Source organism: Schistocerca gregaria, chromosome 8 (assembly GCF_023897955.1).
Source record: "Schistocerca gregaria isolate iqSchGreg1 chromosome 8, iqSchGreg1.2, whole genome shotgun sequence".
Taxonomy (NCBI): Eukaryota; Metazoa; Arthropoda; class Insecta; order Orthoptera; family Acrididae; genus Schistocerca; species Schistocerca gregaria.
In genome coordinates, this window is record NC_064927.1 from 84069050 (window position 1) to 84300932 (window position 231883).

At 42.6% G+C, this 231883-nt stretch overlaps 1 protein-coding gene across 1 annotated transcript; it reads left to right on the forward strand.

Annotated features, from left to right (window-relative positions):
- Positions 1-12349: 12349 nt before the first annotated feature.
- On the forward strand, positions 12350-137658 carry LOC126285290 (fatty acyl-CoA reductase 1-like). The gene is made up of 9 exons (XM_049984578.1): positions 12350-12515; positions 32767-32996; positions 40072-40320; positions 45818-45963; positions 57807-57916; positions 75969-76161; positions 95624-95863; positions 124095-124352; positions 136817-137658. Exons 2-9 carry the CDS (start codon positions 32775-32777, stop codon positions 136968-136970), a joined length of 1572 nt encoding a protein of 523 aa, XP_049840535.1. The 5' UTR covers positions 12350-12515; positions 32767-32774; the 3' UTR covers positions 136971-137658.
- The last annotated feature ends 94225 nt before the right edge of the window (positions 137659-231883 follow it).

The window sequence follows — 231883 nt, forward strand, 5'->3', positions numbered from 1 at the left end:
TAGACATGCATTATATATGATCGGTGCGTTAGTACCGCCGATTGAGTGTCATCCCTTTTTGCAGCACATGCTGATAGGCAAATTTGCTCATTACCGGCGAATATAGTTAGGTGTCACTTTTAGTTTCGCATTGCGATGTGTGAAGGTCTTATGTAAGGTGCGAAACTGACCTTCATTTATTCCACCATCTTAGAGTCATGCCACAATCTGACATTCCTACACCCAAAGTGCTTATAGTATCGGCAGTTAAAGAGCCATAATTTATCTTCTTCTTCCAGTTTCCATTACCACTGGAGGACGAGTCTGTTACTACAAGACTCTTGTAATGAGCATGCTTTTTCCACTCTGTCATGACGATGACTATGCACTTGCATTGGCATACAGGGTATTTTATAGAGAACACACATATGTAGACCATGAACATTTTGTTAATACACTTACATATTTCTGGATATACAAACAGACTTGCCTATATCTGGCGTGATGGGCTCAAACATATCTACTTCTAAAGATGTACAGCATGAACTATAGTCATATGAGTGTTTCTTCCAATGAATGTAGATTTTGCAGAGCTAATCCCAACAGTGTACTGGTTCAAAAATGGTTCAAATGGCTCTGATCAGTATGGGACTTAACACCTGAGGTCATCAGTCCCTTAGAACTTAGAACTACTTAAACCTAACTAACCTAAGGACATCACACACATCCATGCCTGAGGCAGGATTCGAACCTGCGATCGTAGCGGTCACGCGGTTCCAGACTGAAGCGCCTAGAACCGCTCGGCCACAGCGGTCGGCCAACAGTGTACTCCACAATGTCTCGTACGATTAGTGAATGTTCGACTGCCACCTTAGTCGGCACTCTACAGCATATTTTAAAGCGTACATTATCAGATTCTTAAATGTCTGTTCCTCTAGAATTATGCATTCTCTGCTGTGAACCCTTTTACCTGTTCTAGGAAAGATTCCTGATGTGACTGTGTAATCTCCCAGTTTTACTGACAGAGAGTGGCTCTTCCTGTGGAATAAAGCAGAAATCTGCATCAATGTCTCACATAGTCGAACCATTCATCCATGTTTAATATCACTTTAGCATCACTAAATTATGGACTTTCAAATACAGCCACCAGTTAGAGCTCCGAGTCTGACAATATGCCCACACTGATGCATCTGGTGTTGTGTAAACTGTAGCTAATGTTAACATAATTACCACATCATGTGTCTTCTTCATCTCACTTGCTATGTTTCCTGACATCTTCACTCATTGCTGGGACTCCCATGACTGGGTTAAATATTTATCGAATACTGTTAATATACGTTATTTGCAACAGTGTAAGCAATATTTTTCTTAAAAAAATTAACTTTGGTTACAGTATAAAAGATGAATAATCTGACTTGTACTGCCAGTTCTCATCAGAACGAACAATTGATGATCCTTTGTAGAGCGAATATGCTCCTCATTAATTTGTGTGACGGTTAGTGAGTGAATATTATAAGTTATGTCTGCTGGTGTGTCAGCCTCATCTCGCTACCAAGGTAGAACAGTGCCTGCTCAACTTTGTTGTATTCAAGAAACTGATTTGACTCATATGTTCTGGATATTCCTAAATATATTACAATGTATCAGCTGTAGGATTATGGTTTCCAAGAAGAAGAAGACGAGTGGCTGAAGTGACGAAATACTTGTAATGTGCTTTCAAATATTTATAGAAAACTTACTGAAAGATGTCCCACTTTGAATGCTATAAACTATTATTAGCTTCCTACACATCTTATACCTTTGTTGTGTGACATTTCACACAGAATTAACTTGCTGCCTCAAGTGTTGAAACATTATACGCTTCTTTCTATGTAATGGTTCCTATTATGGACATTGTGATTTAGAGGTATAATGCCAGATTGATGAGCCTCAGTCAATAAAGTGCACTGTGCTGGAGAAAAAAGACAATTTTGCATTTTTCAAGTAATATGTGTAGCAATGCAGATCAGCAAGTGCGTTGGATTATAGCACAATTTAGGAATCAAACATGCTATCCACTAAGCCGTGGTTTCAACATCTTTTCTTTAACACTTATTTCATGCTTTAATAAGGAGGACGCGATGCAGCTGAGTATCAGCCCATCCATTGATTTGTTGTGATGGGGCTCTGTGCCTATGGGTGACTGCTTAACCAACCCCCCCCCCCCCCCCCTTCCATCGCCTACCCCCCATCACCGGCATTAAGCTGTGGACCCACGTTTCTCTGTCGAAAATGCAAGCTCGTATCGTACACTCAACCACAAGTGTTCTATGAGATTGGAAGCAGTAGAGGAGGCACTCATGGCGGCGGTGTTGGGATCGAGGCGGGAAGGGTTAGTGATGGTGGCAAAGGACAGTTGTGGGGGAGGTTGCAGCATCAGATGCGGTGGGAATGACGGCAGTGGCTGCACGTGAGAGCAGGTTCCGGGTAAGAAGATTATATTTTTTATAGTTAGTTGCAAAGGTCATGAGGGTGTGAAATAACAACAAGAAGATTTATACTGTGCTGAATTGGTTTATAAATATTATTATATTCATAGATGTTACTTATAAGAAATTGTAGTATGTATTTCATAATCAAATTCAGTCCTCAGCTGCATAGATATTTTTATCTCACTTTACTGGTTTCAAATATATTACATATAACTTCCTTATATGCTTTAGATATACTTTTATACGCTTTTATATATCTTCCTTGCTGGTGCCACAACAGCTTGACATGTACATAGATGTGATTCATTTACTGTAAACCATCAATCTGTCAATCTATGTGTACAATAATAACATACATTACGTACATTTTTGGACACATCATGGCATTATGCTTCTATGAAGAAGATATTGACATATACTAAATCAATACTAACTACACTCCTGGAAATTGAAATAAGAACACCGTGAATTCATTGTCCCATTGACACATTCCTGGGGTCAGATACATCACATGATCACACTGACAGAACCACAGGCACATAGACACAGGCAACAAAACATGCACAATGTCGGCACTAGTACAGTGTATATCCACCTTTCGCAGCAATGCAGGCTGCTATTCTCCCATGGAGACGATCGTAGAGATGCTGGATGTAGTCCTGTGGAACGGCTTGCCATGCCATTTCCACCTGGCGCCTCAGTTGGACCAGCGTTCATGCTGGACGTGCAGACCGCGTGAGACGACACTTCATCCAGTCCCAAACATGCTCAATGGGGGACAGATCCGGAGATCTTGCTGGCCAGGGTAGTTAACTTACACCTTCTAGAGCACGTTGGGTGGCACGGGATACATGCAGACGTGCATTGTCCTGTTGGAACAGCAAGCTCCCTTGCCGGTCTAGGAATGGTAGAACGATGGGTTCGATGACAGTTTGGATGTACCGTGCACTATTCAGTGTCCCCTCGACGATCACCAGAGGTGTATGGCCAGTGTAGGAGATCGCTCCCCACACCATGATGCCGGGTGTTGGCCCTGTGTGCCTCGGTCGTATGCAGTCCTGATTGTGGCGCTCACCTGCACGGCGCCAAACACGCATACGACCATCATTGGCACCAAGGCAGAAGCGACTCTCATCTCTGAAGACGACACGTCTCCATTCGTCCCTCCATTCACGCCTGTCGCGACACCACTGGAGGCGGGCTGCACGATGTTGGGGCGTGAGCGGAAGACGGCTTAACGCTGTGCGGGACCGTAGCCCAGCTTCATGGAGACGGTTGGGAATGGTCCTCGCGAATACCCCAGGAGCAACAATGTCCCTAATTTGCTGGGAAGTGGCGGTGCGGTCCCCTACGGCACTGCGTAGGATCCTACGGTCTTGGCGTGCATCCGTGCGTCGCTGCGGTCCAGTCCCAGGTCGACGGGCACGTGCACCTTCCACCGACCACTGGCGACAACAGCGATGTACTGTGGAGACCTCACGCCCCACGTGTTGAGCAATTCGGTGGTACGTCCACCCGGCCTCCCGCATGCCCACTATACGCCCTCGCTCAAAGTCCGTCAACTGCATATACGGTTCACGTCCACGCTGTCGCGGCATGCTACCAGTGTTAAAGACTGCGATGGAGCTCCGTATGCCACGGCAAACTGGCTGACACTGACGGCGGCGGTGCACAAATGCTGAGCAGCTAGCGCCATTCGACGGCCAACACCGCGGTTCCTGGTGTGTCCGATGTGCTGTGCGTGTGATCATTGCTTGTACAGCCCTCTCGCAGTGTCCGGAGCAAGTATGGTGGGTCTGACACACCGATGTCAATGTGTTCTTTTTTCCATTTCCAGGAGTGTACTTTCAGTAATAGACTTCTTATATTTTATGAAAATATACATCCCAACTCTAAAAATTGACAAGATCTCTAATATTGTAGGCTTCTGAAGATGACAAACTATTTGTCGAAACTACTAAAGGAAAATGAAAATAGCAACTGACGAACAGTATTTTTATAAAAGCTGCATTTTATGACCCTTAAATTCGGCCTTTCCGTGACCTCAGTCTTAACAAACTTGACAGATTGCACATTTGGTACAGGTAGAATACCGACATTGATACGCTGTTCTAATTTGCACGTAGTTATACAATGTTTGAATAGATAGTCAAGAGTCACATAATACTCCCCTGTTACATATACACTCTACCAGCAAAGTCTGCCTGCGGCAGTGCAAAATCCACTGTAGAGATCATTCAATTTTAGTACACTGGAATATTTTACGTAATTGTCGTGTCCCACGAGGATAACTGAAGTGTCTCCTCGCCACACATGTCAGCAACAGAATCTTTGCAGCCATACATACGACTGACTGTCTGTAGGAATATGGATTGGATCATATTCCTGTGTCATCTTCCCCCTATACTGGGTGACTCACCTAAAACTTGCACAGCAAATATTGTGGAAATGGAAAGTGCAATCGATATGCGGTTTTCACAGAATCGATTAGTAGTTAACGGCTCGTATTGTTAGCCCATAATAAAAAGATTTTAATAATACTTGTAAAATGTGTTTTTTGTGCAAGCATATTTTATTTTAATTTTTTTATTTGCCATTAACAAACTGAAAGTAGGCTATGTCACAATGCCAGTGGTGTTTGTTGCAAGAGTCTACCGCGTGTCGTTTACGAGATATCGTATTTTGATAAGCTTCCGCGCCGACACTTGCACAGTACCTGTGTTAGCACACACTCAAGAGCACCACAAGTGCATGCACAAGTTACGAGGAATCCACCAGCAACGAGACCACTGACCCTCCCAGGTTGTGTTTAAAATGACCGCTGGCAGCGGTAATACATGCTTCCAGTGTGGTATGGAATAAATGGTGCCGCACATGTGCTAGCATTTCGACGAGGGTGCGCTGGAATGCTACAATAATATGTCATTGCATAGAATTTGGTGCAGTAAATTTGTCTTTGTAGGCAGCGTCTATCAGCTTTCCCTACAGGAAAAAAGTCTACAGGCGGCAGACCTGGGGAACAGGCTGGCCAAAGTACAGTTCTTCTGCGCATAATACGACGATTCGTAAAATTCGTAAAGACATGCTGTAACATTTCGTTCACTATAGCCTGGACAGCCAACACATTTGGATCATACGTTCCTCTTAGCCCGCAGAGAAACATCTTCTAGCATCAGTGGAAGATGGTCTGTTGGGATGCTACGATGTTTCTGCACGTTCAGTGTTCTGCCTATGAAAAAGAGGCCTATGAATTGGTGGTTCACTATCACACGCTGACATTCCACCTGACAAAGCCAATGGGGATTGTCAACAGGCCAATAGCGCATGTTTCAGCGATTTACCTAGCCATGATTGGTAAATGTAGCTTCGTCACTAAACAAGATATGTGGTACATTTAGAGTACCCTGTTTCAATGCCCATGTACAGATGTTAACACGATTCACATAATCTTTCCCATGCAGCTCTTGATGGAGATTAATATGATAGAGACGGGGCCTATGTCACTGAAGAATGGGTAGGAGACTTGCTGCTCATGCCAGTTCCTCGTGCGATTTCACGGGAGTTAATGTGTGGGTCAACTGCAACAGCAGCAAAACCGTTAATTTCCCATCTTCTGTCGTCACTTGTTTCCTTCTGTTACATTTTGTATATGTTACACCACCACTTTCAAGTAACTGATTGAAGAGGTTCTTAAATAACTGCCAATATGATTGACATCTATTGGGATATCTTGCCAAATACACCATACAAGAGTGAACTGAATTCTTCCTATCATGAGCTGGTCGGCGTTTTCGGCACTGGTAGATCCCATCGTTCACTCAATACCTACGGCTTGGACTGTTACACTCTAACTGACAAACAAGTCACAATGCTCTCAAGAAACACAAGAGCATACTGAAAGTAAACATGACATCGCAGCTAGCAGCTATGCGTGTTAAATGGCAAAAAAATATCAATGTGGAAACTTTTCAAAGTACGATATCTCGTAAACGACTAGCTCTAAAATACTTCAACAAACACCACTGATATTCTGAGTTAATTTTAGTTTCTTTATGTCAATAGGCGTTCGGCCGGAGTGGCCGAGCGGTTCTAGGCGCTACAGTCCGGAACCACGTTGCTGCTACGGTCGCAGGTTCGAATCCTACCTCGGGCATGGATGAGTGTGATGTCCTTAGGTTAGTTAGGTTTAAGTAGTTTTAAGTCCCATAGTGCTCAGAGCCATTTGAACCATTTTTTCCAATAGGCGTTATTCCATTTAAAAAATATATGTTTGGACAAAAAATACACTTTCTATTATTTCAAATTGATTATTGGCTGACAACACGATCCCCTGACTATCAAACGATTCTGTGAAAACCGCACATCAGTAGTACTTTCCCTTTCCGCAGTATTTGCGGCGCAAGTTTAAGGTAACTCACCCTGTATCATGTTGCTCAGATATTCCCACTCGTACCATGAATAATTCACCTTGGCATCGACATACTGTGCATTTTGAACTTCAGGCACCACACGAAAGTCATTATTTATTGATAGGCGTACATTAGAGCGCTTAGCTTCATTTACAATCACGTTATAAGTGTTGGCGAACAGTGATACGCTGTACGACTTGCCTGCAGCTCGTTGAGCTGTGGTAGTTCCGAGAGCAGTGGCTGCTGCAGCTGTGGCAGTACAAACACCATGCCAATAAATCAGGGAGACTGTCGTAAGTTTCCTCGTCCAGCAGTTACATCAGAGGGACAGTGTGCTGCTGGAAAAAAAAACTTAGGTACAATCGAATATATTTATAGAATAACAATACTGATAATTATATTATTAAAAGATACCTTCATATCCAACCGTTTTCTTGTTATTATGCCTGGTTGTGCTAGCGGTGCTGGTCGCTGCTGGCACTTCATCTTTTCACTATTAAGACCAGGCTTCGAATGAAGAGGCTTGGCCAGCTGAATTCCCAACATAGTAAAGGGGACGGCTCCGCCCGCTCAGCTGAGTGGTCAGCGCATCTGACTGCCACACAGTGGGCTCGGTTTCGTTCACCAGATGGGTTGGAGATTTTCTATATTCAGGGACCCAGTGTTGCGTTGTCTTCATTATTTCATTATCGGCGACACGCATTCGCCCAATGTCGCGTCAACTGTCGGCTGTCAAAATTCTTCAGGTGGGGCACTATGACCATCAAAGCCATATGGTCACTTCTCAGGGGATAACTCAATTCCTCTGCGTCCAGACTTTCAGTGGTCCATAGATGTGGGGATAGCAGGGGACTAGAGCAGCGGTCAGAGAGAAGGGGAGGGAAAGGGATGGGCGCGGTCAGTCGCCGGTGGTTCCCTGGGAGAGAGGGAGTGGGGCTGCCCTTGCGTATAACAAATACAAGTGTGTAACCTGACACTGGAAGTCCTTATCTCCCAAGGACAAGGTCATCTAGAACTTTCCCTCATAAACTACTGAAAGTGTCTGATGGATTCAACAAAACAGATTGCCTGTAACGTATGGGAAGGAAAAAACCTAGGGTACCAAAACAGCTCTGAGGATTGTTCCAAACCTGTGCACAGCTGATTCATACAAGTGTTACACACTATCAGAGGGTTCTGAAACCACCTCATCGACAACGTTCCACAGTGTGTAGTAATTATGAGCAATCATACCGGTTGTTACGTATTTTGTTGTTCGGTTTCGTCGAAGTTTCTGTTACAGAACGTTTTTAATCGCATGTAACCACTATTCTGTAGTAAATATCGGGCAATTAAACACGTTAATCCCTTTCGAAATCTTGTTCAGGATATATTTTCCCGTTTTTTCACTATGCAAAAAAGTTTATGTTTTAGGCATGACAGTAAGATAAGATACTGACATGACGCATCTCCTCATTTGTGCCTATTGCTGTGAGTAAAATAAAAGGGCTTGAGCTGCTGAACATCTACGAAGTTTCTCATTATATATCTATACAATAATTAGATGAACATTAAAGAAGAAAAAGGAACGCAGTGGAATGTAGTCTAATTGAATGAGTATGCTTAGTGGATCAGGTCGGCAAATGGAAGGCTGAAAGTGGTAGATGAGCTGATGCTATCTGGACAGTAAAATAGCGAAAGATGACAGAAGTACGGGGGAAATAAAGATGTTGATTGACAATATCAAGACATGGTTTTCTGTAAAAGGGAAATACTGTAACAACCAATATGAATCTGTGTTAGGAAAACTATTCTGAAAGCATTCGTCGGAAGTATAGCTTTACATGGAAGTCAAAAGCGGAAAAAAGTACAAGCAGGAACGAGTATGGAGGCTTTTGATATGCAGAAGGAACATATCCGACACATAATTTATATAGTTTTAATGGGTTACTAGTGGACAGATATTGAACTAAACTATAGAAGAAAACAAATGAAAGGTCCAGTCTAACTAAAAGTAGGAGCTCCTTGATTTTGGGAGACATTCTGAGGCATTAAAAAGTAGTTAATTTGGCAACAGACTGTACTGTAGGGGTTACAAGTTGGACAGGAAGATTGAAGAAACAAGCAATATTAGAGTCGGTCCTAGGATTTTGTGTGTCACTTATCGTTTCTCTACCTCTGTCAGTGATTTGTTGTTGTGAAAAATTCGAAATTACACTGTGTTTCGAAATCTAATTCAAAGTTCGGTAGTAGGCAACGAAATACCATATGTAATAGGAATATGCCGAATAAATCAATGTGGTGTTCAATAGGAGTTAACAGCAGCTCTGGTTATGTGACTGATGTTTTCTCTGACCGGTCGGAGTGGCCGAGCGGTTCTAGGCGCTTCAGTCTGGAACCGCGCGACTGCTACGGTAGCAGGTTCAAATCCTGCCTCGGGCATGGATGTGTGTGATGTCCTTAGGTTAGTTAGGTTTAAGTTCTAGGGGACTGATGACCTCAGATGTTAAGTCCCATAGTGCTCAGAGCCATTTTTGTTTTCTCTATTGATCTTTAATATTCTCCAGCGTGTTTGAGCTCGAAACAGCCACATTATTGCTCTTAAGCCAAATGATGTGAAAACGAATCCTCATAGGAGAAGAAAGTGTGGGAGTGGGAGGATGATGCTGGGTTGAAGAGCGGAGCGTCTAAATGGAAGCTGGAAGAACGAGCAAGACTGGGTCAGGATGCTGGGAGAACTACTGTAGCCATGATCTGAGGAAATGATATTGCGATCGTAGGACAGTCATCGAAAATCGGGAATGGTCGACTGGTGGAACATTCATGTAGCCGCAGACTTTCGTTCAGTAGAATGGGGAGGTGTCGTGAACAACAGACTGAGAATCCTGATCAGTGGGATGTAAGGGTGGAGTTGAGGTGGAGCGTTTGAACGTCACTTTTTATATATATTTATATATTTTTGGAAATGTCGGAAACCGCGGCTTCTATCGAAAATATTTGTCAATACAATATTGGTGTAGGCCTACTATAAATTTTCTACAAAAATTTCCCAGTCATTTTCTCTCTAGGACTAATAGTTTCTGCGTTGCGGGGCAGAAATATGGCAGCTTATTAAAACAGTGTTTTAATTTTATAAAATTAAGGTTTATTCTTAAATAAGGAGTTTCAACATACATGAAATGCAGTAGAGTAGTATTAAGGGCTAAACTGTAGTCGGGGCTGTAACAGAGTGGAAGGGGGAATGGGAGTGGAGATTAGAAGCGCGAGGGTAGAGAGGTCACTGATTGTGGTCATGGACTTACCTTGTTTATAGGACCACAAATTAAAGATCGAACGGGCAATTCCCCTTTCTTCGTACCGTACTACGCCACAACAGGGTGTTCACGAAGTAATGCCGGCCCGCCCAAAGCTCGCCTTAAGAATCAGTGCATGCACGCACAGATGTGCGTTAACACTATGTAGAATACAGGTGTATGTTACTAATAGCATTAACAGAAGAAAAACATACGGACACAAACCATTTAAATCTCATCATTGAAATTCATTTATACATTATTTCCTGTAGTGTTAATTCACTTCACACAAGCTAGTCGCCAGTTAGGTAACCCATTCGACACACTTTAGATGGAATTTGCGTTCCTTCAGGCACTAGAGCAACTGCGAGACTGCACTGGTGTCAAAGTTTCCGACAACATTTTTAAATAGCACGACAAAATGTGCATGTGCGGCATCAACGGGTTTGCCGAACTGGGGGGTCTCGGAGGTATCCATTGCTGTTTTATTCACGCATACGTTAATGCTGCATCTCCACATGATCACGGCACAGGAGGGTACAAAACAGTAGGCCCTAAAAGGTATGAAGATCCTTTGCTGCTTCGTGTCACGTCCAGGTTTCATCGAATAGTTTTTTACGGCTCCTAGTGGTTCCTCCTGGTATACCAGGGAAAAAATTGCGATCGCACTAGACTCTAAAGAGGTCAGGTTACGCTCAACGCCGTTGGAGCCCGACAAGATCCTTAGAGTTGGGCTGAAATTAAAAATTTCGGTCGCACTACACTATAAAGAGGTCATATTACGCTCAATGCCGTTGCAGCCCGACAAGATCCTTAGAGTTGGGCTGAAAGCAAAAATTGCGGTCTCACTACACTCTAAAGAGGTCATATTACGCTCAATGCCGTTGCAACCCGACAAGATCCTTAGAGTTGGGCTGAAAGCAAAAATTGATGTCGCACTACACTCTAAAGAGGTCAGATTACGCTCAATGCCGTTGCAGCCCGACAACATCCTTAGAGTTGGGCTGAAACGTCCGAGGGTGCCAGGAGTGTCCAAAGTTGTCACAAGGTCATCCTGCCGCTCATCACACTGCGAACTGTCGAAAACGACATCTGGGGGAGGGGACCAAACAGCGAGGCCATCGGTCCCACCGGATTAGCGGATGGAAAAGGTAGTCGGCCGTGCCCTTACGAAGGAACCATCCTAAAATTTGCCTGGAGCGTCTAGGGAAACCTAAATGAGGATGGGCGGACGCGGGTTTGAACCGTAGTCCTCCCGAATGCGAGTCAAGTGTGCTAACCACTGCGCCATCTCACTCGGTGCGAAATTTGAGGGAATCAACGCCCCAAGCGAAAGAGTTTTTTATTGACGGCTTTTACTACGCTTCCTGTGTCCTTTTCTTGTAGATTCTGAGCGACGGTGTGTCTTACCTCAGCCACCCGTAAGAAAACGCTGGACGTTGCGGTTGTGATTCCATCGACAGGCAACAAAAAAAGGGGTGAAATGTGCGTAAAGGAGGATCTGACGACCTCTTCATCGTGTGATACATGTACGGTGGTGCTGAGCAGCGCTTTGGTGAAATTTGATGCCACTACGACATCATTAAGCCACCCCCAAATGACAAAAACTTCTGAACTGTCGCCTGTCGCCGAGCCCGAGGGTAACGTAGCAAGGCCCTACGTTTTTACATCTTTACACAGGATGGTTGTAGACGAATTTCAGTCAAATGCAAACTTATGCGTAGGAATGGCCGACGGTTATGGGATTTCCAAAAAGTGATAAATTTAATTATGTTGCAGTCTAGACTAATTTTGCTTCGATAGAAGCAGCTGCTTTTCGAGATATTCGAGAAAAACATGAAAAAGTCGCCTTTAAACGTCCCCAGCCTCCTCCCACCTCGCCCAACCACCGCCAGGCCCACAACCCATTGATAATTATTTTTAATAAACTGTTAATGACAATCTTCCCCGCTACTTCACAAGCATTTTCGTCGACGCATACTTTTTCGCGTTATGTTCATTTCTCGACTGGAATAACGGGGAAGGGTCGACGCCAGGCTTGCTCGAGTTAACTTTCTGCCGCAGCTTTACTGACCTCGTCCGTGACGTTTACATTGGCACGGCGTAGCCTGACAAGTCCACGCGTCATGGCCAGACTTTCACCGCGTTGCGCGCGCGCCCCGCCACTCTATGCTAATGATAAGCTCCGTGTGATTTACGTCCGGCCGCAGCTGTCAGCTCCGGGCGCGAACGACGGCCGGTGGGGGTAGCGACGGACGAGTCAGTTTGGTCAGTCCTACAGACCGACCCACGACGCAGAAGCAACTCGCGCGCTCTCGTCCGCAGGCAGCTCCGTCAGTGGGACAGGTCGAGAACAACCCTTCTAGTGAGAGCAACGTACCACGGTAAGCTCTTTGATAAATTATCTCTAAGAAAATGAAGCATTCATTGCCGTTGACTCAACGTAGTCTATCTTCACGAGAAGTAAATCAATAATTCCCGTTGGCTCAAGGTACTCATAGCTTTACTAGAAGTAATCCTGATGTGTTTGATGTTTGCTTATGTTCCAATAATTCGCCTGTTCTTTTGATTGTGAAGGTAAATGAAGATGAAAATCACACTTTCACAACTTTCATGTAGTGGTGTTCATTTTTTTAAAAGAATGACAGTAACGTTTTTCGAATTACTAAAAACTGAATTTTATTATTACTCTACGTGTTAAGCTCCATTGCAACTGAATCTTCCTGGCAGATTAAAGCTGTGTGCAGGACCTAGACTCGAACTCGGGACCTTTGTCTTTCGCGGACAAGTGCTCTACCAACTGAGCTACCTAAGCACGACTCACGCCCCCTCCTCACAGCTTAACCTCTGCCAGTGCCTCCTCTCCTACCTTTCCTTCAGGAGTGCTAGTTCTGCATGGTTCGCAGGAGAGCTTCTGCAAAGTTTGGAAAGTAGGAGACGAGGTACTGGCAGAAGTGAAGCTGAGAGGACGGGGCGTGAGTCGTGCTTGGGTAGCCCAGGTGGTAGAGCACTTGCCCGCGAAAGGCAAAGGTCCCGAGTTCGAGTCTAGGTCCTGCACACAGTTTTAATCTGCCAGGAAGTTTCATATCGGCGCACACTCCGCTGCAGAGTGAAAATCTCATTCCATTGCAACTGTTTAGAAAACACTTGTTGTTGCGTTTGTAAATTGTGAAAACTGGCATACCTCCACATTTTTTTTTACCCTTGCTTGACGGTTCTTCAACAGTCTTCCCTACTATGTACATTTCACGGGTTCTCTTGTGCAACAGGTTGAAAAGGGCTATGCAGCTGAAAACTGTTTTGTTGGTGAAAGCAAAATGAAAGAGTATTTTAATCCAAGTACTGGCAGCGAGCGCGGCAGCTTCATTTGGCTGTGCGTCTCATTGCAACTAATATGTTAAATATTAAATAACATCCTAGGATAATTCATATTTGAAGTGCAGAACACAAAGGTACTGATATACCCTTTCTCATTGAGAGATAATTGTTTCATTTTCTTCCTTCGTCCTTCCTTCTTCGTTTGCGTCATCTAAAGACCACACACCAATTTCAATTCTTCCTTCTTTGTTGGTCTTTCTTTTCCTCCAGTATTCCTTCACCTTTTCACTATGTATCCTTTTCTCTCTCCATGTACAATTTTGACCCTGTCTTCTTCTCCCTCCTGCCTTGGAATCCTTCCATTTACAACACTTTCCTCTTGATAATCTCTGTTTCTGTTGAATTTGTTTCTTTGCATATCTTCCCCAACTTCTTGAATCCAGGATATTGTTGACTTCTTGTCCCAAAGATATTTAAAAATGTGTTTGGCTAACCTGTTGCTGTTCATTTTGTATAAGTGTCCAAAAAATAGCGGTCGCCTCTTTCGTCGTGTCTCATTTATGTTTTCTATGTTGCGATAAGCTTCTTCATTGCTTCTTAATTTCTATACCTCTGTATTTTTGGTGGTCCATGTATTTTTCGAATGATTTTTCGTTTTAGCACTTCTAGTTTGTGTAATTTGTAGCTCTGAACTAAACGTTCACTTGCATAAAGACATTCTGGTTTTGCTACCGTGTTGTAGTGCTGTATCTTCAAATTTTTAGACAGCCATCTTTTGTTGTAGACATTCCTAGTTTTTCCATAAGCTCTCTCCATTTTATGTACTCTTTCTTTTACAGCGAATTTTTCTAAGCCATTTTCTTGAATAATTTCTCCCAAATATTTAAATTTATTTACTTTCTTTATCTGGCCAATATCTTTTTCTAGGCATTCCGGAACATTTCTTCATATTTGTCAAAAATTTTGTTTTTTCTACAGATATTCTTAAACCCTCTTTGTTGCCTATTTCTTCCAAGAGATTGATTTATATTCCAACACTTGTTAGGTTTTCAGAAAGAATGGCAAAGTCATCCGCAAATGATAAACAGTGAAGTTCAATACATTTGTTTTTAGTTCCCAGTCTGATTGGTGATAGATTCTGTTCTATTAGTTTTTGTTTGCATTCTCTTACTACTTTCCCCTAGTATGCAGTTAAAGAGGAGTGGAGACAGGCTATCACCTTGCCTTACACTTGTTTTTATGTTGAATGCCTTCGAAATTTCACCCCGAAACTTTACTTTTTATGTGTCTGTGAGCGTTTCACGAATAAGGTTCGCTAATTTAGATTTAATGCCAAATTCTTTGATCGCTTTATCTAATCTTTCCCTATAAACCAAGTCAAATGCCTTTTCAAAATCTATAAACGTTACAAGCGTATCTTTGTAAAACTGTGACGAATTATGGAGTTTAGGTTGAAAATCTGTTCTGAGCAAGATCTACTCTTTCTAAATCCACTCTGATATTCTCCCAAATGGCTATCAAGTGTTGCTTCTACCTTGTTTACTAGTATTGTTGCAAATATTTTATAACCCACTGCCAATAAATATATATCTCTGTAGTTATTTACATTTTGCTTATCACCGTTCTTATGCAAGCAATGGATGAGACACACTTTCGAGTCTTCTGGTGTCTTTTCAGTTTATCATATTTCTTCGGCAGACCGCAGTGGCCGAGCGGTTCTAGGCGCTTCAGTCTGGACCCGCACGACCGCTACGGTCGCAAAAAAATGGCTCTGAGCACTATGGGACTCAACTGCTGCGGTCATTAGTCCCCTAGAACTTAGAACTACTTAAACCAACTAACCTAAGGACATCACATACATCCATGCCCGAGGCAGGATTCGAACCTGCAACCGTAGCAGTCGCACGGTTCCGGACTGCGCGCCTAGAACCGCGAGACCATCGCGGCCGGCGCTACGCTCGCAGGTTCGAATCCTGCCTCGGGTATGAATGTGTGTGATGTCCTTAGATTAGTTAGGTGTAATTGGTTCTACGTTCTAGGGGACTGATGACCTCAGATGTTAAGTCCCATAGTGCTCGGAGCCATTTGAACCATATTTGTTCAAACAAGAGCTGAAGGTTAGTTATGATCTTTGTTTGAGTCCATTTAATAAGTTCAGCTGTAACAGCCTCTACTGCACTGGCTTTGTTGTTCTTCAGGTACGTACTGATTTTTTAATTTCTTCAGCTGAAGGTGGTGGATCTGCTTCTGTATTTTCATGGAGATCTGGAAATTCTATCTTACAGTTTGGTTCTTCACAATTCAATAATTTTTCATAGTACTTTCTTAGTATTTCACAGTTCTGGCTGTTGTTTACCATCTGTCAAGCAAGTACTTGGAGATCCGTAGCCCTTTAGATGACTTTTAAACTTCTGTTGGAAATTCTGGGAGTTATTTTTTACAAAGTTATTTTTTACAAGAAGTAATGTAAAGCCAACATTCCCGTTGGCTCAAGGCTCTCATAGCTTTATTGGAAGTTATGTTTTTATGTCAAGGAGCTGTGGTTTCTCAAAAGATGTTGTAACAGTATTATTGTTGCTGTTTTTCCTTTGCATTTTAAATTCGTCAAGGAGTTCAGGCTTCTCAGAACATTTCAGTTTCTTCGACTGTTTTGTTCTTTCTGTAACTGCTTCTTCACAGATTACATTCCACCAGATCTTCTTCTTAATTTTTGTTGTTCCAAACACTTTTTCGCTGCCCTGTTGATTTCGTTCGATATTTCTTCCCATTTCCCTGATTTAGTTACTTTCATTTCTTCCTGTAAACTTTTTACTATCTCTTTGGTGATGTTGAGCCTGTCTGTATTACATTTAATTAATTTTTGCTTTCGCTTTTGGTTTTTTTTGTTTTTTGTTTTTTTGCTGAGAAGTTTCAGTTTAATTTTAGTAAGGTAATGATGAGAATCAAATTCCCTGCATCTTGCTACTTTGAGATTCATGATTTCTTTAAAATTGAATTTAGATATAGCCACCTTATCTAACTGGAACTATCCTAGCAATGGATTTGAAGAGATCCATGTTTTTGCCTTCCTTGTAATTTTTTGAAGAAGGCTGACACTACCTTCAACTGAAATATTCTACAAAGACTGATTAGTCTTGTGCCATTCTTCTTTCTTATTTTATGGGCTGGATAATATCGTACTACTTTTCGAAACCATTTTTCCCTCCCTATTTGCGCATTAAAATCCCCCATTAGTATAACAACATTTGAGTTTGGAATTTTTGATATTTCTTCTTCTACAAGTTCCCAGAATGCTTGTACTTTACTCATTTATTACATGTTATTATTATTATTATTATTATTATTATTATTATTATTTGGTTTTCGTTTGACGAGATAGCGTGTTACTCTTTGTTCGCACAGGGTTACTAGCTGAAAGTTTCATTTAAAAAAAAAAAAAAAAAAGAATGGAAAAATGTAAACTAACCTTAAGCAAGCATCTACCATGTCTATTGTGTGAGGCACATTGACTACTGAGATTTTTTTCTTTTTTATTATTATGTAGTTACATCAGGGTCATATTTATAAGGAGCCATTAAAAAGTTTCCGTTCGCAGGTCGTACAGTCCAGAATCGGTATTTTGATCAGGCAAAATCTTGGTGAGCATTGAGGCAATCATCCCACCGGCGCACCAAGTTGAAGATACCCGTTTGGTCAAACACCGTGAAGAAGTCCTTAACTGCCTGATGCACATCCTTGTCCGACAGAAATCGTGGACCCCCCAAGGCGAACGCATAATAATCGCATCGGGAATGATGAGAGGTTGATCGAGCGTCCCACATTTGAGTTGGCGTAACATTGTGTTACAACATTTGCGATATGGGGTGGTTCTCTGCCATGAAGCAGCAACCTTGGCGCACCATTCCACAACGGTGATTTGGCAGACATGCTGCCCCGTAAACAGTCTTCACTTTCTCCCAGTGTTTGTCCTCCGGTAGGCAAGAAAAGAATAACAGCTCGTTGGTCCCATTTGGACGTGCTTTGTAACAACGTCGCCATAGGTCACGTTTCCGTATTTAGCGTATGGCTGGGGAAGAGAAACAACTGAGAGGTTTGAAGCAAATAATTCACCAGGTGCGTATGGAACCCAATTAGGTTTTACAAAGATTGGCCCATTAATTAGCCTTAACTTACCGTGGAATCCCACCCTCAGCATAAGAGTCCCACGTGACTGGCAAAAAGCGCAGGTAACTAGAGTATATAAGAAGGGTAAAAAACGGACCTGCAGAATTACAGACCAATATCAATAACTTCGGTTTGCTAGAGAGTCCTCGAACATACTCTCAGTTCGAATATATGTCCGTCTTGAGTCGAGGACGCTTATATAAACGAATCAGCATGGTTTTAGAAGGCATAGGTCATATGAAACTCAACTTGCCCTTTTATCACATGATATATTATGAACTATGAACGGAGGCCAACAGGCTGATTCCATATTTCTAGATTTCCGAAAAACATTTGAGTCTGTGCCCCATCGCAAACTGTTAACGAAGGTACCAACATATGGAATAAGTTCACAGATATATGACTCGAAGACTTCTTAACTTAAAGAACGCAGTATGTTGTCATTGACTTCGAGTATTCATCAGAGACAAGGGTATAGTCAGGAGTGGCCCAGAGAAATGAGATGGGATCGCTGTTGTTCTCTATACACATAAATGATTTGGATGACAGAGTGGACAGCAATCTGCGGTTGATTGCTCTGGTGATGCTGTGGTGTGTGGTAAGGTGTCGAAGTTGAATGACTGTAGAAAGATACGACTTAGACAAAATTTCTAGTTGGTGTGATGAATGGCAGCTAGCCCTAAATGTGGCAAAATGTAAGCTAATGCGGATGATTAGGAAGCAGAAACTTGTAATGTTCGGATACAGTATCACTAGTGTCCAGCTTGACGCAGTCAAGTTGTTTAAATATCTGGCAGTAACGTTGCAAAGATGTATGAAATGAAATGAGCATGTGAGAACTGTGGTAGGGAAGTGGAATGGTGGACTTCGATTTATTGGGAGATTTTAGGAAAGAGTGGTTCACCTATAAAGGAGACCGCATATAGCACGCTGGTGCGACCTTTTGTTGAGTACTGCTAGAGAGTTTGGGATTCGTGCCAGGTCGGGCAGAGGCAGGTTGCAATATTTATTACCGGTAGCTTCGAACAAAACCCAAGTATCACGGAGATGCTTCGCGAACTCAAATGGGAATTCCTGGAGGGAAGGCGACTTTCTTTTGGAGAAGCACCATTGAGAAAATTTAGAGGACCGGAATTTGAAGCTGACTGCCACACGATTCTAGTGCCACCAACAAACATTCCGCTTAAAACAAGATACGAGAAATTAGGGCTCATACAGAGGCATATAGACAGCCGGTTTTCTCTCGCTCTATTTGCGACCGGAACAGGAATGGAAACGTAATGATACAGGATACACTCTGCCACGCACTGTTCGTTGGCTTTCGGTGTATCGTATGTAGATGTAGAAGTATTGTAAAAGAGATCGACACTATTGTTTCAATGAAACCGTGATAGTATTCGACTTAAGTAATTTAGGGTAATCACAGATAACCTAAATATTTCAAATAATAATCCATTTTTCTACCACTGTGACAGCTTTTCCGATACTATGCTCCTATTAAAACGTGTAGCAACATTGGCAGAACGTATAGTTGCTAGCTGATGAAGCTTACAAAAATCAACCATAATTCTTGTTAAAAGGGTAGCCCAGAAAGTAATGCACCACATTTCTTTTTCAGTCGAAAACAATGCTACGAATGCGAAACGTCATGTATCTATTATTTGATGTCTCCTGAGTGAGAGCGACAAGTTTCCGTCACTTCCGGTATATAGGATAGCTGCAAGACAGTTTCAAAATTGCGTCTGTAGGTGATGTACGCTGCAAACAATATCCTGTCATTGAATTTCTCACTGAAGAGAAAGAAAACGCTTGTGCTGTGTCTATGGAGCATCTGCTGTCTACAGAAGTACAGTTAGTCGCTGAGCAAAGGGAGTAAAGTCATCAGAAGGAGCTCCACTGTTTGCATTGGTCAGGGAAACCATCCACAGCCGTCACCCCTGTCAGCCCTGATCTAGCCCCTCGGCCTTCCACTTGTTTAGGCCATCAAAGGACGCTGTTCGTGGAAGACATTTTGAGGGCGAGGAGGATGTGATTTCCACAGTAAAGCACTGTCTCCGCATCCAGGACAAGTATTGGTACTGACAGGGCATACACGCCCTTGTTTCGCTCTTGAGGAAGGTGATAGAACGGGATAGAGATTACGTGGAAAAATAGGGTACGTAGATAAAACACCATTCTTTCGTGAGTGTAATTCTCATTATGTTCAATACTTTCTGCGCAAACCAGGTGAAATTTAAAGAAAAAATAATAAGCGACATACTAGTAAAGTACAGCAGTGTGATTTCCTTTTTCCCTTTACAGCAGAAATTTATGTACACTCTAACAGAAAAACTAAACGACGAACCACGAAAGAACAATTCGAATGGGACGGAAATCGCTAGATGTCATGTATATGTACACTCCTGGAAATTGAAATAAGAACACCTTGAATTCATTGTCGCAGGAAGGGGAAACTTTATTGACACATTCCTGGGGTCAGATACATCACATGATCACACTGACAGAACCACAGGCACATAGACACAGGCAACAGAGCATGCACAATGTCGGCACTAGTACAGTGTATATCCACCTTTCGCAGCAATGCAGGCTGCTATTCTCCCATGGAGACGATCGTAGAGATGCTGGATGTAGTCCTGTGGAACGGCTTGCCATGCCATTTCCACCTTGCGCCTCAGTTGGACCAGCGTTCGTGCTGGACGTGCAGACCGCGTGAGACGACGCTTCATCCAGTCCCAAACATGCTCAATGGGGGACAGATCTGGAGATCTTGCTGGCCAGGGTAGTTGACTTACACCTTCTAGAGCACGTTGGGTGGCACGGGATACATGCGGACGTGCATTGTCCTGTTGGAACAGCAAGTTCCCTTGCCGGTCTAGGAATGGTAGAACGATGGGTTCGATGACGGTTTGGATGTACCGTGCACTATTCAGTGTCCCCTCGACGATCACCAGAGGTGTACGGCCAGTGTAGGAGATCGCTCCCCACACCATGATGCCGGGTGTTGGCCCTGTGTGCCTCTGTCGTATGCAGTCCTGATTGTGGCGCTCACCTGCACGGCGCCAAACACGCATACGACCATCATTGGCACCAAGGCAGAAGCGACTCTCATCGCTGAAGACGACACGTCTCCATTCGTCCCTCCATTCACGCCTGTCGCGACTCCACGAGGCGGGCTGCACGATGTTTTGGCGTGAGCGGAAGACGGCCTAACGGTGTGCGGGACCGTAGTCCAGCTTCATGGAGACGGTTGCGAATGGTCCTCGCCGATACCCCAGGAGCAACAGTGTCCCTAATTTGCTGGGAAGTGGCGGTGCGGTCCCCTACGGCACTGCGTAGAATCCTACGGTCTTGGCGTGCATCCGTGCGTCGCTGCGGTCCGGTCCCAGGTCGACGGTCACGTGCACCTTCCGCCGACCACTGGCGACAACATCGATGTACTGTGGAGACCTCACGCCCCACGTGTTGAGCAATTCGGCGGTACGTCCACCCGGCCTCCCGCATGCCCACTATACGCCCTCGCTCAAAGTCCGTCAACTGCACATACGGTTACGTCCACGCTTTCGCGGCATGCTACCAGTGTTATAGACTGCGATGGAGCTCCGTATGCCACGGCAAACTGGCTGACACTGACGGCGGCGGTTCACAAATACTGCGCAGCTAGCGCCATTCGACGGCCAACACCGCGGTTCCTGGTGTGTTCGCTGTTCCGTGCGTGTGATCATTGCTTGTACAGCCCTCTCGCAGTGTATGATGGGTCTGACACACCGGTGACAATGTGTTCTTTTTTCCATTTCCTGGAGTGTATATAGTGATGGGAACAGCCGAATGAAGACAATCAGTTCAGTCGGACGTTGGAAAACAGCCGACTCGTTAAGTAGTAGTTTTACGTATCGATTGAATTTACTATCCAGTTGTTTCTTTCAGGTAAAATCAGTCTCTGGAAACAACCGAATGAAAACGGTCGACACGTTCCGGTGCTGTTCTGCGTACCGACTAATTCATTCTTTCGTTTAAAGTGAAACGAGTCTTCAGTTGTTCTGTGAGCTGAAGCACGTATTCATTCCTTCATTCAACTATTTAGTGGTTTTTCTGGTTGCTCTCAAACTTCAGCTGTTTTTTATCAACAATTAGACAGACACTAGTCGCATTTAGTTTATATCCGATTCCAGTAGGTAACGAGCTACTAGACAGTTAATTTCGAGGATGTTCTTACTAATTAGTGTTTTGATGTTTGTTGGCAAGCGAATCCGCAATTTTTCGAATTTTTTCCACAGTTTATTTTGGTGTGGAGTATACTAAAAAGATCCCAAGTCGCTGTGGTTAAGATCTATGTCCTCTTCTGGGTGTTCGCTGCATTTGGGAGTCTGTGACTCGGATGCTACAGACGGTTGCAGGGAAACATGCTTGTCGCAACCTTATTTGAATTATTGTTACTCGGCCTCGCAGTCTCATAAGACAGTGCGCTGGACTGAAGCGAAGCCCTTTCCCCTCCTGCGATATTCGCCACTGATGTTCCCATTGCTCGTAGCCTCTTTTCTTGAAACGTGCAGAAAGTCGAAAAATGGGAGTTCCCCCCCCCCCCCTCCCCTTTTGATGTTGCCTTTCGTAAAGCCATATGTTACTTTATTGTCCCGATTATATAAGTGCCCCTTAAATTACTCTACATGGTGGTTATTTTTGGGTTTCATTAATTCCACTGGCCTACAATAATCCAAAATGAATATATATTTCATTGAGACTTGTTATGTGATACTCGGCTAGAAAGATGCTTTTCATCGACTCCTATTCATAACGCTAAAATGAAAGCGTACAAAAAATAAAAAGCTGCTACGTAGTGTAGCACTGATGGAAGACGGGGAGGCAAGCAAGACTCTTTTAGCCAGCTCGGTTTGGGTACATCTTGGCCCGGAAGGGAGTAAAACAGCTTGCCTGTTCTGTCGACAGCGTGCTGTGGCTTGCCTTTCCGGATAACAGGTAAGCAAGGGCAGGTTAAAAGTGGAACGTGTACACCTCTGGTCCGCTTCGTCTACCGAGTGGAGAGCGGTGTTAACAATGTTCGTACTGTCTTGAAGAAGCATACACTTTCGTATCTGTACTTTGATGGCATCCAGAAATCGCACAGTGGGCACCCCCCCCCCCCCCCCTCCATCTCAACCCTCGCTCTTTTTGAGGGGTCGACTGAGCACTTGCAGGCAAACTACTGCAGTAAGCGCAGGCCGGAGCAACTTCTCCTCGAGGCGAACCAGTCGCTGGCCCGAGTAGGCACACAGCTTCGCTGCGGCGCTCTCGCACGGTGTTCTGGTTGACACTGCTAGAGCTCCTATATAACAGGCCGAATCGTCCGCCATTTTTCCCCAGTCTGAGGATGCGGCAATGTTTCCGTTGTGGGTGGTTAACCTACTCACGAACTTTTTACAATATTTCCTATAATATATTTGACATTGCATGTACTGAACAGTAACTCATGTATATAGAGATATTTAAAACGACCTTTCGATACAACAAAAAAATTAAAATGTAGGCCTGGAACTTGCGAGGTAATTTGTAAATATTAAATTTAACGAATTCGTCATCAATGTCTTTAAATATGAGTGTTGTGCAATAACAACATGTACCTATTTTTTTATCCATAAGTAGATAATTTAAGAAATGCGTCATTTTTTTACAAAGGAGGGTAAGCATAGTTTGTTACAATGAAAAGAATTTTTATTAGCCGCCAGGTAAGCCGAGAGCGCTAATGTGCTGCTTCCTGGACTCGGGTAGGCGCGCCGTCCCCGGATCGAATCCGCCCAGCGGATTAACGACAAAGGGCTGGTGTGCTGGCCAACCTGGATGTAGCTTTTAGGCGGTTTTACACATTCCACTAGATGAATACCGATTGGTTCCCACGTCCCGCCTCAGTTACACGCCTCACAGACATTTGAAAAACGTTCGCACTATTTCATGATTTACACTGGACCCAAACAGCTGGGGTACGCTAATTCCATCCTGGGGGGGTGTGTGGACGCTACAGGAAGGGCACCCATTCACCCCTTAAAATTAACCATGCCAAATCCGACCTTAAACGTGCCGACCCTATGCAAAATGTGGGACAAAGGAATTAGCAAAAGAAGAAGAAGAAAAGTTTTTATTAATAGTTTCATCCATAATTTAATCGGTATTCACTTTGAGTACTTCATGAGTTGTTTGTTGTATTGAGGTAAAAACTTTATACTTTGAAGATTATGTTACTTGTGCAGGTTCCCTCGCAATGAGCCAGCCACCATACAAATATCTTAATCGTCACTCATATTACCGTACTTCTGTAGGAAATGTTTTTTTTTCAGTTCGTGTAGGCGTGTTTATGATAACGACGTATAAATACATCACAAGTAATCCTCACCACTTTGCCAGTTGCTAAAATATCCTCGGAATCGAAAAATTTTGAGACAAACAGCTTCAGTATAGCTTTCGAATGGGGAAGAAACGCAACTGTATACAACTCGTACAATGTTTATAAGTACTTTTATTAATTTATATACATAGAAAAGCCAAAGAAACTGGTACACCTGCCTAATATCGTGTAGGGTTCCTGCGAGCACGCAGAAGTGAAGCAACACGACTTGGCCTGGACTCGACTAATGCTGAAGTAGTGCTGGAGGGAATTGACACCATGAATCCTGCAGAGCTATACATAAATACAGTACGTTCAAGGCATCTCAGATATGCTCAATAATGTTCATGTCTGGAGAGTTGGTGGACAGCGGAAATGTTTAATCTCAGAAAAGTGTTCCTGCGTTCCTGGAGCCACTCTGTAGCAATTCTGGACGTGTGGTGTGTCGCATTGTCCTGCTGGAACCCCCCATTCGACATCAATGGCTACAGGTGAACAGACATTTGATAAATAACGTGATATGGACTGAAGAATCTAGCTTCACTCGTGAACGTATTTTCAGCCTCCACGACAGCCATTACTGTTCGCAACACAACCCACATGCAATCCATGCAGGGGGTTTTCGGGCATGCGTTGTCATACACCTGTGGGCTGGAAGCGTGGAAGGATGCTTTTTGGCTCTTACGTATTGTTGGACTAGTTGACTGCTCCCCTGTATCGTAATTGTCCTTACAATACTTTTTCTGACGCATTAGAAAACGTTCCATTGGTGTTCAGCGATAGCTGGGGTTTCAGTATGATAAGGCGCTGTTACACTTTGGAAGGAATTTGCGTAATTCTTTAAATGAAGCGTATCCAGGGAAATGGATGGTTGCGGTGGTCTCATGATCTGGCTTCCATGTTCCCTGGGATCTTAAATCACTTAAAGGGAGAAGTTTATAGTACCCCAGTCGTGGATGTACACGGCCTAATAGCTCGCGTGCATGTTAGTGTGTTGCATAGGGTCCAGCAAAGTATGATGTTTGTGAACGCAGGGTGGTCGCTTTGAACATCATGTTTAAAGCGAACGTTGCTCGTGCTTGTACGTACTGGTTCTGTAAATACAAGCGTGGACATCAAACATACACAATGGAATTGTTGTGCGTAGCATAACGAGCAATCTTATGCAGTCTACCTGTTGAATGGAAACTTTACCCACTATTATTTTCTATTCTGTTTATTTGTGTCATGGACGAAACAAAATGGTCGTTTATGTCTGTCAGAAGCAAATGTTAAGTCTTAGTATTCAAATAAAGGTAATGTAACACAGGATACCGCATTGTGAATGCTTTAACTGCTAGCAACAAAAAATAAAAAATAAAATTAGATAAAGGTAAGCAACAACGCGACTCGAGCATCGGAGATTGTATATCCATTTCTTATACCACTGCATCGTCTAACTATTTTTTTTAAATATGAATTACCAAAGGTTTACCTATCAGGCTGGGCGCATACTACACCTTTTTTGTGCGTGGGAAGGAATGGATGGAAGTACAGGGACGGCAGAGCCTACTATATATTGTGTGTGTGTGTGTGTGTGTGTGTGTGTGTGTGTGTGTGTGTGTTTCGTACTCGATGCAGAAGAGTCCAGCGGTTCTCTCCTTACGTTTCACTATACAGGCAAGACTTCATGCATTTCGTATGTTATTCAGCCGATAATCAATCGTTTTCTTGTCAGCTCAGTCAGTGGGTATCTTCTCCTACCAGATGATCCAGCTGCGTAGAGGATCGGGAAGGGCGCTCCCTAAGTGATTAGAAAAATGTTGCCTATATTTTGGGTTCCGTACAATCGTTCAGTGTAGGTACATCATAAAGTTCAATAGATTTTTAGGTCCGCCATGAAATAAATATTGCATCGCGTGCCACGAACCCATGTGACTGCGTTGATTTTGGAGCGCGAAACCACAGTTCACCCGGAAAATGTGTTTCAGTTTGAAACCGCGCGACCGCTACGGTCGCAGGTTCGAATCCTGCCTCGGGCATGGATGTGTGTGATGTCCGTAGGTTAGTTAGGTTTAAGTACTTCTAAGTTCTACGGAACTGATGACCTCAGCTGTTAAGACCCGTAATGCTCAGAGCCTTTGAACCGGAAAAAGTAGAAGAATAGATGTCATATGAACGCGTAGCAAATACGGCATAATTTGTCGCACCAAGTGCCACACGTCTTCTACCGCGCTAAATCTAAGACGGTGTTCGTCCGTGCCTGGTACTCCGCAGTAGCCCGCATCTAGTGGTCGTGCGGTAGTGTTCTCGCTTCCCACGCCCGGGTTCCCGGGTTCGATTCCCGGCGGGGTCAGGGATTTTCTCTGCCTCGTGATGGCTGGGTGTTGTGTGATGTCCTTAGGTTAGTTAGGTTTAAGTAGTTCTAAGTTCTTGGGGACTGATGACCATAGATGTTAAGTTCCATAGTGGTCAAAGCCATTTGAACCATACTCCGCAGTCTGCACAAAGAGGCGAGTCCGCCACATTTGTCTCGTAGAGGCGTGACCGGATGGTCTGTTTACCATTGACTGTGGTATACCACGCTGATCGGACGTCTGTATCAACCAGTTCAATCGCCACACTACCTTCCATGGCCTCCACGACATCTGCTGGACGCCGCTGCTGCGATATATCTCCCGTGCCGTTGTCCGTTTCGTCCGTGGTACTGCGATACGAGCATAACTGTGTCGAATGTAAAAATTCCAGAAGTAGAGGAAAGTTGGGGGTACGTCCTGCGTCATCAGTGGGTGCGTAATGGAGGGCGGAACTAAAGTGTCCAGCACCAAACTTGTCAAATTTTCCGGGCAGTGGCGCCACAGCTTGATGTGCGAGTCGACAAACAGGGCCACCGCTCTGTCGTGGACATGGACCAGGGCAAGACTTTGGAGAGCATGCCTGTATTGACGCAGGCCCCAAATTCCGCTAATAGGCGTGGAGACATCAGCAACGATATTGGAAGCACACGCACTATGTGTGGAAGGCGCGATGCTAGGTAAACATTGACGAGTTGTGTCCTTTGAAGAATGTCGAGGTTCCGCAGGCGAAAGTTGAAAATCTGGACCCGAATTAGTTGTAATAAACGGCGCTAATTAAGGGCCACAGTGTGCCGTACGTCCTCGTGAAACTCTACTCTGAGACATCTGACAGTGACACTAAGTTGTAGGGGGTCGACACACGCAGGGGTCATCACGTCTATGTTCACGCCGACCGATTTGGTGATGCTGAGGTAGAGACAGCTGCCTGAAGCCACACCGTGTGTGGTAATCCATTCTAGTGCGCTCGTTACATCGTCGCGATTGCGTAGCACGAGAACCAGGTCGTCTGCATATGCTGTAAAGCGAAATATGTGTCTGGTATGTCGTTGACGGAGGCCTCAGAGGGGAGGTTCCAGGGCCAGAGCATAGAGTGAGATCGACAGGGGGCAGCTTTGACGCACCGATCTGGAAGGACTGAGTGAGACTTCCATTTACGAGCACCTTGGAGGTCGCCCCTCGGAGAAGGCGCATCACGATGTCTGTGAGTTGCTGTGGGTACTGCATGTCTGAAGGAACGGAGGTCAGGTACGCATGATCACCATCAAAAGCTTGGCTAAAGTGAAGTGATGCCATCGCTCCCGGGATTCGGCGTGCCTCGCTAGTGCGATTTTGTCACGATATAAGTGCTAATACCCCCTAAGGAAGCCTGATCTGCTGAGATGACGTGAGACAGGATCGGTCGTATACATTAACTCAGATAGCACATGGTATTACGATGTACACTTTGAAACAAAGTAAAGATTTTTCTTGATTTTTATGCCTCTTTGTCTAAAGATGTTTCTGTAATCATATCAATTACATACATAGTATATGAGAACACCCTAGCTTTATTCATTAGGAATACGTCATCATCATGAGTCGTTGTGCACGTTGTGACCCCATGAACCAGACGTCTCCATCCCGGACAGTTGCCAGCTTCTCTTAGTGCCTGCTGAAGAGGTTGTACGGAGATAATCTTGATTTGATCTAGCCATCTGGTCACTGCTCTTCTCTTGGCCTCGTACCCTCAATCTTTCCTTGCAAAATTATTTTCTCCAGATTTTCTCCGTCTCTTCTCACAATATGGTCAAAGAACTGGAGAATTTTTTCGGTGAATCGAAAAGAAAGTCGTCTGGAGATATCGAGTTGTTCAATAAAGGACACATTTGTTCATTTTCGGTCCATTGTATGCGTAGCATCCTACACCAGCACCAAAGCTCAAACGCATCAGAGCGCAGTTTGTCTCTAGCCTTGAGAGTCCATGTTTTGCAGCCATAAAAGAAGACAGAAAACACGAGTGTTTGAAGTAGCCGGATCGTTGTGCTATTTGTTATTGCTCTGGTCTGCCAGATCTTGGTGAGCTTCTTCATAGCCACTCGCCCTATCTCATCTTCACAACTTTCCGTGCTGTAGATGGTTGACGCAAAACAGAGGAAGGAATGCATGACTTCCAGGTCCTTTAATCGTCCTGTGAGATGGATCTGTTCTTCTCGATCAATTATCGTAGCCTGTGAAATAGTCAGAGTATAATGTTCAACACATAGCCCAAGGAGTAAAGTTTTTCGCAGTGTGTTGTATGCTCTGATTATTCCCGAGAATGCAGCCGGAGAAATTCGTCAAAACCTCCAATATTTCCAGACTGCAGTGCCTAGAACCGCTCGACCACACCGGCCGGCTTTCTTTCAACTCTTTAGATCAATCCTATCTACAGTACTCCAGAGGAGAAAGGAAAAGCGTTGTGTAAGTAGGATCTTTAGCACAGCTGTTAAATTTTCTAAGTGTTCTACCAATAAATAGAAATGTTTTTTTTGTTTCCCACACAAGGTTATCCATGTGATAGTTGCAATTTACGTTATTATTAATCTGTAAGTATGTAGTGGAATTTACAACCTTTAGATTTGTGTTTTTTATCTCGTAAAACGAAATTTAGCGGATTCTTTTTAGCACTCATGTGGATGGCTTCAGACATTTAATTATTTAGAGTCATTTGCCGTTTTTCTCACAGTACTAATATCTTGTCTAAGTCGTTTTCTAACTTGTTTTAATCATCTGATGACATTATAAGAATGTAAATCTCAATATAATCTGCAAACAATCTAAGAGGGCTTCTCAGTATCTCATAAACCGTTTATTAGGTCAGGAACAGAGGAGCGTCTACAACACATCCTTGCAAGCGCCAGGTCTCACTTGTGTTTCAATGATTTTCCGTCGATTACTGCAGGAAATCACGAATCCAATCCCTCAACTAAGAAGATACTCCTTAGGCACGCAATTTAATTAAAGTTGCTTGCGAGGAACTTCACGTGTATTGCTGACATATGCATTTGGAAATCACAATGAAACGTTTACAGATACATACTCAGAGCTATACTGCTACATCAACATCTGAATGAATAATTCGGCGGCTCTGTGAATGAAACTGCATCGTTGCGAAATATGGCAACAGTGTAGCATGTGGGAGAGAGATTCCCGCAGTCTAGTTTGTAAATCATGGCTATCCACTCGGTAAGAGAATGAATCGTATTGACTGCTAGCAGTTAATAGTGGTGGATGCGAGAACGGCTGAAGAAAGGACCGCCATCCTACATGAAGCAAACTATGGTTCGGCATATTAAGCTAACAGAATATGGGAAGATTAAATTCGACTGGGAAAAATTATGACGATAAAAAATTATGATCATTGTTCAATGAAGAGCCCTCGTAGGTTTAATAAAATCGAAGCATTAATGACAAATATTGCTAAATTGAACAATATCTATGAAAAATATTGCATTCAAAAATTTAAATGTGTCATTGTAAGTTTAGTAAATAAATCTCAAAACATATGAACTTTCTAAAAAAATGAAAGTGAAACAAAATCTGTATTGTATTATTTATTGGTTTCATATATGGTTTATATGTAGTTTATATATTGGTTTTATTATGATATAGCTGATCAATGGAATGAGGATGCAGAAGAAAATGAAAACCCCTGCATTAAAGACAAATAATATGTTTAAACAGGACATGTGGGCTGAAATAAAAAAAGTACCAAGACAATTTCTCCATTGGCAAACGATTCCGGACTAGTCCTCTATTCGGATCTCTCAGAGCAGACTAGTACCAGGGAGGTGACCAAGAGAAAAAAGATTGAATAGCCAGCGAGAGGACAATAATCTATGACTCAGCGTGTGGAATGTCAGATGTTTGAACATGATAGGGAAGATAGAAAATCTGGAAAGCGCAGTGCTGAGGCACAGCCTAGATATAGTATGGATCAGGGAAGTTAAGAGGAAAAAAGGTAAGAGTTTTGGGTCACCCCTGAGTATAAGGTAATATTGTAACACACCACTCGTTGCTTGTCTCGATTTTGCGTGTATTCGATAATGTTAGATATAAATGTCGCCCTGTCACGCTAATTAATCTGCAGTGATAGTTTTGACGATAAATCACATCTATTTTCAATTCCAAACATGAACCGTAACGAACACTTAGGGGGTTCAATTATATCAGACAATTACAGGGAAATAAAGTAAAGCAAAGGGTGAATTCAGGATCAAACTACTGAAAGTAAAAGATCTAGCAGCTTCAGACCGCTGCCGAAGAAAAAAATAAACGAACCATTTACAAATTACCCTCCTAGCTGGGATTGACAGTGAATTGTGTCAAAATCAGTACAAAACGCGATCTCTCATAAATTGGCTGACCGACTGACATCGACGCAAAACGAAAAATAAGAAGAATCACTACACCCCAAAGCACCACGCTCCATCGCAGTCTTTAACACTGGTAGCATGCCGCGACAGCGTGGACGTGAACCGTATGTGTAGTTGACGGACTTTGAGCGAGGGCGTATAGTGGGCATGCGGGAGGCCGGGTGGACGTACCGCCGAATTGCTCAACACGTGGGGCGTGAGGTCTCCACAGTACATCGATGTTGTCGCCAGTGGTCGGCGGAAGGTGCACGTGCCCGTCGACCTGGGACCGGACCGCAGCGACGCACGGATGAACGCCAAGACCGTAGGATCCTACGCAGTGCCGTAGGGGACCGCATCGCCACTTTCCAGCAAATTAGGGACACTGTTGCTCCTGGGGTATCGGCGAGGACCATTCGCAACCGTCTCCATGAAGCTGGGCTACGGTCCCGCACACCGTTAGGCCGTCTTCCGCTCACGCCCCAACATCGTGCAGCCCGCCTCCAGTGGTGTCGCGACAGCCGTGAATGGAGGGACGAATGGAGACGTGTCGTCTTCAGCGATGAGAGTCGCTTCTGCCTTGGTGCCAATGATGGTCGTATGCGTGTTTGGCGCCGTGCAGGTGAGCTTCACAATCAGGACTGCATACGACCGAGGCCCACAGGGCCAACACCCGGTATCATTGTGTGGGGAGCGATCTCCTACACTCACCTCTGGTGATCGTCGAGGGGACACTGAATAGTGCACAGTACATCCAAACCGTCATCGAACCCATCGTTCTACCATTCCTAGACCGGCAAGGGAACTTGCTGTTCCAACAGGACAATGCACGTCCGCATGTATCCCGTGCCACCCAACGTGCTCTAGAAGGTGTAAGTCAACTACCCTGGCCAGCAAGATCTCCGGATCTGTCCCCCATTGAGCATGTTTGGGACTGGATGAAGCGTCGTCTCACGCGGTCTGCACGTCCAGCACGAACGCTGGTCCAACTGAGGCGCCAGGTGGAAATGGCATGTCAAGCCGTTCCACAGGACTACATCCAGCATCTCTACGATCGTCTCCATGGGAGAATAGCAGCCTGCATTGCTGCGAAAGGTGGATATACACTGTACTAGTGCCGACATTGTGCATGCTCTGTTGCCTGTGTCTATGTACCTGTTGTTCTGTCAGTGTGATCATGTGATGTATCTGACCCCAGGAATGTGTCAATAAAGTTTCCCCTTCCTGGGACAATGAATTCACGGTGTTCTTATTTCAATTTCCAGGAGTGTAGTTTAGATGCTTATGTAATTTTGGAAGCTATTGCAGATGTGTAAATACAGTAAATTTTTGATTGTGTGTGTGTGTGTGTGTGTGTGTGTGTGTGTGTGTGTGTGTGTGTGTGTGTGTTCACCATAACTCTGGACAGGCTTTAAAGTGCTGTTCACAACATTATTCCACGACTACAGCTATTGTTGAGGAATGATGGTGGACATATTGAGCATTTCCTGTAAAGAACATCATCTTTGCTATGTCTTACCTTGTTATGCTAATTATTGCTATTCTCATCAGATGAACCACCATCTCTCGGACATTTTTTGAACTCTTGTAATTTTTTTTGGTTCTAATAAAACCCCGTGTCATTCCAAGAATGTGTGTCAATTTGTACCTCTCTATGTACATTATACCGTGATTTATTCGGTTTTCAAATTTATACTGACTTTTTGATCACCTAGTATTTTTTTAAATATACCACCAATATTTCCAATTTCCTACATTCATCTCTCATTGATTTCATCGAATATATTAGCGTTCCATGTGACCTCAAACTTGCTGAGTCATCGAATATGAGACATGCGTCGATGACATGCATGAATTACCGTCTGTCAAAGTCAGTGACCAAGGTTATGCAATTTAACAATGTGAATAAGATTATCCAAAACTGACATAGCTATACTGTTTAACTATATTAATAAATATTGTTTTCACTTATTACTTTGTAACTTAGTGAGAAACATACCTATCTGAAACACACTCTATGGAAATTCTTGGTTTCGATTGCAAATGACGAGAATTATCTTTGTGGCAGGTTCAGCAATGTGTGCAGTGGAAGGAGAGGGCACCGACTCAGGTTCGCAGGTGGCGAAGTGGTTCGCCGGCCGGTCGGTGCTGGTGACGGGGGCCACCGGCTTCCTGGGCAAGGCCATCGTGGAGAAGCTGCTGCGGTCCTGCCCAGACCTCGGCACCCTCTACCTGCTGGTGCGGCCCAAGCGCGGGCAGGACCCACACGCGAGGCTCGAGGCCTACACCTCAGACGTTGTAAGTCATGCGGACGGGCCATGCTAGTTCAAGCCAAAACTGTGTTGCGACATTCGTCTCTCGGTCGAGGATGTTAGCGCCCTGGGAGCACAGGCGTTTTCCATCAAAACATGCGTCAGCAACAGCTAAGTCTCTGGAACAATTTCTCTACTAAGCCAATTACGTCATTTGGTGTTGCATTTTTTGAAAAGAATTTTGCTGATGAGACATGCAACGTATTTGGGCAACAAAGAGGTCACCGTCTTGACATGCTCTGCTAGCGCGTGATGTTGGAGGCACGGATTGAGCATGGTCTGTTTACGCAGGTGTTAATAATTTTAGTGCTTATTTATCGTAGCCAATAATTCTAGTTCTCATGTGTCGTAGCTTGACACTAAACTAGGGAAGTAAGTGCTGTGAACTATATTGAACATGGAAAATGAGATCGATACTAGGTCGATAGATGGAACAGAATAGAAAGTGAACCTTACGTCTCCATACAATGTGAGCCTAAATCATTATAATGAACAAAAGCCAGAGTCGTCTCATATGAAAACCAGACATCCAAAGCGTTCCAGAATCATAGTCAAAGTTCAGAAACCTAGGTATTAGCTACATTCGGTAATCCACATATCTATGACTTTAATATCAAATTACAAACTAATGTATCTGCCAGCTATTCTGGGTATTTACTCATATTCGAGGGTTACTACTCATCTCCAAGTGACATTTTTACCATGATGCTTCTGGTTTCAGCAGTTGAAGTCAGAACAAGAAACTGTACAATCACCCCCTGTCTCTGAATCAGCCTTCATATCGTCTGAGTGCTGTGGATATTTCATCCCTCCTCCCTGTAACTAGCCTGAAGGGCCACTACTGTCGGCAGGGGAATCAAGGCCAGCCAAGTATGGGGCAGAGGAGATGGATGTCACTGTGGCGATTATTGTTGTTGACATGGTACCAGTGACATGTTCCCCACATGGGAATGCGACTTCCACAGCTGGTGACAACAGTATGACCTCCATAGGCGCCTCATAGCTCACAGCTGATGGTAGCAGTTTCAACTCTATAGTTGCTTCACAGCCCATAGAATGTGGTAGACATATTATGTGAGAGGTGGCTGCATTGATGCCTTACAGGCAGTGCACGTGAGGAGCTTCAATGGGGAATGTGTTGACATATGGAGGGTAGTGGTCTCAACCTGGGACTTCCGAGAACACTGTCAGTCATGTTGCCAGTATCAGGTGGGCACTTAATAATGTAGTATCAGATGACTCCATCACAGCTGTCATTCAACAATCACAGCCACAGCTGATTTTGATGGACCACAAGGTGCTCATGCCCAGTTGCTATTTCAATCATTTGATTCCTGCTACGACCAGTGATGACCACAAGTCAACTCTGGTGTTTGTCCACATCTATGATGCCATGTTACAGGGCCCATGCAGTAGGTAATATGGGCTGGTGCAAAAGATTGGAAATTGCCCACAGCCTGCGGCCATGCGGCATCTTGGTCAGGGTGTGGTCTTGTACAGGGGTGGATCTATGAAAGTGAGGTTCTTCAGAGGTTGACATAATCATCTTCAGGTTCGTTTGAATGTTCTGCCCTCCTACTAAGCTTTCAACTTTGATACACTGTCAAAATGATACACATCAGACCTTGACGATCCCTTTCTTCTTGATATCCCACAGTATGCGAGGGTGTGAGACTTCAGTGTAGTCAAAGTATAAAGAGCGTTCAAATGAAAAGGTAGGAAACGTCGTAACAACGAAACTGGTTGAAACTCAGATATGCTACATTGGGATAATGTAGTGAGACATCTAGGGGCGTGAATGCAGGATCTGGAGTGGTTGTACGTCTGTATAACCTTCGCCCCCGTCCCCCCTGAAAGATTCAAAGCTATGTCATCAGCAGGCAAGGTGATGTTCGCCACATTCTTGGACGTCTGAGGTCCAAATACTCATCAATTTCCTCAAGCACGAAAAAACAATTAACAGTGACGTGTACTGTGAGACACTCCATAGCCTACACAAGTCCATCAAGAGCAAACGACCTCAGCTGCTCAAGGAGAGAGCGATTGTGCTGCGCGATAAGACGCGTCCACATATCTCCAGTGTCACACACAGTGTAGTGGCCAAGTTCAAGGAGGAGCAGCTACACAATCTGAAAAAGACTCTCAGAGGGAAGCGCTTCCAGTGAGGCGACGAACCGAAGGACACAGTGGAAGAGTCGCTCCTGCCATAACCGCAGGAATTCTGGGAACAGGTAATCCTTCAGCTCGTGAAACAATGGAACAGTTGTGCTCAGGTCTCTGATGATTACTTTCGAATAAAGACCTCAATTATACCCACAGTGCCGTTTCCTACATTTTCTTTTGAGCACAACTCCTACTTACTGTTTCTCCGGTGACCACAAAAATTAGTTACTGAGTTGGTGTTAACAGGTAACATGCTGGTTTTGGAGTTTGGGGTGGGGGATCCGGACAGCGCTAGCTTGATGCGCTAGTCTGCAGTCCAGCAAGCCCTCATCTGTCGATATAATCAACTTCGAAGCTGTCTTGAGTAACATGCAGAGTGTGCTCTGTTCTCTGTTACGTTGGCTCGGGGAGCAATTGCAAGATAAGTTGCTGGTGGTGTGTGGCCAGATGTACGATGGGACTTCAAAAGTAAGTTACAGACGTCACTCAACGCTAAGACCATTGCACAACGAGAGTATCACAACCCTAGAAGAGAGTTCATGTTCTGTTTTCCCTGATGATCCAGTTCTGCTGGGGTATAGGTAACAGCTGCAATACACTGTGGGAATGAAAACTGCGCGGCAACTGGAGACATACTACACAGTTGAACTACGTGGTATTGCACAATAGCAATGTGAAAAACGACGAAATTGCATACAGATTCATTGAAAATTTCTGGCGGTATATGGATCAAAACAATTTTATGTCCGGCCACAGTTAAATGGTGCCAGCAATTTGACCAAGTCAACACAGATCTGCGTGATGTTAACTGGAAAGGAAGGCCATAAACTTCGAGCACAGATGAAGGTAATCGAGAAGCCCACTTACAGAAATCACAGAGTTTCCGACGACGAGGGCGATCACACAGGGATTTTTAAATGACTCTGTGACCAATGAGCGGATTTCTGTCACTAGGAATTGAACGATTAGTAGAAAGCTCCAACCGTTATTTACATAGACTTGGTGACCATGTTTAAAAATAGCAGATGTATCTGCGTCACTTTGAATTGTAGTGCAGTGTTCAATAAGAGGTACTTGGCCAGCCGCAATACTGTGCAGCTTACTTTTTAAGCCTCCTCATAATATTTTTTCACATGAGAAAACAATGAACTTTCTGATATAAATATAAATAATAACAGACGGTGCCTCCTCTTCTACTTAACGATAATTCATCTGAGCAGCTGTTGGGAGTTTTAGTCTTTTATAGAATTGTTTGTTGAATGTCATTTCAGTAATTGCTAGGCAGGGCCATATTGTGAAGCACCTACCATAAGGACTAAATGCCTGACGAGGGTAAATGTGCTCCACCGGGAAGCAGAATCTTCTAAAACCCCCAGCTACTTGTCTATCACCGTATATGTAGCCAATAAATCTTTTGGATAATAAATTCGTAGCTATTTATGTGTCGTGGCGATTAAATCTTTGACTAGATCTATGTTTTATTATCATTATTTTTAGGTGCATATGGACTCTATCGCATAACTCAAGGCTGTTATGTTTCAATCTTCAGAGTTTCCAAGCAGCTCTCATTTTTTCTCCATAGTTTCTTTTTCCATCTTCAGGCCACTTTGTCCCTGGTCTGGTGGTGACTTAATTCTCTGACAGCACTCCGCAATTGCTAAGTTTTAGTCTGTATAAGTTTCTGTTGAAGATATCTAGTGAATTTAAGTGAGACTTTTCTAAATCTATTTTGACCTCCTGGATCTAAGATATGGATTTAAGTTGTGTGCACGTCGCACTTCAGAGACTGCGTTTGTTTAGAGGAGGGGGGGGGGAGTCAGTAGATACGCTAATAATATTTCAGTCATGTTTTACTTACATCTGCCATGAGATTCGCTAGTTTTTATCTTGTTTTTAGAGACCGTCCTCTGTTCTTCTGCTCTTTTTTGACCGAATGTCTTTGTTAGAATTCCGCGTTCTTCTTTTAGGATATCTTCCACATCATGTCTGCTATGGAGTGCAACCGTTTTGTTAGCGTACAAGCCTACAGGACTGATAACGGTGTTACAGGCTATTATTTTCGGGTTTCTGAATATTCGTCTTTTGTTGTAGATGTTGCACATTTTACTATAACCCACATAAGTTTCTCCGACTGAATTTTCTGTGTCATTTTTTCTCGATCTGTATTTCATCTAAATACTTGAAGTGTCGAACATTCTATATTTTTCCGTATTTTGTGATCACGTTTTGAGTAGAATGTTTCGAGCAGGTGTAATTAGATTTTTTGGAAGGATATTTCGAGGCTACCTCTTCAAGCAGATTAAATGAGAGTTTCTGTTTACTTTCTGACGTTTGGTTGTCTGCTAGTATTGAAATATCGTGTGAAAAAGCCAGCCAAGAAACTTGGATTTTACTGTTAGGTCCTTCAAGTAAGAAGGGTTTCCAATACTTTGGGTTTTTGAGTTCTTTCTCCCACTCACGGATGACTTTGGCCAAAACCAGATTAAGGGGAATAATACACACACAGCCGCCATGTCAAACACCGGTTTGGACGCTAATGTTTCTGATATCCCACTCATGCACTACGCTTTCTAGATTGTACTGATTTTTCTTTGATGAGATTTAGGGTTCTCAGCTCGAGTCCTAGCTCTTAGGAACGATAAAAAAGGGCTGCCAATCGACTGAATCAAACGCCTTTTGAAGTCCACAAAATTTGTATATGATTGGGCTATTCGTGACAGCTTTGTATTTTAATGTTGTTCTAAATTGAATGTTTGTTCTCTAAAATTCCTATCGGTGGAAGCCGGCTTGGTATTCGCCTGTTTTGTGAACGAGCTGCTCCTGAGCTCTTTGGAGGATGCGTGTTGACAGAGTTTTGTCTGTAACTTGCGGAAAGACGATTTTTTGATAGTTACTTAAATCTGTTATTTACATCTATTTGGTCATATGAGTTTGCACGGTAATTTATTCAGAGTGTGATGGGTGTAAGTGCTGACTTTTCTATTCGTCACTTATAACGGTGTACTGAACAACGTTAAAGACTGGTTATACCTCCAAGTACATGTGACAAGAGCAAGCCATTAATGCTTATTTTTCGTGGGCAGCAGGTCAGGTGCTGAAGCGTGGGCACGTGCACACCAAACGGTCGGTCTATACTGGCAGGCGTAGTCCACATAGTGGTGCACTAACGACCATACATCAAACATCAGGTAGCAAATTATACGAGGACGTAATTAGTTTGATACTTAACTTTAATCCATTAATGATGAACGTCGCTCTTGACGGCACATGATTCATAATATTATCTGTTCAGAATACATTCTTGAAGAATATGGCGCCTTGCTAGGTCATAGCAAATGACGTAGCTGAAGGCTATGCTAAACTGTCGTCTCTGCAAATGAGAGCGTATGTAGACAGTGAAACATCGCGAGCAAAGTCGGCTGTACAACTGGGGATAATGCTAGGAAGTGTCTCTAGACTAGACTTGCCGTGTGGCGGCGCTCGGTCGGCAATCACTGATAGTGGCGACACGCGGGTCCGACGTATACTAGCGGACCGCGGCCACCAAGCAAATGTGTTGTCTGGCGGTGACACCACAATTTGTATGGTCGTTTACTTGAGCACACACAGTTAAGATAAGAGCCCGAAGTGTGCATTGAAATAGTCGGTAAAAATGGTCATTGAAGACAACGCTGTGTAGGCTAATGACACTTTGATTGTATTCACATGCGAGTGCTGGTAAAGGGCATGAAACTGACACTATAGGTTGGATACGGTTAAGAAGAAGGCGTATGTTCACTTGAAGTTTGTTGTTCAGAATCACTAACACTTGTTGTTGTTGTGGTCTTCAGTCCTGAGACTGGTTTGATGCAGCTCTCCATGCTACTCTATCCTGTGCAAGTTTCTTCATCTCCCAGTACCTACTGCAACCTACATCCTTCTGAATCTGCTTAGTGTACTCATCTCTCGGTCTCCCTCTACGATTTTTACCCTCCACACTGCCCTCCAATGCTAAATTTGTGATCCCTTGATGCCTCAAAACATGTCCTACCAACCGATCCCTTCTTCTAGTCAAGTTGTGCCACAAACTTCTCTTCTCCCCAATCCTATTCAATACCTCCTCATTAGTTACGTGATCTATCCACCTTATCTTCAGTATTCTTCTGTAGCACCACATTTCGAAAGCTTCTATTCTCTTCTTGTCCAAACTAGTTATCGTCCATGTTTCACTTCCATACATGGCTACACTCCAAACAAATATTTTCAGAAATGACTTCCTGACACTTAAATCTATATTCGATGTTAACAAATTTCTCTTCTTCAGAAACGCTTTCCTTGCCATTGCCAGTCTACATTTTATATCCTCTCTACTTCGACCATCATCAGTTATTTTACTTCCTAAATAGCAAAACTCCTTTACTACTTTAAGTGTCTCATTTCCTAATCTAATTCCCTCAGCATCACCCGATTTAATTGGACTACATTCCATTATCCTCGTTTTGCTTTTGTTGATGTTCATCTTATATCCTCCTTTCAAGACACTGTCCATTCCGTTCAACTGCTCTTCCAAGTCCTTTGGCGTCTCTGACAGAATTACAATGTCAATGTCACTAACACTATGAACTCCCAAAGAATATACCTTTCCTCCCAATTGATCCCGTACGTTGTAATGTTAACTTACTACACATGTCAGGTTAGATATAAGAGAGGCTCTCTAACCCCCAATCATGCCTAATGAATAAATACATAACTCAATTAAACAAATATTGGAATGTACTATAAATCTGCAGTGCCATTGTCTCTGAGAAGTACATGGCTGTGCTGCTGGTGGGTGCCAGCAGTCAACATGCCCTGCGCCCAGTAGGTTTTTGCCAGATGCGCACCAGCAGTGAGCGCAGAGTACCGTCGGCGTCCCGCAGGTGTTCTCGAAACTGCGGGAGGAGCGGCCCGACTTCACGCGCCAGCTGTCGGTGGTGGCCGGTGACCTCAGCGCGCCGGACTTCCGGCTGGCGGAGCAGGACATGGCGGCCCTGCGGCGCGACGTCAGCGTCGTCTTCCACAGCGCCGCCAGCGTCCGCTTCGACGAGACCCTGCGCCAGACCGTCACCACCAACGTGGTGGGCACCAAGCGCATGCTGCAGCTGGCCGAGCAGCTGCCCAACCTGCAGGTGCGTCACCAGTCACCAGATGAGATGGTGTTGGCTCGTCATAGAAGCCAGACATTTAAGGTTGTCGTTGCAGCTGAAAGTCGCGAATGTTCCAGTCAGTCCCCTCACATCTTCTGCACCTGTGTCCCTTACACAGCACTTAGGGTACATTTACAAAAGAGTGGGCAGTTCCAAAGAGAGCTCAGATTGTGATCCTGACAGTTGACTAAACTGGTCAACTCGCCACTGACGTAGCTATGTTCAGAGTGGCATCAGAAACATCTCGTCGAAGTTGTGTGAAGAAATCCTGTGTTTCCAAAATGAAACAACTGAGAATCATGATTCAGCTTTCTCGATGTAGTTCTAGTATTCTGTTACATTAGCTGGATGCAGAACTGACCGCGTTTTGAAATGCAATCCATCATACTGCATCCACATGTCTCGCAAATGTGAAGAGTACTGCCATCTGTTGACTCCACTTGGAATCATTGTTTCTATACTAAGGAGCGTGCATATAACGTCCCCAAAGAGTGCGTTTGTTCCCTTTATGGTTGGTTGGTCGGTTGATTTGGGGGAGGGGTCCAAACAGCGAGGTCATCGGTCCTATCGGATGGGGAAGAAAGTCGACCATTCCCTTTTAGGAAAATCATAGAAAACCTACATCAGGATGGTTTCACGTGGGTTTGAACCGTCGTCCTCCCGAATCCAAGTCCAGTGTGCTAACCGCTCCGCCACCTCGCTAGATATTTCTTTAGGGCACAACTGAAAAATTTGTACCTCTTGAGCGCGTTCTGGAGTCTGAAGGATAGGTTTTGTTTCTGACGGACTTCAAACTAAGTACAAAAATTGGACAGAGAGCTCATCTAAACTGAAGAGCTGCTCAGTAAGGCCAGACGACGAATTGAAAATGGGGAAAGCAAACAAAGGTTGCCGCTGCTCCTGGTGCGAAGCAGTCAGCTTTAAGGAAATAATGGAAGCTGTGAGTAGAGAACATAGATTTTGGCGTATCCAGATGATTGGATACAGTGCATTAAGTGCGGAAGATGGTGGCATGAACAGTGCTCTTCAGTAGAGGGCGATATTGCGTTCATTTGTGACACGTGGGGCATGTTTTGCGCACTCCTAACCGCACGTGAATGAAAGGGTGCGCATTTCTGGTCTTTTTTACTTTTGAAAAGCTCGAAAAGTATTAGCTCTCCATTGGTATAGTTTTCTGAAAACGTAGATTTTGTGTTAATAAATATAAACCTAAAATATTTTGCTTTCCTGTTCATAATAACCCAGATATTTACGGTTATTCCTTAACTGCACACTCTTTGGTATGGTTCCCTTATCACATAGTTCCCTACATTCAGAGGCAGCTCTGTGGGACCAAGAAACCTCACAGCTTCATCAGCACATACACACACTATCTCACACACCACCACCTTTTCCTCTTCCAATCACCAACAAATATTTTACCACCATAAAAAATGAAATTCCAGTTAGTATGTACTCCTGGGTTGCTATCTTGTTTTAACAGTTAGCATTCACATGTACATTCACATGCGCATGCACACACACACGGACAGACACACACACAAGACACACAAACACACATTTTGTTCTTCCATTAACAGTCCAATATTTACCACCATCAGAAACGAAACGATCAGTATGCATTGCACACTTTTTTGTCCCCACTACTCTTCTTGGCATAAAAACACATGTTCAGTTCAAAAATGGTTCAAATGGCTCTGAGCACTATGCGACTTAACATCAGGTCATCAGTCCCCTAGACTTAGAACTAATTAAACCTAACTAACCTAAGGACATCACACACATCGAAGCCCGAGGCAGGATTCGAACCTGCGACCGTAGCGGTCGCTCGGCTCCAGACTGTAGCGCTTAGAACCGCACGGCCACTCCAGCCGGCCAGGTTCAGTCTTTGTTACCACTTAGTACAAGACACCTCTGGCCCACAAATTAAAAATCACATTATTTCCACCTATAAATTATATGTACTTAGCCAACAACCTTCCCACAATGGTAACACTGGTTCCCGTGAGATTACCGAAGTTGACATCTGTCGTACTTGGCTAGTCCTTGTGACCATCCAAGTCTGCTGAGCGCAGCTGGCAAGTGGGCTGCACTCAGCCCGTCTAAGCCCAAGAGAAGTGGTAGTTCCGGTCACAAAAACTGACAGAGGCCAGGAGAGCAGTGCGCTGAGCACATTCCCCTCCACATCGGCATCCAGTTACAGCAATCGGCTGAGGACAGTACGGAGGTCAGTATCTTTGGGCCCTCCGAGGTCTGTTGAGCCGAGACCAAATTGACTGTACAGAACACATGCGGTTCACTTAATGGCACTACAGAGGTAACTAACAGATTAAGGCACTCTTGGCGATGTCTGTAATTTGATATTTCTGCAGATGTAAAATGTGTCCTATAAAGAAATAGAAAACCGTCTGCATTATTTGCCAAAATACGTAAAGATTTGTTCTAGAACAGTACAGACCATTTGTGGCTCACTTATCGCGTATGAAGACAAAACTCAACAGTCGTTCAGTCATTGTTCCCACTTGATGCATGGCACAATGGACCTTTAAATTAAGCGCCACAATGTTATTTCACGTATGTAAATTGGCTGCAGTGTTTATCAAAGAATCGTACGCCAGTGATCACCAAGTGTTCCTTAAACAGTTAGATCAGTATCGCGAGGAACTGAGCCAGGTGTGATCTGTACCTTTATAGAACAAGAATACAGACAATTTGTGCCTGGATGTAATGTTGTGACATTCTGCTTCAGGGTCCATTGAATCTAGCACCATGTGGGTACAAAGACAGAATATCAGTCTTTTCTGAATTGAAAGTGCCACACAGAGACAAGACAACTCTGGAGTACATACTAATCGCCTGTTAGGTATTAAGAGAAGTATAATTCCCTGCTCTCGTGTGTGTGTGTGTGTGTGTGTGTGTGTGTGAATGTGTGTGTGTGTGTGTGTGTGTGTGTGTGTGTGTGTGTGTGTGTGTACTGATGAAGGTGATCGCTACTCTCCTTGCCACAGACCTGTCCCTCTTGTAGAGAACCCGAAAGTCTGTTTGTCTGAAGAGTAGTGTTTACCTCTTACTAACTACACTAAACAGTTGGTGAATTCTGTTTGTCCCACAGTAAGATTCAATGCTTGCATCCTCAAATTAAACGGGAGATGTACTGCAGACCATTCGCAACGTATTTGATGAATACGGCATTCGGGAGAACGACTGTTCAATCTCCCCTGTGGCCTTTAGGTTTTCCATGATTTTCCTAAATCGCTCCAGGCAAATGCCTGGATAGTTCCTTTTAAAGCGCACGGCCGACTTCCTTCCCCATCCTTGACACAATCTTACCTTGTGCTCTGTTTCTAATTATCTCGATGTCGACGGGACGTCAAACCCTATCTTTCTTCCTTCCTTCAGAGCAGTTAGAGAACAAGGAATTTGCTGTGTCCCATCTCCGTGCAGCAGGCATGCTTACGGCATTCATTTCATAAAAACAGCACTGCATGAGACGCTAGGAAGAATCCTTTTCAGAGAGATAAAAATCTGAAAAGCCAGAAGTAAAACTCAGTAGGAGCGGCCGTTATCCACCGCCATGCCACAAGGAATGTTCGCTTAAATCCGAGTGACACAGGCTGATTAGCTCATAATAATCGTTTCAGCAGAAGGCACGCTTCCTACTGTTTGTCTACCTTCTAGGACTTTGGTTGACCGGGGTTAGAAACCTTCCCACATCAGACCATCTGTGAGAGAAGAAATTTTTTAAACTTATTTATGAAATTATTATTGGTCAGGACTCATGTTTGCTGCAATTGACTTGTGAGATTCGTACGCTGGTAGAACCAGCCACGATCCGAAAAGTAAATCCAGACCACAATTCCTGCCAAGGAGAAAACACTTCGTTCAGGTGATAGCAGAGAACTGCATAGAGGGAAGCCTCCAGCTTGGAGCAGAATACAGTACTAGAACTGGACGTAGCATTTCCAGCCGAGACGTCTGCTGTCTGCCACACTTACACTGTTCAACAGTAGTAAGCATGAAATGACGATTCCGTTACTGAGCTGAGGGGTACATGAAGCGAGTTGACTTACATCTGGATGTAATTACACAGTTTTAACAGTTGCGTCCAGATAACTGCTATCATCATGACTTTAAGCAATCTCCTAGTGTTCGCACTTACTTTCCCGGACTCTTTCCTTAAACGACTCATCGTTTTCACAGTCACTGGCCGTGCCCTTGACATAGTTTCATGCTGTGCTTTGATGTGTGCCTGAGACAAGGTTATAATTCGTAATTATAATCTTTTGTCCACTCATTAAATGTTTCATGCTTAGTTCAATTGGAAATTCATTTGTTTGATGTGTGATGATGATAAACCAAATTGTTACAGTGGCTGCTACTTTCATTTGAAGTTAGATACGCACCTTCGTTAATATATCAGCGTGAGGTGTGTTGTTCAGTTGGGTCACTCCTAGTAATTTTCTTCCAATAACACGTTGTCTATTGTGCTACAATGTTCTTCTTAAATTTCCATCATCTTATTGTGACCTTCGCTTTTCTGTAAGCCACCGGGGATGCTAAACAGTTCAACCAACGGGTCACGATATACACAGCTAAATAATCGGATATATTACGACATGGTGGCACCTGTATAACCTCATAGTAGCTTAACTAAAGCTGTAAGGGTGTGTCGTGAGTCACTCTAGTGTAGACTCCTGACGAAAGCTAGCCCACGTGACAAGGATCGCACCGTAAATGGGCCAAGGAAATCAAATACTAATTTGGCAATGGTGGAACCTGAGGATGGCACTGAAGTGCCGCTGAAACTAGTCGTGTGATACAATAAAAACGTTTTAAAAATACAGCTGTGATGTTAGTTTTTCTCATACATGTCATCAGCTGAAGGCCTACGTCCATGCAATGAGATCCACATCTGTAAAATTTTCAGTTTGTTTTCAATTTTTACATTGCTGTCTGTCTGAACTTTTATATCACTGGGTAAGCGATCAAACATTTTTGTTATAGTATTTTGCACCCTGTTTTCATGCTAAAGACAAATTTAAGGTAGAGTAATGAATGTCATTTTTCTGCTGTTGTAATTATGTACATCATTGTTCCTTTAAAACTGTGGTGGATTATTTATCACAAACTTCATGAGGGAATAAACATACCGTAAAGCAGCCCAACTCCTGAAACAAGTATCTACAAGATGAAGCGACTCAGTACCACATATTATTCTTATAGCCCGTTTTTGAGCGACGAAGGCTTTCTCACTTAAAGATGTTACCCCAGAACATTATTCCATGTGACATTATTGAATAAAAGTACGTTAACTTACTGATTTACTTCTCCCCAAGATTAGCAATGATATTTTAGTACGGCCATGTTAATAGAGTATTCTAGTTCGATGATCTTTCTGTCAGAAATTAACTTATTCTTCTACACATAAGTACTGCAATTGATGTTCCCAACTAGGGACGTTCAACCTTCTTTGTTCCAGGTATTTATGTATGTATCAACCTCCTTTTGTCATTCGGACCAGCCAGTGCTTGAAGAGAGGCTGTACCCGGCAAAAGCAGACCCAGAAAAAATAATGGATATAGTTTCATGGATGGACGACGATCTTCTAGCAGCTTTAACACCGAAGTAAGCCTATGCCATTGTCATTTCTCTCTTTTCATCTTAAGCTGTACCTTGCACACAGTCACTGCATGTTTACAGGAATTAATCAGATAACATTAATTCAACATTATGGTCACAGAACAAAAGATATCTCGGACATGAGACGGCCGGGTTCGATTCCCGGCGGGGTCAGGGATTTTCTCTGCCTCGTGATGACTGGGTGTTGTGTGCTGTCCTTAGGTTAGTTAGGTTCAAATGGTTCAAATGGCTCTGAGCACTATGGGACTCAACTGCTGTGGTCATTAGTCCCCTAGAACTTAGAACTACTTAAACCTAACTAACCTAAGGACATCACACACATCCATGCCCGAGGCAGGATTCGAACCTGCGACCGTAGCAGTCGCACGGTTCCGGACTGCGCGCCTAGAACCGCGAGACCACCGCGGCCGGCGTTAGTTAGGTTTAAGTAGTTCTAAGTTCTAGGGGACTGATGTTAAGTCGCATAGTGCTCAGAGCCATTTTTTTCGGACATGAGAAGGATGGTGTGATTGTACATGTCGCTGAGGAATCTAACGCAAATACGAATTCAAAAGAGTTGACTAATACATTGATCATTATAGGCTTCATACTGAACTGTTGCATCATGCTTAGAATCTGTAGAGGCTACAGATTCCGAAATAAGATTCGCATTATAGCTGCTAGAGGAGTATCTTCCAAATAGTCTTGGACAAATTTCTAGTTTAGTCCAGAACAACAGAGCAGTCACAAGAATTTCGTCTGGCCCAGAAACGGCACAGTCCCGCCATTTTACATTTTTTGAAATTCTGCCATTTTCTACATCCGGTAAGTGGTTTATGTTAGAAGGGGAGCAATCTGGCAACAATGCGTGACGTCATCGACGACGTAAAAGCGTGAGGTGACAATTGAGATTTGGGTATACCTGTCTCTGTAACACTACTCAGTGTTACCCCCACAGCTTTTAACGTCTGAAGTGTTGGTTATGCAACAGGTGATGTCAGGACATGGGCTACATATAAATGGTCGTGCTGCCACCTCCGGCCGGTTAATCTGTGAAGTGGCAGTTGACAATACGGGCGTCGATTCGACGTGTTTTTTAACAATCAAACAGATGTCAATTGCTTGCTTCCAGAATTTCCGAAATGCATCTTGTTGTGTGCGTATGCCGTTGGTATCCCACAAACAGGTGACAGGTCCTCAGCAATTAACAGCCAGGGGCGCATTTCACTGTTTCTTGAAGACTGCCTCGATGGCGTTCTTCATTGCTGCAGTCACCTGCTGCAGAAGTTGTTTCACTTCCAAATCCAGGTAGAGGATCATGCTCATCATCGTGTTAACAGCTGTCATCCGGTCGGTGAGTCTGCAAGATAGGAGGTGGCTGTATCTATAGTATGGGACGGTACTGGGAACTGAAGCTCCATTACTGCCAGCATGAAGACAGATGGCGTTGTTGCAGTTGCACAGCTTGCCCGATGAAGATGACATCATGGAAGTGTAGAGGTGTCACGGTCTGTAGGAGGCCGTGGTGGCGTATGGCTGTGCTGGCTTCCCCACAGGCTACATGTTTGCGATAAGGCAGTCTTCTGGCCAGAGGTGGCTACTTGTGGAGGATACATCTTATTTTCTCTGCCTCATGATGACTGGGTGTTGTGTGGTGTCCTTAGGTTTAAGTAGTTCTAAGTTCTAGGGGACTGATGACCATAGCTGTTAAGTCGCATAGTGCTCAGAGCCATTGGAACCATTTGATACATCTTACAAGGGAAACTTCCCATCGCTCTCCCCTCAGCTTCAGTGGTAAGATGGCCCGGTGGAGAGCTCATCAAAACCTGAACACAGATCAAGCATGAAAACATGAAGGTGAACTGTTCAAAGAAGACAGTGAACGATCGAAGTGCAATATAGAGCAGTGTAAGAGACCAATGGCGTCCTGGTTAAGTGATCACGGTGTGGGACTGCCATGCGGGCGAGCTGTGTTCCAACTCCGCTCGTGTTATTTTCTCTTTTTCCTTTTTTCGCTGCTCGCTGTATTCAAATTTGTGTTTGTGTCGTGGTGTAACGTCTGTTTGCAACAGCGAGGCATAGGGAAGGATAATGACAGTTGATTCTGCACAACTATTCTATTAGCAGCCGAATGGAAGTGGCTTACGAATGGGAACCGCAAACGTTTGTTGACAAGGCAAAAAGCCAACACAATCCTCCACAGAGAAACACGTCTGGTATGTCAAACACGGGATTAGTGACAATACGTGTGCCATAAGAAGAAATTTCTTACCAACGCACTTAATTTGTACGCCTGTTAAGCGAGTGAGATATGCCTCATTTTCCGGTTTAGGTTTAAAAAGGTTCAAATGGCTCTGAGCACTATGCGACTTAACTTATGAGGTCATCAGTCGCCTAGAACTTAGAACTAATTTAACCTAACCTAACCTAACGACGGCACACACATACATGCCCGAGGAAGGATTCGAACCTGCGACCGTACCGGTCGCTCGATTTCCGGATTGTAGCGACTAGGACCGCACGGCTACTTCGGCCGGCATCCGGTTTATGTGTTCATATGAATGTGAATGTGATCACTGTCAATGAGACGATGAAAACATAATAGCTTGTCACATAAGCTGCAACAAATGAACGCAACTGTTTCACAATCACACAGTTTCTTTGTGCTCTGTCAAAACATATGTAGAAATCATTCAAATACTGTTTACTGGATAACCGGTTTCAACACACGTAAGGTGCCATCATCGGATCCAGTGAACATTATTTAAGCGATCTTGGCTTTTGAATTATTTCTACAACAGAATGATCGCCCCACTACACGCTATGTGTTCACTCCAAAACACACGTTTTTAACGTTTTTGAAGTTGCTTTCCGTTTTGGAAGTTTCGACTCTTGAATACCTATGTTGTAACATAATTCACACTCGTCTATTTGTTGTTTTCATTTCTGTGAGACGTCTATGTCGTAATCGCCAGCTCTCACAATTGATCACATTGACTTGTGACGGTAACGTATTCTTACCACATGACATATTCTATAACCGCCGGCCGGAGTGGCCGTGCGGTTCTAGGCGCAACAGTCTGGAACCGAGTGACCGCTACGGTCGCTGGTTCGAATCCTGCCTCGGGCATGGATGTATGTGATATCCTTAAGTTAGTTAGGTTTAAGTAATTCTAAGTTCTAGGAGACTGATGACCTCAGGAGTTAAGTCGCAAAGTGCTCACAGCCATTTCTATAACCAGTGTGTAGTTTGACAACTGCCAATACTACAGAATGAGAACAAAAGTTCCAGTGGCCGGACGGACAGTTTATTATGTCGTGAAAATAAACAAATAAATTGCAAGAGAGAGATTTCAAGAAGGGTTACTCGCATGGCAGTCCAACGCCGTGACTACGTAACCACGACGCTGTTGCTCGCTCGCACTTCTTGTCCTTCGACCGTTGGCTGCTTCTATTTTGCTTTTTCTTTACAGTTCAGTACATCTTCTTCCCGTTTTTATGCTTGATCTGTGCTCAGTTTTTGACGGGCTGTCTACTGCGCCATCTTACCACTAAATCTAAATCTGAGGGGGGAGCGATGGGAAGATTGCCTTGTTGGCATAGCATTGCCGCCGAGAGGTGGACGCGACGCCTCCCTGCCGTTGAGAGGTGCATTTGAAGGCGCTGCAGCCAAGGCAAGGCAGCGGTGACAAGTGGTCCTTCACAGTTGACACATTTCAAGGCGCCGCGCCCTCCTTCAGCTGGCCGTCCGCACTTCGGTGAGAGCGGCCGCGCTTGAAGCAGCGAGGTGGAAAGCTGCGGTGCCGAGCGAGATGGCCACACTCGTGCCACAAAAAGCGACGCGGGTTACCGCGTTTGACAGGAGCGTCTTCCGCTGTGCCTTCACAGGCAGCGAGGTAAGTTACGTGATACTCGTACATCTTCCTGTCCAACTCGGATCCGTGGTCACCAGAAGGAAGAGCGAGGTCGCAAAAGAGCTTTCTAAGATTTGACGCGAGTCGTTGTTCGGACGGTAAAATCCGCCTCGGCGACGATGTATTGACTGTTCTTCGGATCCATGACGAAATCCTGGTACGTGTTGTTACAGAATATGCCTCCTCTGTATCATTTCTCCCACTAACGGCACTTGCTTCACTCACTGTATTTTTCCACAGCGACTGAAATACGTGCCGTCGTTAAACTCCACCTTAAGACAGGTGGTAAGAGAGATGTCTACAACTACAGAATTGTTTCACTGTTGACGATATTCTCCAAAAAATTTTGAAAAGGTGATGTATTCTAGAAAAGTATCTCACCTTATAAACAATGCCTGCCGCGGTGGTCTAGCGGTTCTAGGCGCTCAGTCCGGAACCACGCGACCGCTACGGTCGCAGGTTCGAATCCTGCCTCGGGCAAGGGTGTGTGATGTCCTTAGGTTAGTTAGGTGTAACTAGTTCTAAGTTCTAGGGGACTGATGACAACATCTGTGGTGCTCAGAGACTCAGAGAAACAATGGTGATTTTAGCACTCTGGGATCCAGAATGGTTGCTCTGCTGACAAAGACATTTATACATTCACATCTGTCGGCAAATCTGCCGCTGTCCTCTGGCCTAAAAATAAAACACAGTGTATTAAAATGTGGCGCACAGTGATCTGTACGCTGCAAACGTCACACGTCGGGGGTCATCTCTGTTCAGCAAGAAGCCATGTGTCATGGGGCTGAGGCCTATGTGAAGACAAGTAAGGAGGACTTCATCCCGCCTGCGTGGCTAGGAGGTACAAAAAATGGTTCAAATGGCTCTGAGCCATGGACTTAACGTCTTAGGTCATCAGTCCCCTAGAACGTAGAACTACTTAAACCTAACTAACCTAACGACATCACACACATCCATGCCCGAGGCAAGATTCGAACCTGCGACCGTAGCAGTCCCGCGGTTCCGGACAGAAGCGCCTAGAACCGCACGGTCACCGTGGAAGACGGAGAAGTTACACCACGGCCCCTTAATGACGATCATGTTAACAGAGGGAGTGGCGTTTTTCAGCTAGATAATTTGCCATGTGACAAGGCCATTAGGGATGAAGTGGTTCAAGGAACTCAGTGACGAGTTGGAATTGATGTTCTGGTCCACTAACTAGCCAGATCTGGACCTAATGCAACACATCTGGGCTGTGATTGAACATGGCGCCAGAGCTCATCGCCCCCGTGCCCAGAATTTACGGGGATTAGGTGCGTTGTGTGTGCATATGTGGTGCCAACGCCCCCCAACAACCTACCAATGAGTCATTGCATCCATGCCACAACGCGTTGCCGCTGTTATCCATGTCGAAGGTGGACATAGCGGCTATTAGGTCGGTGGTTATAAAGTTCTGGCTAATCAGTGTATGTATATGTCGTGCTCCTAAAAACGGCATTATACAGTTTCAACACAAGGTTAAACTTTGTGTATTTTTTAATACAGACAAGAAACTATCGACAAGACGGCATCATAAATGATTATATGCTTCATTAGCACCAGGTATCATTAAGTAGTTGGGAGACGCTTCATTCGAACTCAAACTCGATAAGATAATGTGGTATGAATTCATGTAAGCGATATGCAAATAACTGATAAATCGGAAGTGCGCACCATGGTTGAAATACTCGAGGCTGGTGTACACACAAACATTCCAGACACGATGGTCACACGAGCTTTTAGTTCAAGAGAGGAAACCGCACTCCAGGAGTCCAGTCCCAACCCATCTACGTCGGTCGGTGGACGCCTGTGGAGCAGACAGTGTTCGCCCGAGGGAAAGGAGGAACGACCCCGTGTTCGGCTTAAAAGCAAATTCCGCTACATTGTGTGGGAGCGGCGAGCCTACGCATTCTTTACACATAGCACGAAGTTTCAGAGATTTTCTCAGGGAGACAGCAAACGCCAAACGCCGATACTACAGATTTCCAGATTGGTCGCCTTAAACGAAACATCATTCTCCCGTTTTAGAAGAGCAATGCTGATTGGCAGACGATATTCTGACGTTTTGAGCTAAAGGAGTAATGGAAGAGACCGAAAGATATACCCCTTCACATCTGACATGGAGAGGCGCCATTCCGTTGTCGCTCTTGGAGCGAGAAACAAGTCTCTCCTCAGTACTTCACTGGGAGAGCACCTCTTTTCGAGAGCGAATCGAAGTGGGACTCTCTATATTGAGTCCTTGCGATTAAGCGCTCTTCATTGTGTTGGCCGTCACACTTATTATGCGGTGTGAACGGAGAGAGCTATAGTTAAACGTCTGCGAGTGAATTTTTGAGTGGCATCGCGGTGGACTGGTTATCTGACCGGTGCACCACTCCAACAGTTAGACTAGGGGCGAACAGGAATCCTTGACTTCATCAAGGCGTAGGGAGAGTTTGATTGGCGAAGGTCATTCCAGATAGAACGAGAGTTATCTTATTTGTCAGCAGCGAGCGGCGCAGACAGCAGTCATCGCAGCTTACGGTACTGTGCGCTACAGCTATTGCGAGCTCCATATTTCCTCAAAAACAGTACACTTCCCTGCATTTCACACGCAACATCCTCGACCGTACCTAGCAACATTCTAAAGGATAATTATTCAAGTTGAGTATGCGGGCCTCTCAGCCATTCTGCCAAGTCAACAACAATCTTAAACTTTGTATAGAAATTTTATTAGCGAATCCTATCCTTGAGAGGTAACTTTGAATTCCGAAAAGAACCAGGATACAAATTGTTCAATTCATAACTAAAAGTGCCATTGTGATTTCTCAGACTGTTTGCAAAATAAACTATAACTTTCGTTAGTTTCATGTTTTTCTTACACTAACTAGCACTACTCCAGTACCCAAGTATCCCACTAGTTACCTAAGAAATTTTGTGAATTTTTGTGTCATTTCCTTACAGCGGACGACTCCAGAAGATATTTATAGCTGAAAGTTTTTCAGGCATTTCTCTTTAGAATGTTAGGAGCGTCTGTCTGACTTTTGTAGTAATGTAGGGGTTGAAACTGCATCTTGCAGGAGCCACAGGGTAAAGGGTACGTCTCAGATTAATCTGTTGTGCAGAATAGCAGAATCTCAGATCAACCCCACGCTCACAACTTTTAACTAACTGGTAGTAATATTTGCTATAGTTTTATGTATAAGGTACTAAATATTGATAAGCAATCGCTATATTCATAATATGAGATGCGGAACCGTAATAGCATCAGTTCGCTGTCTGTCTGTCTGTCAGCGTTTTAAGACCCTTTTTCTTACGAACAGATAGATGTATGAAGTTGACATTTATATAAAATACTACAGCCTATGATCCCCTGGCGATGTAATAAATTGAAGGATGTACGCCAGTGCAGTCAAAAGACACGACCATTTGTGTTACATATTTTGATAATGGCAGATACACTCATCAAAATTTCTCGCTGACCTACCTATACTCGTAGTTGAGTTTGTGCGGAACCGTCAGAGCGCTGGTCCTACCCACAGTTTCCTGTATGCGGATTTTAATTATTTCTGCTTTCTGTCTGCTCCCTTCAGTTTCGACACCAAACCTCGTCCAGAAGAGATTCAAAGTAATATTATGACTCTTTAACTGATTTTACGTGTAGGCAGACCTTACAAGAACTTTCTAATAGATCTTTCGCCACGATCCGTCCGTTTAAATTATCGTACGCTTCGTGTGTGGTCCTTGTTACGGGTAACACATAATAACGTAAAGAAACTTCCTGACAGATTAAAACTGTGTGCCCGACCGAGACTCGAACTCGGGACCTTTGCCTCTAGCGGGCAAGTGCTCTACCATCTGAGCTACCGAAGCACGATACACGCCCGGTCCTCACAGCTTTACTTCTGCCAGTTCCTCGTCTCCTACCTTCCGAACTTTACAGAAGCTCTCCTGCGAACATTGCAGAACTAGCACTCCTGAAAGAAAGGATACTGCGAAGACATGGCTTAGCCACAGCCTGGGAGATATTTCCAGAATGAGATTTTCACTTTGCAGCGGAGTGTGCGATGATATCATTCTGGATATAGTAACGTAGTATAATTAATTTTTCTACTTCTCTGTGGGAAACTTACCGCAGTTTAATGTGTAAATACTTAATCGAATTCGCAATTTAATTTTTCACATATTGGTAACAAAAAAAATCTACCACCAGTGGCATTATCAGTTCCGACATGAATCTCAGGTCAATGGTGACTACACGGTCGAGCGTTAGCTATGGAGTTAGACAGCGATATTCTCAATATTTTTTGTCAACAGTTTTGTATTTTCCTGGGGTTTCTCTTATTTTTTCCTTCCGTTGTGGGAAGCAGTAGCTTATATTTATTTATTTATTTATTGTTCCGTGGGACCAAATTAAGGAGAAGTCTCCATGGTCATGGAACGAGTCAATGCATGAAATTATAACACGATATTAGATAAAATGAAACATAAGAAAACATATTCAGGTGACAAGTCGTAAGTTTAAATAAAGTAAATCAACAATGTAACACTGGAATTTGCTTACTTTTTTAGCTCTTCCAGGAGCTCCTCGACAGAATAGAAGGAGTGAGCCATGAGTAAACTCTTCAGTTTAGACAAAGGAGTTTGGGCTACTGCTAAGACTTGAGTTCTTGTGGTAGATTATTGAATATGGATGCAGCAGAATACTGCACTCCTTTCTGCACAAGAGTCAAGGAAGTGCATTCCACATGCAGATTGGATTTCTGCCTAGCATTAGCTGAGTGAAAGCTGCTAACTCTTGGGAATAGGCTAATATTGCTAACAACAAACGGCATTAAAGAAAATATATACTGTGAGGGCAATCTCAGAATTCCCAGACTATTGAATAGGAATCGACAAGAGGTTCTCGAACTTACACCACATATAGCTCGAACAGCCCGTTTTTGTGCCAAAAATACCCTTTTTGAATCAGAAGAATTACCACAAAAAATAATACCATGCCACATAAGCGTGTGAAAATATGCGAAGTAGGCTACTTCTGGTGTTTAAGTGTCACATATTTCAGATACTGTTCTAATGGCAAATAAAGCAGCATTTAGTTTCTGAACAAGACCCTGGACATGGGCTTTTCCATAGCAGCTTACTATCTATCCGAACACCTAGGAACTTGAACTGTTCCGTCTCGCTTATAATATGCCCATTCTGTCTGATCAAAATATCGGTTTTCGTTGAATTGTGAGTTAGAAACTGTAGAAACTGAGTCTTACTGTGATTTAGCATCAGATTACTTTCCACAAGCCACGAACTTATTTCATGAACTACATTATCTACACACTACACACTAGATCCTTCACTATCAATCTGGTGTCATCAGCAAACAGAAATATTTTTGAATTACCTGTAATGCTAGAAGGCATATCATTTATATAAATAAGAAACAGCACTGGCCCCAGCACCGACCCTTGGGGAACGCCCCACTTAACTGGTTGTTCCTCATACTTTTCAGTCGGCAACAACTTTTGAATGAAATGCATCTGAGTTAGCCGCTACTTTCACATGACGAAATTATATTCCCAAACTTCGACGATAAATGAACTGTCAGCAACTTGTTACTGTCAGGAATTTGTTTTCCTCGATTTTGTGCGTGTTTGCTGTTTTGTCGAATAACAACATTGCTTGCATATGACAATCGTGGCGGCAACGTTGTACAGATTGTTGATGTTACATAGCAGGAACCAGACACAGTTTGTGTTTTTCTTTTACATATTAAATAAGCACCATTACCCGTTTAGAATTTATACATTCATCTTCAGACGGTTTGCGTGTTTTTCCAAACATAGGGACGATGGTGTAACGTTGAGATGCCGTGAAATGACTACCAGAGACATTTGTTATTATCCTCTCTATCAAACTAATAATACTTACGTTGTTCATAATGTTCACAGATACACTCACTGCGACCTCGATTGTTATTCAACATTGTTGGACCACACGCAGAATATTTTGGCTCAGCATGTGTTTTGACCAGCTTATAGCACATGGAAACAAATCGCTTTGTAAGTCAAAACACTTAGTGTCCTTTTACTAAAGTAAACTAAAACCAAATGGTGACTGGTTGCTAGGGTGCACCATCAAAATTCTTTACCTTTCTGCTGCGGACCATTTTCATTATTTGTTTCTGTAGCATAAGAGATTAAAATTTATAACAAAGAATATTCAGAATTTGGTGACCTAAGGCTGGCAAAGGACCATGTTATAAAGGTGGATAATTACTAAAAAAAAGCATGTCCATAGACCAGAAACGCAGTTTTGCACGGTGGACGTTAAGTTTAGCTATAAAAGGAGAATATACAGTAATGTCCTAAGGAAACCAATCATATTAACTCTTCATGACTGTTTGCGTCACAACCTTAAAGAGAAACTCAAACATTTTATTTATTTATGTGGTAGACTCTGAGTTAATAGAATGCTCTAGAGAGCAGAAACTTCTAAAGTTTTTTCTCTTTTGTATAGATTCTCAAAGCAATGCTAGAAAAATGTTATAAATATAGAGAAACTTAATTGCTGTTAGCTTATTTTGATATCTGATCTGGCCTCATAGTGGTCAGAATGTAGATTGAGTAAAATAGTTAATTTAAAAAATAGCGCATGATTATACCTTTAACGCTGTAAAGGGAATTTCTTGTAAAGACAACCTGTGAAAACAAATGTTTGTGCTCTCTGTAGTCACTGAGTAATTGAAAAAAGTGTACAAGCATCGGACTTCGGTAATTCGCCTCCACTCGTTTATCTACAAGCGGAAAAATCTTGAATGTCTGATAAATTTTTCGCTGCCTGCACAGGACTGACCGAAATCCACTCCCATCTCATATATAAAAGTTCGAACTGCACAAAGCCATAGCATCATTAACTTACCTCTACGAAAATGTAAATTACAAAAAAAGCAACAAAAATAGATTTGCTGCTTTAGGAGGTTGTAGCTGACAGCGTTTAGAAAAGTGCCAAGGGCGTACGGCGATGGAAAGAAGGATCTGCTATTGTGTTCTTATAGATATATTTACGCAAGATATTACTGTCGCGGACACTCATGGAGCTCTCGATAATTAGCAATCGAACTGGGATTGCCAAACTTCAATAGACTGTGTAAAACTCAGTCTCTCAGAGTGAAACGGCAAAAAAAAAGATTACATCAAAATAAATTTTCAATCTCGCATACAAAGCAGTTATGCACGCGATGTGCAATGGAAAAGAAAAGTTTCCAATGACATACTCACCGAGCGCACCAAAACGTTCGGAAGTAACATTTACACAGTATCTTCATAAATTTCGTCTGCAAACGGGCTCCATTTGAAAGATGCTAATTAGATGTGATACGTGTTTATTTCCTCGTGTAGCCACCTCTAGCAAACCCATTCACAGAATGACAGAATTCGGGCAACCACGCCTTCTAGAGTGTCTATCGATGTTTCGAACACCAAACGCTTCATCTCCCGCCCACATTAAGAGTAATGTCAGGAGAAACCTAAGGTCACGAGTAGTGGTGGTCCGCTCCAAATCCAGCAACACTGTCCAAATGCTCTCTGACATCCAGGGTCTCGTCGGTCTGGAACCGTAATCCTCGCCTGACTGCACAGACACTCCAGAGGGTCTGGTTTGCTAGTCTAAAGCTTCAGCCACTATTAGTGAAGCATCTGGTTGTTTTGAGTGTGTTAGACAAACATTAGTGCGCAGATACCAGCTGTGCATTAATGTCAACAGACGACATTTTCAGCAACATCTTTGAAACAACGTTCATCACACGGCAGTTTCAATACCGTCTCAGAATGTCAGTAGCGTGAAAACAGTCACTGAACACACGTGGCGAAACGGTGCCCCTAAACACTCTCTCATTTCCTTAAGATTGCTCTGTTGACTTATGTGTTTTGGTTCTGCCAACAGATTACTGGGAAACCTGCCTAACACGTACGTGTTATCCAAGAACCTCGCTGAGAAACTTGTAGCCGATTACGCCTCCAGACTACCAATTATTATTTCCAGACCGTCCATTGGTAAGTATAAGCTCGTTTTGCTAGGCCTGTTTAATATACAGCATATTAAAAAAGATATGCATCAATCATTCGCAGAAGTGTATCCGTGCAGAAGAATCAGCCACTGAGAGTGCTTCCACACTCTATTCACGCTGCGTGTCCATCAGGCTCTCGCGTAGCACTCTCCAGTCATGTGGTGGACATCACTTGCTGCACCCATTTGTCTTACGCGGACGCCAGGGTTGTACTGAAAGCAGGAAGCAGTTCCTCCTCAGTTGAGCTACCCCCGCCCTTTTAGGCCTTCCCCAGTCACCAGTAGTAGGTCTCATGTTCCTTAAGGCAACGATCAGTTGCTTCAAACAGCTTCCTGTAGGGCCACCGTCGTTATGGAAATCCCTGCACATGCCAATGTTGAGCGCCACTGACATTACCATCAGTTAATCTGTACAGCGAATGAATATCTGGCAACTCCGTGTCTAAGTACACTTGTACTATAGTGTACTGGAAGCTACGTTGTCGGATGATATGGGCTTGATGCTGGTAGAGCATGTCAAAATGATCAATGGCGTGAGCCACTTGCCAACATTACCTTCGTTCCGATGGAACCACAAATACCTAACAATTACATCTTAATGTACATTCTAGCCAGTCGTAAACAAGATTGTATTTTGAACATTTCACGCAAGAAAACATTCCATGTAATGGCTAGCACTTTATTTCTGTATCTTTCCCTTGATTAATGAGATTATGAAAATAAATGTAAAGTGAGTTCTGACATGTAAATAAAGTGTTTACGGGCAGATTTCCATATACAATATTGTATTCCTTCCTTTTGCGGAATGTTGCCTGGAAGTTTGGCTCGTTACACCCTGTCTTTGCATTCTGTGTGTGACGTGTACCCAAGTTTGCTCTTGAATCTACACGCTGCTCATTCCTTTATCAAGTGTGGGGGAAAATGTACTAACTAACACAATAATAGCCTCGACGTCAAGAGTGCATTCTCACTCTCACTCTTGTTATGACACATCCCAAATCATATTTCCCTACAGGGTTACATATGCGTCGCGCTTCACAGAAAATTCACCGCAACAGAGATTATCAAAGGAGGAATTCTGCACAAAGTTTCTGTAAAACTGTTCTTACAACGAACTGATTGAAAATAAATGCCTTGTTTGTCACTATGTTCCTTCTGGCGAGTGTGTGGAGCTCATAACATCCTATATATAGGACAGCTTAGTGGGGTTCTGTCCTGGAGATTAAGTGCTAATGAATAGCACCCCCAGATCAGACCGCCAAACGAAATATTTGTATTTTCCGTTTAGTGTTTAAACAATTGGGTTAAACAATAGAGAGAAAGTGTAACTGCAAAGGTGAACGCCATTGCTAACGCGGCACATGTAAATCGTGAAAAAACCATGATAATAGCAGTGAAATTAGATACCGCGAAATGAGATGAATAGAAATAACGGGGTGAATAGAAACGAACTTCCAAAGAAGTTGTATGCTATTGTATCAGACGACAAATGGGAAAATCATTCAAAGACTTGTTTGTCTAAGTTGGTAGTGAACCGTTCTTACATGGAAATTACGAACTTCAAACACAGTCTGCTGATGTTTACTCTATTGCAAACATCGGATGTGCTGCTAATTCTGCTTACTTCGAATTTTATCTACAAAATGAGGTCAAAATTGTATTGTTTTAATTGATTTCTTTATTTAACCTGATCTGATTAGAGTCATCAGACTCTCTCTTACGTAGGATCAGGGTGTCACACATACTGTACTTTTTTTACATCGTGGTTACCTAATAACTAGCAATTTTAATGTGAAAAAGTGAATAAAACGATTTGAGTGTCTATAGTGACAATATCATTAAATGATACCGACTGCGAAATACTAAAGTTAACACTGAGAGTAATTGTACTACTGCTGCTACTGCCACTAATAGTGGTCATAGGAATAATAATAAGACAATAAGATGCAACAGAAAGAAAGATTTTCGAGAGGAAAGTGTTAAAAATGGAAGTATTCCAAGGCAGAAGAAGACAGGGTCAAAATGGTTCGAGGAGAGAAAAAGGATACATAGTGAAAAGATGAAAGAATGCTGGAGGAAGAAGAAAGAAAAACAAAGAAGGAAGAGTTGAATTTGGTGCGTGGTCCTTAGATGATCCAAACGAAGAAATAAAGAAGAATGACAATAATAAAAATAATGATAGTGGCAGATAAAAAATAATTTTAAGTGGAGATAAAGATTTTTTGCTGATATAGTATGTTCTGGGGAAAGGAAATGTAAGGAGACAGCACTAGCTAAGGAAACTAGGAAGGAACCAAGATCTGGTCGGAAAGAGACAGTGGTAATCCTTATTGTTGCTACAGTAGATATGTCATTAATTGTCCTCTGAAGCTGAAGATGTTATTCAGTTCTCTAACATAATGCTAGTGATTATTTCAGAGTCGCGTTTCTGCTACTGAGGACTTCGAGAAATTGGCTGAATGATGGAGTGGAACAGAAAAGTTTTTGTTCTCATGGGAAGAGATGTTTCCGCCATACTGTTCAGACAAGAGCTTTAAGGGCGACGAGAGATATGACGAACGGTGTTTGTTGATAGGACAATAGGCAAGACAGAGGATATGGAAATTCTTTCACTACTCTGAACGCAGCCAGGATAATTAACTGTGCACATGGTTGTGAAATATGATCAAGGTGTCGAACATCACAGATATGACGAACACAGGCAACAACAACCAGTTCCAGGTGCAGTGAGCTTTCCTAAGGAAGGCCTTGCTAGATAACATCGCTGTAATCAATAACTGCAAGTATCAGGGTAACATCGCTGTTATCAGTAATTGGAAATATAAGTGTGTGTACAAGTTTCTTTTTCATGTCAGGATGGAAAAGCTTTTTATGTTTTTGTAGGGCATAATGAGATGATGAGATGATGATGCCTTCTTGCACATTAAATTTTCAGTCCACCTTATATTTCCGTCTTTTATTGCTCATAGATTTTGCTTGAGGAGGGATGTTGATATAAATCTCAATTAGGGTTAACTATGGCGGAGATATCCGACAATTCGAGCTAATGTGCCTACAGTGACCAACCATTACCTCTTGAGTTTAGGAAGATTTGAACTTTCACCCTATCTGCTGGACGCCTTTCGACCTTTTGACAGAGGACACACATCGGTGTTGAGATTCTAAATAGCTGTCTTGATGATCATTAGTTTTACACTTGGATACAACTGGAGGTCATCATCTAACGTGTAATATTTGCAATAGGACAAAACTGATGACACGTCGTTCACATAATATGGGAATAGTATAGGACCCAATACCGAACCCTGGGGGGGGGGGGGGGGGGTGGACGCTGATACCACCTGCCTCCATTGCGACTTTGCGGTGCCGCAAATGAAGCAAAACTTGCGAGACGTCAGGTACAAGCGATGGCATTGCAGTGCACTTCGCGAGAAATTTAGGCTGCTAAATTCGGCAAGTAAAATGTTGAATGGCTTTGCTGAAGTCAAAGAAGCACATGGTAATCGCCTCTTGTACATCCATGGCAAGCTTCAGATTACCTGTCACCTTTAGTAAGGCAGAAGATGTGCTGCGATGTTTTTCCGTAACTTCATTAGTATTAGTCTGGTAGGTTGTTTGTCGTTAGGTAGTACGTTACCTTGTCGTGGGCTACACATTCTAAGGCTTTGGACAATGTAGTATGAAAACAAAAACGATGGTAATCAGAGGGTGGCGTGACAACGTCCTTTTACGTAGTGGCTTAACTAGTTCCTATTTCTGGACCTCCGGGAAAACACTTGTAGTTAAGTATATGGAAAGCAACTTTGCAATTCCCTTTCGTTAACCAAAATTCCAGTTTTAATGTATACTTTAATTCGACTTTCGCTTCAGCTGTCTGAAAACATGTGGCTACTTTGCGAAATTTGTAGGTTGAACAGAACCATTAACCAACAGTATCTCCTCAGAAGAAGGCCAAGAATTTGGCGGAAATGAAGAACGGCATGGCACTTTTCTCAAACCAGGAGACAACACTGGGATTCAAATATATCAAAAAAGTGAGCAGTCGTTTAGACTGTACGCATGTAAATTTTGTTATTTAGAAGGAAACATTTTTGTTCTGCTCTTTTGGAAGGATTCAAGGCGAATTAAACAGGTTTTTTTAACAGAAGAGGAGTCATTTTTAGTCAGTAAATATTGTGAGATGACTGACAGCACCTAGGTACCAAACTCTAGGAGACACTACTTTCAAAGATGATCTACAGTGGTGTGCAACCTCAGTGGAAAAAGAATTTACGTGATCACAGCTGTTTAGCTTTATAGCCCTAATAAGCCGAAGCAATTAGCAATATCACCGTATGTACTGCATCCAGTATGTCAGAGTGATTGTTCTCGTACATGTCTGTGACGATGGAAGAACTCCAGCCACAAAATATATTTTCAAAAACCTCTTTTCCTCTCTGTGTTCTACAGACGAGAAACGCGAACTTCCCAGCCACAAGGACAGAGTTGCTGTAAAGTCTCAACGTGAGAATATGCGAAGGAGTGCTCTCAATCACTGAACGCTGCGTACTCAACAACAACTTCCTAACCAGAGGCGAAGTCCAGAATCGTATAAGTTCGTAACAGTACAGTGCCTAGGCGTTCTAACTATAAACTCTCCTGAGAACAAAGACCGAAAGTCCGTCTGTAGCAACAAAGCTGATACTGAGGGACCATCAGACACGGGCGCTCAAAACGGAAGACCTCTTTCTCACCACCGCTGGCTTACCAGCAAAGCTCGGTTCCCCTCTCTCATAGCTACAGAAGGCGAATCATATTCTCGAGACCGCGGAATATTCTCTCTATAGATTCTTCCGAACGCTGAACAACCGTATTTTAGTCTTTTGTCGTCCAGCGCGGGAAGTTTGCTAGGAAAAACCTACCCCCGTTAATTAGGAATTCCTATAATGGTACGCTTCTCAGAGTAAAAATCCTCGGAAAAAACCCAGCCTGCGTGATTTCCAAGGTAATGCTTCCTTGTTCCTCTCTGCTGCCTCCAAGATTTTCGGAGTTTCCGATTATCCTTCAGGCCTAGTTACAACACCAGCCAGCATCCACTCTATTGTGCTTCAGCGCTCAGGTGCACCGACCGTCCGGTCCGGGGTACTTCCTCTGTTAAGAAGGGACCAACAGGCCTGTGCGGGCTTTTCCACCCAGGGCCTGAGTTACGCCTACCGTTTCATTTCCACTGCCGTTCCAACCTCCACGAGTATAGGCAACCATTGATTACGTCGTTTTGAGAATAAAGACACTCCATCACCTTTCATGCAATAAGCGTTAACAACTATTTACAAGGTGTACGTGACAATGTCGGTCTTCTTTAAATATTCATATATACGATGTACACCTCCTCCCATGAACCATGGACCTTGCCGTTGGTGGGGAGGCTTGCGTGCCTCAGCGATACAGATAGCCGTACCGTAGGTGGAACCACAACGGAGAGGTATCTGTTGAGAGGCCAGACAAACGTGTGGTTTCTGAAGTGGGGCAGCAGCATTTTCAGTAGTTGCAGGGGAAACAGTCTGGATGATTGACTGATCTGGCCTTGTAACAATAACCAAAACGGCCTTGCTGTGCTGGTACTGCGAACGACTGAAAGCAAGGGGAAACTACGGCCGTTATTTTTCCCGAGGGCATGCACCTTTACTGTATGATCAAATGATGATGGCGTCCTCTTGGGTAAAATATTCAGGAGGTAAAATAGTCCCCCATTCGGATCTCCGGCCTGAGACTACTCAAGAGGATGTCGTTATCAGGAGAAAGAAAATTGGCGTTCTACGAATCGGAGCGTGGAATGTCAGATCCCTTAATCGGGCAGTTAGGTTAGAAAATTTAAAAAGGGAAATGGATGGGTTAAAGTTAGATATAGTGGGAATTAGTAAAGTTCGGTGGCAGGAGGAACAAGACTTTTGGTCAGGTGAATATAGGGTTATAAATACAAAATCAAATAGGGATAATGCAGGAGTAGGTTTAACAATGAATAGGAAAATAGGAATGCGGGTAAGCTACTACAAACAGCATAGTGAACGCATTATTGTGGCCAAGATAGATACTAAGCCCACACCTACTACAGTAGTACAAGTTTATATGCCAACTAGCTCTGCAGATGACGAAGAAATTGAAGAAATGTATGATCAAATAAAAGAAATTATTCAGATAGTGAAGAGAGACGAAAATTTAATAGTCATGGGTGAGTGGAATTCGGTAGTAGGAAAAGGGATAGAAGGAAAAGCAGTAGGTGAATGTGGACTGGGGCAAAGAAATGAAAGAGGAAGCCGCCTGGTAGAATTTTGCACAGAGCACAACATAATCATAGCTAACACTTGGTTCAAGAATCATAAAAGAAGGCTGTATACATGGAAGAAGCCTGGAGATACTGACAGGTTTCAGATAGATTATATAATGGTAAGACAGAGATTCAGGAACAAGGTTTGAAATTGTAAGACATTTCCAGGGGCAGATGTGGACTCTGACCACAATCTACTGGTTATGACCTGTAGATTAAAACTAAAGAAAGTGCAAAAAGATGGGAATTCAAGGAGATGGGACCTGGATAAACTAAAAGAACCAGAGGTTGTACAGAGTGCCAGGGAGAGCATAAGGGAGCAATTGACAGGAGAGGTGGGAAAATACGGTGGAAGAAGAATGGGTAGCTTTGAGGGATGAAGTAGTGAAGGCAGCAGAGGATCAAGTAGGTAAAAAGAAGAGGGCTAGTAGAAATCCTTGGGTAACAGAAGAAATATTGAATTTAATTGATGAAAGGAGAAAATATAAAAATGCAATAAATGAAGCAGGCAAAAAGAAATACAGACGTCTCAAAAATGAGAGCTAAAGGAAGTGCAAAATGGCTAAGCAGGGATGGCTAGAGGACAAATGTAAGGATGTAGAGGCTTGTCTCACTAGGGGTAAGGTAGATACTGCCTACAGGAAAATTAAAGAGACCTTTGGAGATAAGAGAACTACTTGTATGAACATCAAGAGCTCAGATGGAAACCCAGTTCTAAGCAAAGAAGAGAAAGCAGAAAGGTGGAAGGAGTATATAGAGGGTCTATACAAGGGCGATGTACTTGAGGACAATATTATGGAAATGGATGAGGATGTAGATGAAGATGAAATGGGAGATACGATACTGCGTGAAGAGTTTGACAGAGCACTAAAAGACCTGAGTCGAAACAAGGCCCCCAGAGTAGACAACATTCCATTGGAGCTACTGACGGCCTTGGGAGAGCCAGTCCTGACAAAACTCTACCATTTGATGAGCAATATGTAGGAGACAGGCGAAATACCCTCAGACTTTAAGAAGAATGTAATAATTCCAATCCCAAAGAAAGCAGGTGTTGACAGATGTGAAAATTACCGAACTATCAGTTTAATAAGTCACAGCTGCAAAATACTAACGCGAATTCTTTACAGATGAATGTAAAAACTAGTAGAAGCCGACCTCGGGGAAGATCAGTTTGGATTCCGTAGAAACGTTGGAACACGTGAGGCAGTACTGTCCCTACGACGTACCTTAGAAGCTAGATTAAGGAAGGGCAAACCTACGTTTCTAGCATTTGTAGACTTAGAGAAATCTTTTGACAATCTTGATTGCAACACTCTCTTTCAAATTCTGAAGGTAGCAGGTGAAAAATACAGGGAGCGAAAGGCTATTTACAATTTGTACAGAAACCAGATGGCAGTTACAAGAGTCGAGGAACATGAAAGGGAAGCAGTGGTTGGGAAGGGAGTGAGACAGGGTTGTAGTCTCTCCCCGATGTTATTCAATCTGTATATTAAGCAAGCAGTAAAGGAAACAAAAGAAAAATTCGGAGTAGATATTAAAATCCATGGAGAAGAAATAAAAATGTTGAGGTTTGCCGATGTCATCGTAATTCTGTCTGAGAAGCAAAGGACTTGGAAGAGCAGTTGAACGGATGGATAGTGTCTTGAAAGGAGGGTATAAGATGAACATCAACAAATCAAAACGAGGATAATGGAATGTAGTCGAATTAAGTCCGGTTATACTGAGGGAATTAGATTAGGAAATGAGACACTTAAAGTAGTAAAGGAGTTTTGCTATTTGGGGAGCAAAATAACTGATGATGGTCGAAGTAGAGACGGTATAAAATGTAGACTGGCAACGGCAAGGAAAGCGTTTCTGAAGAAGAGAAATTTGTTGACATCGAGTATAGATTTAAAGGTCAGGAAGTCATTTCTGAAAGTATTTGTATGGAGTGTAGCCATGTATGGAAGTGAAACATCGTCGATAAATAGTTTGGACAAGAAGAGAATAGAAGCTTTCGAAATGTGGTGCTACAGAAGAATGCTGAAGATTAGATGGGTAGATCACATAACTAATGAGGAAGTATTGAATAGGATTGGGGAGAAGAGAAGTTTGTGGCACAACTTGACCAGAAGAAGGGATCGGTTGGTAGGACATGTTCTGAGGCATCAAGGGATCACCAATTTAGTATTGGAGTGCAGCGTGGAGGGTAAAAATCGTAGAGGGAGACCAAGGCATGACTACACTAAGCAGATTCAGAAGCATGTAGGTTGCAGTAGGTACAGGGAGATGAAGAAGCTTGCACAAGATAGAGTATCATGGAGAGCTGCATCAAAGCAGTCTCAGGACTGAAGACCACAACAACAACCTATCAAATGATATCTAATTCCAGTTATAAATCACGGCAAAGTATGTAGGTGAGTGCTTGTAAGGTGCGAAATTATAGCCACCTTACCACAATATTTTAAGGTGTAACATTCTCTTTTTGGAAACAAGAATAAAAAATCACAATTTGTGCCATATTCTTGGTTTTCACTGAATAAAACTTCTTTTAAACCAGATAAATTTTGTTTCTTAACCTCGCGGGATTAGCCGAGCGGTGTAGGGCGCTGCAATCATGGACTGTGCGGCTGGTCCCGGCGGAGGTTCGAGTCCACCCTCGGGTATGGGTGTGTGTGTTTGTCCTTAGTATAATTTAGGTTTAGTGTGTTAGCTTAAGGACTGATGACCTTAGCAGTTGATTCCCATAAGATTTCACAAACATTTGAACATTTTGTTTCTTATTCTCCTGGAAACAAAATAGATTTTGGCATGTCCTCATTCATCCAAAGGATGAATAAAAAGAAACGATAAAAAGATTAACATCGCCGTTTCTGTTCATCTCTCTCGGAAGGATGAATAGGAACACCAAATTTATAAAATTAGAAATATTAAGGGCTGAGACAGAGAGAAAAATAATGAGAAGCGCACGTAATTTACTGACGGAAAAGAGATCGCAACACAAAAAATTAAAAAAAAGTAATGAAATTTCGGGAATGCATTTGTCTAGGTAGCATGTTTAAGCAATTAACATTACAAGATCACAGGTTAATGTAAACACGCGATAAGCCATTTCAAATGTGAAATGCTGGTACAATTGTAACCGGTATAATCGCCAGAATGTTTTATGCAAGGATGCAAATGTGCGTATTGTGTTGGACGGGTGCCGGATGTCAATTTGTGGGATGGAGTTCCCTGCCTATTGCACAACTTGGTCGCTCAGTAAAAGGACGGTTAATGTACTTATGGATGAAGCTCGAGTTGTTGCCCATTAGTGGTCGACTGGAGATAGTGCAGATGATCGAGCAGGCCAAGGCAACATGTCCACACCCTGTGGAGCATGTCGGGTTACAACAGCGGTATTTTGGCGAATTTCATCCCTTTGGAAGACACCTCGTAGAATACTATTCATAAATGGCAACACAACAGGTCGAATCACCAGATTGACGTACAAATTTGCGATCACAGTGCGTGGGATAACCACCAACTGCTACAGCTGACATACGAAATAGCATTGCAGACCGTAACCTCTGGTGTAGGTCCAAAGTGCCTAGCACGCGAACAGATTTGTTGCAGGCTCTAAACTGGCCTCCTCCTATCAGACATACGGTCATCATTGGCACCGAGGTAGAACCAGCTTTCATCAGAAAACGCAGCAGACGGTAATCCTTACCTCCAATGACCTCTGGCTTCACGCCACTGAAGTCGGAAACGGCGATAGTTTGAGGTCAGTTGAATGTACGTTACAGAGCGTTTGGCTCGGAGCTGTCCTTGAAGTAACCAATTTGTAACAGTTCGTTGTGTCACTGTGGTGCCATCTGCTGTTCATACTGCATATGCAGTATGATGCCCCAGAGCCATACGCTGAACCTGATGGTCTCCCCACGCGATAGTAGCTCTTTCTTTAGTGCGACCGTGCATCCTCGTAGCCACCGCTGCCAGCAGTCATGTAAATTTGCTACATTCCTGCCAGTTATATCTGCAATAGTACAGAAGGAACATACAACTTCCCGTAGCCCTTTTACACCACCTCGTTCAAACTTAGTGAGATGCTGACAATGGCGTCTTTGTCGCCATAAAGGCTTTCCTGACTAACGTCAACTCACCGCGTCAAGTCTCAAAGGTAACAAACGCTCACGACCGTTACAGCTTGTATTTAAACAAACCTGATTTGCATCCTGATAGTGACTCTACTAGCACCACCCTTATTCGACAGCCGCGACATTTTATTAGACATCATCTTTCAGATATGTAAACAGGCCAACCAACTTCCGTTTACATCGCCCAAATCCTTTTTGGTGCTACGATTTTTTTACGTTAGGATATGTTTTTCACTCTGGTTTATTTAACTTCAGTCCAGCCAAGTCCATCTGTATTGCAATAATTCCTTAATACAAGCAAGTTCGCCTTAGACAATATCAACAGAGAGTTGAGGCTAGTTAGTAGGCTTCGAATGCGCCGAGTTAACCTCACTATCAGACTCTTGGCGTAGGTGCGGTCGCTTCTGAAGTGATGTTACTGGCCTCGTGTGCTGCTGAGGGTGTCCACGATTTACTGCCGACTTCTTGATGTTGACTGCCTTGCGTGGTGTCGAAAGTGTACGACACTACAATAAAATCATAAGTTAGGTCCATAATCAATTACAGGTTTAGAACTTAGAAAAGCTTTGGAATACTTAAGATCGAATAAAGCAGAAGTGACAGACAACGTTCCACCAGAATTTCCAAAATCATTGGAGGAGTGGCAACAAAACTAATACTCATGTTGGTGTGTATAATTTGTGAGACTGCAATGCAACGTAAAAACATCATCCACACAATTTCGAAAATTGCAAGAGCCGACAAGTGCGAGAATTATCGCCCTATCAGTTCAGCAGCTCATGCATCCAACTTGCTGACAAGAATAATATATAGATTAATGGGAAAGAAAATTGAATATATGTCAAATGACGGCCAGTTTGTCTTTTGGTAATGTAAAGAACCAAAGAGACAATTCTTACGTTGCGGCTGATAACGGAAGCAAGACTAAAGAAAAATCAAGACCAGTTTATAGGATTTGTCAACCTTATAAAAGCGTTCACCAATGTCAGATGGTATAAGATGTTCGAAATTATGAGAAAAATAGGGGTAAGCTATAGGGACAGATGGATAGTACACAAAATTTACAAGAGCCATGAGTGGAAGACCAAGAACGACGGACTCGTATTAAAAAGGGCTTGAGACAAGCACGTATTCTTGCGCCCCCAGCAAATAATTGAGCATGTGGGTTTCAAGCGCTACTCTGAGATGAATAATTACTCTCACATGAGAGAAATTAGTGGCGGGCACGAAACACATAATCCCACCTGAAATTTACGGTGAAAGAATGTAATGTCCTCGCACAATTATTCTTGACTCCTACCTATCGATGCCACGCTATTAACGCTTTCGTAGTTAAAATTTATGTTACAACTTATGTTTTATGTTACATATACACTCCTGGAAATGGAAAAAAGAACACATTGACACCGGTGTTTCAGACCCACCATACTTGCTCCGGACACTGCGAGACGGCTGTACAAGCAATGATCACACGCACGGCACAGCGGACACACCAGGAATCGCGGTGTTGACCGTCGAATGGCGCTAGCTGCGCAGCATTTGTGCACCGCCGCCGTCAGTGTCAGCCAGTTTGCCGTGGCATACGGAACTGCATTGCAGTCTTTAACACTGGTAGCATGCCGCGACAGCGTGGACGTGAACCGTATGTGCAGTTGACGGACTTTGAGCGAGGCCGTGTAGTGGGCATGCGGGAGGCCGGGTGGACGTACCGCCGAATTGCTCAACACGTGGGGCGTGAGGTCTCCACAGTACATCGATGTTGTCGCCAGTGGTCGGCGGAAGGTGCACGTGCCCGTCGACCTGGGACCGGACCGCAGCGACGCACGGATGCACGCCAAGACCGTAGGATCCTACGCAGTGCCGTAGGGGACCGCACCGCCACTTCCCAGCAAAATAGGGACACTGTTGCTCCTAGGGTATCGGTGAGGACCATTCGCAACCGTCTCCATGAAGTTGGGCTACGGTCCCGCACACCGTTAGGCCGTCTTCCGCTCACGCCCCAACATCGTGCAGCCCGCCTCCAGTGGTGCCGCGACAGGCGTGAATGGAGGGACGAATGGAGACGTGTCGTCTTCAGCGTTGAGAGTCGCTTCTGCCTTGGTGCCAATGATGGTCGTATGCGTGTTTGGCACCGTGCAGGTGAGCGCCACAATCAGGACTGCATACGACCGAGGCACACAGGGCCAACACCCGGCATCATGGTCTGGGGAGGGATCTCCACTGGCCGTACACCTCTGGTGATCGTCGAGGGGACACTGAATAGTGCACGGTACATCCAAACTGTCATCGAACCCATCGTTCTACCATTCCTAGACCGGCAAGGGAACTTGCTGTTCCAACAGGACAATGCACGTCCGCATGTATCCCGTGCCACCCAACGTGCTCTAGAAGGCGTAAGTCAACTACCCTGGCCAGCAAGATCTCCGGATCTGTCCTCCATTGAGCATGTTTGGGACTGGATGAAGTGTCGTCTCACGCGGTCTGCACGTCCAGAACGAACGCTGGTCCAACTGAGGCGCCAGGTGGAAATGGCATGGCAAGCCGTTCCACAGGACTACATCCAGCATCTCCATGGGAGAATAGCTGCCTGCATTGCTGCGAAAGGTGGATATACACTGTACTAGTGCCGACATTGTGCATGCTCTGTTGCCTGTGTCTATGTGCCTGTGGTTCTGTCAGTGTGATCATGTGATGTATCTGACCCCAGGAATGTGTCAATAAAGTTTCCCCTTCCTGGGAAAATGAATTCACGGTGTTCTTATTTCAATTTCCAGGAGTGTATTTGGAAAATAAAATTTATCTGATGTCTTGCGTTATGACCAGTAACAGAATTTCCCTACCAAAACAAAATTTAAGCCTCCCGATTTTGAAATTCATTGTGGTGGAACACATGTGTCCATAATTTTATTTGGACCTAAGATTTTCGAAGTTTAATTTTCGTTTTCAGAGTGATATTATCAACATCGCAGTATTGTAAAAAAGTACACAAACCAGAACAGTCTTATTCTCGTCACAGTTGAAGACATAAAATATTGCACACAAAATTGCAATATAATAATCTAAAGACTGTTTTGACATATCACATACTAATGTTTTCTAGGTTCTGTTTAGTTTTCTGGGTCGCATACGCCCCGCTAAAATTATGTAGGTCTACAAACCAACAGAATTACTAAGGCGTGAAGTAATGTTTCAGAATTACGTTTAATACCCCAGCTGATGGCTCACAGTCTTCTATGAGAGTATCTCTCCCTGTTGCCGTGCGCATCACGGCCTGTTTCTGAAGGGTCCTGTGTGGTCATGGCATCCATTCTCGCTGTTGATATCATCGAGTTAACTAAGATTTTGTGACCGGGCGCTGTCTCTCGAACGCCTGTTTATAGATCATAACAACGAGACGCCTTCGATAACAACTTACTAGACTCCCAGTTCCTTTATTATTTGTTATGTATATAGGGCCGGCTTAGTGAGACACCATGGTTACTGCCAATGGATTTTCGTTCGTCTTTATTAGAAGTATGTGCAGAAAAGTAAATTGCAATTCGCAATCGCAAGATGGTCGTACGGCACCTATGCTGAGCTATATACAGGACGAAAGCTATTTATAGGGCAGTTTATCAGCAGCGGGCGAATTGGACCGAAGATGCTGCTGCTCGAAGTGCTTTTACTTGCTTTTTTTATTAAAGACGCGAACTCAGGTGTCTCATGCACTTCTAAGGTAGAGCGCAAGCTTCGAACAGAGCCTCTCGAATTTTCGCCACCAACAAATGGAAACGTAATCTGTCGAAAAATACATTTTCTAAATAAGTCAAATACATTTATTAACAGAAACGGCGAGACATTCCGCAGTTTGTACTACAATAGCAGCATTGCCTTAAGTATCTGTAGCTTTCAACTGATCATCTCGAATCCTCAGAAACGGAAAACGTTAACCAATATTAGGGTGCAAGACATCGTTTTTAGAAGGAAAATACAAATCCACAGGACAAACACTGGAGCTCTAAAGCAGTTTTCGGGACAGTTTAACAGAAATTAAAAAAAAACTAACATCTCTTAATTAATATTAATTCTTTGAAATTTAATTTTCGTTACGTTTCATGTATGGCAACGTTTTATGCTCAGATTGTACGTAGTACATGCGTTTCGGATTCCTTACTGTCGTGCAGAAACAGCTATAAAACACGGAGTAATCTTTAAAAAGTCGGGTATTCTTTTCCGCTGACATTTGCTTGGCTGTTAATCTTATATTGTTCACGGTACCATATCCTGTAATGATACACTCCAGTCATGGACACGAATAGGAAATGCATGCTTCCGGTATATTACATTAAATACAAATCGGAACGAGAATTTGTTTTTTGACACAGTTATACGTCATATTTTCTAAATGTTTCTAACAATTGTCTAAAGTTTAACACATCGATACGACAAGAATTTAACCACAGAAATTTCGACATCAGTTTTTATCAAAATTTGTCACACTTAAATCTATTCCGGCCTTTCAAAAAAATGGTTCAAATGGTTCTGAGCACTATGGGACTCAACTTCTGAGGTCATCAGTCCCCTAGAAGTTAGAACTACTTAAACCTAACGAACCTAAGGACATCACACACATCCATGCCCGAGGCAGGATTCGAACCTGCGACCATAGCGGGCGCGCGGTTCCAGACTCTAGCGCCTAGAACCCCTCGGCCACCCTGGCCGGCTCCGGCCTTTCCTACAAGATATAGTAATCAGTGAATCTTAAATCCTATAATATATGGTAATGCTTGGATATTGTACTTACTGCTCGCAGTCGCTCTTCTCTTGTACGCTGCCAGTTACCTCTGCTGATTTCCATCAATCACACTCTGCTAAATAACAGCATTTCTCACTTCAGAAAGAATCCTATTGATGTTTCACTCCCTCCCTGGATTGGAAACCACAACCAGAAGCACAGAATTCTGGAACTATTCAACACAAAACTCAAAGAAAATACTCAATACTTCCTACGTTACACAAACAATTTAACACACTCACGCCAGTGGGTACCATCTGTGGCTCACGCTAGATCCGCCCGTTCAGCTCATGCTCGGCCAATACACCTACTAGCAATACAACTAGTGTATGTTTTATGACCCATCATCCAGAAACTAAGAACTCTTCAACGACAGCGATTTCGGAACAAATGAGATACAATAAACTGATGAGCCAAAACATTACGACCACCTGTTTAATATCTCCTTTGTCCGTCTTTGGAACGAAATACATAACAGATTCTGCGTATCAGGGATCTGAAGTTTGCTGGTAGGATTGCGGAGGTATGTGGCGTTAGATGTCTATGCACGGCTCGTGTAATTTGCGTAAGTAACGGGCCGCTGATTTGCGTACACGGTGATGGCGCCCGATAGCGACCCTCATGGGTTCCACATGACTAACATCAGTCGAATTTGATCGCCTTAAACCACTGTTGCAACCTACTGGCTCCGTGACAGGGGCAATGACACTGCTGAAAGACGACATCGCCATCGGGGAAGACACTAGGCATGAAGGGATGCAGGAGGTTCGCAGCTGTCAGCGTGTCTTAGATCACCACCACAGGTCGCATTCAACAGCAGGAGAAGTCTCCCACAGCATAATACTGGTCCCACCAGCCTGCATCCGTAATACGCTGAACGTTTCGAGCCGCCGTTCACCTCGATGATAGCGTTTGTGGAGACGGCAATCGACGTAGTGTAGGAGAAATGTGATTCATCCGAATAGCCGACAAGTTTCCATTGATTGACGGTCGAATCCCGATTGTCCCGTGCCTTCTACAGTCGTAATTGATGATGTCGTTGTGTCAACGTGTGAACATATAGGGGTACTCTGCTACGGAGTCCATGTTCAACAATATATAATGAGTGCTGAGCTCCAAGACACTTCTATGTGCGCCAGCATTGTTGTCTTTCGCCAGAGATGCCTCAGATCACCGCCTTGGAACCCGACGCTCTGTGAAGAGTCGTGGATGTCGATCCGTTTAGCAAATACTGGTAGTTGCACTGTCCTTGTATCGGTTTGCGTAGATGCTCACGACAGTAGCACGCGTCCATTCAACCAGATGTGCAGTTTTCGACACGACTGCCCTTTGTCAAAGTCGCTTATCTAATTGGATTTCTCTATTTGCAGCCCATATCTTCGCTAGAGTAATCGCTCGTCCATGTATGCTCCGCATACATACTTCTACCACTTCACGTGCCCGCAAGGGCATTAGGTGGCATTCAGTGTTGCGGTGGGACAGGGTCATAATGTTTTGGCTCGTCACTGTAAAAATTGTGATTCATTCTGTGTAACATCATTTTATGTAATCTCACATCGTTTTGAAAGAATGTATGTAAGGTACATTCAAAGTAAAATATATGAACAGTGACCATGGGCGTTTGAATACAACCACCACCCCATGCCAAGGAACAGTAAAAGTAACAGGAAAAGTAAAGTAATGAAGGAAAGTAACACAATTTTCAGTGCTGATGTGTACGTCTGAAAGATACAGTACGCTGGAAAAAAAAATCGCATTTCAGTCAATCACGAATATCAGGAGGTGGCAAATGGTGAGGGAAAACAGGGCGATACTTTTCCTAGTCAGATCTTTACACTTTGTGTATTGTGGGAGCCGTGTAGTGCTGATGGCAGTGTCTTGTGAGCGCATCCCAGCTCTGCACTAGTGTCTTGTGAACACCACCTTGCACTGACTGTAGCACCTTGTGAGAGCCACTTACTTAGTGTTGGCAGTAGTGTACTGTGAGTGCTGCATAGTGGTGTGGGCTGCCCAGCACAGGCAGTGGCGTTTTAATGAGCGAGATCTACTGCTAGCCAAGTGTCTTGTGAGTCTCTTCTAGATCTTGCCTTGGTGTCTTGTGAGATCTGCCTAGCACTGGCCATAGCAACTTGTAAGTGCCTCATCATGGTGTCCATGCGGCCTAGTGCTAATAACCACAGTGTCTTGTGAACACCTCCTAGCTCTGGTCATAGTGGAATATGAGAGCTGCCTAACACTGACCATAGTGTCCTGTGAGTCCCTCATCATGGTGGCCATGATGTCTTGTGAGTGCTGCCCAGTGTCTTGTGGGCACCTCCTAGCTCTGGCCATGGTGTCTTGTGACCTTCCAGCACTGACACTAGCATCTTGTGAGCATTGCCTAATGTTGGCCACAGTTTCTTCTGTGTACCTCTTCGCTCTGGCCACTGATATCCTTTATGTGCAGGCTATTGCTCGCCTTGTTATCTTTTGAGCACTGCGCAGCACTGGCTGTAGTGTGTTGTGAACACGACCTGGGGCTGCCCACAGCCTCTTTTGAGTGCTGCCTACAGCTTCCCACGGTGTCTTATTGACGCTATCTACTGCTGGCTGCAGTTTATAAGCACCACATTTGCTGACCATGTTATCTTGTGAACACAGCCTAGAGCTGGTCACTGTGTCTCGTGAGTGCTCCATAGCGCAGGCTGCAGTGATTGCGGCGTCTGTGTGACCTCCGTACTCGTGTCCAGTTCAAAACCTAAGTTCATGTTCGTGCGAGATAAGAGAGTTTTCACTGCTGCAGTTAAGTGAACTGTTGACATATTCCAATATCAGCTGTGTAACTGAAATGATTGGTTCTGCAGTGATTCCAGCGTACAAGGAGCCAATGCCGGGTTGGGTAGACAACACGAACGGTCCCGTCGGAGTGCTCCTGGCTGCCGGCAAGGGCCTGCTCCGCTGCGCCATCGGCGACCCAGACGCCAACGGCGACCTCATCCCCGTCGACTGCACTGCTAATGCCATCATCGCTCTCGTCTGGCATTTCGCCCAAACCAAGTAAGTATTACAACATATTTTTAATTTGCTTTTAGTCCATCTGACATAACATTAACAGCCACTCAGCCATTGACCAAATGCCAAAATCATTCTTTTATTCTGCATCAAAATGTGCACTGTTCACCAAGAGCAGGCATTGTCTGCAGGGGCAGCGACTGTTGAATCTAAGTTTTCGAAAACAGCCACAAGTCGTGCTTTGTATATTTTTATTAAGACCAGTTTCCCTATTCAAATGAGCAAGAGCGTCATCAAAATATACAGTTTAAAGTTGTCCTACAGCATTCAAGATTGATTTTACAGTTGGCTGAGTAGTGGTACTTGAATTACGTAACCATTATGGTACCTCACCTGAACCTCTCGATACCAGTAATATTCTACTGTATTTCTGTTAACTACTTAACATATTTCTGATACAACATTCAGATTTGATTTCACTTTTGATACATCGATATGTTTATATTGCAATTATATTATTCTTATGTGTATTCTTTCTTTTGTCACTATGATCTTTGACGTACTTGTAACTCTGATTTTTGGGCGTGTAAGAGATTATTAGTTAGTTGTTAACTTGTTAGAGAGTCGGACCTTGAGAAAGTCAAGTCGTGAACGTCATGTTGGAAAGACGAATATTGTCGTCACCTTATAAAATGTGAACTTTAACAGTGACTGTGAGGAAGATGTTTTCAAGTATGTTTTGTATTGTGAAGTGATGTTTTGTGTGTTACGTGATATTGCAATAAAAGCAAGTGTAACTTAAATTCGGAGTGCTGATTTTTTTTTTTTTTTTACATCACTATTGTGCTAACTTTGAAAGGTTTAATCTCTAAGAATGGTTTGAGAAGCGCATCTACAAAGCTTTCTAATATAGCAGAATAAAACCTAGGCCTCTTTGCATCCGAGCTTGGAATCATAATCACCTAGATTTTCAACGATTGAGCCATGATAATACGAGACCAGCGTGGGAAACACAAAAAGATGAGTGTCTAGTTTTTTCATTATTACATGAAATGACTATTAACTGTGCTCTAATGACACCTGCCACATAATATGCCTGATGTTGCCCGAAAATACAGTATTTAGCACCGTGAGCAACACCACAATCGTTATTAAAATTTTGACCTTTGTTGTGGTAGGGTTGTTAGAGCTGACAGCTCTAAAGATTAATTTGGCTATATTATAGCACTTAAACTTACATTTAAAGTACAGTAGTAAATGATGACATTGACAGCGCTGTCAATGTCAATGTCATGATTTACTACAGTAGTTTAAACGTACTTTAAACGTAAGTTTATGTACTATAGTACAGCCAAATTAATCTTTCGATCTATCAGACAACTGTAAAGGCAATCTTTAACGTTGTCAGCCAACTTTAAATTGTATATTCTGATGACGCTCTCGTTCATTTGAAGAGCGAAACCGGTCATAACGAAAAATACAAAGTGCGACTTGACTGTTTCCGAAAACTAAGTGCACTGTTCCTGGCAGACTAACACTGTGTGCTGGGTGGAACTCGAACTCAGAATCGTGCTTGTATGATGATGATCATGATGTTTAGTTTGGGAGCCGCTCAACTGTGCGGTCATCAGCGCCCGTACAAAGTCCCAATTTTTACAAGGTCCCATTTTTAACTCAATTCAATCTAGCAACTGTCACGAATGATGATGATGAAATGATGAGGACAATACAAACTTCCACTCCCCAGGCAGAGAAAATCCCCAACCCGGCCGGGAATCGAACCCAGGACCCCGTGATCCAGTCCCTTATGTAGGCAATGACCTCGCTAACTATCCGGTTGTGACTTACAACCAGCCCCCACAACTTTATTTCTGCTAATTCCTCTCCCCTGCTGTGTATGACTTCGTACACAACTGTAGGTAGATGTGGGCTACAAAGTGGTGCGGCAGCTGTCGTCGTAGGAAATCTGGAGAGGAGCAGGAATGATCGGCGAACGATTTAACACAGTAAACCGAAGATTTACATAACTTACATGTCTCCAAGTGTTGTAAATAATATAGCAAGAAATTGAGTGCAGCTATCACAATATCATCAAGGAAGGGGCTCGCTGTACTGAAACGCTATCGATGGTGTTGGAGCCACAAATAGCCGGGGTCTACAAAGCATCACATAGTGAAGTGGGCCTGTGTGGCTGCCACTGGCTGTCCTATGTTGTGGCAGCAGAGGGCGCTCATAGTACAGAGCCACTGGCTTATCAGTGGTGCTCCATTGGCTCTGCTGGATCCTGCATCACTGCTATAGACATCTGATGGAAACTTGCAGTTCCGCTGCAAACGATGATACCTGTTGGGTAGTGTCGGTATGTGTGTGATGGTAAGGAGGGTACCAGATGGTGGTAGTTGGGCCGAGGAATTCATGTTGCCGACCCTGTGAAATTAATTAACATGCAGTGAGAATAATAATCAGACTGTACACAACAGTGCACGGTACAAATAAGTTCCAAAAAGCCGCACACAAAAATGAGATTTTTCTGGACATATCTCAGGCTCTTTTTTGATCATAGAGACAAAGAGTCCAGTGTTTCAGATAGCCATTGGCCTAGCGATATTTAACGTAACTATTGGAAGAGCGTGCCTTCTGTTGCTGTTCTATAGTGCAGGGCCAAATCTTAAATATTACACACTTCCTTCAGCCTGGGGAAACTGAGCAGCTCAGTTGTTTATTTGCATTAGGTGTGGTCTAGCGTGGACTTCAAATGGCTAGGAAAAATATAACTTACTTATGTGCAATACCTGATAAAACGGCAAAAAAACATCACTTTTGGGTACCAGAAGTACCAATTGTGGTTACGGCCATTTCCATAATTCCCATTCAGGACAAACTGTAAGAATTTTTTATGTATGGTCATAAGATGATGGTCTCAGAGACTGTTGAAAGTTTTTTCGATATCATTATCCGTTAGCAAGATGTATACGTTACATGTTACCATACATATTCAAGTAATATAATGTCCAAGACGTAAATGCATAGGGTGTCCATAAGTGAAGTTCCAATTTCAAAACGCTGTAAAAAGAGAACCACTGCTCAGAACGACGTCAAATTTGAATAACGGATTACTGGCACAGGGGAAACAAATTAACAAAAATTTTACCCATTGATGGCACTGTAAGCGTCAGAAGGTGGAAACCAAAAGACACACAGTTTGCATCCGAGACGCTGAACATGGATGTCTCCATGAAGTATCGCACTGTTAGTAAAGCTAGAATAGTGACTGTACGCCAGTAGTCCTGCAGAAGTTCCGGACAGTCGATGGTATGGGAAACGGCATTGGTCCGATGTCTGACAGGTGTCTGCAGAAAATAATTACAAAATTCTAAAAGACAGATTCTTTTCATGTGCAGTGTGGCCGAGGAAAGGAAGTAGTTGGTCAAGCATCTGTTGAAGATGTGGCCACAGCATTGCAGGAAGTGTTGAGCGGTGGTGTGCAACCGTGCAGTGCACGGGGAATTGCCGGAACGTTGAACATGCCTGCAACCACAGTGCATGAAATCCTACAAAACATCCTACATTGCTATCTGTACAACATTAACCATGCTCAGAAGTTGTTTAAGGCTGATTTACCAACAAGACAAACGATCACTTCGGAATTTCTTACTCGGGTGGAAATGAGCAACGAATGACCGTGGAACATTCTATAGGTAGACGAAGCCCATTTTTATCTCCAAGGACATGTCAATATGAAGAATTGCAGAATATGGGGGTTGAAAAACCCGCACACACGTCAACGTCATTCTACGAAAATAATTATGTGATTTTGGTTGATGGTATGGTTTATTGTAGGGCCGTATTTTTTCTTGGGGAACGTCCTGCGGATCCTGTCGCCTGTACCTTCACTGGTAATGGCTATGTGTGTATTTTGCACACCGACATCATTTAACCGCTCCAATAGTTTGGATATGTGGGGAGGATCATTGTTATGAAAGATGGCGCTCCTCTGGCACTGAAGTGGCTGCTGCAGGGGCATTTACCTGCAGCCTGGCCGTCCAGGTAACCGGACCTTAACCCGTGTAACTGGCTCTGGGGTTATCGGAAAGATGTGGTGTTCAGTCCTCCAGATACGAATGTAGCTGAATTGAAGGCAAGCGTTGTGCAATGCATTCTTAACGTGACGCCCAAGACACTCTGACCTGTTGTGGAACACGCAGTTTCCCGATCTCAACTTGTTCCTGAAAACAGTGGACAGCATACTTAACATGTTCTGCGCTAGTCTTGCGACAGTTAGTAACCGATGTCATATTCATTTTTATGCGGTTTTGGCAACGGGACATTTAAAAACCAATGTCATTTTGCTTTTATGCAGTTTTTGGCCCAGAGACAACTGAAACTGGTGTCTTTGTGTTCTTTATGCGGTATTTGCCCTTAGCAGAATTAAAAAACCATTTTTCCCATCCCATGGGGTAAGACCTTGGTGTGGTGGATGGGCTTATTTAACTACCAGTGCTACAACTACTAGCTGCTAAACTTGTGCAGACGTACACATTGAACATTGCAGATGACATAATGTGAGACTCAAACCACAGCCGTCGTATTACGGCTCATCAGTCATCTGTATCCCCTGATCAACACTGAAACACAAATTGGTAAAATTTTCGTTAATTTGTTTTTGTTCCATGACGTTTCCCACTGCGTCAATATTATGCTGTTAAAATTTGACGTAATTCTGAGGAGTTGTTCTCTTTGTACAGCGTTCTGAAACAGGAACATTATGGACATTCTGTAGTTTTCATCTAACGCAGTGAACACATGTAAAGTGTTGTGGGGACATCACAAGGTTTCTCAGGTCACGAAACTATGTTTGTAGTCGCTATTTTTAGTGTACCATGGAGTAGCCTAAAATTTTTGGGCATTTTTATGTAAAGTACTGTTTAGTGAACTTGTGTTGCATGGAAAACTGTTTTGTGTTAACTTTATATTTTGTGCACTTATTTGTTGTTTATGTGTGTCAAAGTAAGTAAATGTGTCGAAGTATAGACAGGGTGACAATTATTGAATAAAATCGTCATAACTTCTGAACGGTTTTCATTAGGAATTTCAAACTGCCGCGGGATGTGATGAGAATTACTATACGCATGAATGGTTTGGTTTAGCGACAAAGTCCACTTTCATTTGGATGGGTTCGTCAGTAAGCAAAACTGGCGCATTTGTGGACTGAGAATCCGCATTTCGCCACAGAGAAGTCTCTTTACCCTCAACGGCTGACTGTGTGGTGTGAGATGCCCAGTCGCAGAATAATCGGTGCGATATTCCTTGATGGCATGGTGAGTATCGGACGTTACGTGAACATTTCGGAAGATTATTTCATCCTCATTATCCATAGTAACTCTGATTTCGGCAAGGTGTACTTCGTGCAAGACGGACCTCGACCACATCGGAGTGGGAAAGTGTTTGATGTCCTGGAGGAAAACTTTGGGGACCGCATTCTGGCTCTGGGGTACCCAGATGCCACTGGCATGGGCCTAGATTGGCCGCAGTATTCTCCGGATCTGAACACATGCTACTTCTTTTATGTGGGGCATATTAGAGACAACGTGTACAGTAATAGCCTCAAAACTATTGCTGAGCTGAAAATAGCAATTGAGGATGTCATCGACAGCATCGATGTTCCGACACTTGAGCGGGCCATGCAGAATTTCGCTATTCGCCAGCACCACATCATCGCTAATAATGACAGGCACGCGCGGGATTAGCCGAGCGGTCTAGGGCGCTGCAGTCATGGACTGTGCGGCTGGTCCCGGCGGAAGTTCGAGTCCTCCCTCGGGCATGGGTGTGTGTGTTTGTCCTCAGGTTAATTTAGGTTAAGTAGTGTGTAAGCTTAGGGACTGATGACCTTAGCGGTTAAGTCCCATAAGATTTCACACACATTTGAACATTTGATGGCAGGCATATCGAACGTGTCATAACCTAAATGCGAATATCTGTTGCGACGTTTACATGTTGAATAAAGTGGTACACACCACTGTTTATGTTGGGTTTCTTCATGTAGTTCAATAATTGTCGCCCTGTAAATAAAATGTCAAACTTAATACTGACTGACCGTTTTGTGTAAACAGCACACCAACAAGTACTATATGAAGGAATAAAACTCAAAGCAAACTCCGTCCAAACAGGCCTCAGAAGGCCCAACGGTACTGACAGACCGACGTGTTATCCTCAGCAGTTGGCGTCACTGGATGCGGATATGGAGGGCCTGTGGTCGGCACATCGCTCTCCTGGCCATTGTCAGTTTCCGTGAATCAACGGCATAAACAGAGTGCCAAGGATGGGGTGTGTGGCAAGGGAAAGTAATATGGTGATGGGATCGCCACATGGAAAAACCTCACTTGTTGCCACAATGGCGTCGATCGAGAGAGGCAATGAAGTGCTGGTGGCTTTTTAGCTTGGCCATTCAAATTTGTCCTTCGAACAGCTCTCCCAACACTTGGTTCAGGATACCAACTCAAGTGGGGATGACCTGAAAGAACCATCCCTGACTGTTACCCTGGCCAGGCCAAGGGCAAAACCCTCCTCACACTGGCAAGCGGATGCACCCTGTGTGCTGTAGTCTTGGCGCTAGCCTGCAGGGAAACCTGACATACCTACAGCTAATGTTCAAAGTTGGCGACCTTCCTCTCTCATTCAAACTTTTCAAGTTTCTGTCATCCCCTTATTTCAAACTTCATTGTTGAAATGTGCCATTAGTGTAGAACGATTTAGTAGGGTGTTTAGCTCTTGAGGCAGTTTAATATTTTTATATTTAATGGACTGATTAAATTCCATACTCGAGGGGAAAACCATTTAAATTCATTATTTCACGTAAATAGTTTCATTACATGCTACCCATTCATTCCTCCACGTCGCAATAACCTGTTAATCAGCATACAGGTTGTAATGGGTATAAGTGAAGATATTTTTATATATGGTACTTTAAAATGTACATACCTTCTTTTTTTTCTCTGCGTCGAACAGTCTTCCAAGAAATATTTCACGTAATTTACTACCTGGTGTTTTCTGTACAGTCTTAATTGCATCACTACGTGGGCTACTCCTGTCAGTCTAGGCTAACCGTTATGTGTCAATGTATTCACACTTCAACACCTGACATGCTGTCCAGGGAAAAATTAGCGTTAATAGCTTGCTCTTTCCACATGTACTTGGATGTACCAGCCAACCTAAAAACATGCTAGTCTAATAGCAACAATTATTAGCGTGTAAACGAAGTAAATACTGTTTAATGTTGTTCTGTACACCGCTCTTAGTCACCACTAAAAATATAACTATTACAACTTCATATCTTTTTAAAGAGAGGAGTGCAGCGACAGTCTCTCATAGTCATTTTCGAAACTAAATGTTACAAGTGGGTTCACAGTCATATAAATGCTGTCGGATTGCCCATTAGACGAAAAAAGTAGTTACGTAGTAAGTATTTAAAATTCGCTCCTCAGGACACCGGGCCAAAGACTGTATCCAAAAGCAAGTAAAATTTCGGTCGTCAGGATACTTGTCCAAAGACTATATCCAAAAGCAATTAATGGCCGGTTCGAAGTTAACAAGTGCAGTTCGCAGATTGCAGAAAAAATACATATCTATTTTTAAGAATGTTGTTGGCATTATCCACGTCACACTTTAGTCCAGAATTGCTGTACCACTGGTAAATTGGCACTGCCATAATAGAAGCCACATCTGTATGCAACTCTAGTGAAATATATTTTTATTTTACTTACTTGGTGAATACACACCAAGCTACATTGCTGTCTGAAAATAAAGATATAACCGGTCTCGACGTATGTGATACATATGTCACTGGAAACAATGATGTCTTCAGACAGGAACAATAATAATACCGACAATCATTGTGGCACATTCATGTGACGTATAATAAGCAATAAAGTGAGCATTTACATAGCGATACAGTCATGTGTCTCTGAAGCATACAGAGCACTTTGATAACCTGGGATTCCTGTCAAGATACGGATTTCAATCCCAGAGTGCCATCTACATGGGCGAAGTTTCAAATATCATACTATATACAAAAATACACTGCTCAAAAGAAGTGAGTCCTCATTGACGAGGCGGTGTGCGGCTGAAAACCGTCGTGAAGAAGGAGCTGAATGACAGCCACGTTATGTGTGGTTGCACGAAATCAGGCAAAATCTCTCGGCAGGCATCCATACTTGGCGATAGAGACTATTCTAGGCGTGTTTATGTGTTCCCTTGCGTTCAGATTTGAGAAGAGCGACATGACGCCATCTAAGGTCATGCTAGAGATGATGCCGAACACATCTAGGCAAAGCATTTGACTGTGGTTTCCATTTCGCGACCGATCGTTCCTTACTTTCCGAATAGCACTCGTATTTTACTAGACTGGTTAGTACCTCCGACTACCTGTGGTACGAGCAAGCCAATAATGTTTATTTTCCCGCGGGCAGCAGGTCAGGTGCTGAACGGTGGACATATTGACGCAGAACTATTAGTCCTTTCTGATAGATGTTATTCAGTTACTGGCGCAGTTACGATTTTGCAAGAAACATCATGTAATAAATTATGTGACGTGTTTGTGGGAAGACTGTTAGACGCAGAGAATGAACAGCTAATACACTGGAGCAGGATCGCGCGGTGTGGCCGCGCGCTTTAAGGTGTCACCGAGCGAGGTGGCGCAGTGGTTAGCACACTGGACTCACATTCGGGAGGACGACGGTTCAATCCCGTCTCCGGCCATCCTGATTTAGGTTTTCCGTGATTTCCCTAAATCGCTTCAGGCAAATGCCGGGATGGTTCCTTTGAAAGGGCACGGCCAATTTCCTTCCCCATCCTTCCCCCACCCGAGCTTGCGCTCCGTCTCTAATGACCTCGTTGTCGACGAGACGTTAAACACTAATCTCCTCCTCCTCCTTTAAGGTGCCATGGGACGGAATGTGCGGCCCGTCCCGCTGGAGCTTCGAATCCTCCGTTGGGCACGGGTGTGTGTATTGTTCTTAGCATAAATTAAAGTTAGTTTAAGTATTGTGTAAGTCTAGTGATCGATGACCTCAGCAGTTTGGTCCCTTAGGAATTCATACACATTTGAACATTTCAAAACTGGAGCTGCTGTGTATTGAGGTAACAGTTCTCACAATATTGGCATGTATACCTTCAACCCTCTGCATTTTCTGGTGCAGCAGTAGTCTGAGGGGCATGAAAGTAAACTCACCATGATGTCTTGCCCACCAAATGCGCCTGATCTGAATCTTTTTGGAGCGCGTTTGGGACCTTATCACACACCAGCCCCACGCCCACAAACCACCGTCCTCTAACTGCGTGACTTGTCCGTAATCATCTGGTGATGCATACTCTTGAAGCCCACCGATAATTAGTCAAATCCATGCTAATTAGTATCGCTGCTGTAATGCATTCCAGAGGTGAAGGAATACGGTGATGGTCTCAGCGTTTTGGATCCTGGATCTACATCTACATATAGATGGATACTATGCAAGTCATACTTAAGTACCTGGCAGACGGTTTATCGAACGACCTTAACAATAGTTCATTGTTATTCCACTCTAAAATAGTGCGCAGCAAAAACGAATACCCATGTTTTTATGTGCGAGCTCTGATTTCCCTTCTTTATTATCATGTTTGTTTCTCCCTGTGTAGGTCGCTGTCAACAAATTATTTTCGCTTGCCGAGGAGAAAGTCGGAGACTTAAACTTCGTGACAAGCTCCCGCTGCAACAAAAAGCTCCTTTAATTGTGCCCATCCCGAACCTGATCATGTTTATGATACTCTCTCCCCTATTTCTCAACAATACAAAATGTACTGCCCTTCTTTGAACTTCCTCGACGTACTCTGTTAATCCTTTGTGGCGGGATCCCACACCACGCAGCAATACTCCAGGAGCGGGTGGACAAGCGTAATGCAGGCAGTCTCTTTCTTAGACCTGTCGCATCTACATCTACGTCTTCATAGAGACCACTACTGGTCATTTCCTTTCCTATTCCACTCACAGATAGGGCGAGGGAAAAACGACTGTCTATACGCCTCCGTATGAGCCCTTATTTCTCGTATTTTATCGTTGTGGTCCTTAAGGGGAGTACGTACGTTCTGTACCAACAGTGTTAAATTTGCAACATTGATGACCCATTATCTCAGAACCTGTGACAGACAGAGATCTGAAATTTTTGGGATGTATGGTATCACTCCTTTTCTGATTACTAGACCAGAATCAAAATGTACAGAGAAATAATTAGCCCCAGTTAAGATTTTTTTTAAATGTTGTTCAATATTTTCTCTTAAACGTCCACTTTTTCTTCCGTAAGTAAAAAACAGTTAGAGATAGAGATGTTTTGGGAGATTCAGTAACTGCAGTATATTAAATAGTAACATAGTGTAAAATTAGATATATGTATCTGTAATAGTTCCTGATATAATGGGTCACATAATTTTTAAAATGTTATTTCCGGCAAGTCAAGTTCAAACATTTTATCTGATATTAACTTACACATGGAGGCATGCCAGCTTCTAGAAACAGCCAGGCCCATAATCAGCATGATCTGGATCCTGTTCTCGACTATCCTGCAAACCTAGAAGCTTCCTTCTTTTCCTGCCTCTTGCTTCTTTAGTCATTTCCTCTGCTGCACTCTGGGATTTCATGATCCTAAGTGGATCCATTCGCTGAAAGGCTTGTAGTGTGTTGACACCTGGAGTGGTACCAAGTTCCTCTACTACCCCAATTCTTCCCTTTATACCATTATTTAACGTTATCACAGCATCACAAACACCCAAGCATAGAGTTTTCCTTCCTACAAATACATTTTTTGGTATGCGGGTCCAAATTACATTATTGAAAGACTCATTCGGGTTTTGTGTTCGGCCATGGAGACATTTGGGAAGGCCAGAATGAGCTAATTCTCTATATATTGGTTTAACAGCTTCCATCACTGCTATTTTTGTACCTAAATTGTTCCTCGCTACCCGCTGCCTGAGCTTTGCGGTACTTGCACCATGAATCAGCACCAGGCGGACAAAGACCATGTATAGGTGTATCATCAGTGGACGATTTGTGGAAGAATGTAGCTCACACTGCTCGTTTCATCCCTTGTAGGTCATGTGTATTGTTTCTTATTGCCATTCCATAATAATGCTGTAGTTTATCAATGTTTTGGTCTGCAAGTCTTCCTTTGCCATTCAGAGTCTTTCCATCTGATAACTTCTCTTTTCCTTTTGTCTGCTTGAATTTTCGGAGACGTGTTCCCATCCATTTTTGAACTTGGCCCACACATTCAGTCTTAACAATCTGCTTATTACCATAAGGTTGGCTTTCCACTACTGATTTGTAAGCTTTTGAATCACCATCCCCCAAGTACTGAGTGTAACACACACCTCTCTCCTGTTGTGGACGTCTGAACATAGAAACAACTGCAGTTGCCTCCAAACCCCCACTAGTTCTTTAATAACTGTTAGTACAATTTGTTTTATGGTTTTCACTTGTTTCATCAACTGATTTACACTGTTGACAATATTTGGTTAGCACTTCAAGATCTAAAAGTTTACCTGTGTCAACACTAGTGACAGTTGCAACTGCATTTTTTGATGTGTGACCTCTGTTATGTCGTGTGCCATCAACTGCCACAGATAAGTCTGTTGTGTTATTTAATTCTTCTGCTTATTTAGCAGCAGCTTTCATAGAAGCAACAGCAACAGATTTGACACATTCAACAATTACTTCTGTGTACTTACTTGATCTGGTTGTTGGGTTTGGCAAGTTCAGCGTTGCACATAATAATTCAGCTGCAGTCAGTCCTTTCCCAATGCGACTCATTCAAAATAGGAATCTAACATTGCTCTCAAATAAGTTATTCTTGCACTTTTCAGAAGTCCAAAATGATGTCAAGAGCCTGTAAACTTTGCACTGAATAGTAAGTTTGTTAGCCAGTCCAGTCCTTGCAGATGAGTCCTCGGAGATGCTAATTTGCCCACCACAAACCTTACATGACGCAGCATTTTGCTAAACTTGTCCTAACGCACTCAAATCTAAGAGAACATAACCCAAACTATTTTGATCTTTGCCAATAAATAAATCCTCATGTCTCCAAGTTTCCTCTTCGAAGCACTAGTAGGCGCGTCCTTATCACGGGTCTGTGAAAAATCTATTTCAGGATCAACACTGGATTCAGATTTTGTGATATGCTGATTTCTATGGAAATGTCGCTTCTTAAAACAACCCTTTCTGTTCGTCATGTTGAAAACAGGTATAAGAGCGTATAACACACCAAACCACTATGTTTTCAGTTCAAAACTTATGAAACACGACAACCACAAAGTGAATAAACAAAATGCATGTACTATACCGTCATTTCTGTTTACACGAACTTTAGCATGATTTCAAGGAATAAATACCCGAAAACCACAGCCTCCTATATTGAATAGTTCAAGAGATAGAGATACTTACGCAAGTCAGTGCAGAACGACCAGATAATTTTACACACACACTATCAACTTTGAAATGATAAAAACTACACTTCCAGTTGGAATTTTTCGACAAATAATGCATCAAATTATTCAGGAGAGATCAAATATTAATATGAGATAATAACCCGAAAATGGCGGCAATGGCGGCAATGGAATCTTTCGGCACTCAGCTTGAAATGCCGGTCCTCTAAAGTTTCTCAACAGTGTTTCCCGAACAGACCGTCGCCTTCCCTCCAGTGATTCCCATTTCAAGACCCGAAGCATCTCCATAACACTTACATGTTGTTCTAACATACCAGTAACAGATACAGCAGCCCTACTCTGAATTGCTTCGACGTCTTCCTTCAAGTCGATCTGGTACGGATACCAAACTGTCGAGCATTACTCAAGAACAGGTCGCACCAGCGCCCTACATGCGGTCCCTTTTACAGGGGAACCACTCTTACCTAAAAATCTCCCAATAATCCGAGGTCGACCATTCGCCTTCCCTGTCGCAGTTCTCATATGCTCATTCCGTTTCATATTGCTTCGCAACGTTACGCCCAACGGTAAGATTTAACTGTGTCAAGCACGACATACTGTATCCGAACGTTATTGATTTGATCTTCCTACTCATCAGCATTAACTCACATTTTTCCACATTTACGGCTGTCTCGCACCAACTGGAAATTTTTTCTAGGACGTTATGTACGAGGGTAAGTCAATTATTATTGTCCATATTATTATCCATATATATTATCAATTATTATCCGCAAAGTAGTTATAAAATTTTGTTGTAATAAAATATAAAACTTGCAAGAACATCATTTTTCGACATAGTCTCCTTGCGTTTCAACGCACTTGGTCCATCGTTGAACAAGCTTCCTGACGTCTTCATAAAAGAAGGTTCTCGGTTGAGCTACGAGCCAGGAATTGAACTCTTCTTTCACTGCTTTTACCGACGCAAATCGACGGCCCCTTGATGCCTGTTTGAGTGGACCAACCAAGTGATAGTCAGTAGGTGCAAGATCGGGACTATATACAGTACTTCAAATTTAAGTTTCTGGAGCGTTTCAGCAGTGTGGACAGCAGTATGCGGACGGGCGTTGTCGTGCATCAACACAACACCTTTTGACGGCAATCCTAGGCGTTTGCTTCGAATTGCAGGGTTTAGCCTGGCAGTAAGTATCTCACTGTAACGTATACTGCTTACTGCTGCGCTCCTTTCCCCATAATGTTCCAGTACTCGGCCCTGTGCGTCCCAAAAAACCGTAAGAATGTTTTCCAGCGGACGGTTGGACCTTGAACTTTTGGATGTTCCCATTCAACACTCAGCCGTTTGCTCCGCGGCTAGTAATGATGGATCCATGTTTCGTCACCAGTAATGATCCTGTCTAAGTAGCTGTCCCCTTCGTTACCATAGCGATCCAAATGTTTTTTGCACATGTCCAAGCGCGTTTGTTTATGGAACTGTGTGAGTGGTTTTGGGACCCATCTTCCACAAACTTTATGAAACCCAAGTCTGTTGTGGATGATTTTGTAAGCAGAACCGTGACTAATATGTAGACGATGTGCCACTTCGTCAATAGTTAATCGTCTGTCTAAGAAGATCATTTCACGAGAACGTCAATGGTTACCTCACTTGTGGCGATAAACGGTCGGCCGGCTCCTTAATGGTGCGTAATGCTCGTGCGACCATTTCGGAATTTTTCAGTCCTTTCGTAGACACTCCGTTGTGAAAACACTGTTCCCGTGCTGTACCAAAAGTCTTCGATGAATTTCTGCCCCTGATACGCCTTCTGACCACAAAAACGAATCACTGAAAGTTGCTCTTCTTTGGTGTAAATAGACTGCAGAGCAGCCATGATTACAGCACGGCAGCGATTAACTAACCTAGCAGCTTGAAAATTTCAAAGATATAACAACAAATAAACAAAGCGTACGACATCAACGCAAAGCGACAGAACCATCAAAATAAACAAAAAATAACTAAATTGCGGATAATAATCGACTTACCCTCGTATTTTCCTTTCTTTTCTTTTTTTTTTTTTTTTTTTTTTTTTTTTTTTTTTTTTTTTTTTTTTTTTTTTTTTTTTGTCATCACAGTCTACTAACTGGTTTGATGAGGCCCGCTACGAACTCCTTTCGTGTGCTAACCTCTTCATCTCAGAGTAGCACTTGCAACCTACGTCCTCAATTATTTGCTTGGCTTATACCAATCCCTGTTTTCTTCTACAGTTTTTGCCCTCTACAGCTCCCTCTAGTACCATGGAAGTCATTCCCTCATGTCTTAGCAGATGTCCTATCATCCTGTCACTTCTCCTTATCAGCGTTTTCCACATATTCCTTTCCTCTCCGATTCTGCGTAGAACCTCCTCATTTCTCACCTTATCAGTCCACCTAATTTTCAACATTCGTCTATAGCACCACATCTCAAATGCTTCGATTCTCTTCTGTTCCGGTTTTCCCACAGTCCATGTTTCACTACCATACAATGCTATACTCCAGACGTACATCCTCAGAAATTTCTTTCTCAAATTAAGGCGGGTATTTGATATTAGTAGACTTCTCTTGGCCAGAAATGCCTTTTTTGCCATAGCGAGTCTGCTTTTGATGACCTCCTTGCTCCGTCCGCCATTGGTTATTTTACTGCCTAGGTAGCAGAATTACTTAACTTCATTGACTTCGTGACCATCAATCCTGATGTTAAGTTTCTCGCTGTTCTCATTTCTACTACTTCTCATTACCTTCGTCTTTCTCCGATTTACTCTCAAACCATACTGTGTACTCATTAGACTGTTCATTCCGTTCAGCAGATCATTTAATTCTTCTTCACTTTCACTCAGGATACAAATGTCATCAGCGAATCGTATCATTGATATCCTTTCACCTTGTATTTTAATTCCACTCCTGAACCTTTCTTTTATTTCTATCATTGCTTCCTCGATGTACAGATTGAAGGGTAGGGGCAAAAGGCTACAACCTTGTTTTACACCCTTCTTAATACGAGCACTTCGTTCCTCATCGTCCACTCTTATTATTCCCTCTTGGTTGTTGTACATACTGTATATGACCCATCTCTCCCTATAGCTTACCCCTACTTTTTTCGGAATCTCGAACAGCTTGCACCATTTTATATTGTCGAACGCTTTTTCCAGGTCGACAAATCCTATGAACGTGTCTTGATTTTTCTTTAGCCTTGCTTCCATTATTAACCGTAATGTCAGAGTTGCCTCTCTCGTGCCTTTACTTTTCCTAAAGCCAAACATCGTCACCTAGCGCATTCTCAATTTTCTTTTCCATTCTTCTGTATATTATTCTTGTAAGCAGCTTCGATGCATGAGCTGTTAAGCTCATTATGCGATAATTCTTGCATTTGTCAGCTCTTGCCGTCTTCAGAATTGTGTGGGTGATGCTTTTCCGAAAGTCAGATGGTATGTCGCCAGACTCATATATTCTACACACCAACGTGAATAGTCGTTTTGTTGCCACTTCCCCTAATGATTTTAGAAATTCTGATGGAATGTTATCTATCCCTTCTGCCTTATTTAACCGGTAAGTCCTCCAAAGCTCTTTTAAATTCCGATTCTAATACTGGATCCCCTATCTCTTCTAAATCGACTCCTGTTTCTTCTTATATCATATCAGACAAATCTTCACCCTCATAGAGGCTTTTAATGTATTCTTTCCACCTATCTGCTCTCTCCTCTGCATTTAACAGTGCAATTCCCGTTGCACTCTTAATGTTACCACCGTTACTTTTAATGTCACCAAAGGTTGTTTTGACTTTCCTGTATGCCGAGTCTGCCCTTCCGACAATCATATCTTTTTCGATGTCTTCACATTTTTCCTGCAGCCATTTCGTCTTAGCTTCCCTGCACTTCCTATTTATTTCATTCCTCAGCGACTTGTATTTCTGTATTCCTGATTTTCCCGGAACATGTTTGTACTTCCTCCTTTCATCAATCAACTGAAGTATTTCTTCTGTTACCCATGGTTTCTTCGCAGCTACCTTCTTTGTACCTATGTTTTCCTTCCCAACTTCTGTGATGGCCCTTTTTAGAGATGTCCATTCCTCTTCAACTGTGCTGCCTACTGCGCTATTCCTTATTGCTGTATCTAAAGCGTTAGAGAACTTCAAACATATCTCGTCATTCCTTAGAACTTCCGTATCCCACTTCTTTGCGTATTGATTCTTCCTGACTAATGTCTTGAACTTCAGCCTACTCTTCATCACTACTATATTGTTATCTGAGTCTATATCTGCTCCTGGGTACGCCTTACAATCCAGTATCTGATTTCGGAATCTCTGTCTGACCATGATGTAATGTAATTGAAATCTTTCCGTATCTCCCTGCCTCTTCCAAGTATACCTCCTCCTCTTGTGATTCTTGAACAGGATATTCGCTATTACTAGCTGAAACTTTGTTACAGAACTCAATTAGTGTTTTTCCTCTTTCATTCCTTGTCCCAAGCCCATATTCTCCTGTAACCTTTTCTTCTACTCCTTCCCCTACAACTGCATTCCAGTCGCCCATGACTATTAGATTTTCGTCCCACTTTACATATTGCATTACCCTTTCAATATCCTCATACGCTTTCTCTATCTGTTCATCTTCAGCTCGCGACGTCGGCATGTATACCTGAACTATCGTTGTCGGTGTTGGTCTGCTGTCGATTCTGATTAGAACAACCCGGTCACTGAAATGTTCACAGTAACACATCCTCTGCCCTACCTTCCTATTCATAACGAATCTTACACCTGTTATACCATTTTCTGCTGCTGTTGATATTACCCGATACTCATCTGACCAGAAATCCTTGTCTTCCTTCCACTTCACTGCACTGACCCCTACTATATCTATATTGAGCCTTTGCATTTCCCTTTTCAAATTTTCTAGTTTCCCTACCACGTTCAAGCTTCTGACATTCCACGCCCCGGCTAGTAGGACATTGTCCTTTCGTTGATTATTCAATCTTTTTCTCATGGTAACCTCCCCCTTGGCAGTCCCCTCCCGGAGATCCGAATGGAGGACTATTCCGAAATATTTTGCCAATGGAGAGATCATCATGACACTTCTTCAACTACAGGCTACATGTCCTGTGGATACACGTTACGTGTCTTTAATGCAGTGGTTTCCATTGCGTTCTGCATCCTCATGTCGTTGATCATTGCTGATTCTTCCGCCTTTAGGGGCAATTTCCCACCCCTAGGACAAGAGCGTGCCCTGAACCTCTATCCGCTCCTCCGCCCTCTTTGACAAGGCCGTTGGCAGAATGAGGCTGACTTCTTATGCCGGAAGTCTTCGGCCGCCACTGCAATGTATATTCCTACAGTCACTCAACTTCCAATGCAATGTATATTCCTACACTCACTCAACTTCCACACCTTACGATACTCCACGGCAGCATTAGAATCAGAAACAACCGGAGATTGCTGCGCACCCTGTCCGCCAAATTCTTTACGTATTCAGAGAACAACAGCGGTCCTGTCACACTTACCTGAGACACTCCTAACGATAGCCCTGTCTGTGGCCGGCCGCGGTGGTCTCGCGGTTCTAGGCGCGAAGTCCGAAACTGCGCGTCTGCTACGTTCGCAGGTTCGAACCCTGCCTCGGGCATGGATGTGTGTGATGTCCTTAAGTTAGTTAGGTTTAAGTAGTTCTAAATTCTAGGGGACTGATTGCCAAAGATGTTAAGTCCCATAGTGCTCAGAGCCATTTGAACCATTTTGACTGTGCTGAACACTCTCCGTCGAGGACCTCATATTGGGTTGAAAGAAGCCTTCGAACCACTCAAATATCTGTGAGCTTATTCCATACGCTCGTTCCTTGGTTAATAGCCAGCAACTTCGGTGCATGTGCCAAGTTGGTACCACCCTAAACCTGATATGCACAGCCTCCGCTGCTCACGTTGTGATATGGGAAAGTTACCGATCTCCGGGAAGACAGATGTATACCATCTGTGGACACAAGTGATGAGCTGCTCGTCTTTCTATCATCTCGCCTTCCGTCAAGTTGTGCCCTATAGTTCTTTTCCCCTGGCTATAATTCCATTTCCTATTCTAAATTTTACTGAATTTTCTTCAATGTACAGAGCAAATAACAAGGGGGCTATGTAACAACACGATCTTATTTCCTTCCAGATACTGCTTCCCTACCAAGTCTTTCAGCTTTCGTAATGGCAACCTGGTTTCATTACAAGCTGTACATAATCTATCGCTCCCCACATTTTATCCCTGTTACCTTATGAATTTCAAAGACAGTCTACAGTTGTATAATACAAGAACTCTTGAATACTAACTGAAACTTCCTGAGAGATTGAGAAATTAAATCTGCGTGCAAGACAGGGACTGAAATCCGGAGCCTTGGTGTTGGAAGTCACTGCTGTTACTGACTGAGCTAGCCAGGTACGGCTGGCGAAACCCTCCCTGCACCCCTCCCCCCACTGCCCTCCTGTGGCCTTCTGAGAGCGTCTTTCAGTGCTCTGGTGCTATCGGTACGACACCGCAACTCAGAGATGGCGAGGTATCGATCATCACGTGGAGCTGTAATGCGTCGGTGACCTTGCCAACTCGCCTCATGTACTGAACTGTCACCTTGCAGCGTGTCCACAGTCTATGGATGACACATGGAGAGGCATTGGAATTCGCAGTAACAGGACCGAAAGACCATCCTTTTTGGATCAAACAGATCGTCCTTGCGTCTTGCACTGCATTATGATGTCACTTTGCATGAATTTGGTTGAATACAAGGTCCACAAATGACAACTGCCATTTGCGTATGTCACTAGAAAATTTTCGAACTCTGGTATTCACTTCCTTCTCAGGGATGATCTGATTCTGTAATGCGTCACAAAGGCAACAGCCAGCGAATGATTTCAATTGTGGCCTACATTAAAAGTGAAGATCTCAAGTCTTCCAGTAAGAGCACAGGTACCACCTGTTTCAGAATAGATTTAACATACCAGACGTCGATACGTGTACTCCACTAATTCTTTTGAAAAGTGTTCCTACTTTGCTCTGAACTGAATTTTTTTTCTACAGACCACAGAGTCCCTACGTCTGCAATGTGGCCAGCGGGAAGAGGCATCGCGTCACTTGGGGCCAAGTCCTGGAGGATTACAAGAATACACTGTACGAAGTTCCATTGGAGCCAGGTGTCTGGTACCCTGCAGGGTACTTCACCAAGAGCGTTGTGCTGCACAAGCTGGTCCACATTTTCTTAGAGCTATTGCCTGCCTACTTGCTTGACTTCTTAATCATGCTTTCTGGCAGGAGACCTTTGTACGTATGGACATTTATTTATAGATCTTTTCTTTGTGTATTTAACCAAGACTTTACACATATAGTATTTTTACCTAAGAATTATAGAAGAAATAACTGCTCTTTAATATGAGTAATAGTATTATAATCGTATTAATAGAATAACATGAGAATTGAATGTGTCCAATAACAGAGTGGATAACAGTATTACTTAAGAACTAAAAACATTAATACAACCAATACTACTGCAACTGCAACTGATAACAGCAATAATGAGAAGTAGACAGTGAATACAAGCGAACTGGACAAGTCATGAAGATGCATAACCCAGAAGTCTACATAAACCTAGGCATTTCGCAGTCGGACAGTTTCAAGCTTGGATACGTAAAGTGTCTGGTCAGCAAAGACTACACCCAGAGGGACAGATAAAATTTACAAAGAAAATTGCAATGTCATCAAGGCAATCAACACCTAGGCCATACCTGTCGTTAGATACACTGCACGGCGTTGTGAACTGGATAAAGGCAGAGACGCATAGTCTGAACAGAAAACAACAGAAATGATGACAATTCACCAAATTCCACCCTCGCTGTGACATCGACAGGCTGTCCTTGCCCAGAAAAGGAGCCTATAGAGGACTCTTGATAGTGAGGCAGACAGTCGAACACCGAAAGAACGCATTCACAGGCTATGTGAATAAAGCCGAGAATCGTCTGAGGTTTAAGTCAACAGCAGAAAGCATCTTTTCCTACCACACCTCCTGTGCCCTTAGATAATTTGTATCGGTACGTAGATGCCCAATTATTACAAGAACATGAAAGTGTTGCAAGTAACTAACGATGGCTGAGTTTTAAGACAAGGAACCGATAGGTAGGTTACTACATGAGTAGCACACTGATATGTTCCGCGATCTAACGACAGTGATTGCCAAAAATCTGAGTTCGCAATATTGTTCATTAACGCTCTAACGTACATTGAGACCTATACATGCCGAGATCGATTGCGGATCTTACCACTTTTCTTAACAGTGTCGTTTTGTTGTCCGCCAGAGCTGCTGTCGACGGCCGCTGTGTCAGGAAAAGCTACCTAACGCAAACCTGTCTTTCCCCTCAATATTCGTTTCTTCTTTGAGAGCCAATCCGTTTCTCACGAACAATCATCCAATGAAAAGTGTCATTTTCCTGTAGCGTCTTTCCACTTCTCAATAATTTTCCTAACTACTACGTCAGACGTGGTTGAATAATGAAATTCCCGCATTTTCGGACCCAGAAGCCTACAGCTACAGAGAGGAATCTGTTTAGGCTGGCATCTCGGAGCCTGAAAGGAGCGGCTGAGCATGTTGCTTCCTAAGATTTCTATCTGTCTTATACACTGAAGCGCCAGAGAAACGTATAGGCGTGCGTATTCAAATACAGAGATATGTAAACTGCCAGAATGTGGCGCTCCGGTTGGCAACGCCTATGCCAGACAACAAGTGTCCGGAGCAGTTGTTAGATCGATTACTACGGCTACAATGGCACGTTATCAAGATTGAAGTGAGTTTGAACGTGGTGTGGTTGTCGGTGCACGAGCGATCGGTCTCGGCATTTCCATGGTAGTGATGAAGTGGTCATTTTCCCGTACGACCATTTGACGAGTGTACCGCGAATACCAGGAATCCGGTAAAAACATCAAATCTCCGACGTCGCTGCGGCTGGATAAAGATCCTGCAATAACGTTACTAACGACGACTGAAGAGAGTCGTTCAGCGTGATAGAAGTGCAACCGTTCCGCATATTGCTGCAGATTTCAATGCTGTCAGCACCAATACTGGACTGTAGATGACTGAAAAGACGTTGCCTGGTCGGACGAGTCTCGTTTCAAACTGTATCGAGCAGATGGACATTGTATAGGTATGGAGAAAATCTCATGAAACCACGGACCCTGCATGTCAACAGGGGCTGTTCAAGCTGATGGAGGCTCTGTAATGGTATGTGGCGCGTGCAACTGGAGTGATATGGAACTCCTGATACGTCTATATACGACTCTGACAGGTGAGACGTACGTAACACCCTCTCTGATCACATGCATCCATTCATGTCCGTTGTGCATTTCGACGGACTTTGGCAATTCCAGCAGGACAATGCGACATCCCACGCATCCACAACTGCTAAAGAGTGGCTACACGAATATTGCTCTTCTATCGACAGACTGGTGCCGTCTTCTTTGCATTCTCCGCCTAAGTCTCATTGCTTCCGCCTCCTGGCAGCTTTATTGTACGTCACAACGTTCTCACAGCAGAAAAACGCTTTAGGAAAGTGGGAGCTGCGGTAATTTCGTGAAAGATTCCGAGACTCCTCTGCCGGCTTCCGGACGACACGGTGTTACCTGGCGTACACATTGTGTCGACTAGCCACGGGTGTCCTCCCGTCCTGACCAGCACACAGAATAGCATACGCGGAACACTGTCCTACCTGGCGTCGGCGTCAACTTTTACAACCTGGGATTAGTTAATGGTGCACTTTGACCGACTTTTATCTGCTGTCTGTGAAATTGCCAGCTGAGCAAAATATAATTCTCAAGAAATAATACGCCTAAAAGTCCATCATGTATTGGCAATCTCTATCGGATAATCTTTAATAAAAATAAAGGAATTCGCTATATACGGATAATGTGAAAGTCGACGAAACCGTCAGTTTCACAGTCAGTTTCTCCGTCTTTCAAAAGTACAGAAAACAAGGAATCAAAAAAGGAAACCTGTATTCCAATTTCGAAATGACAGCTTGCGTAATGAGGCAGAGGCAAAACAGACAAAGGCGAAATTTTAAAGATCGAGAAAAATAGGTAACAAGAAACATTTTGAATTTTGCTGAGCAACGAAACCCTAGAGAAAGAAACTTGAAGGACTGAATTCTGCAGCACAGGGAAAAGCCATCAGAACTAACTCCACCAAAGCAAGAAACGAGAAATCGGCAGAAGACCCAAATTACGAACTGTGCGAAGAAACTGAAAAAACAATCTGCCACATCTTGAACTTTTGCAAAAGGATCGCTCACACTGATTGCCAGCAGAACAATAATGCTGTGGCACAAATTATCCATTGAAAGTTCTGCCACAATTACTATCTGCCAGTGACAAGAAACTGGTGGCAACACAAACCACAAAAAATTGTCGAAAACGAATGTGCCAAATTACTCTGGGACGCACAACTTCAGACAGATCGAATTCTGGAACACAATACACCAGACAATACAACTGTGGAGAAAAAAAGTTGTAGGTAATTGACATCGCCGCATCCAATGATAGCAGAAACGGTGAGAAACATCTGCCAAATTCGAGAAATTGAAAATCGAACTATAGCGACTCACATGTGCACGTCTGCTGACTTCAAAAAGCAGCTTAACTGGAATTTTTACATCACACAGTTCTAGACGCTTAAGAATTATCAGGCCGGTGATAAAATACGATGTCCAGCACGGTGATCTCGTTTGCAGAGTTTACTATTAAAAATAATAAATAGTCATAATAATAGTAATAATAATGGTGCTGATAGCAGGTGCAATGTATTCTGAATGAGAGAGGTTTAGAAAGTGTGTTAATAGCTGTGGACTTCGGGAAATGGTGAAGATCTAACAGAATGAAAGTTTCACTCTGTAGCGGAGTGTGCGCTGATATGAAACTTCCTGACAGATTAAAGCTGTGTGCACTTGCTCGCGAAATGCCAAGGTCCTGAGTTCGAGTCTCGGTCCAGCACACAATTTTAATTAGCCAGGAAGTTTCATATCAGCGCACACTCCACTGCTGAGTGAAAATTACGTTCTGAAAGCATCACTTAGGCTGTGTTAGTTCTGCAAGGTCTGCAGGAGGGCTTCTGTGAAGTTCGGAAAGTAGGAGACGAGGCACTGCCGGAATTGAAGCTGTAAGGACCGGTGGTGGGTCGGGCTTGGGTGGCTCAGATGGTAGAGAAATAGCCCGCGAAAGACAAAAACTCCGAGTCGAATCTCAGTCCGGCACACATTTTTAATCTGCTAAGACGCAATGGATATCTGGTTGGAAAGAACGATACTTATTGTGATAGGGTGGCGGTTGTGTGCAGGAACGAAGTCAGTCGTTACTGTTGTCTTAATAGTTATATAGCCAACTGTCTTTCGAAGCTGGATATGTTACGCAGTACTCTGGTAATGTAAGGGAGGTCATTCCACAGTTGGGTTTCTGCTACTGAAAAGGACTTCGAGAATAAGGCCTGACGATATAGTGGGACAGAAAGCATCTTGCACTGATGATGATGCTTGTTCGTGCTGTGATGTTCAGATAATAGTATTTAGGTTGAGGAGAGGTATGAGGACCATATATGCTGATAAGATGGTAGAATACACAAGATGTGTGGGAATGTTTACGTTTGTTAGCACGTATCCAAGATAGCTATGCGTAAGATGGTGAAATATGTTCAAAAAGTGGAATTTCACAGCAAAACCAGTTCCAAGAGTCGCGATCTCTCCTGAGATAGGAACTGGTCTACGGTATATATCTCTGTTTGACACAATCCGTGGTAAGGGTGATATAGTAGTTGTTTGGCGATAGAGCCATTAGAATGCACCTACTCTTCTAGACCACATCATAACTGGTATAAGTATCTAAACCCACAGTCTGATTAAAATTCTATAAGCAGTGGAAAAATATGGATTGGATGCTTCTAGCTTCACTTAGATTCATTAATGAATGTTTCACTGCACAAACTAACACACTGTTCAGTAAAGCTGCTCATAAGAAAATGTACTGTTTTAAGTGTGCTCCAAGGAACTTTAGTTAAAGTTCTTTTGACATCAACAACACATCACAGACGTTCATTTCCCGTTCTAACAGTCATGTTACTTACCATTTAGGCAAAAAGGTGACTTCTTCCAATGTTTAGAAAACTTTATTCATTAAAGGGACACTGTAGGAAACGAAAAGATTTATGAAGATGGACTGTGTCTGAGACATTGGTTATTAACTCAAGACGTTATAGCAAGGTGAAATGATAACAGTTAACATTCCTCGTTTCACTCGCTATCAAAAGCTATCTTTTAAGACAAGTAATTTCTGAAGATATTATACGTAGCTTCATTACTATGTCTATGCACAAGTCAATAGGAAATGAGATAAATTCATTTAAAGTCTGATTGACTGGGAAAGCTTTATAGTTGAATTAAACTTAAGAAAAAAATTGCTTCGTTACATTCCTAGCGTTATCTTGAATACTGATATGAATATCAACTTTTTGATGTTTTACTTAAATCTATAATTTTTTGTAGCAGTGTTACTAAGTGAAGTTGAATACTTTTATGATTCGTGTTCTTTCCATTTCTTAATCTCATAAATTCGTTAAATCATAAATTGTGTAGTTCAAATGGTTCAAATGGCTCTGAGCACTATGGAACTCAACTGCTGTGGTCATTAGTCCCCTAGAACTTAGAACTACTGAACCCTAACTAACCTAAGGACATCACACACATCCATGCCCGAGGCAGGATTCGAACCTGCGACCGTAGCAGTCCCATAAATTGTGTAGTAAATTTTATAGAATTAAACAATAGACATAGATCTTTAATCGTATAATTGCTGTAAAACAATATTTTTGCAGATTAGTTATAAAAATGTTTCCCTAGGTGGGCATGACAGCACAAGTTCTGTGCAGAGGTGAACATATCCTAAATACGGCCCTACACACACACACACACACACACACACACATATATATATATATATATATATATATATATATATATATATATAGAGAGAGAGAGAGAGAGAGAGAGAGAGAGAGAGAGAGAGAGTGAGAGAGAGAGAGAGAGAGAGAGAGAGAGATAGAGGCAGACGGTAAGATTTAAAACCACGCCCCCGCTCGTCACTCAGAGCGACTTGTGGTTGCTCATCCAAATGTCTCGTCATCCACTTAGTCGTTGAGTACCTTGTGCAGTCAGCAGAATGATTTATGATTACTGCTTCCACCACACATCTTAATGGTTCTTACTGTAGGTTATTATTATATGAACTTAGATTTTTCAGCTTTTCCGAAAACAAGGATTTTTCGCGTTAGCTTTAAATGTCACAAATCATCTATGAATGAAACTAGGTATACGTCAAGAGTGTGTAAGGCATATATTATTGACCAGTCACTGTGGGCAAATGCCTTGTCACATACTCCCGAAATGTCAACCAGGAAACAAGCAGCATATAGCAGTTGAGGCAGTTAATATTACGGCTTTGAGTCTTCTATGAAGGCTCTCCAGTAAAAAGATGACCACATGGAGTGCTCTGCTCTCTTTAAATATTTCCTTACTCATAAAATTTTAAAGTCTGTGCGTGCACATCAACTTTCTGAAGCAGTACGAAGCAATCACCACAAAAACTCGTAACATCACCTTTGAAGATTAGATGGTTTCCGAGCAGTGTTAAGTACAAAACATTTTAAGCAGTTGAATGCATAGAGTTTAAGTCTGGTTAATATAAGGTCCTCTGTTCTGTTCTCACTATCAGGTATTTCTTTTTAACTTTAATTTAAATTCTGCATTTTTTACCAAATGCAAATGTTAAATAACAGGTATTGAATAATATCTTTAAAAGAACAATAGATTTTAATTTTTAACTAGCTGAAGACCTGGCATTGCAAGTGCATGTATTAATTACAGTATTCTATTTGTTTATCTCTTCCTTCCTCCTCTCTCTGCCCTCCTTCACCCCTTCTTTGTCGATTTCCTCCACCCACTCTGTCCACCTCCTCTCCTTCCTTTCTCTGTCCATCTTCTCCTGTCCCCACTCTCTCTCTCCACCATGTCTCACTGTTCCCTTTCTCTGTCCATTCCGTCCTCCCTCTCTTTCTCTGTCGTCTTCTCCTTCCCCACTCTCTCCGTCCATTTCTTCCTCACTCTGTCTCTGTCCACGGCCTCCTCTTTCCTTACCCTGTCCATCTCCTCCTCTCCCCTCTCTCTGTCAATTTTCCTCTTCCACTTTCTCTCTGCCCACATGCCCAAACCCTGTACCTATGTCCATCCCGTCGTTCCCCTATCTGTGCACGTCTCCTCCTTCCCACTCACTATCTATCTACCCTTCCCCTCTTCTCTCTCCGCACATGAACTATGTGTCGCACAGTGATTGATTTTTTTCTAGATACATTCAGCGCCATATATGGATACAGTGTGCGAAATGTGTTACGAACAGACTTAGTAGTAAAGAAGTAATAAAAAGTGATACACGATGCTGCACTTTTCCACGTATATCACCGTTTCACATTGTATCTGCTGAACTACCACAGAAGAGACAAAGGAACTGGTACATCTGCCTAATAGCGTGTAGAGCACCCGCGAGCATGCAGAAGTGCCGCAACACGACATAGCATCGACCCCACTAATGTCTGAAGTAGAGCGGGAGGGAACTGACATCATGAATCCGGCAGGTCTATCCATAAATCCGTAAGAGTACGAAGGGATAGACATCTCATCTGAACAGCTCGTTGCAAAGTATCCCAGATATGCTCAATAGTGTTCATGTCTGGGGAGTTTGGTGGCTAGCGGAAGTGTTTAAACTCAGAAGAATGTTCCTGGAGCCACTCTGTAGCAATTCTGGACGTGTGGCGTGCCGCATTGTCCTGTTGGAACTGCCAAAGTCCGTCGGAATTCACAACGGACATGAATGGATGCATCAGACAAGATGCTAACGTACGTGTCACCTTTCAGAGTCGCATCTAGACGTGTCAGGAGTCCCACATCACTCCAACTGCACTACACCCCATACCATTACAGAGTCTCCAGCATCTTGAACAGTCCTCTGCTGACATGCAGGGTCCATGGATTCATGAGATTGTCTCCATACCCGTACACGTCCTTCCGTTCGATACAATTTGAAACGAGACTCGTCCTACCAGGCAACATGTTTCGTCATCAACAGTCCAATTTCGGTGTTGACAGGCCCAGGCGAAGCATAAAGCTTTATGTCGTGCTATTATCAAGGGTACATGAGAGAGCTTTCGGCTCCAAAAGGCCATATCGATGATGTTTCGTTGAATGATTCACAGGCTGACACTTGTTGACGGCACAGCGTTGAAATCTGGAGCTATTTGCGGAAGGGTTGCACTTCTATCGCGCTGAAAGATTCTCTTCAGCCGTCGTTGGTAACGTTATTGCAGGATCTTTATTCGGCCGCAGCGATGTCGAAGATTTGCTGTTTTACCGGATTCCTGATATTCGCGGTACAGTCGTGAAATTCTAGTACTGGAAAATCTACACATCATCACTGCCTTGAAGATGCTGAGCCCGACTGCTCGTGCACCGACAACCACATGACGTTCAAACTCACTAATTCTTGTTAACCTCCCATTGTAGGAGCAGTAGCCGACTGTGCCAGACACCTGTCTTATATAGGCACTGCATACCGCAGCGCCGTATTCTGCCTGTTTCCATATATCTGTATTTGAATACGCATGCCTATACCAGTTTCTTTGGCGCTTCAGTTTACGACTCACACGCTGCATATTGTGTTACCAGCGAAGCTCTTAACTTTCGATAACTTTTATCCTTAAATCTGCTCAGAAAAATTCTAATCTTCAAAGGTGATTTCTTTCCGAGATTTGTTCTCTTTTACAAACGTGTCGCAATGGTTTAGGAAACTGATGTCACGTTACTTACCAACAAATTTTGTGAGTATGAAGAAAACCGAAGACGGCAAAACAGTCGTCGACATCCTGCTGTGAATTGTGACAGTGTAGGCAGCGTTCGTTCCCATTCTTCCCGAAGAATTTTCAGTAGTTTGTGGTGTCACCGCCACACTTGCTAGGTGGTAGCCTTTAAATCGACCGCGGTACGTTCGTATACGTCAGACCCGCGTGTCGCCACTATCAGTGATTGCAGACCGAGCGCCGCCACACGGCAGGTCTAGAGAGACTTCCTAGCACTCGCCCAGTTGTGCAGCCGACTTTGCTAGCGATGGTTCACTGCCTGCATGCGCTCTCATTTGCCGAGACGACAGTTTAGCATAGCCTTCAGCTACATCATTTTCTACGACCTAGCAAGGCGCCATATTCAGTTACTATGTCTTCTGAACAGATGATATTGTGACTCATGTACCGTAAAGAGCGACGTTCATCATTAATGAATTAAAGTTAAGTGTGAAACTAATTACGTCCACTTTCTGAATTCTCATTCCTTGTCAGTATAGTTCTTCCCTCTTCACACCAGCCTTCGTGAGCTAAAACGCGTGCATTTCGGCAGTAACACGGTGTTGGCTCTTCTGGCAACACTTCATAGTTATCACTAGGTTTTGTACCATTCAGTCTGGGAACATACTATTATATTTTCGGACAACTATCGTCCACGCAATACCGAAAACAGTGAGAGCAGGTAAGTGAGAGTACTACAGCGCTATCAGGAAAACAGCTCAAGCACCCAAGCTGAAGACAAAAATAATATACAGTGAAATGGAAAAGGAAATAGAGAATGTGCAGATGACGATCAGTTTGGCTTTAGTAGGGGTAAAGTCACCAGAAAGGCAGGTCTGAAGTTGCGTTTGATAATGGAACCAGGACTCACAAAAGACAGTTGTATACGATCTGTCGACCTGTGGACAGAATTCGGCCATGTAAAGTGGTGCAAGACGCTCGACATTCTCAGGAAAATAGGTTTGAGCTGTAGTTAAAGCGGGTAGTATAGACAAGAACCAAGAGGGGAAAAAAAAATGCAAGACCAAGATCGAAGTGCTCAGATCCGAAAGACCTTCTCGCAAGACAAGGATGTAAGCTGTCGCCTTTGCTATTCCATTATGTATCGAAGACGTAATGACAGAAATAGAAGAAACATTCAGGAACAGGATGAAAGCACAGGCTGAAAGGATATTAGCAGGATGGCTGCCAACTATCCAGCTAACTTTACACTTACATGGCATTGAAAAGTGCGAATGCTAGTTCAGGCTGCCTGCATGCCAGAGACCAGAACATCATTAAGTTGACGGTGGCTGGGAATTGCAAAGTGCAGCATGGTGCAGGTGGGAGATTTAAAAATAGGCAACATGGCAGTGGTGGGAAATTATTTTAAAAATGTAAAATAGTACTGATGGAAAATTTAACAAAAACGTTTAGCATCTATTAAAATGAAACAGCCAATCACAGTGCAGAATTTTTATATAAAATGAAACAGCCATTTAGTCAGTAGCACGTCATGTGACAGCCAATTACAATGTAACCCGACAGCCGCTTTTTAATCTCAAAAATGTTAATTAATTATCAACAGTGTGTAAAGACATTGAAAATGTTGCAGTATTCCCGTATCTAAAATACGTAAGCTACGTCGTCAGTAACACACGCAGTCACACACTAGTACCCAAACGACTTATATTAATTACGAAAGCAGATAAGCACGTAAACAGTGCAAATTTTTGTCATATTGAAGAGGATCAAGCTGTCCATCTCTCTCTCTCTCTTCCTATTCATATTTCTCTAAAAAAAGTTACTTGTACCACATACTGTACTCTATCATCAGTAAATTCCATTCCAACTCTGCAAATTTCATTGAAGGGCAAATTGACTCTCAAAATTAAACATTCCCACATCTGAGTTGTTCTATAAAACACATTCTCATTGCCAGATGTCAAAACGTTAATTCCAAGTCCAAAACTTCCACAAAACTACGTGGCTAACAGAAAAAAATGGCAAGTGTCAGAAAAATATTTACAACACACACACACACACACACACACACACATATATATATATATATATATATATATATATATATATATATATATATATATATATATATATAAATGCATGGTGAATTCCTACATTAGGTGCCACCATGCTATTTCCATGTCTAAGTACGACAAGTTGTAAAACACTTGTATTCTGTTAAAATAATATGCTATGTACGCAGTTAACACTTGTTTCCAGGCCTAAACCGGGCGATTTACAAAAATTGAATTTCAAGGAAGGCTTTGACATCTACCAGTCAAAACCCCCGACTCTCTAATCGTTTACATACTGTATTTTCACAACCAACTGCCAAATAACTCCAAAATCTAATCGAAACACTTCAAAATATGAAATATGAAGGAGACAACATAACCAAAGACAAGCAGAATCGCTAATCAACCTTTTAGGGTGGGAGGGGGGAAGAAGGCGTTTTGATGAGATCTTTATTATGTTGTATCACTAGAACTGCTTATTTTAATAATAAGCAAGGAGACCTTCATATTGCGTGGAATGTGAATGGTCACATTTCCAAAGACAATAATGGACACGTTTCCACCACAGATTTCGCCGGCCGCGGTGGCAGAGCGGTTCAAGGCGCTCAGTCCGGAACCACGCAGCTGCTACGGTCGCAGGTTCGAATCCTGCCTCGGCCATGGATGTGTGTGATGTCCTTAGGTTAGTTAGGTTTAAGTAGTTCTAAGTTCTAGGGGCTGATGACCTCAGATGTTCAGTCCCATAGTGCTCAGAGCCATTTGAACCATTTTGAACCACCACAGATTTCTGTTCACCAGCAAACTTTCGACCTTGGGTCAAAGAAAATTATTTGAAAACATTTTGAGCACAAAGCACAGACAGGTTGCTTATGTAAAACCTAACTATGGTGAAAGAAATGTGTTTGTAGAAGAAAATTGGAACTTAATACCAAATAACATCGTTATATTTCTGAAAATACCTAGTATTATCAGTACAAAAAACACATGGCACTCTAGTTGTATTTTCATTGTTCTGTAACATAAAAAGTACACATGGCCTGCACAACTGATAAAACTGGCAGACTAAAGGACACTGGCAAGCTCCATTATTGTACCGCACTTAACAATGCACAGTGGACTCTCGGAGAATATTTGCACCTCTAAATTGCCTGTATTACGTATCCCTGAGCAAGGTGGTATAGTGACTCAGATTCAGAGGAACAACAATTCGAATCTGTACCTGAAAATCCACATCTGTGTTCCATGATTTCGCTAAATTGCTCCAGGAAAATGCCAGGGTGGTTAATTTGAAAGTACGACTGATGTTCTTCACCCTGAAGTGCCTCTTCTACTTTGTGGCAAATCTGTGGGACAATAGAGGTAAATCGTTGCAGCAGCAGCTGGCAACTGGCAAGCATGAGGTGCTCCATTCCATTTAAAGCAATAGGACTGTTTACCATTGCGGGAATGGCCAGACTTGGCTCTGCAAAAATGGTGAGACACATTTCTTGCTCTACAGTCAAGAGGATTTCTGCACCAAGGGCCTTCAGTGGTGTTATCAATAACATGGCTAAAAGCGGCTTATCAGCATCAGAGGATTGCCTCTACTCGCTACAATAAGCTGCAATTTTGTGCATAATCGTTAGCAATCCAGCAGTACTGCTAGAAGAAGATGGAGACTTTGCAGGATGACGGGACTACAAGGAGATACCAGATGCAGTCACGAGGTAGCACTATCACTATACCACCACCTTCCAGAACTCGTGCCACGGTGCGGCAGGGTTATCCTGGTCCACAACATCACCAAGCTTGACTCTTGCCACAGGGGACAGCAGGGTGAGTCAAAGGCACAGCATCTGCCTTCTCGCACCAACGGAGTAGATGCCCCTGCCCTCCCTCCATCACGTGCCAGGACACAGCCTTTTCCAAGTATGTGGCACGTGACCTGAATATAGGAGTCCTACAACAAGCACATGGCGTCAGCAGTACTAGGGGAGAGTCAAAAATCGTGTAGTAGCCATTAAGTTGTTGGATGGCTGTGTACTGGCAGGTGATGCCGCCGCCTGCTCTGGTGGTGGCAGAAGGTAGCTGCTATGTCTGGGATTCGACCTTCTGTAGCAGTCACGCTTACTGATGAAGTGGGGCTGAGATATCCCTTTTGCGCTATGGAATCAAGTCTCAAGATAGTGCGTGAGGCACGGCAATGGAGGCTCGTGTCAACCCCTCATTCATTCACGTCCTAGTCACACTGCTGGACTGTGAATGATTCTGCTACAAAATGACAGCTGCTTTTATCAGACAACAGCGCATCTGTTATGCCAATGCGCCCCCCCCCTCCCCCCAGTCATCACGTTGTTGACAGCACTAATGAAGCCAGGAGATAGGCAGCTCCCTTGCCTGTACTGCAAGAACTGTGTCTCTCCACTGTACTGGCAGGTTTTGCAGAGCTGAGCCTGGTCCATCTCGCAATGGATAAACAGCCCTGTTACTGTTAGTGGAATTCCAACACCTCAGACTTCCTAGATGCAAGCGGCCGCTGCAATGTACTGCCACAGATTTGCCCACAGAATAGTAGTGACAGTTCACTATCACTTTCTATGAAGACCTTGCCCCCCTCCTCCAACCCCTCAATGCCCACACATAGCGCCAGCCTACAGCAGAAGTTTCCAATGTAAGTGAACATCGCACCACATCGTACAGAACACGCTAGCACAACAATAGTGTCTCGCAGCTTAAACCTTACTGTTCTGAGGATGCATTTAACCTACTAAGGTTATTCACTAGACCTCTTCTTACACTACTAGGCTGCTAATTTACTACTCCACTTAATAGCCTATTGTTTATCTTGAAAAACGTATGACGTTGCCTCTCCTTTTTTATCGTGCTAGTGATGTGGCCTTGGCTACTCACTCTCCATGTCCTCACATTGTGTTCCGAGGCTTCATATTCTCCTAACCTCTACGGAATACGTTTCTCTACTCACACTAAAATGTCACACTCACACTCACTATTTCTATCATCACCCTGGAGTCCCTCTCTTACAACATCTCTCACGGGACCCATGCTCTGCTCATTCTGTTAAACATGTTTCATTATTAGGCAACTTGCCATGTATAGGTAGACACATCTTCTAACTATCCATTCCGGACTCACAAACTAAAAAAACACTGGAGAATTCTTTCTCTCTCACTACATTAACCTTAGCAATACATGGTCTGGTTCCATTAAACTCTTGTGTTTGGTACCTCGTTTGTCTATCCGGCAGTTTTTTAGCCCTTTGCTTTGGAACATCATTCGGAACTGTCCCTGTGACAACAGTTGCCCTTATGCTTTCCTAGAAACCATCTTCCTAAATCTATCCCCATACATGAAGGACATACGATACCACTTCTCACAATACTTAGTAGTCTCACTTATTTCTCCTTCTGTAGGCCTCATTGCAGACTGTCTTCCATCCAAAATACTAGGCTTCCTGGTACTTTTGCTAACCCAAAGCAACATCCTGGTGCCTAGTGGCATTTTATTAAACGAATTAAGCCTCTGCGTGCTCATACGCGGTTTAACTGGTTTGTCCCATATGACAAACGCACATCGCGACAGCTGCACACTTGCAACAGACTACTAGCGCTGAAGGTTAATTCAGGAATGATTTTCGGTCAGAAAGTCTGCTCATAAGTTTGTTTTTCATCCTTCACTTGCATTACTCTCGCCATGCATATCTTAATGTGGCTTCGTTGTAAAATAGCTCTAAGCACTATGGGACTTCTTTGGTCATCAGTCCCCTAAAACTTAGAACTACTTAAACCTAACTGACCTAAGACATGACACACATCCATGCCCGAGGCAGGATTAGAACCTGCGACCGTTGCGGTCGCGCGGTTCCGGACTGTAGCGCCTAGAACCGCATGGCTACTGGGGCCGGCTGGCTTCGTTGTAAACAGCTTTCAGCACATGTTAACAACTTGCTCTGCAAGGCTGTGAGTTACTACTTGTGCAATTATTTCATTCCACTTCTGGCAATCCAGTGGATTCCGCCTTGTCGGTTTCACCACTAACTTTACAGACTCGTCTGCTGTTCCTTTTCCTCCATTCTGCCTGATTCTGAGGAGGTAGGTGCACCAGTACCTTATCGGCTATATCATAACTATCAATAACTTCTTGTGCCTTTCTCGTAGTACCGAAAAAAATAACATCGTCCGCATCCTCGAACATCACTGGCACGTGTACTTTCCTCAGCACCTGGCAGAGGCTCCACGGCCTCAAAACCTCTCACTATCCCCAACGCGGCAGATGCTGCTGCCCTTGCAGCATCCATGTTGTTATCCACACACTCATTCCTTCTATCCTGGACTGCACATTTCCACATAATATCGGAACTGGTACTTCTTTGTTACTCTCCACGAGCTTAAAAACGTTATTATTATAAACACTTTCAGGAATTTGCATAGCATCACCAAGCTAATTATTTTCATATTCCAACTCAACAACATATCCTGGCAGCCGTCAAATTCTGTTCTACCCCTTACCAGGTTGACTGGTTCAGTTACAATGGTAGCTGGGTGTTTTGGAGGAACAGGCAAACTATCAGTCGGCTTCTTACTCTCACTTTCCAATTTCTTCTTTTCCCTCCTCTCAGCTCCGTTTTTGATCCAACTATCGTCAAACATTCTCTGCCTGTTATCTGCATACTCCAGAGTTTTATGACAAACAATTTCATTCTCGTTGTGCCGAAGGCCTTCTGATACCATATACAACTCTGAATTGTCCACTTGTAACTTATATCCTACAATTTTTAAAAACTCCTCTGTGATAACCCTCTGAATTATCGTAAAATTCACTTCCTATAATAATGACAACATGAATGATTTTTATCAGTTACACACACAAACGACAAGGATGCCTAAACGAAGGATGCCTACACGAACTACTATTCCGTATTTCTCACTACTTCAGCTGCTTACATACCGAGCCACATTCCTTGTTATAAACCACTTCCCACTGCAAACGGTACACGCTTCCATGAGTTCCCTATGATTCTCAGATTCTGACATCATGAGAACACCGTTCAGTAAATAGAAAAAAACAGGAAAACGAAATCAATTTACGAGAACACTATAATTTTATTTCCTATTATAACTTACTCTTGCCTGAGTGTCTGCTCATATTTATTATTTACTCACCGAAACAATAACTAAACTTAGCTTTGTCTCCTCACTCATTAACCATAGTTACACCTTATATATTAGTAAATAGTGAGGCACATCTCTTGCTTATCATAATATCCACTGCAGAAACCGACTTTCTCATTACCATATCTACACAGTTTTCAACATTTCCCGGCCCTGTCAGCAACTGTATAAATATTAATTTTAATTTTAAAACCCAACAGCATCAGTTGCAAAGTTTACCTCGATTTACCAAGGTTTCAGTCGGGATTTTCGTTGGTACCCTATGTTGTTGTTGTCTTCAGTCCTGAGACTGGTTTGATGCAGCTCTCCATGCTACTCTATCCTATGCAAGCTTCTTCATCTCCCAGTACCTACTGCAACCCACATCCTTCTGAATCTGCTTAGTGTATTCATCTCTTGGTCTCCCTCTACGATTTTTACCCTCCACGCTGCACTCCAATACTAAATTGGTGATCCCTTGATGCCTCAGAACATGTCCTACCAAACGATCCCTTCTTCTGGTCAAGATGTGCCACAAACTTCTCTTCTCCCCTATCCTGTTCAATACTTCCTCATTAGTTATGTGATCTACCTATCTAATCTTCAGCATTCTTCCGTAGCACCACATTTCGAAAGCTTCTATTCTCTTCTTGTCCAAACTATTTATCGTTCATGTTTCACTTCCATACATGGCTACACTCCATACAAATACTTTCAGAAAAGACTTCTTGACACTTAAATCTATACTCGATGTTAACAAATTTCTGTTCTTCAGAAACGCTTTCTTTGCCATTGCCAATCTACATTTTATATCCTCCCTACTTCGACCATCATCAGTTATTTTGCTCTTCAAATAGCAAACCTCCTTTACTACGTTAAGTGTCTCATTTTCTAATCTAATTCCCTCAGCATTACCCGACTTGATTCGACTGCATTCCATTATCCTCGTTTTGGTTTTGTTGATGTTCATCTTATATACTCCTCTCAAGACACTGTCCATTCCATTCAACTGCTCTTCCAAGTCCTTTGCTGTCTCTGACAGAATTACAATGTCATCAGCGAACCTCAAAGTTTTTATTTCTTCTCCATGGATTTTAATACCTACTCCAAATTTTTCTTTTGTTTCCTTTACTGCTTGCTCAATATACAGATCGAATAACATCGGGGAGAGGCTACAACCCTTTCTTACTCCCTTCCCAACGACTGCTTCCCTTTCATGTCCCTAGACTCTTATGACTGCCATCTGGTTTCTGTACAAATTGTAAATAGCCATTCGCTCCCTGTATTTTACCCCTGCCACCTTCAGAATTTGAAAGAGAGTATTCCAGTCTAAGTGTACAAATGCTAGAAACGTAGGTTTGCCTTTCCTTAATCTTTCTTCTACGTTAAGTCTTAAGGTCAGTATTGCCTCACGTGTTCCAGTATTTCTACGGAATACAAACTGATCTTCCCGCAGTCAGCTTCTATCAGTATATCCATTCGTCTGTAAATAATTCGTGTTAGTATTTTGCAGCTGTGACTTATTAAACTGATAGTTCGGTAATTTTCACATCTGTCAACACCTGCTTTCTTTGGGATTGGAATTATTATATTCTTCTTGAAGTCTGAGGGTATTTCGCCTCATACATCTTGCTCACCAGATGGTAGAGTTTTGTCAGGACTGGCTCTCCCAAGGCCGTCAGTAGTTCCAATGGAATGTTGTCTACTCCGGGTGCGTTGTTTCGACTCAGGTCTTTCAGTGCTCTGTCAAACTCTTCACGCAGTATCGTATCTCCCATTTCATCTTCATCTACATCCTCATCCATTTCCATAATATTGTCCTCAAGTACATCGCCCTTGTATAGACCCTCTATATACTCCTTCCACCTTTCTGCTTTCCCTTCTTTGCTTAGAACTGGGTTTCCATCTGAGCTCTTGATGATCATACAAGTGGGTCTCTTATCTCCAAAGGTCTCTTTAATTTTAGGCAGTATCCATCTTACCCCTAGTGAGATAAGCCTCTACGTCCTTACATTTGCCCTCTAGCCATCCCTGATTAGCCATTTTGTACTTCCTGTCTATCTCATTTTTGAGACGTTTGTTTTCTTTTTTGCCTGCTTCATTTATTGCATTTTTATATTTTCTCCTTTCATCAATTAAATTCAATATTTCTTCTGTTACCCAAGGATTTCTATTAGCCCTCGTCTTTTTACCTACTTGATCCTCTGCTGCCTTCACTACTTCATCACTCAAAGCTACCCATTCTTCTTCTACTGTATTTCTTTCCCCCATTCCTGTCAATTGTTCCCTTATGCTCTCCCTGAAACTCTGCACAACCTCTGGTTCTTTCAGTTTATCCAGGTCCCATCTCCTTAAATTCCCACTTTTTTGCAGTTTCTTCAGTTTTAATCTACAGGTCATAACCAATAGATTGTGGTCAGAGTCCACATCTGCCCCTGGAAATGTCTTACAGTTTAAAACGTGATTCCCAAATCTCTGTCTTACCATTATATAATCTATCTGATACCTTTTAGTATCTCCAGGTTTCTTCCATATATACCCAATATAATAATGAAATACTGATTGGGTAACTGAATATTCCTATATAACTAATAGACACCTTCATAAATGGGTCCAATTTTTTTTAATTTCACTCTACTATTATATTCAAGGTCAGGAGTTAGGTTCGCATCTTGTCCCAACAAGTACCCATCACAAAGTTTACACAGAGGCGCAAGATATTGTGTCTTCCTAGGCGGGCCTCATGACGCTACGGTCAGTTCCAGTACAGAACTCGTGGCTGCCGCATCGCGGTCCCGAAGTGGGGCCGAGGCTATTTCAGATAAGTTTTTACAGTCTGTCGATATTTTATGGATTTTTAGTTTCAGCTTGATGATGTTCACTATGGGCAAACGATAATAACTTTTAGTCTGAAGAAGGATGGGTTATCCTGACTGAAATATAGATGATCTAGGTAACCTTGCAACTGAGGCTGCTGGTTTTTTTTTAATTAAAATTAATATCTACACAACCTTGTCTGTGTTTGCCTGCCACATACTGAGCCCACTAATAATATTACACTCCTGGAAATGGAAAATAGAACACATTGACACCGGTGTGTCAGACCAACCATACTTGCTCCGGACACTGCGAGAGGGGTTTACAAGCAATGATCACACGCACGGCACAGCGGACACACCAGGAACCGCGATGTTGGCCGTCGAATGGCGCTAGCTGCGCAGCATTTGTGCACCGCCGCCGTCAGTGTCAGCCAGTTTGCCGTGGCATACGGAGCTCCATCGCAGTCTTTAACACTGGTAGCATGCCGCGACAGCGTGGACGTGAACCGTATGTGCAGTTGACGGACTTTGAGCGAGGGCGTATAGTGGGCATGCGGGAGGCCGGGTGGACGTACCGCCGAATTGCTCAACACGTGGGGCGTGAGGTCTCCACAGTACATCGATGTTGTCGCCAGTGGTCGGCGGAAGGTGCACGTGCCCGTCGACCTGGGACCGGACCGCAGCGACGCACGGATGCACGCCAAGACCGTAGGATCCTACGCAGTGCCGTAGGGGACCGCACCAGCACTTCCCAGCAAATTAGGGACACTGTTGCTCCTGGGGTATCGGCGAGGACCATTCGCAACCAGCTCCATGAAGCTGGGCTACGGTCCCGCACACCGTTAGGCCGTCTTCCGCTCACGCCCCAACATCGTGCAGCCCGCCTCCAGTGCTGTCGCGACAGGCGTGAATGGAGGGACCAATGGAGACGTGTCGTCTAGCGATGAGAGTCGCTTCTGCCTTGGTGCCAATGATGGTCGTATGCGTGTTTGGCACCGTGCAGGTGAGCGCCACAATCAGGACTGCATACGACCGAGGCACACAGGGCCAACACCTAGCATCATGGTGTGGGGAGCGATGTCCTACACTTTCCATACACCTCTGGTGATCGTCGAGGGGACACTGAATATTGCACGGTACATCCAAACCGTCATCGAACCCATCGTTCTACCATTGCTAGACCGGCAAGGGAACGTCCTGTTCCAACAGGACAATGCACGTCCGCATGTATCCCGTGCCACCCAATGTGCTCTAGAGGGTGTAAGTCAACTACCCTGGCCAGCAAGATCTCCGGATCTGTCCCCCATTGAGCATGTTTGGGACTGGATGAATCGTCGTCTCATGCGGTCTGCACGTCCAGCACGTACGCTGGTCCAACTGAGGCGCCAGGTGGAAATGGCATGGCAAGCCGTTCCACAGGACTACATCCAGCATCTCTACGATCGTCTCCATGGGAGAATAGCAGCCTGCATTGCTGCGAAAGGTGGATATACACTGTACTAGTGCCGACATTGTGCATGCTCTGTTGCCTGTGTCTATGTGCCTGTGGTTCTGTCAGTGTGATCATGTGATGTATCTGACCCCAGGAATGTGTCAATAAAGTTTCCCCTTCCTGGGACAATGAATTCACGGTGTTCTTATTTCAATTTCCAGGAGTGTACATAAGAACCAATCGGTTGCCATGATACTCGCAGTCAAACTAAAACAAAACAGATGGGCTGCACCCACTGCACTGTATGTAAACGAAACTGCACCCCCACAGAAGTCTAATCATATTCTTTATCTACAGGTAGCGATTACAGGCTACGATGCTCCTCCTGCTGTCACCAAGTGAAGGGGTCGAAGATCCCACACTTCTGACCCCGACTAAAGCCAACAGTGGGGGTGGCTGGGTGGTAGGTAGTGTGTTGACTTTTGTTCAGGGTGGCAGATGGTGAACTGTGGTGGGTTTGCGCACCGGTGGTGGCACACGGAAGCGCAACTGTCACATTATTTTACTCAGGCATTTGCACTCCGATTGTGAAGGAGAGTGATCAAGCCCATCTCAGTACCTGGTGTGGGTCACATCACCAGTGATGTGAAGGCAACTGCCCTGCCAGCTGACTGCAACACGCCTGCCCAGAACTGCTGCCCACGCCCAGTGTGAGGCATGTGACCCAGTTATGTGATTCATACTAATAGCACACAGTGTCAGCAGAGCTTGGGTACAGCTGGAATTCTTGCAATAGTAGCCAACTCCTGAGTGGATGACTACAACACAGCAGGTGATGGTGGGATGCGTGGTGGTGCCCACTTCAGCACTGGAGACAGTAGCTACTGTGACGCTGATTCGTGCACCCGTCTTCAGGAGTCAGGATTGCAGATGGAATGGACCTGGGATAGACCTGTCACCCCATGGCACCAAGTCTGGAAGGTGAACTTATTGAAGGAGGCAGGTATGGAGAGACACAGAACCTAACTCTTCATTGCTACTGATGTCCCCATATATCCCCCTAGTCTGCTGCAGTGTCTGTGCCCTATTAGTACTGCTGGGGACTAATTAATTCTGATACAAAATGACATTATTTACAATGGTCAGCAATGCACCTGTTATTCTAATGTGTTGCTTCTTGTGACATTCTTAACAACACCAGTGAAGCCTGCTGGAGGAGGACCCCCTTGCCTGTATTGCAAGAACCATATGTTCCCACCATGCTGGTAGGTTTTGCACAGCCAAGCTTAGTCCATCTTGCAACTGATAAACAGCCTTGTTAATGTAATTTGAATGCCAACATCTCAAGCTTACCAGCTGCCAGCGGCTGCTGCAATGCTTTACCACTATACTCCCATGGATGTACCCTCAAAACAGTAGTGGCGCCTCATCATCGTTAAAAATATTTCTGACCTTATGCTACATCTCTAATGGCCTCTTTGCTAACAGAACATTAAATCATAATCTTTCTTTCTTTTCCTTTCTAATGCTTATCAATATACATACGCCTCACATATTGGCATTAATGATACAACTTACAAATTAGTCAATGACTATAGTTAGAACTTCGTACCATGCATTACAGAAACCAAGATACACGTATATTTATTCTACAACATCACAAAACACACTACTGCGGATGCAACTTACAGCTTAATGTGCAGTTATCGAAGATAAGAGTTTGATCTTTGCACCAAAGTAAACACTGTTAATACCATATCCAAATTTGTCAACAACTCGTTAGTTATAGTTCGACAAAAACTGATATCAAAGTCGCCCAAAACATTGAAGTAATCCCAATGTTAGGATTTTCATATTCTTCTTATAATTCTGGCTTACACTGTCACACTGTAGTAACTACATGACATTCCGGTAAAATAGCATACTGAACAGTAATAACAAACGTTTGTATATGCCAGAAATGTTGTACACTTTCACACACCAACTTTCAAAATCAGCCAAATATTATAGTGACTCCATGGTGGTATATGAACTTGCAATACAAAAATGTTTGCCATTTTGTGCTGATAATGTTAATAATACTAACACATAGTGGAAACTACAATACTAAGCAGACATAGACAGATAGGCATATTATTCTACCACAAGAAGCTGTCAGTGTATGTGCCATAACTTGATTGTGTGTCAGGTATTTGGGAATGGCAGCTGCTGGTGGTGAGTCAGCTGCTGGGTATGCCAGATAATAGGGCTTTTAGTTGCTTAATCAGTTACAGATAAGCATCAAAGAAATTGTCACATACACCGCCAATGTTACATGAAATTGTAATAAAGTACTCAGGTTATAGCAAAAATTCTAACAAATTATCCCTCTTTATCGCTATGTTGCAACGAAAATTGTAACAAATTACAGCACACATTGACATGTTAAAGCAAATTTGTAAAACTTTACCCCAATTAAACAGCAATATTCTACAAAAATTGAGTTTCGCATTGCTATTGACAAACGAAATTCTAACAAATTGCCTCTTTAATCACAAACCTATAACAAATTTTCGCTATACATCGCTATGTAACAACAAAAATTACCCCATACAATACCATTGTTACACAGAATTGTAAATTCCAGGGTGAGTATTGGTGGATCACAGAAAATTAGCAATTTTACAAAGAAAACAGTTATTTACACAAATTCCAGTTCTACTAAACAATAGTGCTCGAGAGAACACCTTCAATTTTGACTTACACTTGCCAGCCAAATTAGCAAACGTTACATTACACCTGTGTTCTTGACAATGTGTATATATACACAATTGTACTGCACCTTGTGAAAACTAGCTGTAATCAACTGAAGGTATAAATTACAGCCAGTTGCAGGTGTTGACCATTGAATAAATGACTCAGGCCCTATGGGATTAAAAAAAAAATCTGCTAAACATAAATTGTTTTGAAATAAGGCGCAAGCTGCACACAACGGTTTCTCCCGGAGGTGTTACTTCACTGTTTCTCTCCTGCAACTAAATAATTTTCGTAGCTTTTCATAAACATATTAATTACAATAACCTTGTCTTGATTTCCTATTAATTGCGCTTCCTTCTGTCATATTGCAAGGATCGGAATCATAGACATCTGGTATCCCACCAATACAAAAGAATACTTTGCTGTCTCCTTTGTTTCAGAGTTCTTTGTTCCTTGTCTGCTTGAGATCTACCGGTATCAGGAGAGATGAGAACCCGTGTTGTCACAGAAAATTCAGTCCTTAATAAATAGTTTGTGGTTTATTTATTTATTTTATTTATTATTTATTTATCTCTTGTTCCGGTGATCCATGTTGTGACACTATCACAGGATATGGAGCGTGTCAATTTTACAAGCTTTTGGCCAGAATTTATGGTAATACATAAAAAAACAGTAAATAGTAACTTAGGTCCCACTAAAAAAATACATTTTAGATATAGATTACACAACAAAAAACATTAAACAGTTCCTTAGGTCCCACTACAAAAATACATTTTAGAGAGAGATAGCCGGCCGCGGTGGTCTCGCGGTTCTAGGCGCGCAGTCCGGAACCGTGGCACTGCTACGGTCGCAGGTTCGAATGCTGCCTCGGGCATGGATGTGTGTGATGTCCTTAGGTTAATTAGGTTTAAGTAGTTCTAAGTTCTAGGGGACTAATGACCACAGCAGTTGAGTCCCATAGTGCTGAGAGCCATTTTAGAGAGAGATAAAGATTACAAAATAATAAGTGTTACAGAGAAATAAATATTGCAAAATATATGTTTACAATCAAAATATTCGGTATTACAAATTCAAATTTGGGCATACATTTGCAATTTACAGTACAAGAGATGTTAAACACTGTAGTTCAGGAACTCTTCTAATGTATAAAATGATCCTTGCAATAGGAACTGCCTTAAGGTTTTTTAAACAAGAGATCATCATCTACTAAACACTTAATTCTTGAAGGGAGGTCATTAAAAACCTTACAGCCACTGAAATGGACTCCTTTCTGCACCATATTTAGATTTGGCTGTTCATAGTGGATATCATGTTTCCTTCTAGTATTGTGACTGTGATATGCACTATTCAGCTTAAAGATGGATTTTTCTTTTCTTATGAAGCACATCAACGAGAATATATATTGCGCAGTGGATGTAAGTATTTCAAGCTTCTTAAAAAGATTCCTGCATGTGGCTCTAGGATGGACTCCACACATGATCCTTATGGCTCTTTTTTGTACACACAGTACTTTTTTAGCCAGTGGCTGATTTCCCCAAAATATAATTCCAAATGCCATAATTGCATGAAAGTAACCATAATACGCTGACTTCATGGTTTCCATATTTCTATAAGAAGAAACAATGCGTATGTTGCTGAACTTAGTCTTTTGAACAGATCCACGATGTGGTTTGACCAATTCAGTTTGCTATCAATATGCAAGCCTATGTATTTTGAGGAATCTACCCTGGTTATTGTCTGCTCACCTACCTTTACAAATATTTCCTCATCTTTGGATGTTTTGTGGAACTGAATGTAGTTTGTTTTACAGTAATTGCCGTTACCTCAAGCTTATCTACTGAATTATCAATAAGTACTGTAGTGTCATCAGCGAAACTGGTGAATCTACAATGTTCCGTAGAGAGAGGAATATAATCAAGGTGGTGCGTAAAATTTGATAAATCGATTAAGACAAATATCTCTGTTGATAGTATTTGCCCTTGCGACTAACTTCTTAATGTGTCAATGCATTGTGACGAAGATATTTGGAATTGCCTCAAAATAATGATGTACTAGTAGGTAAGTGCGTGATGTGTGTAGCTCATTCCAACCGATCTTGCTGTGTCTTGGGAAGAAGTTTGTAGATCATAATGGTAAGAGAGTTATAAGAAAATTTCAGCTTACCTCCTGTGGTAGTCCACCAGTTTAGTTTTTGATGAAATGTTAATAAAGTCAATGGAAAATTCCAGCAGAACAGGTTGTAGTCACATCGGCCACACCGGTTTTTTTACGAAAAAGCTCAGAACTGGCCCTTGGTAGAGTCGATTTACCAAAGACTTATTGCTATAGTGTTAATGATTTAAAAAGTAAATGAATTTACATCCGATGTAAGAACTAATTTTTTTAAAATTATAATACAGTTCCTTCTTTTTACTTGCTACTCTGTTATTCATTACAAACCCATTTTAATTATCTTCTCTCTTAAAAATGTTTCCTAACACCAGTATGTTAATTCAGTCAATGCAAAAAATCATTTAAGTTGTTACAAATGGTATTTTTCGACCATCGCCCCTAGCAAGAGAGACTTAATTACAAGGTCTGCCGTCTTAATACAAATTTCACAAATATATCTACACTCCTGGAAATTGAAATAAGAACACCGTGAATTCATTGTCCCAGGAAGGGGAAACTTTATTGACACATTCCTGGGGTCAGATACATCACATGATCACACTGACAGAACCACAGGCACATAGACACAGGCAACAGAGCATGCACAATGTCGGCACTAGTACAGTGTATATCCACCTTTCGCAGCAATGCAGGCTGCTATTCTCCCATGGAGACGATCATAGAGATGCTGGATGTAGTCCTGTGGAACGGCTTGCCATGCCATTTCCATCTGGCGCCTCAGTTGGACCAGCGTTCGTGCTGGACGTGCAGACTGCGTGAGACGACGCTTCATCCAGTCTCAAACATGCTCAATGGAGGACAGATCCGGAGATCTTTCTGGCCAGGGTAGTTGACTTACGCCTTCTAGAGCACGTTGGGTGGCACGGGACACATGCGGACGTGCATTGTCCTGTTGGATCAGCAAGTTCCCTTGTCGGTCTAGGAATGGTTTAACGATGGGTTTGATGACGGTTTGGCTGCACCATGCACTATTCAATGTCCCCTCGACGATGACCAGAGGTGTACGGCCAGTGTAGGAGATCGCTCCCCACACCATGATGCCGGGTGTTGGCCCTATGTGCCTCGGTCGTATGCAGTCCTGATTGTGGCGCTCACCTGCACGGCGCCAAACACGCATACGACCATCATTGGCACCAAGGCAGAAGCGACTCTCATCGCTGAAGACGACACGTCTTCATTCGTCCCTCCATTCACGCCTGTCGCGACACCACTGGAGGCGGGCTGCACGATGTTGGGGCGTGAGCGGAAGACGGCCTAACGGTGTGCGGGACCGTAGCCCAGCTTCATGGAGACGGTTGCGAATGTTCCTCGCCGATACCCCAGGAGCAACAGTGTCCCTAATTTGCTGGGAAGTGCTGGTGCGGTCCCCTACGGCACTGCGTAGGATCCTACGGTCTTGGCGTGCATCCGTGCGTCGCTGCGGTCCGGTCCCAGGTCGACGGGCACGTGCACCTTCCGCCGACCACTGGCGACAACATCGATGTACTGTGGAGACCTCACGCCCCACGTGTTGAGCAATTCGGCGGTACGTCCACCCGGCCTCCCGCATGCCCACTATACGCCCTCGCTCAAAGTCCGTCAACTGCACATACGGTTCACGTCCACGCTGTCGCGGCATGCTACCAGTGTTAAAGACTGCGATGGAGCTCCGTATGCCACGGCAAACTGGCTGACACTGAGGGCGGCGGTGCACAAATGCTGCGCAGCTAGCGCCATTTGACGGCCAACACCGCGGTTCCTGATGTGTCCGCTGTGCCGTGCGTGTGATCATTGCTTGTACAGCCCTCTCGCAATGTCCGGAGCAAGTTTGGTGGGTCTGACACACCGGTGTCAATGTGTTCTTTTTTCCATTTCCAGGAGTGTATATAGAGATTGATAATTAATTAATATTAGATTTTGCTGTGCTTTGCTGGTATTTTGCCTTTTTTAGTATCTATTTCTACGTGACACATCTGATACTTGATGTCAGAAAAACGTACTGGTTGGTTTCTTGTACCTCCCCAACGATGCGCCGACGTCTGTTTGCTTATGTTCTCGGACGTGAAAAGGGAGAAAATGCAACATCAATATTTGCTCTTCTCAGTTTATCCTACCTTTAAAATTGAACCTTTGATGTACATGGTTTTTCCAATCAAGCAACAACCATATAGCATCAATAATAAACAGCAGAAAAACAGACATGCAAGAGAAACTGAAAGAAAGCATGTGATACAAACTGAATAGACTGTAATATTACAACGTTATCGACACAGACCATCCCTTGAAACTTCCTGGCAGATTAAAACTCACTCCTGCAGGAGAGATTCTGTAAAGTTTGGAAGGTAGAAGACGAGGTACTGGCAGAAGTAAAGCTGTGAGGACGGGGCCTGAGTCGTGCTTGGGTAGCTCAGTTGGTAGAGCACTTGCCCGCGAAACGCAAAAGTCCCGAGTTCGAGTCGGTCCGGCACATAGTTTTAATCTGCCAGGGAGTTTCATATCAGCGCACACTCCGCTGCAGAGTGAAAATCTCATTCTGAGACCATCCCTTACATAAAGCTTTCACTTGGCATCTAAACAAGAAATACGAATCATAATTCATGACTGAACGAATCAATGCTCATATGAAGGACATTGTTATTTTCGTGTAGCACTCTATATGTAGGCTACGTCACATGACACCGTTTGAAAATCGCGAGTTGCATCCATGGTAGGGGCCTCCAAAATGGCCGCTCCTTGGCAACAAAACCTCACATCTCCTCCCCTCCTCTCCCTTCCCTTCGCGCACTTCTTGACTATATTTGTATTTCTTCTCCTGTTTCTATTTGAGAAGGGTGGTTCCACGCACATGGACTGCTATTAACAGCTGTGCACAACCAAAGCGCCCGGCTGTGTGCACCTACTCAGATCATCGTGAATGGAAACCGATAACCGTGTTATTCCCAGAAGTTCATAGTTGTATTCCTGACGACGACGGAGGAAACAACAGTAGAAAGTTTGATAATTGTACTCGTATGTAATGGGACACATTATGGTTAGAAGCACCCTAGACCACGCGCTTCACAGTGGTCTACAACTATGGATTTCGATTTATATGTAGATGTAAGTGTAGATAGTGGCTCTTGAGCAAAGAGATTATTCTGTTCGTCATGTTGTGTGTCCTTGTACAGTCAAATTCCGATACAGTTAGTTCCGCTGTGTCATCAGCTGAAATTCTGTGTTGGTCTATTTATTTTTTGTTCAATACGATACTTATATAATCTTTTGTATTACTGTTTTAGCTTGGTGCACATACAGAAGCGCCTGCAAACGGGCCAGTTAATGTTAAATTACTACATGTTCCACGAGTGGCTTTTTATCAATAATGAGCTCTTTTCGCTACTCGAATACATGTCACCACAGGACCAGGAAACGTTTTACTTTGATACCTCGGAGATTGATAGGTACGACTACATAAGGAACACTGTAATTGGAGTAAAAACATACTTGCTACATGAGGATATGGCAAATATATCTGAAGCTCGCAAACGACTCAACAGGTAAGCACTTTATTCTCATTTACTTTTAGAAACGTAAATTTAATGAAACACACTGAAAATGCAGCAGAAATAGTCTTTTAATATGCAATGAGGGTATGTTCACAGGGTTACACTGGTTGTTTGAAAAGTCTCCCTGTTGTCGAAGGAGAGAGGGTGGGAGATATTGCCTGTCTGACCAGCAATGGCTGTTTCTAGAAAAACTTTTCCTATAACGACCCACTGGGCCAGCCATATACTGTTCGCATCAGGCCGCAGCCACAGCTGACTGGCCACATACCTCGTTACCTTACGAATTACCCACTGTATGCTCTGAACCCATACACAAAACCAACTACTCATATAATAAGCGTTGTTGATTTTAGTTATTTTTGATTATTAATATTTAATAAGTGGTGTTAATATTGCATTAAGAGTATAATAAGATAATTAATGTTATCATTCATTATTTGTAGTTAATTATGTTCAATCTTGTTAATTATTTATATCAGTAATTAATAGGTTTTTATTTAGTGCCTGTTAAACAGAGCAAACATAACAGAAGGAAACAGTGAAAGTCGACAAATAAATAACTAAAAAGAAAAAAAGACTTTTCGTGCGATATAAGTTGAAATTGACCATCTTCGAATTTTTTCCTTCACTTGTACTGTGGAACCTTGGTGTTTGCCAAATTTCATCTTTATACCTCAACGGGAAGTAGAGTGTGGGTTGTTATGAGTAAGACTGCGAATATCAAAATATGTGACTAAATAGCCGTATCTTCTGATTGGATTGAGTTGAAGCTTACATTTCTTATCTCACCAAGAGATCGTAGTCCTTACAATGTGACATAAATTGATACACCTACCCGTTGCTGAGAAAAGGAGATATATAGACAGACAGACAGACAAACTGGCGGACAACAGAGCCACACAGTAAGGGTTCCGTTTTCACCCACTGAGGTACGGAACAATAAAAAGCGACCTAAGGAACTCTCCACATGCGGCCGCGCCCATGTTTCCGTAGATTTCAACATCAGATTTTGCCATTAGTCTCCCTTTCTAGAGAAATACGTGTGTGTCTAAAAAATTCTGTGAATACTAGCAGACAACAAACAGAAAGAAAGATACAAACAAATGTTCTTTATTTCCCTTTGAAATAGTCGCCAACCGCTACAACACCTTATGACAGCGTTCGTACAGCTTCTGGAAAGCTATCAGCAAAGGCCTCCTGTAGAATCGATCGTAGAACGGCTGTCACACAATGTTTGATGCCAGTCACGTCCGCACGACGTTCACCTTTCACGGCCACCTTCAGACGGGGAAACAGGAAGAAGTCCTCAGGAGCTGGAGAACAGATACCATCTTCTGCACACGGATCGCACAGCGTGCAGGGGCATTGTCATAGAGCTGCATCCATTTCCCAGTCCTGTGCAACTCTGGCCGAACCCGCCGGGTACGCTGTAGCAATCTGTTCAAATCCGACTGGTAAAATGCAGTATTAATGGCTTGACCTGAAGGAGCAAATTCCTTGTGGATGATGCTGTTCTTGTCGAAGAAGGCGATCAACAGTGTTTTCACCTTCAATGTTGCAGGCGGCTTCTTTATTGGTCGCGGAGAAGACGGTCAACAGCGTGACATCGATTGCCGTTTTGATTCCGGATCGAACGTAGCACCAGTTCTCATCTTCCTTGATGATGGTGTTGAGAGGCGCTGGATCCTCGTCACACAAGGAAATGAAATCACCAGTAGTTTCCATCCGCTTTGCTTTCTGCTCCTGTCTGTGAGCTTGTGCGGCACAAATCGGGAGCGGGTCTTCCGCTTACTCAAATCATCGCGGACGATGATGTGCACCGTGTTCTTGCTAATTCCCAATCCTTCCGCAATCAAAGAGCCCGTCGCCGATCTTGTGCCAGCATTTGTCGCACCTTCTCGATCTTTCGTGGTGTTCTGCTAGTCGATGCCCGACCTGAACGTGGTTCATATTCAGTTGTTTCCTTTCCTTCACGAAAGCGTTTAACCCATTCGTAAACACCTTTTCTGCTCATGGCACCCCTCCCGCACACCTGCACCAACATTCCATGTGTCACTATCTTTCCAAATTTTTAACAGAGCTTGATGTTTACACGTTGCTCCATTGCGCTCGACACTTCCTCACTGACTACGTTCAACTGGCCGCAGTCTGTTTACACAGCATGTATCCTGCAATGCATGCCGTGTTTCGGTTATCCTCAAGTCTCTGAAGACCCATGCCCATGCACACATGATCCAAGTTACCGTTCAGATATGGCACCATTCACAGAACACCACGTACGCTATACCATTGTTTTCCGATTTGATAGCCATGTTAGAAGATACGCTTTGCTCTGCTCTTGTGTTTTCCGTTGTGTATCTTTGAGTTTAGAGCGTTGGTTTGCTTGTGCACTGAGATGACAAACGTCATGAGACAGTGATATGGCCGGCCAGTGTGGCCGAGCGGTTCTAGGCCCTTCAGTCTGGAACTGCGCGACCGCTACGATCGCAGGTTCGACTCCTGCCTCGAGCATGGATACGTGTGATGTCCTTATGTTAGTTAGGTTTAAGTAATTCTAGGGGACTGATGACCTCAGAAGTTAAGTCCCATAGTGCTGAGAACCATTTGAAACATTTTGAACAGTGATAGGCACTTACACAGATGGTAGTAGTATCGCGTAGACAAGGTATAATGGGCATTGATGGAGATACCGCTTGTACTCAGGTGATTCATGTGAAAAGGTTTCCGACGCTCTTGTAACCATACGACAGGAATTAACACAGTTTGAACAGGAATTGGTAGTTGGAGCTAGACACATGGCACCGTTTAGGGGAGTCAGCGTTCTGAGACCAACAGTGTCAAGTGTTTGCCGAGAATACCGAAATTCACGCATTACCTCTCACCATAGACAACGCATTGGCCGATGACCTTCATTTAACTACGGCGTTTGCGTAGTGTTGTCAGTGTGAAATGTGGCGTTAATGAGACAATGGCAGGAGACGTAGGACGCGTGTGGCATTGCTGACAGCACGACATCGCCTGCAGCGCCTCTCCTGGGCACGTGACGTGGCTTCGACCACAGGCAGCTGGAAAACCATGGTCTCGCCAGATGAGTTCCAGTTTCAGTTGGTAAAAGATGATGGGAAGGTTTGAGTATGGCACAGACACCATGAAGCCATGGACCCAGGTTGACAACCTGTTAACAGGACACTGTACAAGCTTGGGGTGGCTCTGTGATGGTATGGCTGTATTTAGATAAAATGCACTCGGTCCTCCGGTCCAATTGAACCGATCATTAACTGTAAATGGTTGTGTTCGGCTACCTGGAGACCATTTGTAGTCATTCATGGCCTTCATGTTCCCCAAAAAAGATGAAATTTTTAGGGATGACAGTGTGCCCTGTCGCCATGCCACAATTGTTAGCGACTGGTTTGAAGAACATTCTGGACAATTCTAGCGAATGATTTGGTCACCCAGATCGCCCACCGTGGGACGTAATCAAGAGGTCAGTTTGTGCACAAAATCCTGCACCGTCAACACTGTGCATTTCTGCGTGGGACTTCCATACGACTAGTGGAGTCCATGTCACGTCGAGCTGGTACACTACGACAGGGTGAAGGAGGTCCGACACGACACTGCCAAGTATCCCATGACGCTTGTCACCTCACTGTAAAAGTTTTCGTAATTTCAGTTGTTGCTGTTTTGACATTCTCGAAAGCTATTATGTCCGAAAGAAAGTATTTTGCTACTGGAATAAACAAGTTTTTTAGTAATCGGGTTATTTCGCTAGAAAGCAAGGACTGTGCAAGTACATCTAAAAACCGACTAGAGATAGATCGACGTCATCAAGTGCCCCGAGAGAGAAGCTCAAAAGTTTGAAGACCTAGAGTGACACTTCTAAGAAAACTGGTGAAGAAATTGTAGCCGAATGTAGCTCCGTAATTGCTTAACTGAGTGCTTTGCGTTGGTTTCTAAAGGATGTTGCTGTCTTTGCGCTCTGTGGAAAAGGTGACACTGAAATTGTAAGCCGGCCCGAGTGGCCGTGCGGTTCTAGGCGCTACAGTCTGGAACCGAGCGACCGCTACGGTCGCAGGTTCGAATCCTGCCTAGGGCATGGATATGCGTGATGTCCTTAGGTTAGTTAGGTTTAATTAGTTCGAAGTTCTAGGCGACTGATGACCTCAGAATTTAAGTCGCATAGCGCTCAGAACCATTTGAACCATTTGAAATTGTAAAAGACCTTGAACGCACCAAATGTGCGGCCAGTGTGCTTAAGATGTTTGGTGATTTCTGTGGAGTAACTAAAACTGGTTATTCTAAAGGACTGTGCAAAGGAAGAGTTTACAGCTCAAATACTAGACTAGCATATGGAAGCAGGTGTACTGTTAAGGTTAGAACAGCAGCTCAAGCATTATGTGCTATCATAGATCAATCTAGATATAGTGGGGGTCAGTGAAGTGAAGCGGAAGGAAGACAAGGATTTCTGGTCAGATGAGTATCGGGTAATATCAACAGCAGCAGAAAATGGTATAACAGGTGTAGGATTCGTTATGAATAGGAAGGTGGGGCAGAGGATGTGTTACTATGAACAGTTCAGTGACCGGGTTGTTCTAATCAGAATCGACAGCAGACCAACACCGACAACGATAGTTCAGGTATACATGCCAAAGTCGCAAGCTGAAGATGAACAGATAGAGAAAGTGTATGAGGATATTGAAAGGGTAATGCGATATGTAAAGGAGGACGAAAATCTAATAGTCATGGGCGACTGGAATGCAGTTGTAGGGGAAGGAGTAGAAGAAAAGGTTACAGGAGAATATGGGCTTGGGACAAGGAATGAAAGAGGAGAAAGACTAATTGAGTTCTGTAACAAAGTTTCAGTTAGTAATAGCGAATACCCTGTTCAAGAATCACAAGAGGAGGAGGTATACTTGGAAAAGGCAGGGAGATACGGAGAGATTTCAATTAGATTACATCATGGTCAGACAGAGATTCCGAAATCAGATACTGGGTTGTAAGGCGTACCCAGGAGCAGATACAGACTCAGATAACAATATAGTAGTGATGAAGAGTAGGTTAAGGTTCAAGAAGAACCAGGAAGAATCAATACGCAAAGAAGTGGGATACGGAAGTTCTAAGGAATGACGAGATACGTTTGAAGTTCTCTAACGCTGTAGATACAGCAATAAGGAATAGCGCAGTAGGCAGCACAGTTGAAGAGGAATGGACATCTCTAAAAAGGGCCATCACAGAAGTTGGGAAGAAAAACATAGGTACAAAGAAGGTAGCTGCGAAAAAACCATGGGTAACAGAAGAAATACTTCAGTTGATTGATGAAAGGAGAAAGTACAAACATGTTCCGGGAAAATCAGGAATACAGAAATACAAGTCGCTCAGGAATGAAATAAATAGGAAGTGCAGGGAAGCTAAGACGAAATGGCTGCAGGAAAAATGTGAAGACATCGAAAAAGATATGATTGTCGGAAGGGCAGACTCGACATACAGGAAAGTCAAAACAACCATTGATGACAATAAAAGTAACGGTGGTAACATTAAGAGTGCAACGGGAATTCCACTGTTAAATGCAGAGGAGAGAGCAGATAGGTGGAAAGAATACATTGAAAGCCTCTATGAGAGTGAAGATTTGTCTGATATGAGAGAAGAAGAAACAAGAGGCGATTTATAAGAGATAGGGGATCCACTATTAGAATCGGAATTTAAAAGAACTTTGGAGGACTTACGGTCAAATAAGGCAGAAGGGATAGATAACATTCCACCAGAATTTCTAAAATCATTAGGGGAAGTGGCAACAAAAGGAGTATTCACGTTGGTGTGTAGAATATATGAGTCTGGCGACATACCATCTGACTTTCGGAAAAGCATCATCCATACAATTCCGAAGACGGCAAGAGCTGACAAGTGCGAGAATTATCGTACAATCAGCTTAACAGCTCATGCATCGAAGCTGCTTACAAGAATAATATACAGAAGAATGGAAAAGAAAATTGAGAATGCGCTAGGTGACGATCAGTTTGGCTAGGAAAAGTAAATGCACGAGAGATGCAATTCTGACGTTACGGCTAATAATGGAAGCAAGGCTAAAGAAAAATCAAGACACGTTCATAGGATTTGTCGACCTGGAAAAAGCGTTCGACAATATAAAATGGTGCAAGCTCTTCAAGATTCTGAAAGAAGTAGGGGCAAGTTATAGGGAGAGACGGTTCATATGGTCATATACAATATGTACAACAACCAAGAGGGAATAATAGGAGTGGACGATCAAGAACGAAGTGCTCGTATTAAGAAGGGTGTAAAACAAGGTTGTAGCCTTTCGCCCCTACTCTTCAATCTGTACATCGAGGAAGCAATGATGGAAATAAAAGAAAGGTTCAGGAGTGGAATTAAAATATAACGTGAAAGGATATCAATCATACGATTCGCTGATGACATTGCTATCCTGAGTGGAAGTGAAGAAGAATTAAATGATCTGCTCAACGGAATGAACAGTCTAATGAGTACACAGTATGGTTTGAGAGTAAATCGGAGAAATACGAAGGTAATGAGAAGTAGTAGAAATGAGAACAGCGAGAAACTTAACATCAGGATTGAAGGTCACGAAGTCAATGAAGTTAAGGAATTCTGCTACCTAGGTAGTTAAATAACCTATGACGGACGGAGCAAGGAGGATATCAAAAGCAGACTCGCTATGGCAAAAAAGTCATTTCTGGTCAAGAGAAGTCTACTAATATCAAATACCGGCCTTAATTTGAGGAAGAAATTTCTGAGGATGTACGTCTGGAGTAAAGCATTGTATGGTAGTGAAACATGGACTGTGGGAAAACCGGAACAGAAGAGAATCGAAGCATTTGAGATTTGGTGCTATAGACGAATGTTGAAAATTAGGTGGACTGATAAGGTAAGGAATGAGGAGGTTCTACGCAGAATCAGAGAGGAAAGGAATATGTGGAAAACACTGATAAAGAGAAGGGACAGGATGATAGGACATCTGCTAAGACATGATGGAATGACTTCCATGGTACTAGAGGGCGCTGTAGAGGGCAAAAACTGTAGAGGAAGACAGAGATTGGAATACGTCAAGCAAATAATTGAGGACGTAGGTTGCAAGAGCTACTCTGAGATGAAGAGGTTAGCACAGGAAACGAATTCGTGGCGGGCCGCATCAAACCAGTCAGTAGTAGACTGATGACCCAAAAAAAAAAAAAAAAAAAATTGACCATCACCGCCAAGACTTGAGAAACACCGTTATCACTTGACGGCCGTAATCTAGTAAGTACCGCTTCTATGAAGTAACCATCGGAAGACACTTGGTGTGCAATTGGAGAGTATCTATTTAATATTGATTCTCTTATTTAAAATATTTGCACACAAAAATCAGGACCATGTCTTTGCGTAAGAGGAAAATAATACAGTACCTCTCCTTGGCGTAGATATTACTGAACACCAGTCTGTTACCGATGAGGTATCTAGAATGACTTAGACAATATTATTTCTTTGACCTAGAAAATTTGTTTTCGCATCGTTCCCACATATTTGGACATCGCATCGCGTTAAGTGGAAGGTAGAGATTAGCTGCCGTATTGTGGGAAAATCGAATATCAGGGAAATAATAATTTCCTCAAATAAAGCATTTGCCGTGACGCAGGTTCGTGCTACTCATCCATCCTACACGTATCCCTACGGTCCACAAACTGCCTATAACAATACATGGTGACATAAAGAGAAAAATTACTGGAATAATGGCCACTCCCATACCTTCAAATTATAATTATATTCTCCAATAATACTGGGTGTACATAAAGTCCGGAAACACTTTCAGTTATTTATTGCACAAGAACCAAACGTTGTACAGATATCATACATATGTCTTTTTGAAGAGCAACCCTGAAATTTTTTTCATGTACACCGCCACAGCGTAGTTTGGTAATTTGCCGATGTCAGCTCTAGTCGCAAACATGGCGAGTTCATGTGCGGAGCGAGCTTTTGGTGTGTTCGAGTTCGACAAAAACAAGTGTGTTACAGCTGTTCAGCTGACGTTTAGAACCAAGTACGGTAAGAAGCCACCAACAAGGAAGGCCATATACCACTAGCACAACAAATTCGTTACGACAGGTTGCATGTGCCCGGCAAAGAGAAGCGGACGTCCCAGTACGAGTGAAGTGAATATGGAGCTCGTACGAAAGACTTGCACATGTTGCAGCAATGGCTGATGCATTAAGTGTAATCGGACTCTCCGTTCATCTGATCGGGCTCCACCCCATTTTCGTCGTGAAGTTCATGGGTACCTGAACACGGAGCTGTCGCATCGATGGATCGGCAGTGCTACAGAATGGGACAGCTGTTTCATGAAATAGCCTCCCTGATCACAAGACCTCACTCCGTGTGACTTTTTTCTGTGGGGACACATTAAAGATCTGGTGTATGTACCGCCTCTGCCACGTGATGTAGCAGAGATCCGGGAGAGAATACGGGAAGCGACTGCCACAGTCCACGATGCCATGCTGGGACGGGTATGGGACTGGTATGGTAAGAAATCGATTACCGTATTGACATCTCCCAGGTCACGCATGGTTCACATATCGAATGGTTGTAAATGAAAAAAAAACTTTCAGAATTTCCCTTCAAAATGCAATGTGTATGACATATGTACAATGTTCTTGTGCAATAAATAATTGAAAGTGTTCCCAGTCTTTATGCACACCCTGTATTTCCACACTTTCCCTATCCCTTGACGTCAGTCGCTACTGAAATCTCGTCCACTTCTTCATTTCTTATTATCATAAGTTTGTCAAATAATGCCGTCGCAAGGCATAGAGCTCCTGTCTCTTCAGCTGTTTACATATATTATCGTAAGCGCACAGGTCGTGCTTGGCGTAACATTATTAAACCTATTGATCGTATTCGAAAGATATGATACAAAAAGAAACTGCACAGAAAGGAACCGAAGGTGACATTAACACAAGTGCGGATTTTGGAGGGGGGGGGGGGGGGGCGAGGCAGAACCGGTATCACGGCACTGACACAGCAACATCCCTAGAAAAGAGAACGCGATGGGCATCCAACCTTTAACAATATATTGCCATGGTTGCAAAACAAGCAACCAGGATCATGTTTATCTTCTGAATTTTTTTGGCTACAATGTTGGAATGGAATCTGGAGTAGTTCTCAGAAGCTTTCGAAAGTCAAAAGAGAATTGTGGTGTAAGTTGTGTGAAGTGCCTTGGATATGGAGACTCGAAAAGATTTGTGAATGTGTTGGAAAGTATGCCGTATGTGAATACTGTAAAAATTGAAAAGCTAGAGCGTGCAAAAAAGGCAGGACACAAGTATATGAAAAGGAAAGTTCAGAGTTGGCCAATCCATGGGTGGTGGTAGACGTCTCACTATGGAATAGGCGGACAAGTTGCGGTTCTATTATGACTTGCCATGGAGTGGAACAAAACGGGGTGTAGAATATCGTCAACTGACCACTGTGCTGTGAGGCTGCCGCAGTTAACAACCAAGGGGATCTTGCTAGGAAATGAAATGGCATTGCAGACCACCTTTGGTGGCAGTTGGACTGTATGACGGTTGACTGTCAGATTAGTATGCCACCGTTCTCCATGGTGTCTCCAGACACTTCTTCACTTGTCGGGGCTGAGTTCGAAGTGGGACTCACTACAGACAAGCTTACTGGGGTACAGAGATCAATGTAGTCGGCATGACGAGCGCTGTCAGCTCGGCTCCCTTTCTGTGATCCTTGTGATTACTGCAGCACCAGCTACACGTCGGATCGATGACAACGGTGAACCATGTGCTCTGAGTGCCTCTCTAGCGACTGCTCGGTCTTCACGTTCTGTCATCTCTCTAGGTCGTCAGCTTCCTTCCCGACTCTGTGTTCGGCCATGGTTCACTCATTCCTGCCAACACTGTCCCAACAGATGCATCGCTCCTATTCAAATGTCAAGCGATTCGCCTATTACTCTAACTAGTTTCTTTGAGCCCAACTACACGTCGTCTCTCAAATACTGACATCTGCGTATATCGTTCACGAGTTTGTCTTATCAGGCATAGATACAGTCCAAGTGAGTACACTGAATGCAATTCGTAAAGACTTTATGCCCTCCGCGGTAAAATTTCGCCGTAGCGTCACACATTGATCCATCGGCTGCCGAAGTTTACAGTTTTGTATTTTCCGTCGATACTTCTATGAATAGCTGTGTGTGAGCAATTTGAATTGCTCCTTCGTGATGCATCTTTTTTTATCGTAGAGAATAGTAGAAGCACTAGAAGTGGATCGTAAATTAGACCCATAAAGGAAGGAAGATGACTGTCTTGACGTAATAGAAATTAATAAACATATTTCCATCAGCCCAGGCTTGGTACTGAATGAGCAGACACACTTCCCTTACTCGCCACTTCTACATACTACTTATAATCCCATCCAGGCCATATTGTAAACTATCCCTCTTACTCACATGCCTCATTTTGCTTTATTTCAGTTACTATCAGTTCTCCTGCGGTGTTAACCCTTTACTTCCAAGGTGTGGTCTCCCAGACAGCACGAAAATTCTAGAGCTCGCTCTCCAACGCCAGTTGTGGTGGGATGCTTTTATACTCCACCTACCCTCCTACGATGTTGCGTTACCGCCTTCTGTGTTTGTTGTTTACACGTGTTATTGATAGGTGTTGGAGTCTCCCAGACCGCACCTCGTGAAGTACGTACCTGTTTTTTTTCCAGTACGACACCGTATAGTATAAAATTTGTTGACACAAAAGCGTCATTTTTTTAACTTCCCCGAGTGTGGTGAAATTGTTAGTCTATGGAGGAAGGTGTCAGTGGTATAGATTAAGAAATAAACGAAAAAGACGACGATTTTACATTATCCAGTGATCACAGTACCGCTATCGAACAAGAGTATCACTCAGAGGAAGAACTTCAGGAAAGTTGTGCTGGGGGTCTGTCTGTCTCTTCAATGAATACTTAAGGTGTCTGCTAAAATCGAATGTGTTCTAAGTGACGATAATAAAAATGTAGTAGCCAGCAATGAATATCAATTACACAGACTTACTTTTTTACCTACCTGGGAGAATTTTTATGGGCAAATTTAAACCCTGGAATTCAGTTTTATTTGGAAATTTACTTGCTATAGACATTACATAATTTTTCAGTACTCTCGCAATCTATTATTTAAAAGAACCACACAAAATTATGTGCTTTTGTGTGATAAATAGTAAAATGCTACAGAGTTTGTTTAGTGCAATAAAATAAACTAGATGCATTTAAACAACACTTAAATAATTGTAAAAATAGGTGTTATATAGCATAAATTAAGAACTGATTTTTGCCTTAAATCTCGGTTTAAATATAGGGGTCCCAGAGACTCCACCTCGTGGTGTACGTTACAGAAAAGGCACCTAGCGAGTTAAGGGTTAAAAAACGGGTTAAAAAATACTTTGTATAATCACAGCTGCTTCACTTACGTGCTTAATCGCACTAGTACATCTTATCTATTTGTACTTTAGGACAGAATTTTTTTCCTTAGTTAAATAGTCTTACATCGCGTTTACGAAGAAATAGACCTTCATGTTTTATTCGTAAATCTAACGTTAACAACTTCCATCTCTAGAAATGGGGATACTCTGCAGTTTAAAATCTTTAATCCGACAAATTGTCACTGCTCCGCACACTTATCTTTGTACCTCACGATAGAGTAACATCCTAAAACCGGTTTGTGAAAGAAATACACCAGTGCTTTGTGTGTTTTCATTCGTAAAGAACAAACATATCTCTGAATTGAATTTCCTGAGAACGAAACTTTCTGACATTTTTTTTATTTTACCCAGAAAAACCTAGAGTCTAAAATATTTCGGGATGTTGCAGCATACTATTTGAGGGAATGTAGAGAAGAGAGACTAACGCACTAACAACAGGGAGAAATATAAGTACCGATTAATTACCAAAAAATTACCTAAATTTTGATTATCAGATACAAATATTTATATAATAAAAACGTCTGACTGAAATGATACGATTGTACTCTAGGCTTTCCACATGTTATGTTGTTAATGTGTAGTTACAGCTTCAAGCATAGAAGTAAGTATGGACTGGCAAACGAAAAACCTTATTTACGGATCTTGAGAAAAATTCAGTAAAGTCAGTATGATAATGTGGTTAATCGCATGTTAAAGAGTTCGTCAAGAAAAGTGCCTATTTTTCTGTAAGTTCCATCCTACTAACAGTTCACATTCTTTGTTACACTCTTGTAAAAAGTATAGTTGTCAGCTTTTTTTTATGTGTCCGCAAAACCCTTTTAGATGGACTTATTCCTGCTGCCATAAAAGCTTATAGCCCTCCAGAAGCACAGTGTTCGGCAATAGAGCACGCAGTCGTTCAGAAGATGGCATAATTTTTGCAACACCTGTACGGTTCTGATGGAGTCGACACGCGATTGGAAACAGCTGTTCGGCTTGTTACAGAATGTACTGGCTGCACTGCACGGTTCAGGCCGTTTTCTACGCCTTCGTCCTCTGGTTGCTGTACTCCTGGTCCGGGCCGCTGCTGCGGGCGGCTGCCGTCGTCTCCGGGGGTCCTGGCTTCAGATCCCTGTCCACGGGCGCCACGTCATTGTAACGGCAGGCCCGCGTCCATCCCGCCGTCACCGCGGAAGACCGCCCATGTTGTCCAATGGTCCACGCCGCTAGTCATGACAACACCAACAATCGAGAAGAAGTCTCAGCTACATGTGCATTACAAACATGTTCATACTCCTTTCCATCATTTTTTGTTTATACAGTTATACCACTTACTTCTAATAATCCATACCCATAAATCAAAATTATCAAATAACTAGAGATTCCCAGCAACATTCTTGTTACGAGGATATTTACCAGCTGACAAATGCCCATTCTCGTCAGCTGCAGCTTGTATAAATTAGAATGTGGAACTATCAGAGTGGAGAATAATTTCTTCATTCATAACATGACAGAACATTAGCTCAATTATCATTTTAATTTATTTTATTTATCTTGCACACGACACAATCTGGCAAAATCATTCCCCACTCTCATCTGCGTATATAAACACGTGTAAATCACTCAGTGGTATTTCCTTTGATATGGCCACTGTGAACTATTAAACTGCCTTGTGCCACAGACTATCACTTTCTCAGCGACGGCATCTTTTAATAATCAAAAAATATAAAAAAAAATATTTTCTCATATTACACTTACATGAAAAATTTGTTTCTACACATTAGTGTTTCAATTTTATTTTATTTCGAAACATTGTCGAAAGTTCTGAATAAATGTTCTGATCCACATCAGCTTTTTTCTTACTTTCTTTCAATGCAAAGAGGTCTTCAGTTCTGACAGAAAATGTTTTTATTCTGTTTGTTTAACCTGTTGTGTCTTTCACCATTTTGTTGTACTTTGAGACATGCGTTCTGCTTTACATATGTGTGTGGTAATTGGTGATCTTCTGGTCGTGTGAAAGCAGATCCGTGGTGAGGAGATACTTGTGGTTACGGAACATCACGTAAAAATAAAGCTACATAGTACATTTGCACAAAACAACTAAGATTGTAATATCCTAAGTGCTGTTCATTTCTAAAGTTATTTAATAATTATATAGAATATTATCTCTATAATACAACTTTCGCTGGCGGGCTTAAAATTAAGAAATTATAACACAGTCATTATTTTTGTAATTTAAGTAAAGTCAAACTGATTGATTCAGTAGAATGAAACGGTAGATTGTGGAAAAAAATCTAGATTTCGTTTTATTAGGCCACGTATAGCAATAGTGGAAAAGATGTTTTTGTACTAATGGGACTAACGTCACAGCAAAGAATTTACAATCAAAGAAATTTAGTGTTAATACTAAGTACAGAAGCAATAAATTCATTATGATGAGGCAAAATAGCCTGTGCATCCATTTGTAGACGAACACGATTTAACAAAACTTTAACGGGTAACCTGTCAGGTTTAACAGCATCAAGAAGTGCAGAGCAACTGAACTTTGCTCATACTGGAGTTTCCAGAATGGTTCTTGTAGTCTCTCTTGATGCCCACTATTTCAGGCTTTGACAGTTCCTGTCCATTGTGCACAGAGTGCAATATGTCTGCGTCTACTACGTAACTCTCCCCAATGAACGAAAGTGCAATCCATAAGTTCATCTGGAAAGAATGTGGCTCGTAATACGTACGAAAAACACATTGGACAGCTTGTAGCCCTCTTTAAGAACACAAAAGAAACTAGAAGATTCGCAGAAACTGACGCTGCTTGAAATACTGGGTATCAGATTTTACCATGTTTCCGATTATGAGGGATCTTATAGTATTGACATCATCATCGTTTTGGATCTGGGGTTCGCCACGTCAAATTACACGAAACATTCTTGCAGCAAGTATGAGGAAAACAAATAAACATACACATATTTTACATGCCTTGAAAAGTAATCTTCTCAATAATTCAAAGATAAAATTTCAACACACATAGGTATCCCGGTATCGGCGGATAAATACGATATCACAATTCCTGTGTTGTTAATGAATAAGATGTTATGTTCCTTCGGACGTTCCTGCATGTCGAAGTAACACAGCATCGTAATTCCAGACAGTACAGACGCTGCGGTATCGTAATTCATTCGCTCACATTGGTCAGAGGACTTTCAATTAAAATGTCTCCTCTATATGGGAATACGCATAATGAATTTATGAGTTCCTCCTGTAGACACATGGCTGAAGACATATGAATGTTTGGGTCTGGTTGCGAAGCGTGCTCGGATAGCCTAATGGTAAGGCGACCGCTAGCAATAAGCGGGAAATCTTGGCTCGAGTCCCAGTCTGGCACAAATTTTCATTATCGTCATGCCATTGTACTTGTGCTGGTTGTCCAACTTGGCGAGTGCGGTTACATTTCGTGTAGTTGATGGCGGCTCAAGTCGCCGCGGTGCCTGTTCTTTCGGAAATGGATGCGTGTCGAACGGATCACTGCATCGTATTTCTTAACAATGCAGGCACTGCAATACCGCATTTATCCGCCGATACCAGGCAACGATTTTCAATTAAAATCTGTTCCCTCTGTACGTGAACATATATAAATGGTCTTGTGGTTAGGAACAATCTGCGATTGTTTGCTGATGATGTTCTGCACGGGACGGTGTCGTCGTTGAGTGACAGCAGAAAGACACAAGATGGCTTAGACAAAACTTGTAGCTGATGCGATGAAGGACAGTTGTTCGAAATGTAGAAAGATGTAATGCAGATGAGTAGGAAAAACAATCCCGTAATTTTCGAATACTCAGCATTAACACCGGACAACAGCTTTACGTGCGCATTTAACTCGGACAGCACAGCCTATTCAGCTGGTGTAACTAACCTGCAATAATGTGAGCAGTTACAGTTTCTACGTAAAAAGCGACGAGCGAAAAAAGAATATAGCTTCAAATGTAATTTAATTTTTAAGAAAAATGAAGTAATATACAGCAAAACTTGAGTAATACTCTTCTTGGTGACCCGACGGAAAACAAAACATGTTCTCGTCCTTATCTAAAATAGTATTGTTATTAAAAACAAAATGCCTGACTTAAATACAAGGTAATTTTTATGTGTGAGCTATCTTTGACGTAAAAGCGTATTGCAGGGATTATTTCACCGTACAGCTAAATGCTGTAGCCACTGAAGGAATGTCAGTCGCTGTTAATCTGTGAGCTCCTTGCATATCCGAATCCGAGAAACACTGACACCTGCTACGTTGATAACAAGGAGATCAACAACAGAATTCATGAAGTTATACTAACGCCACATTTGCTCCTGCTCTTTGATGACGTCCTGCTCTGCTGCAGCGCGCCAGCGTTCAGCAGTAGCGCGAGGCAGAGCTTCGAGCACTGGTTCCAGTACGTCTGGCGGCGTACACGACCTGTCTCTTCTGGCAACAAGCCACTTAACTTGGTTCCAGATTATACTCTTGTGTTCCGATTGAAGTGGTGCAGTAGTTATCGTAAAAACGCATCATGGCATCAAATTTATTGTTTTACATGTCTCTATAACATTTATCGCTCTGGTTTGGGTGAGAACTTATTAGTAGTATAAAACAACGCATATATTCCAAATAAAGACTATTTAACGTTTATTTGTTTTTTTCATTCTTATCTCAAAAGTTTATTTGAGAAGTTTTCTTAAACCGTGCAGTCTTTATTAACGATATTTTATAAAATAGCGATAATTAAGATTTTCTCAAGGTCACGAAAGCCATCGATTGCACATATACAGATGGCGGTAGTATCTATGACCCAAACGTATTCTTCGGCTAAGTGGTTTATGATCCCCTGAGTGTTGATTTATGAACCCTGGAGATAATCCGTCTTTCTGAGAAACCCCCACCCCTCTGGAAAACCCGCAACCCCTCCCTCTCTCCCCCTCACACTTTTGATATTAATTAACTAACTAATTAAATCCATCATTAACTAACCCCCAGCCCCGCCTCTGGTAAATACCACAGCTCCCTTCTCTGTCTGATCTCTAAATTGGTGGGAGACGGACTCAGTCTGTGCTAGAGGGAAAGGATCTTATGATACGAAATTGAAGTCAACGTTAGTTACGAGTACGTAGCAGAAGACAAACTGTTCATTTATAAAGTTCAATTTTCAGGAGTTAAATATCTTTATTCGGCGGGAAAACACCGCAACTCTTTGTCCTAATTACGAATTACTCTGCTGTAGACTGGAGGTGGTGTTATTTTGGAAAAAAGTTTCGTGTGTATGCACACCTTGATATGCAGGGATCGACTGAGCTAGTACACAGTGCCGCCACCAGAGAATGTCCCACCCCCCACCGCTCGCCTCCTTCCTCCTCAACATCCCAGAAAAAGTTGGGGGTGAAAGGGTGGGGACGGGGGGTAAAAGACTCACTCTGTGCTGGAGAGGAAATATCTCACGACACAAAATTCAAATCAATGTCGATAATACGTCGATGTATATTCTTTATTTACCCAGTTTGCAGGAGACAGAGCTACTGCACTTGGGTAGAGCTCGCGTCTGCACCCCCACCTCCCATCACATAATAACTGTAATCACCGAGGAATGGAATGAAGTCCGGTATAATAGTGTGGGTTCCTATCGTCAGGGCGCTGCCACAATGGTCCAAAACCGCCCAATGTCCTAATACAGATCGCGTTACTAAATACCGCCGACCGCGGACCGGATGTCGGCCTCCTTTGATCTCGCGGCCGCTGACAAACCATCAAGTGGCGGCATTCTGCTGAACAGGAAATTCCAGTCTCGCTTCTTGTCTCTGCCTCTTCCAAGAGGCCGCTTCCTTTTTATCTGTGTGAACCAATTTCTCCAAATGTGCAGGTGGAATTTTTCATCGCTCCTCAGAATATTGTGTTCCTATTGGCTAATGCTGGGGAGAAAGGGACAGCTGACACACTTTCGATACCAAAAGTAGAGGGAAACAACTACCCTATCAAATAGTTTAACAAATTAGGCGAGTCAAATAGATCGCTTAAAACACTCACCACCACCTTACCATGACCCTTCTTCATAATAAAAAACCACGTATTAAGTTTCCGGCACAAATAGATCGTAGCGCTCGGTGTATCAGAGGCCTTGTATGCAGCGACGTTTGACAACACAAGCACCCTCCTCCGCCGCAACGTTTCCACTAAACATATCTCATGAAGAAATCCAACCGGTCACACACACTCGCGATCGCGAAGAGCGCGCCGTCGGCCGACTGCCGGGGGCTGCAGCCGTGCTGACCGTATCGGCTATGCCTGCCGGCAGCTGCACGCCCACCCCCAGGCATCCACAAGTCAGCAGTATCGGACGCTCAGATGTCGTGCGGGGGAATAATCATCCAGCGCAAACAACCGTCATTTTGAAGCTTCTTACGCAACACTCATGTCCGTTTCTGTCACCGCTTACCCACCACACTGGTCACTGCGGCGGCAAGAGCGGACAGGTCGGCGCGTTCTTCGTACCTAACCTCCCGTACCCGGCTAGCCGCTCGGTCTAAGGCTCTGCTTCACGAGCGGGAGGGCGTGCCCGGCGGATTAGTGTCGAGGTCTGGTGTGCCAGCCAGTCTGTGGATGGTTATTAAGGTGGTCTTCCATATACCTCGGCGATTGCGGTCTGGTTAACCTTATTCCGCCTCAGTTACACTGTGTCGGCGATTGCTGCACAAACACCGTTTCCAGATATGCGTACGTCATAATTACTATACCACGAAAACATTTCGGGCTACACTCGTCTCGTATGAGACGTTCCCGGGGGGTCCACTGGGGGCCGAAGCGCACAATAACCCCGGGTTCGTTGAGGGATGGCGGTGGGGTGGGTGGACTGCTGTGGCCTGTCGTGGGATTGTAAACCGCTGAGGGCGACGGCGGGACGAAGTCCTCTATCGTTTCTAGATTCCCGGTTTAATACATACATACAGACATACATGCAAATAACCTCCCGTCACAGGAGGAGCTAATGCGCGACTTCCGGCCGCCGACTCTTCGTGACTACTCACGTCGCCAGTCGCGGCGCACTGCGAGTCAAGTGACTGGAGGTGTACAAATTCCCCTTGCAGCCTGCTTGCCCCTACTTCCTCTGCAACCATTTATGCAGGTCAGCCTGCCGCGACGTAAACACAAGGGTGCGCGGGTACTGAGGCACAGTGGGTAATGCGGCCGACTTGGGCCCCAGCGAGCCGGGGCTACCTGGGATCCCGCAGGCCTGCCAAGCTTCACGGGACCCGCTCAGCTTGCTGCGCCTGACAACAGGTTGCGCTGTCAAGTTACCGTGACGAGTGTAGCCAGGTAGTTAAAAAAAATCTTTATTTCCAGAAAAACGTATTAATTATACAATCTAGCCCTTTTGCTTATGTGATTAGTGGGCCGAAAATAGTGATACAGTGATATAAGTTGCAGCTATTCTAAGTTATATTTTAGTAACTACTTAGTAGGTAAGCTACGAGGAAAATGCAATGGGCAAATTAATGTGTTAATTTACTACTAAGCGGGTAACTGACTAGTCACAAAGGCCTACAGCGTTACAGATGTGTCAGTTGATATATAAACCTACTATAGAGCCTTGCTCATTGAGCTAACCCCAATCAGCGTGCCCCTCACACTGGGCAGGCCAAGGTGTTGATCGCTAAGGATAGTGTCTAAAAAAGTGCTACAAGTAAACTTATCCTAAGGTCGAATCAGGTGCGTTGTCCATATCGATAAGGTTGCACCCCCCCAGTCCCGAGGCGCGGCGGATTCAAGACTGAGGAAGTCGGCCTCTTCGCGCCCAGGCGCTTTGGGAATAGGGTACCGGACTCTACAGGTGTTTAGGTAAGTCTCTTATAGCTGCTAGTTTAATTATCTCAGATAGTCCTTTAAGACTTTCTGTGATACCGCGTTAGCCAGTTCATTGATAGTCTGAAAAGTGTCGTGTTGTCTGAGCAGTCTATATGTGTCATTGTGCGGTAGTTGGTCACGTAACACTGAGGCCACATCATTGAAAAGGGGGCACTCGTAGACTACATCGTCAGGAGTACCCTCCGGAACACCACAGTCGCACGCAGGTGTCGCCTTTTTCCCGAATCGACATAAGTATGTCGAGTAGGGTCCATGTCCAGTGACAAAGTGAATTAGTCCCCGGGTTGGTTCGAAATATATCATTCCCATCCTTTCCCTAACATCTGGTAGAAAATCAGAAGTTCTGCGTCCTGTTTCTTCACCTTCTCACGAATGTTGCCATAGCTGATACCCTCTTAGCCCAATTTCAACTCAGTCCTGCTGCCTAGAATTTCCTGTTTGCTCCAAATTCCCCTTCTTTCCCCAGTACCAAGCTGCCTGCTCCCGAATTTTGATATCCAAGGAGCAAAGCCCCATTATGACTAACAGGGCTCCTCCCAGTGTAGTCCTGTATGCCCCCACTGATCTCATAATCATATTTCTCTGCACTCTTCTCACTGTCATGGCGGGCACCACCCTCGTGAGCCTGTGTGCCCAGACTCCCGAGCCGTAACCCACTATTGAGGTGACTATGCTATTGTGGTAAAGTTTGATGAGATGTGGTGGGAGATGAAATCGTTTGTGTCCAAAGGAGATGAGGTTGTTGAGTACTTGTAGGGCTCTTTGAGTTATGGTTTCGATGTGCCTGCCGAAGAACCACCTTTCATCAATGATGATACCGAGATAGCGAGTCTCAAGTCACCGCAGAACACTATCTTGACAGTTGGATTGCGAAGTAGTTGTCCCTTTGGAAGAAGGTATGTGGACTTGGCTGGTGAAATCTTTATCATAGTCCTTGGGCACCAAAGTTCTAGTATTTCTATTACTCTTCCTATATTGGGCTCTATGTCTTCTCGGCTACGGCCGCCGGCCAGTAGGAGGAGGTCATCTGCGTAGGCTATCACCTCTAGCACTTCATCACTTTGCTGTAGTTTGTCTAGTAAGGGTTCCATGTGGATGTCTCAAAACAGGGGATCCAGTACGGAGCCTTGGGGACATCCTTTTGTGAGAGTTTTTCTTACTCTTGTGCTAGGGGATGATAGACAGACCTCCCGATCCTCGCAATAGCTCCTCACCCATATAGCGGCCCTGGACACTCCTTCTCCCGTAAACAGGAGAAGAGCGGAGGCCACCACAGGTTGTCGAAGGCGCCACTTATGTCCACCATGATGTCGACAACGTACTTGTACGGGGTAGAGCCGCAGACCTCGGCCGCCAGGGCAGTTGCATCAGATGGCGATCGCCCAGGCCTGAAGCCAAACTGCCTGCTGCTCATTCCGCACAGCACTCGGTGCTCAGGCAGTCCGTCAGCCAGTAGTCTCTCCAGAACCTTCCCAAGCAGATCAAGCAGGCAGATTGGTCTGTAAGATTTGATTTCTGCTGTGTCTTTGTCAGCTCCTTTCTTGATAATTGCGACATTTGCCCTCTTCCAGATTCCAGGGAACTTTTTCTGCCTCAGACATGCATTGTACAGGTGAGTTAGAGAGGCGACTATCTGGGGGGGCCAGGAATTGCACCACCTCCGCCACAATGCCGTCTGGCCCGGGAGCTTTCCCTCTCTTGGGGATTTTATATGGGCAGCTACCTCCTCTTCAGAGAATGGGTAAACTGCCGTATCATTTCCATGTACATTGTTGTTCTCACGCAGCTGCCGTTGTTCGTCTGTCTCTCCATCCTCAGTGTCGTCAGGCAGCAGGGACTGGAGAAGGACCTCAGCAGTTTCCTGTCAAGACGCCGTCATCCCGTCCCCATGCCTGACGGTTGAGAGCTCCATCGGAGAGAGGATTTTCTCTCGGACTAGCGCTGTACGGGACTCCCCATGGGTCTAAAGCTAGTTGGTTCAGAACAAAGTGTTCCCCACTTTTTGATCTTACTTCACATAGTCGTTTTTGGAAATTGTGTTTAGTTTCCCGGTATAGCTGCAACCATCTTTGTCTTTCTAGCCAGACGACACTGTGCTGGTAGTGCCTCCTGAGCCTTCTAACCGACCGGCGTATCTCCTCCAGTTCAGCTGACCATGGTGACAGAGAGGCCGCCATGGCCTTCTCCTAGTAGGTACAGCGGCATTCACCGCTCGAGTTATTACTGTTACCAGTTCCTCGGCTATGTTATCAACGTCAACGCCCAGTTGTCCGTCATCTTCTGGCAATGCAGGAATGTCGCACTCCCTAGCAAGTCTTTCCCAATCGGCTCTTTTGTAGTTGTATTGTACCTCCCACCCCATGGCCCAACGGCTCTCCTTGTCTCCTATACTGAAGGTGATGAGATAGTGATCGCTAGTGGTGGCGTTCTCTTCTACTTTCCACTCCTGGATGAGATGCGCAGCATTAGACGTAGCCAGGGTCACATCAATGTTTGTGCCTTGGCCACCTCCCGCCTCGTAGGTCGAAGGGTTGTCTGGCTTGTTTGCCACCAGCAGCTGCAAGGCCATGATGGCCTCTTCTGTCTTCTCTCCTTTAGGGTCCCTGGTGCCGCTGTACCATATGGGGGATTTGGCGTTTATATCTGCTGTTACAATTGCTTTCCGCCCCCGCAACGCCGTGATAACTGTGGTAAGGTGTGCCAAATGTCTCTCGATGTCGTCACCATACTGGAAATACATGTTGATCAAGAGAGTTGCTCCTGATGGAGACTGCAGCTCAACGACGTTGCAGTGGCTAGTTGTGAACTGTGTTAATACTGTGGCTCTTAGAATTTTATTGGTTATTATTATTACCCATCTCGGGTCTTTCCCTCTGCTTACAACTTGCCAGGTCGCAGCTTTGAAGGCTATTTTCCCATTTAGGGAGTACAGCTCTTGCAGACAGACCACATCTAGACTCCTCCACTTCCTTACGTAGTTCCTGCATCACTAGTGTGCTGTTATGAGTGTTAAGTTGGCCAATGGTGATTTTCGTCATGTAGTTATTTATGGGAAGTATGTGTGGATTCTGTCATTAGGCCATGTCTTATTCCAGTCAAATGTGATGCGTCCATTTGCCAAAACAGCTTGTTGATAGATAGCGTCCAGGTCGAATTTTTCACCACGTCTTTTGAAAACTTTCTTTAGTAGGTCCCGCAGGGCTCCGAAGTCGGTGGGGAGATTCACTGACTTGAGTTGTATTCTGTCCACAGCCTCCATTACCGAGAAGGTGACTCTCCTACCATATTCATGTCCCACCCGAACCACGTGTCTCAGGGCAGTGGTCAGGGTAGTCGGCTGCTCTAGTCTTGCCAGTTGCATAGTGAATTCAAGGTTAGGATAGACTCTGACTGGGTCGACTGGTGGCAATCTGACGACAGGATCTATTGTGGTAGATGATTCACTTGAGCTGGTTATTTTGTTTTCCTGAACTCGTTTCTTTGTAGTTCTATTCTCCTCTGTTGAGATTGCCACAGTCTCTGTTACAGGATACCATTGCCATAGTTCTTTAGTCGGCCTTGTCTCCCTACTTGGGGAGGAGGGGAACGTGACTGTAAGAGGCTCAGTTTGAGTCCCTCTGTCTGTTGTGGTAGAGTCTGTTTGAGTGCCTATGTCATTGGTTTTAATTGTGACGCCCATGAGCGACCTCAAGAATAACTTGAAGGCACTTGCCCTCATGGCATCCCCCCTCCTTTTGCTCGGGGATTTTCTTTTGGGCATCCTGTTTGGTTTAGTTTGATCAGCCATAGTCTATCCTTGAAATTAACCTTTGTTCCAAAAGTCTGTAGGTGGGGCAGTTACGTCCGGTGGTGCCACAAGGTTTTTTGCCCTGTCTCTTACAAGGGATGAAGACTGCTGCAGCCCTACAGTCTTTCCTCACATGACCATCCTCGTCACATTTTGAGCAGGCCGACCCCATGGTACAGTGCCGCAGAACGTGGTCGAGATCTCCACAATTGTGGCAACGCGGTACCACAGGATAGTCTCGTGTATTTATGGTGTGAAAGCCTATGTATAGTTTGCAAATTGCCGTTACTTTTCTCCACATTTGAGCAGAGACCTCGGCGACGTGATGAAACACATCACGGTCCCGAGGCCCCGTTTTGAATCTCAGTTTGAAATTTTCTTTAAACTCTTCGTCTGTCATATCCTCAAAGTTTTGTGCCTTGATAGTATTTTGTAATTCGTCATTAGTCATGATCGATGGTACATCATATAAGATGACTAACAGGTTTCTTTTCCTCGCATTTGACCACCGAGTTTAATTTGGCATTGTTTAGTAGTTTCTGTTTGCCCTCTTCCGAGGCAACTTCAACGATTACCGAATTTTGATTCTGTCTTTTACAGGATTTATGGTGGTAGTAAGTAGCTCCTGTATCATTTTAACGCTAGTGTCCTGACGAGGCAGGGTCCTTAGAAAGACCGTTGTGTCTGATCGTTTGGTGACTCTGGCAATAGTGTCCTTAGTTGTTTTCTGTTTTGATGGCGCTTGTTGCGACCACTCCCGCCCAGGTAATAACAGATTGCTTCCTTAATCTTTCGTTTTTTTTTTTTTTCTAATTCTTCTACGCGGCCCTCAAGCTTGGCGTTAGCGATGGCCCACGCCGCCAGCTCATTTTTAATTATTGTCAATGCCGCCTGACTAATCTTACCATTTTTGATGTTTTGCTCAAGGAGCAACGTGATCCTCGTGTGTCTTTGTAGCACATTTTCATCAGTCGCCTGTCCCAGCTCGTCCTGAGGAGTGGGTTCAGGCATCAAAGACGCTCGCGATGGCTCACTCGAATCACTCGTCTCTGATGTCGCCATATTGTACGAGTGATAAAAGAGGGGTGGGAGCCCGTCTCTTGCCCCGGACCGGCTCCTCTGGCATGGCGGGGGGGGGGGGGGGGGGGAGACTTCTGCAGCTCGCCCACCGATCTCGCCCCTAGGTCAAGGGCACTCCAGAGCTGCTGGGTTCAGCGCACCGTTTCCAGTGCACTGGTCCCCCCTCGGTGACTCCGTCATCGGCGATTTCACGCGACGCTCTCGGCAAGTGCACCCCGCACTCCGGAGAGGCCGATGCACCTCTCGCCCTTCGCCGCCTACTAGCCCGGGCTTCCACCTCTCGGCCAGGGACCCACTCCTACTCAGGGGGCGGGCCGATCCCCCACACGTTCGGCGTTCTGGACCCATCTAACCTGGCCTAGGCGATGTCACCACCTCCTGGGTTTGGCAGAACACGCCCCGGTTACCCAGGGGCGCGGCGAAGCACCCTTGCCGACTCGCGCCGCGATGTCACGCCGCCAAACGAGATCGCCGGCATGTAGGGCACCTGCTGGTCTATGCCTTGCGAATAGAAAGGAAGTGGTGTGTGGTCCCTCGACACAGCCCTCCCCCTCCTCCCCCCCCCCCTCCCCCCGTGCCACGCTTTCGCATCGGATTGGGTCGCAGCTCTCCCTTTTGTCGCAAGGCAGAATGCCGAGCTTAACGTCTGGCACCACGGGAAGGCGGAAAGAGCCACTTGGGAAGGAGAGGCTATGAGAGGCGCATCACTTCCCCTGTGAGGACTGCCGCGGCACGCCCGACTGGAAGCGATACGGCCCAGTGCGAGCCTGCGACCGACCTCACGTTAGACTAAGCCTGCAGTTCATTTATCGCAACGGTGGGGGCAGCTCAATGAATAAGTCGAACTTTAGTGAGATTGAAACAAAAGTGACAACTGGTGAATACATTCTGGTAACGAAACAGATTACAAGTGCCGCATGGGAAACGTTTTCGTGTGTTTATGAGGCCGCTACACATGAATCGCTAGGTGTGTCTCAATGCAAACTACAAAAGTACTTATTCGGGAACCTCGAGTATTTTAAATGTGTGCAAATTTGACAAGCAGTTCCCTCACTCCGTAAATATCTTGAAAGAGGGCAAAGATTTAGTGGACGAAAAGTGCGTCGAAATGTGTGCTACGGACCTGAGACCATTTAGCAGTATAGAGGGAGAAGGATTTCTTAATTTAGGGCAGACACTGATTGACATAGGTAAAAAATATGGCTAAGTTGATATTAAAAATATTATGCCTTCCCGACTGACAGTGGCGAGGCAAGTTCAAACCTTAGCTGATAAAGTGCGCAGCAAAATGATCCCAGATATAATGCATGCGATTAGTCCTGATATATGTACCGGTACAATGGATCAATTGACTGACAATTACAAAGAGGTGCATAACATGTCCGTGACAATGCATTACATAAATTCAAACTGGCGTTTGAATAAATATGTGCTGATGTGCTCTGCGTTTCCTGACTGCCCAAAAACTGGCTCGAATATTGGATTCAAATAGGTTCAAATGGCTCTGAGCACTATGGGACTTAACATCTATGGTCATCAGTCCCCTAGAACTTAGAACTACTTAAAGCTAACTAACCTAAGGACATCACACAACACTCAGTCATCACGAGGCAGGGAAATCCCTGACCCCGCCAGGAATCGAACCCGGGACCACGTGCTCGGGAAGCAAGAACGCTACCGCGAGACCACGAACTGCGGACTCGAATATTGGAAACGAGTTGGAAGATCGCTTAGAAACTATGGGTGTTTCTCGTGAAGACATTGCCAAAATTACTTTTGTCACAGAACAGGGCAGTAACATTGTCAAAGCTCTCGAAATATATCAGCGTCTTCCATGCATGGCTCATAGTATAAGCACAGTTTTGAAACATGTTCTGAGCGAATAGTTTTTGAAAGAAAATGTTCCAAATATATTAGCCATTCTTAATACAGTGCGGGCTACAGTTTCCTACTTCAAGAGAAGGGGTCTCTGTGTGAGACTGAACTCATTTTTAAAGCAGTGGGTTTCAACTCGTTGGAATAGTTATTTTGACATGCTTCTATCAGTCCATTCTCAGATTGATGCAATGAAGACTGTCTTACATAACGAAGGTGCCTCTGATAAGATGCTGGGTTATGACCACCATATAACTGGCCAGCATATAGTATTTCTTAAGCCGTTTAAAGAAGCCATAGTTGATCTAGAGGGTGACAAGGAGCCAAGCCTACATTTAGTTCTACCGTGGTTTTATGCCTTAGAAGCTCACTCTACTGTGCGGGATAGCGATGAAGAAGTTTGTAATTTTATTCCATCTGAATATTGTAGAACCACTTGTGAAATATGTATGTTGATAAAATGTGTTTTCAGGACATGAAACCTTTGAAACAAGCCGCCTGTGCCTTCCTAGAACAGAAAATGTGCGTTAGTATGTTGCATAAAATTGCAACGTTTATGGTGCCTAACTACCGCACATTAAGAAAGTTAACCGAGGATGAAAAAAATGATGTTTACCAAGCAGCACGCCAGATGTGTGCTGAAGGTAAGCTCCTAAGATAATGCGTATATTCTTCATCTACATGTACATCGGTATTCTGCAAGTCACACGCAAGTGCTTGGTTGAGGGTTCATCGAACCACTTTCAACTTATTTCTCTCCTCGAATTTCGCGCGGGATAAAACACCTACATCTCTCCGTCTGAGCGCTGCTTTTTTTGTTTTTTATTCTGATAATCATTTCTTTCAATGTAGATGGGACTCAAAAATATACCTTCGAATTAGGAGGTGAAAGTTGGTGATCGAAATTTTATATATAGATCGCGTCACGTCAAAAAACGCCATTGTTGTAATGATTTCCACCCCAGCTCCTGTATAATTTCCGCGACACTCTTTCCCCTTTTTCACGATAATACCAAACGAGCTGCCCTTCTTTAGACTCATTTGACCTCGTCCATCAATCGTACCAGAAAAGGCTTTCCAACTGCGTAGCAATGCTCCAAAAGAGTGTTTTGTCATTAAAACGTCTACAACATTTTCTATGTGTCCATTCCTATTTAAGTAGGTCTTAATTGTAATAAGAGGTATTAAGTAGAATCTACAGCCTTTAGATTTGACTGGTTGATCCTGTAAACGAAGTTTAAAGGACTTAGTTTAGTACAAACACGGATAACCTCGCTCTTTTCATTATTTATTGCCAACTGCCAATTTTCACACCAAAAATATACATCTTATTTAAATCGTCCTGCAGTTAGTTTTGATCTTCTGGTGACTTTACTGGACGATAAATGATAGCATCATCTAAAAACTATTATAATTTCAACTATGTGTAGTACGATCTTCACATTATTCTGCAAATATTAATTGGAACCTGTATAGTATCAGTACAAGTGCCCAATCACAGCACCCAAGAAACAAATCCAGGACCGCACAACATGGCGAAATTTGAGGACTGGGCAGAAGAGTATCCTCTCCTACATGATGAAGTCAGCAGATACTTGCAAGAACACTGTGTGAACTAGGGACATATTCTACAGTGGTGGAAAAATAACTCCCAACGACTTCCCCGACTTGCGTGTGTGGCAAGAAAAATATTAAGTATACCAGGCACTAGTGCCTCTAGTGAGAGAATTTTTAGTTGCGCTGAAAAATTTAATTTGCGAAAAACGATCACGTCTTAATGCAGACAGACTTAACGGTCTCGTCATAATTAATTCAAACACTAATCAGCAGACACATTAAGAATACAGTAGAACATTAAACAGGAAACTATGAGTTTGAGTGCAAATTTAATAATTAAGAGTACAGTTTCCTTCCTTGTGCTTTCTGGGTGTCCATTTCTGAGATAGAAATTTTGTAATGCATACAGTTCATTTTTATTGTAGACTAAACCTTTTGATTTCAATCCTCCCAAGTGACATTTATTATTGTTTGTAAACCATTTTCTGTTACTTGTGTTTGCGAAAGTAGCCAAATATTTTTAGTTTAGTTTAGTGGTTTGGCCTAAATAATACTTTCAGGGAAACTGAAGAAAAATTTGTAAATATTTTATATTGAAAAGTGTTCTGCAAAATAAAATATTCATTTGTGGGTTAAGACAATACACATTATGAGTTTAAATTAAAATTTATTTTGTTGAGTTCCACACACACTGTGACATGTAATTTTATTCCTGTATATGTATATTAAGGGGAATCCAACAAGCAGGGTCAAGATGCTGAAGACCTAGACACTACAAATGCTTTTAAAATAAAGAGCGTCTTTTTCCAGGAATGTATTGTAGTAGGAATATAATGGAAACTCTGAGCCACTCTCCACATCGTCTACGTCTGCGTCATGAGGTTTCAGACTCGTCGTTTAGGTCTGTGTTATGAGGGTCTATAGTCATCGTTTAGGTATGATCATGCAAGTAAACACTCGTCGTTTAAGTCTGCATCATGAGGGTCTGAACTATGGTCCCTCATGACGCACATCTATACTGCAACAGTGGACTCTCATGACGCAAACGTAGACGCCGCGAAAAATGGCTCAGAGTCGCCATTGTATCCCCAGTACTATAGTTTTTAGACGAACTGGTTACGAAACAAGTGCTTCACTTTTGTTAAAATGGATTTTGGCAATTTAGAATGATTTTGCCAAGTTCGAATGAATTCACAGAAGCAGTAAAATACATCATGAAGAAGTAGGTAAATATTTGTATAAATGGTGCCATACTTGGCTGAAATATACTTAAGTTAAGGAATCTAGACTTCGACCCTCCCCTATTTTCTCTCTATCCATTTATTCCTCTCCCACTATCTCTCTGTTCACCTCCCCCCCTCCCCATCCCATGGGCCGTCTCCCCCCCCCCCCCCCCTCGTCCTCTCTCTGTAGGACTCCGCCACCTCAGTTCACCTCCTCTTCACCTACCTATGAAAACTCATATATACCTGTCAACTTTTCTGGAGATCAGTGAAGCTGTGTCAAAGTTTATTGCTAGGTAGCATTTATTGTAATACTTCTTGATACGCAGCATTGATAGTTTTGTTTTCTGGTGCGTAAACAAATGATGTTGAAGGTGTACCGACAGGGGAATATGCGACATACAATTGGCCATATGAAAAACATAATTATCAAGATTGATGCCACAAACATACAACGACTGCCCTTGCGATTTATCTATCGACATGGCAAATGCAAGCTGCACTGGAAATTATAACCGTTTAAAGTCAAATGGCATGTCGGTCGGAATCATAGTGATACGTGGAATCAAATTGTCTTCTCCTTTGTACTTTCCTTTTAAAGTTGTGGCTTCGATTACGTTGTTCTTTAGTTTCTTCACCGCAAGCCGGGTGCTATTACAAAGACGTGGGTGGTTTACCTTTCGCAACATAATGATTGCCGATCCGACTTAATTGCAGATTGGGAGGCGGTAATCCGACAAAATCCAGCGAATTTAAAAATTCCGTAGGATAGTTGACTTCATCATCTTGGTTAGTAACGGAATAAACCGACTTGTATGTCATCAATTCGCCAGGTATCATATTTTGAATCTGAAAATTCATTTCGTTAACTTCAAGGTTTTTTGCAGCCAATATAACACGTTCGCTCAACCAAAAATGGTTTGCAACTGTTAAACGACATTTGCTGTGCACGAACTGTCAAACACGATGACTCTGAATGTGTCAGACATCTCTCAAATTTCAAAAAGATCATAGACATTTCGTTTAAAAAATGTATGTATATATACATACACAAGACACACACAATATATATATATATATATATATATATATATATATATATATATATATATATATATATATATATATATATATATATTCAAAAACCTTCTCCATGGAAACATGCGTACATGAGCCAACTTTCATGGTAACCCGCAAACGATGTCAAAATCACTTTTGCAAGGTACTCTATTCCATGCACTGTCCGAAATATTATGTAGACCTTGATGTTCCTCTTGATGGTCAAGTGTACAAAATTTCTTCAAGATCGGAATAAAACTGTAGGTTGGTGTAGAAGTGTGTAAGTAAAGTACCCTCCGCAATGCACCATTCAGAATTTTAAGCAGACAACGCCCTCTATACTGCTTTTAATATCAAGTGTTCTAAATTTCATCAAAATCGGAATAAAAACGTACAATTTGTCGAATTCCATTAGGTAAAGTAACCTCTGCCATGCACCCTACGAAATTTTATGTAGAATGTGGCCTTCCTCTTCGTTTCAAAGTATAGTATGCAAAATTTCATCAAGATTGTATGCAATACAAACACACGGACTCAGTGAAAACGCACTTTGAGTTTTTCTCAAATTTTCCAATTTTTCGGTCGATTTTCCAAAAATTTTATTTCATAAAAACCTTGTCCTGAAAAACAAACAAATTAAAAAAATGCCGAATTGGTCCAGCCGTTCTCGATTTTTACGCTTATCAACACATCTGGCAATGCACTTTTATTTACTCTCCTGGAAATGGAAAAAAGAACACATTGACACCGGTGTGTCAGACCCACCATACTTGCTCCGGACACTGCGAGAAGGCTGTACAAGCGATGATCACACGCACGGCACAGCGGACACACCAGGAACCGCGGTGTTGGCCGTCGAATGGCGCTAGCTGCGCAGCATTTGTGCACCGCCGCCGTCAGTGTCAGCCAGTTTGCCGTGGCATACGGAGCTCCATCGCAGTCTTTAACACTGGTAGCATGCCGGGACAGCGTGGACGTGAACCGTATGTGCAGTTGACGGACTTTGAGCGAGGGCGTATAGTGGGCATGCGGGAGGCCGGGTGGACGTACCGCCGAATTGCTCAACATGTGGGGCGTGAGGTCTCCACAGTACATCGATATTGTCGCCAGTGGTCGGCGGAAGGTGCACGTGCCCGTCGACCTGGGACCGGACCGCAGCGACGCACGGATGCACGCTAAGACCGTAGGATCCTACGCAGTGCCGTAGGGGACATCGATATTTTCGCCAGTGGTCGGCGGAAGGTGCACGTGCCCGTCGACCTGGGACCGGACCGCAGCGACGCACGGATGCACGCCAAGACCGCAGGATCCTACGCAGTGCCGTAGGGGACCGCACCGCCACTTCCCAGCAAATTAGGGACACTGTTGCTCCTGGGGTATCGGCGAGGACCATTCGCAACCGTCTCCATGAAGCTGGGCTACGGTCCCGCACACCGTTAGGCCGTCTTCCGCTCACGCCCCAACATTGTGCAGCTCGCCTCCAGTGGTGTCGCGACAGGCGTGAATGGAAAGACGAATGGAGACGTGTCGTCTTCAGCGATGAGAGTCGCTTCTGCCTTGGTGCCAATGATGGTCGTATGCGTGTTTGGCGCTGTGCAGGTGAGCGCTACAATCAGGACTGCATACGACCGAGGCACACAGGGCCAACACCCGGCATCATGGTCTGGGGAGGGATCTCCTACACTGGCCGTACACCTCTGGTGATCGTCGAGGGGACACTGAATAGTGCACGGTACATCCAAACCGTCATCGAGCCCATCTTTCTACCATTCCTAGACCAGCAAGGGAACTTGCTGTTCCAACAGGACAATGCACGTCCGCATGTATCCCGTGCCACCCAACGTGCTCTAGAAGGTGTAAGTCAACTACCCTTGCCAGCAAGATCTCCGGATCTGTCCCCCATTGAGCATGTTTGGGACTGGATGAAGCGTCGTCTCACGCGGTCTGCACGTCCAGCACGAACGCTGGTCCAACTGAGGCGCCAGGTGGAAATGGCATGGCAAGCCGTTCCACAGGACTACATCCAGCATCTCTACGATCGTCTCCATGGGAGAATAGCAGCCTGCATTGCTGCGAAAGGTGGATATACACTGTACTAGTGCCGACATTGTGCATGCTCTGTTGCCTGTGTCTATGTGCCTGTGGTTCTGTCAGTGTGATCATGTGATGTATCTGACCCCAGGAATGTGTCAATAAAGTTTCCCCTTCCTGGGACAATGAATTCACGGTGTTCTTATTTCAATTTCCAAGAGTGTATATACGTAATAAGCCTGAAATATACACGTAAAGATAGAATGTACAAATAAAACCCGAATATTTTTTGACCTGAAATTAACATATATGTTTTTCTTTTGGTGCTCAGGTAAAATGAAAACTTTTAACTAACGATCATAATACGATAATGACGCGCGCAGACTAAACAGCTCGTAGCGCAGCTCAGCAGTAATATGGGCAGGCAATCAAGTTCCCCGAGCCTGCCCGGGTTGGGTTCTGCTTGGCTTGGCTGGGAGTGAAGCAGCTTGCCCGTTCTGACAACGCGCGGCGGCCTGCCCGCCTGGCCACTGAGCAAGCATGGGCGAGTTAAAAGCGGAACATGCACACCACTCAACTGACACCAGCTTTCCAGTTATATTCAATAAACCAAAACGAGAAACGCTATCAAAATACGCTCTGTTCTAATACAACTGAATCATAATTTACCGGGCTATCCTTGCTACAGAGGTTTAATTAATTAAAACAAATACTATCTGTATAACGAGCTGGCCTAAAACATCATGCATTAGCAAGACATCTTTCGCCGATATGGTCTCTGTCTTCCCGAAGACTCCTGCCCTAAACAAGCAGCATTTCGGGATTACCACTAAATATACAACCCTGTCAGTGAGAGTAGACCCTAAAAATGGTTCAAATGGCTCTGAGCTCTATGGGACGTAACATCTGAGGTCATCAGTCCTCTGTAACTTAGAACTACTTAAACTTAAGTAACCTAAGGACATCACACACATCCATCCCCGAGACAGGATTCGAACCAGTGACCGTTGCGGTCACGCGGTTCCAGACTGAAGCGCCTAGAGCCGCACGGCCACACAGGCCGGCAGACCCTAAAAGAAATCCACTTAACAAACCATCCAGATCCACACATAACCAAATGAATTATTTATTCATAAGAAGCTAATAATTGTTATAAACAAAAAATACAAGTTTCAACAAGGGTGGCAGGTCACAGTTTATTAAGTTTTTCGCTTTTAGATCTAGGGATACAGTGGAGAAATGAAACAGCCACGTAGTTAATTGTTCTTGCGAGAACTGAGAGGGCATTGTATTACACACGCTGCTCCATCTATTCTCGTGTATATCGCCATATTTCCAGACTATGAATGAGTGTATGTTTTCTCGCCTAACGAGAAACATAGGACAGTTACTGCAGATAAAATCAGTAAACATTTTGATTAGCTTTTATAGGATTTTCAGAGGACGAGAGCGCCCTTGCAGCCGACAGCTCATCGCAGCTAGGAAATACCGTTAGCAGAGGCATAAACTGGTTAGTTCACCAGCTTGCGTCCACTCGGAACTCGAGCAACCTTGAGTAATCTTTTGCTCAGCTGGTCACAAAAACTAACCATCTTCCGTAGACTTGATTGTCATCCTAAATAGTACCGAACTTAGAACCCGAATGGGATGATTTTTCGTAATATTTGCCAACTTCACGGTGTATTACTAAGAATAATATTGTAGAGAACCTTTTGGTTAAATTTGATATTGTTGTGTTCAGTGGTTTTCGACCAAACAGGACGTAATGAGTTATATCGAGAACTGTCCTAACATTGTCATGTTACAACATATGTAAATTCTTGTACTTCTTTCACAATAATCACGAATTAAAAATAAATTGTGCACAGCTAAACACCGATGTGCTCTGTTATAGAATAAGTGTCAACGCCTAACGCCAGTCATTTATTCTATAACGATAACGCACTCACAGGGTGTTTGTGCTGATGTCTGGCTAAAGAAAAAAGGAGTGGAATGTCAGAAAGTGCAGCCTTCTGCAAATGGCTGCACGTTTCAATGCTGGGCCACCAACAACGAAACATCATTTATATGGGCTTTCAGAGGTGAAGGCCCACTCGTGTACGCTTATGACTGCAAGGCACAAATCTTTACACCTTGTCTGGGACCATCAACACTGACATTCGACTATTAATGACTGGAAACATGTTGCCTGGTCGTACGAGTCTCGTTTCAGTTTGTATCGAGCGGATATACATGTGCGGGTATGGAGACAGTCTCATGAATCCATGGACTCTGCTTATCAGCAGAGGCATAAACTGGTGGAGGCTCCGTAATCGTGTGAGGCGTTTGCAATTGGAGTGATAAAGGATCCCTGATACGTTTAGATACGACTCTGACAGGAGACACGTACGTAAGTGTCCTTGAGACGTGGTAAGAATTTCAGTTTAGAAGAGCGCTCCGCAGCGCGTAGTGTGAAGCAGTCGTCCTCCGTTTCTGGCGGTGGCGCCGCTGTGGCAATCGCAGCTTTGGTGTCTCCCTCTGGTGGGAAAGGGGAAATGTTGCCTGTCCACGTGCATTTAAGGGGCGCTATGAGCTCGCCAGTCGGTCAGAGTCTGGGTCAGTGTCTCGTCCCCAGCTTGCTAGTCTGTCTCTCGTCCGCATCTGTTAGACGGTTAGTGTCTGTCGTTCGGAGTGCTAGTATGTCTGTCGTCCGGATCAACCTTTAAAGCCGGCATAATAAGTGTCTTTCCACTGCGCCAGTAACAGAACTCAGCCAGTGGTCGCCCGGTCGGGGCTTAGTTCCTGCATCTGAGTCTGCGCGTTTGCTCGAGTTCGCTCAGGCAATGGTCATTGACGGTTGGATCGATCGGTTGGTCGGTCGCGCACTGACACACAAGATGACTTGTTCGTCTTGAGCGTCGGCGCTGTGAGGTCGGCACGTGAGTCCAGTGGGCCGCGGCGTATAGCGAGGGGTTGTAGTGACTTCACGGTCGACACGAGAGCAACAGGAGTCAACGTAGGACATCAGTCTGGCCGGTGCGAGCTGCGGTGCAGTGAGACGGGAGATCGGGGCGCCTTCCTGAGTCCGTTGAAGCGGCTGGCAGCGGACGGTTCGGGAGAGCGATTTGGGGATGCTGCGCCAGGTCTTCTCGAGAAATATTAAAAGTTAATTGATTGTTGAAACCTTGTTTAATTTGCTCTTTAAAAAAATACTTTATTGATACAATACAAGATATTAGTACAATTGAAAACAAATATTATGATACAAATGATTCATAAAACAACAACATTATGTTATACACAATAACCCACCACCTTATTTAATTAGTGGGTCTTCTTATTATACATAACAAAGCCACCAATACTTAATTGGTTAATGGCACTGGCTGTGGTCAGGGTTAATCTAACTTCTCAACTACAATGGGCTATTCTGAGACTAATCTACCCTGCAGCGTTACAGGTGCCGCAGATGGTAGACAAACCTACCATGAAGACCTGCTCACTGAGATAATCCCAGTAAGCGTGCCCTGGCATCTCTTGAAAATCACTGCAGTCCCTACCTAATGTTAGTGTTCTAGTTTTAAACTATTCTAGTGTAACTACTTTCTAAAAAAAATCTAGTGCGAAATGTCAAGTGCGGGAATGATACATCTGCCTTCCTGGTCCTGCAGCGTGGCGGATTCCGGTCGTGAAGCAGCCGGCCAGTTCCGCGCTCGGTGGCATTCGCAGTCGTATCTGTGTCTCAATCGGGTTATGTTCTGTCTCTAACCATTTTGGTTCCTGATAAAATCCCTCGTGATCTTTTGGGATATTTCATTTGCAAAACTGTTTAGGACATTAAAGGTCGTATTAGTGCATGTGTATCTTTGTTCGGTAATTGATTCCTGAGTTCAAGCGCCACATCGTCGTATAACGTGCAGTCATAGACGACATGTTCGGGTGCTCCGTCCGTAGCACCACAGTCGCACGCTGGTGTTGTCCGTTTTCCAAATCGACATAGATATGTTGGATATTGCCCATGTCCTCTAAGTAAGTGCAGCAGACCCCTGCTCAGCTCAAAGTAGCTCGTCTGTAGCTACTGTTTGGCAGTAGTTGGTATACCCTTCTTCCCGTTTCCTCATTTCCCCATAACTCTTCGCCCCTTCTCCTAATTGCATATTTATTCACTTGTACCCCCATGATTTCCCTTGTCTTTTCTAGTTTCCCTTAGAGACCCAATACCACGCCCCCTGTTCTCGGATTTTTATGTCCAGTGGACATAATCCTATCAGTAAGGCCCCCCAGGAGTTGTTCGGTATGCCCAAACAGAACGCAACAACATGTTCCGCTGCACCCTTCTCACAGTCATGGCGGGCACCACCATCCTGAGCCTGTGTGCCCAGACCCCGCTCGCATATCCTAGTAAGGACGTCAGGACGCTATTATGGTGTAGTTTGATCAAGTTGGGAGGTACGCGGAATCTTCTATGGCCTATGTTTATAAGGTTGTTCAGGACTTCTAATACTCGCTGTGTTATGTTGTCTATATGTGAATTGTAGTTCCATTTATCGTCTGTTGTGACTCCTAGGTATCTAGCCTCGCGACACCGAAGAACTGGAGTTCCTTCGATTCTAACAGTCGGATTTCTAGCCATACTCCCTTTCATTAACAGATATGTAGACTTATGTGGTTCATTTTTTGCCTCTTGGCACCATTCGTGAAGCACTGTCATTGTTTGTTCTACTTTGGGCTCAAGTTCCTCTTGGCTACGGCCGCCTACCAGCAGGAGGAGGTCGTCGGCGTAGGCTATCATATGTAAGGACGTACTCACAAAGTTGTAGTTTCTCCAGGAGGGGTTCTATGTAGATATCCCAAAAGAGTGGCCCCAGTACAGATCCCTGGGGTAACCCCTTCGTGATGGTTTTACGTATTCTTCCGCTAGGCGATGATAACCAGATCTCCCTGTTCATAGACTAGTTCGTCAGACATCCATAGAGGGGCTCTGGGCACTCCTTCTCTCGCAAGTGGGAGAGGAGCGAGGGCCACCACAGGTTGTCTACCATGATGCCTACCACATACTTGTGTGGGGCTGAGCTGCAGACCTCAGCTGCCAGGGCAATTGCGTAAGACGTCGATTGCACTGGCCTGAAGTTGAACTGCCTGTCACTCATCCCGCGCAGTATCCTGTGTGCTGTCAGTCTGTCAGCCAATAGCTTCTCCAGAAACTTCCCTAATATGTCTAGGAGGCATATGGGTCTGTATGATTTAAGTTCTGTGGGGTCCTTGTCTTTTCCTTTCAGGAGAATCACCACATTAGCCCTTTTCCAGATTTTGGGGAATTTTCCAGTTCTAAGACATTCATTGAATAGTACCGTGAGAGACGCTATTAGCTGAGGGACAAGGAACTGCAGAACCTCCCCTACTATGCCTTATTTTCTCTTGTTAAATTCTACTTGTTTTCTTGGTGAGGTTACCAGCCATTTTACTTTGGGGTCGTCCCACCATTCTTCTCCGTTTGCCCACCCGCGGGAAGGTGGTTGTTTATAAATTGGGTGGTCCGTTTTTCCCTTGTGGAGTAGGGGCGGGTTAGTGCAACCTGCGGTTCGGATTGTTCTCCCTATCAATCTACAGAACGTTAGTAGCTGCCTCTGTCATGTTTGTCGGATTTGGTATGTTAACGAATTTATTGCTTGGAGTCTAATACCTGAAATACACTCCTGGAAATTGAAATAAGAACACCGTGAATTCATTGTCCCAGGAAGGGGAAACTTTATTGACACATTCATGGGGTCAGATACATCACATGATCACACTGACAGAACCACAGGCACATAGACACAGGCAACAGAGCATGCACAATGTCGGCACTAGTACAGTGTATATCCACCTTTCGCAGCAATGCAGGCTGCTATTCTCCCATGGAGACGATCGTAGAGATGCTGGATGTAGTCCTGTGGAACGGCTTGCCATGTCATTTCCACCTGGCGCCTCCGTTGGACCAGCGTTCGTGCTAGACGTGCAGACCGCGTGAGACGACGCTTCATCCAGTCCCAAACATGCTCAATGGGGGACAGATCCGGAGATCTTGCTGGCCAGGGTAGTTGACTTACACCTTCTAGAGCATGTTGGGTGGCACGGGATACATGCGGACGTGGATTGTCCTGTTGGAACAGCAAGTTCCCTTGCCGGTCTAGGAATGGTAGAACGATGGGTTCGATGACGGTTTGGATGTACCGTGCACTATTCAGTGTCCCCTCGACGATCACCAGAGGTGTACGGCCAGTGTAGGAGATCGCTCCCCATACCATGATGCCGGGTGTTGGCCCTGTGTGCCTCGGTGGTATGCAGTCCTGATTGTGGCGCTCACCTGCACGGCGCCAAACACGCATATGATCATCATTGGCACCAAGGCAGAAGCGACTCTCATCGCTGAAGACGACACGTCTCCATTCGTCCCTCCATTCACGCCTGTCGCGACACCACTGGAGGCGGGCTGCGCGATATTGGGGCGTGAGCGGAAGACGGCCTAACGGTGTGCGGGACCGTAGCCCAGCTTCATGGAGACGGTTGCGAATGGTCCTCGCCGATACCCCTAATTTGCTGTGAAGTGGCTGCTCAGCTAGCGCCATTCGACGGCCAACACCGCGGTTCCTGGTGTGTTCGCTGTGCCGTGCGTGTGATCATTACTTGTACAGCCCTCTCGCAGTGTCCGGAGCAAGTATGGTGGGTCTGACACACCGGTGTCAATGTGTTCCTTTTTCCATTTCCAGGAGTGTATATCGCGATTGTACTGGCTTCGGTCTATACTTAGGCCATCTTCAGAGAGCACCATCATCTGAAGTTGATGATGCGTACAACAGTTGGTTAACCTCTGTCGCTGGAACTGCATTTTGAGTGACTTAGTTCAAAAAATTGTTCAAATGGCTCTGAGCACTATGGGACTTAACATCTGAGGTCATCAGTCCCCTAGAACTTAGAACTACTTAAATCTAACTAACCTAAGGATATCACACACAGCCATGCCCGAGGCAGGATTCGAAACTGCGACCGCAGCAGTCGCGCGGTTCCGTACTGAAGCGCCTAGAACCACTCGGCCACCGTACCGGCAGTGACTGAGTTCAACTGGCTACTGAACGCATTGTACACGCCGAAACCGGTCATTTTAATAGAGTACCATCACGATCTAGACTGTCTTTTACTGATTTCGTATAGATTAAAAGACTGCTGCTTCCCTAGAATGTTACCAAAAATTTTGAGTTGTCATAGCTATTTTTGTTTTTTATGTGTTACGTGTACTGCAAACATTAAACTCATTCGCAGTTTTAGAGTCGCCTGACACTATTTCCATTAAAAGTTAATTAGATTACTTTTAATATTATTTACCTACAGTAGTCTCGCCTAAGAATGCTTTCATTGGGAGCAGTTGTAACACATAACAACACAAATGAAAATTGAACGTGATACTGCTTACAAAACGTGAACATCCACAAAGATATTTAATAAACCGTGAATAACACACACTTTCAAATCAGAAATGGAGACAGTGTAAGGAAATCCTTCTTAGTGACCAAAAAACTGGTCTCACAAAACAGCGAAGAAAATGGAACAGGTGAATGAATACACTGCAAGTTAAATAATGTGTGAGACTGCTGTAGCGAATTGATAATTCTTTGGTCTCTTGCCTAAACGTATAAACTGGCATTACTAGTTATATTGGCCCACATTGCAAACCAATAAGTAAGTCAGACCTACAATTTTGTGAAATGAAAAATGAAAAGGTAATGAGATTAAGGGATTGGTAACCTAATGGAACAAATTGTTAATATGAATACAACATAAAATGAGTGCATTTATTTCATAAACAACCTTTTTTTGAGTCATCAGTGTTCTGACTGGTTTGATGCGGGCCGCCACGACATCCTCCTCTGCGCCAACCTCTTCATCTCAGAGCAGCACTTGCAACTTACGTTCTCAATTATTTGCTGGATGTATTCCAATCTCTGTCTTCCTCTACATTTTTTGCCCTCAAGTAGCATTGAAGTCATGGAAGTCATTACCTGATGTCTTAACAAAGTCCCTTCTCCCTGTCAGTGTTTTCCACATTATTCTTTCCACTCCGATTCTACGCAGAACCTCCTCATCCCTTACCTTATCTGTCCACCTAATTTTCAACTTTCGTCGGTAGCACCACATCTCAAGTGCTTCAATTCTCTTCTACAAAAGACTAAATCCCTCCCTGTCTTACACCCTTTTTAATCCAAGCATTTCGTTCTTGGTCGTCCACTATTATTATCCCCTCTTGGCTATTTTACATATTGTATATTATTCTTCCCTCCCTATAGCCTACTCCAATTTTTTTTCAGAATTTCGAACATCTTGCACCGTGTTATGTTTTCGAACACTTTTTCCAGGTCGACAAATTCTATGATGGTGTCTAGAATTTTTTAGTCTTGCTTCTGCTATCAACAGCAACATTAGAATTGCCTCTCTGATGCCTCTACCTTTCCTAAAGTCACACTGATCGTCAGCTAACATTTCCTCAATTTTCTTTTCAGTTCTCCTGTATATTATTCTTGTCAGCAACTTGGATGCATGAGCTGTTAGGCTGATTGTGGGATAATTCTTTTACTTAACAGCTCTTGCAGTCCTCGGAATTGTGTGGAAAAATTTTTTCCGATAGTCAGACGGTATGTCGTCAGACTCATACATTCTACATTCCAACGTGGTTTGTCATTTTGTTGACACTTCCCCCAATGATTTTAGAAATTCTGATGGAATATCTAGCCCTTCTGCCTTATTTGATCTGAAGTCCCCCAAAGCGCTCTTAAATTCTGATTCTAATCTATCTCTGGCCGGCCGGTGTGGCCGTGCGGTTCTAGGCGCTTCAGTCTGGAACCGCGTGACCGCTACGGTAGCAGATTCGAATCCTGCTTCGGGCATGGATGTGTGTGATGTTCTTAGGTTAGTTAGGTTTAAGTAGTTCTAAGTTCTAGGGGACTGATGACCAAATATGTTAAGTCCCATAGTGCTCAGAGCCATTAATCTATCTCTTCTAAGTCGACTCCTGTTTCTTCTTCCATCACATCAGACATATCTTCTCCCTCATAGGGGCCTTCAATCTATTCTTTCTACCTATCTGCTCTCTCCTCTGCATTTAACAGTGGAATTCCGGTTGCATTATCAAATTTACCACCCTTGTTTTCAATTTCACCAAGTTTATTTTGACTTTCCTATATGGTGACTCAGTCCTTCCGACAATCATTTATTTTTCGATTTCTTCACATCTCTGATGCCACCATTTCGTCTTAGCTTCCCTGAACTTCATGTTTATTTCATTCTTCAGTGCCTTGTATTTCTGTATTCCAGTACCTTTTACATACATAAAAAACTACTAATCTCAGGGCCGATTTGACTGGGTGTGGACACGACTCAATAATTATAGGGAAGGAGGAAGAACGAATCGTGCCACCATTCTTCGTAGCCATTTGTCGTGCGGTGATGACGGCAGCAGACGCTGGGTCGGCGTGGGCGTTGCCTCGGAACTGTGCGGTGACGAGTGGCTGCTCTTCCATCGGCGACCTACGGCTTTGCGACAAGGTCCGGATACAGCCTCCGCGTTGGTGGCTCGCCGTGTGTGGCGTGGCCGAAGCTGTGATGTCACTGTGTCTAGAGGCGGATGGTAAGCTCCCGTCTTCTTCCCTTTCTCTCACTCCATGCTCACCGTCAGGCTGAATATCCCTCCTCTCGGCACTGTCACTGACGGACGAAAATTACAGTGCCGCCCAACGACGAACTGGCGTTCCATGACAACGCCTCTCAGCGTAGGCTGTTCCCAGCGTTGGTCGCACATTGTCCCGTTGTTTTTCTGCGTTCCTTGGTTGCTGTGAAAGCAGCCACATAAATGGCTATCTCTGCATAAGGCCTGGATTGTCTCACGTTTGTGCTTCATCTGAGAATCTCCGAGCATTCATTATTTATAACGGGGAACCTTACTGTCCAACACACTTTTTTTCGTTTATCCTTCATTTATTGTTGAGATGACTGTCCTTAGTTTCACGTCAGTCTTGTGTCTTGCGCGAATTCTTGTCACTTTGCGCCTACGCTCTGTACATTGTCTGCAGGGGTCCCTCATTTATCTGCACATTTTGCACTGTTCGCCAGGCTCTTCACAAGACATATTTTCTTAAGCGAGACTAGGGCATCTGCTGGGCTATCCTCCCCATACCCCGCCGCTGCCCCCTCTGCACGTTTGCAGCATTATCGTAAAATGGTTCAAATGGCTCTGAGCACTATGGGACTTAACATCTTAGGTCATCAGTCCCCTAGAACTACTTAAACCTAACTAACCTAAGGACATCACACCAGCCATCACGAGGCAGAGAAAATCCCTGACCCCGCCGGGAATCGAACCCGGGCGTGGGATGCGAGAACGCTACCGCACGACCACGAGATGCGGGCAGCGTTATTGTATTCCAAGAGCGAGTGAGAAGGGTACAGTACTGTTGATTGCCCCAGCACGAGGGGAAAGTCAGATCCCATAACGCCAGCACCAGAGTTCATTCTGCATACACGCAGGGGGAAGCCTTCCGTATGTCCTAGTCTCGCTTAAGAAGGGGCACTTTGTAAAGAGCCTGTCAGACAATGCGAAACGTGCGCCAAATGATACGTTTTGTTATGGAGATTATTTATGGAACTAACTGGTCAGGTTTTAAAGGCAAGCGACGCAAACCGCCGCTAAGGACGTCCAGCTGAAAGGAGTCCCAGAGGTGCTACAACTGTAATATTCCTGTACCGGACTTTATCACAATCAGTAGGGCTGCTTGCGGCGCACCTGGCTCCCAACGCAAGACTTGCATATCCTACATATCGCAAGTGGTGGCGAAAATCGCACAGGTGAAAATGAAAGAGGGGAGGGAGGAGGGGCGGCGTCAAATGATTAGTCCGCTGGTGTTGAAAGATATTCTCCAGCTGACTCTGGGAATTAACACAATGGCTGTACCAAGCAATGAATTACAGTAGTGAGCAACAAGTAGCTAAAAAGAGATAATCGCATACTACAATCAAAAGTTTGGCGCATGTCTGCAACTAGTTCTGGTTGTCAACCGATGCATCACTGATTTCCGAAAAGCATTTGGCTGACTACCGCACTTACGCTTAGTGTCCAAAAGGACATTCATATGGGAATGAAGCGAAATTTGTGTCTTGATTGAGGACTTTTGTTAGGGAGGACGCAGCATGTTATCTCGGATGGAGAGACAGCGTCACATGAAGAAGTAACTTCGGGTATGCCCCAGCGAAGTGTGTTGGTACCCTTGCTGTTCATGTTGTATATTAATGATCTTGCAGACAATATTAACAACAAAATCAGGCTTTTCGTAGATGGTGCAGTTATCTATAATGACGTACTATCTGAGAGAAGCTGCATAAATATTCAGTAAAAGATAAGATTTCAACATGGTGCAGAGATTGGCAACTTGCTCTAAATGTTCAGAAATGCAAAATTGGGCACTTCGCAAAACGAAAAAACGTAGTATCCTATAACTACAATATCAGTGAGTCACTGCTGAAATCAGCCAACTCATACAAATATCTGGTTGAAATGGAATGATCACATAGGTTCAGTCGTGGCTTATTGGTAGAATTCTGGGGAAGTGCAACCACTCTACAAAAGAGGTTGCTTACAAATCACTAGTGCCACCTGTCCTATAATATTGATCAAGTGTGTGGGACCCGTACCAGACAGAACTAACAGGGGATATTCAACATGTACAGAGAAGTGCAGCACGGCTGGTCACAGATTTGTTTACTTAGTGGAACAGTGTCATAGAAATAGTGAAGGAACTGAAATGGCAGACTGTTGAAGACTATTCCGAAAAGTCTATTAACACAGTTTCAAGAATCAGTTTTAAATTATTGCTCTAGGGACTACTACAACCCTCTACATATACCTCACACAGGGCTCATGAGGATAAGATCAAAATTATTTATTGCACGCGCAGAGGCATTCAAACACTGATTCTTCCCGCGCTCCATACGTGAATGGAACAGGAACAAACCATAATTATTGGTACAATGAGACGTATCCTCTGCCATGCACTTCACGGTGTTTTGTATGGTATATATATAGATGTCTTTGAAATTTCACAATGCAGACAACGCTACATTCAGAGCAGTTCCGACTTATTCGGTATGTGCTCAAAAGATGAAATGAAATTAAAATCAGAGTCAGCGACTGAGACATATTCAGCCACAAGTAGAGTATATTTAATATAGTAGTCTGTTTTCACAATTACACTAAGTTAATTCTTGTATGAAGTTTCTGATACACCGGAGGCTTCGCTAGTACAAAAAATCAGGGCTTAATTGTAAGCAAACATCACCAGTTGTGAAACTTCACCCCACACTCAGCGTGATGGACTTCTTACTGATATTTTGTTTTCCGTCTTACTGATTGCACAGGATTTTGACACGGCCATTCATCAGACGCATTTCGCTTTCATTGACGAAGCAATATCAGCGATTACATTGTAATTACGAAAAGTATATGATATTATTCGTTATTTTGATTACTGCAGACTGAACGGCAGTTTCGCTCAATGAAGATATATTTCAGACAATGTAGACAGTACTATCACGTGCTGATGACGGCTGCTCCTTACTTCATGTTAGCACAAGAAAGAATCGGGTTGCTCTGCACATACTCACCGGGTCCTTTCTTTGCAAGTTGTTGAGCCCTCTTCACTTGCTTCATTTGAAATCTTACGTAATGCCGAAGTAAGTATTCTTAAGAAAAATGTTCATAAGTTTATAATGATCAAAGGAATAAAAAGTGCCATCTTCTCCATAATGTTTACGGGAAAGAAGTAAACTGCATCTGCCAAACGAGTTTCACAGTCTGAGGAAAACAATAATTGCGCCAGCTACTCAAGAGTAGAACTGTCTAAACAACTTCCGCTGCTCTTTATTTATGATACTTGAGTTTCAGTCGCCCACTCACACTGCTGAACGCTGATTACAGAACCTTCACCCGCATATTCTGCGCACGTCTCCATGCTACTACCTACAAAACCAATTACATTGAAGAACCAAAGAAACTGGTATTGGCATACGTATTCAAATACACAGATACGTAAACAGACAGGCATATGCACAGTGAGCTGATGCAGCTGTGTAGTTCATGACTGCAGCCCCACACGAGCACTCTGTCTCAGCACTGTGCATCGCTCGTGGGCCACTGACCACACCAATATGATCGGCACCTTCGTAGCTGAAGTGGTACCACACTCTCTACAACCACCATTCCCTTGGGACACATTTCACCATCACTCGCCCACGTTAGAGAGTCGATTGACATCAGATACTTACTAACGGACCTCCGGTCGCTGCGGATGCCCAGCTCTGATGACTATTACTGCCTTTATCAACAGCAACACACCAGAAATTGGAGCATGGAGTGATGTGCAGTACACTCGCATTTTCTACCTAAGTCGACGTGTTCGCTGTGGTGTTGTTGTTGTTGTCTTCAGTCCTGAGACTGGTTTGATGCAGCTCTCCATGCTACTCTATCCTGTGCAAGCTGCTTCATCTCCCAGTACCTACTGCAACCTACATCCTTCTGAATCTGCTTAGTGTACTCATCTCTCGGTCTCCCTCTACGATTTTTACCCTCCACGCTGCCCTCCAATGCTAAATTTGTGATCCCTTGATGCCTCAAAACATGTCCTACCAACCGATCCCTTCTTCTAGTCAAGTTGTGCCACAAACTTCTCTTCTCCCAAATCCTATTCAATACCTCCTCATTAGCTACGTGCTCTATCCACCTTATCTTCAGTATTCTTCTGTAGCACCACATTTCGAAAGCTTCTATTTTCTTCTTGTCCAAACTAGTTATCGTCCATGTTTCACTTCCATACATGGCTACACTCCAAACAAATACTTTCAGAAACGACTTCCTGGTACATAAATCTATATTCGATGTTAACAAATTTCTCTTCTTCAGAAACGCTTTCTTTGCCATTGCCAGTCTACATTTTATATCCTCTCTACTTCGACCATCATCAGTTATTTTACTTCCTAAATAGCAAAACTCCTTTACTATAAGTGTCTCATTTCCTAATCTAATTCCCTCAGCATCACCCGATTTAATTTGACTACATTCCATTATCCTCTTTTTGCTTTTGTTAATGTTCATCTTATATCCTCCTTTCAAGACACTGTCCATTCCGTTCAACTGCTCTTCCAAGTCCTTTGCCGTCTCTGACAGAATTACAATGTCATCGGCGAACCTCAAAGTTTTTACTTCGTCTCCATGAATTTTAATACCTACTCCAAATTTTTCTTTTGTTTCCTTTACTGCTTGCTCAATATACAGATTACGTGGCACTAAAATGAGAAATTCGCTACTCGTCAGCAGCTACACTTCATTAATCTGAGGGGTGACCCCTTGTGTCCGAGATGCGCAGTCACTCAATCAGATACTGATCGCCTGACTTGTGATGCGACCGACGACAGCTGGTGACACACACAACGGATGCCAGAGTCCAACTCCCATGACGATACAATATACACAGACTGACTATATTTCCCAACAGCCAGGACGAATGCTTTTAACTGGCCAAAACGTGTGGTCCTTTACTACGTATTTCGAGATGCACTCTTAAGTACACCGACCTTTGATCCCTAGTACCCGACACATCTGACTTTCAGCAGCCAAGCGAAGTACAGGATCCCCTTCAGTAACTGTTCAGGTTCATTATTTGCGACCCTCCTGGTCATTGGGGCGTTTTGTGTGGGGGACTAGGTTACTGGAGAAGATTTCTGTAGCATACTGATCGCCTACAGAAGGAATAGAAAGAGGAGAGGAGAGGGGAGGGGGGAGGGGGGAGGGGGAAGGGACTTATGCCAACAGACGAAGAGAAGACGACTGGGACGCTCGCTATTGCGCAAATGGGATACAAAAAAAAAAAAAAAAAAAAAAAAAAACTACTTAGTCCTCCCTCACCTTGGAGCCAGTTGTGTGGACGTGGTGGCAAGATGTCCAGGCCTCGGGTTCGACCCCTGCCCCTCCCAGCCATCTTGCTCCTGCAACGAGTTCCTTACATCAAAAAACAAAAAAACAAAAATACGCTAAAGTGTGTGAGCCGAAATCGAGATGTTCTGGGATCAGTTCTCGATAATATCATGGCTTTTTTCCTTTTAACATAGCCTTCAGTTCTCAACAGTGTGAGCAGCCGCCAGAAACAACAAACGGTTCCTATTCGCAGCTGGGTCAACGGCCTAGGTTTACGGACACTCAAGTCGCCGAAGTGGTGTCCAATAAAAGGACTTTCGCCAAACCATTGAGCAATGCGAAATTATTATTATTGTCTACAAACATAATTAAGATTGTACGGAATCCTTAGAGCGCGAGTCCTACTGTTTTTATGTAAACTTTGCCCTGGTTAATTATGTAAACCAATAACCTTCACATAATGCTACATGAGACAATGTCACTACGTCGTTACCTACGTAATTATACGATACGAAATGCGGTTTAAAAACCTAAAAATGAGATTGTGGTCGATACTTGGCATTTGCCATATTTTATAGTAGACCATAAATACATGCATACGTACAAAATCGCAAGTGGAAAGTAACACTTTCAGCAGAAATTGGAGCATCCGACCATGTTGCCAGTCATGCAGCTAGCTGTTAATTTATTTTATTTCAGTGATTAAAAAATCAAGTGAAATGTACGCATTGGGTAGCCCTGGTAATTAGTGGATATCGAAGTCAGCAAACAAGGAAATGAATGTTGGGTTATAATCCATCTCCAGAGAATCAGAATTCTGTTACAGTGTGGAGCATCCTTCTTTAGGACACTTGCAGCTGCAGGCTCGACGAGAGGGGTGTGGGGGAGGGGGGGGGGGCAGAAGGGGCTCAATCCCCGGGGTCCAAGTCTGAAGAAGGGTGCAAATCTCTCAAGATTCGGATCCCACATGTTGCTCAGTTGGAAAATATAAGATTGCTATTGTTAAGTAAATTTTCTATCAAACCGTTAATCTATCACTAGGATAACCAATCCTTTCCGCTCCAGTTCTTCAGTTTTATGAATCATACAGGCAAACTGCCTACAATTGTTTTTTCGTGTTTAACCTTGAATGTACAACATTTTATTTAGATTCGTGTACTATACCTTGTGACAGAGTCGAAAATGTGCTTTGCTTAAACATATCACGAATAAACGATACGGAGATAGCTGTGAAACGTCGCTATAATTTGGTTGGATTGCCAACAATATCCAATGATACGGCACTTCTGATTCATCGCAAGGTGATTTTACAGGAAAAATGAGTCTGTTCTTTCTTTCGTGGGGCCGTGTTACTATTGATTCGGCAGTGTTAATTGCAGAGGGTGGCTGGATGCCTTTCCTGCAGCTACCCCGAACCCCCAGGACGGAATTAGTGTATCCCAGCTGTCTGCGTCTAGTGTAAGCCATGGAAGAGTGCGAACGTTTTCATATTTCTAGGAGTCGTGTTACTTAGGCGGAACATTGAGATCAGCCCGGTATTCACCTAGTGGGACGTGAAAAACCGCCCAAAAACCACACCCAGGCTGGCCGGCACACCGGCTCGTCATTAATCAGCCGGGCGGATTGGATCCGGAGCCGGAGCGCCTACCCGAGTCCAGGAAGCAGCGCATTAGCGCTCTAGGCTACCATGGCGGATTGACACCAAAAACGAGTATACAGCAAATAGTTTGCTTTCAAGAATAAACACAAAATGAAATATCTCTATTTGGATAACGTTGTCCTGTAAAAAGTATAAAAGGGAAGAAATTAAATGAGATGAAAAAGGAATGTTGGCCATGCTCTTGCTCGGAAGTAAAGAAGTAATGTTCTTCTTTTGTTCGCCCATATGACAGCCAACTTGGGAACTCCCTTGTTACTTGATGTGACATTATTTCTTGGTCAAAGAGTGTTGGCCTTTAGAGGTTAAACTCAGAAAACTTCTTTTGAAATGATTCAACTTCTTTACAACTTGTTCAGTAGCACTCCACAACGATGAGAAATTCTTAAACAGTATGTTATATTCCATATTTGATGCTCGTTTGAGTGCTCTGGTAGATGCTTATTAAATGATTCGCGTAAACTGGGACGCCATTCTCCCTGATCTAAAGTTGTTGCCAGTGCAGTTAATGTCGATCCTGAATTTCGGAAGGTGCACACTAAGAAGAGGAAATCATTTCACGATGAAACCAATAATGATGGGGTAGATGTGAATTCATAAGATTTATTCAAGATAAATGTATTTTTTGTTGTTTTTTGACAAACTAATATCTAGCTCGAAAATCCTATTGATACAGTGAAGATTTTAAATGAAACATTTCGGTTTTATGGAAATACTCAACAGTGACTGAGGCAAGCAAGTTATTTATCAATGAATAGACTAATGATGTCACAAGAAATTTAGAAGAAGGAATTAAATAGTTGGAGACAGTTCACGCTTAAAACGTTGAACGTATTTCTTTGGAAACGTTAGAACTCTTGATAAGATGCACGAGCTTAAAATTTTAAGCCTGTTTCCAAATGTGTGTGTAGCTATGCGCATTTTTTACAAACTTCTAGTAATTATAGGTGAAGCAGAAAGGTCATTTAGCACTCTATCTAGTGCCAAAAGTTGTCTCAGATCAACTATACATAAAAAACGTCTCACAGATTACGAAGCTTGGCAGCTGAATATAATTTGTCAAGGCAGCTATATATTGATGCTGTGATTCAAACGTTTCCTGAATGAAAGACTCGCAAAGCGCCATTGACAGTGTTATAGGCAAGTAACTTATTATATGCTATCCGTTGCATGACTCATAGCGGTCTACGTGTGGATGCTCTGATGCCTATTTACTCAAATTACGCCAGGAAACGAGTGGTGACAGAAGACTCCATGTGGCAGCTTCACTGACACCATACATTTAGTCAATGTACAAATAGGATAATACTTAGCCTTTGGTTTTAAAGTGAAGTGAAAGTAATTTAAACCAATTTAAAAAATAAAATTAAATGGAGCATACATTCATTTCACAATATTCACTACTGAGTAGCAATTAAAGACGAAATTGGAAGTTTTTCAGTCGTACCAGTTTTCTCCCTTGCCGTGTGGATCACGGTTGAGTTATTATCCAGTTCCCCAACTGTGGTGGTCTTGGGCTCCTGGTAACTGTCTTCGTCACTATTTTTCAAACCAGTTTATTACTATTCTCTCAGTCTTCTACTCCACGAAAGCTCCTGACGCTAGTATTCATCCTTGGTATATTTAACTTTTGCACGTCCATTCATGATTCACCAGATTCGCTTGTGAGTTCTTTGGGTCTATTTTTGTTTTACTGCATTCCAAATAATGTAATGTAACAATATACACTCCTGGAAATTGAAATAAGAACACCGTGAATTCTTTGTCCCAGGAAGGGGAAACTTTATTGACACATTCCTGGGGTCAGATACATCAAATGATCAACCTGACAGAACCACAGGCACATAGACACAGGCAACAGAGCATACACAATGTCGGCACTAGTACAGTGTATATCCACCTTTCGCAGCAATGCAGGCTGCTATTCTCCCATGGAGACGATCGTAGAGATGCTGGATGTAGTCCTATGGAACGGTTTGCCATGCCATTTCCACCTGGCGCCTCAGTTGGACCAGCGTTCGTGCTGGACGTGCAGACCAAGTGAGACGACGCTTCATCCAGTCTCAAACATGCTCAATGGGGGACAGATCCGAAGATCTTGCTGGCCAGGGTAGTTGACTTACACCTTCTAGAGCACGTTGGGTGGCACGGGATACATGCGGACGTGCATTGTCCTGTTGGAACAGCAAGTTCCCTTGCCGGTCTAGGAATGGTAGAACAATGGATTCGATGACGGTTTGGATGTACCGTGCACAATTCAGTGTCCCCTCGACGATCACCAGAGGTGTACGGCCAGTGTAGGAGATCGCTCCCCACACCATGATGCCGGGAGTTGGCCCTGTGTGCCTCGGTCGTATGCAGTCCTGATTGTGGCGCTCACCTGCACGGCGCCAAACACGCATATGACCATCATTGGCACCAAGGCAGAAGCGACTCTCATCGCTGAAGACGACACGTCTCCATTCGTCCCTCCATTCACGCCTGTCCCGACACCACTGCAGGCGGGCTGCACGATGTTGGGGCGTGAGCGGAAAACGGCCTAACGGTGTGCGGGACCGTAGCCCAGCTTCATGGAGACGGTTGCGAATGGTCCTCGCCGATACCCCAGGAGCAACAGTGTCCCAAATTTGCTGGGAATTGGCGGTGCGGTCCCCTACGGCACTGCGCAGGATCCTACGGTCTTGGCGTGCATCCGTGCGTCGCTGCGGTCCGGTCCCAGGTCGACGGTCACGTGCACCTTCCGCCGACCACTGGCGACAACATCGATGTACTGTGGAGACCTCACGCCCCACGTGTTGAGCAATTTGGCTGTACGTCCACCCGGCCTCCCGCATGCCCACTATACGCCCTCGCTCAAAGTCCGTCAACTGCACATACGGTTCACGTCCACGCTGTCGCGGCATGCTACCAGTGTTAAAGACTGCGATGGAGCTCCGTATGCCACGGCAAACTGGCTGACACTGACGGCGGCGGTGCACAAATGCTGCGCAGCTAGCGCCATTCGACGGCCAACACCGCGGTTCCTGGTGTGTCCGCTGTGCCGTGCGTGTGATCATTGCTTGTACAGCCCTCTCGCAGTGTCTGGAGCAAGTATTGTGGGTCTGACACACCGGTGTCAATGTGTTCTTTTTTCCATTTCCAGGAGTGTATATAGGGTGTCGTACTGGCTATTGTTAGTTTTCTGAAATAACAGAGGGCACGAAATTAAACATTTTTGTTAATAAAAAACGTCCAGTAATGCGTCGTTTTGAACTAGGCTTGCGATTATGTAAGCTGTATATTGTAACAAAAGCGTTGGCAGCACTTCATTGCAAAACTAATGTGACATCTGGAACATTATCTTAGCAAAGCCGAAACACACAGCTGTCCCACGACCTGTTTTCTTTCTACGAAATTATTATAATTAAATACTACGAAAATTGCAAATATGTGTTACAATGCAGTCTACTCTAATTCTGATTGAAAATGTGTGTGGTAATCAGAAATGAGAAGGCAGAAAGTGTACTCCAAAAAAAATTACGTTCTGGAGGCAGAAAATTTAACTTTCAGTGTCAGCTCTGTAATTAACAAGCCTGTCTTTCACCACTTTCGTAGAAAATCATTGTTACGTATTTTAATAACCGGAACTAAGTAAACAAATTTCATAGAAGATATCATGTGACGAACATTAATAGAATAACTTCAACAGTTCATTGTCTCTGAGTAATGAGCACTGGCTTTTGTATAGAAAACCAAGTATTTGCAAACACTGTATTACTGACAAGTAATGATTACATTCGTGTGCTCTGCAATAGAAGAAAATCAGGAATAATGACTGTGATACACATGTATATAAACTACATCGATGTCCAGAATTAAAGCAACAAACCTGTATTTCCCTGACGAGTGTCTAATTCACGATATAATCATACAAACTGTCAACAAATATCCGCATGATGGTGTTCAGCACGGAAGATGGCATTCTGGTTCAACGGACAACCATGCCAATGATTACGTGAGGGCACCTATTAAACGGGGTAATGTTTGCCGGGTAGTTTCACATCCACAATCGCTGTGTGCACAGTGGAATATGGCACAGAGAAACGCCTACAGAGTCTCTCCGGTGGAGGGTCCCAGGAAGAATGGAAGCAGGAGAGTCACAAGCTGATGTGGCCCGATGGCTTAACATGAATGGTTCCGTTGTTTTTCGGGCGTGGCGACAGTTTATAGGGACCGAAACCGTATCACGAAAACCAGAGCAAGGCCGACACGGGTGACCTTAGAAAAAAAGAATCGTTTTATGGCTGTAAGGGGATGACGGTACCGTCTTAATAATGCATGGCAATTGGCATCTCACCTGGCATCCATTGGACGTGTTGTATGGAGGCAAACGGTGTACAGAAGGCTTCAGTAGAGTGGCCTTTATTGTCGAAGACCTACTGTATGTGTACCTCTGACGCATCTTCACAGAACGAAACGTCTAAAGTGGAATTGTCAACATGCCACCTAGGCGGTCGAACAGTGTGTCACTGTTATTTTAACAGATGAGTCCCGATTTGCTCTGGAGAAAGATTCTCGATGGATTGGCATCTGGAGGGAATGTGAAACACGGTCTTGGGATCCAAAAATTATGGGAAGAGGCCGATATCGAGGAGGATCCCTAATGCTGCAAGCAGGGATTATGTTGACCACTCGAAAAACTCTTTATGAAATTGTACGGTTGAATCGGCAATGTTTAACGGCTGTCAGGTATCGTGACGAGATCTTGGGACATCGTGTGGGGTTGTTGCGAGGTGATGTGGGCCCCGACTTGTTATTAATGGACTATAATGCTCGACCTCATAGAGCACGGGTGGTTGATGTTTTCGTGGAAACGGAATAATTTGCACGCATGGAGTAGCCTGCCCGCTCTTCCGACTTTAATCCCATACAGCACGTCTAGGATGCACTATGGACACGGGTTTCATAACGTGAGCATCCGCCAACGACTCTCCAAGACTTGCGAGCAGCTCTGAAAGAAGAATGGGCTTTATTGCCTCAACATGAGATTGATGACATTATTCACAGCATGCCCCAGCGTTGTCAGGCCTCTGTTACTGCCAGAGTTGGCACATTAACCAGTAGCCAGAATGTGTGCGTAAATCCGTTAAGTTGGAAAAAAAATGAAGAACATTTTTGTCTGCATTTATACATGTTGCAGTTGTTTATGATCTGTATTCTTTATATTGTTTCTACTTTATTGTCGCCCATTTGTATTGTTTTGTGACAAAATAAACACAATCTTGCAAAATTTTCGTTTGTTGTTTTAATTTTGGACACCAAGTTATCTACTCTGCGTCGGAACACTTCGCACAGTTTCTTCGTGGGCGTCTGCTTTCTAAATACAACGCAGTGACGTGTCACAGTCTGTACAATTTCCTCGATTGTTCTGTAACAGAGGACAACACTGTATCCAACATGCAACAAACGTTAGTACTGTAAGGCCAAGCACAAACTGAGACGCTTATAGCACATGTGGCGTGACCGACACTACAGCGCAACGCACACGTTCCGCACATGTCGCGCGCACATGTTGTGACGCGTACACACATTTCGCACGTGCCGATTGGCGACGCTGTGCGCTGACAACACCTATTATTTTTTTCAAACGATTTTACAGAAACTATTCACTGAAAATATTTGATTTTTGCCTTACTTGTAGTGTTATATGTCCGCTTCGTGACGAAGTGCCTATCATCTCACTAATGGCTATGCTTATTGTGATACACACATTTTAGTAATACCCTACTGAAAACTCAAAAAGTTTACAATGAAAAATAGGTGGCGCTATGATTTTGCGTTTGGTGCGAAAAATATTGGTCGCTATGACTTTGCGTTTGGTGCGCTGCGCATGAAATTTAGCTAACATATTGAATTTTTGTTTATAATTAAAAGGAGGTCTCTATCTGTCTCCGATTTCGAGAAAATGGATCCTATGTAGCGCATTCACGCCCACCTGAATGAAATATTCTTACATGCCTCGCATCTCCTAAACCACTCGAGGCATCGAAACGAGATTTTGACGAATGATGGCACATAAGGAGGAGAGTACTTTGCCAGTTCGTAAAAACACTGAACTTTCTTACCAATGACGATGTGTCAGAAGTTGTACTTTCTATTATATTCTTTTTCATCCCAGTGACTAATTCTTTAAGAGTTATCAACAGCTAGCGAGACAAGAGTTTTCTAGTATGAAAATAAACATGAAATTTCTTCTCTTATGTTACCACAAACCGACGCAGTGATGTTTTTCGTTAAGCTATTGAGAGCTCTTTCGACGCCAGTTACTGTTTAATGAGACTCTCTTTCAGAATTCTATCACAACAGCTGCTGCAAGATGCGTTTGTTCAAATTACATTGTGTTTTGGCAAAAGAAGTACTCTCAGACCTGTCAACAAGAGAAATGTGGCCGTTACTCGTAAATGGTGATGCTTCTTCGAATGAGAAAAGGTTAACAATTCACACAAAAATAAATTGACAATTATGTTGGAATGTTCGTTGAATCCCATATTCCATCGTATTTTTATCACTGAGACACTGAAAAGGAAACTTACCAACGGATTTTATTCCTTTCCTTCATCTTAGCAGTATTAAAATGATAAACATACCCTTCAGGTTGATTACTCACCTACGCCTTGCCAAACTGACATTGCGTAATTCGCAAAAAAAAAAGTTGTTATTGATAAAAGTAGACAATTGATACGTGGCACAACACAGTGGTCAGTGTACCGTCAGCAGCTGAGAATAACAGGCGCAACAAATGGGGAAGCTAGCCCGGTCTGCTTTGTGAGAGGAAGGGTTCACGTCGTTCGAATAACATTCTCATGAAAGTAGATCTACCTTTGTCAGCGATGCAGTTCAACAAAATAAATACATCAAATCACCACAGTCTTTCAGGATACTCATACTTTTGGAGTAATACAGACCACTACTTCATTTGTGTAGTTACTTTATTAATGCTGATAGCGTGTATGCAACCACTGAAATGCTTTTTCTCGTCACGAAGAACCGATTGAAACATCTTATAGGTGAGGGGTTCTCGACTGTTTCTAGCTTGCAGTAGAAATGTGATGTCCACATGTACGCAGTCTACTGTCTCTTTTAGACCCATATCCATATAATGATTGTGAAACTTTGTATTTCATATCTCGAACGCTTTCTACCATCTACATCTACATGGATACTCTGCAAATCACATTCAAATGCCTGGCAGAGGGTTCACCGAACCACCTTCACAATTCTCTATTATTCCAATCTCGTATAGTGCGCGGAAAGAATGAACACATATACACTCCTGGAAATTGAAATAAGAACACCGTGAATTCATTGTCCCAGGAAGGGAAACTTTATTGACACATTCCTGGGGTCAGATACATCACATGATCGCACTGACAGAACCACAGGCACATAGACACAGGCAACAGAGCATGCACAATGTCGGCATTAGTACAGTGCATATCCACCTTTCGCAGCAATGCAGGCTGCTATTCTCCCATAGAGACGATCGTAGAGATGCTGGATGTAGTCCTATGGAACAGCTTGCCATGCCATTGCCACCTGGCGCCACAGTTAGACCAGCGTTCGTGCTGGACGTGCAGATCGCATGAGACGACGCTTCATCCAGTCCCAAACATGCTCAATGGGGGACAGACCGGAGATCTTGCTGGCCAGGGTAGTTGACTTACACCTTCTAGAGCACATTGGGTGGCGAGGGATACAGGTGGGCTTGCACTGTCCTGTTGGAACAGCAAGTTCCCTTGCCGGTCTAGGAATGGTAGAACGATGGGTTCGATGACGGTTTGGATGTACCGTGCACTATTCAGTGTCCCCTCGACGATCACCAGAGGTGTACGGCCAGTGTAGGAGATCGCTCCCCACACCATGATGTCGGGTGTTGGCCCTGTGTGCCTCGGTCATATGCAGTCCTGATTGTGGCGCTCACCTGCATGGCGCCATACGACCATCATTGGCACCAAGGCAGAAGCGACTCTCATCGCTGAAGACGACATGTCTCCATTCGTCCCTCCATTCACGCCTGTCGCGACACCACTGGAGGCGGGGTGCACGATGTTGAGGCGTGAGCAGAAGACGGCCAAACGGTGTGCGGGACCGTAGCCCAGCTTCATGCAGACGGTTGCGAATGGTCCTCGCCGATACCCCAGGAGCAACAGTGTCCCTAATTTGCTGGGAAGTGGCGGTGCGGTCCCCTACGGCACTGCGTAGGATCCTACGGTCTTGGCGTGCATCCGTGCGTCGCTGCGGTCCGGTCCCAGGTCGACAGGTACGTGCACCTTCCGCCGACCACTGGCGACAACATCGATGTACTGTGGAGACCTCACGCCCCACGTGTTGAGCAATTCGGCGGTACGTCCACCCGGCCTCCCGCATGCCCACTATACGCCCTCGCTCAAAGTCCGTCAACTGCACATACGGTTCACGTCCACGCTGTCGCGGCATGCTACCAGTGTTAAAGACTGCGATGGAGCTCCGTATGCCACGGCAAACTGGCTGACATTGACGGCGGCGGTGCACAAATGCTCCGCAGCTAGCGCCATTCGACGGCCAACACCGCGGTTCCTGGTGTGTCCGCTGTGCCGTACGTGTGATCATTGCTTGTACAGCCCTCTCGCAGTGCCTGGAGCAAGTATGGTGGGTCTGACACATCGGTGACAATGTGTTCTTTTTTCCATTTCCAGGAGTGTATCTTTCCGTGTACGAGCTCTGATTTCCCTTATTTTATCATGGTGATCGTTCCGTCCTATGTAGTGAAACGTCCCCTTAGAAAAATTTATACGTAACTGAGCTTAAACTGACACACAATATATTTTTAGCGCAACGCAATCTGACTTCCAAAAATCCCTACGAAAGAATGGCCCTGACTAACATTAACCTATACGTTTCACAAATCACTTACCTCACAGAAATCTTCGTTACTCAAGCTACTGCAATACAGCGAGCGCCACTACTGCCAGCTAAATAAAAGATTCAAACTACGGAAGGCACTAACTACTGATAGGTATAGTTAGCAAAAGAAAGATTTTAATAGAGAATAAACAATGTATTTACCTTAGTAGTCATAATATATATATCACTTTATGACACCAATTCTTACAAATTTCAAAACTCCACCATCTCTCGCCCCACGTCCACCACTGCTGGCGGCTCACTTCCAACTGCGCAACGCTACGCGCTGTTAGCATCCAGCTGCCGCTGCTCAACACTACAATGGCAGACAACAATGCAAACTGAACACAGACTGCACACGGCACAGCCAGTGATTTTTATACAGAGCGCTATGTGGCGGCGGCGTTACCAATAAAAAAAAACCTAAACAGCCTACTTACATAGCCCCCATGCTCCCCACAAAAAATTTACAAATTGTTTTGGGCAGTGGCCAATACAGATTTGAAAAAAATTTTCATAATTACAGTGACAAAGAAATGATGTGCACACACTTATCGATACAATGTTGGTCAAAAGCTAAAATTTTCTCACAGTCCATGAAGACAGTCCTGATCATTCATCAAAGTAAAATTGCAGTGTTTTTCTCAAAGTCTGAGTAGTAAAAGAAAATGCACAAGGAAGTAGTGGATTTCCATACAGTCTTGAAGAAGCAGTGTTGTCCTTCCAACGGAAAGACAGTGCTGACTCTTGACATGCAGATAGGTAATGGGCCACAACAGAGCAAACCCACAGCAGAGTCAGTCGAAGTTTTGAAGAATATTGGTAGGTAGGTCATCACAGAGTAGACCCCTTGTAGTCCTGGTAGAGATTACGGTATTGGTGGGCCACCAGAGATGCAGACCCACTGTAGACCTTGTAGAAATAATGGTATTGGTGGGTCATCAAAGGTGCTGCCCCACTGCAGTCCTTGTAGAAATAATGGTATTGGTGGGTCATCAAAGGTGCAGACCCACTGTAGTCCTTGTAGAGACGGCCAGCAGCCATCTGTAGCAACTGTGCAGTTGCACAATCACCACTGAAGAGGCTTGCAGAGAATACAGCAAGTCCATAAACCACCACTTGTCCACTCACAAAAATTGTTTTTGAAATGTCCTTAGAACCAGCAATGCTGTTATCCAGTCCCTTACTGAATTATTAACACACGTGCAAACACTATCAGTCCTACTTCTCACATATTGTCCATATACTATGACCAACAGAAATGTGTGAAGTGAAATGTAATTTACAAGTTACTTAATTTGATGAACAGGTGTCAATTACAATTTTATAACATGAGAATACATTAACAAAGGTACAAAATATATCATTAAAGAACATTTGAAGTAATACAGGCTTTACAAAAGAATCGAAATGACATATACATTAGTGTTACAGGAATTATGACAGGAGCACATACATAAAAAATCAGAATAAATTTCGAAACATCAACTTCACACATGAGCATTAAAACAGAACAGAATAAATAATTCCTAAAGCTATTTACAAAGAAAACGACATATTATTAATGCAAATTATATTTGAGGATAACAGTATTCCTCATCATAGTGAATTCTACAATATAAGTCTTATCAGATGAACATATAAAGACAGGAAGAACATAAATACACAAGGGTACATAAACACATAGAGGGATAATACGAAAGGAAAGGACAGGGTTTGTTTTACTGCAGTATTTTGCATAGAGATCTCCCTTAGTACATCATTATTCCCAAAAAGTCCTATATAAACCTGATTTCTGTATTCTGTTCACATCCTCTTTCAAAAATAGTTTTTCTCCACTGTACACTACTTTTTTGGCCAACCATTTCCTTATAGCTTCTCAATGCTTTTCTTCCAATTCATCATAGTTAGTTTCTTATATAGTCTACCCCCTCTTAAGCTAACTTAAAGCTACTGAGCTCAGATGCTAAACTAAGGGACGAGGCAATGCAGCAGCACAAAACAATTAATACAAACAGCAATAACAAAAAAAATAGAAATTTGCAAAGCAAGCAGCAGTAAATGTAATAACTTATATCTAAACATGACAAAGCTGAAGCAGAAAAAATATTACAGTAAAAATGTGTAATACCTATGTCACACCTTAACACTAGAGTGATGCATCACTAGAAAATGCGCTAGCAGATAAGTTACCAAATCGTAAAAAAAATATTTTTGTAAGTCCTGTGAAGGGAAATGTCTATTTGTGCTCTCTTTTCTAAGGAAGTACATCATAAAATGATTCTTTACTGGGACTGTAGACAGAAAGTACTTATATTAGTACACGTATTAAATTTTAATTTAAACAATGCTGCGTTGCAACAAGAAACTAGATATTAAACAAAATAGGCAATGCAAGGCGTGAAACGTCATTCGCTAGCTATAAGGCATTTCGTAATGCAGTAAACAATTTTCCAGCTAGCAAGACAATAGACATGAAACATTTCTCATCATTTCATTTCAGTAAATATCATAAATTAAGAACTCTACAGTGTAATCATGTTTTCAAGTTTGAGGGTGTCGTATTTACGATGCTTTCTACAAAGGAATGTCAATAGCGAGGATAATTGCCTCTTTTTTTTCTCCACCTGTGCCTCTGACAGGCACACACTAATGGCTTTTTTTCCAGGCGCCTGTCGCGCAGCTGGGTGCCCACGACGCCTTACGTGCAGGTGGTCACTTACCTTTCTTACTGAAAAATTTACGACGTCAGTTTCCGCTACAGTGACAGTCACATATAAAAATATTTTCACAGGTTGAGAATTTGCGTTACAAATCTGTAGAACAAAATCCTTTAAATATAATAGTGTCCAAAAAATTTTCATCGGCATTGTAATACATTCACGCATTTACATACATTTCATAACTCTTAAAGTACGATTCTTGGTTTCCAACAACCTTTTGCACAAACCAGAGTCCCTAACCACTACTCATTATTCCTTGCTTTATTACACATATACATATTTGTCGACACTTCTTCAATATTTAATCATAAGAAATACATAGCATAATCAAATTCCTCACATAGCATCAGCCTATTGATCACAAACATACCACAACAGCGTAATACACATCCTCATCATAACATCATAAAACCTCAACCAAATCTCAAAATCGTCGTGGCTTCCTATTTCAAAACCTAAAAAAAAATCTGTGCTCATGTCAAAAGGGTCATCTACCTCAAAAGTACTTTAAAAATCATGACCCCATACCAAATACATCATTCAAAGCTCTCATAGTATCACAATGGTTCTGAAAAAATATGAACAGTTCACAAAGTACAGACGAAATAGAATTTCATAAGTGTGAAGTTATCCACGTGCGTAATTGCTTAAATATGTGTCACTGACGTAGTAAAAAGATGTTTGTTTCTCTGTCAAATGACCAGATAGCTGTGTAATTTATGTGTTAGAGAAATATGGTACCGATGTGTAAAGTTGTATAAGCAAATACCATATTAGCTAGGGCTCCTTGTGCTTGCCAAACACATGGTACACAATGCAGGCGTGTATCCCCCTGAGGATTAATGTAATTATATCTTCAGGTGTTACAGATTACAGCAATGGAATGGAATGTATCACGGAAAACTTTCTTTGTAATTCAAATATATTGAAAAATAAATAGTTTAATGAGTGCCCTGTAGCACTAAATGTGCGTCTTGCTGTAAGACAATCTCTTTGGAAGTGTCGTAGTTATTGTCCTCCGAAAGCTAAGTTCTGCAGAAGTCAATGTACTTAGCTCATGATAAACGAAATTGAAATCCTTTGCGTATAGATATCTTAGTTATTACGCTTATTGCCGTGATGAAGTAAGTACTGTACTGTACGTATTGTTGTGCTACAGAAAAGGCTGTCTCATTGTAGCTATACCACAAAAGTTACCACTAAAACATGTTTTATTTTCCAGAATAATTCAGAAAAACTGTGCAGATATAAAACAGATAAACTGCAAAAGCAACATTGTAAATTGTCACTCATTAGTAGCGTCGTGATAAAATCGTGTAGCTGTCACATAAACTAACCACTGTGTCATCTGGTATCTCACAGAAAGTACTTTAAATCCAGAATGTATTTTCAAGTAAACCAAAATGTTGCATTAAAATCTCATAAGCAATACTGGTAAATGTTCTAAGTGTGTAAGCCTGATAGTCGTTACGTAATCGTGCAACTAACAAGCAAGAATGTACAAATAACAAGAATGTGCCGTCTGTTCACTATAACCATGCACTCGTAAATACTGTCTAAATAAGTTCTCTAAGTTCTAGACTGGATAGTTAACTTCAAAACATTGTTGCATGTTAACAGTTTCTCGGTGTGGCAAAGCATACTAGAAATGTGAAGTGAAATGTTTTATGGCAAAGACAAAGTTAAAAAGCAGATTATATTTCAATAACCGGTTTTACATGTGAAATGTGGTGTAAACCTTTACTCTTCCTAGTACGCAGACTGTCAACTGAAAAGCAATTATCATGTGGTTACGTCGGTAAGGAACACTGGAATTTTGCTCAAGGTTAGCTTATGTTATTTTTCTCTGAGCCAGCCGGCGCACGCGGCTGCCTGCGGTGCGAGTCATTGTCTGTTTCTTTGTTGGCATGCGTCGTTATTGGGATTAGGAGACCTAACTTCTACAAATTCACCTTGCCGAGAGGGCCCTACCCTGTTTGAAGCTCGCCAGTTCTGATGGATTTCCGGTCTGTCATTATGATTATATCGTCTGTCGTCATGTCGGTAGTTCCTGTAATTTCTTGTTTGTCGGTCATGTGGTGGAGAATTTCTCCCTGAATTACCACTGCGCGGTGGACCTTTGCGTCTGAAGTAATTCTGTCTCACGTGACAATAATAGCTCTGGTTGCCATATTGTCTGTTTCTGTGATTGTCTGTGTAATATTCATTACTACGGAAATGCAATCTTTCTCTGTAACTATTATTCTGCCAACGGTTGTCATATGCGTGGTGTCTGTTTTGGTCACGATTTGTGTTGTGAGAATAGCCTTGTCGTGTCCAGTTACTATTTCTTTCATCGCGGATTTGCGACGGATGTGACCTGTAGCTGTTGTGTTCCTGTTTTCGCGTTCCGCGATTGTCAGTGTCAATTTCTAATTCTTGTAAGAGTCCCTGAAAAGCTTCAATGTCGTCTTTGCAACGGCCTGCCAAAATAATATTCCTTAAATGTTCCGGCAATTTCAGTAAGAAAATGGGGATGAGTTCTGAAGGGCTATATGGGTTTGAAAGATATTGATTCTTGTGCAACATGTCTTCAAAATATTTCACAAGACTGGAAAATTCAGATTGTTCGAAATGTTTCATCATCATGATGCCATGTTTTACTCTGTCTTGTGTGGCTTGGGACCAATATGCTGAGAGGAAGGCATGGTAAAATTCTCCTTCACTGTGGCAATCGTGAATGACCGATCGCATTCTTACAGCTGGTTCATTCTCTAAGTAGCCACACATAAATTCTAATCTGTGCTCTAGTGACCAGTTGGGAGGAAAACAATGAGAGAATTGATGGAGCCACGCTTGTGGATGAATGTAGTTGCCAGAATTCTTAAATGTTTTGAATTTACGTGTAGTAATGAACAGCTTATAGTCAAAATCATCGTATCGGCGGGTCGCATATCGGTCATTGTTACATCGTTTCGGCGGTTCCATTTCAAAATTCGGTGTACTTTGCCAATTTCTTTCATAATCTCCAAAGTGCCCTGTGTTGTTATTTTGTGGCAATTCCGTATTTTTATGTCCCTCTTCCCGTATTGGAATGCGAGTGTCCTCTGAAATACGTAATTCTTGTATTACCTGTGTCAGCTGATCTTGTACTTCCGCATTTCTCTTAGGTGTTGCGTATTAATTTGATTCTGATTTTGTTTGAATTTCCTAATTTGTTCGAACTCTTCTGTGTCATTAAAGACTACCGGTTTTGTGTCATTCAGATTATCATCTACCTGCGTAGATAAATTATTTAGCTGATCAGAAAGTTCAACTACTTTCTCTGATAATGAACTAATGTCCTCCATGTGTCTTTCTGAACCAATTTTCAGTGTATCTACTGTGTCCTTTAAGTTTTCTTGAGTTTTTGCAAGTTGCGTAACCGAATCGGTAGATGCAACTGAGTCAATTTTAGCTTGCAAGGTCTCATGATTTTCATGAACAATTGTTTGCAGTTCTTTTATGGCTGCTTCGTGATTCTGTAATGCATTTTCATGCCGCGAAAAAATAGGTTGGAAATGCTCACAAATTTGTGTTTTTACGTCATTACAGACTTTTTGACATTTCGATTCGATTTTATGTAATTCAGTAGTTAAATCTTCACGTGTTTGTTCAAGCGTATGTTCCACTGAGTCTAACTTTTGAAGCTTTTGCTCCATTGCGTCTAACTTTTGCTGTGTTTGTCTCTGATTTTGTTCCATTGTGTCTAACTTTTGAAGCTTTTGCTGCGTTTGTCTCTGATTTTGTTCCATTGTGTCTAACTTTTGAAGATTTTGTTCCATTGTGTCTAACTTTTGAAGCTTTTGCTGTGTTTGTCTCTGATTTTGTTCCATTGTGTCTAACTTTTGAAGCTTTTGTCCCATTTGTTGCATTAATTGTAATAACAATGCACTGGTGTCTGAAACATGTCCCTTAGTGCTATTCGGCAATGCATTTAAACCGGCAATATTCGCAATTTGAAAAACAGAAAATGTGTCTTGATTTATTTGAGAAAACGGTGAGGACGCAAAATCTGAATCTACAGTATTTGCAAGATTGTGTCCTGTCATTCGGAATCCTGAGGCGAGCTGTTGCCGACCGATCGATCGATAATGCTTCCCTGTTCACTAATTGTTTCACTGCCTACACCATTATTTGCAGCCTGCTCCATTTCCCTATGCGCTATTACCAAATTACTACTTTGAACGTTAGTGAATTCATTACATGGTGACGCTAACACACTGCTTTCGTCTTCACTGTCATTTCTCAGTTTACTTTGGAGTCTAGTGTTACGCTTTTCACACGCCATTATTGTCACAATTTTTCACACGACAACACAGAAAACACAATTTGAAGAACAAAAATAAGAGAACACATTAACATAGCACTGAAAATAATAACTAGTTAATTGCAAGCGCAGCTGCGAAATACTTCGTGCAAAAACTACATGCATGCCAAAACTGTTTTACTGTACAATGAAAATCTGCAACTACAAAGGAAATTCTCTCTATGATTACGCGCTAGCAATAAACAAAGGCTACACTAACTACACAAACTACAAGAAAAAAATCAGAAGATTCCAATGAGGTATCCTCGGCTAAGGGTCGACATATGAAACGTCCCCTTTGAAAAATTATACATGATTGTGCTTAAAATGACACACAATATTTTTTAGCGCAACGCAATCTGACTTCCAAAAATCCCTACGAAAGAATGGCCCTGACTAACATTAACCTATACGTTTCACAAATCACTTACCTCACAGAAATCTTCGTTACTCAAGCTACTGCAATACAGCGAGCGCCACTACTGCCAGCTAAATAAAAGATTCAAACTACGGAAGGCACTAACTACTGATGGGTATAGTTAGCAAATGAAAGATTTTAATAGAGAATAAACAATGTATTTACCTTAGTAGTCATAATATATATATCACTTCATGACACCAATTCTTACAAATTTCAAAACTCCGCCATCTCTCTCCCCACGTCCACCACTGCTGGCGGCCCACCTCCAACTGCGCAACGCTACCCGCTGTTAGCATCCAGCTGCCGCTGCTCAACACTACAATGGCAGACAACAATGCAAACTAAACACAGACTGCACACGGCACAGCCAGTGATTTTTATACAGAGCGCTATGTGGCGGCGGCGTTACCAATAAAAAAAACCTAAACAGCCTACTTACAGTAGGTCGTTGTCAACAAAATATTTTGGCATTTGGAGGAGAAAGTTGGTGATTGGAATTTCGTGAGAAGATTCCACTGCAACGAAAAACGCCTTTCTGTTAATGATTTCCAGCCCAAATCCTGTATCATTTCTGTTACACTGTCTCCCATATTTGTCGATAATACAAAACGTGCTGCCTTTCTTTGAACTTTTTCGATGTACTCCGTCAGTCCTTCCTGGTAAGGATCCCTCACCACGCAGCAGTATTCTAAAAAGAGGACGGACAAGTGTAGTGTAGGCCGTCTCCATAGCAGGTCTCTTATTTTCTAAGAAGCACAAAGGGGTCATACGCCTTTTCGACTTTTTGTAACAGATCGGGAAATATGTCAGCGTATCAGGCAGCAAGTAGATAACCTTGTTTTACTTTCCTGCCTTGCTTCTAGATCACATGATTTTATAACATTACTTACTTCCTTATTCACTACCCTCACGATGAATCGCCTGTCCCTTCTTACGATCTGAAAACATTGTGGAGAAAAGATACACTTCTAGTGGCTAATGGCTCACCAGTTATTGAACTGTGTATTGTTCTTGAAAAAAAAATAAACAAAACAAAAAAGCATACAGGTATATGTAACTGAAAACTATTGTGAACTTGAGAGGTGGCATGAGCCCCCTCTCGTATTTCTATCTTACTCTGAGTAATTCGATTTTTCTCTCTAATTGCATGCGGTGAAAAGTTGCTATTCCTTCACACGTGGACTTCCCACGCAGCGTCTCTCGTCACCCAGGTGGTCCGGTGACAGGCAGGTTCTGCTGATCTTGAAAGGGTTAAGCCGACGGGTGTGAGGGAGTCGAGTGGATGCTTTATAGACGCCGACATTGTCATAAGAGCGGGGGCGACACGCCCACAGGGACCTGACGGAGCGGCTGGGCTAGAGATTCCGTTACTTTGCAGAAAGTTAGTGAAAACACTTTCTGGCGGGCTACCAGCGAGGCGTGGGAATGACTTGTGTTCCCAGGCAGTCTTCGCCGGCAAATTCCCGCGTTTTCTGCAAAATCGTAACTGTGATTGGCTTGCTCAGGACATAGCTCCCTGACGTAGCAAAATCGGCGCAGAAATTGGGGCCAAGTATCTCCATTAGTGGAATGGTAGTGCTTCGCCAATAGAGTGGAATTTTCCGCCGGTTTTCGAGTTGCTGATTGGATCGTTTAACCATGGCCACTGTCGTAGGGGAGGGAATGTTCTGTGTTCGACTTGTACGGGTGCTCTTGATGCAGTCGGCTCTCACCTTTCGGTCGGAGTAGGTTACAAGGCTAAGCTTTCGCTGCTCTGTACAGCCTGCCTTCCTTTGGCTGTCTAATATACTTTCATTTAATTGTATCTGTCTGACGAAGTTGCTGAACTTTCGACTTTAACGTAACTCTCCGAGTACAGTTGGAGATTGAGCGTTCTGCCTACAAGCGGCCTATGTTGTCCGTCTTGAGCAGTTTTGGCTGAAGTTGACTGAATCTGAGTTACTGTGTGACTTCACTTGTTAAAATCAGTCACTGTAGCGTCGTTGATTGTGTGGCAGGCCTTCTTCGTCTCCCTCAGAGGCGCATTTGTATTGCTAGGAAGTCTTCAGTCTGGAACAACGAGACCAGGATAATTTGTTTCCGGCTATATTCGCGACACTATCATCACCATGACGGGATGTCGAAGCAACCGGCCATCGCCTCCGGTACGCCAGATCGTGTCCTTGCAGTTAAGAAGACAACTTGGTAATGTATGTCTGCAGCACCGGCAGATTAGGGAATTTTGCTAGGTGATAATTAGAGCTCAGCAGAACGCGCCTGTTCGTCTTTTCTTTGTTGTGTCTTGGGTGTTAATTGTCTGAGTTCTCAGCGATTAATGTTGGGTTGGCTGGGTGTTTCTCTTAAGATTTGAGTTACTAGGAATTGGCTCCACATACTACTTGGTCATAGATGTCACAATATAGTTTATGGACAACTTCACCTTCACAGCATTTATTTGAGTATATTTCATGTGTTTTGTTTATTATTTTGAGTTTAGTCATAATAAATCAAATTGTTATTTTGGACAGAACTTTCATTCTGTTAATCGGTAGAGCAACCCTTTCATTTCTCACTACGATAATAAAACTTTCCTTTATCTAATTAATTTCTATCAAATTAAATTATTGCAGGTGCCAAACTCTTTCCTACTCCACTTGCAGGGTCGATTACAGTCAGTTCGCGTTTGTCTTTAATCCATGAGCAACAGCAAAAGTCAGATTTAGAAAAGAGGGGGAGGGCTTAGAGCATCATTTCCATATGAAGATTCTAGAAGAATTTAGTGTTAAATACACTGCTAGCCCCGGCTCCTCGCAAACTAACGAAAAGATGTGGAGCGCTAAACGGCGAAAAACGAAACACTACTGAGTGACAACAAAACTCAGTTACAGTGAGGCCGTATTTTTCGAGTGGGCAATACTTCCGCTGCCCATACGCGCCATGCATGCGGCAGGAGTGCCTTCCCGCTCCCACCTCAGCTCGCGTGGCGCGCAGCGCGAGAAACTGTGCCGCAACCACAACGCCGCGCGACCTGGCGCAGGCGCGCGTCGCGTCCCAACTTGAGCGGTCCCATCCGAACCTGTCAAGTTACAAAAAGACGCGCTGCGCCTCGCCGCACACGGTATACATTTCTCAATCTGCGCCTAGCGTTAATAGTGGCTCGATGACACACGTGTGTACGTTACCGTGCACTCTGATTCAATCTATTGCTTCATGAACAACTGTTAATTCGCTCGAATGCCGCCGGTAACATCTCGTGCAACGTATAGTACCACAGTATAAACCATATGAAAGTTTATCCTGTCAGAGCACAAAAGAGGCTAATGTCTGTCTTTAAAAGACTGACAGAAAAATGAAGAACCACCTGCCTCAATCCTCATTCCATCTTCCTCAGTAAGAATTTTACCTTGTCAACATATTTGTCCTCTTTTAACACAGAACATTATAAATCCTTTTATCCTGCCTCCCTCTGTAATGAAGACTTCATACTCAGCACCTCCCTTTCACTGCCACTGTCTGTGGTTCTCTCTCACTGTCTTCTTTTTCTCACAATGATTAAAAGTATATCCTAGTGACACTGGGTCTTCTCCCACTTACATTGTCTCCTTTTGTCTTTCTTTCTACTACCACTGTCTCCACTTTGCCTCAGCAGCTCAAAAATTCGTGGAGTAGAGGACTAATTTTTTCCCCTATACCCATGTCTTTAAAATTTAGCTCCAAAATGTACCCTTCCCCACACCTACATGTTAAAATTCACCAGTCTGTGAGGTTCCAGAACCCCCCAAGCCTATGTATGGTGTCCGCTCACCTCTTATATGCTATTACAATTGGTCCTCTCTTGATCCTACTCCTACTGCCTCCACTGTAGGGTATTAATTTGTGGAAAATGGATTTGGAAAGGACCAGGGAAATATCATTTACAAGGGGTAAATGATTTTTTTAAAGATTATTCTGGAATGCATTGTCGGACAAAGGAGTGATTTAGGCGATCAGAACAGTCACCGTAGCTAATGAAGAAAACGTTTAACAATAATATTTCGTTAAGAGTACATAGATATGAAAATTTTAAATATTCGTATGTCCGGCCTTGAAATAATTTTCTTTTTATACTTTTTTAATGTTGCGGTAACACGTTGGTGTTTCCCTCCATTATTACTGGTTGTCCTTGCAGATCCTCACAGTCGTCCAGAATTGATGCGGTGGATTTTGGTGGACTAATAAAAAAATATTCAAAAGACTTTAAGTAATACATTCACAATGTTACTCATATATGCCGGGCGTAAACATGCGTCTAGTCTTTTTGAGATCCCAACACAGACAGACAGTTATTAATTAATGAGTGCCCGCTGGATTGCTCCTTAATAATCAAGAATGGATGACCATGTAGTTTTGTCCCTTTATACCCCACACCAACCGACCATTAATCTCTGGCCTCGCTCTCTTCCTTCGTTGTCACAGATGGTATCCCTACCTAGCGGTCAGACAATCCGTCTGCTAATCAACTTAAAAATTACCCTGTCCCCTACTGTTTGATGTTTACAAAGTCATACAGCACACAGTACTTGCAGATAATTCATTACTGTGTTTACATAAAGATTTACGTATGCATTTATAAAGGGAGAAGACAGTGCGTCATTAGTAGGGCCATATGGGTAGAGCCTATATTTTTCGGCCTTTTCTTATCTTAATCTGTTCTCTGAGAGCAGACCGTGACATGTTTAATTCAATATGATGGGAACCTCTTTCATTGTATCTTAACTGTAAATATTGCTTTCTACTATTATTACAAAATAAACAAAAAAGAAACAAGTATTAATTACATAAATAGGTTTCCAAATCTTGTGGCAGTGTGATATACTTTTACAGTCTTACACTCCACCTTATACAAATATCAAAAAAAAAAAAATCCTGTTATTACAGTACATAGACATTTGCATAAATCTAAAATTTTTATTTCCTGTTCCTCGGTCCTATAGACACACTACTGGACATTAAAATTGCTACACCACCAAGATGACGAGCTATAGACGCGAAATTTAACCGACAGGGAGAAGATGCTGTGATATGCAAATGATTAGCTTTTCAGAGCATTCACACAAGGTTGGCGCCTGTGGCGACACCTGCAACGTGCTGACATGAGGAAAGTTTCCAACCGATTTCTCATACACAAACAGCAGTTGACCGGCGTTGCCTGGTGAAAAGTTGTGATGTCTCGTGTAAGGAGGAGAAATGCGCACCATCACGTTTCCGACTTTGATAAAGGTCGGATTGTAGCCTATCGCGATTGTGGTTTATCGTATCGCGACATTTCTGCTAGCGTTGGTCGAGATCCAATCATTGTTAGCAGGATATGGAATCGGTGGGTGCAGGAGGGTAATACGGAACGGCGTGCTGGATCCCAACAGCCCCATATCACTAGCAGTCGAGATGACAGGCATCTTATCCGCATGGCTCTAACGGATCGTGCAGCCACGTCTCGATCCCTGAGTCAACAGATGGGGACGTTTGCAAGACAACAACCATCTGCACGAACAGTTCGACAACGTTTGCAGCAGTATGGACTATCAGCTCGGAGACCATAGCTGCGGTTAACCTTGACACTGCATCACAGACAGAAGCGCCTGCGATGGTGTACTCAACGACGAACCTGGGTGCACGAATGGCGAACTTCATTTTTTTCGGATGCGTCCAGGTTCTGTTTACAGCATCATGACAGTCGTATCCGTGTTTGACGAAAAAGCGGTGAACGCACATTGGAAGCGTGTATCCGTCATCGCCATACTGGCGTATCACCCGGCGTGATGATATGGGGTGCCATTGATTACACGTCTCGGTCACCTCTTGTTCGCATTGACGGCACTTTGAACAGTGGACGTTACATTTCAGATGTGTAACGACCCGTGGCTCTACTCTTCATTCGATCCCTGCGAAACCCTACATTTTAGCAGGATAATGCAAGACTGCATGTTGCAGGTCCTCTACGGGCCTTTCTGGATATTGAAAATTTTCGACTGCTGCCCTGGCCAGCACGTTCTCCAGATCTCTGACCAACTGAAAACGTCTTATCAATGGTGGCCGAACAATTGGCTCCTCACAATAGGCCAGTCACTACTCCTGATGAACTGTGGTATCGTGTTGAAGCTGCATGGGCAGCTGTACCTGTACACCCCATCCAGGCTCTGTTTGACCCAATGCCCAGGCGTATCAAGGCCGTTATTACGGCCAGAGCTGGTTGTGCTGGGTACTGATTTCGCAGGATCTATGCACCCAAATCGTGTGAAAATGTAATCAGATGTTAGTTCTAGTAAAATATATTTCTCCAATGAATACCAGTTTATAATCTGCATTTCTTCTTCATGTAGCAATTTTAATGACCAGCAGTGTAAGAAATAGGGGTAAATGTCATTTTTGTTTTTCATTCATTCTTTATTAAGTTTTGCAAATTTAGTGATTAATATTGTGGTTTTACACAAACTTCTTACTGACTGCGGGAGAAAGGAAAAAAATTTGATTGGTGCTGTTCGCGCCGCTTATGGATTTAACAGTATCGCTGCCCACGGCAAGCCACTTCTCATTGTTTGAATAGTCGTGGTTTTGTCTTTACTCGTAGGCGGTATCGTGCGAACCCGCAAATGAACTAGTCTTGTAACCGCTCGGACTCCTTGACCAGTTCTTCTTAATTTTTTTCTACGTAATACGCAGACTCCCACGAGGGCGCGGATGTGCATCGCCTTAAGAATCCGCCGGGATATCCACACCCAATGAACTTATCCCAGTATCTAGGGCGAGTACCGCATGCCTTAGCCAACAACGGGTCATTGTTCTGCTCGCAAGGCCTGGCGTAGCCACGAATCTACGATATTTCCGAACCGGGGCAAAAACTTGATAGCGCCCTCCCCCCCTCCCCCACTCCTCCCTACTCGTGCGTTCGAGACAGATTGTCAAAAATTAAAAAAAAACTATTTTTCAAAAATATGATCATTTTGTAACCCATAACTTTCTTAAAAGTTTAATACATATATGTTCGAGAAACGTAAGACATGTTGTTTGGCATTAAGTGTGCCAAAGTGCAGTGCCACACGTCTTCACACAGCATTCTTCTATCGCACATCACTTTATTTCGCTCTGTGGAATTCAAACGCGTATTTTTGGTAACAGAGGCCATCAAACCTATATTCAGGACAGTGGCTCTCCTGCTCCCACCAGGTCGGTTTCATATCCTACCCTTCCTTAAAAAAGACTGACAATACTGGGTGGGATTATTTGTGACGGGGAGAATAAGAACTCTTCAGAATATTTGCACTCTTTATTGCCTATTAGCTAATAACTTTCTTTTTTGTTACAGTACACATTCCTTCAACCCCTAAGTCTCACCTTTTTTGTCTCTTAATCTTGCTGCTGCTTTACATGGAGTATTTTCATTTCTACGAAAGAATCTATTACCTCATCACGGCGAAAGAATCTGTTACCTCATCAAAGTCCATCAAACACTTTGCTATATGAAAAATCAAAATCTCATTGTCTAATACTTACAAATCTGTTAATACGACTAGTACCCAAGACTGGTGTGGTTTCTCCTTTTAATTACCTTCATTTTGTCACTCTCTGCTAAATAAAAGGAAATGGTCTTTCTAATATTGCAGCAATTGTGACGCACGCCAAATAAGCTAAACTATTTTGGCAAAAATCGTTATATTTATGTATCTCATATACATAAACAACACCATAGAATACAGTTAACGAAGTACCACTTTCAGGTGTACTGCAAGCAAAGAGTTTTATGTTAGGAAATGTTTCACGTTTTATTCATATGCTCCAGTTTTTCAACCGTGAGACCGAGAAGTAGTAATACGAAATATTTACATAAATTTGGAATAGTTATATTCTTCCTTATAATTTGTGCGATGCCCCCGTTTCTTTTCTTTCCTCGTTCTAACAAACAATCTCGTCATCACGAATTCTGTAACTGGTCCTGCCATCGTCAAAACTTATTATTCCGTTTATTTTACTAACCTACCAGAATCACGAGTTCAGTTACCTCGCGTTTATTCTCCGGTTAGGCGTTATTACGTATTCGTACAACGAATTTTCCGCGCTGTTCCGAGAATAGAATTTAAGCGGCTGCTAACCGAGGACTGTACAACTGGCCCTTAATAGTGTAACCTCCTGGCAAAACTTTTTTTTCTGTAAAAATTCCATTGTTTTGGATACACGGGGAAAATAATATGTAATCTTTCTTACTTGTTATTCCTGTTAGTCGTTTATTTTCACCCTGATAGTCTGAATCTATGGAATTTGCCCTATATAGTATAACAATGCTGATCACTCGGATACCCATCTACCACATAAACAAACAGCGATTGTCGTTTACCCGTCCGTGTTTATTCGGCTCAGCTCGCAGAGCCCTGTCCCTTTTGTCTGTGGGAAAGTATTTTATATCTAGATTTTAATTGATTTACACTTTACCACATTATCATAACACCTTCGGACGCATAATTCACTGCGTCATGATTTTTCCTGATTCACATGTTTAGATCAGACATGTTTGCACTTCCACGTAGAAGATTTAATGATACAAAAATACGTGAAACTTAAATCTAATTTACAAAATTGTTGGAAACAAACTTTATGCACAGACGTTTTTATGGAGTTTTTTTTACTTGTAAATTCTTGTTCAAAACAGCAATCAAATAATTTAGGTACTCGTTACAGGTTCAACTGTTAATGTAGTTTTTCATACTCAAATACGCAGCCAGATAGCTAACCCAAATATTCGTTTTTAAGTTTTTTGTGTAATGATCTGTTGAGAGCTTATATGACAGTGAAATTGACACTCATGCAACACGCACATAGTGTTATACAGGTTAGATTCCGTTTGCTGATAGCTCAGGTTGCTTACCGAGTCCATTTTCAATGACGAACATCGGCATATTCGCTGTAGCTACGTTACATATATTAGTTGCATATATGTTAAACTAAACACTAGCTACTTTCATCTTCAAAGGCTATTGCATTGGACAAACTGTAGTGTTGATATACATATTTTAATCTGTTCCTAAGAACTTGCAATCTCGTACTTTAGAGTAATAGAATATTCATTAACGCATTTACACATTATGTATAATTTAATGTAACACGTGAACAGGTATCCTTTTACGCTTCCACAACTTTAAAAATGTGTATTTAATGAAAGAAACATAATATAACCTTCTGTTATACATCATTACAAAGAGTATTTAAAAAGGTTTTTTTTCACTCAAAAACAAGTTCAGAGCTGTTCAATATGGCCCCCTCCAGACACTCGAGCAATATCAATCCGATACTGCAACTCGTTCCACCCTCTCTGCCCAGAACTTTTCCGTTTGCACAAACACCCATTCTCTGTAAACTGTTTATACCAACGTTTAATACACCACCTATCAGGAGGTTTAACACCATACTTCGTTCGAAATGCACGCTGAACAACTGTCGTCGATTCATTTCTGCCGTACTCAATAACACAAAAAGCTTTCTGTTGAGCGGTCGCCATCTTAGCATCAACTGACGCTGACGCCTAGTCAACAGCGCCTCAAGCGAACAAATGTACAACTAAATGAATCTTTATAGCTCCCTTAATTCGCCGACAGATAGTGCTTAGCTCTGCCTTTTGTCGTTGCAGAGTTTCAAATTCCTAAAGTTGTGGTATTCTTTTTGAATCACCCTGTAGAATAGGGGGGCCCTTCTTGGGTACCTGCCGCCCACCCTTAATATTTACTTCAATTAGATCGTTCACTCGCAACATTCCCTATGCAGTATTAATTATTATATAAATTCATAAATATACGTGTCGTCTCCTGTAGGCTAGACAACTTATCCACTTACATACACACAAATTTTGCAGCTATACACTTCTGCAGATTGCTAGACACTTTTGTTTATTTACTTTCCTAAGAATAACTCTATTACCTTCTTGTTCCAATATTTGGCAGTGAATTCACATGCAGTGATGTGTTTTCAGGAGCACGTTTTTTGTCGTGACGTTTTAATTTACTTTGCAGCATGCTTCCGCTCATTGTGTTGCGTGAATCGGTTCACGTATGTAGTTAGCTTTCGTTTCGGAGTTCTAGCACAGTAGTATGTAAGTTTTGCTTGCTGTAGTTTCGTGTAGTGTGTAGTTGAGTTACTTAGGTTGTATTTCGTAGCTTAAATAGGTGTATCAAGTAGAAGATAAAGCGTATTTAGTGTTACTGTAACTCTTTCTTTCGCGCGCTTAATAGTCTCGTTGTGTATAATCTGTCCTTCCTCTGCGTGTTTCTACGTTTGTGAACACAACGTGTGTGTGTTAGTGTGTGTGTATTTCCTTTCCTCTTGTATATATTGGTTCCAACTGCCTTAATCTATTTCCTATTTTATCTACAAGTTCATGAAGAGTAACAACACCGGGGCTACATTTATTCATTCTAGGAGTCAGAACATTAGCTCATTCCTGAAGCTGCCAAGTGTGTTCACATTCATTTAGGATAAATATGTACTTAATTTGGTCCTTACTATTTATACTACTTATCGCTACTTAAAACGACAAGTGAATGTGTTAGTGCTAGCCTACAAAGTTCTATTTACAACATTTACTGCCCAGTGCATTAAGAAATCTTTATTTGGTTGTTCTGATTAATTGGTGATTTAGGTACGCGTGGTATCGCTTACTGCTTTGTAGGATGCAGAACAGCAATATTGTTATTATATTGCAGTCCTGCGCATGAGCTAGATGATTGCTGTGTTCTCATGTAATTAAGTGAGAAGAAGTGTGAGAAGTAGTGTGTGTGTGTGAGGGGGGGGGGGGGGGGTTATGACTTTAACAAACTGTCCCCCTTTTCTGCTGCGCCGTATGTGTATGGCGCAGGTACCATTGTTGCATATAGGTGCGTACTGTTGATGAATACATTCAGTGCATGGAGTGCTGGGAATGTTTACCTTTTCAAATACTATTAAAAATATAAATTGTCTTACAAACTAATTCCTTTCAAGTCATTTTACTTACCTTATTTTATATTATACAGGGTGCTTCAAAGTGAATATATGGCTTTTAAGGCTTTGGGCGACATTCAGCTTAAAATTATAACCAATACATCAAATGAAAGAGCATCTCGGACAGTTTTTCTTGCAAGTGTTCAATGTGAGTACCATTTGTCGCTCATCGAGTGAGGTAGGTGAGTTCTTCCTAAACCCTGACAGCAATGCTGTCTGTAAGGTCGCGTGGATCAGCTGGTACGGGAGACACACGCACATGATCGTTCATTAACTCCTAAAGAGAAAAATAGCATGGCGGAAAACCATGTGTGAAAATGGATGTCATGCAAAACAAGCTGTGTCATCCGGCCTCCTGCGTAGTTTAACCATCAGCGTACTGAGCTATGCCAGCGAGGCGGCGCGCCATCTTGCTGCCGAGTAAAGTGCTGTTGAAGCTTCTTCCAACTGAGAAAAGAGCCATAGTTCTAGCATATAAAAGGTTGCTGCACCAACAAAGAAAGGCCCATAAACTTTATGCTTGGAAATAGCAAAATAGAAAAAAAAGAGAAATCAATTTAGTGGAGTCTCGTTGCAAATAGATCGTGGGGATTTGCTGATCTATAGATGCACACATTATGTGTGTTTGCATTTCCACTTAGCTGAAATGTCGATTCATCACTGAAGACGACACGATGCAAAAAATCTTCATCGCAACATATCGTTTGCAAAGTTGGCATGTAAATCGCAGTCTGTAGGGTTTAGAGCTCGTAACAACTGTAAACGCTAAGGACGTAATTGTAAGCGTTTCTTAAAAGTCTCCACACAGGCGTCCCTGGAACTGCTACTTCACGATTAGCATTCCAAACAGATTTCTTGGGGCTAAGCGTGAAACTCTCACTCAGTCATAAAGTTCTTCAGTCACCCTTTGTTGTTCCGGACTCTTGTGCACAGGTACACAGACAACTGTTTGAGTTGCTGTTTCATTTGATGTATAATATATAATAGTAAGTTGAATGTACTAAGTGCTACAATCCCTTAAAACCTTAATATTCATTTCGAAACACCCTGTATTTACACCTCAATCTATATACAAGTATGTGTTTTAACTTGGTTACTTTACCTTCTTTCCTTATATACAAGCTGCTAAGATGCGAAATAAACGTCATCCTTACTAAATTTGCGCTTTCTATGTTCACCTGCAGTTTGCCTTCGTATGTGATTTGGAAATGCCTGTCTCTCCTAATCGTGTTCTGTGTAATATTTGAGATCCATGATCTCTGTCTTAAATCCACGCATTTTCCCGGTTTATAAGTAAACTGTGTGCCACATACTTTTGATCACACATTATATGTCGGTGCATTCCGTAACCAAGTTTGGAATTCAAAGAGTTCACCCACACATGGCGCACCCTCTCCTTTGGCATGGCAATGGCAGACCACACACGAGCAATGTGTTATCTGCAACAATCTGATGGCTTTGTGTTATCAGTCATCCTCCATACAGTCTCAACTTGGTCCCATCTGATTTTCACCTGTTTCCATAACATAAAGAACAACTTCGAGGACTTCACTTGGGTAGTGAAGAAGCAGTGCAAGGTGAGATTTTGGCTTCATCAAAAAGTTCTTCAGTAATGGTGCTGGAAGAAATGTGCAGACATGGAGAATAAAGAGGTACAATGCTAATAACATTTGTTTTATTTAAAATGCTTTAAGAGTTTTCACGCAAGAAATTCAGAGGTATTACTTTTCAGCATGCCCCTGTATACAGATAAAAATGGTTTCTATGCATACATCTTTAAAATTAGAAATAATAAATTCTACCAGCGAAATTGATAAAAAATCAGTAGTGTCATATCTCAAGGGGGAATATGAATCTTTCAGCATAGAGCAGGAGAACGCAGAGGAACTACAGCTCAAGTTTAAAGTAATAATTGACAATGCAGCGGATAGATATGTACCCAGTAGAACAGTTCATATTGGGAGGTACCCTCTATGGTATACAGTCACTGTAAAGAAACTATTAATGAAACAGAGATTTCTACATAATAGGTGTCAGACAAATCATAGGGCTATCGATAGAGAGATGCTGAATGAAATACGTTTGGCTGCCAAGAGAGAAATGCGTGAAGCCTTCAATAACTATTGTATCAGAATATTGCCAAATGATCTTTCACAGAACCTGAAAAAACTGTGGTTTAGGGGGAAGTCAATGTCCAGTCGCTTGTGAATGAGATAGGAACTGAAATTGAGGGTACCAGAGCAAAAGCTGAAATGCGTTACTCTGTTATCAAATTTTAATTTACAAAATAAAATATATGAGAATTGCCCAAATTTAATCCTCATACCACTGAAAAGAGGAGTGTAATGGATGTTAATGTCAGTTGCCAAGAAATAGCTGAAATCATTAAAACTGAACAAAGCTAAATCGTCTGATGGAATATCGATCAGATCCCATATGAATTTACAGCTGCATTAGCTCCTGTTCTAACTATTATCTATCATAGATCCCTTGAATAAAAACCCATGCCCAGTTCTGGGAAAAAATCACAGGTCACATCAGTCTACAAGAAAGGTAGTAGAAATGGTCCACAAAACTACCATCCAATATCCCTGAGATGAATTTGCTTTATAATCTTAGGACACATTCTGAGCTTAAAGTTAATAAGATACCTTGAACAGAATGGCCTCCTCCATGCCAACTAGCATGGATTCCAAAAACATCAATCTTGCAGAATCTATCTTGCACTTTTCGCACATGACATAATGAAAACTTTGGACCAAGGTAGGAAGGAACACTTGATTTCAAAAAAACATTTGAATTAGTACAACAACTACCGATATTGTCAAAAGTATAATTGCATGGAGAGTCATCGTCAGATGTAGAAGTGGATATGCCCAGGAAAGTATTTGGGACCCTTGTTGTTCACATTTTATATTAATGACCTTGTCAGGAACGTTAATAGTAATCTTAGACTGTTTGCAGATGATGCAGTTACCTGTAATGAAGTACTGTATGAAACATAAATATTCAGTCAGAACTGGGTAAGATTTCAAAGTGGTCCAAAGATGTTGTAATTGTGGTCTTCGGCCCAGAGCCTGGTTTGAAGCAGCTCTTCTTGCTACTCTATCCTGTGCAAGCTTCTTCATCTCCAAGTAGCTACTGCAGCCTACATCCTTCTGAATCTGCTCATTATATTCATCTCTTGGTCTCCCTCTACCATTTTTACCCTCCACACTGTCGTCCAATGCCTTGATGCCTCAGAACATGTCCTACCAACCGATGCCTTCTTCTAGTCAAGTTGTACCACAAATTTCTCATATCCCCAATTATTTTCAGTACCCTCTCTTAAGTTACATCGCCTATCCATCTAATCTTCAGCATTATTCTGTAGCACCACATTTTGAAAGCTTCTATTCTCTTCTTGTCTAAACTATTTATCATCAATGTTTCACTTCCATGCATGGCTACACTCCATATAAATACATCTACATCTATATGGATACTCTGCAGATCACATTTAATTGCCTGGCAGAGGGTTCATCGAACCACCTTCACAGTTCTCTATTATTCCAGTCTCGTATATTGCTTCGAAAGAATGAACACCTATGTCTTTCCGTACAAGCTCTGATTTCCCTTATTTTATTGTGGTGATCATTCCACCCTATGTAGGTCGGTGTCAACAATATAATTTTACATTCGGAGGAGGAGGTTGGTAAAGGAATTTCGTGAGAAGATTCCGCCACAACAAAAAACGCGTTTCTATTAATGATTTCCAGCCCAAATCCTGTAACATTTCTGTGACACTGTCTCCCATATTTGACACCAATACAAAATGTGCTGCCTTTCTTTGAACTTTTTAAATGTCCTCCGTCAGTCCTACCCAGTAAGGGTCTCACACCGCGCAGCAGTATTCTAAAAGAGGACGGACAAGTGTAGTGTAGGCAGTCTCCTTAGTAGGTCTGTCACATTTTCTAAGTGTCCTGCCAATAAAACGCAGCCTTTGGTTAGCCTTCCCCACAACATTTTCTATGTATTGTTTCCAATTTAAGTTGTTCGTAATTGTAATACCTAGGTATTTAGTTTAATTTACGGCCTTTAGATTAGACTGATGTATCGTGTAACCGAAGTTTAACGAGTTCCTTTTAGCATTCATGTGGAACACCTCACACTTTTCATTATTTAGGGTCAACTGCCACTTTATGCACCATTCAGATATTTTTCTAAATCGTTTTGCAGTTTGTTTTGATCTTCTGATGACTTTATTAGTCGATGAATGACAGCGTCATCTTCAAACAACCAAAGACGGCTGCTCAGATAGTATCACAAATCGTTTATATAGATAAGGAACAGCAAAAGGCTTAGAACACTACCTTGGGGAACGCCTAAAATCACTTCTGTTTTACTCAATGACTTTTCGTCAACTACTACGAACTGTGGCCTCTCTGACAGAAAATCGCAAATCATGTCACATAACTGAGACAATATTCCATAAGCACGCAATTTCACTACGAGCCGCTTGTGTGGTACAGTGTCAAAAGCCTTCCTGAAATCCAGGAATGCGGAATTGATCTGAAATCCCTTGTTAATAGCACTCAGCACTTCATGTGAATAAAGAGATAATTGTGTTTCACAGGAATGATGTTTTCTAAACCCATGTTGACTGTGTGTCAATAGGCCATTTCCTTCAAGGTAATTCATAATGTTCGAAAACAAAATATATTCTAAAATCCTGCTGCATATAGACGTTAATGACATGGGCCTGTAATTTAGTGTATTACTCCTACTACATTTCTTGAATACTGGTGTGACCTGTGAAACTTTCCAGTCTTTAGATACGGATCTTTCATCGAGCATTGTATATGATTGCTAAGTATGGAGCTAATGCATCAGCATACTCTGAAAGGAACCTAATTGGTATACAGTCTGGACAAAAGACTTGCTTTTATTGTAACACTTAATTCTATATTGATGTTAACAAATATCTCTTCTTCAGAAACGCTTTCCTTGCCATTGTCAGTCTACATTTTATACCTTCTCTACTTAAACATCAGTTATTTTGCTCCCCAAATAGCAAAATGGATCTACTACTTTAAGTGTCTCAATTCCTAACTTAATTTCCTCAGCATCACCTTAATTAATTCGACCACATTCCATCATCCTCATTTTGCTTTTGTTGATGTTCATCCTATACACTTCTTTCAAGACACTGTCCATTCCATTCAGTTGCTCTTCCAGGTCCTTTGCTGTCTCTGACAGAATCACAGTGTCATTGCAAACCTCAAAGTTTTTATTTCTTCTCCATGGATTTTAATTCCTACTCCAAATTTTTCTTTTGTTTCCTTTACTGCTTGCTCAATATATAGATTGAACAACATAACTGAAAGGCTATAACCCTGTCTCACTCCCTTCCCAACCACTGCTTCCCTTATGCCCCTGAACTCTTATAACTGCCATCTGGTTTCTGTACAAATAGTAAATAGCCTTTCATTCTCTGTTTTTGACCCATGCCACCTTTAGAATTTGAAAGAGAGTATTCCAGTCAACATTGTCAAAAGCTTTCTGTAAGTCAACAAATGTTAGAAACATAGGTTTGCCTTTCTTTAATCTATCTTGTAAGATAAGTCGTAGGGTCAGTATTGCCTCAAGTGTTCCAACATTTCTATGGAATCCAAACTGATCTTCCCCGAGGTCGGCTTCTATCAGTTTTTCCATTCATCTGTAAAGAATTCGTGTTAGTATTTTACATCCTTGACTTATCAAACTGTTAGTTCAGTAACAGCTGTCAACACCTGCTTTCTTTGGGATTGGAATAATTATGTTCTGCTTGAAGTCTGAGGGTATTTCGCCTCTCTCATACATCTTGCTCACCATGTGGTAGAGTTTTGTCATGGCTGGCTCTGCCAAAGCTATCAGTAGTTCTAATGGAATGTTGTCTACTCCTGGGGCCTTGTTTTGACTTAGGTCTTTTGGTGCTCTGTCAAACTCTTCATGCAGTATCATATCTTGCATTTCATCTTCATCTGTGTCCTCTTCCATCTCCAATATATTGCCCTCAAGTACATAACCCTTGCATAGACCCATTATATACTCTTGCCACTTTTTTGCCTTCCCTTCTTTGCTTAGAACTGGTTTACCATCTGAGCTCTTGATATTTATACAAATGCTTCTGTTTCCTCCAAAAGTCTCAAATGGTTCAAATGACTCTGAGCGCTGTGGGACTGAACATCTGAGGTCATCAGTCCCCTAGAACTTAGAACTATTTAAACGTAATTAACCTACGGACATCAGACACATCCATGCCTAAGTCAGGATTCGAAACCCTAGTGACATATGCCTCTACATCCTTACATTTGTCCTCTACCAAATAGGACTAACAGCGGATACTGAACATATATAGAGATTGGCAGCACGAATTGTCACAAATTATTTGATTTGTGGAAAAGTGTCACAGAGGTACAGAAGAAACTGGTGTAGCAGAGTCTTAAAGACAACAGTAAACTATCTCATGATAGCCTACTAACAAAGTTTCAAGAACTGGTTTTCAATGATCACTGTAGGAATATACACTCCTGGAAATTGAAATAAGAACACCGTGAATTCATTGTCATAGGAAGGGGAAACTTTATTGACACATTCCTGGGGTCAGATACATCACATGATCACGCTGACAGAACCACAGGCACATAGACACAGGCAACAGAGCATACACAATGTCGGCACTAGTACAGTGTATATCCACCTTTCGCAGCAATGCAGGCTGCTATTCTCCCATGGAGAAGATCGTAGAGATGCTGGATGTAGTCCTGTGGAACGGCTTGCCATGCCATTTCCACCGGGCGCCTCAGTTGGACCAGCGTTCGTGCTGGACGTGCAGACCGCGTGAGACGACGCTTCATCCAGTCCCAAACATGCTCAATGGAGGACAGATCCGGAGATCTTCCTGGCCAGGGTAGTTGACTTACACCTTCTAGAGCACGTTGGGTGGCATGGGATACATGCGGACGTGCATTGTCCTGTTGGAACAGCAAGTTCCCTTGCCGGTCTAGGAATGGTAGAACGATGGGTTCGATGACGGTTTGGATGTACTGTGCACTATTCAGTGTCCCCTCGACGATCACCAGAGGTGTACGGACAGTGTAGGAGATCGCTCCCCACACCATGATGCCGGGTGTTGGCCCTGTGTGCCTCGGTCGTATGCAGTCCTGATTGTGGCGCTCACCTGCACGGCGCCAAACACGCATACGACCATCATTGGCACCAAGGCAGAAGCGACTCTCATCGTTGAAGACGACATGTTTCCATTCGTCCCTCCATTCACGCCTGTCGCGACACCACTGGAGGCGAGCTGCACGATGTTGGGGCGTGAGCGGAAGACGGCCTAACGGTGTGCGGGACCGTAGCCCAGCTTCATGGAGACGGTTGCGAATGGTCCTCGCCGATACCCCAGGAGCAACAGTGTCCCTAATTTGCTGGGAAGTGGCGGTGCGGTCCCCTACGGCACTGCGTAGGATCCTACGGTCTTGGCGTGCATCCGTGCGTCACTGCGGTCCGGTCCTAGGTCGACGGGCACGTGCACCTTCCGCCGACCACTGGCGACAACATCTATGTACTGCGGAGACCTCACGCCACACGTGTTGAAGAATTCGGCAGTACGTCCACCCAGCCTCCCGCATGCCCACTATACGCCCTCACTCGAAGTCTGTCAACTGCACATACGGTTCACGTCCACGCTGTCGCGGCATGCTACCAGTGTTAAAGACTGCGATGGAGCTCCGTATGCCACGGCAAACTGGCTGACACTGACGGCGGCGGTGCACAAATGCTGCGCAGCTAGCGCCATTCGACGGTCAGCACCGCGGTTCCTGGTGTGTCCGCTGTGCCATGCGTGTGATCATTGCTTGTACAGCCCTCTCGCAGTGTCCGGAACAAGTATGGTGGGTCTGACACACCGGCGTCAATGTGTTCTTTTTTCCATTTCCAGGAGTGTATTACAGCTCCTACAGATCACTCAGATAGGATAAGATTACAATAATTATAGGATGCACAAAGGTGTTTAAACAATCATTCTTCCTGCACTCCACACGTGAATGGAATGGGCACAGTGATTTGCAAAATATAGAGGTAGCTTTAGAGTGTCAGTCTATATAGGAGTTCCACCACAGAAAGGCATCATGCAAACGTATAGAACAGCATTGAGAGTCATTGCAGAAAAGGTAGTTTAGAACACCAAAAGGGAAATCAGTAATTGTAATATAGAAATAAAAAAAATAATTAGGCAAACATTAAATCAAATAGATATGGAAATGTGGAGGGAGGAGGGGGTTTCACATAGTGAGAAGCTCATGGAATTGGAGAAGACCAAGAGGAGATTGGGTGACAATACCTCATCTCATGGTATAGAGAATTTTTTCACAGTACCTCCACAATACACAGTGCACATTCAAATGATCCACTAGCTGCACCAGGAACTTGCAGGCAATCATCCTTATTGAAATTTCAATAACTGTCTTGGTGTCACTGAAAGCCGAAAACCAGACAAAGCAACCAGACTAAGTCACAAACTGCCACACCCATCCAGAGGACACTTGACTGTTGAAACGTCTGTGGAGACCTGCAACAGGAAACTGTTCTTTACTGTTTGGGCCATAGTAAGATAGGATGAGCCTACTTCCAGAATATCTCAGACTCAGCCAAGGAGTTCCTTTGTCGAATAATTTTGTTTGACGAATACTCTACTCCTCAGACATCTTCTGCATAAGTCAGTGCTTTTTTATTTTTCATTTGATTCCCTTATGGTGTACTTATGTTTTTTAGTGTAGATGTCTATTAGGTACAGGAAATATATGCTCATAATTGAACTGTGATTGGAAACACGCTTATATTTAACTGGGGCAGGGAAGCTCAGTTTGTTCCTCACAGTCTACATTAATGCACTTTGACTTAAGTATTAAATGAGGAATCATCATTCAGGTGTTAAATGTGACATCCAGGTAAGCTTATAATCAAACTTAAGGCACATTAATAACATATATTCTAAAGATTTAGAAAAATCCAACTACCAGTCAAAGAAGTCACATAAACTGTAACGTGCGCACACACACACACACACACACAATTAAAACTGAGGAGGTGGAGTTGCAAAGAGGAGGTAGGTAAAAGGCAAGAATTTAAGCTGACCTACAAATGTGAACATGTAGGAGAAGGATTTGTCACAGTCACATGAAAGCTGCATTTACCATACCAGACAAGTTAGACACTAGGTTTGCTACAGAATGTTATGAAGACGAACTTGATGAATACCTTCAACAAACAGGGGCGCACTCTGTAAAATATTGAGCAGACTATAAGGAGCTCCGTAATGTGATACAAGGAACACATGGGGGTATTGAAGTCAAGCAATCTATTTTGAGGTGCCATCTCAAAGGCCTTAACCACAGTAATGGAGGTACACTGAATAGTTTATGGATCTACAAGTGATAGGGAAAGGCCAAGTTCTTAATGCACTTTAAGTAGATAAATTTTCTACAGAAAATCTGAAATGCTGCTCAGTGAACAGGGCAAGTGGTTTTTAGTGGTTTTTATTCCTTCATTCTGCATTTACTGTAGTGAAGAACAGATAGACCTTAGGCTCAATGTGCAAACTCGAGCCACAGAAGTAATCTCATAAGTAACTAACAAGACAGAACACAAGGGATGTGCAGATATTTCATGTTTGGCTTATTCAGGATGCCACAGTCTAATAAGTGAGTGCAGCAAGTTACCTATCACTGTTGGCACCATTCTTAAATCTGCACACAGTAAGCAGTATCTTCGCATGTTAAAGCTGTTACAAGAAGATGGTGTCACCACATTATTGCTGATTTTATGTTTGAGAGTCTTCTTCTTTTGTCTTATGTTCAGTTTCAACCCTAAACTAGTATTTTAGATATACTTTTACACTGAAAGCTTTTAAGCAATGTGTAATTAATGATGTATTCAGAGGGAATGTGTCTTGTGTATTGTGCAAATAACTTTAGTCATTACTGTTTCTTTGTACATGTGCAGTGTACCATTTGATATTGAATAAAGCTATTATTATTATTATTATTATTATTATTAATAATAATTTTACAGTCATATTACTGCAAAAGAGTTACATACCATCAGAGAACATGGGGACAGTCATCCAGTGTTTGTGATGGCTTCAACACTAATTGTAAGGTGTCTGCCATTTGGAATATACAGGTAGAATTCTTGTAGAAATTGTACATTAAAATCAAACATTAAAATTCCCCTGTTGTAGGCAACTTTAAAATAAATCCCTGACATTTGAAACTGGTCATTTTACTGAGAAACAGACTGAATACTATATTACTTAACAATACATATGCTAAGATTGTCTCCCAGTTCATACCTAGAAGTGGAAATTAGTGTGCAGCTATGGTTAAAATATCAGATTTTATGCAACAGCAATTTGAGAGTAATCTCAGGCCTCTTAAGAGTTAAGGACAGGGCCTGCTCTTAGCGTAAGTATAACCTCATCTGAGCAAAATATTATTAAGTATGCTTTCATGGGACCCTAAATGGCCGTGTCCATTTTGGTAGGTTCAGCAATACAATTTCTGTAATTGGTTACGCGACTAGATGGAATATTGATGACCGGATCAGCTGACAACCTCTATGTGAAGTGTACCCTGTGTACTGTGGTCAGATAGCCTCAGTTGTAGGCCTCGTCCCTGTGGCTAACCTAGCCCGACTACAGTGAAGTGTCTTATCTTCAGGTGCACAGCCTTGCTGATCTCTTTACCTGGCTTCCATAATCCAAAAAGAACTGCACAGCAACCTTATAAAACTTGTTGATAACACTACCTGCTCCCTAAGACTAGTGGCTAACATACTTAAAAACATTTAATGAATTGTTTTTAAGTCCCTCAGATGAGGTAACTTAGCAGCTCATAATAAAATAGTAGACCCACAAACATTGCCAACTTTGTCATGCTAAAAATGGAGCAGGTATTAAAATATTATAATAGATAAGTGTGGCCAGTCAATCATTACACTAAAAATGGATCACCTGTCCCCTCTGCAACAAATTAGAACATCCAACCTAATAGTTTAGCTCATAGTCTGGCGAGTATCACACTCAATTTCCCATCGGCTAAAATGGAGGGCTGCCCTCTAGTCAGAATGTAATACATTCAGTTAATGTGGATTTAAATGCACATCCCCTGAACTTCACAAACTCTTGTCAGGGCAGATTGCCGTGTATCAGAGGATGATGACCTATATGAGGACTATGAATGCCATATTATTCTGAGTTGAAGACTGGAAGGAAGATCACAACAACCAAATAGCCGCTTTCAAAGACTGCAGTTTGCTGTTGCAATTTGCAGGCCCTCTTCCTTTGAATGGTTCTTAAGTTATTTAGCACCAGAAAACATCTCACAGGGTAATGACACTTATTGTGGTAGGGTAATGCCACTTTTCATAGTACATTTCTGACAATTCCCCAAACTGTTGTGTCAGCTTTTTCATTTCCTGTATTTCAGTGCATTCCATTATCCAGCAGAGTACTACTTTTTTCATGTTCATGTAATTCTTCATTTATTTATTTATTTATTATTTATTTTATTTATCCATCCATTGACAATAAATATTGTATGGATGTTGCCAAGGGTACATGTAAGCCATTTCAAAGAAATGGGACACAAACAATATATACGTAAAAAAGGTACAAAACAAAATAACACAATGAAGTTAATAATAATACAATGAAATTAAAATAGCCTATATACATCCCTGCTTGTTATTTTACATGCATAGTCTGTTTTCGTAAGGCTTTAGTTTTGTCCTCCCTAAACGGCAACACTGCCTAAGTATATATTTACATCACACAACAGCTGTCCTTTAAGTATGTAAATGTAATGAATGATTAGGTAATGAATGATTAGGTACAGATAGAGTATTTTCCATTTTGCCTTTATAAATATCATCAGAAAAAATTTATTGACCTACATAGTCATTTACAGAAATTTTTTAAATTCTGTTTTAAATTGCCTGATGTTGACTGGCAGTGCATTGTACAGTTTTGCACTGATATGGCTCACATGCCTTTGTGTATTCATTATTTTTGTTCGCTGAGTATGGAGTGCTGCACTGTTATGGGTATTGTAGTTATGAAAGTCACCATTTGTCTGAAAATCTGCAATGTGGGTCCTGACATAAAATACACATTTGTATATTTATAATGATGGTATAGTAAGTATTCTAAGCTTTTTAAATATGGGTTTGCAGTGTGTCTGTGGATGACTGTGAGCTATTGCTTAGATGGCCCTCTTCTGCAACCAAAAAATTTGTTTTAGGGACCCTGTTGTGGAATCCCGAAATATTATTCCGTATGTGGCAAGAGATTGAAAATAGCAGAAATATGCCATTCTGGCACCCTCTGAGGTACAAACATTTGCAATAATTCTGAGGGCAAAACAGGCTGAATTAAGTTTCCGTGTAAGTTTTATTATATGGTCATTAAAATTTAAGTTTTCATCTGCATGATTCCCCAGCAATTTTGTGGATGTCACTCTGTCTAAGGCTTTGTCACCCCATACCAGATCGAGATTTACATTTTGACATCTTTTCCCAAACTGCACATAATTTGTTTTATTTACATTCAATGTCAACCTGTTTGCCAAGAGTGGATGTAATTTAGTACTTTATCAGCAGTTGTTGATAGCAATTGCTTTGGTGCACTTATTATCACACTAGTATCATCTGCAAATATTATTGCTCTGGGTGCATCATCTGAGGTGTGAAAATTGTTTATATAAAGAAACAATATGGGCCCTAGGATGCTGCCTTGTGGTACTCGAATTTCTACATTTTTTAGCCTCTGATATTGAATTTATTTTGTGGTTGGAGTAAGTTGATGTCAGTCCTACAACCTGTATTCTGTTTTTTAGGTATGATTCAAACCATTTTTTTCCTATCCCATGTGTACCCAATGCTTCCAATTTTTCTAAAAGAATGTCCTGGTTCACAGTGTCAAAAGCTTTGGAGAAGTCTAAATTTACTCCTACTACACTATAATCTTTTTAGATTTTTCATTATTTGTTCAGTGTAGCACATTACTGCTGTTTCGGTATTTTTACGTGCTTGGAAGCCATGCTGATTTCTGTTAAGTAAATTATGGTCATTTAGATATTTGTTGATTCGAGCTTCATCAGTTTTTCTAATATTTTTGAAAATGCTGGGAGGAGAGATATTGGGCGATAGTTTTCTACCTTATACTTTGTGCCATTTTTAAATAATGGCTTCAGTTTTGATATTTTCAGCCTTTCTGGAAAAGCTCCTTCACTGAATGATAAATTGGCTATGTGTGCAAAAGGCTTTGCGATTTGTGGTGCTGTCCTTATTATGATTGACACAGGCACCTCATCCATGCCAGCCGACATTTTGGGTTTCAAGCTTTGTATCACTTTCAACACTTCACCCTCATTTGTTGGCTCTACCCTCATCCTACAAGCTGTTTTTGGATATTCAGGGTTTTCTTCATTTGTAAATTTTAAGCTTAATGAAGTTGTTGCATTTATGAAATAATTGTTAATATAATTTGGCAAATCTTGCTAATTAATATTGACATTCTTTAAATATTTTTGGGCTAATGTCCTGGTTTTCACAACTCTTCCCCGTTTCAGTCTTCACAATACCCCATATGGCTTTTGATTTGTTTTCAGACTGTCTTATAAAACTATCATTACTCATTAATTTTGCTTTAGCAATTACTTTTCTATATATCCTCTTGTAATTCCTGACATATTATATGAATTGTGGGTCTGTGGATGTTTTCATTTTAGAAATTAGTCTCTTTAGAGTTCCACAGGAAGTTTTGATGCCAGCTGAGATCCAAGAACTTGGCCTTGTATTGCCATGTGACCTGATTTTTGCAAGCTTTTTTAGAAAACACATTTCAAAATCTCCCATGAAAATGGAAGAAAATGTGTTATATGCATCATTTGTATTTGTTAGGGATAGTGCTTCTGTCCAAGCCTCATTAGTTAGCATATTTATGAAGTCTACACACTTCTCTGTAGAAAAATTTCTTTTATACATGAAGTGTGTTTTTTTTCTCTTTCAATGGCCTTGAAGGAGTTTTGAGGACAAGAGCATTGTGGTCTGGTAATCCTAAATCAGTATTTGTTACTTCAACTTCTGTGCATGCTACATTTGAAAGTATATTATCAATAAGACTGACTGTATTATTTGTTATTCTTGTGGGTGCGTGTATGTGTGGAAGCAGGTTGAAACTACATAACAGATTTAGGAACTGGTCTTTTAGCCTACTTTCACTCATAAGATTAATATTGAAGTCCCCACACACTACTACAGTGGCTCTATCGGTGAACAGAGTGTTAATCCTCCAGAAGGACAGGTTTTCTGCACCTTTTAGGTCGTTCACTGGGATATAGTGAGTTGCTTGCTGCTGCTGGTGTAGCTCCCGGTGCCATTGATGCTGTCATTTCTGTTGTTGTTGTTGATGATGATGGTTTAACTGTTTCTGATACCTCAGGTGTTGGTTATGTTGTTATTGATATGCTTCTTTGTGAACTGCTAGCACTTGGTGTGTTTTCTTGTGATGTCAGAATATCACACTTGTCTTGTAGTGGTGATGCTTCATTTTCAGATTCACCAAGTAGTTTGTGGGAATTACGTTTGAAGTGTCACAACTTACTTTCGTTTTGGCATTTACTATTTCTATTATTTTTGTAATTACGAAATTTTTTCCTAATCTATTTAAGTGGAAACCATGTCTAGTATGGAATCTCCTTCCTAGTTTGCTTATATCAATGAAAGTCACATTTTCTAATCGTCTGAATATCTGTTTCATCTCACTATTTGCACTTTCCACTTCTTTCTTAACGCAGTACCATTCCGCTAGGTCATGACGATATGGTACTGAAACTAAAATGACGTTAGTACATATTAGTTCATACAGTCGCCTTTTCTAGTAAAAGCAACAGATCTTGTTTTTCGTTTCTTGCGACGTCGTTTGTTCCTGCCAGGAAAATGGCAAAGTCTTTGTTGCTTAATGTGGGAATTTTTTGGTGGCTCATTGCAGTTGCTGTGCAGAATTTCGCACCTGGTTTCACCATGGAAGTTAAGTTCACATTGCTTTTATTACGAAAGTCAGTAGCTATGTTTCGCCCTTGGCTGTCTGAATATATTTCGATTTTTGTAATTGTTTTGGAGCTACAATATGTAGGCCTAACTTCGCTGTTTATTTCCTCTTTCTTTTTCACACAAGCCGATAATCCATCGGAACTACATAAGGTCGGCAGATGTTTGTTTACTAAATTTACGTCGTAGTTCTTATTTTTCTGCGTCAACGAATTCTTTTGTTCTGGCTTATTTTACAAGATCCTTTTACTTTTCACATGGCTCATGAGCAGTATCACTAAACACTGCACTTCCACAATCTTTTGTGGAAAGTACTTGAAATAAGCTGTTGTGCACGAAGCTTACATTTATTTCATAATTCTCTTGATTTTGTACTTTTTGTTTGCGGCCGCTGCACTTCACCTTTGTCCACTTTTCGGAAACTGTCGAACTATCTTGCAGAAAACGTGGCATGTTCACTTCGGTTTTTCTTTCTTGAATATTAGTAATATCCATTTTCAGGGCATTGATTACGAACAGTAGGCTACTAATTCGTTCATTTAGCTTCATAATTTCGCCATTGCAGTTTTCACACGATTTCTTTTTTGTCGCAAAATTTACGTTTTTGTGGAGAGACACATTTCGAACTTTTACCTTCGACGCCATCTTGTAGGAATGAATTTGCACTTTTGTTCCCATGTATCTGTGTTTGTGCATGGGGAAAGAGCCATTGTGTGAACATATTCACATTACTGTGTTACCACTGAAGACAACAAAAAATTTATTTCAGAAATGATTTTGCTGTATGTAACAAGCCAATATGCTGAGGGCATTTGTAATTTGAATCAACATGTAGATTATGCTTAGTTTGTGTATTCTAACATATCAAATATTTTAGTGATTTACTTTTAAGAGATTTTTGCTTTCTGTCGCATCCCAGACAGAATTATGGGTGGCTCCCATTAGAGGCAATGTATGAAGGGCATAATACTGCAAGACTGTCTGTGTGTTCCTGGATTTTCTCTCACATATTCTAAATGGGAAAGAGGTCACAGAATAAAATATCAAGTTACTTTAAATGACTATGGTATGGAATCCCTCTGAACAAATGTAATTTCTAAACCACTTAATTAAAACAAAATTCGAATAGGAACCTAAGTTAGAAATATTTTGAAAGGAATTCCCATATAATTCAGTGATGGTCCTCTCCCACCACCCTTCCCCGCAAAAAGGAAATAATAAATTCATTCAACACAAAATCTTAAGTGGAGTTGATGTGATCTAAGTCAAATAAGTCCCATGCAGCAGATGATATTTCTCAGAATTATCGAAGTTCTTAGGAGTGTCATCTATGACAAAGCTGTTTTGTCTGATTTCTAATACAGAGACAAGTGGGATACTATCAGACATCGAGGAGAATGCAGCCATAGAGACAAGTGGGATACTATCAGACATCAAGGAGAATGCAGTCATCCTAATACCAAAGAAGGCAGATGCTGACAGGTGTGAACATTACAAATGTGTCAGTTATTAACCCTGTTATTTGCAAAAGAATGGAGAAACTGGTATGAGCTGATTCAGGGAAGATAGGAAAGATCAGCTCATATCTTGGAGAAATGAAGAAACATGTGATGCAATACTAACCCTAGAACTTATGTTAGACCATAGGTTAAAGAAAGACGAACTTACATTTATAGCATGTGTAACTCTAGAAAAAGCTTTTTACTATGTTGACTGGAATACAGTCTTTGAACTTCAAAAGGTAGAAGGGACAAAATACAAGGAGATAAAGGTTATTTAAAAATTGTCCAAAAACACAGTGCAGTTACAAGTGTTAAGGGCATAAACAGAGGGTTGTTGAGAAGTGAATGAGAGAGACGGCTACAGCCTATTCCCAATGCCATTTAGCATGCAGTAAATGAAAACAAAGAAAAATTTGTTAAGTTTGTTTGAACGTGGTGTTATAGTCGGCACACAAGCAATGGGACAGTGCATGTCGGGGTAGTGATGAAGTGGGGATTTTCCCATGCAACCATTTCACGAGTGTACCGTGAATATCAGAAATCCGCCAAAACATCAAATCTCCAACATTGCTGCGGTAAAGATCGTGCAAGAATGGGACCAACATAGAATTAATTGTTCAGCGTGACAGAAGTGGGCTTTTGAGGTGAAGACCCACTTGTGTATCCTTGAGGACTGCACAACCCAAAGTTTTACACCTCACCTGGGCCTGTCAATGCCAACATTTATAAATAATATGAATAATAATATTGCTTCTGTGTGTGGGGATGAGAATACATGTCAGATGATCAATAAGATTTCAAAGTATTAACATTAAACAATATTATTTCCTCACACATTGTCTGGCATGCGAACAATGACATTGGTGACTGAGGTCATGTGTTTGCTATGTGTTCTTGCATTACGGTGTGAAATATAGGACTTCTTGCAGTAAAATTGCCGTCAAGATTGACTTATGGTTTTTTTGAAGTATTCAGTTCCATTGCTTATTTCCTAATGTGTTACTGAACTGTCTCTGACCCGCACCTATTCAGGACTGCATTTTTGCATTGCTCATAGAGAGTTAAAGTTGTCAAGGAATCGCGTCAGTCTTTCTTTGGTCTTTGTTAGATGGTTTGCATGGTCTTTCAAAAATTTCCAAATGCATTCGTCATTCTTTGCCAGTTTTCCATTTAGGCTGGAAATACCTATGTTGATTGTGTTCAGTATTGCGATAAAATTTGTATTAGACAATGCCACTGCCCCCACTACATTATTAGCTGAGGTGTGCAAGTTGACAGCAAAGAAATGAAATTATTTTCTTTCACAATCTGATTTTGTATTTGGTTCTCCAAGGTGTTGTCGATGTGTCGGTGTTGGTGTGTGTATCAGTATTCACGTTATCTAATTTTTGTTCCACGTTGGATTGTTTTCTAGTATTTGACCATAATGAAAAATACAAAAAGAAAGTAATTTAATTATAAGTGTGTAAAAATGTGCGTGTAATCCCTATAGTTAAGTCACTGATTAAGTTATTATGAGTAAATGAAAATAATCTCCACATGCAAAATTTCAGTCTTGCTGGCTTCTTGCCATGTTACATGAAATAAACCTGAATATGGCCAATTTGTGTACTGAAAAGAATCTTTTGTTCAAGTTGGTAACTACTGTCCTAATTTCAATGCCAGAAAATAAAATGAAATGAATCTGAATTTTGAATGAATTTAACTCTGAATGTAAAGATTGATTGTGTACCCTGTAAACTGAATGCAAATGCACATATGCTGTCTTACTGTAATCTGGAATTTGTATCTGCAGATTCCAATTTCGGCCAGGTCATATCTGGGATTTCTTAATTCTTTTCCAACTAATGGTTGGCAATTGTTCCTCCAGTGGTTGTTGATTGTTGTGGAAAAGAGAACAGATGGTATAATACATGTAAGGAAGTTCTAACACGCATTCGCCAATACAAATAATAATATTGTGAGTGAGGATAAAAATACAGATCAGATAATCAATAAGATTTCAAAGTATTAAGATTAAATAATATTATTTCCTGGACTTGGACGTTTCCGTCAGGACAATGTGACATCCCACACATCCATAATTGCTAGAGAATGGCTCCAGAAACACTGTTCTGAGTTTTAAACACTTTCGCCTCCCATCAAACTCCCCAGACATGAACATTATTGAGCATATCCTGGATGCCTTGCAACATGCTGTTCAGAAGAGATCTTCACCCATCATACTCTTACTGATTTATAGACAGCCCTGCAGGATTCATGTTACCAATCCCTCCAGCACTACTTCAAACATTAGCCGAGTCCATGCCACGTCATGTTGTGGCACTTCTGAGTGCTTGTGGGGGGGGGGGGGGGGGGCCTATACGATATTAGGCCCGTGTACCAATTCCTTTGGCTCCTCAGTGTACAATGAACAGCAGCAACAGTAAAACTGTTGTAATGGAATGTGTAATTATAGTAGGAGATGCTGAGGAAATTATATTAGGGAATTAGACACCAAAGTATTTGCCGTATAAAAGTATTTCATAAGAGCAATATGGGTTGTTCACCCTTGATTAAGTTGTAGACAACTGATTAAAGTGTTAAATATTTTATCAAAGCATTACAGTACATATTTTCTCTCATAAAATTTGTATTAAATAATCCATTAGAGTTCAAAAGAAATGATGATGACATTTTTATGATAGTCTTCTGTCTAGTTTAATGCTGCCCACTATGAATTTCTCTCCTTTTCCAACCTGTTCACTTCAGAGTAGCACTTGCACCTAACGTACTTAATTATTTGTTGGAAATATTCCAATCTCTGCATTCCACTAAAGTTTTCACCCTCTATAGGTCCTCTGGTATGACAGAAGAGTTATTCCAAGCTCTCTTCAGACATTTGGTATCATTCTATCCCTTTTTGTCAATGTTTCTGCAGTGAACTTTCTCATTTCTTATCAAACCAGTCCACTTGATTTAAAACATCCTTCTGTAGCATCACCTTGCAAATGCTTTGATTCTCTTCATTTCTGGTTTCTCTGCAGTCCATAATTCACTTCCATACAACACTGTACCCAAATCATACAGTCTCAGAAATTGTGTCCTTAAATGAAGTGAGTATTTGGTGCTAGTAGGCTTTTCTGATCAGTAATGTCTGTGCTAGTCTGATTTTTATGTCGGTTCTCAAACAGTCAATTTCATTTTTCTTCTTCATAGTCCATTATTTTTATGTCAAGTTTGTCATTAATTTCATCTCTACTATTCCTCATTACTTTTTTCTTTCTTCTATTTTTTCTCAAGCCATATACTGTACTTATTATTCTTCATTCCTGCTATCCAGCAGGTTCAGTAATTCTACTTCACTTTCCAGATGTCCATCGATTCCTTTACTTTTTTCCAAAATCATATTGTGCTTATCCCTAACCAATTACTATTAATTTTTACAATAAAATCTACAAATTTTGTAAATATATAGGAACATAATGAGAGCTGCACACAAATATAAAAGAAAAAACAATGCTTACAATAAAGGCTTTTCTCCTACAGTAAAAAATTTCCATTTTTCCACAGTAATATCGTTGACAGATGATTATACGCTCTCTTCTGGAGCCATAGTTAGTAAGCTCTGTGTTTTTTTACTGTAGGAATACTATGTACTGTACTGAGTGGAGATACAGTAAAATAGTATGTACCGAATGCAGAGCAGTTGGTAATAAATCACTATCATATCACATAGACTGTAAAACTCTCCTCAAGACCTAAGAATAAATAAAATTTGAACAAAACAGTTATGAAAGACCTAGTTTAGTAAGAACATATACATCAACACTAACCCATTCATTGCTGGGTCCTAATATCAAAAACTTATGTTTTTGATGTTAGGTGCATTGTGTTGCCATCTACTGCCAGGTACTCCATATCAGACCTCAGTACTCATTAGGCATTATGAGAGAGCAGAATGGGGTGCTCTGTAGAACTCGCGGACTTTGAACGTGGTCAGGTGATTGGGTGTCACGTGTGTCATACGTCTCTATGCGAGATTAGATTTCTACACTCTAAACATCCCTAGGTCCACTATTTCTGATGTGATAGTGAAGTGGAAACGTGAAGGGACACAGAGTAACAGCACAAAAGCATACAGGCCAATCTCATCTGTTGACTGACAAAGACCGCTGACAGTTGAAGAGGGTCGTATTGTGTAATAGGCAGACAAACTGCATCAGGATCCACTACAAGTACTATGACAGTTAGGCGGGAGGTGAGGAAGCTTGGATTTCATGGTCGAGTAGTTGCTCATAAGCCACACATCATACCACTAAATGCCAAACAACACCTTTCTTGGTGTAAGGAGTGTAAACATTGGAGGCAGTGGCGTTTTTCATGGAGGGCACTTGCACCCCTGGTTGTTTTGCATGGCACTATCAGAGCACAGACCTACATTGATGTTTTAAGAACCTTCTAGCTTCCCACTGTTGAAGAGCAAATTGGTGATGGTGACTGCAATTTTCAACACAATGAAGCACATGTTCATAATAAACGGCCTGTGGCAGAGGGTTACACCACAATAACATTCCATCCCTGTAATTGGCTGGCCTGCACAGAGTCCTGACCTGAATCCTATAGAACACCTTTGAGATGGGATGTTTTGGAATGCCGACTTTGTGCCAGGCCTCACCGACTGACATTGATACTTCACCTCAGTGCAGCACTCTGTGAAGAATGGGCTGCCATTCTCCAAGAAACCTTCCAGCACCTGATTGAACGCATAACTGCTAGAGTGGAAGCTGTCATCAAGGGTAGGGGTGGGCCAACACCATACTGAATTCCAGCATAACCGATGGAGGGTGCCATGAACGTTTAAGTCATTTTCAGCCAGGTGTCCGGATACTTTTAATCACATAGTGTAGGTGCTTTACGCACTACCATGTTACACACTACAGTCAGAGACCTATAGTGCCAGAGGGCTGCAAACATGTAGATGTGAAGGATAAAGATGTACATCATTAACATTTGCTTTATTTAAAAACACTTTGAGTTCTCGCATAAAAAGTTCAGAGGCATTTACTTTTAAACACTCCTTCATACATATAAATTGACTTGTCCAGTGTCTTATGTATAAGCTGATTTTGTAGACATGTGGGGAAGGGTTGGGCGGGCACTGAAAGTACAATAGAGTACAATACAGTCAGTGAATTGAAGCTAGCACAGTATCTATCAGTGTGTTGGTGTTTTCCCACCTCCCCTACTGTCTATAGGACTCCTTCATGTCTGTCTCCAATTGTCCTCAGGACTGGGGAGTCTTTTGCTACCTGGGTTCTAAGTGATGTGCTCCTCCTTTTTAAACTACCCCAACCTATCACTCTTTCATTCCTCAGTGCAAAACGAACAGTTCTAACAATTATTGCAGCTTTCTCTACTTTTTATGTGTGTTCTGGCACCATGTAGGATGCACCTTCCAGAAATGCTAGCTAGCCAGTCCTTATGTTCGGGGAAACTATCATGTCATTACCCAGTTAACTTCCATATCACATATCCTTATGGTACAGACCACATTGAAAATAACCTGCTTCCTTACTGTGAGGAGTCCTATAATTTTTAATAAGGTATTATTTCTACATACTATTAATTTGTGTAATATTAATCCTGTTAATCCTTCCTTGTGTTATTTGATTCTCAAAATGGGGTGCTCCATATCATTGTTTAAACCTGCATTACTTCCACTGCCCTATTGACATATAATTTTCCTCATGTTTGAGTTATTCATTCAGTGATTTCTTTAACTATGAAAGGTTTTCTATCAAATTTAAGCGAAGAACATTGCAGCTACATATATATCTGTATGAAATAATTACATTTAATGCTGCATCACCTTACCTAAATTTCTTCCACACTTCCCTTTGTTGCTTTTTCTGTTAGCCATATTCACACATTAACAAAAATGTAATCCCATCAACATGTTTCTGGTGGTATTATTTATGTGATCTAATTAAACTTCCACACTCAAAGAATTTTAATTAATGCACTGCAAAGTGGCATCCTGTCTGGGCCATGCACTCCAAGTTTTTGTTACTTGCATTTTTATTACTGAATTGAGGTGACCAGCAAAGTGCATAGATCAAGTTAAGGGTTGTGTGTGCACAGTTACAACCATCATATGTCCATTAACTGTGCACAATCGGTATTGCGTTAAAAAACCTGTTGTTGTGGTCATCAGTCCAGAGACTGGTTTGATGCAGCTCTCCATGCTACTCTATCCTGTGCAATCTTCTTCATCTCCCAGTACCTACTGCAACCTACATCCTTCTCAATCTGCTTAGTGTATTCATCTCTTGGTCTCCCTCTACGATTTTTACTCTCCATGCTGCCCTCCAATACTAAATTGGTGATCTGTTCATGCCTCAGAACATGTCCTACCAACCTATCCCTTCTTCTGGTCATGTTGTGCCACAAACTCCTCTTCTCCCCAATCCTATTCAATACTTCCTCATTAGTTACGTGATCTACCCATCTAATTTTCAGCATTCTTCTGTAGCATCACATTTCAAAAGCTTCTATTCTCTTCTTGTCTAAGCTATTTATCGTCCATGTTTCACTTCCATACATCGCTACACTCCATACAAATACTTTCAGAAAAGACTTCCTGACACTTAAATTTATACTCGATGAAAACAAATTTCTCTTCTTCAGAAATGCTTTCCTTGCCATTGCCAGTCTACATTTTATATCCTCTCTACTTCGACTATCATCAGTTATTTTGCTTCCCAAATAGCAAAACTCCTTTACTACTTTAAGTGTCTCATTTCCTAATCTAATTCCCTCAGCATCACCCGACTTAATTCAACTACATTCCATTATCCTTGTTTTGCTTTTGTTGATGTTCATCTTATATACTCCTCTCAAGACACTGTCCATTCCATTCAACTGCTCTTCCAAGTCCCTTGCTGTCTCTGACAGAATTACAATGTCATCGGCGAACCTCAAAGTTTTTATTTCTTCTCCATGGATTTTAATACCTACTCCGAATTTTTCTTTTGTTTCCTTTACTGCTTGCTCAACATACAAATTAAATAACATAGGGGAGAGGCTACAACTCTGTCTCACTCCCTTCCCAACCACTGCTTCCCTTTCATGCCCCTTGATTCTTATAACTGCCATCTGGTTTCAGTACAAATTGTAAATAGTCTTTCGCTCCCTGTATTTTACCCCTGCCACCTTTAGAATTTGAAAGACAGTATTCCAGTCAACATTGTCAAAAGCTTTCTCTAAGTCTACAAATGCTGAAAACATAGGTTTGCCTTTCCTTAATCTTTCTTCTAAGATAAGTCGTAAGGTCAGTATTGCCTCACGTGTTTCAGTATTTCTATGGAATCCAAACTGATCCTTCCCGAGGTCAGCTTCTACTAGTTTTTCCATTCGTCTCTAGAGAATTTGTGTTAGTATTTTGCAGCTATGGCTTATTAAACTGATAGTTCGGTAATTTTCATATTTGTCAACACCTGCTTTCTTTGGGATTGGAATTATTATATTCTTCTTGAAGTCTGAGGGTATTTCGCCTCTCTCATACATCTTGCTCACCAGATGGTGGAGTTTTGTCAGGACTGGCTCTCCCAAGGCCGTCAGTAGTTCCAATGGAATGTTATCTACTCCGGGGGCCTTGTTTCGACTCAGGTCTTTCAGTGCTCTGTCAAACTCTTCACGCAGTATTGTATCTCCCATTTCATCTTCATTTACATCCTCTTCCATTTCCATAATATTGTCCTCAAGTACATCGCCCTTGTATAGACCCTCTATATACTCCTTCCACCTTTCTGCTTTCCCTTCTTTGCATAGAACTGGGTTTCCATCTTAGCTCTTGATGTTCATACAAGTGGTTCTCTTTTCTCCAAAGGTCTCTTTAATTTTCCTGTAGGCAGTATATATCTTACCCCTAGTGAGATGTGCCTCTACAGCCTTACATTTGTCCTCTAGCCATCCTGCTTAGCCATTTTGCACTTCCTGTCGATCTCATTTTTTGAGACGTCTGTATTCCTTTTTGCCTGCTTCATTTACTGCACTTTTATATTTTCTCCTTTCATCAATTAAATTCAATATTTCTTCTGTTACCCAAGGATTTCTACTAGCCTTCGTCTTCTTATCTACTTGATCCTCTGCTGCCTTCACTACTTCATCCCTCAAAGGTACCCATTCTTCTTCCACAGTATTTCTTAGCCCCATTCCTGTCAATTGCTCCCTTATGCTCTCCCTGAAACTCTATACAACCTCTGGTTCTTTTAGTTTATCCAGGTCCCATCTCCTTAAATTCCCACCTTTTTGCAGTTTCTTTAGTTTTAATCTACAGGTCATAACCAATACATTGTGGTCAGAGTCCACATCTGCCCCTGGAAATGTCTCACAATTTAAAACCTGGTTCCTAAATCTCTGTCTTACCATTATATAATCTATCTGATACCTTTTAGTATCTCCAGGGTTCTTCCATGTATACAACCTTCTTTCATGATTCTTAAACCAAGTGTTAGCTATGACTAAGTTGTGGTCTGCGCAAAATTCTACCAGGCGGCTTCCTCTTTCATTTCTTAGCCCCAATCCATATCCAACTAGTATGTTTCCTTCTCTCCCTTTTCCTACACTCAGATTCCAGTCACTCATGACTATTAAATTTTCATCTCCCTTCACTATCTGAATAATTTCTTTTATTTCATCATATACAATTTCTTCGTCATCTGCAGAGCTAGTTGGCATATGAACTTGTACTAATTTAGTAGGTGTGGGCTTCATATCTATCTTGGCCACAATAATGTGTTCACTATGCTGTTTGTAGTATTTTCCTATTCATTATTAAACCTACTCCTGCATTACCCCTATTTGATTTTGTGTTTATAACCCTGTAGTCACCTGATCAGAGGTCTTGTTCCTCCTGCCACCGAACTTCACTAATTCCCACTATATCTAACTTTAACCTGTCCATTTCCCTTTTTAGATTTTCTAACCTACCTGCCCGATTAAGGGATCTGACATTCCACGCTCCGATCCGTAGAACGCCAGTTTTATTTCTCTTGATAACGACATCCTCTTGAGTAGTCCTCTTGAGATCCGAATGGGGGACTATTTTACCTCCGGAATATTTTACCCAAGAGGACGCCATCATCATTTAATCATACAATAGAGCTGCATGCCCTCGGGAAAAATTATGGCCGTAGTTTCCCCTTGCTTTCAGCCGTTCGCAGTACCAGCACATCAAGGCCATTTTGGTTATTGTTACAAGGCAAGATCAGTCAATCATCCAGACTGTTATTATGAGGAAACTTGCCACAGCAGAATTCTCTGCTGGAAACAAGTGCAAGTGGGCTCAGTGCTGAGCAGTAGGCAAGAGATTTTATAACTCCCACAGAGAGGGCCACCCAAGTTGGCATTCTGTGCAGAAGCGTCCCTTTGGTCTTACCCTAGACTGGATGCCCATACCAGACAGTGGCGGCACCATCGCTGGGTGGTAGAGGGAGCTTCCGTGAATTCTGAAAAAGATGATGGTCTGTCGCTTGGGCTAGTTAACGCCAGACAATGGGCCCCACTCAAAAGCAGTGCTGATTGGACAGCTGTGGAGCATCCAGACAGCGAGCAGGAATGACGGTGCTTGGGTGGTTGATAAGAAAATTTTTACTTTGGACAGAAATTAGATACACACATCTCGGCTTCGAAGAAAAGCAGTTGCTTTTGCTCCAGTCTGTGCGATGGAGTGATAATGATGTTTTGTGTTTCATCCTGCAGTCCAGACAATAGTTTAGCACATACGTATCACGTGGGGCAGTCACAATTGTAACAAGATGCTGATTTACATCTCTACAGCATGAAGTATCCACCTGCCATGGTTTTGACGTTGCAGGGAACATCACAGGTTAAATATCCGCAGCTCCATCTGTAATCAAATTGCTCTTGCCAAGGTAGGTACAGAAGGGTGATATATACTGTGCATATTGAAAACTCATAAAAAAAATAGTACTCTTGTGTTAGTTGTCATTTTTATTTACACACACTGTGCTGTAATAACTCAGGAGATATCACCTCATCTTGCATATTGAGAGGTTAATGTAAAAGACTTAGTAGCAATAAATATTAGTTTAATTCTGCTCAGTGTTTCTGGCTGTCAGCTAAAATTATACACCAGTTCCCAGAACCTAGACATTCTTTTGGGGGGATTATTTTTGTGTTTTTATTAAACTGATTTTTGTTATATTTGCAATGTGCCTTTTCACATGGTGCAATTTTTCAGTAGGGGCAAGGGATTAAAAGTAAGGTATTGTGCATAGGAGTCATATCAGCGGTGTTCTTTGTAGAATTCCGAGTTAGTGTAGTGCATGATCTGCATACTGGCTCAAGGTGAGATCAATTCGGGGGACCTCTCCCAGCACCGAGTTTGTGAACTTTTAACTTTTTGGCTATTTTTGGGAGGATTATGCTCAATCAAATTGTAATATGGTTCCTGTACTGTACTTGGTGTATGACAGCGGATAAAACAAACTTCAAACTGCATTGTGTTAACACATTATTCTGTCAAAAGACAACAGAAATGGACACAAGGAAAATAACTTTTCTTTTATGGCCTAAAAATTCAGCAGATTGTGCAGGAGACAACAGATTTTTGTTATACATTCACTTTTAATATGTTATTTTTCATGAAACCATTTAAAATGAAAATGTTGTGTTATGGTCTAAAAATTAAAGCAAACATGTCATACATTAGAAATTAATAGGCACTTTAACAGAGTTGTGTTTGAAATTAAAATTAAAATGTTTTTATGATCTAATAACTTCAATATGTAGCAGATATTACATAATTTTACTGACTAGTCTGGAAAAATCAAATTTGGTTTATAATCTAATAGTTAAAGTGTAAAGCATTGGGTCTGTGTAGCTAGATGCTGCATAGTAATTGTACACAATACCCTTAATCCATGTAAGGTCTGAACTGTTTTGTACTGCAGCTACTGCTCTCCCCATAGCGCTTTCTAACAGTATTAGCAAAGGTTTTATGTATTTATTGACAGAACTGAACTACATTATTTATTAACACTTTTTCATCTGAGCTTACTCTCCGATAACATATATTTCTGCGATAACTATACATTTCAGCAGTCACTTGTAATATACTACTGTATCAGTATGACTTGACAGTACAGTGCCGAGTGACCTGGGTCATTTGGGCATTGTTTAATATTGTCGGGCATCTTCGGTCATATCTGCATACAAACGAGGTTTAGTTCCGCCATCAGCAATTGTGAAATAAACAGGTAGGACATAGTTTGTAAATCCAATGAATGTGCTTTAAGTTGTAATAAAAATTACATTGTAATCTTAAATTTTTAAAATTAATATGAATAAATAAACAAACTCGCCAGTCGGCAAAGCTTACGTCTGGCTTTGATGGCAGAAAACTTGTTGATCATATCTTACTAGTTCAGACAGTTATCACTGAGGAGGTCGGGTTTGATGTAAAGAATGGACAAGGCATTCAATCTCTCCCCAGATGACGTAGAACTTAGGAACCACTTCAGTCTTTTAAGAGCCAAAAACGAGTGTTCTTCTGAAAAATTTGTAAGTGTCATACATAGAAATATTCTAAGATTAATGTCAACATTCGGAAACACGGACTGTTCTACATATTTCCTTCCCCCTCACTAATTCATCATGCATATTGTTGAGTACTGGGAGGAATGTTTTGACTCCAAATTTTTCCCTTCCAGTCAGAAAAACTTCTTCTGAGTCTGCTTCTTCATCATCATGAAGTTTTCGTGGTCTTTTGTAGGTGCATTCATAATCTGTATCAGTCACAATCTGCATGGGTTTATTTTCATAATAGTCAAACATGCTACGAATAGATGCAATAGTGATTCATATAATTCATGCACTATTTTAGAATCAATATTTACCATGTGCAATTTTAGATTTACACTTCAAAATCTCTGGAGTACGTCCTTAAAAACTGTCATCATGACTACTGTGTCTAGTCTGCTGAGTTGGTTCAGTAAAGCTGAAGCCTCACATCACACAAGTGGTTTTTCAAATGTATTATTGGCAATAAGTGTGAGGGCATAGATAACGCCCCCCTAGTTCTCATATAGACATACACATGCTTCCTCTCTTGCTGACCAACATGTTTTTGATCAACTTTTTACCACTTTGCTTCCTGGTTTCGTGAAAAAAAGTTTAGTCCAGTGCTGTGTAGAGGCAGAGAAAAAATTATAAAGGTTTTGTAGTACATTGGAAATTGAACATGCTTCCTCACAACAGCTTGCAAGAATGTGCTGCACAAGGCACATAATGCACTTTCGGATTTTGTTCTTTAATGCGTGCTTGCATACCAGTGTAGGTTCCTGACATATTGCTTATGTTGTCATATGACTGGCCTCTGCAGGCAGTAATATCAATGGGATTGTAGACAGGATTTTTAGTACGGCCTCAGCTAAGTTTTTGGACTTGTGCCCCGGGTTTGATAGAAACAGAAGGAAATGTTCAACAGGTTCACCATTCTCATTCACATATTTTAATATGAAAGATAACTGATCAATTTGTGAAACATTCACAGTAGAATCTACTATTATTGACAAATATTTGGCCTGTTTTATTTCCCTTATAATAATTCTTTATATTCGTTCAGAAAGAATCTCTATTGTATCATTACAGATAGTTCAAGAAAGATAACTTTTATGTCCCTGCCCTGGTTAACCATATTGTTCAATGTGCTCTGCGAGAAAAGGATCAAACTCAGCTGTAAGTTCAATAGACATCATAAATTGGCCATTATGGAATCTTTCAACATGTCCACATAGGGGAGGTGCACGACTTGTTAGCTTCTTTACTACTGCAAACACCCTTTTCAACACACTGCACCAGTACATTTTTTCTGTTTCAATGTATGACTCAAAAGATTATCTATTGTTCCAAGTGACTTTTTTCTTGTTAAGAGTGATAACTCAGAATTTTTGTGTTCAAGTGAATTCTCATGATGGGATAAAATAGTAGAAATATTTTTCCAATCTTCAATACCATTAGTAGCAGTCATGGCCTTACGTCTGAACAATTTATATGGTACACAAAACACTGCACTGGTGCTACAGGAGTATACACGAAAATCACACGAAGTTGATTGACCATTTAAAAGTTTACATAAAATACATTTTAGTTCAAATATCTGGTTTTATTGCCGATTGATCTTCTTGAATTAGAAAAATCACCATTACAATTTTGATTAATGCCAGGTTGTAAGATAATGTTGATGGTCGATTCATTGACATATGCCATTCTTCAGGATCATCATTAATGAGGCTATTCCTTTTTGTAATGTCTGACTCGACACCTTTCATGAAACTTCAAATCGGGAACAGTTTCTTTTTCTTCATCTTTCATCTGTATTTACTTGAGCACAAAGCTTTTTACCTTAAACATGACATAAGAGTACAAAGATTTTTCCTTTAAACAATGAGTGATGAACTGACCAACTCGGATTACTCAACGTAACTGTGCTATGAAAGAACGACAATGCAGATTAATATAGTTGCATTGTCGCCCGTCTCTGTTAGTGAACTGTAGAAGCACACATGCCAGCTGGAATTCATCTTGTAAAGAAATCGGTACAGTCCCTTTTTTGGCTTCTGTTTCCCACATCACCGGAATTTTAGCTGGGACGCAAATATGTTCTGAATATTCTTGACACTGCCTTTCTAATTTAAAAAGCAAATAATTTTTGCAATTTCTTGCAGTGAGGTGTGCTGGATCGATTCTTATACCACTTATTCTTACAACATTTTAGCTGTTTCTGTGGACAGAGAAGACAAGACTACAAAGTCTAAGTAGGCTTGTTGACAGTTGATGTTATGTGTTGTCGTTTGTGTGAACACTGCTGTTACATCTACACCCAAATGCACCTTTTGTTAAAACATAAAATAAAAATAACCTTTCCAGGAAAAAATAAAGTGTAGTTAAGAAGTTTAATATAAAATTTGCAATACCGCATACTATCTTGCAGGCTGCAGCACAATAATAGTAACTAAGTAAATAAATAACATTTTTAAACTGTAGTGAAGTGGATTTTACACATTATTAGATATTCTGCTTATGTTCTTTTGATACAAACACGTGTTTAAAAATGTAAAACATTCCCTGTATCAACAAGTTTTGTTAAACGGTTATCATTAAATCAAAGCTCAAATATTGAAGAACACAGAGCTTTCACATTAATTACAGTAATGGAGGGTTGATTTGATACTTCCCCGTGATTTCTACAAGAAATTTAAGTAGAATTGGGTTTTACATACTGAAACCCACAAATGTTACAGTATTTAAGAAACTCCTGATTAGTTTATCATAGCTTTCCAGGGGTCCCCCATAAGGTGTTGTGCCTAGGCCCATGCCTAATGGGCCTATTTGTAAATACGCCACTGATAATAGATGGCTAGTTGTCTGAGTTCATAAACAGCATCCATTTCATCTTCACAAATTTCTCCTCCTTATTTCTCTTCACTGCCATTCATAGCTCCTCAGGAGAGAATAATGTTACTTAAAGCTCAGGCTTTTATTTTTGGGCTCTGTGACCAAGATAGTTGCAGTCATAAGATTTTGTTATCTGTGAACTTTCTTCACTGTCACATTCAACACAGACAGCATTGTTGGAAATGAATAAATCGACTTTCAGTCAATAGTTTCCTTATTTCAAAAGTAAATTTTAAAGAAATAACAATATGGTGAAATTTTTGTAGGTATATATTTTCCAATGTTATGTTTTTCCTCTCCTTTAAATTATTTGAGCCACTTTCACTGTCCAGTTCTGAAAAGCACAGATTAAAAAGCTTATGCTGCTCATTCAGTTTCATCTAGATATTCTCAGTCTCTTTAAGAGAAATACTGGCACATTTTGTATAACCTCCTTGCCACATATTGTGTAAGATGCTAATTTCACGTACAAGGATACACTTA

Excerpts from the sequence above, each read along its gene's own strand:
- LOC126285290 (XM_049984578.1), top strand. The coding sequence starts at position 32,775 with ATGTGTGCAGTGGAAGGAGAGGGCACCGACTCAGGTTCGCAGGTGGCG. Across the intron at positions 40,321-45,817 it reads AGCAGCTGCCCAACCTGCAG|GTATTTATGTATGTATCAAC; the intron begins GTGCGTCACCAG and ends TCTTTGTTCCAG. Across the intron at positions 57,917-75,968 it reads TATTTCCAGACCGTCCATTG|TGATTCCAGCGTACAAGGAG; the intron begins GTAAGTATAAGC and ends TTGGTTCTGCAG.